The sequence below is a fragment of the Oncorhynchus kisutch genome, linkage group LG17 (genome assembly GCF_002021735.2).
Source record: "Oncorhynchus kisutch isolate 150728-3 linkage group LG17, Okis_V2, whole genome shotgun sequence".
Classification (NCBI taxonomy): Eukaryota; Metazoa; Chordata; class Actinopteri; order Salmoniformes; family Salmonidae; genus Oncorhynchus; species Oncorhynchus kisutch.
Genome location: NC_034190.2, coordinates 37,607,996 through 37,850,657, shown reverse-complemented (window position 1 = coordinate 37,850,657; position 242,662 = coordinate 37,607,996). Strand labels below are relative to the sequence as shown.

The following is a 242,662-nucleotide window of genomic DNA, read 5'->3' as shown; positions in this document are numbered from 1 at the left end:
GTTATTCTGGCAACACCCGGCCAGGTCTCTGACCTCCTCCCTATAGGCTGTCTCGTCGTTGTCGGTGATCAGGCCTACCACTGTTGTGTCGTCAGCAAACTTAATGATGGTGTTGGAGTCGTGCCTGGCCATGCAGTCGTGGGTGAACAGGGAGTACAAGAGGGGACTGAGCACGCACCCCTGGGGAGCTCCAGTGTTGAGGATAAGCGTGGCAGATGTATTGTTTACCTACCCTCACCACCTGGGGGCGGCTTGTCAAAGTCCAGGATCCAGTTGCAGAGGGAGGTGTTTAGCCCCAGGATCCTTAGCTTAGGGATGAGCTTTGAGGCTACTATGGTGTTGAACGCTGAGCTGTAGTCAATGAACAGCATTCTCACATAGGTGTTCCTTTTGTCCAGGTGGGAAAGGGCAGTGTGGAGTGCAATAGAGATTGCATCATCTGTGGCTCATCTCTTATCTCTCTTTTCTTTATTGCTATGTTATAACCAGCAGCACACAGCAATGCTGACCATATTTTGCTTTTATGAGAGATGGGCATTCAGAAATGCAAGCTGCCTCACTTTCGAGGGGCTGATGCGGTTTCTTCTCTCGGTAATTATTTGTCACGTTTTCGAGAAGACCCTCTCAGAGGGAACGGATGTGGCCACTGCAGGGTCTCCCTGTCATTACTTTAGTAAGCCGTAGGTTGACAGAGGCCTTGTTCTTCCACCAGCTCAGAGGAGGAGGGGCTCCTCCAAATAAGATACTACTATTCTTATCTACTGCTCATATACAGTTGAAGTCAGAAGTTTACATACACTTAGGTTGGAGTCATTAAAACTCGTTTTTCAACCACTTCACAAATTTCCTGTTAACAAACTATAGTTTTGGCAAGTCGGTTAGGACATCTACTTTGTGCATGACACAAGTAACTTTTCCAACAATTGCTTACAGACAGATTATTTCACTTATAATGCACTGTATCACAATTCCAGTGGGTCAGAAGTTTACTAAATTGACTGTGCCTTTAAACAGCTTGGAGAATTCCAGAAAATGATGTCATGGCTTTAGAAGCTTCTGATAGGCTAATTGACATAATTTGAGTCAATTGGAGGTGTACATGTGGATGTATTTCAAGGCCTATCTTCAAACTCAGTGCCTCTTTGCTTGCTTGACATCATGGGAAAATCAAAATAAATCAGCCAAGACCTCAGAAAAACAATTGTAGACCTTCACAAATCTGGTTCATCCTTGGGAGCAATTTCCAAGCGCCTGAAGGTACCACATTCATCTGTACAAACAATAGTACGCAAGTATAAACACCATGGGACCACGCAGCCGTTAGGAAGGAGACGCGCTCAGGAAGGAGACGTGTTTTGTTTCCTAGAGGTGAACGTATTTTGGTGAGAAAAGTGCAAGTCAATCCCAGAACAACAAAGGACCTTGTGAAGATGCTGGAGGAAACAGGTACAAAAGTATCTATATCCACAGTAAAACGAGTCCTATGTCGACATAACCTGAAAGGCCGCTCAGCAAGGAAGAAGCCACTGCTCCAAAACCGCCATAAAAAAGCCAGACTACGGTTTGGCCATAATGACCATCGTTATGTTTGGAGGAAAAAGGGGGAGGCTTGCAAGCCGAAGAACACCATCCCAACCGTGAAGCACGGGGCTGGCGGCATCATGCTGTGGGGGTGCTTTGCTGCAAGAGGGACTGGTGCACTTCACAAAATAGATGGCATCATGAGGAAGGGAAATTATGTGGATATATTAAAGCAACATCAAGACATCAGTTAGGAAGTTAAAGCTTGGTCGCAAATGGGTCTTCCAAATGGACAATGACCCTAAGCATACTTCCAAAGTTGTGGCAAAATGGCTTAAGGACAACAAAGTCAAGGTATTGGAGTGGCCATTGCAAAGCCCTGACCTCAACCCTCTAGCAAATTTGTGGGCAGATCTGAAAAAGTGTGTGCGAGCAAGGAGGCCTACAAACTTGACTCCGTTACACTAGGTCTGTCAGGAGGAATGGGCCAAAATTCACCCAACTTATTGTGGAAGGCTACCCAAAACGTTTGACGCAAGTTAAACAATTTAAAGGCAATGCTACCAAATACTAATTGAGTGAATGTAATCTTCTGACCAACTGGGAATGTGATAAAAGAAAAGCTGAAATAATCTCTTTACTATTATTCTGACATTTCACATTCTTAAAATAAAATGGTGATCCTAACTGACCTAAGACAGGACATTTTTACTGGTATTAAATGTCAGGAATTGTGAAACTGAGTTTAAATGTATTTGGCTAAGGTGTATGTAAACTTCCGACTTCAACTGTACATATATAATACTGGATTAAATAATGATGTAGTAATAACTGCTTACTGTTCCCCTCTACACTGATCTCCACAGTGACCTGCTCAAAGGGTTCCAGGACTCTGCACAACTCCTCCACCACCACCTCCCATTCCTCTTGGGTCAGAGCATCAACAGGTGCATTGACAATGGCCAGGGTAGAGATGATGGCATCCTTTGACTCAAGAAACCGCTTCAACATGTAAAATGTTGAATTCAACCTTGTAGTGCAGTCTTGTTAGGCCTCAGCTCAGGCATCCCCATCTGGCGTTGTGTAGACTTTAGTTTTTCAGCACCTACTGTGCTCCTGTGGAAGTATTCCACAGCTGCTTTCACTTTGTCCACAGTGGGCTAAATCACCTTCAGAGCATCTCTTATAATCAGGTTGATTGTGTGGGCAAGACATGGATGATGGGTCCATTTAAAAATGTTCATGGCTTTGGTTATGTTAGCTGTTTTGTCGCTAATACAACAGACCAATTTTCCATGTACTTGCCACTCTCAACAGTTCCTCTGCCAATTTCAGAGGTGTGTCTGTTGCTGAACTCAAAGCAGTCCAGAAGACAGCTAGACTTCGAAAAATCTTCAATGAAGTGACCAATGAACCAAAGATGCGTGGGGGAGGGCCGAGCCAACTCACTCGGTCACACACTTAGCAGCTGAAGAGAGAGAGGAAGGACAGCTGTGAAAACAACAGAATAGGGTTTTCCTGCTTGGAATTGTGTACATTGGATTTAGACTATAATTTCTAAAACCTCGAAAACCAATCCACGATTGAAAATGGATGGAAATCAGTGGCAATCATTTTAGCCAATGCAATATCAATTTGGCCTTTTTTTGCTTCAGACATAGACTTGGGCATAAACTGGTCCATAGAAGACTGCGTTGCTGTGGGTCGCAGAGTAGGCCTACTTGACTGAGTGGATACATCACCACGTGAGGAGGTGCTGACTCCACCACTATCACTAGCTTAGTTTCTGAAGCTCAGCTACAGCTAGCTTTACAGTTGGGTGCACAGTTCGCCTATGCCGGTGTAGGTTGTGCGTAGAACCGGCTTTATATGGAATTTTGTTTTGGCAAATTATACATTATTAAAATGCATCCAAATGCTACTGTGCTTCTGACTGTTTTCACAGCTGTCCTTCCTCTCTCCTCGGCTGCTAAGTGTGTGACTGTGAGTTGGCTCAGCCCTCCCCACACATCTTTGGTTTATTGGTTGACACTGCGTGTCTGATTGACAGGAACAACAGGTGAGGCTGTTCGTCTGAGCAGACAGTCAGAGAGAATGTGTGTGCGCTTGAGCATTTAGGCCTATATTTAGTTTATTTCTCAGTTCTTTGAATGAGTTAATTCTATTAATTGAGATCTCTTGATTATTCATATCTTAAAATACAAATTCTACATAGATTCTGATTTTCTGATATATAAGCCGGGCTCCCAACGTTCACCTACAAGAGCCATCTCTTAGAGCCGACTCGTTTGCGAACGACCCATCACTAATGACAACACAATGTACCTAACTAACCGGTCAAGTTTTTATTAAAGGGGAAGACACAAAAAGCAATGTCTGGAAACTTAAGTCATTAAATCATGTTTTGGAGTAAGCAACCTAAAGTATCGTTATCCTCAACATACAGTGAGTTAGAGATGGTTGTCAAACTTTTTTTTGTTGCTTTGGGGAGGGTTGTAGTTTTTTATTGGGTACAGGGGAGGGTAGTGCATTTTCCCCTGATTTACATTTGCCATTTTGCAGGACTTACTATATAATGTCTTTCATATAGCCACATTTTCCTCATCTGCTTGTATCGCCTCCCATATCAAGGTGTTTTGGTGCTTCCCTTATGCACTACGCTTTTCCGCATGCTTACTATACCATGCTTACTATGCCTAATAGTCTACCAGTGAACTGACTATCCTGCCCTCTATCCATAGCAATAATAATGGTAGGTGGATCGTTTGTCCAGATTTGTAGTAGGCTAAGTAGCAATCATAACACACATAAAATCATTAAAATCTACCCCATTTTCTATATTAGGCCAGGTGCACATGAAAGAACAGCGAAGACAAGTAGCTGAATAAGATCCTCTATTGATTTTGTTTTGGGACAATACAATGATTCTACATAGACTAGCCTACAGCACCACGCAGTTCTGGGTCTAGTCTCGGAAGATTATAGAAAGGCACAGTAGCAGGCCAGTCTGGCTGTATTTTTACTTCTGATTACCTACCGATGCGCTGTCTGTTGCCCATCATAATTCTTCCAAATCGTACTCTGATCATGTAGGCCTATGCTTCCAGCAGGCCCAGTTATTCAGGAAAGCTTAACACGTTCGACCTCTTTTTCCGATCTGAGCAGCTATTCATGAACCTAGAACATGATGCTTCAATACAGCCTAAATATCTGTCATTTAACTTTAAAAATGTATTACCTATTATGTGTGGCATAAATCCCAATGATTTACTCTGATCAGGCTACTTCAAAAGTCTCCTGTAGGCTACCTGCACATGTTCATCCCCTTCACTAATATAATTCCGGGATCCAAACTGCACAACAGCAATTCGATTCATGGAAAGAGACATTGTTACAAAACACCAAAAAGTTTGATATTCGGAGATTGTCAAACGAAGTATATCTGTTTGTCGAGATTTTCAACACCACAATCAAGGTAGAGTATGTCAATGCAAACCTTGATGATAATCCCCCCCAAAATGGGTAATCCTATGCAGTTATGTGTTGCTTAATTGGTTTTGTGGTGCATTGGCACAAAAACCTGTTGGTGGAAAATTAGTTGCATGTACAGTACCAGTCAAACATTTGGACACACTTACTCATTCAAGGATTTGTCTTTATTTTCTACATTGTAGAATAATAGTGAAGAGATCAAAACTATGAAATAACACATATGGAATCATCTTGTAACTAAAAAAGTGCTAAACAAATCAAAATATGTTATATTTGAGAATCTTCAAATAGCCACCCTTTGCCTTGGTGAGTTTTGCACCCACTTGGCAGTCTCTCAACCAGCTTCATGAGGTGGTCACCTGGAATGCATTTCAATTAACAGGTGTGCCTTGTTAACTTAATTTGTGGAATTTATTTCCTTCTTAATGCGTTTGAGCAAATCAGTTGTGTTGTGACAAGGTCGGGGTGATATAGAGAAGATAGCCCTATTTGGTTATTTTTCTTATTTAACCTTTATTTAATTTGGCAAGTCAGTTAAGAACAAATTCTTATTTACAATGACAGCCTACACAGGCCAAACCTGGATGACACTGGGCCAATTGTGCGCTGGCCTATGGGACACCCAATCATAGCCGGGTGTGATTGTTAAGGGATTTTTTTAATCAATAATGACTAATTATGTATACATTTCAATCAGGACTGACTAATCAGAATACATTCCATCCCTGCAATACAGTTGATAACCATAGCTATAAATGCAAAAAATCTAATTTTACTGAAGCATATATAACTTGTTGGCCTATCACTGTAATGTGTGGGGGAAATTCTACCTTTAACTAAGAATGAGGAGGCAAAGTCAATAATCAATCAAGGTATTACTTTTATTAAAAACATTATAATAAGGAGGCTGGTCGCACCATCCACACAGGTGAAATGGAGTGAGAGCCTGCTGTACAAAGAGTACAGGAGCATTTATATAGTCAAGCTACCCCATGCAAGAATCTGTAAAACACGTGACCCTATGCATGTGTACGTGAGGGAGACAGACACCTGGGTGAAAAGGTTGCCTCAATCTGTCGCAAATGAGTGAGGACAATAGGGGCCAGAATGACAGGAAGTCAATCCAAACATACTTCCTCTAACAGTAGCTCAACAGTTCCCCCAAGTTGGACAAGCAAGCGCCTTTGACTGTCAGCCCAGATGATGTATGGTCGTACTGGTCACACACACAAACACACAAAACATGAATATTTCGCCCAGAAATGGGCTCCAAACAGAGCAATAGTTCTATCACTGGTGTGCAGAATATAACACTTTGCCCTGTCTCCAGTTATGCTACGAGGAACCAGTTAGTTTCTGTCAGCTCTTGGCTAAGTGGCCAAACATCACGGGGTCATGCTACACACACAGAACAGTTAGAACAGGCCTCTTATTAATGCACACAGACTTTTCTATTTTATATGAGTTAGTATCTTTATCAATCTCAATCCCAATGCCTAGGCTTAAAGAATTATATTTTAGTACACAAGCATTAGTAAGGTTTAACAGAAAATGCCCTCACAACTGGTACAGATCTACTACTCACACCACTTCTCTCAGGGTCCCTCCCCATTGACCCATCTTCCTCTACTTTCATCACTGCCTCAGCATACAACTTCTGCACTACTATGAGGAAACAACCTGCCTCTCTCACACCTGACATTTCTGATCTCCAGCCACATGGACACCCCTACAATGAACACATACCACCACTACTTTCCCCAATGCTACACATTCCTTTGTCTCATGCCCTTTTGCACACTTCTCACACGTAGGAACCTCCCTCCTACACACTGATGTCACATGCCCATAAGCTTGACACCTGTATCAATGGAATGTATTCAGCACAAAAGCTTGTACGGGATAACGTATATCCTACAATCACTTTGTTGGGAAAAGACTCAACATCAAACTCAAAATAACAGACAACGACTCTTCTGTTTTTACCACTCACGCCAAACGGCGAGCATCACAAACACTTGGAATCTTCCCCTTAATTTGGTCAACTTTGACATTTACCGCTACCCCAGAAATCACTCCTTTTAATGGCGCCCTTTTCCTGAAAGCAAAACAATTCACATATTGTAAGAATGGCCCATGTTCTGAATTCTGTCGCTGTACATTTCAAAAGTGCTAGTTATGTTGACTGTCCTTAATGTCTTAATCGAAATTACGGATAGCCTCTTATCAAGGAAAAAGAATGGCCCCACCAACTGACCCTACACCAATATACCACAGTTTCATTTTTAAAAAAAACACACTTTCCTCTACTTTGACCCTAACTGATCCTACACCAGCCTGACGGCATGGGAGGACGGGACTATTTCGTTCAACAAACACACCTTGTAACTCTTCTGCAATAAAACCTCATACAACCAAGTTCTTCTTTGCAGGTGCCACCACAAAATCTGTTTTCTGTGATTTACGATCCTTTTCTGAAGTACAGTTGATGACCTTGACATTGAACGCTAAGAAGCCAACTCAAATCTCTGTATTGGCCTACGGCTCCTACTCTCCCTTGAACCAAGCCCAATATTGGACCAAAGGTGCCTAACGTTACTCCTTATTCCAAGGACCTTACATGTTCTGTTTACAGAGCGAATTTGCGCTGGAAGCCAAAACAGCCAACTGCAATGTAGTTTTGCTTCCATCCTTCTCCTCGCCCCTACCTGGACTCGAACCAGGGACATTCTGCACACATCGACAACAGCCACCCTCGAAGCATTGTTACCCATCGCTCCACAAAAGCTGCAGCCCTTGCAGAGCAAGGGGAACAACTACTTCAAGGCCTCAGAGTGAGTGAAGTCACCAATTGAAACGGTATTAGCGCGCACCCCTCTAACTAGCTAGCCATTTCACATTGGTTACATATACATGCTACAAAATCCACCTTTTTCACAATAAGTGTATCCAAGTCACTTGATTGACATATAACATTTGCAACTGGTTGTGGTGCATCCACCCCCATATCTTCTTCAGAATTGTGGCCTCTTGCCCCTTCAACGCTCTTCACCGCCTCCACATACAGTAGGAGATTTGCTGTACAGCCCTGATCCTTGACTCCTCAACCTCTTTCATCAAACTTTTTTCACTTCTTGCATTGCATCAGGTTTTGCACAAACGCTCTTCCAGCGTATCTTATATATCCCAACTTTCCATAGGGTGGTAACTACTCGTCAAACATCCATAATACAGATACACTATGCTCCTTTTCCCATTCTCCATACGGGTCAAGTGACGTGCATGAACTACTCCTGGAATTTTTAGCCTAAGATATTGACTATCAATGTCCAGCGAGACGCCAGAGATAACACGTTTTACCAGTGCCCTGCTCCAAAAATCAAAGCTATTCACTTCATCGAAAGAAAACCCATATGTAAATTATTAGGATCGTATGCAATGCAATTGTGTGTTATTTAATGGTAATATAATTTCCTTATTCGTTTTTATAGCCGCGTGGGCTATTGTGGTGATCACACATTTTCCAGTATTTGGGAGCATGGACTGTAAATTAGGCATTTTGACTAGTGAATTCCACTCTGTATGTAGGCTTGTTATAGCCATTTGCGTTGCACAACGTTATCACGCAGAGGCTATATCCATTTCAATAAATGAGACAAAAAATATATTGATTAAGCCTTGGCTATAACCTGTCCTGAGCGAAATAGCCAAGGAGTCCCACATGGTCTAGACTATCTATAGCCTATTCTTATTGCCAGATCTGTTTTCCCTATCAGCCATTGCACATGCTTCTTCAACTATTTTGTTGAACACTTATTTTGAGGCTATATTTAGAGGCTTGTGAGATAGAGTCTCTGTTTAAGGGGAGCCCTATAATATAAACAGTTATAAAACACAAATATAATTCTAAAATGATTCTGCAAGACACCAGTACAATACCTACTATCACACCCTGACCTTAGTTATCTTTGTTTTCTTTATTATTTTGGTTAGGTCAGGGTGTGACAAGGGTGGTATTTGTATTTATATGTAGGTCTATGGTGGCCTGAATTGGTTCCCAATCAGAGAAAGCTGTTTATCGTTGTCTCTGATTGGGGATCCTATTTAGGTTGCCATTTTCCATTTTGGTTTTGTGGGTTATTGCCTATGTGTAGTTGCATGTCAGCACTAGTTGGTTATAGCGTCACGGTTGTTTTTGTTAGTTTGTTTAAGTGTTCTGCATTTTAATAAAAGAAGACTGTATTACAATCATGCTGCGCCTTGGTCTCCTCGTTCCGACGGACGTGACACCTACAAGTTGAAGGCCTATTTTTTTTGGGGGGGGGGGGGGGGGGGGTAGGCCTACATTAAAACATTGAATTATTAAAGTGATAAGCTCATGAACTTTGGGGAATTTAGATAATTTTGAATACACATGAATTTCTATAAACAAATAGATAAGACCGTTCTATTCTCATTGATTTAGTTCCTATTACAACTAACTGAACTGAATGAAGGATGAATTAAATGTTCTATTATGTTGGTATGACGAGTTGCACGCATCATGCATGCTCTGCACTTTATTTGGCTAGTAGGCAAATAGGCCTACATGAGGGTATAATGACTCTATGACTGCATGCCTCCAGAAGGGGTGCTTTATATTAACACCTCCTACAGAATATGATTTGGCAAGAGTGATGAAAGAAATATCAACATATTTTGAGTGGCTAACACAATTCATAGATTCACCAAACATATATTATTCTATGTTTCATTATTCCTGGTATATAATACTGGTTATGATTGCAGACAGAGCCCAGAGAATGGGATGGTGCAAATTGAATTAGTCGTGCATGCATGGGGATATCCACGTCACCCAGTGATATGTTCATGCTGTAGAGATACAACTAGCGAACTGAAATTTCACTGTTGTAGGCATAATACATCTAGTGCTATCTTTAAAAATATATATATATATATATTTCACCTTTATTTAACCAGGTAGGCTAGTTGAGAACAAGTTCTCATTTGCAACTGCGACCTGGCCAAGATAAAACATAGCAGTGTGAACAGACAACACAGAGTTACACATGGGGTAAACAATTAACAAGTCAATAACACAGTAGAAAAAAAAGGGGAGTCTATATACATTGTGTGCAAAAGGCATGAGGAGGTAGGCGAATAATTACAATTTTGCAGATTAACACTGGAGTGATAAATGATCAGATGGTCATGTACAGGTAGAGATATTGGTGTGCAAAAGAGCAGAAAAGTAAATAAATAAAAACAGTATGGGGATGAGGTAGGTAAAAATGGGTGGGCTATTTACCGATGGACTATGTACAGCTGCAGCGATCGGTTAGCTGCTCAGATAGCAGATGTTTGAAGTTGGTGAGGGAGATAAAAGTCTCCAACTTCAGCGATTTTTGAAATTCTTTCCAGTCACAGGCAGCAGAGAACTGGAACGAAAGGCGGCCAAATGAGGTGTTGGCTTTAGGGATGATCAGTGTGATACACCTGCTGGAGCGAGTGCTACGGATGGGTGTTGCCATCGTGACCAGTGAACTGAGATAAGGCGGAGCTTTACCTAGCATGGACTTGTAGATGACCTGGAGCCAGTGGGTCTGGTGACGAATATGTAGCGAGGGCCAGCCGACTAGAGCATACAAGTTGCAGTGGTGGGTGGTATAAGGTGCTTTAGTGACAAAACGGATGGCACTGTGATAAACTGCATCCAGTTTGCTGAGTAGAGTGTTGGAAGCAATTTTGTAGATGACATCGCCGAAGTCGAGGATCGGTAGGATAGTCAGTTTTACTAGGGTAAGTTTGGCGGCGTGAGTGAAGGAGGCTTTGTTGCGGAATAGAAAGCCGACTCTTGATTTGATTTTCGAATGGAGATGTTTGATATGAGTCTGGAAGGAGAGTTTACAGTCTAGCCAGACACCTATGTACTTATAGATGTCCACATATTCAAGGTCGGAACCATCCAGGGTGGTGATGCGGGTGCAGGCAGCGAACGGTTGAAAAGCATGCATTTGGTTTTACTAGCGTTTAAGAGCAGTTGGAGGCCACGGAAGGAGTGTTGTATGGCATTGAAGCTCGTTTGGAGGTTAGATAGCACAGTGTCCAAGGACGGGCCGGAAGTATATAGAATGGTGTCGTCTGCGTAGAGGTGGATCAGGGAATCGCCCGCAGCAAGAGCAACATCATTGATATATACAGAGAAAAGAGTCGGCCCAAGGATTGAACCCTGTGGCACCCCATAGAGACTGCCAGAGGACCAGACAGCATGCCCTCCAATTTGACACACTGAACTCTGTCTGCAAAGTAATTGGTGAACCAGGCAAGGCAGTCATCCGAAAAACCGAGGCTACTGCGTCTGCCGATAAGAATATGGTGATTGACAGAGTCGAAAGCCTTGGCAAGGTCGATGAAGACGGCTGCACAGTACTGTCTTTTATCGATGGCGGTTATGATATCGTTTAGTACCTTGAGCGTGGCTGAGGTGCACCCGTGACCGGCTCGGAAACCAGATTGCACAGCGGAGAAGGTACGGTGGGATTCGAGATGGTCAGTGACCTGTTTGTTGACTTGGCTTTCGAAGACCTTAGATAGGCAGGGCAGGATGGATATAGGTCTGTAACAGTTTGGGTCCAGGGTGTCTCCCCCTTTGAAGAGGGGGATGACTGCGGCAGCTTTCCAATCCTTGGGGATCTCAGACGATATGAAAGAGAGGTTGAACAGGCTGGTAATAGGGGTTGCAACAATGGCGGCGGATAGTTTCAGAAATAGAGGGTCCAGATTGTCAAGCCCAACTGAGACTTGCGCTGGCAAACAAATCCATTATATTAGCTACCGAACCGTTTGGTGTATGTTTTTTTGTTTGTTGGTGAGATGAAACTGCCAAAACTCTGAAAGGTATTATTGTACATCAAAATTGCAACACAAGATTTGCTCAAGTCTAAAATGTTGTCTGTAATCGTAACATGGTGTTTGTATGTTCACAGATGAAATTGAACGTTTACTTTCATGTTTCACGAATGGCTTTTCTTACAATCCTAACAATTTAGGTATGGCTTTTCTTACGATCCGCACGTTCAACCTTTTGGCAGGAATCTGGCTCCATACTTTTCCAGTAAGCATCCCTTTTACGAGTTTGGCAAACTGACTTGGAACTTGTTCATTCAGCTCCGCCAATCAGTGAACCAAGGGGCGGAGAAAGGACGTTTACGCACACCACGTAAAATACGTCAAATTTTATTGGAAACATGTCGGCATCTGAGAAAACGTCCAAGGTAAAGAAATATTAGCTTTATTTAGCTAACTAGCTAGTTTACAATGGCTATGGACTTTGCATATTTGCCAGTTATTCAATACCTTGAAGATGCATACCTGAAATGCGATCTTTACAAGCAATTTGTTTGTTGTTTTGCTAGCAAAGTCTTGTTCCTTGCATTCTGCTAGCATAAAGGCAGCCCTCCTTGAACAATTAGCTAGCTAGCCACATAGCTAGAAAAGGGCTCTGAAAGATTAGGTAAAGGGTCACAATTAAATATTAATCGCAAATATTACTACATTTTGCAATGCGTTTTGTGGAGATTGAGTGTCCAACATTTGGTCCTAAAATGTTTCACATTCAACTTCAGTAGCCAGCTATTAGGCTCGTGCATACAATAGGAATATATTAATTTCTACGCGTGCGTGCATTTTCCAGTGTCACTCACTACAATGTCAACACAACCTCTGGAGGATATAGACAACACTTCTAACTGTTGTGGATATTAAAATCTGTCTCGTTACGGTTGCATTAATTCATTCATTCAGTATATGATTTGGAATGTGATCTGCAACTTTTGCACATCAAATAAATTCAAAATTCTTCTTCATCTGCATGATATATGTGGCTCTGCTCTGGTATTTGGTTTTCTAAATGTTAGGAGTTGTCTGAAAGTGATGCATTGGAAACTGATCCTGAAGTGAGACTCTCAAGCCAGTCGGATGAAGGTATGGATGTACATTGAGAATGTATAGATTTAGACATATCTGACTATAATCATACATACAGACATATACACAACTTTTATAGAAACCCTGTTTATGCTGTGCATATTGATGCAGAGGCTTTGAATGTTTCCTAGGTGATGCAAGTACTGACACAGCAGTGGTTACCAAGGAGACCGAGCCCATGGGTGGGAGGCTGTCACAGGCGCTATTTCAGGAGATTCAGGGAGATGGTTCGAAAAACGGGGAGGAGAGCGAACGACTATCAACAACATCCTCTTCTGTGTCAGTCAGAACCCTTGCAGGTAAAGATTGATCTCTTTGTCAGTTCTTTCTCTTCCTTCGTTTTCATAATTTGGTTTAATCTATTCCTTCATTTATCCCCCCACAGGACATGCAGCGAAGAGCCTTCCATCCACATCTTCCTCTTCAATCTCCTCCTCCACTTCCTCTCCTTCTGGCAAAGCAAAGATGAGTGTTTTTGGTCCTGGAAGTAAAGCTCTCCTGCCACCTCCCTCATCCTCCTCTCCGCCTCCTGTCCCTGTCCAGACAGTAAAGATACACCGTGCTCGCAAGACTATGAACAGACCTCCACCAACACAGGTGAGTCTTCTAAGACGATTGCTGGTAGTAGTGCTATATTTTTTAGGATAGCCACTTATACAGTGATGTCAATCAAAAAAGGCATATCTTATGTTTGAGTTAGTATGTTGAAAATCAGAGTATTTTACCATTCGGAAGTAATTTTATTCCTGTCACATTATCCCCTTCATGACCATCTGATCCATTGAGTTGTTGCCTTTCAGATGAGGTGCATCGAGTCACCAATCGTGCCAGTCAACCCCACAGACCCCACGACCAGCTTCGCGACAGACAGTGATACTGGTCAATGTTGAAATATTGTATACATTTAGATTGACTTGAATGAAAGATTTACCCATTTTGAATGTTATATCGTATTTGAGCGATGTTCTATTGATTCCCAGGGTCATTTCATGTGTATCTGAGCTATTCACTGTTTAAGCAGGCAGAAATATAGCCGGTACGATGTGTTTTTCCCCGAGAATCAGAGATGCACGAATGTAATAGAACATTTTCAAATGGGTGAATCTTTTTTTTAATGTTTGTATGTAAGATTACTTACTGTTGAGTTTGAATCCTGGCACGTTATTTTTGTCTCTTACTCGGCAGCAGCAAAAAGGAGAAGGTTGGTCCAGGCAGAAATCGCTATAGGCACAGAGCAGAAGGTAAAGACTGGACAGGGGTGTGTCAGTGCTTTATTAGAGAATGAAGATAATGGTTGCTTATAATGGGTCTCATGCTGAGATATTAAGTAGTGGCCCTGACCTAACGTTTTGTTTTTGTTACTTGAATTTCAGGGAGATCATGTACTCCGAGAGGCGGCGAGACGGCGTGACAGTTGGCTGGAGGATGCAGATGAGAACGAGTTTCTTCTCTATAACCCCTATGCAAGAGATGACACGGACCCAGCCTTCTCCGACTGCAAGGTCCGAGGCTAATTAACCCTTTAACAGGCAGCTCAACCAGGCGAGGTCCTTTTGACAACCAATTTTAAACTAAGTGTAACATATTTATTTTGTTAGGCATGTTTTATCATCTCAACCAATGCCATTTAGTAAAATCGTGTGGTTTTCATTATCGGACTGCCATGTTTTTTGAAACACTCGTTCAAAGATGGTTGAAAACCAGGATGTGAACGTGAGCTAAACTGAACCTCATTTACCATAATTGTTGGTACTAATTGTGTAGAAAATGGGAAATTACATTATTTACCTCTAAAACATAAGTTAAGAATGATTAAATTACTATGTTTTTTAAAATTGATTTTTTTTACAATTTTAGGAACTCTTGAAAAATATGCTCTATTAAGCAGTTGAGTTGCCCATTTTAAAGGAATGATATTAAGTCAAAGCTTGTGACAATGGAAAGTGGAGAAATATTGTTATGGGATTTTTAGGCTGTTCAAATACAAAAACCTTTTCAAATCCATATCAGTATTCACTGTCTGCCTGTTATCTTCAATATGTTTCATTGTAATTGTTCTGGTACTCTAAGCATATAAACTATAAATGCATACATGCATTCTAATATTCATATTTTGACACACAAATGTATTTTAATATTTGATATCAAGTCCTCATTTAACTAGGCCAATCTTCCACTTATAAGTAAATGAAGCAGACATAATGTATCATTTTTGAGATTATTTAAAATTCTCTGCAAATTCTAATACAAAATTAGTATTGGGCAACCGGCTGGTTGGGATGTTTGTGATGCATTAATTATCGAAGTTTAAGTCGTCCAAACACATTTTTCATATATGGTCTATACTGAGGCTAAATATAGATAATGTTTTTCTGATATTTTTCTCTTGGTGTACCAGTTAAAGGGTTATTGCTGAATAGCCACAGTTTTTAGTAGATACAAGGAAACTGTATGTTGCTCTTTTTCCATATCTGTACCTTCCATTTTTCCTATTACAGTCTGAAGATGGTGGACTAGAGGAAAGGCTACATGAAAGAGATGCAGATGCATCTGGTAACATGTCAGATCATGTGAGTAGTTTTACTGGTCCTATGTCAGAGTTGGAAGCTACAATCATTTACCAGGCAGTTTTAGGCAACATGTGTTTCATAAGATTCACTTGCTGGAACATAATTTTTATTTGGTCAAAGCATTGTTCCTCTGCCGGTCAACCAAACCCTCTTTGTCCTCAAGAGCTCAGAGTCGGACCCACAGAGGCAGGGCCAGAGGAATGAAGGGAGCAGTGATTCGCCATGGACTCGCCCAGGGCGAGGCAAAGGGAGAGAGAGAGCCGAAGGAGCAGAGGCAGGAAGAGGTGAGTGACAGGGAGATCTATTCATTTGTATAAATAGTCGTATCATCGCCACTATCATTATCATCACAGTGGCTATTTGATTGTAAATTATTAATGTCTGTTGTAACTTCCAGCAGTGTCGGCAGCAGCTACTTTTGGTGGCTCCTGCGAGTACACAGAGGTTGCCTTGGGCTCCCTGGACATCGTGGCAACAGACAACCTAACACTCTCACCTCACCACGGTGGGTAGACTGTATTCGCACACAATACACAATCTGCAAGTCTTTATCAGTGGTCTCTCAGGGTCAAATCCTAGCTTGACGTATGCGTCCTGTAACTTTGACACAAATCTCCTATTAAGGTCTTGTGAACACATGATTTGCGTACATAACTAATGCCACAATTTGGTTCTCAGTGAATAGCACTGATTATCTGCTACAGTGAGTAGTACCATATGACACCGATGAGGGAATGTCATATCTGAATGTCTGTGTAGAAGGCAGTGACGCTGGGGAGACGGAGCGTCTGGAGGAGCTGCCTCTGTGTAGCTGCAGGATGGAGGCACCACGCGTAGACAGCGCCAGCAGACAGCCCAACAGACTCTGCATGGCCACAGAAAGCGTGAACGGAGAGGTTTGTGTGTGGCTATGCACATGTAGACTCTGTGAAGCTGTGTTTTCCCTAGGATTTTTATCAGCTGTGGTGGCCAAGTCGGTGTGGAGGGGGGGCTCCGACTGCACATAAATCAAATCAAATGTATTTCTATAGCCCTTCTGACATCAGCTGATATCTCAAAGTGCTGTACAGAAACCCAGCCTAAAACCCCAAACAGCAAGCAATGCAGGTGTAGAAGCACAGTGGCAAGGAAAAACTCCCCAGAAAGGCCAAAACCTAGGAAGAAACCTAGAGAGGAACCAGGCTATGAGGGGTGGCCAGTCCTCTTCTGGCTGTGCCGGGTGGAGATTATAACAGAACATGGCCATCTTCAAATGTTCATAAATGACCAGCATGGTCAAATAATAATCACAGTAGTTGTCGAGGGTGCAGCAAGTCAGCACCTCCGGATTAAATGTCAGTTGGCTTTTCATAGCCGATCATTAGGAGTATCTCTACCTCTCCTGCTGTCTCTAGAGAGTTGAAAACAGCAGGTCTGGGACAGGTAGCACGTCCGGTGAACAGGTCAGGGTTCCATAGCCACAGGCAGAACAGTTGAAACTGGAGCAGCAGCACGGCCAGGTGGACTGGGGACAGCAAAGAGTCATCATGCCAAGTAGTCCTGAGGCATTGTCCTGGGGCTCATGTCCTCTGAGAGAGAGAAAGAAAGAGAGAATTAGAGAGAGCATACTTGAATTCACACAGGACACCGGATAAGACCGGAGAAGTACTCCAGATATAACAAACTGACCCTAGCCCCCCCGACACACAAACTACTGCAGCATAAATACTGGAGGCTGAGACAGGAGGGGTCAGGAGACACTGTGGCCCCATCCGATGATACCCCCGGACAGGGCCAAACAGGCAGGATATAACCCCACCCACTTTGCCAAAGCACAGCCCCCACCCCACTAGAGGGATACCTTCAACTACCAACTTACCATCCTGAGACAAGGCCTAGTATAGCCCACAAAGATCTCCGCTACGGCACAACCCAAGGGGGGGGGGCGCCAACCCAGACAGGAAGATCACGTCAGTGACTCAACCCACTCAAGTGACGCACCCCTCCTAGGGACGGCATGAAAGAGCACCAGTAAGCCAGTGACTCAGCCCCTGTAATAGGGTTAGAGGCAGAGAATCCCAGTGGAGAGGGGGGAACCGGCCAGGCAGAGACAACAAGGGTGGTTCGTTGCTCCAGAGCCTTTCCGTTCACCTTCACACTCCTGGGCCAGACTACACTCAATTGTACGACCCACTGAAGAGATGAGTCTTCAGTAAAGACTTAAAGGTTGAGACCGAGTTTGCGTCTCTCACATAGGTAGTCAGACCATTCCATAAAAATGGAGCTCTATAGGAGAAAGCCCTGCCTCCAGCTGTTTGCTTCGAAATTCTAGGGACAATTGGGCGGCCTGCGTCTTGTGACCGTAGCGTACGTGTAGGTACAGTATGTATGGCAGGACAAATTCGAAAGATGGGTAGGAGCAAGCCCATGTAATGCTTTGTAGGTTAGCAGTAAAACCTTGAAATCAGCCCTTGCCTGAACAGGAAGCCAGTGTAGGGAGACTAGCACTGGAGTAATATGATCCATTTTTTTTGGTTCTAGTCAGGATTCTAGCAGCCGTATTTAGCACTAACTGAAGTTTATTTAGTGCTTTATCCGGGTAGCCGGAAAGTAGAGCATTGCAGTAGTGTAACTTAGGAGTAACACAAGCATGGATTCATTTTTCTGCATCATTTTTGGACAGAAAGTTTCTGATTTTTGCAATGTTACGTAGATGGAAAAAAGCTGTCCTTGAAGTGGTCTTGATATGTTCGTCAAAAGAGAGATCAGGGTCCAGTTAACGCCGAGGTCCTTCAGTTTTATTTGAGACGACTGTAGAACCATCAAGATTAATTGTCAGATTCAACAGAAGATCTCTTTGTTTCTTGGGACCTAGAACAAGCATCTCTGTTTTGTAGAAAGTTTGCAGCCATCCACTTCCTTATGTCTGAAACACAGTCTTCTAGCGAGGGAAATTTTGGGCTTCACCATGTTTCATTGAAATGTACAGCTGTGTGTCATCCGCATAGCAGTGAAAGTTAACATTATGTTTTCGAATGACATCCCCAAGAGGTAAAATATATAGTGAAAACAATAGTGGTCCTAAAACGGAACCTTGAGGAACACCTACATTTACAGTTGATTTGTCAAATAGATACAAAATGTTGCTGTTTTAAAGTAAATTTCCTACAATTCTGAACATTTTATTATGGCTTATGCCGTGTTCTTATGCTATCTAAGTGACTCAAATGTTATAACAAAATCAATGTCATGACATTTTTTTGAAATTTAGATTCTCCCTGACTGTCTAGTTTTTATTCTGGTGAATGTTAGTTCTCAAAGATTATATTATTAAAACATATATAGCTCCATTTATCTATTGTATCATATCTTTGGGTGTGGCGGCCATTTTTTGAGAGTCGCTGCTAAATGAATATAGGGGCAACACGGTAAGCTTTTCCATCTCATTTGGAATTAACATATGACTCACTATTTACTTACCCCATTAAATGTTTCACTTTCCTCTCCCTCTTGTCTTTCGCAGCTGGTGGGCTGTACCAATATCATTCAGAAGGGGGAGACCATGCGGCCGTCCAGTCGGGTTTCCCTCATTGTGCTGTGCGAAAACCATCGGTCACATATGGTCAAACATCACTGCTGCCCTGGATGTGGATACTTCTGTATCGCAGTAAGGTTTTGTGCCGCCACCCACAATCAAACATACTATCTGATGTCAAAGAACTGGATGTGAAAAGAAATTCCAAGTAGACATAGGGCTGTGGCAGTCACAATTTCGTCAGCTGGTGATTGTCAAGCAAATAACTGTCGGTCTCACGGTAATTGACTGTTAATTAACATAAACACATTTAGCATCTCCTGGTTTCCATACACCGCCTACAAGCAATTTAAAAAAGTATAATAAATCCAAGTAATATAGCCTGCACCTTCACAATGAATCCATTATTTATTTTAGACAGGTTTAAAGAAGCATGATATGGAGAAAATGTCTATTTCAGAAGAACAGAATAGCATACTCTGAGTTGTCCTGATGTGGCTATGCCATATGGCTGTGGGCTACACAAATTCATTTAGCAGGCAAGATTAGTTTATAATTCCCTGGAATTATATTATTTTATAGTATGAAGAATACAATTGAACAAAGCTGAAAAGGGAGTGCGCACATGCGGCTATTCTGTGTTGAGTGGTTAACAAAGAAATTGCTATTCCTATATTCTTAATTTAGTTTTTAATGTAACTTTAGTTGTTCTACAAACGTTGGGCTACATGTTTTGATTTTTTTATACATTGTAAGGCTACATGATGAGACGCTAATGATGATTTGAAAAAAGTTGCTTGAAAGGCATGAGCTCTGCTTAGTTTTTTTTGCGCAGGCTGTAAACACCCACTAGTCTCTCATTCACAATTTGACTGTTCTTGATTCACAATTTGATAATTCCTCGAATTTCACGGTGGCATCCCCTTTGGGGCCTTAATGCACCCTAAAAGAAATCGTGCCCTTCTCCCTGAGTGTGCTGTGCAATCCGAAGCGCCTCTCACTCACATGGCTCTGTCACTGATCGGGTCTTTCTCACAGGCTACAAGTAAAGACTGACACATCGGGGACGCAACAGCGTGCGTCCTTATCCAATTCCAAAGTGCAAATTGAAGATATTTACTTTGTCAGCCAACAAGATGAGTAGGCCTAACGAACAGCAAAAGCACTAGCCTATGTCAATCTACTATCCCCCATAGTACAGAAGTTGACCTATTCTGTGCGAGAAGTAAATATTCCAAACATAGTCTGGGACAGTTGTGGGATGCGATAGATCCCAAATGAATACAACCACTAGCATCAAAAAAACTTTATGCAATGTGGCTTATGCAAAAGATCAGAATGTTTAGCTTAAATTGTTGATAAACTATTAGGCTATTTCTTCACATTATAAGCGCAGCAATGTTCACATTGCTATAAGCGAGAATGTTCCATTAGCGGAAATGGCATAATTAAAAGTGACTGCAAATGCAATTATACATGTAATGCTTTTATTATAAGGGTGCTTTTTATCGTGAAAATTATCTTCCCCAAACTTGAAACTCACGCACTGCTTATGTATGCCAGTTATGCTCAACACCCCTTGAAAAGCAGATTAATGTGCTTAATTTTCTGAAGTTATTTGGTCACTTTAGTTGTGATACAAATCTTATTAAAACATATAGCCTTATGGGCTAGGCTAAATGATGTGTGTGACAATGATTTGAAAAAGTTGCAAAAAATGCATTGTTTCTTATACTGGGCATCATTCACAAGTGTTAATATATAATTCACAAGTGATGGGCTAATATTGTCACCCATCAGACTGTTCTTGATTTAATCTTGGCTTTACATATACTAAATAATATATGTGACATTTTTTATTTTATTTAGAATGGACCATTCTCATGCACCTGTATCGAAACCGGGGCAGCGGGAAAACATACATGTCATCTATGCACTTAAATAGCCAATGGAGGATGCTTTTCCTTGTTTTTTTTTTTTTGTGCCAGCCAGGTAGACTACACTTGTGCTTAATATGAGGAAATTTGAGAAATAAACATAGTAGACCTAGCCTTGAGAAAACTGGTGGGAACCTCCTCTTTTTAATAGAGACCATCACTCTGTTTTCTCCTACAATTGCATAGCCTATAGAAATGCTGCGCAACATGAGCTCATGATTAGATTTTCGATTAGATTTGCATCGATGTCAGAGTGATTAGAGGGACGATAGAGTGCGGAGTACCAGGCAGTAGGCAAGTTTGGTAGGCTACTAATGAACAGCAGCAGCATTAGAGTTTGGAGAAGCCTAATTACCGTGACTAAGCGGTCATGTGGAATTTGACTGCCTTCATGACTCGTGACTGACATTGTGGCAGTAATACAGTCACCGCAACAGCCCTAAGTAGAAAACCTCCATATTGTATTCACCTTAGACCTAGCTTGTGTTTTCAAATCTGTAAAGATGGAGAGGAGACGGAGAGACCACTGCAGATACATGAGATGCATTATAAGTCTGTGCGTGTACGGTATATGTTTGACGTGGCCTTACACCCCTCCCCCTCTGATTTTCCCAGGGCACCTTCCTAGAGTGCTGTCCGGACCAGCGCATCGCCCACCGCTTTCACCGGGGCTGTGTGACAGTGCTGGGGGCTGGAAGGGGCAGGGGCATGGGCACAGGCATGCTCTTCTGCCCCCACTGTGGCGAGGATGCCTCGGAGGCCCAAGAGGTCACCATCCCACCCCCAGCATCCGTGGCCACTGTGGTCACCACTTCCGCCTCGTCCACCACCACACTGTCCCTCCCAGCCCCCATCCCCTCTGACCTCTCTCTGGTGGCCTCCACATGGCCGCTGAAGAACGGGAAGAGGCCGGTGGGTCCTATCAGGTGAGGAGAAAGGGGGAGATAAAGATATGTGAAATTACTAAGTGTTGGCTGGAGTGCAATAATTGGGTGGTTTTGCTCTGCTTGTTGTGTATTTGTGGATAATTGATTGATTTGAGCTTGTGCCTGTGAGTCTATTGTTTGATAACTCGTATGGAAATAATTGTTATTCACACCACCCTAATCATTGCAGCCTTTTTTTACTCCCTCTCTCTTTGTCTTCTTGATCTGTCAGTGCGAGGATGCGTGGGGTGGTAAAGAGAGACCAGGATCAGCGCCCCCCCCAAACCGCTCTGGCAGCAGGGACTGTCAACGCAGCCCCCCCAGGCGAGGGGGGAGTGGACAGTGTGGGACCCTCCCTCTGTCTGCCCAATGGGAAGCCAGTCTGTCCCAGTGCACTTCCCCCTGGGCCCAGTAGGGCGGCGCTGCAGAAAGCCATTCTCACCCAGGACACTGAGAAGTGAGACAAAATAATAAAATAGATTAATAATAGTCTAAGTCTTCTAGAATAGAATTATCTGTTGCAAATCAATGATTGATGGGAATTGTTTACGGCTAGACTTGGGTCTTGTTTGAATGCTTTGAAAATACATCAATTTTTCCTCCTTTTGTTGAAATTCAAAATTTGCTGAACTGACTGAATTGTGGAAAGCTATGTAGGGGAAATGTATTTGTGTTGGATCCAGTGATTATTCCAAGGAATAGGAATGAGGGAGAGATGCATTTTACACAGAGTTCTGATAGGAGCTGTTCTCACGTGGTGATTCTTGTTTGTGATTGGTCAGGAGGAAGAAGCTGAGGTTCCACCCCCGCCAGCTCTATCCAGCTGCCAAGCAGGGTGAGGTGCAGAGGGTTCTGCTCATGCTCAGTAAGTGTCATAAGGAGTCCTTTGTTCGTATTTTACTGTTCGATTAAATAGACATTCCTGATCTGATTGCATATTTTGTCTAAAGTGGCTTGCTCTCATCGCTCCTTCATCTGCTCTGGAAACTCTTGTTGTCCACTGTTCTTTCACATAAATGAAGGAATGAGACGATTTTGACCCCTACTGCTGCTAATAACCCCTGAACTCCACTTACTCTCTCTGTTTGGTTCAGTGGAGGGCATAGACCCAGCCTACCAGGCTGACTCCCAGAACAGACGCTGTGCTCTCCACGTTGCCGCCCAGAGAGGCTTGCTGGAGGTCTGCTACATGCTGGTGCAGGTGAACAACTTTTGCACTTCAATCAATACAACTGGGTAATATTCATTAGGCTCCAAACTGAAGAAAACCGACTGAATCGGGGAGGGACTACCTGAACTTGTCCAATAAGAAATGCTTGCTTACATTTTCTGTTGCGAATGTTTTGCTACGGTGTGCCCAAATAACTACAACCCTGCTCTTTATTTTTATGTTCAATGATAGAAGTGACTCCTTTTACTCTTATTCCCCCCAAAATGGATCAGTGTGTCACTCATACAGTTATTATTCACCAGAGTGCTCAAATAATTTTCTTGTCTATTTACAGGCAGGTGCTAAACTGGACATCCAAGACAAATCCATGAGGACCCCTCTCCTGGAGGCCATCGTCAACAACCATGTGGAGGTGACCAGGTACCTGGTCCAGAGTGGAGCCTGCGTCTATCACATTGTGAGTGCCTGGTAAACAGCCCCTACACCAAAGCTGGTCAGCTAACACTAGTAGCGGCTCTAGTAACATGAGCCGTAAAGGATTTAAACCTGAAAGAATTTGATCATCACCTTGAGTCACCTCAGAAGTCAACAGTAGGATCTATTATAGAGTAACTGGAGCTAGGACCTGTAGGTTTCATGTTAATACAATCTTGATTGCAATCAAATTCTCACCTTCTGACAATATTAAAATGTGAAGATTATCTTTTTTTTTAAATTCACCTCTCCTATTGGCTTTTCCTCTCTTTGCCCCCCCCCCCCTCTCCCCAACTATTCTGTTTTTTCCATTTTCTTTCTCCCTTACTTCACTCTCTTTTCCTCTTCCCTCTCCCCTCTCTTCTCCCCCTTCTCTGCTCTCCAGGAAGAAGATGGCTACACTGGTCTCCACCACGCTGCCAAACTGGGCAGTCTGGACATTGTCACCCTTTTGTTGGAGACGGGACAGGTGGACATCAATGCACAGGTGGGAAAGAGCGAGAGAGGAACACTCTTGGGCTCTAAGACAGGGTGGCAACAACCAACAAGTCAGTGTGTGTTTTATCAGTCTGACACTCTTTGTCGACTGCATACTTCTCACTGCATCATGTCCAATGACCACATAGTCTGTTTTCTGAGAAGTGCTTTAACATTTTTTTGCTGCTAATTAAACATCTTTATTTTGATTGAATATGCATGTGCAGATGAAGACAATTATATTATCTTTATTTGATATTAAGTTGTAACCTTCTGTTCTTTTTGTGTTTTTTTTTACAAATCTATCCCTGTGTATATTATGTGGGTCTCTGCAGTGTAGTACCCGTTCACTCTGCGTCGCACTAACACCCTCCTTTGTAGGTATAGCAATCATTCAATGTACTCAATAACAGATACTGTATCATGTGTCACTTGGCAATGCTAGTTACCTGTAGTTCTTAATTAGTCAATAGACAGAGTTAACTATTACCACCAGAATAAACATGTATGTTTAATCTATCTTCCAGTCCCATGTATCATTTCTCGTTGTATTGAACCATAGCACTTGTGTTAGGCATTTGGCTTGAGTACCACTGTATAGTCCAGTCCCCTAACCCTCTGAGTCAATGTGTTGAATTCCCCTCTCAGGATAGTGGAGGCTGGACTCCTATCATCTGGGCTGCAGAGCACAAGCACATCAAGGTCATCAGAGCACTGCTTAACAGGGGGGCTGACGTCACCCTCAAAGACAAGGTTAGGCTTTCTTCCCTGGTTATAACAACGTATGGGCATGCAATGGCCAATCTGATTTTGAAGGAGGATGTGGAGGATTTGTAGGCACGGCAAGTCACAAATCCTTGAAACGACAGCATTTGCTTCTTCATACTTGATTTATTGAAGGTAGAGGTCAATTTGGTTGTAAGTACTCCAATCCATACCTTTTTCTTTCTATCCATTAATTTATTGTGATGCAAGTCCCTCTGGGATGATAAAAATAATCTTCTCGCTCTCTCTATTAGGAGATGAACGCGTGTCTCCACTGGGCGTCCTTCGCAGGCTGTGTGACGATAGCAGAGATGGTGCTGAACGCCGGCTGCCCACTGTCTTCTGTCAACATGCACGGGGACACTCCCCTACACATCGCTTCCAGGGAGGGCTTCCTCGATTGTGTAACGTGAGTAGACCAATACCCTGTCAATCGCATCCATCGGTCACTCCTATGGCTGTTACGGTGACTGTATTACCGCCACGCTGGCGGTCACGAGTCATGATGCCAGTCAAATTCCATGTGACCGTTTAGTCACGGTAATTAAGCCTCTCCAAGCTCTGATGCTGCTGATGGTCATTAGTAGCCTACCAAACTTGCTAACGCCTGGTACTCACCACTCTATTGTCCCTCTAATCACTCTGACATCAATGCAAATCACACATCACACGATCACTTGTGAATGATGACCAGCTTAAGGCAAACAGCTGATGCTTTTTTGTTAACTTTTTCAAATCATAGTTGCATACCTCTTGTAGCCTAGCCCATAGCCTATATTTTTTGGTAAAGTTTATCACAACTAAAGTGGCCAATTAACTTCTTAAAATTAAGCACATTAGGCTCTACACCCACTGTAAAGCGGATTATCTGGCAAATATAAGCAGTGCGTGAGTTTCAAGTTTGGGGAAGATTCTTTTCCCCATAAAAATGCGACTTTTTATTATAAAAGCATTATATGCTTAATTGCCTTTGCAATCACTTTTGATAATGGTGGTTTCCTGCTAATGGAACATTTGCGCTTATAATGTGATAGCCTAATAGTTTATCAATTTATTATTTTTATTTTTCACCCTTTTTTTTTCTCCCCAATTTCGTGGTATCCAATTGGTAGTAGTTAGTCTTGTCTCATTGCTGCAACTCCCGTACGGACTCGGGAGAGGCGACAGTCGAGAGCCATGCGTCCTCCAAAACACAACCCAACCAAGCTGCACTGCTTCTTGACACAATGCCCATTCAACCCAGAAGCACCTGGTGACTGTGTCAGCGTGCACTGCGCCCGGCCCGCCACAGGAGTCGCTAGTGTGTGATGAGACAAGGATATCCCTGCCGGCCAAACCCTCTCTAACCTGGACGATGCTGGGCCAATTGTGCACCGCCCCATGGGCCTCCCGGTCATTGCCGGCTGCGACAGAGCCTGGACTCGAACACAGAATCGTTAGTGGCACAGATAGCACTGCTGTGCCTTAGACCACTGCGTCACCAGGGAGGCTGCAATCAACATTTTAAGATCAACGTTCTCACCTGTTGGGTCAGGCTCAATGCTTAAAACTGTTTTTTTTTATGCTAGTGATTGTATTCATTTGGGATCTATCGCATCCCACAACTGACCCCGGACTATGTTTAAAATATTAATTGCACTGAGTAGAATAGGTCAACTTTTGTACTATGGGTAATAGTAGGTTGACATAGGCTAGTGCTTTTGCTGTTTGTTAGGCCTGCTCATGTTGACTGACAAAAAGTAAATGTGGACAGTTGTTCCGATATCTTCAATATGCTCCTCGGGAATTGGATAAGGACTTGCGCAGTTAAGTCCAATGTGTCTGTCTTCATTTGTAGCCTGTGAGAACGACCTGATCATGTGACTAATAACCATGTGAGTGAGAGACGCTTCGGCATGCTGCGGGGAGAAGGGAATTATAATTATGGCCACAAAAGGCATGGATTTCTTTTTAGGGGGATTATAGCCATACAGCCGGGAAATTTGAGGCATTATCAAGTGCTTGTCAAATTGTGAGTGATAGACTGATGAAGTGTGTACAGCCTGCGCAAAAAAACAAGGCAGAGCTCATGCCTTTCATGCAACTTTTTTCAAATCATAATTTGTTACATCATGTAGCCTTGGAATGTATTAAACATCAAAACATATAGGCCAACATTTGTATAACAACTAAAGTTACATATTTAACTCTAAATTAAGCATAGCCAGATCAGGGCCTAAGCAAGAATAACACAGTGTATGCTATTCTGTTCTTTGGAAAAAACTACATTTTCTTTAGACCTGTCTAAAATAAATAATCTACTTTTTTTATTTTACCTTTAGGCAAGTCTGTTAAGAACAAATTCTTATTTACAATGACTGCCTAGGAACAGTGGGTTAACTGCCTTGTTCAGGGGCAGAATGACAGATTTTTACCTTGTCTGCTCGGGAATTCGAACTAGAAACTTTTCGGTTACTGGCCCAACGCTCTAACCACTAGGCTACCTGCCGATTTTAATTGTGATGGTGTAGGCTATATTACATGGATTTATTAGACTTTTTAATATATAGATGTTCAGAAGTTCTGCATCAGCTTGTAGGCTGTGTGTGGAAGCCAGGAGATGCTAAATGTGTTTTTGTTAATTAATGGTCAATTACTGTGAGACCAGCAGTTATTTGCTTGACAATCACTGGCTGACTGCTACAGCCCGAGTCACTCCTATAGTCTGGTAATTTCAAATAGAAGGAATTTGTCCATAGGTATTGATCTAAAGTCATTTGAGCATTTTGCGCCCATGATGGTTGTAAGGATATGGGAAGGGTAATCTGTGCCTAACGGCAACTTTAACACCTTTGTTTGCTTATTCCCTCTCTACAGGCTCTTCCTCTCTAGGGGGGCAGACATCGACATCATGAACAGGGAAGGGGACACCCCTCTTTCTCTGGCGCGTTCCGATTCGCCCGTTTGGGTGTCACTCCAGATAAACAGGAAGCTGCGGAGGGGGATAGCCAATCGTATGCTTCGTACAGAGAAGATCATCAGCAGTGACGTAGCCCAGGGGTATGAGAACGTGCCTATCCCCTGTGTGAACGCAGTGGATGATGAGGGATGTCCCTCAGACTACAAGTATGTTTCAGAGAACTGTGAGACTTCAGCCATGAACATCGACCGCAACATCACACACTTACAGGTACATTAACAGTAGGTACAGTAACACCACACACCTTTTAGATGATACACATGATAATTATCATTGATCATACATGCATCTTGCCTTTCTATAAATCTGTGTCTGTCCCTCAGCACTGCAGCTGCACAGAGGACTGCTCCTCCAGCAACTGTCTGTGTGGACAGCTCAGTATCCGCTGCTGGTACGACAAGGTTAGTGACAAATTATTTATTTTATATCCCACTTTATTTGGATATAAAAGTATTCAGCCATTCTAGCTGTGAACTTTGGTGTTAAAGTTTTATATTTGATTAAGAAAACTGATAAGAACTAGAACCTTGTTAATATCCTGGGTTTTCAGAGAGAGTTTGCTCTCATTTTTCAAATTTCAGATATTTTTGAACTGTGGATCTGTCTCCGTCTGTACTCTCGTACATTAGTCACACGCGATATCTCAGACAGCACTGGTCTGACTTTGACGAAACTTTGAATGATGCGTCTTGCCACAGAGATCTGGAATATACAAAATTAGACTGATTGGCCAGATGGTGGGGCTATAACAAGAGATTGAAAATGCTAACTTTTAAAGGTTACGCCCCATATTCTGTTTGAAATAAAGTCATGAAATTCAGTACATAGGTCCCTCTCCTCACAAGGAGCACATTTGCCTCAGGGACCCATATGGTCCGCCATGATAGATCTTCCCCCATTTTGAATTTTGTGAAAATTCTTAAACGCTACTCTTCTGGCACTGAATGACCGATCTGCACGAAACTTGATACACTACACGACCAAAAGTATGTGGACACATGCTCGTCAAATCTCATTCCAAAATCATGGGCGTTCATATAGAGTTGGTCCCCCTTTTCTGCTGTAACAGCCTCCCCTCTTCTGGGAAGGCTTTCCACTAGATGTTGGAACATTGCTGTGGGGAATTACTTCCATTCATCCACGGGCATTAGTGAGGTCAGGCACTGATGTTGGGCGATTAGGCTTGGCTTTGCAGTCGGCGTTCCAATTCATCCTAAAAGTGTTCGATGGGGTTGAGGTCAGGGCTCTGTGCAGGCCAGTCAAGTTCTTCCATATCGATCGCGACAAACCATTTCTGTATGGACCTCGCTTCGTGTACTGGGGCATTGTCATGCTGAAACAGGAAAGGGCCTTCCCCAAACTTTTACCACAAAGTTGCAAGCACAGATTAATCTGAAATGTCATTGTATGCTGTAGCGTTAAGATTTCCCTTCACTGGAACTAAGGGACCTCGCCCGAACTATGAAAAATAGCCTTGACCATTATTCCTCCTCCACCAAACTTTACAGTTGGCACTATGTATTGGAGCAGGTAGCATTCTCCTGGCATCTGCCAAATCCAGATGCGTCCATCAGACTTCCAAATGGTGAAACGTGATCCATCACTCCAGAGATCACGTTTCCACTGCTTCAGAGTCCAATGGTGGCGAGCTTTACACCACTCCAGCCGACAATTGGCATTGTGCATGATCTTAGGCTTGTGTGTGGCTGCTCAGCTATGGAAACCCATTTCATGAAGCTGACGACGAATAGTTATTGTGCAGACGTTGCTTCCAGAGGCAGCTTGGAACTTGCTAGTGAGTGTAGTAACCAAGGACAGATGACTTTTACATCCTACGCACTTCAGCACTCAGCGGTCCCGTTCTGGCCTGTGTGGCCTAGCACTTTGCGGCTTAGCCATTGTTGGTCCTAGACGCTTCCACTTCACAAAAACAGCACTTACAGTTGACCGGGACAGCTCTAGCAGGGCAGAAATTTGACAAACTCACTTGTTGGAAAGGTGGCAGTGCCATGTTGAAAGTCACTGAACTCTTAAGTATGGCTGTTCTACTGCCAATGTTTGTCTATGGAGATTGCATGGCGGTGTGCTCGATTTTATACAGCTGTCAGCAACAGGGCTGGCTGAGATAGCTGAATCCACTAATTGGAAGGGGTGTCCACATACTTTTATATATATAGTGTATGTGGCCTCCATTGACAAAGGTCTCACAATGCAATTTTCTTTAGAGTACCTAAAACAACATGGCTGCTATGGACCAATAAACATTCACATGAGCGTGGCCTGGCACACAAATGCATATAAATCACTCATAGGATATTCGTATTGTAACACAATTTAGTATAAGTTGCGAACACTGTCAACATGTGCACGAGCATTCATATAGACCACATGGTGGCTCTTTAACGGACACATGTTTCTCTTGATCTGTTTGACTCAGTGCTGAAATTTGTGTCACATGCTCAGGGTTATGAGTCTAGCTAACCCACGTGATGTTTCAGACACCACTTTATTTAACAGAACTTGGGTGAATGATGTGTCTTGCCATAGACATCTGGCATTTACAAAACTACAAGGGGGGCACTGCATTATTTGTGGGGGACTACATGCTTACTGTTTACTGTTGCCTTTTTTGATCATGGTTAGTGATACACCCAGCAGTCATACGAGACAGAATTTACTTTCCAAGTGGTCACCAAGCCATCTCTCTCAAAAGACTGGCGAGGTAATTTGGGGGGCTCTGTCCTTTTTGTCTTTAGTTTATTTCTAATTTCACGGTGGAAGGCTAAAACATCATTTTTGTCCCCTACAATAATCGTTGGGGGGACTATGGATCTGTCTCCATACATACGGTAGTCACACACCAATATCTGACACCACTGGCCTGATTTTGACAAACATGGGTGAATGATGTCTTGCCATAGAGATCTGGCATTTATAAAATTGCACTGAGATGCCCAAGTGGGGCGCGAGAGTGAGCTTAATTTGTTTTCACTAATTGTCCCGAGGGGGGACACTACCATTTGTGGAGGACATGTTTATAGTTGTTTTTAAGTATCGAGTTCGTCAGGTGAAAGACAAACATAAGATACTATGTGTTTTCTGTGTTTACCAGGACCACCGGTTGCTCCAGGAGTTCAATAAGATCGAACCGCCTCTCATATTTGAATGTAACCTGGCTTGCTCCTGCTACCGCACCTGCAAGAACAGAGTGGTGCAGGCGGGCATCAAGTAAGAGCTGTTACTACACCACTGTACACTTTGAAATCAAATTAGAACTATTTTAGATACAGTGCCTTCAGAAATTATTCATACCTCGTGACTTATTCCACATTTTGTTGTTACAGCCGGGATTCAAAATTGATTAAATACCATTTTTTTTCTTCTCACCAATGTACACACACTACCCCATCATTGAAAATGAAATACGGTTATCTAATTTACATAAGTATTCACACCCCTGAGTTTGGCAGCGATTACAGCTGTGAGTCTTTCTTGGTAAGTAGGAGCTTTCCACACCTGGATTGTACATTTGCCCATTTATTCTTTTCAAAGTTCTTCAAGCTCTGGTGATTACAACTTTTAATCGTCTTGGGTATGTCTGTATCAGCTTGGCACATCTGGATTTGTAGATTTTCTCCCATTCTTCCTTGCAGAATTTCTCAAGCTCTGTTAAATTAGATGGGGAGTGGCGCAGCGTTCTAAGGCACTGGCATTGCAGTGCCAGAGGCGTTACTACAGAACTGGTTTCATTACCGGGCTGTGCCACAACTGGTCGTGGCCGGGAGTACCATAGGATGGCGCACAATTGGCCCAACGTCATCCGGATTAGGGGAGGGTTTAGTCGGTGGGGCTTTACTTGGCTCATCACGCTCTATCGACTGCTTGTGGCGGGCCGGGTGCCTGTGGGCTGACCCCGGTCCCCAGTTGAATGGTGTTTCCGCCGACACATTGGTGCGGCTGGCTTCCGGGTTAAGCTGGCAGGTGTTAAGGAGCGCGGTGAGGCGGGTCATATTTCGGAGAACGCATGACTCCACCTTCACCTCTGCCAAGCCTGTTGGGGAGTTGCAGCGGTCAGACGAAATATAATAAATAAAATTAAAAACATTTGACGGGGAGTGGCGGTGAACAGCAATCTTCAAGTCTTTCCACAGATTTTCAATGGGATTCAAGTCTGGGCTTTGGCAGGGCAACTCAAGGACTTTCTTGTTCAGATGCAATTGCAGTGTTTCTTTGGCTTTATGGTTGGGGTTCCTGTTGGAACGTAGATCTTTGCTCAAGTCTAATGCCATTTGCACTCTAAAGCAGGTTCTCATCAAGGATTTGGCTCCATTCATTGTTCCCTCTCTCCTTACCAGTCTCCCAGTCCCTTCTGCTGAAAAGCATCCCCATAGCATGATGCCACCACCATGCTTCACAGTAGGGATGGTGTTAGACGGGTGATGAGCTGTGCCTGGTTTTCTACAGACATAGCGCTTTGTGACAAAAGTTAGATTTGTCTCATCAGATCACAGAATCTTTTGCCTTATGATCTGAGTCGTTCACGTGCCTTTTTGCAAACTCCAGGTGTGCTGTCGTGTGCCTTTTCTCAGGAGTGGCTTCCGTTTGGTCACTCTCCCATAAAGCCAAGATTGGGGAAGTGCTGTAGAGAACTCTGTAGTTCTGTCAGTGGTCATTGGGTTCTTGGTCACCTCTCTGACCAAGGTCCTTCTTGCCCGGTTGCTCAGTTTGATCGGACGGCCAGCTCTAGGCAGAGCCTGGGTAGTTCCATATTTTTTTCTATTTCCCAATGATGGAGACCTCTGTGCTCTTGGAAACGTTAAACTCTCTTTAAAGAATTGTGATGAGACATATAACCCTATCTTGGAGATCTACGGCCAGTTCCTTGGACTTCATGGTATAGTTTTTTGTATAGATGGGTAATGTTTCTAAATCGGGTCCAAAAAAATCAATTGGCCACAGGTGTAGTGACATCTCAATGATGATCTAAGGAAATTGGATGCACCTGAGCTCAGTTTTGAGTGTCATGGCAAAGGGGTGTGTGAATACTTTTGTAAATTAGATATTTCTATAATTTAATACATTTTCAAAATATCTCTGAACCTGTTTTCACTTTGTCATTAAAGGGTATTGTGTGACAATGGGTGAGGGGGAATAAAACATTTTTTTAATCCATTTTGAATTCAGGATGTAACAACGTGGAATAAGTCAAGGGGTCTGAATACTTTCGGAAGGCACTATGACTACCCTCATCTCTTACTCAAACACTTTTTTTTTTTGTTTATCTCTGCAGACCTTATGAAAGGGTTTCACAAACGCTGCCCTGGTGACCCCAAGGGTGGCAAGTTTCGTTTTTTGCCCTAGCACTATACAGCTGTTTTTTAAATAACCAACTAATCATCAAGCTTTGATTTATTTGAATCAGCGGTGTAACGCTAGGGCAAAAAACTAAACGTGCACCCCTTCGGGTCCCCTGCACTGAGTTTAGGTAATGCTGCTTCATGACATTGTCTGCTGTTGTGGTCGACATTTACATTGTCCCGTGTAGCTCAGTTTGTACGGCATGACGCATTCAATGCCTGTGTTGTGAGTTCGATTCCCACAGGGGTCCAGTGTGAAAATGTATGCGCACTCTGGTATGAAAAATGTAAGCACTTTCTACTGTAAGTCACTCTGGATAAGAGTGTCTGCTAAATGACTCAAATGTTAATCTTACTGTCTGGGTCCTGGTACAATCTCACTTGTATACTTTCTCGGTCTTAGGGTGCGTCTCCAGTTGTACCGAACAGAGAAGATGGGATGGGGAGTTCGGGCTCTACAGGACATTCCCCAAGGCAGCTTCATCTGCGAGTAAGTGTGTGTATGGTTATTTAAAGGAAATTAGTATGATTAGCCAATCTAATGTGTCTTGCCAGTTCTATCAATTAGTTAATTGTCTTGTTGGAAGTAACATTTCTCTCCGCACAGATATGTAGGAGAACTGATCTCTGATGCAGAGGCAGATGTAAGGGAAGATGACTCCTACCTCTTTGACCTGGACAACAAGGTACCTCATCTGTTTTTTCTCCCATAGGGGATTACACATGAAAAAAAACAAAACATGAAATTGTATTTATCACATGTACTGAATACAACAGGTTTTGATTTGTCATTTAGACACAGAAGTTTAAACAGACCACTGATTTACCAATGCAACTAAGTACATCACCATCCCTCTCTCCTTCCCTCTAAAGGACGGGGAGGTGTACTGCATCGATGCCCGTTACTACGGTAACATCAGCCGCTTCATCAACCACCTGTGCGACCCCAACATCATCCCAGTGCGGGTGTTCATGCTGCACCAGGACCTGCGCTTCCCCCGCATCGCCTTCTTCAGCTCCCGAGACATACTGACAGGACAGGAGCTTGGGTGAGAGGATTCACCCCCACACACTTTGGATCTGAGCCACAGACACAAAATGGACGCCCAGTGGAGTGGTGTTGATGCTGCCTTAGGAAAGCAGAGTGGAACATGATTTGGCACTACTTTTTCAGTAACCGTAGCATCTATTCCATGTATCACTTCTCTTGCACCAGAAATAAAATTGCCTGAGTATATTGTTTATTCCACTGATTTATGATATTGACGTACATTGATTAAATTCTCAGCCTAGAATTACAATGTTCTGTTTGCACAGGTTTGATTATGGAGACCGCTTCTGGGACATCAAGAGTAAATACTTCACCTGCCAGTGTGGATCAGAGAAATGCAAACACTCAGCGGAGGCCATCGCCTTGGAGCAGAGCAGGCTCGCTCGACTGGAGACCTGCCCAGAATTGGATACTGACCCTGGGCTTGCCATGCTAGGAAACTTCTAGGCTTCCCCTGCGGCTTGGTGCATGTATTTCTCCATTTCTACACTCTTACATTTCGTATGAATTTGTGCAGTTATTGTTTGTGTGGTAATCGAGCCTTAACTTTGTCCACGTATCTGATATAAATGACTGAAAAAGGTGTCTTCTGTGTAAGACCCATACGTACAGTATTTTTTTAAACTATAATATTGCTATGCCTCTTTGCCATGAGACATAAGTGGCACTACAGCATGCTATGAAATGCCAGTTACGCTCACCACATGCTGTGCCAAATACATACTGAACAATTCATTTCACAGTACTCTACCATGATACTGTCAACTTGTTAAGTAATTGAAAAAGTTACCGACAGCTGACTTCCGAGTAGTATTGAAGTCTGCTTTTATACAAAATGTACGTTGTTTTGTCATTTAATACAATTTATTAAAATTTTACAAATGGATCCACTGTCATTTGTTTCAGCAGTGTTGCTTTTCCTACAACTCAATGAATATCAAGCAGCCCAGACACACCAGAGAATGTGGTTCCAATTTTGGCATAGATTGCTAAAAAGTTTTGGTGATTTAATGTAACATTCCATTTATGTCTTTGAGTTTGAACCTTAATCTGGTTTTTGACAGAGTTCTTGGGATTTGTTGAATAGTTAATTATTCAACCATGCTTTCCTTCCCCAGGCCCAATTCATGGTTATTGCTATCTTCTACAACTCATGATGGGAAAGGGAGCATGAGCTCTGCTTTTATAACATATTCAGTAATACTGACAGAAAAAGAAGGCTGTCAAATTGACTTATGTTAATCACTATCTGGTTGGGTTGTGCCAGGTTTCATGTTGTGAACTGAAGAACATGGGTGAGACATTAAACATTTCCAAAGCAATAAGGAAGGGCTCTTTGTGTGATGATAGGAAAAGTCACTCCCTCAAATCTAAATAAAATGTTTTTGTACAGTGGCAAGAAATGTAAACCCTTTGGAATTACTTGGACTTCCTCATTGTCTGTTGTGACTTACAATTTGATCTGATCTTAATCTATGACCATTCAGTCTGCTTAAACTAATAACACACCTTGAGAACATTCAGTGTAGGGTGGGAAAAGCATGTGAACCCTTGGTTTTAATAACTGGTTGACCCTACTTGGGCAGCAATAACCTCAACCAAATGTTTTCTGTAGTTGTGGATCAGACCTGCACAACGGTCAGGAGGAATTTTTGACCATTCCTCTCTGCAAAACTTCAAGTTCAACAATATTCTTGATTTCTGGTGTGAATGGCTCTCGAGGTCATGCCACAGCATCTCAATCGGGTTGAGGTCAGGACTCTGACTGGGCCACTCCAGAAGAACATATTTTCCTTTCTGTTGATTTACTTCTGTGTTGTGAGGAGTTGTCCTGTTGAGCTTCAATTGGTGGACGGAGCCTTACATTCTCCTGCAAAATGTCTTGATAAACTTGGGAATTCATTTTTCAGTCAGAGCAAGCGGTCCAGTTCCTGAGGCAGCAAAGAAGCTCCAAACCATGATGTTCCCTTCACCATACTTTACAGTTGGGATGAGGTTGATGTTGGTGTGCTGTGCCTTTTTATTCTCCACACATGGTGTTTTGTGTTCCTTCCAAACAACTCAACTTAGTTTAATCTTTCCACAGAATATTTTGCCAGTAGCGTTGTGGAACATCCAGATGCTCTTTTGCGAACTTCAGATGTGCAGCAATGTTTTTTCCATGGTGTCCTCCCATGAACACCATTCTTGTTAAGTGTTTTACATATCGCAGACTCAGAGATGTTGGCATGTCTTTAGCTGACACTCCAAGATTCTTCTTAAACTCATTGAGCATTCTGCGCTGTGCTCTTGCAGTCACCTTTGCAGGATGGCCACTCCTACAGAGAGTAGCAACAGTATTGAACTTTCTCCATTTAGAGACAATTTGTCTTACCGTGGACTGATGAACTTCAAGGCTTTTAGAGATACCATTGTAACCCTTTCCAGCTTTATGCATGTCAACAATTCTTAATCTTGGGTCTTCTGAGACCCAGGCAATGCTTCTTGTGAATAGCAAACTTAAACTTTGTGTGAGCTTTTTATAGGGCAGGGCAGGGCAGCTCTAACCAACATCTCTTATCTTGTCTCATTGATTGTTAGCTGACTCCTGACTCCAATTAGCTTTTAGAGAAGTTATTAGCCTAGGGGTTCACATACTTTTCCCAACCTACACTGTGAATGTTTAAATGATGTATTCAATATAGACAAGAACATTACCATTTGTGTGTTATTAGTTTAAGCAGACTGTGTTTGTTGTTGTGACTTCGATGAAGATCAAATCTAATTTTACTGCCAATTTATACAGAAATCTAATTAATTCCAAAGGGCTCACATACTTTTTCTTGCCACTGTATGTCTCAAACATTATCATACACAATTTGATCATTTTGAACTGAAATGTTATCAGATGTGTTTGTTCAGGTATTTTAAATATAAATATATTATATAGGCATACAGCCAAATAATCAGGAAAAAAAGCAATTTAATTTACTACATGCAGGCCCATCAAACAGCCTGGGGGCATTTAGTAAAAGGAGGTCAAGGGGCGGGAATGATACACCGCGCGTGCAGGCAGGTGCGCGTCACACAACAGGTGCGTTCGTGATGTCACAACCCTAGTTACTGGAGCTCGAGGGAGAAAGATTTATTCAACGCAAGTTTGCTTTTTCTGTGCATTAAGTGTAGGTAACACCTCTTTAAAACGTTATATACTTTTTTTAATTATTAAACTTCGACTTGATATACCTGGCAATTTAGACGTTTTACACGATTATAAACTAGTAGAGGTGGAGGGAAGGATTGAAAATGGGTAAAAACGTAAAGGAAGAGAACTCGGAGTCGTCGGAATATGGTGAGTTCATTTCACATCGCCCGTTACATTACCTGGATTAGTATTTGTCTAACCTCACTCATATTTTTGTTAAATGAAAAATGTTTATTTGTCACTAGCCTAGCCTATTTGCGTTTTTCCAGTTCCTTATGAGTGGTGACCCCTATTAGGCCTACCTCTCCATTTAGAATTTTACATTTCAATCTGTGATTTAAAATCAATTTTCAGTAAGCATTACAGGCTACATCACATCAACTTTCTAACTCAGCTAAATACAACGGAAGGGCACTGATTCTATGGCATGCCATTGCTTTCATGTAGGTTTTTGCATTAAATAGGAAAATTTAGAGGAGGGATTTTGAATATTCATTGTATGAAAAATCTGTTTTGTTGTGAGGCATTCATTCTCTGTCAGTCTTCTGTGAGTTGTGGTGTTCCTACGGAACAACGTTTTGCATATGTCCGTCTCTGGGAGTGCCTGTGTATAAAGGCTCCCTGCCTTAGTGTGTCTTATTACCTGTCCACCTTACTCAAGGGATGTATCCCAAATTGCACCCTTTATGGTGTACTGCTTTTGACCAGGACCCATAGGACCGTTTGGGACATACTCCAGTTTTTTGCACGAGATGAATGGAGTCTATTGACAGTCTGGGAGTTTTGAAACAGTACCGGGATGCTTGTGTAAACAAATTAAGTTTGCGTAGAGAGCAATAGGAGACAGGAGAGTAAACGTCATGGGTAAATGAGCAGCAGGTTAACCAAAGTAATGGCCAGGGCCCATATCCACAAAATGTCTCAGAGGCTCAACCTATCCTAGACCCTGGTATTCAAAAAGCCACTCCATGTAAATCCAGCTGCCTCTTGGATAAGTAAAGGTCCCAGTGTCCACTCTGTCCATCCTGTTTGTTATGTTTGACACCTCTGCTCTAGACTGTGTGGTTAATACTGAAAAGCCTACAATAATGGCCTGCTAATCATTGACCAGTCATTAGTGTGAGGTGAGCCAGGCCTAAGCGCAAAGAACATTGGAGAACCAAGTTTGAAAGGCAATGATTCAACTACACAAAGACTACACTAGTTTGAACACTTCTGCTGCTTTTAGGAATATAGTTACAAAGGTGCTGGACCTAGTCTGGTTTTTGTTCATGTGAGATACTGTTGGAACAACAACATGTCTCTGAGGTCACCTGTGTCATCTATTTTTTTTAGAGGCGCTATCAGGTTATAATTATTTATTAGTAATATTTAGCTACATCTCCACAAAATAGTGAACTGAGAGAAGGAATGGGTGATGGAAGATGAGGCTAGCTACTGTATATCCTTGTAGTGGGATACATATTTGATATGTATGCATATTATATAGACCTCATATGTGATCTAAGCAATTAGCCCATTAAATGAATTATCTGACTCCAAAAGATAATACAGCAATATGTCAGATTTATGGTTCATCAAATATTATGCGTTTAGCTGATCAGGGTCATGAGATTTTTACATATCAAAGGCAGATATTTCATTGTAAAATGAATTAATTCACATAAGGCATAAAGCTTAATTTACAAGGCAATACTGACATTAAAAAAGCATTATCCTACCATATACAGTATGTCAAAAGTTTGGACACCTACTAATTCCTGGGTTTTTTATATTTACTATGTTATGTTTACTATATTTCTTTATATTTACTATTTTCTACATTGTAGTATAATTGTGAGACATCAAAACTAAACTAAAAATAAACGTCCTCGCACTGTCAACTTGGTTTATTTTCAGCAAACTTAACATGTGTAAATATTTGTATGAACATAACAAGATTCAACAACTAAGACATAAACTGAACAAGTTCCACAGACATGTGACTAACAGAAATGGAATAATGTGTCCCTGAACAAAGGGGGGGTCAAAAGTAACAGTCAGCATCTGGTGTGGCCACCAACTGCATTAAGTACTGCAGTGCATCTCCTCCTCATGGACTGCACCAGATTTGCCAGTTCTTGCTGTGAGATGCTACCCCGCTCTTCCACCAAGGCACCTGCAATTTTACGGACATTTCTGGGGGGGAATCAAATCAAATCAAATTTATTTATATAGCCCTTCGTACATCAGCTGGTATCTCAAAGTGCTGTACAGAAACCCAGCCTAAAACCCCAAACAGCAAGCAATGCAGGTGTAGAAGCACGGGAATGGCCCTAGCTCTCACCCTCCGATCCAACAGGTCCCAGATGTGCTCAATGGGATTGAGATCCGGGCTCTTCGCTGGCCATGGCAGAACACTGACATTCCTGTCTTGCAGGAAATCACTCACAGAACGAGCAGTATGGCTGGTGGCATTGTCATGCTGGAGGGTCATGTCAGGATGAGCCTGCAGGAATGGTACCACATGAGGGAGAAGGATGTCTTCCCTGTAACGCCCAGCGTTGAGATTGCCCGCAATGACAACAAGCTCAGTCCGATGATGCTGTGACACACTGCCCCAGACCATGACGGACACTCCACCTCTAAATCGATCCCGCTCCAGAGTACAGGCCTCACTGTAATGCTTATTCCTTCGACGATAAACGCGAATCCGACCATCACCCCATGTAAGACAAAACCGCGGCTCGTCAGTGAAGAGCACTTTTTGCCAATCCTGTCTGGTCCTGCGTCGACGGTGTTTTGTGCTCATAGGCGACGTTGTTGCTGGTGATGTCTGGTGAGGACCTGCCTTACAACAGGCCTACAAGCCCTCAGTCCAGCCTCTCTCAGCCTATTGCGGACAGTCTGAGCACTGATGGAGGGATTGTGCGTTCCTGGTGTAACTCTGGCAGTTGTTGTTGCCATCCTGTACCTGTCCTGCAGGTGTGATGTTCGGATGTACCGATCCTGTGCAGGATCCTTGTTACACGTGGTCTGCCACTGCGAAGACGATCAGCTGTCCGTCCTGTCTCCCTGTAGCGCTGTCTTAGGCGTCTCACAGTACGGACATTGCAATTTATTGCCCTGGCCACATCTGCAGTCCTCATACCTCCTTGCAGCATGCCTAAGGCACGTTCACGCAAATGAGCAGGGACCCTGAGCATCTTTCTTTTGTTGTTTTTCAGAGTCCGTAGAAAGGCCTCTAGTGTCCTAAGTTTTCATTACTGTGACCTTAATTTCTTACCGTCTGTAAGCTGTTAGTGTCTTAACGATCATTCCACAGGTGCATGTTCATTTGAACAAGCATGGGAAACGGTGTTTAAACCCTTTACAATGAAAATCTGTGAAGTTATTAGGATTTTTACGACTTAACTTTGAAAGACAGGGTCCTGAAAAGGGATGTTTCTTTTTTTGCTGAGTTCATATTAGGGCTGTACCCGACCCCCAAAAATCTTGGTCCATAAAGAGTCCTCAGTTCTTTTGACCAATTCTGCCTATAGGACGGGAGGAGCAAATGGGAGTCGTGGTCAGATTTGCCGAAGGGAAGGCGGTGGAAGGCCTTGTATGCATTGTGGAAGTTAGAGTAGCAGTGATCCAGTGTATTGCCCGCACGAGTGCCACAATCAATATGCTGATATAATTTAGGTAGCCTTGTTCTCAAATTTGCTTTGTTAAAATCAGTAGCTACAATAAATGCTGCCTCAGGATATATGGTTTCCAGTTTACATCGAGTTCCGTGAGAGCCGTCATGGTATCGGCTTGAGGGGGGATATACATGCCTGTGACAATAACTGACGAGAATTATTTTGGGAAATAATATGGTCTACATTTGATTGTGAGGAAGATCAGGTGAACAAAAGTACTTGAGTTCCTGTATGTTGTTATGATCACACCAAATTATCATGAAGCATACACCCCCGCCCTTCTTCCCAGAGTAATGTTTATTTCTGTAGGCACGACGCAAAGAATCCAGGTGGCTGTACCGACTCCGACAACATATCCAGAGAGAGCCATGTTTCCGTGAAACAGAGTATGTTGCAATCCTTTTCCTAGTTTCGTCTACCTTGTTTTCTAGAGACTGGACATTGACGAGTAATGTACTTGGAAGCGGTGGGTAGTGTGCACGCCTCAAGTTTGACCAGGAGGCCGCTCCGTCTACTTCTTCTGCGGCGACGTTGTTTTGGGTCAGCCTCTAGGATCAGATCAAATGCTCTGGGTGGTGGTGTGAACAAAGGATCTGCTTCAGGAAAGTCATATTCCTGGTCATAAGTTGACGTCACTCTGATATCCAATAGTTCTTCCCGGCTGTATGTAATAACACTTAAGATTTTCTGGGCTAACAAATGTAAGAAATAATACAAACTAAATACTGCATAGTTCCCTAAGGACTAGAAGCGAGGCGACCCTCTCTGTTGGTGCCATCTTACCGAACGGTAGGCTTATGTGGTAAGCCTACTGTTTGTAAAACACCCAAAAATTACATCCGAACAGAACCAAAAGAAGACGTTCAAAAGAAGTCTGCTCGTACTTACTAGGGTGTAGCCTACCATGTTGGCCCGCAATGGAATTTTATGAATGCCTTTCCATGTGGTAGGCCCACCATTTGTAAAACAGGCTATTGCATTGGCTTTATTAGTCCTGATTCCTATGACTAATCAATTTGGCTATTTTAAGTCTTGAATATCAGCTATCCAACTTTATCAGGAGTTATCGCGAGCCTATTTGAAATGTGTTTAAACAGCAGGAAATGCTGAAATATTTTATTTTTCACTATGATTAGCTTGTCAAAAATGTACAGCTACAAATGTGAAACCACTGATCATGATAGTGGGGTGAAACTCCTGGACAGCAGTTGTGATTGTCCATTTCATAATGTCCATTTTACTTTGACATGTCCTGTTTTTAGGATATGTTGCTTTGCTTACATTTTTATTTAATTGAGTGCCATTTTGATCGGAGAAACCTGCATGTAAAAATTTGTCATACATTTTAGCTCAATCTGGTAGGTTTCAGAAAAGGCTACATACTCTACCATATCCTATATCTGCTACATGATTTATGTTCATTTTTTGACTGAATGTTGATGGAGTGCTGCAGAGATGCGTCTCTCCAACAGCAGACTGGAGAGGGGAATGGACAAGCAAAATATTTTGAGGCCTGCCTTTGACAAAGTGGGAAATGCCAGCATCAGCACCTATATGCCACTGATTTAAATAAATTGTAATTGTTTTTGAGCAGAATTATGTGAGGTTTTATGTGTTGTTTTTGGAGGTGCGTCTTGGTCAATTTAGCTCAGAAAATGCTGCCCTGGTCAATCTGCCGCTATAGGCGGCCGTCTAATCCTGCCTAATGAGCGAGCAGGCTGTGCCTATAGCATATCATAATCGCATCAATAAATTGGTTATAACAAACGCGACGCATATGCAAGCAGTGCAGGTGCAATGAATGAATAACATGCATGTGTACATTTATTTTGCAATGCTCACGCACGCAACTTGTCCGGTTTGGGCATGGTGTTAGGCATACAGCTCGATGGTGGTTATGCAAGGCTGATATACTAAGCCTACTAATGATAATGGCATTATTATTATTATAATTATTAACAATAAGGAGATCAAGAAAAAGGAGTGTTAATTGTAAATATAATTTCAGACAATTTTGAACAGTGTAAACACTAAATAAATAATAATAAATCTGGTTGTTATAATGAAAAAAGTGTAAAGCCTTTTATTACTGCAAAGCAAAGATTAAATTCAGCCGTATTTGTTGAAATTGTTTACTTGACATGTGAGGCTTGGTGCTCACAGAATCAGTTGGCTATTAAACAAACCCTCAAACAGGCAACAGAAGCAGGACCTGTCTTATTTCTGTAGCTGTATTGATGATTTATAAAGCCAGGCACATTTTAAGTTAGGCTATTGATTATAGACCTAATTAAGTTTGGGTTTCCTCTCTCCTCTCTCCTGTTTTCTCATCTACTCATTCTGCTGCTGCCTCCACGCATTGTTCTCAACACTAATATGCTAGTTAACTTTGCTATTATGCACATAGCAACATGGTCTAGGAAAAGGCGCCAATTCAACAGCACACTGATTTGTTTCAGAACCATGGACAGCGACCACTATCAAACGCGGGAGAACGCATTTGTTATAAAATAATATTTTTCTTATTTGCACCATTGTTTATGTAATCTAACAATTTCAGTAGCACATGTCTTAAACTAATGGACTGTGCCATCCCCACGGTCTCCACAATGGATCAGTCCACTCAGCACAAATCAGACAGGTGTCTTGTACACCATGAGATATGTATTTTTGCAACTGCTCGACTAAATAAATCTCGGTTGACCAACAGCCTATTGTCCCAGTCAATTAAATGGGGTTAGCCCTAATATGTATGCATATTTTATATGCATGTGATAATTCATTCGATGGCTAATTGCTTAATCTTATCTGATTCCATAAAATAATACAGCAATATGCCAGAGACTACGGTTAAACCCTGTGCAATCAAGTATTATGCGTTTAGCTGACAGATCAAGGAATGGTCATATTAAAGGCAGATATTTAATTATATTGTAAAAATTAATGAACCCAGAGGTGTGACAATGGGGGTTGGTGAGATCAACACAGAGAATTTTGAATTCCTAAGACAACACAGAGGAATCGTTGCAAACAGTTCATAAGAGTCACTTCGGGGGTTGGGCCGCCCTACATCCTTTCCTCAAGCCTCCATTTCTGCATTAGAAGAGGGTGGTGGTGTGTAGGCTTACCTTAAGTCTCACAGTAAAAGTTCATCACTTAATTGGTGGACTTATGCTGGCCTTGACAGCCCAATGCACTCTTTCCTCATAGGCACTGGTATGCACACGCGTGCACACGCACGCACATACATGCACATAACTAACTAACTATGCAGTCTAATATACCCTCTCAAAAAGTAATCACAACGCTACATCATAACCCATACATCAGTATCTCTAATTGGAGTCTGACCAATATGTTTTTTGGGGGTCCGACACTGTCCCTGTTTTTTGGGGGGACAACTTATTTTTGGTCATATAGTGTTTATCGATATGTGGACACCTGGCAGAATCATGGGCATTAATATGGAGTTGGTCCTCCCTTTGCTGCTATAATAGCCTTCACTCTTCTGGGAAGGCTTTTCACTAGATGTTGGAACATTGCTGCAGGGACTTGCTTCCATTCAGCCACGAACATTAGTTAGGTCGAGCACTGATGTTGGGCGATTAGGCCTGGCTCGCAGTCGGCATTCCAATTCATCCCAAAGGTGTTCGATTGGGGTTGAGATCAGGGCTCTGTGTAATCCAGTCAAGTACTTCCACACCGATCTCGACAAACCATTTCTGGATGGACCTCGCTTTGTGCGCAGGGGCATTGTCATGCTGAAACAGGAAAATTTTGGAAGTTTGAAGCACAGAATCGTCTAGAATGTCATTGTATGCTGTAGTGTTAAGATTTCCCGTCACTCGAACGAAGGGGCCTATCCCGAACCCTATCCCGACAGTAGCGGTTTCCTGGCCTCCAGGCAAACCCAGATTCGTCCGTCAGACTTACAAATGGTGAAGCGTGATTCATCACTCCAGAGAACACGTTTCCACTGCTTCAGAGTCCGATGGTGGCGAGCTTTACACCACGCCAGCCGACGATTGGCATTGTGCATGATCTTAGGCTTGTGTGCGGCTGCTCGGCCATGGAAACTCATTTCATGAAGCTCCTGACGAACAATTCTTGTGCTGACTTTGCTTCCAGAGGTCGTTTGGAACTCAGTAGTGAGTGTTGCAACCGAGGACAGACGATTTTGCGCTATGCGCTTCAGTACTAGGCAGTCCCGTTCTGAGAGCTTGTGTGGACTACCACTTAGCGGCTGAGCCATTGTTGCTCCTAGACGTTTCCACTTCGCATAACAGCACTTACATTTGACCAGGGCAGCTCTAGCAGAGCAGACATTCTACTTGTTGGAAAGATGGCGTCCTATTACGCTGCCACGTTGAAAGTCACTGAGCTCTTCAGAAAGGCTATTAAAACTGCCAATGTTTGTCTATGGAGATTGCATGGCTGTGTGCTCAATTTTATACACCTGTCAGCAACAGGTGTGGCTTAAATAGCTGAATCCACTAATGTGAAGGAGTGTCCACATACACTATATATACAAAAGTATCTGCCGATATACTGTTTTACAAAGGGGAAATTAAAGTGTAATTTTTCCACAAAGAGTTCTCATAGTCATCCGAAAGAGCAACTGTCCAAGAAATATGCTTCAATGTTGATTTCTTACATTGACAATAATGGCATCACGAAAATGCCCGCAAATGTTCAAATAAGCATGAGATTCCCTATTTATTGAATATCAGGTTATCTGCAGGTACCGATTTTTATAATGGTGAAAGGCTAATATTTGACGATAATATCGGTGAACCAATATACCTGTCAGGCTCTAAATTGGACCAAAAAATGTGGTGATTCTTTTATCACCACTCTTTCCAAAGTCAAGCCAAATGAATTGAAATCACCTACAGACATACACATTGTTTGGGCCTTTAGTATTAGTAAAAATGCCCTTACGACTGAGGTTCAAGTTTTGTAGGGTCCAAACATTTCTATTCTTTATGGGATCAGACGGTGGTAAAAAAGCAGGGAGTATAAACACGACATCAGGAAAGGGTCACTGCCAGTCAGTTTCCAGGTTGTGATTTGCCCTAAACAGACAGCCTTGTATTCTACTGTAATCTGATATTCATTTACAGCCGGCAATGAGGCATTGGAACAGGTTTCTTTGTTTGGCGGCAAGCAAATCGAGTCTCTCTGACTCCATGTACAAGGCTTAGCTGAAAATGCAGTGGATGCTATATTGAATATTCTATTGGATGTTAATGGTTATGTGTATTCTGTCAGTTGGAAGCCAACTGCATGCCTCAGTCTAAATCTTTCATACAGTAGGCCTTGTACTTAGTAGCCGCAAAACAAACAGTATGATTGTCAATATCCTATACCTTTTATTGTGTACTCACTACAAAGCTTCAGTTTTCACTCATCTCCATGAAGTTGTTACTAAAACATTGAGCTTCCATAAATCAGGATTAGTAGGTATATAGGATGTAAAGGTTATGTCCGATAATAGTTAATAGGAAATATATTAAGTCAATTAAGCATGATTCATTTATTTGATATTTTAGTGCTTTTTAGATTATACCTAATGGACCTAATGAACAGGCCTACATTGTAATGTAATTTCACTAACTCTAAGCCATAGATGCTGACTTCTTTGTAGACATGCTTCCAATCAGTGAATGGTGTAATGTCCAACTAGACTTGGGCTGATACTTTATCCTATAGTAGCCTAATTGAAATCAAAAAAATAAACAGCACGCTCAACTGCATATTCCTTGGACAGAAGTGCAAGGTTCAACAGGTGCTGTATCTTTAATTAGTCATTTTATGAAGGTATTTTATTCTGGGATTTCGATTGGTTTATTGTGAGGAGTCCATGATACCAAGAACAACATCTCTTAGAAATGTTTGGCTTGCTAAGTAGAAAATAAACCAAGCAAAGGTAATTGCTTACTGTGATAAGGGGAATGTTGTCCATTTTGAGTAGGGCTTTGACGATATCAGTATCGTAATAATTTTTCCGTTGCAAAAATGAAAACACGAAGCAGATCCAACTCTTGTGGTCCTTTTTTAAAATACCTGCTGTATGTAAATATTGTGTTCTATAGCTTGGAAAAGAAAGACATTAAAATAAAACATTTAACTAGGCAAGTCGGTTAAGAACAAATTCTTATTTACAATGACGGCCTACCCCACCCAAACCCTAACGACGCTGGGCCAATTGTGCACCGCCCTATGGGACTCCCAATCGTGGCCGGTTGTGGTACTGAGATCCAGTGTTTAGACCGCTGCGCCACTCGGAGCCCTATAAATAAATGTGACTCTGGATGACAAAATAATGATCTTTGTTTCCAACATTAGGGCTGTTTTGGTTCCTTGCCACGATACTAACGTGCAAAGCGATACTGGTTTTGTCCCGGCCCTAGTTGTGAGTGACCATGACACACAGGGTTTCAGTGGAAAATGTCTGATGGAATATTTTTGGGAGATCCCTTTCAAAAGTCACTGCTCTGCTTTGAGCTTAGTCCCTCCATCTTTGAATTCAAATTCAATTCAAATCTCCCTTATCACATACTGCCCATTCTTTTTAGTTTAAGGCTACCTTACTTTTAAGGGTGCGTAAACCGTCAAAGTTGCAATAAAAACATTGACTTATGCAATGTAGAGATTAAAAGAGAAGATTGATGAAAGCTGTATATCTTAATAATTCTATTTCACCATATCTTGCTCTATTTGTCATTGGCCAACTCTTAAGAGTTGCCCAGGTGTTCCAGAAAGTGACTATAAGCAATGTAATTCCCGTAACCCAATCATCATCACCCCCAAAACTCTCCAGATTGTTCGACCTATAAAGATGTGTCAAGGTCTTATTGTTTTTGCTACATTTCCTCCTCCTCAAGCGGAAGACTGTCGCTCTTCAACTCGATGAGTTGCATACTAACAAAGGCCACTGTCGCTGCATAGCAACACCCCCCCTCAACGAACCCTCAAACTCACAGACACACATTTTTCTCCATAGACTCTCATGCACAGTGGAGCTCTTTTGAATATCAATGCAAATTGCCATCACCGAGAGATGTTTTCCCTATGTATTCGATCTGATCTGTGTAATGTGTAAACAAGGAACTAACACCATTACACACTGATATCAGGTGTTTGTGTTAAGTCATTGTAAATACCTTCAGAAAATATATTTCAATTCTGTTATTGATCCATTATCTCACTGCCTTTTCTTTTCAGGGGAACCTGCTCAGTATGACCCCACCTTCAATGGACCTGTTCGGAAAAGGTAGCCTTTTCCACTAATTCTCTTTTCAATTCAATTTCAATTTAAGGGGCTTTATTGGCATGGGAAACATGTTTTCATTGCCAAAGCAAGTGAAATAAATCACATTTATTAGTCACAAATGCTTACTTATGAGCCCCTAACCAACAATGCAGTTATAAAAAAATATGGATAAGAATAAGAAATAAAAGTAACAAGTAATTAAAGAGTAGCAGAAAAATAACAATAGCGAGACTATATACGGGGGGGGGTACCGGTACAGAGTCAATGTGCGGGTGCACCGGTTAGTTGAGGTAATATGTACAGAGTTTTATTAAAAGGAGATGATAACAACAGAGAGTAGTAGTGGTGTAAAGGGGGGGGGGGGTCAATGCAAATAATCTGGGTAGCCATTTGATTAGGTGTTCAGGAGTCTTATGGCTTGGGGGTAGAAGCTATTTAGATGTCTCTTGGACCTAGACTTGGTGCTCTGGTACCGCTTGCTGTACGGTAGCAGAGAGAACTGTCTATGACTTGGGTGGCTGGAGTCTTTGACAATTTGTAGGTCCTTCCTCTCACACCGCCTGGTATAGCGGTCCTGGATGGCAGGAAGCTTGGCCCCAATGATGTACTGGGCTGTTCACACTACCCTCTGTAGTGCCTTGCGGTCGGAGGCCGAGCAGTTGCCATACCAGGCAATGATGCAACCAGTCAGGATGATCTCAATGGTGCAGCTGTAGAACCTTTTGAGGATCTGAGGATCCATGCCAAATCTTTTCAGTCTCTTGAGGGGGAATAGGTTTTGTCGTGCCCTCTTCACAACTGTCTTGGTGTGCTTGGACCATGTTAGTTTGTTGGTGATGTGGAGAGGTTTTTGTCCTGGCACCACATGGCCAGGTCTCTGCCCTGTCTCATCCTTGTCAGTGATCAGGCCTACCATTGTTGTGTCATCGGAAAACTTAATGATGGTGTTGGAGCTGTGCCTGGCCGTGCAGTCATGAGTGAACAGGGAGTACAGAAGGGAACTGAGCACGCACCCCTGAGGGGCCCCTGTGTTGAGGATCAGCGTGGTCGATGTGTTGTTATCTACCCTTACCACCTGGGGGTGGCCTGTCAGGAAGTCCAGGATCCAGTTGCAGAGGGAGGTGTTTAATCTCAGGGTCCTTAGCTTGTTTATGAGCTTTGAGGGCACTATGGTGTTGAAGGCTAAGCTGTAGTCAATTAATAGCATTCTCACATAGGTGTTCCTTTTGTCCAGTTGGGAAAGGGTGCAATAGTGCAATAGAGATTGCATAATCTGCGGATCTGTTAGGGCGGTATGCAAATTGAAGTGGGTCTAGGGTTTCTGGGATAATGGCATTGATATGAGCCATGACCTGCCTTTTCAAAGCACTTCATGGCTACAGATGTGAGTGCTATGTGTCGGTAGTCATTTTGGCAGGTTACCTTCGAGCACAGGCACTATGGTGGTCTACTTAAAACATGTTGGTATTATAGACTCGAACAGGGAGAGGTTGAAAATGTCAGTGAAGACACTTGCCAGTTGGTCAGCGCGTGCTCGCAGTACACGTCCTGGTAATCCATCTGGCCCTGCGGCCTTGTGAATGTTGACCTTTTTATAGGTCTTAATCACATCGGCTACGGAGAGCGAGATCACACAGTCGTCCGGAACAGCTGATGCTCTCATGCATGTTTCAGTGTTATTTGCCTCGAGCTAAAATAGACGAGCTAAAATATAAGTATTTAAAAAATAATAATAATAATAATATTTGAGCTCATCTGGTAGGCTTGTGTCACTGGGCAGCTCTCGGCTGTGCTTCTCTTTGTAGTTTGTAATGGTTTGCCTGCCCTGCCACATCCGATGAGCGTCAGAGCCTGTGTAGTACAATTCGATCTTGGTCCTGTATTGACACTTTGCCTGTTTGATGGTTCGTCGGAGGGCATAGCAGGATTTCTTATAAGCTGGGTTAGAGTCTGGGTTAGAGTCCCACTTCTTGAAAGTGGCAGCTCTTGCCTTTAGCTAAGTGTAGATGTTGCCTGTAATCCATGGCTTCTGGTTGGGGTTTGTACTTACGGTCACTGTGGGGACAACGTCATTGATGCACTTATTGATGAAGCCAATGACTGATGTGGTGTACTCTTCAATGCCATTGGAGGAATCCCGGAACATATTCCAGTCTGTGCTAGCAAAAGTCCTGTAGCTTAGCAGCTGCTTCATCTGACCACTTTTTTTATTGATATCGTCACTGGTTCTTTCTTCTTTAATTTTGCTTGAGCTTTGTATGCATCTCTGTGTGTGGAGTATAGGTGGTCCAGAGTTGTTTTTCCCCTCTGGTTGCACATTTAACATGCTGGTAGAAATTTGGTAAAACGGATTTAAGTTTCCCTGCTACTAGGTCTCCGGCTACTAGGAGCGCGGCCTCTGGGTGAGTGCTTTCTAGTTTGCCTATGGCGGAATACAGCTCATTCAATGCTGTCTTAGTGCCAGCCTCTGAATGTGGTGGTATGTGAAGAGCTAAAATAGGTAGGTAGATATTGTGGTCTACAGTTTATCATGAGAACTCTACAGCAGACGAGCAATAGCTCGAGACTTTCTTAGATATCGTGTACCGGCTGTTATTTACAAAAATACATAGTCCGCCGCCCTTTGTCTTACCAGAGGCTGCTGTGCTATCCTGCCGGTACAGCTTATAACCAGCCAGCTGTATGTTCATAATGCCGTCATTCAGCCACAGCTCCTTGAAGCATAGGATATTAGTTTTGAATGTCCCGTTGGTAGTTTAATCTTCTGCGTAGGTCATCGATTTATTCTTCAAAGATTGCACGTTTGCTAGCAGAATGGAAGGAAGTGGGAGTTTATTAGATCGCCTACGAATTCTCAGAAAGGAGTCCACCGTCTGGCCCCTTTTTTTCTGCCTTCTCTTCACGCAAATCACTGGGATCTGGGCCTGTTCCCGAGAAAGTAGTATATCGTTCGCGTTGGGCTGGTCATACTCGTTAAAGGAAAAAAAGGATTCTGCCAGTCGGTGGTGAGTAATCGCAGTCCTGATGTCCAGACGTTATTTTCGGTCATAAGAGACAGTAGCAGCAGCATTATGTACAAAATAATAAAAAATAAGTTACAAACAAAAAACAGTTGTTTGGGGACACTTATAACGTCTGTCTTCTTCTCCGGCACCATTTTATTATTTATAAACAAAAGTGAAATAAACAATAAAAATAACATTAAACATTACACTCACAAAAGTTCCAAAAGAATAAAAACATTTCAAATGTCATTATGTGCAAATAGTGAAAGTACAAAAGGGAAAATAAATAAACATAAATCTAGGTTGTATTTACAATGGTGTTTGTTCTTCGTTAGTTGCCCTTTTCTTGTGGCAACAAGTCACACATCTTGTTGCTGTGATTGCACACTGGTATTTCACCCAATAGAGATGAGTTTATCAAAATTGAATTTGTTTTCAAATTCTTTGCGGGTCTGTGTAATCTGAGGGAAATATGTGACTATGGTCATACATTTGGCAGGAGGTCAGGAAGTGCAACTCAGTTTCCACCTAATTTTGTGGGCAGTGTGCACATAGCCTGTCTTCACTTGAGAGCCAGGTCTGCCTTCGGCTGCCATTCTCAATAGCAAGGCTATGCTCACTGAGTCTATACATAGTCAAAGATTAACTTAATTTTGGGTCAGTCACAGTGGTCAGGTATTCTGCCACTGTGTACTCTCTGTTCAGGGCCAAATAGTCTTCTAGTTTGCTCCTTTTATTTTTGCCAAATCTTTCCAATGTGTCAAGTAATTCTCTCTTTGTTTTCTCATGATTTGGTTGGGTCTAATTGTGTTGCTGTCCTGGGGCTCTGTGGGGTCTTTTTGTGTTTGTGAACAAAGCCCCAGGACCAGCTTGCTCAGGGGTTCTTCACCAGGTTAATTTCTCTGTAGGTGAGGGCTTTGTTATGGAATGTTTGGAAATCGCTTCCTTTTAGGTGAGTATAGAATTTAACGGCGCTTTTCTGGATTTGGATCATTAGTGGGTGATCGGCCTAATTCTTCTCTGAATGCATTATTTGGTGTTTTATGTTGTACACAGAGGATATTTTTGCAGAATTCTGCATGCAGTATCAATTTGGTGTTTGTTCCATTTTGTGAATTCTTGGTTGGTGATCGGATCCCAGACCTCACAACTATAATGGGCAATGGGTTCTATAACTGAACTTATTGCCTTGTCTCTCAGATTGTTCACAGCTTTGTGGACGTTCCCTGTGGCGCTGATGTTTAGGCCGAGCTATGTATCGTTTTCTGTGTGCTCTAGGGAAACGGTGTCTATATGGAATTTGTATTAATGGTCCTGGCAACTGGACCTTTTTTGGAACACCATTATTTTTTATCTTACTGAGATTTACTGTCAGGGCCCAGGTCTGACAAGATCTAGGTGCTGCTGTAGGCCCTCCTTGGTTGGGGACAGAAGCATTAGATCATCAGCAAACAGTAGACATCAGATTTTATATAGTAACATAAGGCCGTGTGCTGCACTGTTCTAGTGCCCTCACCAATTCGTTAATGTATATGCTGAAGAGGGTGGGGCTTAAGCTGCATCCCTGTCTCACCCCCGGCAATGTGGAAAGAAATGTGTGTTTTTGCCAATTTTAACCTCACACTTGTTGTTTGTGTATATTACTTTTATAATGTATGTTTTTCACCCAACACCACTTTCCATTCATTTGTATAGCAGACCCTCATGCCAAATTGAAATCAACAAAGCATGAGACTGCCTTTTGTTTTGGTTTGTTTGTTTGTCAATTAGGGTGTGCAAGGTGAATACGTGGTCTGTCGAATGGTAATTTGGTAAAAAGCCAATTTGACATTTGCTCAGTACATTGTTTTCGCTGAGGAACTGTCTGCTGTTAATGCAGAGGATTTTCCCAGGGTTTCTGTTGACGCATATCCCACGGTAGTTATTGGGGTCAAATTTGTCTCCACTTTTGTGGATTGGGATGACCAGTCCTTGGTTCCAAATGTTGGGGGATATGCCAAAGCTGAGGATGATGTTAAAGAGTTTAAGTATAGCCAATTGGAATTTGTAGTCTCTATAATTTCATTTAGGATGCCATAAACCCTACAGGCCTTTTTGGATTGGAGGGTTTATATTTTGCTCTATATTTTGTTTTGTTCATTCAATGTCATTGGAGAATCCAGTGGGTTCTGGTAGTCTTTAATCTCTCTAGGCTTGATGGGACGCTACCGTCCCATCTGACCAACATTCAGTGAAAGCGCAGGGCGCCAAATTCAAACTACAGAATTATAAATATTTAACATTCTTGAAAATACACATGCAATATGTTAAAATAAAGCTTAACTTCTTCTTAATCCAGCCATGGTGTCAGGTTTTCAATAAGGCTTTAAGGTGAAAGCAAACCATGCGATTTATCTTAGGACAGCACCCCATCAAACAAACACCAACAATCATATTTCATCCCGCCAGGCGCGACACAAAACTCAGAAATAACTATATAATTCATGCCTTTGAAGAGCTTCTTCTGTTGGCACTCCAATATGTCCCATAAACATCACAAATGGTCCTTTTGTTCGATTAATTCTGTCGTTATATCTCCAAAATGTCAATTTATTTGGCGCGTTTGATCCAGAAAAACACTGGTTCCAACTCGCGCAACATGACTACAAAATATCTAATAAGTTACCTGTAATCTTTGTCCAAACATTTAAAACAACTTTCCTAATACAACTTTAGGTATTTTTTTTTTACGTAAATAATCGCTAAAATTTAAGACGGGATAAACTGCGTTCATTAGCGGATAAAAACGAAGTGGAGCGAGCTTTCAGGTCGTGCGCCCCAACCACAACAGCACTCTAGACTCGACCCTCGTTCTGAACAGCCCTACTTCTTCATTTCTCAAAGGAAAAACATCAACAAGTTTCTAAAGACTTACATCCAGTGGAAGCGATAGGAACTGCAAGCAAGTGTCCTAGAAATCTACATCCACATAGAAAACCCATTGAAAACACTGTCACCTCAACAAAACAAAAAGTTTTGAGTTTTCCAATTCTATGGATTCTTCAATTACATTGAGCAATTACATTTTTTAGATTTGATAGAGAAGCTGAGAGGTCAAAACCTGTTTAGGTTTTCTACCTCCAAATGTATACCTTCACTATTACAGTGAAACATTTTGTCTAGGAAATTGTCTAGAAGGGATTGAATTTGTTGTTGCCTAATAGTTTTTTGGTAGATTTTCACACTACTTTCCTTCCATCTATAGCATTTCTTAATATTATTAATTTCCATTTGCTTTGATGCATCATGATTCAGCATGGCTTTGTTCAAGGACTGTGATTTTTCTGTGATCTGAGACTCTGGGTTGAGGTCTGATAAAATAGTCTACGATACTACTGCGAAGAGACGAGCTATAGGTGTACCTACCATAGAAGTCCTCTCGAAGCCTACCATTGACTATGGAGATACCCAGCGTCCGACAGAGCTACAGGAGTTGTGACCCGTTTTTGCTGGTTATATTGTCGTAGTTGTCTAGGGAGGTACAGTGGGGCAAAAAAGTATTTAGTCAGCCACCAATTGTGCAAGTTCTCCCACTTTAAAAAGATGAGAGAGGCCTGTAATTTTCATCATAGGTACACTTCAACTATGACAGACAAAATGAGAAAATCCAGAAAATCACATTGTAGGATTTTTAATGAATTTATTTGCAAGTTATGGTGGAAAACTTTTGTTATTGACCAAATACTTATTTATCTCAATACTTTGTTATATACCCTTTGTTGGCAATGACAGAGGTCAAACGTTTTCTGTAAGTCTTCAAAGTTTTCACACACTGTTGCTGGTATTTTGTCCCATTCCTCCTTGCAGATCTCCTCTAGAGCAGTGACGTTTTGGGGCTGTTGCTGGGCAACACGGACTTTCAACTCCCTCCAAAGATTTTCTATGGGGTTGAGATCTGGAGACTGGCTAGGCCACTCCAGGACCTTGAAATGCTTCTTACGATGCCACTCCTTCATTGCCCGGGCGGTGTGTTTGGGATCATTGTCATGCTGAAAGACCCAGCCACGTTTCATCTTCAATGCCCTTGCTGATGGAAGGAGGTTTTCACTCAAAATCTCACGATACATGGCCCCATTCATTCTTTCCTTTACACGGATCAGTCGTCCTGGTCCCTTTGCAGAAAAACAGCCCCAAAGCATGATGTTTGCTTCACAGTAGGTATGGTGTTCTTTGGATACAACTCAGCGTTCTTTGTCCTCCAAACACGACGAGTTGAGTTTTTACCAAAAAGTTATATTTTGGTTTCATCTGACCATATGACATTCTCCCAATCTTCTGGATCATCCAAATGCTCTCTAGCAAACTTCAGACGGGCCTGGACATGTACTGGCTTAAGGAGGGGGACACGTCTGGAACTGCAGGATTTGAGTCCCTGGCGGCGTAGTGTGTTACTGATGGTGGTCTTTGTTACTTTGGTCCCAGCTCTCTGCAGGTCATTCACTAGGTCCCCCCCGTGTGGTTCTGGGATTTTTGCTCACCGTTCTTGTGATCCTTTTGACCCCACGGGATGAGATCTTGCGTGGTGCCCCAGATCGAGGGAGATTATCAGTTGTCTTGTATGTCTTCCATTTCCTTATTATTGCTCCCACAGTTGATTTCTTCAAACCAAGCTGCTTACTATTGCAGATTCAGTCTTCCCAGCCTGGTGCAGGTCTACAATTTGTTTCTGGTGTCCTTTGACCGCTCTTTGGTCTTGGCCATAGTGGAGTTTGGCGTGTGACTGAAATCTTGCTTGTTTGTAGGTGACAAAATACTTATTTTCCACCATTATTTGCAAATAAATTCATAAAAAATCCTACAATGTGATTTTCTGGATGTTTTCCCCTCATTTTGTTGAAGTGTACCTATGATGAAAATTACAGGCCTCATCTTTTTAAGTGGGAGAACTTGCACAATTGGTGGCTGACTAAATACTTTTTTGCCCCACTGTATATGGGGGAGGGAATGCTGTCACCTCCAGGTAGGTGTTTGTCCCCCTGTGTGCTAAGGGTGTCATGTTTTTGTCCATTTCTGGCATTTAGGTCGCCACAGACTAGTACATGTCCCTGGGCCTGGAAATTGTTGATCTCCCCCTCTAGGATAGAGAAGCTGTCATTGTTAAAGTATGGGGATTCTATTAGGGGGATATCTATTTCTAGCCTGATGTAAAATGTTCCTGTTTTGACTTTTAATTTGAGTGGGTTAGGTCTGCTCTATACCAAATGACCATACCCCATGAGTCTCTTCCCTGTTTCACACCTGGTAGTTTGGTGGATGGGATGCTGTGGTCTGGGTTTAGGTCCTCTTGGTGTCGGTTCTCTCGGTGCAGGTCCTTCAGGAGGGAGTCTTGCCGGTCTGGGAGGGTGTCTCGCTGGTCTGGACAGGGTGTCCGTTGCTCATGTGTGTGATGCTGGGGCTATGGTTCGAGGGTGACATCCTTCAGGGTCCTGGCAAAAGTTGAGATTGCTGCCTTGTAGAGGTGGACCTGGTTGTAAAGGCTAGGGTGGAGTGGTGGGCCAGGTAGACATTAGCTTTTGAGGCACAGTCTCGCAAAATGCTTGCATTCACTCGCTGTATGGTGGCAGGGTGAACGTTTTTTCAAGGTAGCAGGGAGGAGATCACCACTTGTGTGTTGGGGAAAGTGGAAGTGGAATCTGTTCTCTGACAGCTCCAGGTCATGCCTAGTGTTCGTGCACCAGAGTTTAGCCACTTTGTGTTTGGGGAAAAGTTTGTCCTCTTGAATGTATTTGCCATTTTGAGTCAATGAGGAGCACAATCTCTAGCTTTGTGTTCTTAATGGATGTGTGGGGGTTTGTCAAGAGGGCTATCAGGGGAGCTGACAGGGGGGCTGATAGGAGGGGGTGGGTTGTCTGTTGGGTTGGTGGGTCCTGTGTTGTCTGTCCCGTTATGGTCCGTGTCTGAGGTGGGCTGTTCTGCTGGCTTCTCTGGGGGAGTGTCCTGGGCTGTGAAACTCCTGCCATTGTTGGGCTCAAGAGTTTTCACACATCTGACTTCACACTTCAGTGCTAATTGAAGATGCAGCCTGGTCTATTCTGTCCTAGCAGCTTGGTAGCTTAGTATACTTATTTACTTAGTTTAATATAACAAAATTACCTATAGATTATTGTCATTTACTTTTTGGCTTCAAAGTAGCTTCAGACTGAATATTACTCGCTCTGTTTTGTGTTGGATGGTATTTCCAGGTTCCGCTGTGTTTCTTCTGTAGGTTTTGGTTTGTTAGAAGTTTTTTTTCTTGATCGTCCTTGGTGGTATTTTTGTCCAAAATCAAGGTTTTTATGTATGGAATTTGGATTGACGGTTTTGATGTTGAGGTTAGTCCTTGTGGAGAAAAAAAATGCAAGTTTATCTAAATTTAATTTGATCTTTTTGCAGAAGAACTCAGGAGCCCCTGCGCTCACTATCTCTCTCTCTCTCTCTCTCTCGCTTGCTCTCTCTTGCTCTCTCTTGCTCTCTCTTGCTCTCTCTTGCTCTCTCTTGCTCTCTCTTGCTCTCTACAAGGCCTACAGAGCCTACCAAGCTACAAAGCCCCAACTACCACTATCTTTGTGTGCAAATTATCCACTGTATGTTTCAAGTGCCTTTCGTGGGCACACTTTCTGTCACACATTTTTCAGCCTGGGGGCATCTATGCCACATCAATGCTCAAAATCACTGTGTGTCATTGTATTTCCATTCTCCCTCAGAGGCTGCACTGACATCATCTGCTGTGTTCTCTTCATTGTCGTTATCCTTGGCTACATGGCGGTGGGGATTTTGGGTAAGATGGGCCTTCTACGCACCTCCCACCTCTCACATTTTCTCTCACACACACATACTCATTCTGTATGTGTTGCTGTATTTTCTCTCTCTCTCGCTCAGCCTCTTTCGCTCTTTCTCTCGCTCAGCCTCTTTCACTCTTTCTCTCTTTTTCTCTCACTATTAGATGATGTCTGATTCCTGGCATTATCTCTCTCTGGCTGTCAATCTCTCTTTATGACTCTTACATCCCTTTTGAAACTCAGGTGTCCTCGCCATAATGCCTTATGTAAATGTAGTATTTGCAAGCAGAACGCACGCTGGCTAAACAAAACAACAGTGACATAATCATCCCTTCCTGAATTCCAACAGCTCGTCAAATCGCCATTCACAAGTGAGAACAGCACTTCCATTATCGAGAGTGCCCTGGTAACACAAGCTTGTCATTGGTTCTATGATTTTCTGACTTTTCCCCTCTTCAAAGTCTATACCCTCACCTTTCTCTATAATTATAAGGTATCTCTATGGCCTTGCTATTCTACTCCTTTTTGTCTTTCGGTCGAAAGGCCTCCCTCTCCTCTGACTCCCACCCAGAGTGGTTCCAAAGAGAAATTCCAAAGCAGAAGCTCACCCTCAACATCCATGACCTGTCATCAAACACATTCCAGCAGGCACTCACTCTACTTTTTCTTGAGTCAATAGAGCTGCCTGATAAGGAATATATTGCCAATGTCAATAGCTTAGTATCTGATTTAATGGGGAAGGATTTTGTGCATTGATCGGATATACAGTAGGCCTTTTATTGAAAGGAGGGGAGTAGTGGTTTAGTATATAAAACCAAATGAAGTAGTTGATGTCAATGAGCTTTGTACTCTACCTTTCTAAAGTTTGGGGTCACTTATAAATGTCCTTGTTTTCCATGAAAATATACATGAAATGAGTTGCAAAATGGATAGGGAATATATGTTGACAAGGTTATAAATAGTTTTTTAAAATTTAAATAATAGTGTCCTTCAAACTTTGCTTTCGTCAAAGAATCTTAAATTTTCAGCAATTACAGCCCTGCAGACCTTTGGCATTCTAGTTGTCAATTTGTTGAGATAATCTGAAGAGATTTCACCCAGTGTTTCCTGAAGCATCTCCCACAGGTTGGATTGGCTTGATGGGCACTTCCTTGCGTACCATACAGTCAAGCTGCTTCCACAACAGCTCAAAGGGGTTGAGATCCGGTGACTGTGCTGGCCACTCCATTATAGACAAAATACCAGCTGACTGCTTCTTCCCTAAATAGTTATTGCATAGTTTGGAGCTGTGCTTTGGGTCATTGTTCTGTTGTAGGAAGAAATTGGCTCCAATTAAGCGCCGTCCACAGGGTATGGCATGGCGTTGCAAAATGAACTGATAGCCTTCCTCCTTCAAGATCCCTTTTACCCTTTACAAATCTCCCACTTTACCACCATCAAAGCATGCCCAGACCATCACATTGCCTCTACCATGCTTGACAGATGGCGTCAAGCACTCCTCCAGCATCTTTTCATTTTTTCTGCATCTCACGAATGTTCTTCTTTGTGATCCGAACACTTGAAACTTAGATTTGTCTGTCCATAACACTTTTTTTCAATCTTTCTCTGTCCAGTGTCTGTGTTCTTTTGCCCATCTTTTTTATTGGCCAGTCTGAGATATGGCTTTTTCTTTGCAACTCAGCCTAGAAGACCAGCATCCCGGAGTCGCCTCTTCACTATTGATGTTTTGGTGTTTTTCGGGTACTATTTAATGAAGCTGCCAGTTGAGGACTTGTGAGGCGTATGTTTCTCAAACTAGACGCTAATGTACTTGTCCTCTTGCTCAGTTGTGCACTGGGGCCTCCATCTTTCTATTCTAGTTAGAGCCAGTTTGCGCTGTTCTGTGAAGGGAGTAGTACACAGCGTTGTATGAGATCTTCAGTTTCTTGGCCATTTCTCGCATGGAATTGCCTTCATTTCTCAGCACAAGAATAGACTGATGATTTTCAGAAGATAGGTCTTTGTTTCTGGCTATTTTGAGCCTGTAATTGAACCCACAAATGCTGATGCTCCAGATACTCAACTAGTTCAAAGAAGGCCAGTTTTGAATGTCAGTTTTCAGCTGCACTAAAATAATTGCAAAAGGGTTTTCTAATTATCAATTAGTTTAATGGACAAAAAAAAGCTTTTCTTTCAAAAACAAGGACATTTCTAAGTGATCCCAAACTTTTGAACGGTAGTGTATGTTAATTTGGTTGTCTTTGACAAATGTATGGGTCATTTGCCCTTGTATTCTTTGACTGTGGTAAATGTATTGGGGTCCCCACCACTCTGCTTAGATATTGATGTTTTGTTTTTATATTTCCACCAGCCTGGCTTTATGGTGATCCCCGACATGTCCTCTACCCACGGAACTCTACTGGAATGTTCTGTGGCATCGGGCCCAATAAGTAAGGACCTCTCTGGGGTCCGTGATGTGTTTGAACTTGAAATCCTTTATGAACCAAGTATAATTTTATTCAGAAGTTTAGAAGAATTGAGGCTATGTAATGTGAATTTACTAATCATGCATTTTTGCCATAAATGCAATGGATAAAAGTGGAAAATCTGGCCAATCCAGTCAGACATGTCATCTGGGTTAATAATTCAGTCTTGGCATGCCTCACTATACAGTATATTGAACTGTCATATTATATATTTCATTCACAATGCATAGTTAGGATTCTGTGAGTACAATACAAACTGTTACATTGTCCTTTCCCAGAGCTCAACCCAGTGTGTTCTACTTTGACATACTGAAATGTGTCACATCAATCAACATCATGGCCACCACCCTTAATGGGTTACAGTGCCCCACCACACAGGTACATTAACATCACACCATAATGTTCTAGTTTCTAAGGCTAATAGTAATAAGGAACTCTGTGCACATCTGCAATGTCCCATTGTGTGTGTTCCTGGGTCAAATTGTATTTATATGTAATGTCTTCACCAACCCGTTCATACAATTTTTTATTTGTATGAGGCCTTTTTCTTATGGTCTCTACATCCCAAAATGTCATGTATATCTGGGACAGGCATCAGGTTTCAGTCCCTTTGTGAATACCTCTTCATTCCTCACCCTGCAGGTGTGTGTGGAAAAGTGCCCAGATGTGTTCTGGGCTCTCAATCCTATTGCCTACTTACCGAATGCCAAGCCACAAGACTACTTCAACCAATCACTCTGCGTGCCATCCTTTGATCTAGCAAGAACTACACTGGTAAGTCCCATCCATTTGCTTGGAGCTAACGCTGCTAATTACACTGCTGGGTGATTATAAAAAGTCAGTCAATTGATTAATAATACTCTTAGCAAAAAAATAACTATTTACATATGTGGAATCTATGAGAATAGAAAGATTCAGAACTTTTGTGAAACATTTGTTTTATTTAATTTTTGATTTAACTATGCAAGTCAGTTAAGAACCAATTCTTATTTTCAATGACGGTCTAGGAACAGTGGGTTAACTGCCTGTTCAGGGGCAGAATGACAGATTTGTACCTTGTCAGCTCGGGTATTTGAACTTGCAACCTTCCGGATAATAGTCCAACGATCTAACCACTAGGCTACCCTGCCGCCCCAAAACATCATAGCACAGTTGAAAAATATTTCAAATATAAATCAGGGTTAGGGTCACCTGGAATGCATTTCAATTAACAGGTGTGCCTTGTTAATTTGTGGAATTGTTTTCCTTCTTAATGCGTTTGAGCCAATCAGTTGTGTTGTGACAAGGTAGGGGTGGTATACAGAAGATAGCCCTATTTGGTAGAAGACCAAGTCCATATTATGGTAAAGAACAGCTCAAATGAGCGAAGAGAAACAACAGTCCATCATTACTTTAAGACATGAATGTCAGTCAATCTGTACATTTTCAAGAACTTTGAATGTTTCTTCAAGTGCAGTCACAAAAACCATCAAGCAATATGATGAAACTGGCTCTCATGAGCACCGCCACTGGAAAGGAAGACCCAGAGTTACTTCTGCTGCAGAGGATAAGTGCATTAGAGTTACCAGCCTCAGAAATTGCAGCCCAAATAAAAGAGTTCAAGTAACAGACACATCTTAACATCAACTGTTCAGAGGAGACTGTGTGAGGCATTCATGGTTGAATTGCTGCAAAGAAACCACTACTAAATAACACCAATAAGAGGAAGAGACTTGCTTGGACATGAAACATGAGCAATGGACATTAGACTGGTGGAGATCCGTCCTTTGATCTGATGAGTCCAAATTTGAGAATTTTGGTTACAACCACTGTCTTTGTGAGACGCAGAGTAGGTGACCGGATGATCTCCGCATGTGTGGTTCCCACCGTCAAGCATGGAGGAGTGTGATGGTGTGGGGGTGCTTTGCTGGTGACAGTCAGTGATTTATTTAGAATTCGAGGCGCACTAAACCAGCATGGCCTACCACAGCATTTTGCAGTAATATGCCATCCCATCTGGTTTGCGCATAGTCCCACCATCATTTTGTTTTTCAACAGGACAATGACCCAAAACACACCTCAAGACTGGGTAAGGGCTATTTGACCAAGAAGGAGAGTGATGGTGCTGCATCAGATGGCCTGGCCTTCACAATCACCCGACCTCAACCCAATTGATTTGGTTTGGGATGAGTTGGATCGCAGAGTGAAGGAAAAGCAGCCAACAAGTGCTCAGCATATGTCGGAACTCCTTCAAGACTGTTGGAAAAGCATTCCTCATGAAGCTGGTTGAGTGAATGCAGTGCTGAGAATGCAATGCTGAGAGTGTGCAATGCTGTCATCAAGGCAAAGGGTGGCTACTTTGAAGAATATAAATTATAAAATATATTTCAATTGTTTAAAACTTTTTTGGTTACTATATGATTCCATATGTGTTTTCATTGTTTTGATGTCTATACTATTATTCTACAATGTCAAAAATAGTAACAAATAAAAACCTTGAATGAGTAGGTGTCGACTTTTGACTGGTACTGTGTGTGTGGTATGTATGTGTATGTATACATACATACATACACACGCGTGTATATATCGGAGATTGGAAATTATGCGGACAATTACATTGTTTCCATCAATCTATCTGCAATATTAAAGCTGATCTGCCTCATTAATTTGTTTTTAATAAATACATTTTAAAAAGTTCTGTCCTATAACTATAACCTGTAACTACAGAGGTTTGTAAATTCAAATAGACTTTCATTGATCATGGTTTTCAGTGACTCCTCAAAGCCTTTGGACTGTCTTTTGGAAATCGATTTAACTGGAGGGTTTTCTTAGTTGTTTTTTTACTCTGAATAGCCAAAATTAGTAGTTTAACCTTCTTTTCTTTACCACAGAAAGTTAAGGAAATTGTGGATCAAGAGCTGTGTCCGTTCTTTTACACTCCTACTATCTCTGGTGAGTGACCCTTGCTTTTTTCATATTCACTTTCATAATTACATACAGTGCATTCGGAAAGTTTTCAGTCCCATTGACTTTTTCCACATTTTGTTATGTTACAGCCTTTATTCTAAAATGGATTAAATTAAATAAACATCCTCATCAATCTACACACAATAACCCATGGTGACAAAGCAAAAACAGGTTTTTAGAAATGTTTGCAAATGTATTAAAAATATAAAACAGATACCTTATTGACGTAAGTATTCAGACCCTTTGCTATGACACTCGAAATTGAGCTCAGGTGCATCCTGTTCCCAATGATCATCCTTGATGTTTCTACAACTTGATTAGAGTACACCTGTGGTAAATTCAATTGATAGGACATGATTTGGAAAGGCACACACCTGTCTATATAAGGTCCCACAGTTGACTGTGCATGTCAGAGCATATATCAAGCCATAAGGTCAAAGGAATTGTCCGTAGAACTCCGAGACAGGATTGTGTCAAGGCAAAGATCTGGGGAAGGGTACCAAAACATTTCTGCAGCATTGTAGGTCCCCAAGGACACAGTGGCCTCCATCATTCTTAAATGGAAGAAGTTTGAAACCAGCAAGACTCTTCCTAGAGCTTGCTGCCCAGCCAAACTGAGCAGTTGGGGGAGGAGGGCCTTGGTAGTGTTGGGGAATAATCAGAATTGGTTGGTAACATAGGTAAGATGTTTTATATTCATCAGATGTTTGTAAGTTACTTCTCATCAGAATGTTATTTTTGTATAATACTGTGGCGGGGTTGCAGTATCTGTTCTATGTCAAGACTAAGTTGCTTGGGCCGGAGAGAGGTCAAGCGTGTATCTCTTGGCTCCACAATGTCTGTGTGCCAGTCAGTGTGTCTCTGTGATCTTGTCAAGATAGGATGGATTTGATATATGGCTATTGATATGGAGGATTTGTTATGGTTCTGAGTTTGAGAAAATAACATGGTTTAGGAGACAAAGCTGAACGATAAATTATGCCTATGCTGTCTGAATATGTGTGTCTCTGCTATGAAAGGATCTCAGTTGCATTGTGTAAGGGACTCTCAGAGAATTCATTGATAGACACTGAATTGATCTGAGAGTCACTGGGTTGTGATAGAGCTCATATAATTAAATATGGACTTTGTGATAACTAACTCTGACTTGTGTGTGGTTTGCTCTCATGATTTGGTAAATATAGGAAATTTCCACGACAGTAGTCACTCAGAAAGAGCTCCAGAGTTCCTCTGTGGAGATGGAAGAACCTTCCAGAAGGACAACTATCTCTGCAGCCCTCCACCAATAAGGCCTTTTTGGTAGAGTGGCCAGATGGAATCCACTAGTCAGCAAAAGGCACATGACACCCCGCTTGGAATTTGACAAAGCCACCTAAAGGAAACAAGATTCTCTGGTCTGACGAAACCAAGATTGAACTCTTTGGCCTGAATGCCAAGCATCACATGTGGAGGAAACCTGGAACCATCCCTATGGTGAAGCATGGTGGGGGCAGCATCATGCTGTGGGGATGGTTTTCAGCATCAGGGACTGGGAGACTAGTCAGGATCGAGGGAAAGATGAACGGAGCAAAGTACAGAGAGATCCTTGATGAAAACCTGATCCAGAGTACTCAGGCCTAAGCCTGTGGCGAAGGTTCACCTTCTAACAGGACAACAACCCTAAGCACACACCCAAGACCACGCAGGAGTGGCATCGGGACAAGTTTCTGAATGTCCTTGAGTGGCCCGGACTTAAATCCTGATCACATCTCTGGAGTAGAGGTTGACCGATTAATCGGAATGGCCGATTTAATTAGGGTCGATTTCAACACTCGGAAATAGGTATTTTTGGGTGCCGATTTGCATAATAATAATTATTATTATTATTATTATTATTTTATTTTTTATATATTTTTTAAATATATATTTTACACCTTTTTTATTTAATCTTTATTTAACTAGGCAAGTCAGTTAAGAACACATTCTTATTTTCAACGACGGCCTAGGAACGGTGGGTTAACTGCCTCGTTCAGGGGCAGAAAGACAGATTTTTCATCTTGTCAGCTCGGGGGATGCAAACTTGCAACCTTACAGTTAACTAGTCCAACGCAATAACGACCTGCCTCTCTCTCGTTGCACTCCACAAGGAGACTGCCTGTTACGCAAATGCAGCAAGCCAAGGTAAGTTGCTAGCTAGCATTAAACTTATCTTTATGAAAAACAATTAATCAAAATCACTAGTTAACTACACATGGTTGATGATATTACTAGATATTATCTAGCGTGTCCTGTGTTGCATATAATCTGACTGAGCATACAAGTATCTTGACTGAGCGGTGGTAGGCAGAAGCAGGCGCGTAAACATGAATTCAAACACCACTTTCGTGCGTTTTGCAAGCAGCTCTTCGTTGTGCGTCAAGCAGCTGTATATGACTTCAAGCCTATCAATTCCCGAGATGAGGCTGGTGTGACCGAAGTGAAATGGCTGGCTAGTTAGCGCGCACTAATAGCTTTTCAAACGTCACTCGCTCTGAGCCTTGGGGTGGTTGTTTCCCTTGCTCTGCATGGGTAACGCTGCTTCGATGTGGTGGCTGTTGTTGTTGTGTTGCTGGTTCGAGCCCAGGGAGGAGCGAGGAGAGGGACGGAAGCTATACTGTTACACTGGCAATACTAAAGAGCCTATAAGAACATCCAATAGTCAAAGGTTAATGAAATACAAATGGTATAGAGGGAAATGGTCCTATAATAACTACAACCTAAAACGTCTTACCTGGGAATATTGAAGACTCATGTTAAAAGGAACCACCAGCTTTCATATGTTCTGAGCAAGGAACTGAAACGTTAGCTTTCTTACATAGCACATATTGCACTTTTACGTTCTTCGCTAACACTTTGTTTTTGAATTATTTAAACCAAATTGAACATGTTTCATTATCTACTTGAGGCTAAATTGATTTTATTTATGTATTATATTAAGTTAAAATAAGTGTTCATTCAGTATTGTTGTAATTGTCATTATTACAAATACATATCTTTTTTTTTTATCGGCCTATTTAATCGATATCGTCTTTTTAATAATCTGTATCGGCATTGAAAAGTCATAATCGGTCGACCTCTACTCTGGAGAGACGTGAAAATAGCTGTGCACCGACGCTCCTCATTCGACCAGACAGAGCTTGAGAGGATCTGCAGAGAAGAATGGGATAAACTCCCCAAATTCAGGTGTGCCAAGCGTGTAGCATCACACCCAAGAAGACTCGAGGCTGTAATCGCTGCCAAAGGCACTTTAACAAAGTACTGAGTAAAGCATTTGAGTACTTATGTAAATGTGATATTTCAGTTTTAGATTATTTTATGAATTTGCTAACATTTCTAAAAACATGTTTTTTATTTTTTATTATGGGGTATTGTGTGTAGATTGAAGGGGGGGGGGACTATTTAATCCATTTTAGAATAAGGCTGTAACAGAATGTGGAAAAAGTCAACGTGTCTGAATATTTTCCGAATGCACTGTATCGTCGTTAAAGTCGTTAAATATAAACATTTCAAATTAATTATGTTTTCTTTTTATGTTTTCCTTTAGTGCTGGGAAGATGCCTACCTGATGTTACCGCTCTGAAAAATATTCCTAATGACTTTGCCAATACGTGGGGCTTGCCATCAAGCATCAATGATACAGTCAATGGCATCAGGAACGCAAAAGGGTAGGGGGTGTTTCTGTGTGTGTGTCAAAAGTTTAGATACACCTACTCCATTCAAGATTGTTTTTTTTATTTTTAAACATCACAGCACAGTCAAAATATATGGCAAATATAAATCCGGGTTTGGGGAAAATATTAAAGGGCAATATATTTTATTTATATTTACAGTACCAGTCAAGTTTGGACAAAGCTACTATCAATGGTTTTATTTTTATTATTTTTATATTGTAGAATAGTAGTAAAGACCTCAAAACTATGAACTAACACATATAGAATCATGTAGTAACCAAAAAGGTGTTAAACAAATCAAATATATTTAACATTTGAGATTCTTCAAAGTAGCCACCCTTTGCCTTGATGACAGCATTGCACACTCTTGGCATTATCTCAACCAGCTTCATGAGGAATGCTTTTCCAACAGTCTTGAAAGAGATCCCACCTATGCTGAGAACTTGTTGGCTGCTTTCCCTTCACTTTACGGTCCAACTCATCCCAAATCATCTGTTGGGTTGAGGTCGGGTGATTGTGAAGGCCAGGTCATCTGATGCAGCACTCCATCACTTTCCTTGGTCAAATAGTCTTTACACAGCTTGGTGGTGTGTTGGGTTATTGTCTTGTTGAAAAACAAATGCTAGTCCCACGAAGTGCAAACCAGATGGGATGGTGTATCGCTGCAGAATGCTGTGGTAGCCATGCTGGTTAAGTGTGCCTTAAATTCTAAGTGAATCAGACAGTTTCACCAGCAAAGCACCATCACCTCCATGCTTCACGGTGGGAACCACACATGCGGCGATCATCTGGTCACCTACTCTGTGTCTCACAAAGATACGGCAGTTGGAACCAAACATCTCCAATTTGGACTCCAGACTAAGGACAGATTTCCACCAGTCTAGTGTCCATTGCTCGTGTTTCTTGTCCCAAGCAAGTCTCTTCTTCTTATTGGTGTCCTTTAGTAGTGGTTTCTTTGCAGCAATTCAACCATGAAGGCCTCACACAGTCTTTGAACAGTTGATGTTGAGATGTGTCTGTTACTTGAACTCTGAATAATTAATTTGGGCTGCAATCTGAGATGCAGTTTACTCAAATGCACTTATCCTCTGCAGCAGAGGTAACTCTGGGTCTTCCTTTCCAGTGGCGGACCTCATGAGAGCCAGTTTCATCATAGCGCTTGATGGTTTTTCAATCTTAAATCAAAGTTTATTTGTCACGTGCGCCGAATACAACCGGTGTAGACCTTACAGTGACATGCTTACTTACAGGCTCTAACCAATAGTGCGGGGGGGAAAAAGTGTGTGTGTGTGTGTGTGTGTGTGTGTGTGTGTGTGTGTGTAGGTAAGTAAAGAAATAAAACAACAGCAAAAAGACATTTTAAAAAAGAGTAGCAAGGCTATATACAGACACTGGTTAGTCAGGCTTATTGAGGTAGTATGTACATGTGGGTATGGTTAAAGTGACTATGCATATATGATGAACAGAGAGTAGCAGTAACGTAAAAAGAGGGGTTGGCGGGTGGTGGGACACAATGCCGATAGCCCGGTTAGCCAATGTGCGGGAGCATTACTGGTTGGTCGGGCCAATTGAGGTAGTATGTACATTAATGTATAGTTAAAGTGACTATGCATATACGATAAACAGAGTGGCAGCAGCGTAAGAGAGGGGTTGGGGGTGCACACAATGCAAATAGTCCGGGTAACCATTTGGTTACCTGTTCAGGAGTCTTATGGCTTGGGGGCAAAAACTGTTGAGAAGCCTTTTTGTCCTAGACTTGGCACTCCGGTACTGCTTGCCATGCGGTAGTAGATAGAACAGTCTATGGCTGGGGTCTATGACAATTTTCAGGGCCTTCCTCTGACACCGCCTGGTGTAGAGGTCCTGGATGGCAGGCAGCTTAGCCCCAGTGATGTACTGGGCCGTACGCACTGCCCTCTGAAGTGCCTTGCGGTCGGAGGCCGAGCAATTGCCGTACCAGGCATTGATGCCAAATCTTTTTAGTTTCCTGAGGGGGAATAGGCTTTGTCGTGCCCTCTTCACGTCTGTCTTGGTGTGTTTGGAGCATTCTAGTTTGTTGATGTGGAAGCCAAGTAATTTGAAGCTCTCAACCTGCTCCACTACAGCCCAGTCGATGAGAATGGGGACGTGCTCGGTGCTCCTTTTCCTGTAGTCCGCAATCATCTCCTTAGTCTTGGTTACATTGAGGGATAGGTTGTTATTCTGGCACCACCCGGCCAGGTCTCTGACCACCTCCCTATAGGCTGTCTTGTCGGTGATCAGGCTGTTGTCGTCGGCAAACTTAATGATGGTGTTGGAGTCATGCCTGAACATGCAGTCGTGGGTGAACAGGGAGTACAGGAGGGGACTGTGCACGCACCCCTGGGGAGCTCCAGTGTTGAGGATCAGCGTGGCAGATGTGTTGCTACCTACCCTCACCACCTGGGGGTGGCCCGTCAGTGGTCTGCTTGAAGCATGTTGGTATTACAGACTCAATCAGGGACATGTTGAACATGTCAGTGAAGACACCTGCCAGTTGGTCAGCACATGCCCGGAGCACACGTTCTGGTAATCCATCTGGCTCTGTAGCCTTGTGAATGTTGACCTGTCTTACTCACGTCGGCTATGGAGAGCGTGATCACACAGTCGTCCGGAACAGCTGATGGTCTCATGCATGCCTCAGTGTTGCTTGCCTCGAAGCGAGCATAGAAGTGATTTAGCTCGTCTGGTAGGCTCGTGTCACTGGGCAGCTCGCGGCTGTTCTTCCCTTTGTAGTCTGTAATAGTTTGCAAGCCCTGCCACATCCGACGAGCGTCGGAGCCGGTGTATTATGACTCAATCTTAGACCTGTATTGACGCTTTGCCTGTTTGATGGTTCATCGCAGGGCGTACCGGGATTTCTTGTAAGCTTCCGGGTTAGAGTCTCGCACCTTGAAAGCAGCAGCTCTACTCTTTAGCTCAGTGCGAATGTTGCCTGTAATCAATGGCTTCTGGTTGGGGTATGTACGTACAGTCACTGTGGGGACGACGTCCTCAATGCACTTATTGATAAAGCCAGTGACTGATGTGGTGTATTCCTCAATGTCATCGGAAGAATCACGGAACATGTTCCAGTCTGTGATAGCAAAACAATCCTGTAGTTTAGCATCTGCTTCATCTGACCTTTTTTTTTTATAGACCGAGTCACTGGTGCTTCCTGCTTTAATTTGGGCTTGTAAGCAGGAATCAGGAGGATAGAGTTGTGGTCGGATTTACCAAATGGAGGGCGACGGAGAGCTCTGTACGCATCTCTGTGTGTGGAGTACAGGTGATCTAGAATTTTTTTCCCTCTGGTTGCACATTTAACATGTTGATAGAGATTTGGTAGAACTGATTTAAGTTTCCCCGCATTAGTCTCTGGCCACTAGACCTTAAGGAGTGCCGCCTCTGGGTGGGTGGTTTCCTGTTTGCTTATTTCCATATCCATCTGGCTGAGTGTGGTCTTACTGCCGGCATCTGTCTGTGGTGGTAAATAAACAGCCACGAAAAGTATAGCTGAGAACTCTCTAGGCAAGTAGTGTGGCCTGCAATTTATCATAATATACTCTACTTCAGGTGAGCAAAATCTAGAGACTTAGATTTTGTGGACCAGCTGTTGTGACTGCACTTGAAGAAACGTTCAAAGTTCTTGAAATTTTCCAGATTGACTGACCTTCATGTCTTAAGGTGGCGGCAGGGTAGCCTAGTGATTAGAGCGTTGGACTAGTAACCGGAAGGTTGCAAGTTCAAACCCCTGAGCTGACAAGGTACAAATCTGTCGTTCTGCCCCTTAACAGGCAGTTAACCCACTGTTCCTAGGCCGTCATTGAAAATAAGAATTTGTTCTTAACTGATCTTGCCTAGTTAAATAAAGGTGTAAAAAAAAAAAAAAAAGGTAACGGTGGACCGTCATTTCTCTTTGCTTATTTGAGCTGTTCTTGCCATAAATTTGGACTTGGTCTTCTACCAAATAGGGCTATCTTCTGTATACCACCCCTACCTTGTCACAACACAACTGATTGGCTCAAATGCATTAAGAAGGAAAGAAATTCCACAAATTAACTTTTAACAAGGCACACCTGTTAATTTAAATGCATTCCAGGTGACTATCTCGTGAGGCTGGATGAGAGAATGCCAAGAGTGTGCAAAGCTGTCAAGGCAAAGGGTGGCTACTTTGAAGAATCTCAAATGTTAAATATATTTTGATTTGTTTAACGCTTTTTTTGGTTACTACTTGATACAATGTGTTATTTCATAGTTTTGATGTCTGTAGTATTATTCTACAGTCTAAATAAAGAAAAACCCTTGAGTAGGTGTCAAACTTTTGACTGGTACTGTATATACAGTGCCTTCAGAAAGTCTTCAGACCATTTTACTTTTTCCACATATTGTTATGTTACAGCCGTAATCGAAAATGGATTAAAAAACAACATTTTCAGCAACCTACACACACTACCCCATAATGGCAAAGCGAAAAGTTTGATCATGTTTTCCAAATGTATAAAAAAAATACAGAACAGATACCTTATTTACTGCACTTGAAGAAACTTAGCTCAGGTGCATCCTATTTCCATTGATCATGTTTCTATAACTTGATTGGAGTCCACCTGTGGTAAATTAAATGAATTGAACACGATTTGGAAAGGCACACAACTGTCAATATAAGTTTCCACAGTTGACTGTGCATGTCAGAGCAAAAACAAAGCCATGAGGTTGAAGGAATTTTCTGTAGAACTCCGAGACAGGATTGTGTCGAGGCAAAGATCTGGGGATGGGTACTAAAAAATGTCTGCAGCATTGAAGGTCCTCAATAACACAGTTGCCTCGATCATTCTTAAGTATGAGAAGTTAGGAACCACCAAGACTCTTCCTAAAGCTGGTCGCCCTGGCAAACTGAGCAATCGGGGGAGAAGGGCCTTGGTCAGGGAGGTGACCAAGAGCCCGATGGTCACTCTGAAAGAGCTCCAGAGTTCCTCTGTGGAGATGGTTGTAATTCTGGAAGGTTCTCCCATCTCTGCAGCACTCTACCAATCAGGCCTTTATGGTAGAGTGGCCAGACGGAATCCACTCCTCAGTAAAAGGCACATGACAGACCATTTGGAGTTTGCCAAAAGGCACCTAAAGGACTGAGACCATGAGAATCAAGCTTCTCTTGTCTGATGTAACCAAGATTGAACTTTTTAGCCTGAATGCCAAGCGTCACATCTAGAGGAAACCTGGCACCATCCCTACGGTGAAGCATGGTGGTGGCAACATCATGCTGTGGGGATGTTTTTCAGTGGCAGGGAGACTAGTCAGGATTGAGGTAAAGATGAAAGGAGCAAAGTACAGAGATATCCTTGATGAAAACCTGCTCCAGAGCGCTCACGACCTCAGACTGGGACGAAGGTTCAGCTTCCAACATAACAACAACCCAAAGCACACAGCCAAGACAATGCAGGAGTGGCTTCGGGACAAGTACTGAGTAAAGGGTCTGAATACTTATGTAAATGTGATATTTCAGTTTTTGTAGATATAAATGAGTAAAAAATTCTAAACCTGTTTGTGCTTTGTAATTACGGGTATGTCCAGACCTGAGTGGTCATTTTTTAAATGTAATAAACTAGGAATAAGACAACTAGATAACTAGGCTTAGACTTTTATGTTCATCCTTTGACACATAAACAGGTGTAATAGTTAGTATTTTATACACAAACAACCCAAGGAACTGTCAGTGGGCTGTTGTACAACCTCCCAAATTATCCCTCAATGTGCTGTAGTAATCAATACACTTACTGCTACTGAATACCAGCAGTCAAAGAAAGCTTCTAATGTTACCCTCTCTTTCTATTGAGCTCTGTAAATGCCACCAATTCAGGAATGTACTATTACAAAACAAACTTCACATTTCTTTCTTTGTTCCTTTTATCTCCTTCTCTATTTCTAAATCGTCTCTGCTTTTATCTTAATTTATCCTGTAGTACTCTTTGTGTTGTTTTGTTTCAAAGACATTGTCAGTAATTACTAGCATTAACATGTTTTTTCCCTGTGTGTCTTGTAGTGGCATAGTAAACAGCTTCAATGCCAAGGAGATTGGAGTGAGAATCTTTGAGGACTTTGCGTCGTCATGGCAGTGGATCATAGCGTGAGTTCATTTTCACCTCTCATCAGACCACCCCCTACTGCCAGTTACTTGTCAATGCACAATTTCCAGTGTGCTGTGGTATTAGATCAGGAGAAACCAGAGAAGTTTGCATGGTCGTGCTATCTTTCATGTTACACTTAATTTATTTAACTTATTAAATATGAGAGAGCTTCTTTCTGCAGCAAACATTGATAAGAAATTAAATGCTTATTAGGGCTGGGACGATACCAGTATTACTGCAAGGAAACAAAACACGAAGCGGATTTCACTTTAGGAAACTGCCCTAATGTTGGAAACGAACATCATGTTGTCATCTAGTCAGATTTTATATATTTTTCAAGCTACAGCAAACAATAGTTTACATACAGCCGGTTTTTAAAGGACCGACGAGCTTGGGCTGCTTCGTGTTTTCATTTTTGCCAAGAAAAAAACATTGCGATACTGGTATCGTCACAGCCCTAATGCTTAAGTGCTTATAAAAACTGGACAAACCTGTAGGTGTCAAAGTATGTGTTTCACCTGTATCAGACCCATATCTTTATATACATGGCTTTGACATGTATATCCGGTGGCTTGATACATATTTACAAATCATATTTACAAGTCAATTATGTAATAATCCTTAATCTGTGACACCAGCCTTATATTTTAATAATGACCAGAAATGTCTCTTCTTTCGAATTTTTGTTCTCCTCCACCTCCTTTTAACTTGATTCTCTCTCCTCTCTTCCAATCCACTCTCTTACCCTGCTGTGTTCCTCTCTTCTCTCCTCCGTCAGTGCACTGGTCATAGCCATGGTGGTCAGTTTTCTGTTCCTCCTTCTGTTGCGGTTTATTGCCCCTGTTATGGTCTGGGTCCTTATATTTGGAGTGTTGGCAGTAGGTGCCTATGGTAAGTCCATTGATAATAACAGGTGTGGTAATACTATGTCTACTAGCATGTATGTCGTGTACTCTCTAGTAGGTCTAAACACACATGACCAAAAGTATGTGGACACCTGATCTTTGAAAATCTCATTCCAAAATCATGGGAATTAATGTGGAGTTGGTCCCCCCCTTTGCTGCCAAAACCGCCTCCCCTCTTCTGGGAAGGCTTTCCACTAGAAGTTGGAACATTAATGCAGGGACTTACTTCCATTCAGCCACAACAGCATTAGTGAGGTCGGGCACTGATGTTGGGTAATTAGGCCTGGCTCGCAGTAGGCGTTCCGATTCATCCCAAAAGTGTTCGATAGGGTCGAGGTCATGGCTCTGTGAAGTTCTTCCACACCGATCTCGACAAACCATTTCTGTATGGACCTTGCGTTGTGCACGGGGGCATTGTCATGCTGAAATAGGAAAAGACGTCCCCCAAACTGTTGCCACAAAGTTGGAAGAACAGAATATCATTGAATGCTCTAGCGTTAAGATTTCCCTTCACTGGAACTAAGGGGCCTAGCCGGAACCATGAATAACAGACCCAGACTATTATTCCTTCTCCACTAAACTTTACAGTTGGCACTATGTATTGGGGCAGGTAGCGTTCTCTAGGCATCTGCCAAACCCAGATTCGTCCGTTGGGCTGCCAGATGGTATAGTGTGATCTATCACTCCAGAGTCCAATGGCGGCGAGCTTTACACCACTCCAGCCTACGCTTGGCATTGCACATGGTGATCTTAGGCTTGTGTGCGGCTGCTCGGCTGTGGAAACCCATTTCATAAATCTCTATGGAGACTGCATGGCTGTGTGCTCAATTTTATACACCTGTCAGCAATGAATGGGGCTGAAAAACTGAATCCACTAATATGAAGCTGTGTCATCATACTTTTGTATATATAGTGTATGTAGTTCACATTGGTTTAAGAACATAGACTTTTCAGGGTGGTTAAAGCATTTTTTTTTTTCTCGCACTCTGCCTGACTATCTGTAGGCATATATCACTGCTGGTGGGAGTACGACAACTACAGAAAGTCTGCTGTCTCCATCACTGACATAGGCTTCACCACCGACTTCAAGGTCTACCTTCAGGTCAAGGAGACCTGGCTGGCCTTCTGTGAGTCTGATATTACACATGCTCATTTTTTGTCTCTGTTTTCTTCTGTACACAGACTGACAGACATTCTTTTCTGATGACAACTTTGTACCATTGTTGACCTATCTACTTCCACCCTACATCTTTCTCTCTCTCTTTATCGCTCAGTGATAATCCTGTCTGTGGTAGAAGGCATTCTTCTCCTGACCTTGATCTTTCTGCGGACCAGAATCCTCATCGCCATCGCTCTCATCCAGGAGTCCAGCAAGTGAGTCATGTTAGATATATGAGCCAGGATTACACATACTGGCCCATACTTACACACACACACAACCATGTATTGTGACAAATATTCTACCAATATTGCGATACAACCTAACTTTTCAGCACACATCCTGTAACTATGTCGTTCTCTTTCACAGGGCTGTCAGTCACATGATGTCTACGCTGTTCTACCCTCTCATCACCTTTGTTCTCTTGGTGGTGTGTGTGGCCTATTGGGGCATCACTGCTCTGTATCCTCTCACAGTCATTTAAATATTTGTGGGTATTTACACTGCCTATTATAGTTTTATGACAAAAGGTCTGTTTTGTATCTGTTTTCCACATCTACAAACTCCACAGTATAGTTAACCACTTAACAGAGGTTGTTTAGGTATCTGGCCACTTCAGGTATTCCAGTGTACAAAGTGGTGGCTCTCAACTCTACTCAGGATAACTGTGGTCAAATCAGCGGCAATGAGACCTGTGACCCACAGGTAAGTGTCCCTGATTAACTTTGACCCCATAGAGATATATGCAGAAAGCCCAACTCAGAAATACACAGAAAATGTGTCTACTTAGTTCAACCGTCTACTTAAAAGGGAGAAGGGAAAAAAAAGTTTGACCCCTTTCCATCTCTCCATTCATATCTCATCCCTTCCTCTTTCATCTCTCCCCCTTATCTTTCCCTCAGACATTCTACAACTCTACAGACTACTCGTGGTGCCGATCGGCGCGCTGCATCTTCATCAAGTACAACAACGAGGGCCTGCTGCAGAGAAACCTGTTCAACCTGCAGATCTACAACGTGGTGGCCTTCCTGTGGTGCGTCAACTTTGTCATCGCCATGGGCCAGTGCAGCCTGGCCGGGGCCTTCGCCTCCTACTACTGGTCCTTAAACAAGCCCTCGGACATCCCCACCTTCCCGCTGTCCCAGGCCTTCATCCGCACAATACGGTAAGGGAGTAGACTAACGCTTCAACAGTAGGGGTGTGGTGGTGCCTTTCCTTGCCTGGCCACTAGAGGGTCCACAGACCATATACTGAGTGTACAAACATTAGAAACACATTCATAATATTGAGTTGCACCCCCTTTTGCCCTCAGAACAGCCTCACTTTGTCAGTGCATGGACTCTACAACCTGTCAGTGTTCCACAGGGATGCTGGACCATGTTAACTCCAATGCTCCAAGTTGGCTGGATGTCCTTTTGGGTGGTGGACCATTTTTGATACACACGGGAAAAAGTTGATCGTTGCAGTTCTTTTTATTTAACCTTTATTTAACTAGGCAAGTCAGTTAAGAACAAATTGTTATTTACAATGATGGCCTACTGGGGAACAATGGGTTAACTGCCTTGTTCAGGGGCAGAACGACAGATTTTTACCTTGTCAGCTCGGGGATTCGATCCAGCAACCTTTCGGTTACTGGCCCAACGCTCTAACCACTTTTTGACACACTCAAACCAGTGTGCCTGGCACCTACTACCATACTGCGTTCAAAGGCATTTAAATATTTTGTCTTCCACATTCACACTCTGAACGGCAGACGTACACAATCCATGTTTCAAGGCTTACAAATGCTTATTTAATCTGTCTCCTCCACTTCATCTACACTGATTGAAGTGGATTTAACAAGTGACATCAATAAGGGATCATAGCTTTTACCTGGATTCACCTGGTCAGTCTGTCATGGAAAGAACAGGTGTTCCTTATATTTTGTACACTCTGTAATCTGAGCCAGAATCAAATGTTGTATTTTGCTTTCCATTCAATTAACTCAATCTCTCCCCCTATGTGTTTCTTTCTTGTGTCTCTTAGATACCATGTTGGCTCCCTGGCATTTGGTGCTCTGATCCTCACCCTCATCCAGATAATCCGGATCATCCTGGAGTACCTGGACCACAAGACCAGAGGTAAGGCTGGAGGCCGCCTTGGACTTCCCTTAAACTGTTATTATTATCCGATTCAAACATGTAATCAATCTATTATGTATGTATGTGTCTCTTTCTCTCTAGCGGCTCAAAACCCCTGTTCTCGGTTCCTCATGTGCTGTCTGAAGTGTTGCTTCTGGTGTTTGGAGAAGTTCATAAAGTTCCTCAATAGAAACGCCTACATCATGGTCAGTCTCCACTATGTCACCATAACATCATCACTAATACCTGTTAACTCCAAGTCCCTGTCAGTCAATCTTGCTCCCTCAGTTCACCAGTGTAGAATATTTCTGGAAGGCTATGTGTCTAATACACACTCCTCTTTTTTTCCCACAGATTGCCGTATATGGAAAAAACTTCTGTCTCTCCGCTAAAAACGCATTCATGCTTCTAATGAGGAACATTGTCAGGTACAGTATGTGCTCTAGTAATGGTTGGTATGCCTGTGGGAAGGTGTAGACATGTTTTTTCCCTCTTACATAAGAACATTTTGCATGGATTTGATTGACTGCTGTGGAACCAAAGCTGAGTGGTGGGGACATGTTTTCCTGACTGTGCATCTCCACTCAGGGTGGTGGTGCTAGATAAAGTGACGGACCTGCTGCTGTTCTTTGGGAAGATGCTAGTGGTGGGAGGAGTAGGTAAGAGGACAACATAATTATTGTGTTATCATTGGTGGTAGTTCTGAATGAATGGGAGCTCCTTTGGTGCATTTTACAGTCCAGAAGTGTGATTGAATAACCGGTCTAAATTAATCTAATCTTTAACCAATCCTCCTCTACTCTTCTCTTCTCAGGTGTCCTGGCCTTCTTTTTCTTCTCTGGCAGAATAAGACTACCAGGCAGCAATTTCTGTACTGAAATGCTCAACTATTACTGGATGCCCATTATTGTAAGTGACATATATATACATACATACACAGGTAATTAAATGTGTGTTAGAGAAAGAAATTGACAGTGGTGTGTATGTCTTTGTGGTAACAGGTGGTTGTGGTGGGAGCATACCTCATTGCTCATGGATTCTTCAGTGTGTACAGCATGTGTGTGGACACACTTTTCCTCTGCTTCTGTGAGTAGAGCACCTCCAGCAACAAATATTACTGTATCAAATACTGAACACTCATGCATTACATTGTTACATATCTTGCTTCATTGCACAATTTTTTTTCCCCCAACATGCCTGTTGATTTTCTCTCCCTTTCTCACAGTGGAGGACTTGGAGCGACATGATGGAACGATGCAGAAGCCATATTACATGTCCAAGAACCTGATGAAAATCCTCAATAAAAAGAACAGGGGACCTAAAAATGGCAAAGGAAAGGATTGATGAAGTAGTGCCTTTAGACGAATTAGAACCACAGTTACTTTCAATATCCTAGAAACATCCTATAAATGACATGTTTTTCCTTTCAGATCTTTCAGCCTTCTCTCCTTCTGTTTCCCCCCTTCTGACATGTCAAAGTTGACCCATAATGGATCACTTTTTTTGTACTTTCAACTTGAGATAACATGTGTCCACGCTTATAAGTGATTAGATATTTTCTTAAATTCCATCTACTGCTAACAATTTTAATTTACCAAAACTAGAGCTTTTTATTACTCTAACCAAAACCAAATGTTTATTCTCTCCCAGTGCTTATTTGTTTTTAAAAAATATACCTTTTTCTCAAGTGAGCAAATTATTTATTAGATACAGAAATCGCTTCCATAACTGTTTTAAATACTTTTTTTTAATGATCCTCAGTATTCTGTATATTGTTTGTTTAAGGTCTCTATTTTTTTTTAAATGTTATGTAATATTGTAGATATTTTGTACATTTTTTTAATCTAACTTTATTTTAAAAAAAATCCCCCATGCTGACATCACTCCTGAATATTGCCTTGCTCTACAGGAATATACCTCTGGTTTATTTCACACATCAGCTTGAATCAGTGGTGCATGTGACCTTCTGAAATGTTCTGTAACTCTTGAGACACTTGCAGGCTGCAGCCCCTTGTACATGGGAGCTGAAGACACAGCTCTCTTTAGCAGAACTAATAGCAAGTCAGGTATGAGGTGTCTCAACGTGATCTGAGCATTTCCTATTATTCTGTACGTAAATCCGAGACACTCCATTTAGTGAATGGTATGTGTTTATTTGTGGCTCGCTTACATCCAATTAGTATATGTTGCAAAATGTACAATATGTTACGAATTCCAATTTGTTGGTGCTAATGTTTAGGTGGCTAATGCTAACGTCAGCTATCTCTAGTGGATAAGGAAGGTTAGGTTAAAGGGTTAGCTAACATGCTACTTATCCGTGATGAGATTCGAACACGCAACCTTTGGTTTGCTAGATGTTCACGGTTCACGTTATATGCCCACCCACCCTATTTTTGTTTTTGTCTTAAGTAACCTTCTGTCTTATATTACATTTGTTATGGTTACATATCATACTAATTTAAGTGTCCCGGATGTAAGTTTACTATATTACGTCTAGTCTGAGACCAGTCTGGTCCCCTATTTCTATTGTTATTAAGTATGGACCCTGGAACAAATCAAATTCAGTCTAGAGTGAGCACATCCATCCATTTGGCTGCATGCACTCAACACAAGTACTTTCAGTTGTCAAGTATCAATGTTCATTTACCTCACATACTGTACTACCCAATATGTCATAATCTCACTACATTCCTCAACCTCTTGTCTCCTGAGACCCAGAGAGGGAATGCATGTGGGAGTCAGCAATCATGTGATCTACTAATCACGTGATCATTCAACAGTCCAGTACAAGAGCAAGTGCCTCTACTGTTGAGCCAAATTCTAGTAGCATTACATTGCTGTAATGCTACTAGAACAGTTTGGGGGTAAACAACCTGTGCAACCATATGATCATCTCTACTGCAATCATATTACTAGATGGGCTACACCTGATCCAGCTAATTTAGGTTACAATGAAGCTGAGTAATTATTTTATTCTTGACATGGATCTAGTGTTCTTTGTGGTTGAATGAATCCCATCTCTGCCTCACCCATTGCCTTTAACAATTCAGCATATTTGGACATTTCATAAACAGACAACACCGGCCACATTAAATGTATTAAACAACTATTTATTCAGACAGAGCTTTGGAAATTGTTTTCCTGCTGTGACCATTTGGTTTTGCACAATGTCTCACTGTTGTCTTGCACAAGACTCAACACAAATGTAATTTCATTTTTTTTTGGGTCAAAAATAAACTCATAATACAAATGCTTAGCTTGATCAGACAGTGATATGCAAGAAATGACAACCTGTACCCCTTCCTTTCCTCAACCCCTTGTATGGCTGGTGTTGTTTAGTAAGGTGCTACAGAGTTCTTGGACACTTGATCTTGAGCCCATTTCATATACTTCACAGGAGTTTATCATAATTAAATGGGTAGGGTGAAATGGAAGTTAGTTTCCTTTTCATACACTGCTCACTCGCCTCTGGTTGGCTCATATGTGCATCATATGCAATAGATTGTACCATTCAGTGAGCGTTGTACAAAAGAGTAACTTGTCTTTCACTAGTGGAAGAGGGGGACTCCGCCACATGTCAGGTTGCCTGGTTAAACCAGAGGTCTCTCACATGTCTCAATCCCATGGCTGGTCGTTCAGAAAAAGGAAAAAACAGCATTTACAATATTCATATATACAAATGTATACACAGACCGATACAAACACAATCAAGAGAAACACTCATTGCAATAGAAATATGATAATAGTCCATGTCACGTTGGGAACAGTTCATGTTTCTCACCGCATGTTAGTTTCTTGGCTGCAGATAATGACAAATACTCATTCTGACTTGAGTCAAAAAGGCTCTGGCAAACACTGTATTGACTTCTGCACCTGGGCCGTGTTCAGTAGGCACAAAGCGGAAACAGTCTGAATTTGTCCAAAAAACACGTTGCAAAATGTTTTTTTAATGAACGTGACCCTGCTGTCATCTTTTCCTGTGCAGCACTGTGCCCAGCAACACAACCCCCAGGGCCAGTTTTTCAGAACATTTAATCCAGATTGAATGATCCTGTGTGTTCAGCTCATTTTGCTTTGTAGATATAAATGTTACAAACTATTTGCTCATATGTGGCCAATTCTCCACAAAGCACAACTGTACACAATACTGCCCACTCCAGCCTTCCCGTACACTATCCTCATGACTCTTTACAATAGTTTTAGTCTGTTAACCTATATGATAAAGAACTCTTAAATCGTATGATTATATCCACTATACAGTGCATTTGGAAAATATTCAGACCCCTTCCCATTTTCCACATTTTGTTACAGCCTTATTCTAAAATGGATAAAAATGACATTTTCCTCATCTACACACAATAACCCATGACAAAGCAAAAACAGGTTTAGAAATTTTGGCAACTATTCAATGAAACCAAAAAACGTATTCAAACCCTTTGCTATGAGACTCAAATCATTGATCATCCTTTGTTTCTACAACTTGATTAGAGTCCACCTGTGGTAAATTCAATTGATTGGACATGATTTGGAAAGGCACACATCTGTCTATATAAAAAGGTCCCACAGTTGACAGTACATGTCAGAGCAAAAACAAAGTCAGGAGGTTGAAGGAACTGTCCGTGGAGCGCCGAAACAGGATTGTGTCGAGGCACAGATCTGGTGAAGGGTACCAAAACATGTCTGCAGCATTGAAGGTCCTCAAGAACACAGTGGCCTTCATCATTCTTAAATGGAAGAAGTTTGGAACCACCAAGACTCTTCCTAGAGCTTGTCGCCCATCCAAACTAAGCAATCGGGCGAGAAGGGCCTTGGTCAGGGAGGAGACCAAGAACCCGATGGTCACCGACAGAGCTCCCGAGTTCCTCTGTGCAGATGGTTGTCCTTCTGGAAGGGTCTCCCATCCCTGCAGCACTCAACCAATCAGGCCTTTATGGTAGAGTGGCCAGACGGAAGCCACTCCTCAGAAAAAGGCACAGGACAGCCCGTTTGGAGTTTGCCAAAAAGGCACCTCAGACTGACCATGAGAAACAAGATTCTCTGGTCTGATGAAACCAAGATTGAACTCTTTGGCCTGAATGCCAAGCGACATGTCTGGAGGAAACCTTGCACCATCCCTACGGTGAAGCATGGTGGTGGCAGCAGCATCATGCTGTGGTAATATTTTTCAGCATCAGGGACTGAGATACTAGTCAGGATCGAGGGAAAGATGAACAGAGCAAATGACCTCAGAGTGGGGCAAAGGATCACCTTACAACAGGACAACAACCCTAAGCACAAAGCCAAGACAATGCAGGACTGGCTTTGGGACAAGTCTCTGAATGTCCTTGAGTGGCCCTGACTTGAGCCTGATTGAGCAATTCTGGAGACCAGAAAATAGCTGTGCAGCGATGCGCCCCATCCAACCTGGATCTTGAGAGGATCTGCAGAGAAGAATCCCCAAATACAGGTGTGCCAAGTTTGTAGCGTCATACCCAAGAACACTCAAAGTATCCCTTTAATATGATGGACAAAATACAAGAGGTGTCAAATATTCCATGGTGCTTCAACAAACTACTGAGTAAAGGGTCTGAATACTTAAATAATACTTTTTTTCTTTAATAAATTTGCAAACATTTCTAAAATGTTTTTGCTTTGTCATTATGGGGTAATGTGTGTACAGTCGTGGCCAAAACTTTTGAGAATTACATTAATTTTCACAGTCTGCATGATGGCAATTTGCATATCCTCCAGAATGTTATGAAGAGTGATCAGATGAATTGCAAAGTCCCTCTTTGCCATGCAAATGAACAGCATCCCCCAAACACTTTTCCACTGCATTTCAGCCCTGCCACAAAAGGACCAGCTGACATCATGTCAGTGATTCTCTCGTTAACACAGGTGTGAGTGTTGACGAGGACAAGGCTGGAGATCACTTTGTCATGCTGATTGAGTTTGAATAACAGACTGGAAGCTTCAAAAGGAAGGTGGTGCTTGGAATCATTGTTCTTCCTCTGTCAATCATAGTTACCTGCAAGGAAACACGTGCCGTCCTCATTGCTTTGCACAAAAAGTGCTTCACAGGCAAGGATATTGCTGCCAGTAAGATTGCACCTAAATCAACCATTTATCGGATCATGAAGAACTTCAAGGAGAGCGGTTCAATTGTTGTGAAGAAGGCTTCAGGGCGCCCAAGAAAGTCCAGCAAGCGCCAGGACCGTCTCCTAAAGTTGATTCAGCTGCGGGATCGGGGCACCACCAGTGCAGAGCTTGCTAAGGACTGGCAGCAGGCAGGTGTGAGTACATCTGCACGCACAGTGAGGCGAAGACTTTTGGAGGATGGCCTGGTGTCAAGAAGGGCAGTAAAGAAGCCACTTCTCTCCAGGGAAAACATCAGGGACAGACTGATATTCTGCAAAAGGTACAGGGATTGGACTGCTGAGGACTGGGGTAAAGTAATTTTCTCTGATGAATCCCCTTTCCGATTTTTTTTGGGGGGCATCCTGAAAAAAGCTTGTCCGGAGAAAACAAGGTGAGCGCTACCATCTGTCCTGTGTCATGCCAAAAGTAAAACATCCTGAGACCATCCATGTGTGGGGTTGCTTCTCAGCCAAGGGAGTGGGCTCACTCACAATTTTGCCTAAGAACACAGCCATGAATAAAGAATGGTACCATCCCATCCTCCGAGAGCAACTTCTCCCTACCATCCAGGAACAGTTTAGTGACAAACAATGCCTTTTCCAGCATGATGGAGCACCTTGTCATAATGCAAAAGTGATAACTAAGTGGCTTGGGTAACAAAACATGATATTTTGGGTCGATGGCCAGGAAACTCCCCAGACCTTAATCCCATTGAGAACTTGTGGTCAATCATCAAGAGGCGGGTGGACAAACAAAACCCCACAAATTCTGACAAATTCCATGCATTGATTATGCAAGAATGGGCTGCCATCAGTCAGGATGTGGCCCAGAAGTTAATTGACAGCATGCCAGGGCGGATTTCAGAGGTTTGGAAAAGAAGGGTCAACACTGCAAATATTGACTCTTTGCATCAACTTCATATAATTGTCAATAAAAGCCTTTGACACTTGTGAAATGCTTGTAATTATACTTCAGTATTCCATAGTAACATCTGACAAAAATATCTAAAGACACTGAAGCAGTAAACTTTGAAAATTAATAATTGTGTCATTCTCAAAACTTTTGGCCACGACTGTAGATTGAGAAAAATAATTGAATCTATTTTAGAACAAGGCTAACAAATTGTGGAAAAGGTGAAGGGGTCTGAATACACTGTAGCTCTAATCCACATTATTAGGTCTGTCTTCTCTATATGACTTCACAGTGCAATGGCAGTTTGTTAAGATTATATATAAAGTTGTTAGTGTATCCATCTGTACACTAGTCTAAAGAATATTCATAAATTTGGTTCGTAAATCTACGGACAAATTATTCAATCGGTTAAATTGTAAACAGGAATATCCAAATACATTTTCCCCAAATTGTACTTGACGGTGATACGTTACTCTTTGGCTTGGAAAAAAAGTGGCTATAGTGATTAAAGAAAAACATCGATGTTATCAGGTAAATCCCATTCTCACCCTCCCTTACAACTCAAACGAGCTTCATTTTACTCACCCTCACGCTTGGGTATCATCCACCACCAGAGTGGTGTCTGTGTACTCTCCCAAGTGAGTCTCGTAAATCATTTGGATACACAAATCTTTGACTGGTTTGTGTTTCCTGAACTAGATATATCTTGCTAAGAGAACTGCCAGTCATCCCACCACCCATCTATAGTCTAAAGCAGAGGTGTCAAATATTTCATGGAGGGCCTGGTGTCTTCGGGTTTTTGTTTTTTCCTTTAAATAAAGACCTAGACAGTAGGTGTGGGGAGTTATTTCCTAATTAGTGACCTTAATCCATCAATCAAGTACAAAGGAAGAGCATAAACCCACAGACACTATTGAGTAAGTGGGTCATTTCTGGTGTTTTGACATGTGTATGAGTGTGGGCACCTTTCCTTTCCCTCCCTCTCCCTTACACGCTCAGCAGCCAGAAGAAGAAGAATATGGCCACGAACAGGAAGAGAGAGTCCTGCCAGTTGTTGCCGTTGCCTTGGTGATCGGCTGCATATGCATCTGGGGGAACAGTGATAACATTGCAATGACTAGTCAACAGCTATCGCATCAAGGAATAAATGGATGGTTGTGTGTGTGTGTACCTGCTCTGTGGTAGGGGTCATTGGTGTTGAAGACTGTGGTGAAGAAGCCGAAGGGGAAAGCACCGATCCCAAAGGACATGTGGAAGCCATTGTCCCCGAACCCCTGGAAGGGCTGCAAGAAGAGGACAGAAAGGAATAGTGGTCTCTCATTACAAATAGAGTAAACACAGAAAATAACCATGTAATAAACATATTAAAAGGATACTTCGGGATTTTGGCAATGAGGCCCTGTATCTATTTCCCCAGAGTCCGATGAACTCGTGGATACCATTTTTATGTTTCTTTGTCCAGTATGAAGGACGTTAGAGGTAGTTTTGAAAGCCAATGCTATCTAGCATCAGCGCAATGACTGGAAGTCTCTGAGTATCTGCTAGAATGATAAAATACCGAAGTATCCCTTTAAATATCGATTAAAATCTAAGCGATGAAGAGGAGAGGAAGACTCACCCCTCTGCTCTCTGGCTCTGTTCTCTGTCCCGGAGGACGAGGCGGGGTTTTCAACCTGGAGGACGAAACACCAGTTAACCAATGCAGTTTCTCAGTGTCACACATTCACAAATAATGACACACAGACAAAAAAACACACGGTGTACCTGGGGTCCTCTTGGCTGGAGCTCCCTCTGCCGTAGAGGGGGATGACTTTCTCTCTGCTGATGCCTGCTTTACACACAGGACACTGCTGTTGGCTGGGTCGCGTCTCCAACCACTGACACAGACCGAGGAGGGAGAGAAAGAGATCATATGACAGGTGAGACAGAAGCCATACCGTACCGTCTGTTCAATTCCGTCAGTCTATTGGCTTGCACTGACTTACTGCAACGTGCCACACACGTGGCACGTTGCACGTTGCTGTTCTGTGTTATGTAGCATGATTTGTTTAAAAAAAATTAAAAAATGGGGGGAGAAAACCCCCACATTATACCATGCACTTTCTGTGTCGGTAATATAAGAGAGTTGTGCAATATAGCACGAAACAGTGTCAAATACAAACAGCTGGGAACACAAGGCACTGAAGTAGTGTTGACACTAATTCTATCAGTTAGCGCAGTAACTAATGAACGAAAAACATTGATTCTCAAAGGAGAAGGATATGCAATACTATGCATGGTGAAATGTACGTTACAGCTAGTGCTATAATCTAAAGCACCGCAAAGACAAAAAGGGGGTTCACATAAAACACTGGTGTAATGAATGGGAGCTTGAGAACATTATCAACTTTAAGCTGCACTGAGTCAACTGACTGACCAAGGTGGTCTCAGGTCATGTCATCGGACTGGGAGCTGGTTTCAACCAGTAGAAAAAGTGTAGCCTAATATTTACCACCACTGTGAAACTAAAGACAACACCTTTAAAATGGCATACTTACTTGATGAAGGCAGGGCCAGCTGTGAAAGAGAGGAGGAGAAAGATTAGTGTGGGTATTATGAATGGCGTCACCTAGAAACATGGTGACATTTGGAGCAACCTCCTAGCGGCCTACTTCATCGAGTCTGAATTGATACACAGAGATTCTCAATTGCATACTCCTCGCATCCTCGCCTCCTTCTCAAAACCCATTGGATGAGAAAGCTGAGGTCCCGCCCCTCTGACCTTCTCCAATGAGTTTTGAGAAGGTGGTGTGGAGAGAAGACACAAGGAGTATGCAATTGAAACTCTCCCATAGGGCTAGTTAGTGTGCTAGATTTTGGAATCCATATTCACCTTATTTTCCAGTAGGCCCCCCCACCTACAGGATGCATCTGGTTACCCTGTTCTGACCTTAACGGTGTGAGTGATTAAAATCATCCGGGCTCCCCATCGCTAATGTTAATTAGCTCCATTGGTCATCGCTCGTTAGCACAGTCTCACCTCGCTGCTGGCCAGATTAATGCATTGTGGAAGAGAAGGATGGTACATGTACAGTAACACGGCACAGGTGTGGCATATCAAGAAGCTGATTTTAAAAAGCATGATCATTACACATGTGCACCTTGTGCTGGGGGAAATAAAAGGCCACTCTAAAATGTGCAGTTATGTCACACAACACCACAGATGTCTCAAGTTGAGGGAGCGTGCAATTGGCATGTAAGACTGTCCACCAGAGTTGTTGTCAGAGAATCAAATGTTCATTTCTCTACCATAAATTGCCTCCAACATTATTTTAAAGAATTTGGAAGTACGTCCAACCGGTCTCACAACCGCAGACCACGTGTAACCACGCCAGCCCAGGACCTCGACTTCCGGCTTCTTCACCTGCAGGATCGTCTGAGACTAGTCAACCCGACAGCTGATGAAACCGAGAAGTATTTCTGGCTGGAATAAAACCCTTTTGTGGGGAAAAACTCATTCTGATTGGCTAGGCTAGGCTCCCCAGTTGGTGGGCCTATGTCCTCCCAGAAACACCCACGGCTGCACCCCTGCCCAGTCATTTCAAATCCATAGATTAGAGCATAATGAATTTATTTAAATCGACTGATTTCCTTACATGAACTAACTCAGTAAAATCATTGAAATTGTTGCATTTATATTTTGTTCAGTATACATAAAATATCTAGTTATATTTTTTAGTTCAGTAATATGTGTTCCATCAAGTCTCATTGATCATCTGAACTGGAGAGTTTTTTCTGTCGAGGACAGTCTATTCTTACTCCTCTATAGTGACAGTGCCTCTGACACCAATCCCACTCTTAACCCTGGAGATGTAACTGAACTCCACACGAATGAGTCAATGCATGCATGTTTACATGACAAACAATGCAACTGTAGCCAACAACTTTGCAGAAACTTGAAGGTCAACGCCTGCCGTTTGTAATACATGATTCAGGTGGCAATATTGGGAAAATCTAAACCAGTGATGTGTCATCACTGGTTTAGATTTTCCCAATATTGCCACCTGAATCAATGATTGTTTAGTGGGAGTCACCAAAGTTATCCATTGCGCAGTGTCTAATCGCTATTAATACACCCAACGCAGAAACTCAAACACTGACTTGAGTTCCATGCAGCAACCAGGTGTGTACCAGAGGCATTCACTGTTACATTGCAAACGTCAGATTGATACAATGTTGGTGTAGCACAGGTGAAGCTGGAATGGGACATGAATCAAATTTCATAAGAATGATTTTGGCAAGATGCTGATGGCTAAGCAACTTCCAATAATGGACTAAAGAAGCCTAACTACTCCTTATAGACCAATGACGTTACATATTCTGTTTAGCGGCGAATTGGTAGCCTGGGTACTAGTCTCTTTAGCTAATCCACTCCGTGTACTCCATGTCATGTGCCCATGGCAAGGAGTGGAACGTAAGATAAAAGAGACTGGCCCTCAGAAAAGCGAATAAGTTCTGGAAGCCAAAACAGCTAAATACTCCCATCTAAAAGTGAATCGATTCTCAATTGCGGTAATGTTCTAGAAACATAAACCACTCTACTTACATATCACACAAAAAAAACATCAAATGTAACAAACTGTACATTGAATTAATATTAATAAAATGTGCGAACATTTTTGTAAAGGCATGAGCATACACCATTGTCAAATCCACTTTATTTCGATGGGTTGGCTAATGTATGAAGCTCAGCCAACCAACAACACTCATTCATGATTAACGTTCGCTATTAACTAGACCTCCAAGTTAGCCATCTTGATTTCTAGTTAGCTAACATTTAACTATATAAAAAAATAAGCCTTGTGTATGCATTTGTCATCGAAGTATGGGTGTGAACCAACAAACCACCAGCTTGTTATCTTAGAGAAACTGGCTAGCTGGAATTTGTTAGAAAAGATAAACAAGGCAATGCCAGATGACTAGGTATGTAAGCAAGCTGCTAGCAGCATACAACATTCCCTACTCGACGATTGATCAAAAGGATCCCCGCCTCGTACCAGAACAAGTGCCCGCACAAACTGATGACAGCGTCCCTTGCTGTGTCCAAACAAATGTTGCATTCGAATGTGGCCCGATCTGGCTTGCGTTCTGTCTCTCCGCCGCTTCCTCCCGGGCCATCGCGCTCGTTGCTGTTCTCACCATCCGGGAACCCTCCTCTGCTTGCAGGCCCGCCGTCACTCGAGGACCAGGGATCCGCGGCCGCCATAATTGTTTACTGAAAAAGTAATAACTCCGCCAGACGAGAGCTAGCTTCGAGATTTCACCGTACCTGTGCACCACCCCGCCCGTTTCCGTAAAAAAAAAGAAACAACTGGGAGGAGTTTAAAGGTCCTGATCAGTCATTCGGATTCCCATGTAAAATAGACGTTTGTGACTGAAATATCACCTATAATATTGTGGGGGGATAGAAATCCCAAAAATATAAGAAAACGTGCTTTTTCTCCCGTGGCTAACTACCAGAAAGTTTTAAAAACAGGCTGAGTGGGTGAGTGGGCTTATATTGATGACTGGCAACCCTATGAAACGCCTATGTGAATGATGCAGTGAGCAGTGTTGCATTAATACACAAAGCAACTCACACAACATTGAAATTGCAAATCTCCCATTTGGCATGTCTCTTGTGAGGCGATTCACAGAAGTGCTGACTGATGTGTTGACATACCAACTGCATTATTGTTATAAACGACCCCTTTTCCCGTTTGGTCCTTGCTGGTTGAAGACCTAGCTAGCCAGACACATTTTTATTTTATTTAACTAGGCAAGTCAGTTAAGAACAAATTCTTATTTACAATGACGGTCTACACAGGCCAAACTCGGACGACGCTGGGCCAATTGTGCCGCCCTGTGGGACTCCCATTCACGGCCGGATGTGATGCAGCCTGGATTCGAACAAGGTACTGCAGTGACGCCTCTTGGGAGCCCCTAGAAAGGAGAAATATATCAGTATCTTTGCCATAGATGAATAGTGTAAACGTTTTATTATATTTGCCGACACCCTACATCCATTTTTTTTGCAAACACACCTTCTCCGATGTTTCAAGTCAGTACTTATTAAAATTAGGTAAGAGAATATCATCATGTTACCATTGGTGTATTAAAATGAGAGTTAGGGTGATGTCACCCTTTACTCTTAAAAATTTATCCAAATGTTTAACATGGAGAGGACCAGTAACTTTATGATCAAACTTTAAAAATGTAGAAGCAACAGTATTTTTCATACTTTGATCATCATACTTTAATCTGGTTTCGTCCAAATATCATCCAATTTCATGAAATACTTGATTTTCACTGTTCATGACCTTTAAAGTTTGTGACTATATGGAATAGCCTACAGCTACAGACGAGATCTACAGTTTAACTACCACTAAAGTTGTACTTAATGTTTTGAAGCCAGAGGACGAGTCTGAGTCTTGTGCATCTTTCTCGAGCTTTGACTTTTCGGCCTGAAAATCACTGACGTCATGATTTGACCTTGGTTTTTTTCGAGATCTCAGTTGTCTTGAAAGCACCAACAAGCCCAGGTACTTCCCACACAATTGCGGGACCTCAGTACTTGAGAAGCGGGAGAAAGACACTGGCGCGTTTGAGTGGTAAGGAGAAAGCCGACTGTAGACGAAAGTCGGGGGAAGTAGCCTACAATTTACAATCTGTAAAAAGAATGAGAATAGAAAGGTTCAGAACTTTTGTGAAACATCACAGCACAGTTGAAAAATATATGGCAAATAGAAATCCAATATGGATGGTGTTAACAGGTGAAGGTTGGGACTAATAACGACTAATAACAACAAGATAACTCATATAAAACATGCTGTGCCCGTAATACGTATATAGGTTAAGAACTTTTTTGAAAGAGCGTTGTTTGAAAGATATAGCAAATAGAAATCAAACCGGAGGGACATCATACATGTATGGGAGAGGTTGAGGGTGGAGGAAGGACAAGACTTAAAAACAAACAAAATAAAACTATTGTAAAATAGACTGTGTCCATAAAATGTATATAGCATGTATAAGCTGGAAATACAGGCCTAAGCGTTGTTGTTCACTAGTTTGCTCCAATTGGGGGTAGTTGCGGTGGTAGGGTAATAAAGGAAATATATATATATTTTTAAAGATATGTATGTATGTATATATATATTTATATTTGCAAAAAAATATATGGGGGATTGGAAGTGATGCAGACAATCTATCTGCAATATTAAAGCTATGGGTGTTTTCTGTTAAGAGAATGTGTTTCTTGTTAAAAGACTAAATAGCACTAAAGGGAGTAAGCAAAGGCACTATGTGTAATCCTGGGATTAAGTGTATTTATTTGTATAATTCTATAATGGCCTATAGTTATCTGTACTTAATCCTAGAATGGCCCGTAGTAATATTATAGTCCGATAATGGCATGTAGCAATCTTATAATTGCCTATAGTAATCTGTACTTATTATTTTCTGGAAATAATGTATAGGTGCGCCATCAATATAATTGATCCAAGGAACTAGGAAGGTGAAACCCCACCTAGAGGAAAGAACTTAGATTTGGAGACAATGGTGGAGTAAAGCCGAGGAGATATGGTTATTAGCATAAAGTGGAGGGACTATGAAACTTGTATAAGCATGAAACTCTATAAAAAGAGTGGACTGAGACTGAGTCCGGCAGATGGTCCATGGGCCAGCTCGGCTTGTTACTTTATATAAAGTACATTTGAATTCACAAGTTCCGGTATCTGAGAAATGTGATTGAGTGAACATTTCCACAACAATGCTGGTCTACCTCCTAAATTTAACAAAGAAAAAAGAAATAAAGAATATAATATAAAAAGTCAGACAACTTCTGCTGTTTCTATGAAATGCGACAATGGCAGACATGGCATTCGCCTTAGTTATTGCCAACGAAGTGGATGCTATCTCAATTCCACTTCTCCGACACCAGTGGTTCCCAAACTTTTTATAGTCCCGTAACCCTTCAAACATTCAACCTCCAGCTGCAAACCCCCTCTAGCACCAGGGTCAGCGTACTCTCAAATTTTGCTTTTTACCATCATTGTAAGCACACACACTATACGATACATTTATTCAACATAAGAATGAGTGAGTTTTTGTCACAACCCGGCTCGTGGGAAGTGACAAAGAGCTTTTATAGGTCCAGGGCACAAGTAATAATATATTAATAATCAATAGTTTTGCTCTTTATTTCACCATCTTACATATAAAACCTTACTCGTTCATCGAAAATTGTGAATAACTCACCACAGGTTAATGAGAAGGGTGTGCTTGAAAAGATGCACATAACTCTGCAATGTTGGGTGAGAGAGTCTCAGTCTTAAATCATGTGCCTGTATTTAGTTTTCATGCTAATGAGGGCCGAGAATCCACTCTCACATAGGAATGTGATTTGAAAAGGCATCAGCTCGATTTGCCAAGGCAGGATACTTTGAGCGCAGCCCAATCCAGAAATCTGGCAGTGGCTCGGGAAAATACCTACGTAGTTAGTTGCGCACCCAACTCACTCAGGTGCTTCGCTGTATCACATTTGACCATGTCCATAAACTTCAGTTCATTTGCACACAACAAAAATCATGCAATGATGGAAAGACTTGTGAGTTGTCCTTGTTAATGCAGACAGAGAAGAGCTCCAACTTCTTAATCATAGTCTCAATTTTGTCCCACACATTGAATATAGTTGCGGAGAGTCCCTGTAATCCTAGATTCAGATCATTCAGGTGAGAAAAAACATCACCCAGAAAGGCCAGTCGTGTGAGAAACTCGTCATCATGCAAGCGGTCAGACAAGTGAAAATGATGGTCAGTAAAGAAAACTTTAAACTCATTTCTCAATTTAAAAAAAATGTGTCAACATTTTGCCCCTTGATAAGCAGCACACTTCTTTCTGTATGTGGTAAAAGTGTTACATGGTCACTGCCCATATCATTGCATAGTGAAGGAAATACACGAGAGTTCAGGGGCCTTGCTTTAACAAAGATAACCATTTTCACTGTAGTTTCCAAAACGCCTTTCAAGCTGTCAGGCATTCCCTTGGCAGCAAGAGCCTCTTGGTGGATGCTACAGTATACCCAAGTGGTTGGATGCTGCAGTATACCCAAGTGGCGTCGGGAGCAACTGCTTGCACGCGTGTACCCACTCCACTGTCTCCCTGTCATGGCTTTTGCGCCATCAGTACAGATACCAACATGAGCAGAAGCTACGTTTGGCTACATACGGACCTTTAGTGGAATTCCCATGAGAGCGTAACAGTTAATGTGATTGGATGTTAATTATTTGACTAGGCAACCTGTATTTGACATTGTGTTGTTATTTCGCTGAACACTAGATGGTTACATTTTATATTTTCTAATGGGGCTATACATTTGAGTGAGGTTTTTTTCTCACCTGAGAATCCTGTTGATTCTCAGGTGAGAAAAAAACCTCACTCAAATGTATAGCCCCATTAGAAAATATAAATGAACCGTTTGAAAATGTGAAGGAAAAAAATGTTTAAAAAAAATGTGAGTAATTTTTATTTGGCGTACCCCGATGGCATTGCACCCCATTTTGGGAATACCTTCCCTAAACAGTGCTTAAAACAACTATTTACAGTTAGCAATCCAGTACTATTACATCATTAAGCCAACTACTGACTGAGACAGGCAATGCTACTGACATGGATCCTTGTGAAAATAAAGGGTGGTACAGGACTGGTCTGTTTCAAAGGGATGGATGTACAGAGCCATATCCAGCTCTGACAAAGTCACTGATAGCCCACATGGCTGCCAGGCTGCCATCTGCCTTTGCACATAATAATTTGCCGACACAATGGTTTGAATGGTTAGACATGATTACAAAGGGCAGAAGTATTTTCATACAGTATTTATTTATTTATGTTATTTACAAAGTTGGATGAAGGGTCTTTTCACACCCATGTAGCTCAGTGAGGTAATACTGTATTAATTGTGTAAAATATGTTATTCTCCACAAGATTCGATTTGAAAAAGTTACGTTTCACAAAATAATGTTTTTACTTCATATAGGCATATTTAATCATCAGTACTAGATGCCGCGTTCTTCTACGAGTCGAAACTCGGAAATGTCAAACTTACTAACTGGTTGAACGCGGCACGTGTATAACTACACCATTTAGCAAATCAGAAATGTCAGTTTCCTAGTTCTGACTAGTTTGTGAACGCGGTATCACAGCACATAACGGAACTGGCTTGATTGAGACAGCAACGAAAGTCTTGCTTCTGACGTTCTGTTTCCAGACGGACATATTTAGCTGTTACTCAACCGAGCAAACGTGTGTTTATATTTTCTATGCTGCTTGATTTGTTATGAATAGTGTACTAGTAAACCGCTACTGACGAACCTTTACAGAATATAGATAATGCTCCCCGATATGCAATTGCGTTAATTTGAGTGGGATTTTTCAGCAAGTAACGTTAATCCTGTCAGACAAGCTCGCTAGCTAACGTTAGCTCACTATTGGGCTAGCAAGCTACGTTAGTTACAATGAAGATCAAACGACAAAAGCAAGCCAAAAAAAAAACATTAATTTCTACAAACACAACTTCAGTTTTAGAGAGCCCTTTCAAATTCTGATCGACGGGACGTTTTGCCAGGCGGCACTGAAGAATAAGATCCAGATCAAAGAACAGATGCCGAAATACCTAATGGGAGAGGTGCAACTTTGTACTACAAAGTGAGTGGGGGTTCCTGTTGTGTTAGTCAATATCACACTTTCATGAGTTTTACCCAATGACTGTTTTTTTTACTATTCAGTTTAAATATGTGTTTTTATGTCATACAGTTGTGCTCTGAAGGAACTTGAATCAACGAAGGACCTCTATGGTGCCAAACTCATCCTGCAGCGGTATCAGGTTAGGAACTGCAAGCATTTCAAGAACCCCGTCTCTGTGTCTGTTGTCACTGCTGGAAGGGACTAATCCTCACCACTACTTTGTTGTCACACAGGTATGTGTTATATCGTATCTTTATGTACCTGGGTCAATCAATGATCGAGTTTCCCTGCTTAGATGTTGCATGCATCAACTAATGGTTATGTGCTACCTCAATTGACTGTAGTTGGGCACCAGATTGCTATAACACAGGCTTGTGTTCCTCTGCTCAGATGTTGCTGACACATGCCAGATCTTCCAACCTTGGATAGGTATCAGCTAACCACATATGTTATAGCAATCTGGTGCCCAATGGCACAATTGATGACGTGGCAAGCAACCATTGGTTGATGCATGCAACATCTGAGCAGGGGAACGCAACCATGTGGTTAGCTGCTACGTGAAATACCTATCCAGGCGTTGTGAGACCTGGTATGCGTCAGCAACGCTTGAGCAGAGGAACACGGCCAATGTCCTAGACCAGGGTTCCCCAACTTGCGGGCTGAATTTGTTCCCCGGGGGGTTTTATTTGGCCCCCCAGATTTTGAACAAGTCGTTTAGATTTTTCATTGTTGGACATGACTAAACACCAAGTCATTTTAATTTTGAAAATCTGTTCCAATGTATAAGAGAGACTCATGTAAGCAAGGATTAAAGTTTTGTTTTAGTCAAATATTCTATGTTTGGGCTTTTTGTGGTCAATTTGCAGTCTATAAATTATTTGTAATTATGTTCCATCCCCCGACCAACCGCTCAAGAAAAAATCGTCCTGCCGCTGAATCTAGTTGATTATCCTTGTGTAGACACTTGTCTCGTCAGCATCAACAACCAATAGTGCCCTTTATCTAGCTGCATACATCCAGTTTATACCAGATGCATTGAGTCACCTCTTCCTAATGTTTAAATTTCAGGACCAAGAGGTGACATCAGGCCTGAAGAAGATACCAGGTGTGCTACTTCTGTATATCATCCTCAACACCATAGTGTTGGACAAGCCCAGCCTATGCTCTGTGAACCATGTGCAGGCTGTGGCTCTGAGAGAGATGGTCACCCCAGCCCAGCAGCAGAGCATCAACAACCTGAAGGAGGTGCAGGGGATTGGGCAGGATGGAGAGCGCCAGGGCAAGAAGCGTAAGAGGAAAATCTCCAACCCCAACCCGCTCAGCTGCCTGAAGAAGAAAAAACAGACACAGCTGCTTAAGACTGAGGACAAAAAGAAGATTCGGCAAAGGTCCATCCCTAAAACCAACCCCAAACCCCTAGTGGTAGGAAGAGATGTATGTTTTGAGGGCAGGATATAACCAATGTTTTCCCTCCCCAAAAGTTGAACTGAATATAAGAAATACATCTTGATTTTTTTTTATTTTATACATAATCTCTAAAATACATAGATAATCTCTAAACCAATTTTCTCTATTTGCCAGTTTAAAGGTATCCCAATTCAATGTCTGGAGAACATATTTTGAAGAAGCACACAGCCATGATGTCAGCATGCTTCTAAAAATGTATCTTTAAACAGTTCAATCTTGTTTGTTGAACATCAGAAGGTATTGATCTAAGTCATTATAGTAAGTCCATAGCAATTACACCCAATTCACTGGCTCAATGAACCAGCTATGAAAAGGATTCATTGACATGAACTGTTGAAACAGTATTCATTTTATTAGAAAAGTAACAAGTTGCTGGGCCTCAGGACTACAGGCATGGTGTCATAATACACTTCAGCAACAGTATCTACAAGAGGTGTCATTTTGGGTTTTATACAAAAAGGAGAATGCAAGTTTACCGACGCAGAGTTAAAGGGATGAGCTGAAACATTACATGATATACAATTTCAGAAGTTTGTGGGTATCAAAACAATGCATTTGTAGCTATGAACCATAAGATGAGCAATATCGTATTCAAGCTATCGAAGAATGACTGTCACAACACCTAAGCAAATTAAGACTTCCCAGTAGTTATCATTTCATCAAAACTATCTTTTAGATTATTAATACCAAATAAAAGTTTCTCTTTGCCAGAGATTACTTGACATTGAGCTGCATCAAAGAGTTGATGAATGAAATGTCATTTCTGGACACCCACAATTTAGATTTGGTTAAATAGCTTAAAATATGATGCGAAAAAGTCTTCTTCTGGCCAAACCATTAACAAGTATTTTCATTGACACAGTATGTGACTTAAAAGGGAATTATTCAAGTAATACCATAAAATGCAATTCAGGAGGAATTACTTGGAATAAAAAATATTTGAAACTGGAGCAGGCAATGAGGGTAGAGAGTTTCTATTTAAATAAATCTACATGATTTAAACCTGTAATTAGGCAAGTTAACAAAATCTTCTTTACAATGACGGCCGACCCTGGACGATGCTGGGCCAATTGTGCGCCGCCCTATGAGACTCTCAATCGCAGCCGGATATGATACAGCTTGGATTTGAGCCAGGGACTGTAATGACGCCTCTTGCACTGAGATGCAGTGCCTTGCACCACTCTGGAGCCCATTCTCAAATCCCACAACAATGGAGACCTAAATGTCTGCCGATATAAAAACAAATTACAGTCAAGAACTGTAAAAGCAGAATTAAGAACAAACCCATTGGAATGCTTGAAGCTACTAAAATACTATTGGTCTACAAAATAAGATTGCTGGTAGATGCAATTCAGTTGAGTGTTTCAGAAACTTGCTCAATACTACATGCTCCTTTTGGCTTAAGGGTATAAAACAACTATTTTTTAATGGGAGAGAAATAGAAACCTTGGAAAGCAACATGATTGGATTAACACTCACATTCTAGCAAAACACAAGTGCTTTCATTGGATAACAAAAGCCCAAAATACACAGAATTACAATCCCACCATTCATGATTCAGAGACCACATCCCCACACTTGACCTTTAAAAAACATTATCTCAAGAAAGACAAAAACACATGGGTAAGAAGATTTTTTTTACAGTTTCAGAGTAAAAGCAGCCAGTGTTGAGTCTCTAGATTAGGTGGAAGCGGGCTCCAGGGGTGGCAATGATGTCGCTGTATGGCTCGGTCTGGTTGAGCTCCACCGCCTGCTGCTTTTTCAGAACCAGGAAACTGTAGAACTTGGCGGCAGCCTGCTTCTTGTTGTTGTTCCTGCACAAATCCAGCAGGCTAATTTGCTGGGCTCCTGTCTTGGCCATCACCCTCTGAAGGGAGGGAGAGAACTGTTAGGTCACAGCTAACATGCCACACCGGTCTTGTGCGTTGCAAAAATAAATTGACACATACATGTTTTTCAATCATTGCACCCGCACTGCTCGCGAGCATCTGCGTTGCCAGTCGCTAAAATGGAAGTTGATTGAATTTGTGACACAGAAAGCGCTGTAAATCCTGCCTCTCCCCATTGGTTTTTAGAAGCAATTACCCACGTGGGTGATTGAAAGATGAACTGAGGTCGGCTGTAGTAATGCACCTTATGAAAGTTAGCTGCCAATCGCCATATAATGTCCAAAGAAGAAAAAGAAGCCTGGAAGGAGGAGAGATGACTAGAAACGATTAATTTGACCGTTTTGTGTGGATTAATTGTCGGAGTAGAGGATCTTGTGCATTTCAGGTAAAATCCCAGGACAAATTAGCTAGCAACAGCAAGCTAGCTAAATAGGACAAATTAGCTAGCAACTGCAAGCTAGCTAGCTAAATTGTCATAAATGTGTAAAGCTTTTTGACCTGTTCCCAAATTAATATAATTGGTTCAGAGTTTGTTTTGATATTTCAACATGCGTGTTGTTATCGCGTTTGGTGTGGGGGGACTAAATCAATTTGCGCACGATGGCGTCCGGTTTGGGCATGGCGTAAGACCCGGTTCTGGTTAGTAATGTAGGGGTTGTTCACTTGGTGTGTCATAACATTTAGTCAAGTTCTCTCGTAAAAGCTCTCCTATGACATACCTGCAGGCCGTGGAGCATCTGCTGGGTTCTCTTGTTCCACCTCCTCTCCTCTCGGTCCTGGTCACCGGCCTGACCCTCCTCATCCTGTCATTGAACACACATAACATTAACTCTACATACACATTAGCATACACATTAGCCAATGTACAAGCAACACAAGACCGGAAGTAGGCCTACATATTTTGCTTCCAAAGGAACATAAGACAGAATAGATCAGTGATCACCAGCCATGGTCCCAAGAAAGCCAGTTTCCAGGCTATTCCTCCAGCCCTATACTAACGCACGCAATCCCATCAGATGTTTAGTGCTTGGAACACGAGCTTGCACACCCTGTAGCTCTCCAGGACCAGGGTTGGCGGTGACCTCTGGAAAATCTTTGTGTCTATCTCACCTCGTCTGAGCCGTCCTCTCCGTCCTTCTTGTCCTTCTTCTCCTCTATCAGGTCGAGCTCGGGGAACAGGCTGAGGTTGGTGCTGTCCTCGGGGGGCAGCGACACTGTCATGTCCAACTCCTGGGACACACCTGAATGGTTGGTGGCCTGTTCCAGAGTACCCATCTGGATTGAGAGAGGAAGCATGTTTAAGTGAGTGATTGAGTAGGGGGTTGAGTATGGGCAAAAAGGTAAAAGCAGGTCAAACTTCTATCAAAAAACACTAATGAGATCTCTCAGTACATACAATATCAAATCCCAAAAGCCTTGTATGCTTGACAAACTGTCTTTAAAGTTTCCCTAGCCATGGTTAAACAGGGCCTGAGCGAAGAGAGGAGCAACGAGGCATTTACGGGCAAGCCTGGCTCTGTGTCCTGTGCCGTGCGTTTCTGGCCGTGCGTGGAGGAGGGTGGGGGCATGACTGACTCGTCCAGGGTGGTCCTGCTGCCCTCCATGGCTGATGCCTGCAGCACACTGGGCTCCTCCAGGATGGTCTGGTCTGGAGCACATACAATTACACACAGAAAGAACATTAAAAACTATACCAAACAAGGGCAATTGAGTACAAGTACATGACTGTTATGGATGAGGTGCTTGTGTCAGATTGGGCATAGGTCTCTACCCAAGTGTACAACTTTGAATGTGTCTACTACTTTGAATTTATCCATGTGTCTACTTTGAATAGTAACCTATATCTTGATATTATATCCATGATGAGAGTTGGCCCTCTAGCCTATAATGGCATCCAATGTAGAGGATTGAACTGTTGCCATTCAGTAGTTCTTTAACTGAATGGAGTATCTCACCGATGATGTCCCTCTGCATAGCCTCCTCTCTGGGCACCTCAGGATTCTCCAAGTCCTTTAGGAACTCATCCAGGCTGTCTGCCTCACCTCCCTTCCTCCTCTTCCTCATTTCGTCTGGCACCAGGGGGGTCAGGGTGCGGGTGAACATCTACAGAAAGAAAGGGACAGAGAGTGAGAGGGGGAGAAAGAGGGAGAGAGGATAGAGTCAGTGCTGAAAAAATGAAGAGGCGAGGTAGCAACAACATGCACAAGCCCCTAAAAGTAGTGGCTACATTGACCTCAAACTAATTGTTGAGAATAGAAACATATCTAGAAAAGCTCTAATGAAAGAGGTTCAGGAACTAACATGCACACATCTGGGGGGAAACCAGAAAGCCATTTCCAGGTGCTGGATTGAGAACAATAACACAGTAAACAGCCCTTGTTTGTCTAACTACCAGACCAGTTGCTGGGTTACCTTGAGAACCCTGCTGTTCCAGAGGGGCTGTGCTGGCAGGGAGAAGAGCTTCTCCACGCCTCCAGTCTCTTTCCACATCATCAGCTTCTTGGTGGGCGGCGCAAGGTCCAGCGTGGTGACGATGTCAGAGTAGTCGCTGAGCTGGGCACGGATGGTCTTGCTGTCCAGCTCCTTCAGGTTGTCCACAATTAGCTTCCTCTTCCTCTTGGCTTTGGTTTCCTTCACTGTGAGTTGTAAAGAGAAAGATAACTTAAGTGAATAGTGACATTTGTGGCAGAAGTAGGATCCAGAGTGAAAGGGATGCCTTGAAAGACAAGCAGACCTCAAAGTGTTGAAAATGTCTTGAAAATGTCTTGAGTGCTGCTAAACTCAAAGAAGAGCAGTGGTGCTACTAATTGAGTACGTTATGGCACAGGCCTATCTGATGTAGTGACAGACATAACAGTACGGGTTTGTTATAATATAACATGAATATCAATATTTATTGAGGTTGTGCGCAGACCTGTGATGTCGATGGGCTCCAGGGCGAAGGCCTCCTCCTCGTTGTGTACCAGCGTGGTCTGCTCTGTCTGGTCCTGCATGGCGGGCAGGAGCTCCGCTGGGCCTGAGTCTGGGCTGTCTGGACCTCCTGCTGCGCACACACACACACACACACACACACACACAGTGTACAAAACATAAGAAACGTAGATGAGGGGGAGGAGACTGTTTTTATGAGTAAGTTCATGTTTAAGTTTTACTCAGCACTGTCAACACTTTCTAGTCAAAACTTACAAGCCATAAAAAAAAGCCACATTCTACCTACAACCAGCACTGCAGCGGTAATGAATGCGTAGGAAAGTGTATTGATAGGCTTGTGTTATTATTAGCGGAGTGGGTCTTTTTTATATGTACACTACCGTTCAAAAGTTTGGGGTCACTCAGAAATGTCCTTGTTTTTGAAAGAAAAACACTTTTTCCCTCCATTAAAATAACATCAAATTGATCAGAAATATAGTGTAGACATCGTTAATGTTGCAAATGACTATTGTAGCTGGAAACGGCAGATTTATAAAAGCAACCATCACTCCTGTGTTCCAATGGCACATTGTGTTAGCTTATCATTTTAAAAGGCTAATCGATCATTAGAAAACCCTTTTGCAATTATGTTAGCACAGCTGAAAACTGTTGTCCTGATTAAAGAAGCAATAAAACTGGCCTTCATTGGACTAGTTGAGTATCTGGAGCATCAGCATTTGTGGGTTTCTTCTGAAACTCGTCAGTCTATTCTTGTTCTGAGAAATTAAGGCTATAGAAGGCCAGTTTTATTGCTTCTTACACCCATGTAGATATTCCATTTAAAAATCAGCCGTTTCCAGCTAATGAAGTCATTTAGAACATTAACAATATCTACACTGCATTTCTGATCAATTTGAAGTTATTTTAAAATGGACAAAAAAATTGCTTTTCTTTCAAAAACAAACCATTTCTAAGTGACCCCAAACTACATTTCACTTTCTCTGGTCATAGGAGTAACATCATCAATTTGTGCATGAGGCAGAAATAATGCGGTGCAACTCGAGTTTCGCCATCAGCTGGAAGACGGTGTCCCTTTTCGGTCAGGGACGATGAGAGGCGGACCCTGTCTGCTCCCTTTGCCGAGACAGACCATCTGATGCAGGCTTCATCAGCCCAGTAAAATAAATAAGCTAATTATAAAAATGTATGCACACTCAGCTGTGCATCACAAGTAATACAACAACTGATCATATAGCCTACCTCAAAAATTATTCTGAGAAGAACAATGCATTGGCAAGACAAGCAAAGACCATATGCAATGATGTTTTGGGCCTATAGCCTACTGCACAAACCTCATTAATACAGTACTGTTTTTAATAGGTTAATGTTGCATAGGCTCACATTTTTTAAGTCATTTAAAAAAAAATCTGAACAGTAGATCTCAGCTTGCAGTTTGACACAAAGTTATCTTGACTCAAAAAAGGTTGGTGACCTTTTTGTATCATCTAAATATCGGTGTGAAATATATTTTCCATAACCACAAAGTGTTTTTAGCTGTTTGAAGCTGGTGTACAAAATTTAAGTACAGAAAGCATAGAAATAGCGCACATAGAATATATCCACCACTTCTTAGACTTGCTTTCAATGAGAACGACAGCTGTAACACACATTTCTATGTCCATTTGAAAACGTTACATATTGCAGCTTGAAAAGTCCCTTTTGGGAACAGAAAATGGTAAGTGTTGCAACTCACGTGAGAGGGCATCAAAGTCATCTTCGTCATCGTGGTCCTGCAGTCTCAGCACGCTCTCGGTGATGACGGGAGGGTCGTCGAAAATGCCATCCCCATCCTCGTTACTGAGGAGCTTGTCAACTAGAGACAGACAGGAGTGGCAATGCTCAGCAGGAGTTAAAACCTTAGCAAACAGGGTTTTTACACCAGTAACAATTAATTGGCCACATTAGTCCCAATTACATCTCCTTCCTCCCACACCTGGGCACACTTCAGGAGGAAGGATATATTATTGGGACACACACAAGAGACAAGGAAAGAAAAGCTTGTGACACATCACAACCCAGGATATCCTTCCTTCTTACCCAGCATGCCTCCCTCGCTCTCAGCCATGGGGTCCTCTCCGAAGTCATCTTTGTACTGGTCGTCGTATTCCAGGTGGTTGGAGTTGTCTGGGATCTGGGCAACCGAGGTCTCTGGGTCTAGGAGCAGGTTAGAGGCTGACGCCCCGTGGATGATGTCCACCTCGAAGGTATTCTCCTCACGCATCATCTCCCGGTCGTCCATTCCAAAGTCAGCTGAAGGGGGAGAACATCGAGTATGTTTAGAATGCATTTTTGCAAGTGTACATACAGCGGTAATGAGTGGCAGTGTTTGTCGCACTAGGAAGGGAGGAGATAGGCTGGAGTATGGGTGCATTTCAAGCATCTGCCTGGATATGAAACCACGGTAAAAACATGGTAGACCACTACCAAGCATTTGCTATCACCTATCCAGATCAGTGCGGATGAGGTGAAGGAGTTGAAGAAAGGAATCCACTACAGACGATTGAGATGCAGCCAAGGTTTAGTTTGAGGAGTGAGGTGGTGAAAGGATTGGCCTAGGAGGCCTGCTATGTACCGAAGTCATTCTCCTGCAGCAGGCTCAGGTTGCCCACCTCCTCCCTCATGGTGATCTCTTCCACTCGACTCTGGTTCAATGTGAATTGCTTGGTGACATCGATATCGCTGCAAAGACAACATAAATCACTAACACCGAATGAAGGAACATCTAATGCACTTGATACAAGCAAATCAATACTCATAAGAGCATACAGAACATATACATCAATGGAGACAGAGAACTCGTCGATGCTACATTAAAAATCTCAAAAAACACATTTCCTCTGATGACATGCAGGACTCACTCTAGGTCTGGTAGTGGCTGGTCGAAGTCGTGGAACTCTTCTGGCATGGTGATGGCATTGTAGGCAGCTTCTCTGTTCTCCTCTGGCAGATCCACCACACCTGAGAGGGCAGGGAAGGAGGCAGGGGTCAGGCTAGCACAGACCCACATAATACACAGCCATAACATCTTCCTACAATGTCAGTACAGTCTAGCAGCCCAGTGTGCCTCTTACAAGTTTCATATTGGGACTCTTTCAGGAGCCCCCAATTTCAGTTCATTCAACAGTGTATGAAAATGCCAAATATAAACAGCAAAATTAAGATTTAAATGAGATGGAGGTTGAGACAAACTGTAACTCGGAGTCTTGAATGTAAAAAAAACTAAGAATATGTTGGACCAGTCAAGCCCCCTAGACAATACATTACCTGGTCTGAAGGCCATCTTGATCTTGATGAATGCCTCATTACAGTCAGCCAACAAGTACTTGGCTTTCCTGTTGTAGATCCTCACCACCCCCAGGAGCAGATGACCTGATGTACGCAGGGCCATTTTCACCTGGACAATTAAAGAATAAGAAAGAACACTGTGTCCAGAAATACACCCCCCCCCCATGGCGAGATAATTCAATTCACTTCAAATCAGCATCTACAACTCTGGTATGCTCATCCGCCATGTCTTGACTAGAGGTCGACCGATTATGATTTTTCAACACAGATACCGATTATTGGAGGACCAAAAAAAAGACGATGCCGGTTAATCGGACGATATCTAACAATCACAACAATACTGAACGAACACTTATTTTTACTTAATATAATACATCAATAAAAATCCATTTAGTCTCAAATAAATAATGAAACATGTTCAATTTGGTTTAAATAATGCAAAAACAAAGTGTTGGAGAAGAAAGTAGAAAAGCTAACGTTTAAGTTCCTTGCTCAGAACATATGAAACCTTTTAACATGAACATCAATATTCCCAGTTAAGAAGTTTTAGGTTGTAGTTATAGGACTACTTCTCTCTATACCATTTGTATTTCATATACCTTTGACTATTGGATGTTTTAATAGGTACTTTAGTATTGCCAGCCTAATATAGGGAGTTGATAGGCTTGAAGTCATAAACATAAACTTGAAGCATTGCGAGGAGCTGCTGGCAAACACAGCAAAGTGCTGTTTAAATGAATGCTTACGAGCCTGCTGCTGCCTACCACCGCACAGTCAGACTGCTCTATCAAATCATAGACTTAATTATAATATAATAACACACAGAAATACGAGCCTTAGGTCATTAATATGGTCAAATCTGGAAACTGTCATTTCGAAAACAAAACGTTTATTCTTTCAGTGAAATACGGAACCGTTCCGTATTTTATCTAACGGGTGGCATCCATAAGTCTAAATATTGCTGTTACATTGCACAACCTTCAATGTTATGTCATAATTATGTACAATTCTGGCAAATTAGTTCGCAACTAGCCAGGCGGCCCAAACTGTTGCATATACCCTGACTCTGCGTGCAATGAACGCAAGAGAAGTGACAATTTCCCTAGTTTAATATTGCCTGCTAACATGAATTTATTTTAACTAAATATGCAGGTTTAAAAATATATACTTCTGTGTATTGATTTTAAGAAAGGCGTTTATGGTTAGGTACATTCCTGCAACGATTGTGCTTTCTTCGCAAATTTGCTTTTGTTAAATCATCCCCCGTTTGACAAAGTTGGCTGTCTTTGTTAAGAAGAAATGGTCTTCACACAGTTCGCAACGAGCCAGGCGGCCCAAACTGCTGTATATACCCTGACTCTGTTGCACAGAACGCAAGAGAAGTGACACAATTTTCCTAGTTAAAAGAAAATCATGTTAGCAGGCAATATTAGCTGAATATGCAGGTTTAAAAATATATACTTGTGTATTGGTTTTAAGAAAGGCATTGGTGTTTATGGTTAGGTATACATTGGTGCAACTACAGTGCTTTTTACACGAATGCGATTGTTAAATCACCCGTTTGGCGAAGTAGGCTGTGATTCAATGATAAATTAACAGGCACCGCATTGATTATATGCAATGCAGGACAAGCTAGATAAACTAGTAATATAATCAACCATGTGTAGGTAACTAGTGATTATGTTAAGATTGATTGTTTTTATAAGATACGTTAAATGCTAGCTAGCACCTTACCTTGGATCCTTGCTGCACTCTCATAACAGGTAGTCAGCCTGCCACGCAGTCTCCTCGTGGAGTGCAATGTAATCGGCCATGATTGGTGTCCAAAAATGCAGATTACCGATAGTTATGAAAACTTGAAATCGGCCCTAATTAATCGACCATTACAATTAATCGGTCGACCTCTGGTCTTGACCCACAGCCAGCGAGTTGAAAATTGACCCTCTTCTACTGGTTTACACAACACTACCCTTACGGCAGCATTACTTTAATAGAGACTAGACACATGATTGAAACACATAATAGAAGCCCTGTATCAATGATCACTTGTTTACCTTGGGGCAGATGATGCTCTCCACACTGCTCTCCAGGTTGCATTCAAACACATGAGCCTTGGTGAGCTTCTTATCCCAGTGGGCCGCTAGCCAGATCTTGGCCAGCGGCCCACGTTTGCTGAGGACAAAGTGAGCATAAAACATTGTCCCAGCACCTTCTCACCTAAGGGTGAGGGGGGGACACCAACCTGCAGGGACAAAGGTTAGAAAAAAACATCCAATCACAAGAAGTGATACACTTTGATGGTCATATTGAATAAGGAAAGATTGAACTTTGAGAAATCCATTTGATTTATTTACACTTTGCATTAGTCAATTTGACTGTGTTATCAGTCCTCTCTGCCGGCCGACCCAAAAAAAACACTACATTGCATGAGGAAAGTGCGTTGTGGATAAATGCTAATAAAATGAACAAATAACAATGATTGAATACTAAGAAATTAAATTAAGTAATTAAACCAATAACAATTGGGTAATTTTGTGATTTCTTTACTCAAGCTAACTAGTTAACGTAAACTCACCCCATTCCATACAAATGTGCGCAACCGCAACATTCAAACGAGGCTACAAAGAAAACTAATGGCACTGTAGCGACTGTGTTGATGTCAAAATCAGGGGGTGTGAACTAGGTTTCTATTCAAGCGTTGATCGACATGATATTGGCTCTATAGTATTGGAGAAAAGTTGATAAAACTGACCCTCCGTTACATCTTGACGTGTCATGTCGTAACGTACAGCATGCATAAAGCAACTATTTATGTCTTACAATCTCTCTCCACCAGGTGTAGCACTTTATCATCCTTTAAAAACAAGAAATGGAAAGGAGGGGGGAATACCTAGTCATTATTGCATGCGATTATCATTCTCAAAGCTGCTGTTTTACTTCTAAGATCACTTTAGCACCGCCCTAAAAACCCGATTCAAATTCGACACAAACCTTCAAATGGGTATGTAATGATACATTATATAAACTCTTTATAGTGTTTTATTTACATTTTAGACTCGATAAGGTGATAAATTGGGCAGATCGAGTGAAAAAAAGCAATTTTCCCACACAACATCTCTCCTTCTCACTACCACGCATTAGTTTCGCTTCCCCACCCGCCATTTTTTTTAAAGATCCGACGGGGCTCATTGCCTGCTTGAATTATGCAGAAACGGGCAGCGTTTAGGTCATGTAATTTATTCCGTTGGAAAGGGGAGAAATTGTGCTTTACAATGGTATTGACATTACAGTTGATCTGGAAGTATTACGTTTTTGGAGGGCTAAAATAAGGGCAATTGTACGGACCAAGGCGATGTACGAGTTTACGTTAGCGACTGAGGCCCAATATGAGCGCTGTCCTGATCTTGACTCGGTAGGGTTTGTTTTAATCAGACATTCATGATGCACCTGTTTATATAGCCTAAATAGGTGCCCCACTGACGCCATCGCTGGGTTGGCATTATGCCTATTATCTTAACATCTTCACTTCATACCATTTTAATTCCACAGTGAACATAATTGTCCATCTCTTAGCGGGGGACATAGTCCCCATACCGCAGGGGCGATCTTATGTTAGCCCTTGTCCTAGTGTCGAACTGGTAGCATATTGTTCTTATGTGCATAACTCACGTCGGAGAGTTTGGTAAAGTAAAGTAAAGTTTGGTAAAGTATAATCCTTTACTCTGGAATAAAGTTTGGTAAAGTATAATCCTTTACTCTGGAATAACATGTTACAGGGCACAACATCCTAATCAGACACTCATAATGCACCTGTTTATATATCCTAAATAGGTGCCCCCCTAACGCCATCTCTGGGTTGGCATTATGCCCATTATCTTAACACCGTCCATGTGGAGGGGGGCGTAGGTTGGCACAGAGCTGGTTTTCGTAAATTGAACCACATACTGTATTTAAACACATCGGAACATTTATTAACAATGGACAACTAGCTCAGTTGTCAAAAATGATAATAAAAAACTCGAGTACCTACTTAAATTAGTTAGGAAGCCAATCGTTTGAATTGTAAAGAAAAATAAAAGATCCGGGACCTCGGCGCGAACCCAACTAGCTAACGGTAACCAGCAATCTTTTGAGGTTTTGCAGGAGACGCGCAAGCCACAGTGATCCGAATTAATTTCGATATATATTGGTACAGTATAGCGTTCCAGTTTAATAAACCAATGTGAATGTACTGTAGCTAAATACCCACAGTATAACAGGTAGGTAGTTAGCATAATATGCTAACTAATGTTACCGACCAGTGACACTTGTGCAACGTACAGTAATCAACAACCTCCTGTCATTTCCAAAACAGAGCGCGTATTGTGATATGATTTTGTTGGTTCGTGTCTACAAAATCGGAATCTAACATGCAAAAAATGTTGCTTCATTCCAGTACATGAAAATATATTTAAAATGTAAACAACTCACCAATTACGCTCCAATTGTAGTTATTTTTTTTGGGCGGCCGTAGTTTACTTTTTTTCCACTCCTCCTCCCACTAAAAACAAACATAATGGCGCTGACTTTTTAGTTTCTTCCGCCCGCCCAAAGATTATTTTCAAATCCACAGGATGTTTACAAGACCGTCAGCGGTTTCTACTAGTTACCGCCACGAAGTCAAAATTGTATATTTGGTAAAAATGTATGAAAACAAAAATGAGCTTTTAGGTTTTACTATGTGGTTAGGTTTTAAATCACATTTTAATCAGATATATTTATGAAATAGGCGGGGTTTATGACTTTGTGGCTGTGGTTACTAGTGACGACTCAAGTAAGCGGGTGGGGTCAGGCAACAGCGATTTAAAAAAAATATCTTAACCAAGATCAAACAAACCCTGTAGTTTCCAACCGGAACAAATGAGTCATGGTAGGCAGAGCCAAAACACGAGCTAACGAGATCACATTTGCCTGTTCTAAGCAGACATCTGCATATTTCCATTAGGGAACGCCTACTCTGTGAAATGTTCTAAACAACGCGACATTTTAAAACTTTGGCAAAGAATTAAGTCTACAAAACTTAGTCCACTCTGTTCAAAACATATTCTAGTTGTGGGAACAGAAAACCGTATTGAGATAAAATGTTTAATCAGATGAGAATATTTGCAGAATGTCACCCAAAGTCCATCTCCTGGCCACTGGACTTCCTCTCCCTACCATATTTGATAGGTAGTGGAAACTCCATGCAGTTGCTTCACATGTCTACATCCGGTGAAATATCTGTATCATTGGTCTATCTGTGGCCATTGCCGATTTTAGCATGTAAATCTTGGTGGGGAAAACTCTTTTTTATTTTTTTATTTTTTTAGATGCATGCCAGCAAAGCCACTGAACAATATATTAATTGCACTACAACAGTGACTAACTGTTTGGCCCTACATAAAGCTGTTCTAACAGCAGAGCTTTCTTTTCAGCACCATGGAGTGAATCCTTACCACTACACCTGGCTAATAGCAGAGCCTTATCTGGCAGCGAAACAGTTAATTAAGCCTAATTTACCTTTAAAATGTACCTTCCTTAAAAAAAAACATAGCTGATATGGCTGACTTGCTTAAACAAATATGGTTTCTACTGACAATTGAGATGTACAAACTATGTCATAAGGGGACGATGAGCGGGTAAGTGGCAATCCGCAATTTCGATTAAGACAGCAAGCTAGGACGGATGTAGTCAATATAACTATTTGTTCAGCACTTTTGAAATGTACAGCGACACAATTCAGAACATGGGCCTTTCTTACAGTATTCTCCCTGTACACCAAGTCAGAAGCGTAGGATAAATAAAGGGGGCATATTTTTGTTTAACCTTTATTGAACTAGGCAATTCCGTTATGAACAAATTTTATTTAAAATGATGGCCTACTACATCCAAACCCTAACGACACTGGGCCAATTGTGCACCGCCCTATGGGACTCCCTACAGCCTGGAATTGAACCATGGTCTGGAATGACACCTCTAGCACTGAGATGCAGTGTCTTAGACCGCTGCGCCAATCGGGAACCCAAATATATAAGCAGACAATGAAAGCTCGAGCCTGTGTAGTAGGGATGTGATTTGAATGTGACTGGAGGAGTGGGATGGTTGATTGATTTAATTTTCTATTATCTCGGATCGACCCACCTTCCTGCAATGGAATATATTATTTTTGTTTTGTTTCAACACCCCGTACAGTAGGTGGTGGCAATACACCAATAGGTGTAGTCTGCCTTAAAACTTTAAAGAAGAAGAAGAAGAAAGAGCGAGCACAAGACAGTGCACATACTCAAATCAAATTGGCCACATACACATGGTTAGCAGATGTCATTGCGAGTGTAGGGAAATGCTTGTGCTTCTAGTTCCGACAGTGCAGCAATATCTAACAAGTAATCTAACAATTCCAAAACAACTAACACACACAAATCTAAGTAAAGGAATGGAATAGGAATACATAAACATATGGATGAGCAATGACCGAGCGGCATAGGCAAGATGCAATAGATTGTATAAAATACAGTATATACATATTAGATGAGTAATGCAAAATGTGTAAACATTATTAAAGTGGCATTATTAAAGTGGCCAATGATTTCAAGTCTGTATATAGGCAGTCTGATATATTAACAGTCTGATGGCCTTGAGATAGAAGCTATTTTTCAGTCTCTGCTTTGATGCACTTGTACTGACCTCGCCTTTTGGATGGTAGTGGGGTGAACAGGCAGTGTGGGTGGCAGTGGGTGGTTGTTGTCCTTGATGATCTTTTTGGCCTTCCTGTGACATCGGGTGCTGTAGGTGTCCTGGAGGGCAGGTAGTTTGCCCCCGGTGATGCGTTGTGCAGAACGCACCACCCTCTAGAGAGCCCTGCAGTTATGGACGATGTAGTTGCCGTACCAGGCGGTGATGTAGCCCAACAGGATGCTCTCAATTGTGCATCTGTAAAGGTTTGTGAGGGTTTTTAGATGGCTACTTATATATTTTGATTTGATTAAAACTCTTTTGGTTCCTACATTATTCCATATGTGTTATTTCATAGTTTTGATGTCTTCTCTATTATTCTACAATGTAGAAAATAGCTATAAAAAAAATATTTGAAAAACTTCAATGTGTAGGTGTGTCCAAACTTTTGACTGGAACTGTATATACATTTTTAAGAGAAATATGTCATCCCTGAAGAGGTGGAAGTCTGCCTCTTCTTCGGTGGAGCTTAACCCTATCTGTTCCAGGCCTCCCGGCTGCTGTACTGCAGCGCCAGCTGTGCCATCAGAGACTCTGGGTTCGCGCCCAGGCTCTGTCGTAACCGGCCGCGACCGGGAGGTCCATGGGGCGACGCACAATTGGCCTAGCGTCGTCCGGGTTAGGGAGGGCTTGGTCGGTAGGGATGTCTTTGTCTCATCGCGCACCAGCGACTCCAGTGGCGGGCCGGGCGCAGTGCGCGCTAACCAAGGTTGCCAGGTGCACAGTGTTTCCTCCGACACATTGGTGCGGCTGGCTTCCGGGTTGGATGTGCGCTGTGTTAAGAAGCAGTGCGGCTAGGTTGGGTTGTGTATTGGAGGACGCATGACTTTCAACCTTCGTCTCTCCCGAGCCCGTATGGGAGTTCTAGCGATGAGACAAGATAGTAGCTACTACAACAATTGGACACCACGAAATTGGGGAGAAAAAGGGGGAAAAAATATATATTTAAAAAACGCTATCTGTTCCTACAGGCGAACAGTCTGATAGGACTGGACATTACCACTCAACACACGCTGTAATTCTTCTGAAGTCAAATCTCATACCCCCAAGTACTTCTCTGCAGCTGCCACCACAAAATCAATTTTCTGTGACTGATGTTCCATCTCTGTGGTACAGTTGACAACCATTGCTATGAATGCTAAGAAGCCAAGCTTACGGAATCATATATTACTCATTGGCCTATCCCTCTGCTCTGGCACAGATCTACTACTCACAGGGATCCTCTCAGAATCCCTCAACTTTGATCCACCCTACTCTACATAAATCAATTTTCTCTGACTGATGTTCCATCTCTGTGGTACAGTTGACAACCATTGCTATGAATGCTAAGAAGCCAAGCTTATGACACCTTCGACACTACTCTGACCTGGCCACCTCAACCTGCCTCACGCACCGGACACCTCCAATCCCCAGCAACATGAGCACCCCTACAGTTGACACACACAACTTTTCTCACCAAAACTAGGAGGTGGAAGTAGTGCAGCGGCAGCATCAGCACTACAATGTACACGAGACTAATCTGAAATCCTTCTCGGAATATATCCTGCTGTGCGGAAGAATGCCATGTTAGAGTGATCCAAAATAGTGCTACATAATGGTAGCACATTTTGGACACAGTCTCAGTGGTCCTCCACCCTTGAAGACTCTGATAATACTTTTTTGACCAAAATTTTAAGGAGATTCTCTGTACTTTGTTATACTTTTTAGAAAGTATCACTCACAAGCCAAAAGTGCCTGCCTGAAAATTAGATACTATATCACATAGCCGCAGATACATCTTTGCACGCTCTTGGTATTCTCTCAACCAGCTTCACCTGGAATACTTTTCCAACAGTCTTGAAGGAGTTCCCACATATGCTGAACACTTCTTGGCTGCTTTTCCTTCACTCTGTGGTCCAACTATTCTCAAACCATCTCAATTGGGTGGATGGCAGGTGATTGTGGAGGACAGGTCATCTGATGCAGCATTCCATTTAATTTTTAAATTTTACCAATATTTAATTAGGCAAGTCAGTTAAGAACAAATTCTTATTTTCAATGATGGCCTAGGAACAATGGGTTAACTGCCTTGTTTAGGGGCAGAACGACAGATTTTTACCTTGTCAGCTCAGTGATTCCCTCTTGCAACCTTTCGGTTACTAGTCCAATGCTCTAACCACTAGGCTACCTGCCCACCCCATCACTCTCCTTGGTCAAATAGTCCCAACACAGCCTGTAGGTGTGTTGGGTCATTGTCCTGTTGAAAAACAAATGATAGTACCACGAAGCGCAAACCAGATAGGATGGCGTATCGCTGCAGAATAGCTGGAGGTGTGTTGGGTCATTGGCGTATCGCCAACCATGCTGGTTAAGTGTGCCTTGAATTCTAAATAAATCACTGACAATGTCACCAGCAAAGCACCCCCACACCATCACACCTCCATGCTTCACGGTGGGAACCACACATGCAGAGATAATCTGTTCAACTACTCTGCGTCTCAAAAAGACACGACGGTTGGAACCGATAATATCATCATACCAAAGGACAGATTTCCACCTGTCTAATGTCCATTGGTCGTGTTTCTTGGCCCAAACAAGTCTCTTCTTCTTATTGGTGTCCTTTAGTAGTGGTTTCTTTGCAGCAATTCGACCACAAAGGCCTAATTTATGTAGTCTCCTCTGAACAGTTGATGTTAAGATGTGTCTGTTACTTGAACTCTGAAGCATTTATTTGGGCTGCAATTTCTGAGGCTGGTAACTCCAATGCACTTATCCTCTGCAGCAGAGGTAACTCTGGGTATTCCTTTCCTGTGGTGATCCTCATGAGAGCCAGTTTCATCATAGCTCTTGATGGTTTTTGCGACTGCACTTGAAGAAACTTTCAAAGTTCTTGAAATGTTCCGTATTGACTGACCTTCATGTCTTAAAGTAATGATGGACTGTTGTTTCTCTTTGCTTATTTGAGTTGTTCTTGCCATAATATGGACTCTTTTACCAAATATTTCTGTATACCACCCCTACCTTGTCACAACACAACTGATTGGCTCAAACGCATCAAGAGGGAAAGAAATTCCACAAATTAATTTAACAAGGTTCAGCTGTTACTTGAAATGCATTCCAGGTGACTACCTCATGAAGCTGGTTGGGAGAATGCCAAGAGTGTGAAAAACTGTAATCAAGGCAAAGGGTGGCTTACTTTGAAGAATCTCAAATATCAAATCTATTTTGAGATGTTTAACAATTTTTTGGTTACTACATGGTTCCATATGTGTTATTTCATAGCTTGATGTCTTCAATATTATTAAATAATGTAAAAAATAGTCAAAATAAAGTAAAAACCCTGAGTAAGTATGTCCGAACTTTTGACTGGTACTGTATATCAGTGGCGGTCAGTGCTGTTTAAGATGAGGGAGGACAAAAAAACATTTCATGAGCATGGCCTTATTTCTATTACAGCATGTAGGATGACTGTCATTCATATTCCATTCACCCAGTTCCTTGTAACATCGATAGGTTTAGGCTACTATATGATACTCAAATTTGCCCTATACCCATCATGAGGTTGGTCCCTTGATTGGGTGGACAACATGTCAGTTCATGCTACAAGATAGGTTGGAGGACTTCCTCCGGATGTTGTCATAATTTCTGTGTAAGTCTATGGAAGGGGGTGAGAACCATGAGCCTCCTAGGTTTTGTATTGAAGGCAATGTACCAAGAGGAGGATGGAAGCTACCCTACAGAGTGCTGTTGCTATAGACTACTGTAGACCTTTGCAAAATAATGTTTTGTCATGACTGTCACCCACAGAGTGGGGAGGAGGGAACTGCTGGGGGTTAACACCTCACACCCTTTTGCAAATCAAGGAGAGAACACTCAGAAATCCCTCTACAAATTCACCCATGTGTTTTGTTTTAAGAATACTTCTCGCTGAAACTCTAACACGTTTAAATATGACTACCGGAACAATATTTATTGGGGAATGGTCAGAGACGACCTAAAAGAACACTAATGTCGTTTTTGGTGTCATTTTACGAGGTCATTAAAAATGCTATTAAGGAAATACTGTAACTTAAAGTATACACACTACATGTACAAAGTTTCCATTCTCTGGTATGTGCATGCTATATGGAAAAATGATAAAAGTATTTTTTTGAGAGAGGGATGTTATTTTAGAAACTATAAGAGGAAATTGTTTATATAACTTTGCACAGTAAGTAATCATCACCCCCTTGTGCAACGATGTGCGCTGAGAGTCGGGAAGCAAGTTCAGGGAATAAGATGTTTTAGTAAAATAAACTGAACATAATACAAAACAAGAAACACTAACAGCACACAGACATGAACCTGAAACAGAAACAATACGCCTGGGGAAGGAACCAAAGGGAGTGACAATAGGGAAGGTAATCAGGGAAGTGATGGAGTGCAGATGAGTCTGATGACACGCAGGTGTGCGTAATGATGGTGACAGGTGTGCCATAACGAGCAGCCTGGTGACCTAGAGGCTGGAGAGGGAGCATACGTGACAGTACCTCTTCCCCGATGCACGGCTCCAGCCGCAGGACGCCGATGAAAATGACAATCCCGGGGATCAGGAGCGGACCGGTCACCTCTGCTGAGGCGTGAGAAAATCTGTCAGTCCGGGTGAGACATGGGAGCATGGCGACCTAGAGCGCCGGAGAGAGTGCATACGTGACGGTACCCTATCCCCAGCGCGTTCGTCTCAAGCCACAGGACACCAGCCAAAGGGACGATCCTGGGGTTCAGGAGCGGACCAGTCACCCCTGCTGATACTCAGGAACCTGTCGCCGGCTGGAGTGCGGGAACCTGACAGACCGGCTGAGGCAGGGGAACCTGGCGATCCGGCTGAGGCATGAGAGCCTGACGAGCCGGCGGAGGCAGGGGAGCCTGGCGATCTGTCTGACACATGAGAGCCTGTAGCGGCTCCCAGACCCAACGTCGTTCCCACCAACAACAAAAAAAACACTCCCTGATGCTTCCCTTAGGTTAGGTGTCATTCTGTAACGATGTGCGCTGAGAGTCGGGAAGCAAGTTCAGGGAGTGAGTGTTTTAGTAAAATAAACTGAACATAATACAAAACAAGAAACACTAACAGCACACAGACATGAACCTGAAACAGAAACAATAACGCCTGGGGAATGAACCAAAGGGAGTGACATATAGGGAAGGTAATCAGGGAAGTGACGGAGTCCAGATGAGTCTGATGACACGCAGGTGCGCATAACGATGGTGACAGGTTTGCATCATAATGAGCAGCCTGGTGACCTAGAGGCCGGAGAGGGAGCACACGTGACACTTTCAGTGAGGTCAGAGAGCGTGTCAGCCTGATGGAACCACCCCTTTTGAACAAACTGTATAAAATGATAGGTTAAGAATTAACATATTAGACCAGAGGGATGTAGAGTTGCAGCTCACGTTTAAAGTAGTTTGAACTCTGAATCTCAACACAAGGTAGAGACGATAAAGTCACCTCCTGGACAATCACTGGTACGGCTGATTAGCTGTCCTAAGTAAAGTATCTAAGAAAGTGAATTTAAGTGGAACCATTCTATTTCTGTTTTCAAACCATCATATTACGCTACTCTGCTGGCTAGCCTATCGTCAAAGAAGCAATTACATTAATTGCTATTAATTTCATGGAAGTAGAATAAACTCTGTAGTTCTGTTCAGGACTACACAACAAAACCACGGATACTGGACGACTGCAGAGGAGAACAACAGAGGAACCCCTTTTGGACATTCAGAGCCTATGTGTAGTACTGAATCACAAGTAAGGCTCAGGTTTTTGCAGATGCAAGGAGGTTACGTGTCACGTTCGTTGAATGGAGGAGACCAAGCCACAGCGTGATGTGAATACATTCTTCTATTTATTAACGAAGAAACACTAAACAAACTATACAAATAAACAACAAAACGAAAGTGACACTATATATAAACAAGTACAGGCAACTAACCATAGACAATAACCCACGAAATACCCAAGGAATATGGCTGCCTAAATATGGTTCCCAATCAGAGACAACGACAAACAGCTGCCTCTAATTGAGAACCAATCTAGGCAACCATAGACATACATAACACCTAGACTAGTGAACACCCATAGACATACAAAGCCCCTAGACAGGGCCAAAAACACATACATCACCCATGTCACACCCTGACCTCAGCAAAATATAAAGAAAATAAAGAATACTAAGGTCAGGGTATGACATTACGACTGTTCAGAATGATGATATGATACAAGGTTATGATTAATACATTGACTGTTTATGGATGTGATAGGTAAAGACCTTTAGAGTTTAATTCAGGAGATGGTAACTCTTTAAAGAACCTCTCTCATGGTGCCCCAGATCCCAATTAGTTAATTGTTACATGATTAATTTAATTCGGAAACAATTAAACATATTTCGATTGAATATATAAATAACAGTCTTCAAATTAATGTTAGAAGTCAAGTCACAAAGAGTTTTAATCAATTATTTGGTGACTTGATTATATTTAGTGTAGTGTTAGCTAAAAAGCATACATTTTTAAATGTTTACCAATTTTACTTTTATGGAATTCACTGAGGAGGATATCCTCTCCTTCCTCCTCTGAGGAGCCTCCACTGATATACAGTGCCTTGCGAAAGTATTCGGCCCCCTTGAACTTTGTGACCTTTTGCCACATTTCAGGCTTCAAACATAAAGATATAAAACTGTATTTTTTTGTGAAGAATCAACAACAAGTGGGACACAATCATGAAGTGGAACGACATTTATTGGATATTTCAAACTTTTTTAACAAATCCAAAACTGAAAAATTGGGCGTGCAAAATTATTCAGCCCCTTTACTTTCAGTGCAGCAAACTCTCTCCAGAAGTTCAGTGAGGATCTCTGAATGATCCAATGTTGACCTAAATGACTAATGATGATAAATACAATCCCACCTGTGTGTAATCAAGTCTCCGTATAAATGCACCTGCACTGTGATAGTCTCAGAGGTCCGTTAAAAGTGCAGAGAGCATCATGAAGAACAAGGAACACACCAGGCAGGTCCGAGATACTGTTGTGAAGAAGTTTAAAGCCGGATTTGGATACAAAAAGATTTCCCAAGCTTTAAACATCCCAAGGAGCACTGTGCAAGCGATAATATTGAAATGGAAGGAGTATCAGACCACTGCAAATCTACCAAGACCTGGCCGTCCCTCTAAACTTTCAGCTCATACAAGGAGAAGACTGATCAGAGATGCAGCCAAGAGGCCCATGATCACTCTGGATGAACTGCAGAGATCTACAGCTGAGGTGGGAGACTCTGTCCATAGGACAACAATCAGTCGTATATTGCACAAATCTGGCCTTTATGGAAGAGTGGCAAGAAGAAAGCCATTTCTTAAAGATATCCATAAAAAGTGTTGTTTAAAGTTTGCCACAAGCCACCTGGGAGACACACCAAACGTGGAAGAAGGTGTTCTGGTCAGATGAAACCAAAATTGAACTTTTTGGCAACAATGCAAAACGTTATGTTTGGCGTAAAAGCAACACAGCTCATCACTCTGAACACACCATCCCCACTGTCAAACATGGTGGTGGCAGCATCATGGTTTGGGCCTGCTTTTCTTCAGCAGGGACAGGGAAGATGGTTAAAATTGATGGGAAGATGGATGGAGCCAAATACAGGACCATTCTGGAAGAAAACCTGATGGAGTCTGCAAAAGACCTGAGACTGGGACGGAGATTTGTCTTCCAACAAGACAATGATCCAAAACATAAAGCAAAATCTACAATGGAATGGTTCAAAAATAAACATATCCAGGTGTTAGAATGGCCAAGTCAAAGTCCAGACCTGAATCCAATCGAGAATCTGTGGAAAGAACTGAAAACTGCTGTTCACAAATGCTCTCCATCCAACCTCACTGAGCTCGAGCTGTTTTGCAAGGAGGAATGGGAAAAATGTCAGTCTTTCGATGTGCAAAACTGATAGAGACATACCCCAAGCGACTTACAGCTGTAATCGCAGCAAAAGGTGGCGCTACAAAGTATTAACTTAAGGGGGCTGAATAATTTTGCACGCCCAATTTTTCCAGTTTTGATTTGTTAAAAAAGTTTGAAATATCCAATAAATGTCATTCCACTTCATGATTGTGTCCCACTTGTTGTTGATTCTTCACAAAAAAATACAGTTTTATATCTTTATGTTTGAAGCCTGAAATGTGGCAAAAGGTCGCAAAGTTCAAGGGGGCCGAATACTTTCGCAAGGCACTGTATTAACTGTAACCTGCTGCTTCTGACTATCAGTATTCCTTCTTAATTCGCTTGATAATGTTATGGAAAAAGAGTTTCATGGATAAATGTGGCAACTCTTCTCTTGCTGCAAACATTTTTTGGGTGCTAGTTTTCAGGCCTTCAGAGGTCATTGGGCTAGAAAATTTAAGCACAGAAGTATACCCGCACCTATTCAATATCCTCGAGGAGCTAGCTAGATAGCCTCTCCATCTGGGTGCTCTGCTGTCTCCCCACTCGGTTTGGCTTGTGCCATCTCATTTGGGTTTTGTCCTTGTTTTTATTTGTGACAGTGTACTTATCTGGGCGATACTCAGTTTGGTCGAAGGTTTGTATTTGTTTTGTGTGACTTGTCTGTCTACCGGATTCTTCCCTGTTTTAGCCTTCGGGTTCAGGAACTGCGCCTACACTGCAAGATCAGGAGACTGTGTATGTTTCACTCCTGCAGACTTGCAGTTCTCCCCTGAGTTGAGAGTGAGCTAGGTGTCACGAGGCGCACCACATTTTAAATACAAATAGTCTGGATAGTCATTTGATTAGATGTTCAGGAGTCTTATAACTTGAGGGTTGAAGCTGTTTAGAAGCCTCTAGGACCTAGAATTTTTCAATCCGTTTCCGCTTGCAGTAGCAAAGAGAACAGTCTATGACCATTTTTTAGGGCCTTCCTCTGACACCGCCTGGTATAGAGGTCCTGGATGGCAGGAAGCTTGGCCCCAGTGATGTACTGGGACGTACGCACCACCCTCTGTAGTGCCTTGTGGTCAGAGGCCGAGCAGTTGCCATACCAGGTAATGATGCAACCCGTCAGGATGCTCTCGATGGTGCAGCTGTAAAATCTTTTGAGGGTCTGAGGAGCTGTGCCAAATATTTTCAGTCTCCTGAGGGGGAATAGGTTTTGCCCTCTTTACGACTGTCTTGGTGTGCTTGGACCATGTCAGTTTGTTGGTGATGTGGACGCCAAGGAACTTGAAGCTCTCATCCTGCTCCATTACAGCCCCGTCGATGAGAATGGGGGCGTGCTCGGTCCTCCTCCCTATAGGCTGTCTCATCGTTGTCGTGATCAGGCCTGCCACTGTTGGTCATCTGCAAACTTAATGATGGTGTTGGAGTCATGCCTGAACATGCAGTCATGAGTGAACAGGGAGTACATGAGGGGACTGAGCACGCACCCCTGAGGGGCCTCCTGTTGAGGATCAGCGTGGCAGATGTGTTGTTGCCTACCCTTACCACCTGGGAGCAGGAAGTCCAGGATCCAGTTGCAGAGGGAGGTGTTTAGTCCCAGGGTCCTTAGCTTAGTGATGAGCTTTGAGGGCACTATGGTGTTGAACGCTGAGCTGTAGTCAATGAATAGCATTCTTACATAGGTGTTCCTTTTGTCCAGGTGGGAAAGGGCAGTGTGGAGTGCAATAGAGATTGCATCATCTGCAGATCTGTTGGGGCGGTATGCAAATTGGAGTGGGTCTAGGGTTTCTGGGAAAATGGTGTTGATTTGAGCATTTCATGGCTGGAGACGTTAGGCAGGTTACCTTAGTGTGCTTGGGCACAGGGACTATGGTGGTCTGCTTGAAACATGTTGGTATTACAGACAGAGGTTGAAAATGTCAGTGAAGACACTTGCCAGTTGGTCAGTGCATGCTCATAGTACACGTCCTGGTAATCCATCTGGCTTTGTGAATGTTGACCTGTTTAAAGGTCTTACTCACATTGGCTGCGGAGAGCGTGATCACACAGTTGTCCAGAACAGCAGATGCTCTCATGCATGTTTCAGAGTTACTTGCCTCGAAGCAAGCATATAAGTTATTTAGCTCACCTGGTAAGCTTCCGAGTTAGTGTCCCTCTCTTTGAAAGCGGCAGCTTTACCCTTTAGCTCAGTGCGAATGTTGCCTGTATTCCATGGCATCTGGTTGGGGTATGTACGTACAGTCACTGTGGGGACGACGTCATCGATGCACTTATTGATGAAGCCAGTGTACTCCTCAATGCCATCAGAAGAATCCCGGAACATATTCCAGTCTGTGCTAGCAAAACAGTCCTGTAGTTTAGCATCTGCTTCATCTGATAACTTTTTTATAGACCGAGTCACTGGTGCTTCCTGCTTTAATTTTAGCATGTAAGCAATAATCAGGAGGATAGAATTATGGTCAGATTTGCCAAATGGAGAGTGAGGGAGAGCTTTGTACGCGTCTCTGTGTGTGGAGTAAAGGTGGTCTAGAGTTTTTTCCCCCTCTGGTTGCACATTTAACATGCTGATAGAAATTAGGTAAAACTGATTTAAGTTTCCCTGTATTAAAGTCCCCGGCCACTAGGAGCGCCGCCTCCGGATGAGTGTTTTCCTGTTTGCTAATGGCGGTATGCAGCTGATTGAGTGCGGTCTGTGGTGGTATGTAGACAGCTACGGAAAATACAGATGAAAACTCTCTAGGTAGATAGTGTGGTCTACAGCTTATCATGAGATACTCTACCTCAGGTGAGCAAAACCTTGAAACTTCCTTAGATATCGTGCACCAGCTGTTGTTTACATAGGCCGTTGCCCCGTGTTTTACCAGATGCTGCTGTTCTACCCTGCCGATAGAGTGTATAACCCGCCAGCTATATGTTATTAATGTCGTTGTTCAGCCACGACTTGGTGAAACAGAAGATATTACAGTTTTTAATGTCCCGTTGGTAGGATATACGTGCTTTCAGTTCATCCCATTTATTTTCCAGCGATTGAACGTTGGCTAACAATACGGATGGCCAAGACAGATTAGCCACTCATTGCCAGATCCTCACAAGGCACCCCAATCTCTTTCTGCAAAATCTCAGTTTCTTTCTCCTGCAAATTACGGGGATGAGGGCCTGTTCAGGTGTTTGGAGTATATCCTTCCCGTCTGACTCATTAAAGAAAAATTATTCGTCCAATTTGAGGTGAGTAATTGCTGTTATGATGTCTAGAAGCTCTTTTTGGTCATAAGAGACAGTAGCAGCAACATTATGTAGAAAATTAGTTACAAACAATGCGAAAAAACAAACAGCCATCCTTTCCGGCACCATTCTTTACGAATGGCGCTTCACATAGTATATGAGGCTGATACTGTAGGTCCGTATTGATCTATATTATTATACAGTATTGCACAGTGTTTACTATAGACCTGTAGTAGTGTGTTGGTAAAATCACTGGGGGAGCCAGGTCACGTTCTGACCTTTATTTCCTTTGTTTTGTCATTATTTAGTATGGTGTTTTGTCATTATTTAGTATGGTCAGGGCGTGAGTTGGGGTGGGCAGTCTATGTTGGTTTTTCTATGATTTGGGTATTTCTATGTTTCGGCCTAGTATGGTTCTCAATCAGAGGCAGGTGTCATTAGTTGTCTCTGATTGAGAATCATACTTAGGTAGCCTGGGTTTCACTGTGTGTTTGTGGGTGATTGTTCCTGTCTCTGTGTTTGCACCAGATAGGGCTGTTTTGGGTTTTCACGTTTCTTGTTTTTGTTCTTGTAGTTTGTTCATGTGAAGTGCTTTTATTAAACATGAATCAAAATAACCACGCTGTGCTTTGGTCCGCCTCTCCTTCACCTCAAGAAAACCGTTACAATTACAACCTATGTATTGTGATAATTGCGTTGTTTGCTCTATAACCTGTTAGTTCCTTGCGACCATGATATACAGTATAGGCCTAAAGGTCAAGACGATAAGAAGACATAGTGGCAGAATAATTTCAACCACACTTTTGTTTCATCACAAAACCATAGAGCAACCTCTGTCAGTCCATAAAGCAGTCCACAAAGCATATATTGAATGTAACAAACAAGTTACATAACCTACAGCATGGTCAAGCAAGTTTCCGACATTTTCGAACCACTAAATATATTGATTTAGAACCACAGAGAGTTAATGCAAGTCGCAAATAAAACAGGAGCTGCCTTCACTATTCCAGCACCATTTCATCTTCAACATTTCAACATCCTCAAATAACCTATGCTTGTGACAACTAAAACATACAAAGAAAACGATTTTGTCCAATTAACATTGACTATGTGGTCAGTCCATAAGATAATACTTTTTGTAGTTTTATTAAGGCACAGAGCTTCTTCTGCTGAAAGTCATTTTTGGTAGAGATGGTGTCATTCTAGTGGACAGGCAGGATATGGAAAAACCCACTTCCCCTGAGCTGGAGTAAACACTACTACCACTGCCCCCTGCCTCGCTCTCAAAGTCCTAGCTCCTATCTTCCTCTGTCTCCTCATCCTCCTTTTCCTTTTCTTCCTACTCCTCCTTCTCCTCCTCTTCTTCCTGGCGGTCCATCAGCTGTTGTATCAAGGCCTGGTCCTGAGATTGCATCTCCATCTGCATCTCCATCTGTCTATAAGAATAGACATAAAAGAGAACGCCAGACACAGACGTAACATACACTGAAACAGACACAAGCAAATGTAAAATACTGTTAGTTGGCTGTGACATATAGTATTCACAGGCAAATACTAACTATTACAGAGAAAGAAATAGATAGCAGAAACAATTGTCAAGTAGTATAGAAAAATTGTTCAAAAGACAGAACCAAATGTCACGTAACAAAAATAACCAGTGCAGGACACATCTGTAAGCTACTGATTTACAGGCCTAAATTTCTCTTTTCGAACAGCGCTGCGGCTTCCTCTAGTCTCTTTTAGCTAATGAAGTTCATGTCCTTTCCCTGACATGAGGCCTGGTTAAACCTTTCAGATGCAAATGCTTCTCTCCTTCTCTTCTTTCGTATTGCGTCAGACAACAACATTGACGAATACGCTGATTCGGTGAGCGAGTTCATTAGAAGTGCATTGAAGATGTCGTTCCCATAGCAACGATTAAAACATTCCCAAACCAGAAACCGTGGGTTGATGGCAGCATTCGAGTGAAACTGAAAGCCCGAACCACTGCTTTTAATCAGGGCAAGGTGACCGGAAACATGACCGAATACAAACAGTGTAACTATTCCCTCCGCAAGGCAATCAAACAAGCTAAGCGTCAGTATAGAGACAAAGTAGAATCTCAATTCAACGGCTCAGACACAAGAGGTATGTGGCAGGGTCTACAGTCAATCACGGATTACAAAAAGAAAACCAGCCCAGTCACGGACCAGGATGTCTTGCTCCCAGGCACACTAAATAACTTTTTTGCCCGCTTTGAGGACAGTACAGTGCCACTGACACGGCCCGCAACTAAAACATGTGGACTCTCCTTCACTGCAGCAAAAACATTTAAACGTGTCAACCCTCGCAAGGCTGCAGGCCCAGACGGCATCCCCAGCCGCTCCCTCAGAGCATGTGCAGACCAGCTGGCTGGTGTGTTTACGGACATATTCAATCAATCCCTATCCCAGTCTGTTGTTCCCACATGCTTCAAGAGGGCCACCATTGTTCCTGTTCCCAAGAAAGCTAAGGTAACTGAGCTAAACGACTTCCGTCATCATGAAGTGCTTTGAGAGACTAGTCAAGGACCATATCACCTCCACCCTACCTGACACCCTAGACCCACTCCAATTTGCTTACCACCCAAATAGGTCCACAGACGATGCAATCTCAACCACACTGCACACTGCCCTAACCCATCTGGACAAGAGGAATACCTACAGTGCCTTGCGAAAGTATTCGGCCCCCTTGAACTTTGCGACCTTTTGCCACATTTCAGGCTTCAAACATAAAGATATAAAACTGTATTTCTTTGTGAAGAATCAACAACAAGTGGGACACAATCCTGAAGTGGAACGACATTTATTGGATATTTCAAACTTTTTTAACAAATCAAAAACTGAAAAATTGGGCGTGCAAAATGGAGTGGAGAGGGTAGTAAGTTTTAAGTTCCTCGGCGTACACATCACAGACAAACTGAATTGGTCCACCCATACAGACAGCATCGTGAAGAAGGCGCAGCCACGCCTCTTCAACCTCAGGAAGCTGAAGAAATTCGGCTTGTCACCAAAAGCACTCACAAACTTCTATAGATGCACAATCGAGAGCATCCTGTCGGGCTGTATCACCGCCTGGTACGGCAACTGCTCCGCCCACAACCGTAAGGCTCTCCAGAGGGTAGTGAGGTCTGCACAACGCATCACCGGGGGCAAACTACCTGCCCTCCAGGACACCTACACCACCCGATGTCACAGGAAGGCCATAAAGTTCATCAAGGACAACAACCACCCGAGCCACTGCCTGTTCACCCCGCTATCATCCAGAAGGCGAGGTCAGTACAGGTGCATCAAAGCTGGGACCGAGAGACTGAAAAACAGCTTCTATCTCAAGGCCATCAGACTGTTAAATAGCCACCACTAACATTGAGTGGCTGCTGCCAACACACTGACTCAATGGCCCTCGCCAATGTAGGGGCAGCTGCCCTCTTCTCCGGGAATGCAGCCCTCCATCTGGAGGTCTTCCTCCAGGCAGGGGTCTCTGGTGGTCCGTGGGTCGTCCCTGGACACAACAGGCCCGACTGACTTACAGGCATCAAAGGTGGCGTCCTTAGAGGAGAAATCTCTCAGTCTAGTCAGGACCACTTCCATCATGATAGGCTTCAAGTTCTACAATCTGAGCTAAAAAACAATCAGTGTCCCTATAGAATCTATGTTTGGTCTAAGCATCTCTCGGCTGTAGCAAGACACAGCGTTTTCTGGAGAATTCTTCTCTTTCTGCTTCACTGCTCTCACTTCCTTGTGTCCTCTCTCATATCAGTGGTAGTTCTGTACTGAACTGGAAACTTAAGAGGTTCTCCTCTGTTTTCCTCTCCCTCCTCTTTGGGACAGTGGAGTGCCGTCAGTCATGTGTTAGTATGATGCAGCAGGAGTGATGTCAGCTCTTCGACCAGAGCTTGTTAATCATTTGAGGGTCTCTTTTTAACACACACACTCCACCTATGGAGGAGGAAGAAGGAGGAGGAGGAGAAAAAGGAGGCACGCACACACACACACACACACACACACACACACACACACACACACACACACACACACACACACACACACACACACACACACACACACACACACACACACACACACACACACACACACACACAGACGTAGCTAGCAACCCTTACAAACAAAGCTGCAAATCCAGACAAATTGACAAAATAGTTTTGACATGTCTGCACCTATACTTAGAATTGCATTCACTACACGTGTAGACCATCAAACAACATAGGCATCTCCAGACTAAAAAAAGTTTCTTGTGAGCAACATGAGGCAGATGTACCGTTGTTCAAATCAAATCAAATCAAATCAAATTTATTTATATAGCCCTTCGTACATCAGCTGATATCTCAAAGTGCTGTACAGAAACCCAGCCTAAAACCCCAAACAGCAAGCAATGCAGGTGTAGAAGCACGGTGGCTAGGAAAAACTCCCTAGAAAGGCCAATACCTAGGAAGAAACCTAGAGAGGAACCAGGCTATGTGGGGTGGCCAGTCCTCTTCTGGCTGTGCCGGGTAGAGATTATAACAGAACATGGCCAAGATGTTCAAATGTTCATAAATGACCAGCATGGTCGAATAATAATAAGGCAGAACAGTTGAAACTGGAGCAGCAGCACAGTCAGGTGGAAGTTGAAACTGGAGCAGCAGCATGGCCAGGTGGACTGGGGACAGCAAGGAGTCATCATGTCAGGTAGTCCTGGGGCATGGTCCTAGGGCTCAGGTCAGTTGAAACTGGAACAGCAGCATGGCCAGGTGGACTGGGGACAGCAAGGAGTCATCATGTCAGGTAGTCCTGGGGCATGGTCCTAGGGCTCAGGTCCTCCGAGAGAGAGAAAGAAAGAGAGAAGGAGAGAATTAGAGAACGCACACTTAGATTCACACAGGACACCGAATAGGACAGGAGAAGTACTCCAGATATAACAAACTGACCCCAGCCCCCCGACACATAAACTACTGCAGCATAAATACTGGAGGCTGAGACAGCCCCAGATATGAGATGATAGACCATCCCACTCCTGACTGACTGTCAGTCCAACACCTTTTACCCATTACACCAAGAGGCTCCAACCTCTTGATAAGGTTGGTAGGTGTTGTACTAATGTCACTACAATGTGAATGTGAGATCACCAGGGACATATTGTGTAATATGAAGAACTAAGCTATTGCAAGTCACTGAACCATATTGAAACCCACCCCCATGCCCTCAAATGTGTTGCTTAACTCTGTTCTGGACTCTTACAGAACAAATACAGGATATAACAAGTTAGCCTACAGTTTTACAGGATACAAGGGATTCTGTTTGATTAAACTAAAGCTGTGGTCCTGCACTGGTGAACAGGATCTATTGAAATGTTAAGACCCTGGTTCTCCCATCTAATCTGACAGAATTTACTAGGATCTTGAGGAGTAGTAGAGTCTAGCTGCAGACAGCAGAACGCTTGCTTGGTGAGAGTACTGAAGAGTTTTATCGCCACCTTTTGGTCATTTCTTGCTTTACACACAGGAAAATATAAATTCTGGTTCCATTTCATTCAACGAACTACAATTTATAAAGGCTGTATATACACTGTATGCCCAAAAGTCTGTGGACACCCCTTCAAAATAGTGGATTCAGCTATATAAAATCGAGCACACAGCCATGGAATCTCCATAGACAAACATTGGCAGTAGTACTGAAGAGCTCAGTGACTTTCAACGTGGCACAGTCATAGGATGCCACCATTCCAACAAGTCAGTTCATCAAATTTCTGCCCTGTTAGAGCTGCCCTGGTCAACTGTAAGTGCTGTTTTTGTGAAGTGGAAACGTTTAGGACCAACAACAGCTCAGCAACAAAGTGGTAGGCCACACAAACTCACAGAACGGGACCACCGAGTGCTGTAGCTCGTAAAAATCGTCTGGCCTCAGTTGCAACACTCACTACAGAGTTCCAAACTGCCCCTGGAAGCAACGTCATCACAGAAACTGTTAGTTGGGAGCAAAATGAAATGGGTTTCCATGGCCGAGCAGCCGCACACAAGCCTAAGATCACCATGCGCAATGCCAAGTGTCGGTTGAAGTGGTGTAAAGCTTGCCGCCATTGGCCTCTGCAGCAGAGGAAACACGTTCTCTGGAGTGACGCTTCACCATCTGGCAGTCAGATGGACAAATCTGGGTTTGCCGGATGCCAGGAGAACTTTACCTGCCCAAGTGCATAGTGCCAACTGTAAAATTTGGTGGAGGAGGAATAATGGTCTGGGGCTGTTTTTCATGGTTCGGGCTAGGAATCTGAAACACAACCAAAACGAACTGCAAATGCATCCAAGTGTATAGCTTCACAAGCTTGATGTAGTTAATGCGTGCTAGGAATATGGGATCAAATACAAAACCTTTTGACTACTTTATTTCTAACAATCTTTAGGGGTGTCAATAATTTTGAGCCTTACCTTTTTTGAGAAAAATATTTAGTAATTGTTAAACAAAAACTCTTTCTCTGGGTTGGTGTTAGTGAATCCAGTTCAGTGACGCCTAGAAGGCCGGTGGCGTAGACCTCCGGAGCTGGTGAATGAATTGAGCAGCAGTACCGGGGGAACGTCCACCAAGAGGTGAGACCAGGGTTATTGTGTAACCGGCAAGGGAAGGAGCTTTCGATAAGGGAGGTGTCTGGGTGTCTTAAACTGGGCACGCATGGAGCAGAAAGAGACATAAACCTGGCCGTCCCTAGCCAAGATGGGCCAGTACTTCTCAGTCAGGCAGGCGATGGTACGGCTTATCCAAGGATGAATCGACACAGGCGCCGTGTACGCCCATGTAAGGAGGCGGTCCCGCACAGCTGTAGGCACATAGACGCGGTTATCCGAGCACTGTGCAGGTGCGGGTTCCGTGCGCAGGGCCTGTATGTCGGCGTCCACGTCCCACACCACTGGCGTGATGGTATGGGACGGAGGGACGATGGGGGTCTCCTCTCCCTCCCTCTCCTCTGCGTCATAGAGGCGAGACAGGGCGTCCGCCTTCACGTTCTTTGAGACTGGTCTATAAGAATCCGTGAATTGGAACCTGGCGGAGAATAGAGGCCACCTGGCCTGCCTCTTTGCTGCCCTGATGTACTCCAGGTTGCAGTGGTCCATCCACACCAGGAAAGGGTGTTTGGACACCTCCAGCCAGTGCCTCCACGCCTTCAGAGCCTTCTTGACCGCCAAGAGTTCCCGGTCCCCTACGTAGTAGTTCCTCTGGAAGGGGCTCAGCTGCTTGGAGTAGAAGGCGCAGGGCCGCAGCTTTGGAGTGGTTCCGGTGCACTGGTACAGTACTGCCCCGACTCCTACTTCGGAGGCATCCACCTCAATGATGAAGTGAAGGGGTCGGAATGTGCCAGTACAGGAGCAGTGGTGAAGCAGGCCTTCAGTGTCTCAAACGTCCTCTCCGCCTCCACCGTCCAACGAAGCCGCTGGGGACCTGCTCTCAGCAGGGAGGTAAGAGGCACGACCACCATTACTGAAGCCCCGGATGAACCTCCGGAAATAGTTGGCCTACTGGACTACTTTCACAGAGTTGGGGGTGGGCCATGACCTGACTGTGCTGACACGCTGCTCCTCCACCTCCACTGCCTCTGTGGATATGATGTAGCCCAGAAAGGACACGGACCACTGGAAAAACAAACACTTCTCTTGTTTAACATATAGATCATGCTCCAACAGTCTTCCTGCACAGACCTGCCTAACAAGACATGCTGGGCGCATTCAGCAGAATAGACCAAAATGTTGTTTATATAAACCATTACGCCCCTTCCCAGCGTGTCCCGAAACACTTTGTTATTAAAGGCCTGGAAGAATGAAGGAGCATTAGGCAGGCCAAAAGGCATTACGAGATACTCGTAATGGCCCGTGGTCATGTGTAACCGATGTGAAATGGCTAGCTAGTTAGCGGTTGTGCGCTCTAATAGCGTTTCAGTCGGTGACGTCACTCTGAGACCTGAAGTAGTTCCCCTTGCTCTGCAAGACCCGTGGCTTTTGTGGCGCGGTGGGTAAATATGCTTTGTGGGAGGCAGTTGTTGATGTGTGCAGAAGGTCCCTGGTTCGAGCGAGGGGACAGATGAAAGTTATACTGTTACACATGGAAAAGGCTCTTTTCTATTCGTCGCCTGCACAAATGCGCACCAGACTGTAGGCGCTCCTCAAGTCCAGTTTCATGAAGTACTGCGCACCGTGCTTTTGTTCAATGATAGTTGGGATTATTCAGAGTTCCATAATCAATGCAAGGGCACAGACCCCCATCTTTCTTTAAAAAAATTTTAAAATATATTTTATTTTTTCATTTTCCAATTAAGAACATTCAAAACAAAAGTAAAAAGATATTAGACAACAATATGACAAAGTGACAGTAACAGACTAGCATACATAAAAAAAAAATATATATATATAATTATATGTACAAACATACAATAAATAAGTCATAATAAAGAGTAAAATAAATAATAATAATAATGAGACATTGGATTAAATGGTCACCTGCCATAAGCTACATATTATACATTACATACGTGTGACACGTTATATAAGGATTATGTAGCGATTCAATATTTTCCATATAGTCAATAAAAGGTTGCCAAATTCTGTAAAATGTCTCGAACTTATTCCTCAAGCAGTAAGTGATTTTCTCCAATGGGATACAACTACTAACTTCCGATAGCCACATTGCAACTGGCAGGGGGAATCTGATTTCCATTTCAAGGCAGTACATTTCTTGGCAATCGCTGGCAATATTTCTGTTAGCTTTATAGTATGGCTTTGCCTAAGATTGGCGTTAGTACCCATCTTTCTTTTTAACAAAAAGAAGCTTGAGGAGGATGGTGACGTAGAGGGGCGGATAAAACCCTGCTTGGAGGCTCTCCTGTACGTAGGTCTCCATGGCCTTGGTCTCCGCATAGGAGGGGATAGACGTGTCTTCTGGGGAGGGCAGCGTCAGACAGCAGGTCAATGGCACAGTCCCAGGGGCGATGAGGAGGCAGGCGTGTAGCCTGGGCCTTAGAGAAAACCTGGTGCAGATCTTGGTATTCCTCTGGTAACTCCACTTGAGGTGTGTGGTCCGGCCTTTCCACCGTAGTTGTGTTGACAGACACTGCGAGACACCACCGCTGACACTCCTGCGACCAACCCAGCAGTCTCCTCTCAGACCAGGAAATGACGGGGTTATGCCAACTCAACCAGGGGAGACCTAAAACAATGGGGTGCGTGGGGGTGTCTATAATCAAAAAGGTGATCTGTTATAAATGAGTGTCATGGGTCAGCAGAGAAACGGGAATAGTGATGTGATGTTCGAGCCCTGTCCCTATTGGACCGGAATGGGTGAATGTAGGGGAACGAAAGGAATTGCGTAATGTAGGGGCCAGTGTGCTATCTAAGAGATTCCCGGCAGCTCTGGAATAAATCAGAGCTAACGGAAGTGAGGGGCTAGGGTATTCTGGGAATTTTATGGGAAAACACACTGGTTGAGTTGACAGAAAAGGAAGGGAAATCTTACATCCTAACTTGGCTGGAGCAGGAGAATTCCCTGGCGAGGAGGTGACCTCCTCGTCTATTAGTAGATAGAGGGCAGGTCAGGGAGAAATGACCCCTTTCTCCACAATAGGAGCAGAGGCCCAGATTTCTCCTTCTCCTATGCTCTGCCTCTGGCAAACATGCAGAGCCCACCTCCATCGGCTCTGGCCACGGAGCAGGTGTAGCCATGGGCTCCGGATTCCTCGCAGGTCTTCATCGGGACAGCAGGAGGTTGTCCAAACGAATCGCCATGCTGATGAGCTGATCGAGTGACAGGTTGTCATCATGACAGGTTAACTCCATCTGTGCCTCTTCCCGCAGTCCACTGCGGAACACGGTGACCAGAGCTGACTCATTTCATCCGGGGGGAGGCCGCAATGGTCTGGAACTCCAGGGCGAACTCCAAGGCAGTCCTTGATCTCTGGCGTAGTCATAGTAGGTGCTCACCCCCCTCTCGGCCCTCCACAGGATGTTCAAACGCAGAGCGGAAAAGGAGAGGGAAGCACTCGTAGGACTCTACCTCGGGTCTGCCCGTTTCCCAGACCACGGCACCCCAGTCCAGGGCCCGTCCAGTCAGTGCCGAGATGACGGTGGCAACCCTGTCTCTCCCTGTCTCTCCGAGGCTGTTGTCGTAGCAAGTGAGGTACAGGTCACATTGCAGAAGGGATCCCTTGCATCTCGCTGGCGCTCAGTCAAAGCGCTCCAGGAGGGCCAGGGGTATTCCGCGGACCGTCTCAGATGGGATGGAGGCAGGTAGTGGTGTGGGGGCTGGTGCCGGAACCGGTGCTGGAGACTGGAGGGACTGCACATTCCCCTCCAAACGCAGGATGGTTGCCAACACGCTGTCCATGGCGCTGCCGAGTCTGGAGAGACAGTCCAATTGATGCTGGACTGTCTCTACGATGGTCAACAGCTCGGTCTTTCCTGCTGTCTCCATTTACCATTTAGTGGGTTGGTTATTCTGTCACGTTGTATAATGATTGGAGACAGGCGCAGGAATATGATATCGTTTTTTTTATTTTCTCCACCCAAATAAAAAAGAGAGGTGTAAAACCTACATACACTGGACGAGACCTGGAAATCAAGTGCACAATAACACGTAGTGGAAGCCGATACAACAGCACAGGTACTCACTAGAACAACGGTCATGGTAACAATAACCGACAAGGACAATGGGGAACAGAGGGCATATATAAAACAGACGGGATTGGTGGTAATGAATCCAGTTCAGTGATGGCTAGAAGGCCGGTGACGTAGACCTCCGGAGCTGGTGAACGGAATGAGCAGCAGTACCAGGGGATCCGTGACACTAACCCTAACACTATCCCAACCTTACCTTCATGCCCACATCCCGGTTCAACTCTCACTCAAACTTTAACACTATCTCTAACCATACTGTAGGTTCATGTCCACATCCTTGTGCAACCATAACCCAAGCATTAACCACAACCCAAACCCTAGCTTCATGTCCATATCAAAGTTCAACCCTCACCATGGGGAAATTCTCAATTGGGCAAAAGTCCGTCCTCTCCTCTCTTCAGTGACCTTGAATCTGATAAGTGGTTGCCATATGTAGGAGAGCGTCAATTTGTTAATATGCATACGGAGCCATACCATGTCATGCATTGGATTTGTGCCATAAATGCATTTGGAAACAAAACAAAACCCATGTGTTACAGGTCCCAGGTGGTGGGGACTAATGTATAAATCATTTTGTGTTTTCTGTTTAACACAAGAAATAAAAGGGAGACAGGAGGAAATGGTTAAAATTGTCACAGACGTCTTTCTCTAGTGTTTCTAATTTTTTCATTTGATAAAGCACTCAATCATATTTTCTTTACAAAACAATCACGTGTACAAATTACTATTCCAATATTCTAATACAAATTCACATATACTGTATGAAAAACCACAATGAAATACATTCAACTTGTCTGTTTTCCCTTTAGAAACTCATGAGACGTTCGTCAATGTAAAAACTAGAAAGTACCGTAAGTGCAGAAATATAATACATTCTCCATATTTAAAATAGGCCTACTAAAACAGGGACTTGTGTTAGAAAAAAATAAAACATGCACTAAGTTTAAATAAAAATTCATCTAAAAATAAGCAAGTCTGTTTTTAACCTTTAAATAGCTAGCCTTTAGAAAGTATTCATACGCCTCAACTTACTCCACATTTTGTTGTGTTACAGCCTGAATTCAAAATGGATTCAATATTTGTTTCTTCTCACCCATCTACACACAATACAACCACAATGAGAAAGTGAAAACATGTTTCTAGAATTTTTTTCAAATATTTTGAAAACGAAATACAGAAATATAAATTGACATAAGTATTCACACCCCTGAGTCAATACATGTTAGAATCACCTTTGGCAGTGATTACGACCCCATTTTGATATCTGAAAATTCTGATGACCCCAAACATGTAAAAAATGATTATGTAATTAACAGCCAATGTTACCTTTTGTAATTGTCAGTACATTTCAAAACATTATAACAGTATTTCTGAACTCACAATCAAATACTTTTAAATGTGGGGCTATGACACTCAATTGAAAAATGAGTCTGATATAATTTCTCTTATCTCACCACCACTGAGTGGCTGTTACCTGGCAGTCAAGAGTCATTAATGCAGTCAAATTCCACGTGACTAAGGTAATTAGGCTTCTCCAAGCTCTGATGCTGCTGATGGTCATTAGTAGCCTACCAAACGTGCCAACTGCCTGGTACTCAGCACTCTATTGTCCTTCTAATCACTCTGATAGCAATGCAAATGTATTCGTCAAATCTAATCAAACACTTAATGAGAGTCCATGAGCTCATGCCCAACATTTTTATAGTCTATGCAATTGCGTGAGAAAACTGAATGATTGCTTCTATTAAAAAGAGGAGGATCCCATCAGCTTTCTATAGGTTAGGCCTACTATATTTATTTATCAACCTTCCTAATATTAAGCACATTGTTTGTCTTTACAACAGGAGTACAGCCTACCCGGCTGTCATAAAAATAAACCGCGGGAAAAGCATCCTCCATTTGCTATTTAAGCGCATATTTATTTTACCTTTATTTAACTAGGCAAATCAGTTAAGAACAAATTCTTATTTTCAATGACGGCCTAGGAACAGTGGGTTAACTGCCTGTTCAGGGGCAGAATGACAGATTTGTACCTTGTCAGCTCGGGGGTTTAAACTTGCAACCTTCCGGTTACTAGTCCAATGCTCTAACTAGAGTACCCTGCCGCCCCATATACAGTGGGGCAAAAAAGTATTTAGTCAGCCACCAATTGTGCAAGTTCTCCCACTTAAAAACATAAGAGAGGCCTGTAATTTTCATCATAGGTACACTTCAACTATGACAGACAAAATGAGAAAAAAATTCCAGAAAATCACATTGTACGAATTTTTATGAATTTATTTGCAAATGATGGTGGAAAATAAGTATTTGGTCACCTACAAACAAGCAAGATTTCTGGCTCTCACAGACCTGTAACTTCTTCTTTAAGAGGCTCGTCTGTCCTCCACTTGTTACCTATATTAATGGCATCTGTTTGAACTTGTTATCAGTATAAAAGACACCTGTCCACAACCTCAAACAGTCACACTCCAAACTCCACTATGGCCAAGACCAAAGAGCTGTCAAAGGACACCAGAAACAAAATTGTAGACCTGCACCAGGCTGGGAAGACTGAATCTGCAATAGTAAGCAGCTTGGTTTGAAGAAATCGACTGTGGGAGCAATTATTAGGAAATGGAAGACATACAAGACTACTGATAATCTCCCTCGATCTGGGGCTCCACGCAAGATCTCACCCCGTGCGGTCAAAATGATCACAAGAACGGTGAGTAAAAATCCCAGAACCACACGGGGGGACCTAGTGAATGACCTGCAGAGAACTGGGACCAAAGTAATAAAGCCTACCATCAGTAACACACTACGCCGCCAGGGACTCAAATCCTGCAGTGCCAGACGTGTCCCCCTGCTTAAGCCAGTACATGTCCAGGCCCGTCTGAAGTTTGCTAGAGAGCATTTGGATGATCCAGAAGAAGATTGGGAGAATGTCATATGGTCAGATGAAACCAAAATATAGGTTTTTGGTAAAAACTCAACTCGTCGTGTTTGGAGGACAAAGAATGCTGAGTTGCATCCAAAGAACACCATACCTACTGTGAAGCATGGGGGTGGAAACATCATGCTTTGGGGCTGTTTTTCTGCAAAGGGACCAGGACGACTGATCCGTGTAAAGGAAAGAATGAATGGGGCCATGTATCGTGAGATTTTGAGTGAAAACCTCCTTCCATCAGCAAGGGCATTGAAGATGAAACGTGGCTGGGTCTTTCAGCATGACAATGATCCCAAACACACCGCCCTGGCAACGAAGGAGTGGCTTCATAAGAAGCATTTCAAGGTCCTGGAGTGGCCTAGCCATTCTCCAGATCTCAACCCCATAGAAAATCTTTGGAGGGAGTTGAAAGTCCGTGTTGCCAAGCAACAGCCCCAAAACATCACTGCTCTAGAGGAGATCTGCATGGAGGAATGGGCCAAAATACCAGCAACAGCGTGTGAAAACCTTGTGAATGACCTCTGTCATTGCCAACAAAGGGTATATAACAAAGTATTGAGATAAACTTTTGTTATTGACCAAATACTTATTTTCCACCATAATTTGCAAATAAATGTATAAAAAATCCTACAATGTGATTTTCTGGATTTTTTTCTCCTTTTGTCTGTCATAGTTGAAGTGTACCTATGATGAAAATTACAGGCCTCTCTCATCTTTTTAAGTGGGAGAACTTGCACAATTGGTGGCTGACTAAATACTTTTTTGCCCCACTGTATATGACATGTATTTTTTCCCCCTGCCCCTGTTTCGAGACAGGTGCATGATAATGGTCCATTCTAAATCAAAACAAATAAAGAATGATGGAGGCCACTGTGTTCTTGGGGACCTTCAGTGCTACAGAAATTTTTTGGCATCTTTCCCCAGGTCTGTGCCTGGACACAATCCTGTCTCAGAGCTCTACGGACAATCCCTTCGACCTCATGGCTTGGCTTTTGCACTGACATGCAATGTCAGCTGTGGGACCTTATATACACTACATGTCAAAAGTTTTTGAACACCCACTCATTCAAGGGTTTTTCGTAATTGTTGCTATTTTCTCATTGTAGAATAATAGTGAAGACATCAAAACTATGAAATAACACATGGAATCATGTAGTAACGAAAAAGTGTTAAACAAATCTAAATATATGTTATATTTGAGATTCTTCAAATAGCCACCCTTTACCTTGTTGATGACAGTGTTGCACACTCTTGGCATTCTCTCAACCATCTTTTCCTGGTATTGTAGTGGAAATTTCCTGTATTACCAAATCATGAGAGCAAACCACACACAAGTCAGAGTTATCATAAAGTCCAACTTTAATTATATGAGCTCCATCACAACCCTGTGACTCTCAGATGAATTCAGTGTCTATAAATGAATTCTCTGAGAGTGCTTACACATTGCAACTGAGATCCTTTATAGCAAAGACACACATAGCCAGACAGCATTGGCTATACATTTTCGTTCAGCTTTGTCTCCTAAACTATGTTCTTATCTCGCTCTTGGTACCACTCAGGACCAGAAACAAAACCTCATCCACTCGCATATATCAAATACACCCCTCCTGGACAAGATCACAGAGATACAGTAACTGGCACACAGACATTGTGGAGCCAAGAGATAATTGGTTCCCCCCAATCACCCCTTCACATGGTTTAAAAGATATGTTTACATATGAAGACAAGCTTGACATCTCCCCTCTCTGCGGCCCAAGTAACTGAACCCAGGACAGAGAAAGGATAACTGCAAATGGCCACCACTATAGTACAACAAGATACATTCTAAATGAGAAGTAACTAGTAATTTTACTAGGCAAGTCAGTTAAGAACAAATGCTTATTTTCAATGACGGCCTAGGAACAGTGCCTGTTCAGGGGCAGAACGACAGATTGTGTACCTTGTCAGCTCAGGGATTTGAATTTACAACCTTTCGGTTACTAGTCCAATGCTCTAACCACTAGGCTACCCTGCTGCCCCAATATAATGAAAATAAAACATCTTATCTATGTTACCTAACTATTCTGATTCATCCCCAACAGAATGCTTTTCCAACAGCCTTAAAGGAGTTCCCACATATGCTGAGCACCTGTTGGCTGCTTTTCCTTCACTCTGTGGTCCGACTCATCCCAAAATATCCCAAATTCCTAATGAGTTAATTGTTATATGATTAATTTAATCGGGTAACTATTAAACATAGTTAGTTGATTCGATAAATAACAGTCATCAGATTAATGAAAGTAAACTCATGACAGATGATCAATGGAAACAGGATGCACCTGAGCTCAAATAGTTAACCAATATGTACCCAGACAAACTATTTAGCAGTCATATGGCTTGGGGGTAGAAGCCGGTCAGGGTTCTGTTGGTTCCAGACTTGGTGCATCGGTACCGCTTGCCATGTGGTAGCAGAGAACAGTCTATGACTCGGGTGGCTCGAGTAGGGCCTTCCTCTAACACTGCCTGGTAATAGAGGTCCTGGATGGCAGGGAACTTGGTCCCAGTGATATACTGGGACGTACGCTCTACCCTATGTAGTGCTTTGCGGGCGGATTCCAAGCAGTTTCCATCAATAGTGCAGCTGATTAAGTTTTTGAGGATCTGAGGGCCCATGCCAAATCTTTTCAACCTCCTTAGGGGGAATAGGTGTTGTGCTGCCTTCTTCATGACTCTGTTGGTGTGTGTGGACCAAGATAATGCCTTAGTGATGTGGACATGATTGTGGGGACGCCTACCACCTGGTGCGGATACAAGAGGGGGACGAGTGGAAGATCACCTTCAACATGGCCAGCGTCCACCACGAGTATCTGATCATGCATTTTGGCCTCACCAACGCCCCTGCTGTGTTCCAGGCTCTGGTAAATTATGTTCTCCACGACACGTTGAACTGGTCCATCTTTGTCTACATTGATGACATCCTCCCCCCAAGAAGACGTGCTCCACGTCCTGGCAGGTTCTTCAACGCCTTCTGGAGAATCAGCTGTTTGTGAAGGCAGAGAAGTATGAGTTCCATCGCTCCACCATCCCCTTTCTGGGTTACATAATCTCTGCTGGGAGTGTCCAGATGGATCCCGTGAAGGTGAGAGCGGTGGTGGATTGGCCTCAGCCTATGTCCAGGGTGCAGCTGCAATGTTTCCTGGGGTTCACCAACTTTTATCGCAGCTTTATCCAGGGTTACAACACCCTGGCTTCCCCCATGTCTACACTCACCTCGACCAAGGTTCCGTTCATGTGGTCCTCTGCCGCTGACCAGGCGTTCCAGGACCTCAAACACCGCTTCACCACTTCTACTTTCTTGGTTCATCCTGACCCTTCCTGTCAGTTTGTGACTGATGCTTCTGATTTTGGAGTGGTGGCTGCCCTGGGATGCAGCTTAAGTTCCAGGGTAGAACGTTCTACCCTGGACCTTAAGCTGCATCCCTGCGCCTTCTTCTCCCACCGCCTCAATGCCATGGTGAAGATAGCATTGGAGGAATGGAGGCACTGGCTGGAAGGGGCGGAACATCTGTTCATTGTGTGGACCGACCACAAAAACCTGGAGCATCTTCGCACTGCCATGCGCCTCAACTCCAGGCAAGCGAGGTGGGCTCTGCTGTTTACCGGGTTCAACTTTTCCCTCTCTTACCGGCCGGGGTCCAAGAATGTCAACCTGCATGCCCTGTCTTGCCAATATAGCCCCACGGTTACCACCCCAGAGTCCGAGACAGTCCTTCCCACCTCGTGCCTGGTGACGGCACTCAGCTGGGGTATAGGGAACCAGGTCCGTGGGGTGCAGTGGTCCCAGCCGAACCCTGGGTGGGGGGCCCAGGTAACCGTATGTTTGTGTCTAACGCTGTCCTCTCCGCGGTCCTGGAGTGGGCCCATTCCTCCAGGCTTGCCGTGCACCCGGGATCCCGTTGGACCCTGGCCTTCGTGCGACAACGCTTTTGGAGACCTACTATGGTTTCAGATGTCACCGTGTTTGTCACCACCTGCACGGTATGTGCTCAGAACACGACTCCTTGGCAAGTTCTGGCTGGTCTTCTGCAACCACTGCCTGTCCCTCATCGTCCCTGGACCCACATATCCCTGGATTTCATCACGGGTCTCCCCCCGTCTGAGGCCAACTCTGCCCTCCTGACTGTGGTCGACCGGTTTTCCAAAGCCACCCACTTCATTCCTCTCCCCAAACTACCCTCGGCCAAGGAGACGGCACAGCTCATGGTGCAGCACATCTTCTGAATCCATGGACTATGCGTGGACATGGTCTCCGACAGGGGCCCTCAGTTCTCGTCCCGGTTGTGGAAGGCTTTCTGCACCCTCATTGGGTCGTCAGCCAGCCTGTCCTCTGGATTCCACCCCTGGTTCGATGGCCAGTCGGAGCGAGCCAACCAGGACCTTGAGACTACTCTGCCCTGCCTGGTCTCTGCCAACCCCACCATCTGGAGCCAGCAGCTTGTGTGGGTGGAATACGCCCGCAACACCCTTCCCTGCTCTGCCATGGGCCTATTGCCATTTGAGTGTTCCCTGGGGTTTCAGGCCCCGCTCTTCCCCGAGCAGGAAGAAGAGGTTGGCATACCTTCTGCCCAGATGTTTGACCGCCGCTGTACCTGGAGGAGAGTCCGGTTGGCCCTCCTCAAGACGACCTCCAGGTATCGACAACAAGCTATCAAATCAAATCAAATCTAATATATTTATATATCCCTTCGTACATCAGCTGATATCTCAAAGTGCTATACAGAAACCCAGCCTAAAACCCCAACAGCAAGCAATGCAGGTGTTGAAGCACGTTGGCTAGGAAAAACTCCCTAGAAAGGCCAAAACCTAGGATGAAACCTAGAGAGGAACCAGGCTATGTGGGGTGGCCAGTCCTCTTCTGGCTGTGCAGGGTGGAGATTATAACAGAACATGGCCAAGATGTTCAAATGTTCATAAATGACTAGCATGGTCAAATAATAGGTCTGGGACAGGTATCATGTCTGGTGAACAGGTCAGGAACAGTTGAAACTGGAGCAGCAGTTGGTGGACAGGGGACAGCAAGGAGTCATCATGCCAGGTAGTCCTGAGGTATGGTCCTAGGTCTCAGGTCCTCCGAGAAAGAGAGAGAGAAAGAGAGAATTAGAGAGAGCATACTTGAATTCACACAGGACACCGGATAAGACAGGAGAAGTACTCCAGATATAACAAACTGACCCTAGCCCCCGACACATAAACTACTGCAGCATAAATACTGGAGGCTGAGACAGGAGGGCCAGGAGACACTGTGGCCCCATCCAATGATACCCCCGGACAGGGCCAAACAGGAAGGATATAACCCCACCCTCTTTGCCAAAGCACAGCCCCCACACCACTAGAGGGATATCTTCAACCACCAACTTACCATCCTGAGACAAGGCCGAGTATAGCCCACAAAGATCTCCGCCACGGCACAACCCAAGGGGGGCGCCAACCCAGACAGGAAGATCACATCAGTGACTCAACCCACTCAAGTGACGCACCCCTCCTAGGGACGGCATGAAAGAGCACCAGTAAAACCAGTGACTCAGCCCCTGTAATAGGGTTAGAGGCAGAGAATCCCAGTGGAAAGAGGGGAACCAGCCAGGCAGAGACAGCAAGGGCTGTTCGTTGCTCCAGAGCATTTCCGTTCACCTTCACACTCCTGGGCCAGACTACACTCAATCATATGACCCACTGAAGAGATGAGTCTTCAGTAAAGACTTAAAGGTTGAGGCCGAGTTTGCGTCTCTCACATGGGTAGGCAGACGATTACATAAAAATGGAGCTCTATAGGAGAAAGCCCTGCCTCCAGCTGTTTGCTTAGAAATTCTAGGGACAAAGCATGGATACAGTTTTCTGCATCATTTTTGGACAGAAAGTTTCAGATTTTTGCAATGTTACGTAGATGGAAAAAGCTGTCCTTGAAACAGTTTTGATATGTTCGTCAAAAGAGAGATCAGGGTCCAGAGTAACGCCAAGGTCCTTCACAGTTTTATTTGAGACGACTGTACAACCATTAAGATTAATTGTCAGATTCAACAGAAGATCTCTTTGTTTATTGGGACCTAGAACAAGCATCTCTGTTTTGTCCGAGTGTAAAAGTATAACGTTTGCAGCCATCCACTTCCTTATGTCTGAAACACAGGCTTCTAGCGAACCCTGGCTCCCCGGTATTGTCTCAGGCAGAAGGTATGGCTATCCACCATCTGTCCCTCCGGGTGGAATCCTGCAAATTCTCCCCCCAGTTTATCGGCCCGTTTCCCCTTTCTAAAATAATTAGCCCCTCTGCTGTTTGTCTTCTGTTGCCCCGTACACTTTATATACACTCCACCTTTCATGTGTCCAGAGTTAAAACTTCTTCAGCATTGGTGTGTCCCCTGCGGGATGGTTGAGCTAACGTAGGCTAATGCGATTAGCATGAGGTTGTACTGACAATTCTACCGATCCTTGAATTCGGCGATGTCATTTACAAAATAGTCTCCAACACTCTACTCAGCAAATTAGATGTAGTCTATCACAGTGCCATCCGTTTTGTCACCAAATCCCCATATACCACCCACCACTGCAACCTGTATGCACTCGTTGGCTGGCCCTCGCTTCATATTCGTCGCCAAACCCACTGGCTCCAGGTCATCTGTAATTCTTTGCTAGGTAAAGCCCTGCCTCATCTCAGCTCACTGGTCACCATAGCAACACCCACTTGTAGCATGCACTCCAGCAGGTATATTTCACTGGTCATCCCTAAAGCCAACTCCTCCTTTGGCTGCCTTTCCTTCCAGTTCTCTGCTGCCAATGACTGTAACGAATTGCAAAAATCACGGAAGCTGGAGACTTACAGTATATCTCCCTCACTAAATTTAAGCATCAGCTGTCAGAACAGCTTACCGATCACTGCACTTATACATAGCCCATCTGTAAATAGCCCACCCAACTACCTCATCCCCATATTGTTGTTTATTTTTTGCTCTTTTGCACCCCAGTATCTCTACTTGCACATCATCATCTGCACATCTATCACTCCAGTGTTAATGCTAAATTGTAATTATTTCGCCACTATGGTCTATTTATTGCCTTACCTCCCTAATCTTACTACATTTGCACACACTGTATATCAGAAACTTTCTGTCCAAAAATGATGCAGAAAAATTTATCCATGCTTTTGTCACTTCTAGGTTAGACTACTGCAATGCTCTATTTTCCGGCTACCCGGATAAAGCACTAAATAAACTTCAGTTAGTGCTAAATACGGCTGCTAGAATCCTGACTAGAACCAAAAAATTTGATCATATTACTCCAGTGCTAGCCTCTCTACACTGGCTTCCTGTCAAAGCAAGGGCTGATTTCAAGGTTTTACTGCTAACCTACAAAGCATTACATGGGCTTGCTCCTACCTATCTCTCTGATTTGGTCCTGCCGTACATACCTACACATACGCTACGGTCACAAGACGCAGGCCTCCTAATTGTCCCTAGAATTTCTAAGCAAACAGCTGGAGGCAGGGCTTTCTCCTATAGAGCTCCATTTTTATGGAACGGTCTGCCTACCCATGTCAGAGACGCAAACTCGGTCTCAACCTTTAAGTCTTTACTGAAGACTCATCTCTTCAGTGGGTCATATGATTGAGTGTAGTCTGGCCCAGGAGTGGGAAGGTAAACGGAAAGGCTCTGGAGCAACGAACCGCACTTGCTGTCTCTGCCTGGCCGGTTCCCCTCTTTCCACTGGGATTCTCTGCCTCTAACCCTATTACAGGGGCTGAGTTACTGGCTTGCTGGGGCTCTCTCATGCCGTCCCTGGAGGGGGTGCGTCACCTGAGTGGGTTGATTCACTGTTGTGGTCATCCTGTCTGGGTTGGCGCCCCCCCCCTTGGGTTGTGCCGTGGCGGAGATCTTTGTGGGCTATACTCAGCCTTGTCTCAGGATGGTAAGTTGGTGGTTGAAGATATCCCTCTAGTGGTGTGGGGGCTGTGCTTTGGCAAAGTGGGTGGGGTTATATCCTTCCTGTTTGGCCCTGTCCGGGGGTGTCCTCGGATGGGGCCACAGTGTCTCCTGACCCCTCCTGTCTCAGCCTCCAGTATTTATGCTGCAGTAGTTTATGTGTCGGGGGGCTGGGGTCAGTTTGTTATATCTGGAGTACTTCTCCTGTCCTATTCGGTGTCCTGTGTGAATCTAAGTGTGCATTCTCTAATTCTCTCCTTCTCTCTTTCTTTCTCTCTCTCGGAGGACCTGAGCCCTAGGACCATGCCCCAGGACTACCTGACATGATGACTCCTTGCTGTCCCCAGTCCACCTGGCCATGCTGCTGTCCCAGTTTCAACTGACCTGAGCCCTAGGACCATGCCCCAGGACTACCTGACATGATGACTCCTTGCTGTCCCCAGTCCACCTGGCCATGCTGCTGCTCCAGTTTCAACTTCCACCTGACTGTGCTGCTGCTCCAGTTTCAACTGTTCTGCCTTATTATTATTCGACCATGCTGGTCATTTATGAACATTTGAACATCTTGGCCATGTTCTGTTATAATCTCCACCCGGCACAGCCAGAAGAGGACTGGCCACCCCACATAGCCTGGTTCCTCTCTAGGTTTCTTCCTAGGTATTGGCCTTTCTAGGGAGTTTTTCCTAGCCACCGTGCTTCTACACCTGCATTGCTTTCTGTTTGGGGTTTTAGGCTGGGTTTCTGTACAGCACTTTGAGATATCAGCTGATGTACGAAGGGCTATATAAATAAATTTGATTTGATTTGATTTATATAGATTGTTCTATTGTGTTATTGACTGTACGTTTGTTTATCCCATGTGTGTTGTTGTTTTTGTCGCACTGCTTGGCTTTATCTTGGCCAGGTTGCAGTTGTAAATGAGAACTTGTTCTCAACTGGCCTACCTGGTTAACTAAAGGTTAAATAAAATAAAAATAAATTAAAAAAACCTTATATGTATATCCTTGCTTCAGGGCCTGAGCTACAGGCAGTTAGATTTGGGTATGTAATTTTAGGCAAACATTTTAGAAAAGGGGCCTGAACCTTAAGAGGTTTTAATTAAACCCATGTTACAGCCCTTTGTCTCCTGTCTTTGTGATTTTCTCCACCCCCCTCCAGGTGTCGCCCATCTTCCCCATTATGCCCTGTGTATTTATACCTGTGTTCTCTGTTTGTCTGTTGCCAGTTCGTTTTGTTTCGTCAAGCTGACCAGCGTTTTTCCCTCTGTTCCTGTCTCGCAATTGTTCCTTTTCTAGTTTTCCCGGTTTTGACCTTTTCTGCCTCCCCTGACCCTGAGCCTGCCTGCTGTCCTGTACCTTTGCCCCACCTATCTGGATTACTGACCTCTGCCTACCCTGAGCCTGCCTGCCGTCCTGTACCTTTGCCCCACCTATCTGGATTACTGACCCCTGCCTGCCCTTGACCTGTCATTTTGCCTGCCCCTGTCAGATTAATAAACAGTTGTTAATTCGACTCTGTCTGTATCTGGGTCTTACCTTGAAACATGATAGTCATTTTCAATTAAGGTATCTTAACTTTTACTCAAGTATGACAATTGAGTATTTTTTCCACCACTGCCTATTTTACTGAATCTTACCTTTTCGAAACAGAATATATCTTATTCAAATTCCTACCCTCTCTCCGAATGAGAAACTTTTGCCTAAAGGTGTTGCTGCAAGAGGCTACATTTGCACACGGTGCTTGGTCACAAGGCTTCAAATACTAACACTGCTTGCATTGTCACTCAAACAATATTTGAAGATGCATGGAACTTGTCCTCTTTTATGAGAGGAGATCTAGATGATGATAACACTAGAAATGTGCCTATTTATTTTACATTAGTCAATTTAAAAAAAGAAAATTGCATTTTTATTTTGTCTGTTTTTATTTCTCTGTCTAAATATATTGGCTGGGTGTTAATAGTTTAACAAGTTTTATATTGTTTACTGTAACCAGTTTTATATTGTTTATTGTCGTCCCTGAAGCACTCAATCATGTTCAGAAAGGATCCAGAGAAAACTAAACTGGTCACCGAGAAAGGCACCATGTATAGCATCACCATGGAAAGGTAAAGTAGCCCGTTTATTTATTGTCTGAAAGTGTCAGTCTGTTGTTTTCAATTATGTAATTAACATTTATCATATCTGAAAACAAAATTACATCGAAATATGACTGGATAAGGGCGTCTGGTAAATAACCAAAATGGAAATTTAAACTTTAGCCTAAATATAATTTGATAAGTAGGGGTTATTTATTTGAATTTGTTCCTCCATTTCCACAGCAACAATTTGTTTATATTTTTATTCACTTGAAGCATATGCACATGATTAGGACGATATGATTATTGAATTATGCTAATAAGTGATTGGGCCTAGTTCTCACATTTCATACGCTGCAGTCACATTTATTTCACATTTATTATATTCTGTTTAATGTGACAGTTTGTTTTATAATGTTTTCTATACAGCAGACAGCCTTGAGATCACCTTATTAGGCGTTATCTGTCCTCAAGCTCAGCCTCGCCTCCTGCAAGGCTGGGTGGGTTATAGCCTACAATATTGTACACGCGGGTCTGGTTCTGGCTGGCTGTAGTGTTGCGCAAACTTGGAGGTTCGAGACCGCTTGTGATGTTGTAAAATACACGTTGGAAGATGTAATTGGTGTACGAGGAGGGTGTTGAGCACCCATGGTGAGTTATTTGAATTGGTATTTTCATGGATAGAATTTAAAACACTTTTTTGAGAATCTTAGACAGCCTAATACTCCAGTCATGCGAGAGAAAAAAGATTTGCGCACGGGTTCTAATTCTGGGTTTCTCACCCCACCAGTGCTCTGCTATCGTGGTAATAACGTACTGTCAGTTCACCGTCCTTCTGCCTCCGATGTTAAACGTAGCTTAGACCCAATTGTCATGCTAAAGAGCGCGGTGTCTTTCCTTATTTCATAGCATTCTCACCAAATGTGGTATTAACGCTCTCCCACAGTGTTGGGAAAGCTACTCTGAAAATATAGTTGACCAATTACTTAACACTGGCAGAAGTTAAGCTACACCAAAGCTACGCTTAAGAAAATATAGTTTACTTAAAGGGGCAATCGGCAGTTGTTACATCCATTTTTGGACTTATAAATGAATGATATATTGATTCTTGAAGAATATAACTTATAAATACCTAATGAGCTCAGTTTAACTGTCATACCCCATCAGAACCCCAAATATAAGCTTGTTTTACTCCAATTTTAGTAAACAAAGTAAATATAAACAAACACTATATATCCCCAAAACATGGTTATAACTATAATTTTGATATCATTGATGGTCATTCCCTGCATCCATAGCTCAGCTTTTTACTGAAACAGTATGCTTTGTTATTGTTTCTACTGCTGATTGCCACTTTAACTAACATTACTTTGAAAAGCGAGTTCACTACATCCAAACTACTTTACGATAAATTATCATATCTAAATATAAAATGTCCTAGTGTAACAGTATAACTTTAGACCGTCCCTCGCCCAAACCCGGGCGCGAACCAGGGACCCTCTGCACACATCAACAACAGTCACCCACGAAGCATCGTTACCCATCGCTCCACAAAAGCCGCGGCCCTTGCAGAGCAAGGGGAACTACTACTTCAAGGTCTTAGAGCAAGTTACGTCACCGATTGAAACGCTATTTAGCGCGCACGGCTAACTAAGCTAGCCTTTACACTAGACTACAAATTTTGCAAGAACAGATTTCTCTGGAGTCAGATGTTAATAGAATGTGTAAATTGTCCTATTGAACACACAAACTATGTTTCAAGTGAGAATTAGGAAAGAAAGGAAATGTCCTACTTCAACCATATTTTAGTGTGTAGTTCCAGTAGTTAGCTACACCACTACATGGCAAAAAAAGTCATTAACTACCACCAAGCTACAAAATGTATTTAATTACAAATTAAACTACTCACTACTCCCCAACACTGCTCTCTCATCACATCCATTATCTGGTCCCTAGTTGGGGATTTAAAGGAAGGATAGCTCTGGAGCTACAAGGTTGAACAAACAGAGACACATCAGTTAGTCAGTTAGCCTAACAGATTAAACTGGTTCAGTGTTCAAGGCATGACCCCAGTGTACCAATGTATGACTCTCATAAGGCCCCTAGCTATGGATATAACCAAAATAATGTAAATTATCAACATTGGAGCTAATAAGGCCCCCTACTAACCTGGTTTTCCTGATAGGTTTCCTTTCATGTACCAAACAGGCTCTGAAATGGAGGTGCCCTGTATATGCTGGATGACTGTATATGGTACAGCAGTATTCTCCCTGGGGTGTTGGAAAGAACACACTGTTGACAAGACACAGTAAAAACACTTGAGACACTGGGCATACTACAACTTGTAGCCACAACATACAACATTGTTACAGTTTTAATGACTCTCACTCACTTAAATGTGACAGACACTGGGCATACTACAACTTGTAGCCACAACATACAACATTGTTACAGTTTTAATGACTCTCACTTAAATGCGACAGACACTGGACATACTACAACTTGTAGCCACAACATACAACATTGTTACAGTTTTAATGACTCTCACTCACTTAAATGCGACAGACACTGGGCATACTACAACTTGTAGCCACAACATACAACATTGTTACAGTTTTAATGACCCTCACTCACTTAAACGCGACAGAGAAATATAAACATATTACTAAAAAAGATGTATGTCATGTTTAATACATACAATGTAATTAACATCACAGACAATGTAATTAACATCACAGATGTAGAATTCACATTTTGAGAAAAAAACACCCGCACTGACATTTTTCTTCTCTCTGCCTCATGGCAACGTGTAGAATTGCAGGAAATTAGCTTTAAAACAGCAACATTTTATCTTAGCCACATGTACACCTGTGCACAATCGAGAGGACCATCCTTTCTTACAAACTCTGCTCAGCCTGTCTTTCTCTCTTCTTTCCATTCCCCCTCCTCCCCCTCCTCCTAATTCTTGGATGATTTTCATGACATCCATCTCGCTTGTCTGGTCTTTCTGGGTACAACTTGAGAGGGACAGCCATTCTTACAGGCTCTGCCTCAGTCTTTTCTCTGCCTACTGTCCCCCCTCCTCCTCCTTCTTGGACAAAGTTCATGATGTCCATCTATCTTGTCTTCCCTTTCAGTCTCCTTTTCACCCCCCTCTTCTCCTCCTTTTGGGATAATCCATATGTCTGTTGTCTTCCCTTCCTGCCCCCGCCCCCCCCCCCGCCTACAGTGTGTCCACAGATGAGATAATGCAGATGGAAAAGGACAGAAACATCAATCATTGCCATGACAACAGCCAGGCTACGGAGGACAGGGAGCGGGAGAAGCAGTTGGCCAGGAAGAGGCTCTATGTGGTCTCGGCTGTTTGCTTGGTCTTCATGATCGGAGAGATCCTGGGTGAGGGGTAAAATGACACATGACTATTGGTTAGCCTGTCGATTAGTTAGTCAGGGACTCTATGTGTCTGTCAGTCAGCAGTCAGTTAGTTAGTTGTTAGTCAGTCAGTCAGTCAGTCAGTCACTCAGTCACTCAGTCACTCACTCACTCACTCACTCACTCACTCACTCACTCACTCACTCACTCACTCACTCACTCACTCACTCACTCACTTCTCTCTCTCTCTCTCTCACACACTCCTCTATCTGTCTGTAGGTGGTTACTTTGCGGGGAGTCTGGCGGTGATGACAGACGCCGCCCACCTGCTGGTAGACTTCGCCAGTTTCATCATCAGCCTGGTGTCTCTGTGGCTCTCGTCCAGACCCGCCACACGCACACTCAGCTACGGCTGGCATCGTGCAGGTGAGACCATCATCCCCATCATCATTGTTGTCATCATTGTCATCATTTGTCTTTATCGTCATTATCATCATCATTGTCAATATTATTCATCAACATCATCACCTTCATCTTCGTCATGATCATCATTATCATCATAATATGCTCATCCTCATCATCACTACCATCTTCATCAATAATCAATACTTGATGTATCGCAATATCACGAGCCAGCGAATGTTGAAAGCTACTATAAGCCGTCGATAGTATACTCAATGCGTGTGCTTTATACTCTCACATGCTTTCTGGAACAAATAAGTTGAAGTGGAGGGATTTAGTATGTCTATAGAAGAGCATACCTAATGGTTGTTTTAGCGTTGTGATTGTGTATCTTGGTCTTTACAATAGGAACCTGACAAATCATACTTAAAAAAAATCACATGCATCAATTCCCTTTCAGGTGAATAGTACCATGGTTCACTTTTCAACGGGAGTTTTGTAAAACTTGGCTACCCGTGTCTCTTATTGGAGACCGTTCCTCTTGGCTCTCACTATGTGGTACGTTTTGTGCCGGGGACTGCTGGCAAGATCAAATGGGTTTTCCTGCATCTCTTTACTGTCATATATCTGTCCATGACATTTCTATCATTTCTATCTCTGCCTTTCCCTTGATTTAAACATGATGTGTTCTCTTTTTCTCCTCTCCTGTGTGTGTGTGTCCTCTCCCTCTATCCTCTAGAGATCCTGGGCGCTCTCCTCTCGGTGGTGACCATCTGGCTTGTGACAGGTGTGTTGGTCTACCTGGCCGTGCAGCGGCTCATCAGAGATAATTACGAGATCGAGGGGACCATCATGCTCATTACCTCAGGCTGCGCTGTGCTTGCAAACATCATGTGAGTCCACCGACCCGAAACGCTGCCCATTTTTTCACCATTCATGAACTGAAATGTTCGTAGAGACATTCAATTCCATACATGAATTGACTTCTAATTCATCTTCTGGAATTGACGTGGTCTGCTGTTACCATGACTAATATAGTGTTTACAATTGACGACTACTGATGACAGACAAGCTAAGAAACTGACGTGGATTGCCGTGGGTTTTATTCCCTGTAAATAGTATTTTCGGGTTGTTAACGGTTCCCGCTTAGGACTAGATATTAGTGACTCACAAGTGAAAATCAAACCACAATATGTCACACTTTATTCGGATAGTCTGTATTTTCATACTATCAACAAACTATCTGTTAATAAGCAACTGCTTGCTAAGGTTACTATTGGGGTTAGGGTTAGGTTTATAATAATGGTTAGGGTAAGGGTTAAGGTTTGGGAAAGGGTTAGGATAAGTGTTAAGGTTAGTGTTAAGGTTAGTGTTAAGGTTAGGGTTAGAACTACGTTTAGGGTTAGCAGTAATTAGTTGAAATATTACTGATAGTCTAGATAGTCCATCTATAGATGCTCTACAGACTATCCAAATAAAGTGTTTACCCAACAGTAGCAAGTAGATGTGACAGTAGCAAGGATATACAAGTATTGTCATGTAAACAGCCTACAGATATCTTCCACAAACTATCGGCCTATATCGAATCTTCCATTCCTCTCAAAAATTTTAGAGAAGGCTGTTGCGCAGCAACTCACTGCCTTCCTGAAGACAAACAATGTATACGAAATGCTTCAGTCTGGTTTTAGACCCCATCATAGCACTGAGACGGCACTTGTGAAGGTGGTAAATGACATTTTAATGGCATCGGACCGAGGCTCTGCATCTGTCCTCGTGCTCCTAGACCTTAGTGCTGCTTTTGATACCATCGATCACCACATTCTTTTGGAGAGATTGGAAACCCAAATTGGTCTACACGGACATGTTCTGGCCTGGTTTAGATCTTATCTGTCGGAAAGATATCAGTTTGTCTCTGTGAATGGTTTGTCCTCTGACAAATCAACTGTAAATTTCGGTGTTCCTCAAGGTTCCGTTTTAGGACCACTATTGTTTTCACTATATATTTTACCTCTTGGGGATGTTATTCGAAAACATAATGTAAACTTTCACTGCTATGCGGATGACACACAGCTGTACATTTCAATGAAACATGGTGAAGCCCCAAAATTGCCCTCGCTAGAAGCATGTGTTTCAGACATAAGGAAGTGGATGGCTGCAAACTTTCTACTATTAAACTCGGACAAAACAGAGATGCTTGTTCTAGGTCCCAAGAAACAAAGAGATCTTCTGTTGAATCTGACAATTAATCTTAATGGTTGTACAGTCGTCTCAAATAAAACTGTGAAGGACCTCGGCGTTACTCTGGACCCTGATCTCTCTTTTGAAGAACATATCAAGACCATTTCGAGGACAGCTTTTTTCCATCTACGTAACATTGCAAAAATCAGAAACTTTCTGTCCAAAAATGATGCAGAAAAATTAATCCATGCTTTTGTCACTTCTAGGTTAGACTACTGCAATGCTCTATTTTCCGGCTACCCGGATAAAGCACTAAATAAACTTCAGTTAGTGCTAAATACGGCTGCTAGAATCCTGACTAGAACCAAAAAATTTGATCATATTACTCCAGTGCTAGCCTCTCTACACTGGCTTCCTGTCAAAGCAAGGGCTGATTTCAAGGTTTTACTGCTAACCTACAAAGCATTACATGGGCATGCTCCTACCTATCTCTCTGATTTGGTCCTGCCGTACATACCTATACGTACGCTACGGTCACAAGACGCAGGCCTCCTAATTGTCCCTAGAATTTCTAAGCAAACAGCTGGAGGCAGGGCTTTCTCCTATAGAGCTCCATTTTTATGGAACGGTCTGCCTACCCATGTCAGAGACGCAAACTCGGTCTCAACCTTTAAGTCTTTACTGAAGACTCATCTCTTCAGTGGGTCATATGATTGAGTGTAGTCTGGCCCAGGAGTGGGAAGGTGAACGGAAAGGCTCTGGAGCAACGAACCGCCCTTGCTGTCTCTGCCTGGCCGGTTCCCCTCTTTCCACTGGGATTCTCTGCCTCTAACCCTATTACAGGGGCTGAGTCACTGGCTTGCTGGGGCTCTCTCATGCTGTCCCTGGAGGGGGTGCGTCACCTGAGTGGGTTGATTCACTGTTGTGGTCATCCTGTCTGGGTTGGCGCCCCCCCCCCCTTGGGTTGTGCCGTGGCGGAGATCTTTGTGGGCTATACTCAGCCTTGTCTCAGGATGGTAAGTTGGTGGTTGAAGATATCCCTCTAGTGGTGTGGGGGCTGTGCTTTGGCAAAGTGGGTGGGGTTATATCCTTCCTGTTTGGCCCTGTCCGGGGGTGTCCTCGGATGGGGCCACAGTGTCTCCTGACCCCTCCTGTCTCAGCCTCCAGTATTTATGCTGCAGTAGTTTATGTGTCGGGGGGCTGGGGTCAGTTTGTTATATCTGGAGTACTTCTCCTGTCCTATTCGGTGTCCTGTGTGAATCTAAGTGTGCGTTCTCTAATTCTCTCCTTCTCTCTTTCTTTCTCTCTCTCGGAGGACCTGAGCCCTAGGACCATGCCCCAGGACTACCTGACATGATGACTCCTTGCTGTCCCCAGTCCACCTGGCCATGCTGCTGTTCCAGTTTCAACTGACCTGAGCCCTAGGACCATGCCCCAGGACTACCTGACATGATGACTCCTTGCTGTCCCCAGTCTACCTGGCCATGCTGCTGCTCCAGTTTCAACTTCCACCTGACTGTGCTGCTGCTCTAGTTTCAACTGTTCTGCCTTATTATTATTCGACCATGCTGGTCATTTATGAACATTGAACATCTTGACCATGTTCTGTTATAATCTCCACCCGGCACAGCCAGAAGAGGACTGGCCACCCCACATAGCCTGGTTCCTCTCTAGGTTTCTTCCTAGGTATTGGCCTTTCTAGGGAGTTTTTCCTAGCCACTGTGCTTCTCCACCTGCATTGCTTGCTGTTTGGGGTTTTAGGCTGGGTTTCTGTACAGCACTTTGAGATATCAGCTGATGTACGAAGGGCTATATAAATAAATTTGATTTGATTTGATTTGAGTTTGAAGATTCAATGTTGCAGTAATGCATCCAGGTATAATGCTTTATAACTTGTTGTAAGCCTATATGAACATTTATAATGCCTAATAACAAGGCTTTTAATATGTTATGTCTTTCTGAACGTCCTGTGGGCAGTATGGCTTTCACCTTGCACCAGTCCGGGCATGGGCACAGCCACGGGGGCCTCAGTAGCGGGCACAGCCACAGCCACAGCCACGGCAACAACGACAAGGGCAACCACGGTCACAGCCACGCGGTGAGTGATAGGCACGGGCACAGCAGCAAAAGTAACCACTCACACGGTAACGGTAACCAGGAAAACCATTCCCATGGAAACGGCGATTTGGAGCAGCATGGTGGGGTGGACGTTCAGCAGTATGAGTTGTCGGAGTCACGACCTCAGGCCAATGCCAGCGTGCGTGCTGCCTTCGTGCACGTGGTGGGAGACCTGCTCCAGAGCATCAGCGTGTTGGTCAGCGCCATCATCATCTTCTTCAAGGTCAGTGGTGAGAGAACAACTGGGGTGATATGGGAGGTAGTGGTCAACTGGGGTGATGGTGGAGATAGTGGTCAACTGGGGTGATGTGGGAGATAGTGATCAACTGGGGTGATGTGAGGGGTAGTGGTCAACTGGGGTGATGTGGGAGATAGTGGTCAACTGGGGGGATGGGAGGGGTAGTGGTCAACTGGGGTGATGGGAGGGGTAGTGTTCAGCTGGGGTGATGGGGAGATAGGGGTCAACATTGGTGATGGGAGGGGTAGTGATCAAATGGGGTGATGTGGGAGGTAGTGGTCAACAGGGGTGATGGGGGAGATAGTGGTCAACTGGGGTGATGGTGGGGTAGTGGTTAATTGGTTTCATGTGGGAGGTAGTGGTCAACTGGGGTGATGGGAGAAAGTGGTTAACTGGGGTCATGTGTTAGGCAGTGGTCAACCGGGGTGATGGTGGAAATAGTGGTCAACTGGGGTGATATGGGAGGTAGTGGTCAACTGGGGTGATGGTGGAGATAGTGGTCAACTGGGGTGATGTGGGAGATAGTGGTCAACTGGGGTGATGTGGGAGATAGTGATCAACTGGGGTGATGTGAGGGGTAGTAGTCAACTGGGGTGATGTGGGAGATAGTGGTCAACAGGGGTGATGGGGGAGATAGTGGTCAACTGGGGTGATGGTGGGGTAGTGGTTAATTGGTTTCATGTGGGAGGTAGTGGTCAACTGGGGTGATGGGGAGAAAGTGGTTAACTGGGGTCATGTGTTAGGCAGTGGTCAACCGGGGTGATGGTGGAGATAGTGGTCAACTGGGGTTATGTGGGAGGTAGTGGTCAACTGGGGTCATGTGAGAGGTAGTGGTCAACTGGGTGATGGGGAGAAAGTGGTTAACTGGGGTCATTTGGGAGCAGGGGCGTTCGGTGACATTTAAAATGGTTTAGGCTACTACACGATACTCAAATTTTCCCTATACCTATCATAAGGTTGCTACAACCTAGCTTATGAATAAACATTTACAACTTAGGTTCACAGGTCAAGAGACAAATTTGTGTAATCAAGGTGACATACAGTGACACATTCATTACCGTCTTGCACACTCTTGCCTGCATCTAGCTGATCTAGCGTGTTATCATTAGTCCAACAGTTGCAAACGAGAGTTTCTATTGGACAAATTCAGATATGTTTTGTTCCGTTTGCTTCCATTTAAGACACATTTTTCAACAGAATCAGAAGAATGAATATACCACTGATCACACGCAAACACAGTTCACTTTCAAAGCAGCCACATGCAAACAGCATGATCATGATCATATTGCTCGTTGTATAATTCCTTCTCGCATCTACGCACTCTCCTCCTTTCTCCATTCTTGGCTTGTGGACAGCACAACAGCTGTCTGTGACCAGGCGAAAAAACCTTTCCAAGCCAAACCTTCATATCATAACCATTAACCGCTACCCACAGCTTACATCATTGTCACCATATTAGCTAACGTCATAGTCAACATAGCTACTAGAACTAACGCGTTAGTAAACCTGCTCCAATCATGCTAGCTAGTACAGTCAGCAAGCAATTTAGCAGTTACACCGGTGGCCACTGTGGCAATAAATTAATAAAAGCAACAAAAAAATAACACAAAATCTCTCTCTCTCTCTTACAAATAAATACATTTGTATTTATACGGAAACTAGCTGTCCTCCGGCTACAACATGGTGCTACCCTACAGAGTGCTGTTGAGGCTACCATAGTCGTTCATTGCAAAGCAGTGTGTTTTAATCAATTATTTGGTAACGTGTTTAAAAATAAAATAAAATATTCACTGAGGAGAATGGTCCTACCCTTCTTCCTCTGAGGAGCCTTCACTTTGTGGGAGGTAGTGGTCAACTGAGGTGGAGAGGGCGATGGGGTGAGGAGATTAGGGCCGAGGGAAAATGGGCAGGCTAGATAAGGATGTTAGTGTTGACTCACTCTCCCTGGCTTTCGTAAGATGTAATTTTGATCTGATCATTTAGATAGCTGAATACTCTGCATTAGAATGAAACACAGTAGTGTCCCAAATAGTGCCATGACAATATTAGGTATTTAGTCTAATTTCATAGTTTCAGTTAAAAGTCCTTTTGAATTTGCATAAATGTAGCATAAATACTATTGAAAACTCTCATCAAAACACAATGAATCAAGCAGTAATTGATGGAAGATCCATATACTGTAACTACTATTTCTAGTTAGCTACGTTTTATTATAAATTGTTGACTATCCACTTCGCGATTTATTAGCTTGCGCAAACAAATGAAGTATCTCTGCAGTACATAATGTACCACTCGGTCACAGAAGTTTACAGGTTCATTTCACAGTAAACCCAGAGTGACTTTTAGACTCTTCCCCCTCTTCCTTCCTGTGTGTGATAATCTCTCACTATCTTCATGTGCTGAGCATGCACCCCCGTAGGCATTAAAATCTATCGCGTCATGTTCCCAAATTGAACTTTTGAGCATGGTGTATTTTTTTGACTGACATCGTGGCAATTTTCAATATAATTATCCCTTTTATGATGCTGTACGAGCACAAACTTTACGTGTTTCAATGTGCGATTGGGACGTCATAGATTTCCTCAAGTATGTCTTGACTAAAGTAAAATATATTGGGGGGAAAAGATGTAAAGATAATGTAAGATAATGCTCCCAAGTGGCACAGCGGTCTAAGGCACTGCATCTCAGTGCTAGAGGTATCACTACAGACACCCTGATTCAAATCCAGGCTGTATCACAAACGGCTGTGATTGGGAGTCCCATAGGGCGGCGTAAATTGGCCCAGCGTCGTCCGGGTTTGACCCTTGTAGGACGTCATTGTAAATAAGAATTTATTCTAAACTGACTTGCCTAGTTAAATAAAGGCAAAAAAATATATAATATTAAACTATGTAATGATTATGGTCCTTAATCACTCTTTCTCTGATTCCCACAGCCCGAGTATAAGATAGCTGACCCTATCTGTACGTTCCTGTTTTCCATATTTGTCCTGGGAACCACCATCACCATTCTGAGAGACATCCTGATGGTCCTCATGGAAGGTAAAACATGGAATTCCCTCTAACATCCCTGTTTCGGTATTATGTCAAAGTGGCCGTCTTACTATAGACTAGGAATGACTTATATTGACGACAGCCACGAGGATATGTTTTTGCGCAAGAGTTGATTATTGTAACATGTCTAAAAGGGACCTAATTTGCCAAACTTTTGTGCCTAGTCCCTCCTCTGTGCGTGTGTGCGTGTAATGAAATCCATATCTTTCCCTCCCTCTCGATCTCTTCCCAGGCACCCCAGCTGGAGTGAAGCACGGTGAGGTGAGGGATCGGCTGCTGGCAGTGAAGGGGGTGAAGTCTATCCATAGCCTCCATATCTGGGCCCTGACTATGAACCAGACGGTGCTGTCAGCACACGTGGCTATAGGTGAGTGTAGCTGGACCAGGCTGTCAGTAATCTACTGTTATGTTACATCTCTCATATATAATGATGATGATGATGGCTTTATTGTATTCATTACTATTTATATTTGTTTGCCATATATCAGAGTATTACACTTTCTCTGGAAATACCACTGCCGTTTTCACTATCTATGACTTGACTTGATCAGACCATAGTGACTTGCAGAATTGTGATTCGGTCAGTGTCATCATACTTGCATTTCCCTTTCCCTCCACAGATGACTTAGTGGATGCCCAGCCAGTTCTAAGGGAGATTACCCAAACTTGCTTCTCCAACTACAACTTCCATTCAGTCACCATACAGCTGGAACAACAGGCCGACCAGAAGCCTGGGTGTAGCCTGTGTGACGACCCCAAAATATAGACGTCTGTTTGAGCCCATGGGAGAGGCCAGGAGCCCAGAGGAATAAGCTACCAAACCCGGATTTAGTTGTAACCTGGACAGGCTTTTGGCCAGTGCTTGACTTGGCCAGGAACATGCTGGGACTGAGTTATAGCACCTCACATATTCTACTGCTCGAGTTTCTGCACCTCTTAGAGAATATTGGCTTAAAATATTCAGTGAAAATATTTTTTAAGTAATACTTAAGTTGTTTTTTGGGGTTATCTGTACTTTACTTTACTATTTATATTTTTGACAACTTTAAGTTTTACTGCACTGCATTCCTAAAGAAAATAATGTACTTCTTACGCCTTACATTTTCCCTGACACCCAAAAGTTCTTGTTACATTTTGAATGCTTAGCAGGAAAGAACAATTGTCTAATTCATGCACTTATTGAGAGAACATCCCTGGTCATCTCTACAGCCTCTGATCTGGCAGAATCACTAAACACAAATGCTTCATTTGTAACTTATTTCTAAGTGTTGAACTGTGACCCTGGCCATCTGTAAATTAAAAAAACAAGAACATCGTATTGTCTGGTTTGCTTAAAATTAGACATTTTAAATTATTTATGCTTTTACTTTTGATACATAAGTATATTTAAAACCAAATACTTTTAGACTTTTACTCAAGTAGTATTTTACTGGGTGACTTTTACTTTTACTTGAGTCATTTTCTTTGATGGTATCTTTACTTTTACTCAAGTATGAAAATTGGGTACTTTTTCCACCACGGAAAATATTGTGGAGTTCCTGCACCTTAATATAAACAGCACCCAAAATAGGATACAACTTTATTGTCCATGTGTTACAGCAGTGCAGCCCCCCTGGATGTGTACCGGCACCTATTTCAGCCCACATCAAGCACTGCTTTTGGCTGATCTATCATGGATATTGGACCAGAGGGGTATACTACAAAGCAGGATCAATGAGTTAGCCAGCTATTTAAAAACTTTTTTAAATGTTGTTATATTTGTTTAATTTCACCTTTATTTAACCAGGTAGGCCAGTTGAGAACAAGTTCTCATTCACAACTGCGACCCGGCCAAGATAAAGCAAAGCAGTGCGACAAAAAACAACAACAAAGAGTTACACGTGGGATAAACAAAAGTACAGTCAATAACACAATAGAAAAATGTTTTTACAGTGTGTGCAAATGGAGTAAGGAGATAAGGCAATAAATAGCCCATAGTAGAGAAGTATTGCTTAAATAGTAGCTAACTTGCCTAAATATTCTGAAATAACTTTGAGTTTTTAACAAATTCCATGCAATTCTTCTACTCACTTTGTCATGGGTCGGGGATATTTTTATGCCGTTTTACAGCTCGAATTTCCTGCAATTCTACACATAGGGTGGAGAGAAATGTTTGCAGCTTTGAATATGATATCTGATTGAGAGTGATTACGACAAGTTTAGATAACTGGCTAGACTAATTTACCAATCCAAAAAATGTTTGCTGAAATTTGCCGAACCAAATTTCTAAATTGCACCTTGTGTATTATACTATTCTAACTTTCACACAGTAAGTTGAGACACCGACTGAGTTCCCCTCCATCCCTGGTCTAATTGACTCAACAAAAACACATATCTATGTTTCTTAATGAACCAGAAAATCAATAGTTATTTGGGATAGCTGGCTAACTCATTGATCCTGCATTGTAGTTTTACCCATCTGTTGTGTGATTAGTTTGTTTATCTCTGAAATCAGAGGTTGTCATTCTACACTCACAAGAAAGTGCCTCTGTGCCAACATTCTCAAAGACGTAAAGATTGAAGAGATCGAGGATGGAGTGCCTTACCCAATTACAGGCTCGAAAAATGTTGCACACACCATATATTATATTTATATACACCACCTGTCAAAAGTTTTAGAACACCCACTCATTCAAGGGTTTTTCTTTATTTTTTACTATTTTCTACATTGTAGAATAATAGTGAAGACATCAAAACTATGATATAACACATATGGAATCATGTAGTAACCAAAAAAGTGTTAAACAATTCAAAATATATGTTATTTTTGAGATTTTTCAAATAGCCACCCTTTGCATTGATGACAGCTTTGCACAGTCATGGTATTCTCTCAACCAGCTTCATGAGGTAGTCACCTAGAATGGATTTCAATTAACAGGTGTGCCTTGTTAAAAGTTAATTTGTGGAAGTTCTTTCCTTCTTAATGCATTTGAGCCAGTCAGTTGTGTTGTGACAAGGTAGAGGTGGTATACAGAAGATAGCCCTATTTGGCAAAAGACCAAGTCCATATTATGGCAAGAACAGCTCAAATAAGCAAAGAGAAACAACAGTCCATCATTACTTTAAGACATGAAGATCAGTCAATATGGAAAAGTTCAAGAACTTTTAAAGTTTCTTCAAGTGCAGTCGCAAAAACCATCTAACGCTATGATGAAACTGGCTCTCATGAGGACCGCCACAGGAAAGGAAGACCCAGAGTTACCGCTGCTGCATAGGATAAGTTCATTAGAGTTACCAGCCTCAGAAATTGAAGCCCAAATAAATGCTTCACAGATTTCAAGTACCAGGGCTCCCGAGTGATGCAGTGGTCTAAGGCACTGCATCTCAGTGCTAGAGGTGTCACTACAGAAACCCTGGTTTGAATCCAGGCTGTGTTACAACTGGCTGTGATTGGGAGTCCCATAGAGCAGCGCACAATTGGCCCAGCATCGTCCGGGTTTGGCCGGTGTAGGCCGTCATTGTAAATAAGAATTTGTTCTTAACTGACATGCCTAGTTAAATAAAGGAAAAAATAAAACATCTCAACATCAACTGTTCAGAGGAGACTGTGTGAATCAGGCCTTCATGGTCAAATTGTTGCAAAGAAACCACTACTAAAGGACACCAAGAAGAAGAGACTTGCTTGGGCCAAGAAAGAAACACGAGCAATAAGACTGGTGGACATTTGTCCTTTCGTCTGGAGTCCAAATTGGAGAATTTTGGTTCCAACCTCAGTGTCATTGTGAGACGCGGTGTTGGTGAACGGACGATCTCTGCATGTGTATTTCCCACCGTGAAGCATGGAGGAGGAGGTTGTTATGGTGTGGTGGTGCTTTGCTGGTGACACCGTCTGTGATTTATTTAGAATTCAAGGCACACTTAACTTAACCAGCATGGCTACCACAGCATTCTGCAGCAATATGCCATCCCTTCTGGTTTGTATCTTTTGTTATCTTTTGTTTTTCGACAGGACAATGACCCCAAATACACCTCCAGGCTGTGTAAGGGCTATTTTATCAAGAAGGAGAGTGATGTAGTGCTGCATCAGATGACCTGGCCTCCACAATCAAATTGAGATGGTTTGGGATGAGTTGGGCGGCAGAGTGAAGGAAAAGCAGCCAACAAGTGCTCAGCATATGTGGGAACTCCTTCAAAACTGTTGGAAAAGCATTCCAGGTGAAGCTGGTTGAGCGAATGCCAAGAGTGTGCAAAGGTGTCATCGAGGCAAAGGGTTGCTATTTGAAGAATCTCAAATATAAAATATATTTTGATTTGTTCAAAAACTTTTGACCGGTAGTGTATATATTTTTCTCTTATTACAAGTATACGTTTTAAAATGTAATTTGACTCTTTAATGGTTTAGGTTTCTATATTGTTGTATTTTAAAATACTGATGTGAATAAAATCACTTGTCAACAGTCATGTTTTCCTTTTTCTTTTTGCCATAGCTCCTCACAACGATAAGGGTTGCTCGGCAACAGGCGCACAATGGATCCATTGTCTCTTTGCACACACTGATCCCTTTTAATAACAGTTTCCCTGTCCCCTCACTGACCTTCAGCCAATCTGGTGCAGCTGTGGGCCGTCAATGCAATATATCTGCCATCTTGGGTGTCAAGGGTCCCTTAGTGTTACTGACCCAGTAGCATTTACACCTCTCTGGTTTGGCCTCATCCTTCCTTAAAGGACACTTCAATCAGACAACCTTGTGCCCCCATGGTCATGGACTGTCGAAAATCGGACCCAGATGTTAATTTGTCAAATGTAGCCAGAGGGCAGTTTCAGTGTCAGTGTACTGACAGTTATAAGGGGGTATTTGAAACTTGTAAAGAAGTAAATGAAAGAAGGGAAAGTAACGAAGTGTCCATTTTGTTTTGCAGTTCTTTGTTGTTGTTTTTAAGGTTATTAGTTGTTTTGTGAAATTATGATTTCACAGCTAACTTGTAGCATACCATTTCAGCTTGGCTATTACAAGCTCTCTAGAACGTGTGTGGATAAACATTTAACCTATGGCTTTGCACTCTGTGGGATGTGTGAGCATGACTCTGCAGATTAGTGCAGTGTGTGTGTGTGTTGTGTGTGTTTAACATCTGATTGATGGATTGTGTTTCCCTGAATCCAGCTTATCTCAGGCAGCATCCCAGCTCCTGTGCACCCTGTCCTATTTGCACCCTGCTTTAGTCTGCTCTACATTACTCTCATAAACACACACACACACACACATTCATACACACACACACACTTTGCACCCCACTCTACTCAGCTCTCTCTCTCGCTCTCTCACACACACACACACACACACACACACACACACACACACACACACACACACACACACACACACACACACACACACACACACACACACACACACACACATACACACACACACACACACACACACACACACACACACTTTGCACCCCACTCTACTCAGCTCACACACACAAACACAAACACACACGCACGCATGCACACACACACACACACACACACACACACACACACACAAACAAATACACACAGAGAAAGCTAAGCCCTTTATCCCACGGCTGCTGCTCTGGCAGTCACTGTATGGCTGTAATTTGCACAGGAATGCACACGAGGCAGAGGGGCACAGAACCATGCAGTTAGACGTCCTCCTGTATTAAAAAGACACACTCCGTCCGTATCTCTCTCTCTGTCTATACCTTGGTCCATTCTCTCCTTTAATCCTCTTCAACGTGAGACACTGTCCTGATTGAAGTGGGAGCTGTGAGATGAGGAATGGACTTTGTATGGTACTCGCAGAGCTGGCTCCTGAACCCAACCCTGGAGGAACAAGATCAGTGTTTTTAATTAAAACACGAAAGGGCTGATTACTGTCGATAATCCAACCTAGAGCGATATCCCTCAGCAGTCATTATACGGTTTACGTTTCCTCTCCCCTCACTGGGAATTTTCCCTTCCTACACTCTGGGGCCTTCAATCAGTCCATTGTGGATACTGCCCAATACTGTACTGTACACCCTGGCATCACACCAAGGTCATCAATGTCAGCCATCTTAAATTTAAGAAGCTTCTAAGTGGTTAGAATATATATTTCATAGAGCAAGTCTCTCATCTTAAATACAGTAGCCTATTTATTCAATGCTTGTATAATTAATGGTAATTAAGACTGTATTAGAGAAGACATCTTTCAACTATGTTCTTGAGCTCTATCTGTGCTTGAGGGTGTTAAGGTACGGTCATTGGACACATATCAATAATCTGATACGGTATCCTTACTTAATGAGTACTATAATTTGTCTTAATCTTTATGGATTTTGTGTAAGGAACGACACTGGTAGAGGAGAAGCAAGTACAGGGAGTGAACATTTAATTAGCAAAGGACATGGAAGAGGACAGGACAGTGGACATGAACAAATAACAACATTAATGCTGACACATGGAACAAACGGGGGAGCAGACAGAAATAGGGAAGGCAAGGCGTCCAGGTGAGTCCAGTGAGCGCTAATGCGCGTCATGATGGTGACAGGTGTGCGTAATGAAGGGCAGCCTGGCGCACTTGAGCTCCAGAGAGGGAGAGCAGGAGCAGGCTTGACATTTTTGGATATTCGTAATTTTGATATAGGAGCCATAAACACTACTGACACAACAGAACCAGAATGATGTCTACATACCATGTGCAAATGCTTCAAATTAGAGCAGGCCTCAGTTATTCGGTATTCATATGTGGGAAACATATCCTGGGTCATAATTTAACAAGCTGAGATGAGCCTGATGATCATGGAAACCCTCATTTCCAAATTGGAATGCCTCAATTGGTCTTGCATATGCATACTGGAAGAGCAGCATATGAACTCATTCATCGCGGTGAACTAAACAGCACTCTTTTTTTACAATTAAGAAGTTGTGGGCAGCCAAGTGAACTGACATGGCGTTTCTGTGTCAGAAGCTTACACAGAGGGCTTTGGAGAGATGAAAAAAAATACCTGTCACAAGGTTTACTATTACCCAACTCAGCCTCCCAGACTAGATACATTGAAATTTAAATCCGTCCTGTAGCCGTATAACCCCAAATTTGAATGAATAATAGAAATAAAGTAATAGGCATTCTATTCTAGCTTCAGCTTCACTCAAGCCTGAAGGCAGAAGAAGCCTTTCATTTTTTCAATAAAACCATCTCTTATTCCCCTTGTCACTCAGAACAGCAATTTAGCACGGCAGGGCGCACAGGATGAGTAAGTATCTATTTCAGGCGCCTCTTGTATTTGATACTTTAATTTAAATTAAGATAGCTCACAAAAGCAGTATTATGTGCCGAGTAATGAATGTTAAAAGGATAGGAAACCTATCAAAAGGTGGTCCTCTCTTTGCAGAGCATTATAGTTTTTGTCCAGTCTATCATTAATGTAGCCTTAGGGGCTCACACAAGTTTGAATGTTGTTGTTTTTTATCCAAAGAGGGAGATTATGATGACACATGACACATTAGGGATGATCCAGCAAACGTTTATACAAATACAGTAAGCCACTGTACCAAAAAGTATTTTAAAAACCAGAGGGTCCAAAGGGATAAATATTTCTTGGTACTTTTGATCGCAGAATGTCCACCAGGTGTCGCTTTCACACAGGTGAACTTGCAGTGGAGCTCGGCTCTACCGTAACATCATATTCATACTCGTCGTATTCAGACGAGTAACACCTATATTTGATGTACATATCTGCTGCTATAAGATAATGAGATAATGAGAAAGTATTTTTTGTCTTAGATTTGGTGTTGTATTCATAGTCATGAATCTATTTCAGTACAACCAATGGTAGCAACAATAATCCACATTTTTAAAGTTGGAATCCTTAATTGAAACGATAACAAAGAGATGTGCCTGGTTAAATGGAACCACTCTCAAATTTAAAGCAAAAGCTATATACGCAAGGACTGACCATCCATGATCTCAACATTTTAGTTTATGTCATGTTTTCACGATATACAGTGTTAGTTACATTTACTTTGGTTACAAACATTGGAGTAAAACAAGCTTATATTTTGGGTTCTGATGGGGTACGACAGTTAAACTAAGCCCATGAGGCATTTTTCGAAGTGATATTCTTCAAGAATCAATATTTAAGTCATGTAGGTAGCTAGCAACTAAGGAGTATAGCTTTAATGAAACGCTCATACTTCATGCTTTACGGTTGAGATAATAATCGGTGTATGGTCTCGCGATGTTTTACGGTTAAGCGCTCCTGCAGAAAAAGGACTTGACACACATGTCAACAAATAAGATAAATTAATACTAGCTAGCAACACAGGTAAGTTTAGGTCTTGCGTGTTTAGTCATTGGGACAATATGAATAGCGCCAAGGTTAACTTTTTGGTTTGTATTTCAAGAGGACAAATGCATACTAAAACAGTTTGAAAGAAAACTATCGTCTCGTTTGCTAACACAGCTAGCTAGCTAATTTAGTATTTTTTGTATTTTTATTTCGCCTTTGTTTAACCAGGTTGGCCAGTTGAGAACCATTTCTTATTTACGTCTGCGACCTGGCCAAGATAAAGGAAAGCAGTGCGACAAAAAAATCAAACAACAACAGAGTTACACATAAACACACGTACAGTCAATAACACAATAGAAAAACATCTATGTACAGTGTGTGCAAATGTAGAAGAGTAGGGAGGTAGGCAATACATAGGCATAGAGGCGAAATAATTACAATTTAGCATGAACAATGTTAGCTAGCTAACTTACTGTAGTAGCACGCAACGTTAGGTAGCCATCTAGCCACCCGTTATTACGTTAAATTTGGCATAATCAGTTGGGGTGCAACGTTGCAGATATAATGCATAAAGCTCACATGTGGCTATTACTGTACTGGCAGGTTAAACTGATGTAAGTGTTCGTGCCTTCCAGTACTGTACAGTTCGTGTTATGAAGGTTTGCTACCCATGCATTATTGCGTAATTAAATTTGGCCTATGCCATTTTGGTACTCAAGCATTGCATCATAATTCATTTTGGTTTATTATGAAACAAAATATGACGTCACGCTATTGACAGGGTATAAATGTGACCTTTTATTGTATTTTCTTTACAATCAATTCTCTCTTTTTGATGTAAATGGCATGTTATAGATGGGTCCAGATACCTTTTCTTGTGATTTCAGTTGTTTTCACAAACCTTAACCCCAAACAGCAAATCACTTCCTCATCTTCCTTGTGTGTTTTTAATTTTTTTTTTATTTTACCTTTATTTAACCAGGTAGGCAAGTTGAGAACAAGTTCTCATTTACAATTGCGACCTGGCCAAGATAAAGCAAAGCAGTTCGACAGATAAAACGACACAGAGTTACACATGGAGTAAAAACAAACATACAGTCAATAATGCAGTATAAACAAGTCTATATACAATGTGAGCAAATGAGGTGAGATAAGGGAGGTAAAGGCAAAAAAGGCCATGATGGCAAAGTAAATACAATATAGCAAGTAAAATACTGGAATGGTAGTTTTGCAATGGAAGAATGTGCAAAGTAGAAATAAAAAAATAATGGGGTGCAAAGGAGCAAAATAAATAAATAAATTAAAATTAAATACAGTTGGGAAAGAGGTAGTTGTTTGGGCTAAATTATAGGTGGGCTATGTACAGGTGCAGTAATCTGTGAGCTGCTCTGACAGTTGGTGCTTAAAGCTAGTGAGGGAGATAAGTGTTTCCAGTTTCAGAGATTTTTGTAGTTCGTTCCAGTCATTGGCAGCAGAGAACTGGAAGGAGAGGCGGCCAAAGAAAGAATTGGTTTTGGGGGTGACTAGAGAGATATACCTGCTGGAGCGTGTGCTACAGTTGGGAGATGCTATGGTGACCAGCGAGCTGAGATAAGGGGGGACTTTACCTAGCAGGGTCTTGTAGATGACATGGAGCCAGTGGGTTTGGCGACGAGTATGAAGCGAGGGCCAGCCAACGAGAGCGTACAGGTCGCAATGGTGGGTAGTATATGGGGCTTTGGTGATAAAACGGATTGCACTGTGATAGACTGCATCCAATTTGTTGAGTAGGGTATTGGAGGCTATTTTGTAAATGACATCGCCAAAGTCGAGGATTGGTAGGATGGTCAGTTTTACAAGGGTATGTTTGGCAGCATGAGTGAAGGATGCTTTGTTGCGAAATAGGAAGCCAATTCTAGATTTAACTTTGGATTGGAGATGTTTGATATGGGTCTGGAAGGAGAGTTTACAGTCTAACCAGACACCTAAGTATTTGTAGTTGTCCACGTATTCTAAGTCAGAGCCGTCCAGAGTAGTGATGTTGGACAGGCGGGTAGGTGCAGGTAGCGATCGGTTGAAGAGCATGCATTTAGTTTTACTTGTATTTAAGAGAAATTGGAGGCCACGGAAGGAGAGTTGTATGGCATTGAAGCTTGCCTGGAGGGTTGTTAACACAGTGTCCAAAGAAGGGCCGGAAGTATACAGAATGGTGTCGTCTGCGTAGAGGTGGATCAGGGACTCACCAGCAGCAAGAGCGACCTCATTGATGTATACAGAGAAGAGAGTCGGTCCAAGAATTGAACCCTGTGGCACCCCCATAGAGACTGCCAGAGGTCCGGACAGCAGACCTTCCGATTTGACACACTGAACTCTATCAGAGAAGTAGTTGGTGAACCAGGCGAGGCAATCATTTGAGAAACCAAGGCTGTCGAGTCTGCCGATGAGGATATGGTGATTGACAGAGTCGAAAGCCTTGGCCAGATCAATGAATACGGCTGCACAGTAATGTTTCTTATCGATGGCGGTTAAGATATCGTTTAGGACCTTGAGCGTGGCTGAGGTGCACCCATGACCAGCTCTGAAACCGGATTGCATAGCAGAGAAGGTATGGTGAGATTCGAAATGGTCGGTAATCTGTTTGTTGACTTGGCTTTCGAAGACCTTAGAAAGGCACGGTAGGATAGATATAGGTCTGTAGCAGTTTGTGTCAAGAGTGTCCCCCCCTTTGAAGAGGGGGATGACCGCAGCTGCTTTCCAATCTTTGGGAATCTCAGACGACACGAAAGAGAGGTTGAACAGGCTAGTAATAGGGGTGGCAACAATTTCGGCAGATAATTTTAGAAAGAAAGGGTCCAGATTGTCTAGCCCGGCTGATTTGTAGGGGTCCAGATTTTGCAGCTCTTTCAGAACATCAGCTGAATGGATTTGGGAGAAGGAGAAATGGGGAAGGCTTGGGCGAGTTGCTGTTGGGGGTGCAGTGCTGTTGTCCGGGGTAGGAGTAGCCAGGTGGAAAGCATGGCCAGCCGTAGAAAAATGCTTATTGAAATTCTCAATTATGGTGGATTTATCAGTGGTGACAGTGTTTCCTATCTTCAGTGCAGTGGGCAGCTGGGAGGAGGTGTTCTTATTCTCCATGGACTTTACAGTGTCCCAGAACTTTTTTGAGTTAGTGTTGCAGGAAGCAAATTTCTGCTTGAAAAAGCTAGCCTTGGCTTTTCTAACTGCCTGTGTATAATGATTTCTAGCTTCCCTGAACAGCTGCATATCACGGGGGCTGTTCGATGCTAATGCAGAACGCCATAGGATGTTTTTGTGTTGGTTAAGGGCAGTCAGGTCTGGGGAGAACCAAGGGCTATATCTGTTCCTGGTTCTAAATTTCTTAAATGGGGCATGTTTATTTAAGATGGTTAGGAAGGCATTTAAAAAAAATATCCAGGCATCCTCTACTGACGGGATGAGATCAATATCCTTCCAGGATACCCCGGCCAGGTCGATTAGAAAGGCCTGCTCGCAGAAGTGTTTCAGGGAGCGTTTTACAGTGATGAGTGGAGGTCGTTTGACCGCTGACCCATTACGGATGCAGGCAATGAGGCAGTGATCGCTGAGATCTTGGTTGAAGACAGCAGAGGTGTATTTAGAGGGGAAGTTGGTTAGGATGATATCTATGAGGGTGCCCGTGTTTAAGGTTTTGGGGAGGTACCTGGTAGGTTCATTGATTATTTGTGTGAGATTGAGGGCATCAAGTTTAGATTGTAGGATGGCTGGGGTGTTAAGCATGTTCCAGTTTAGGTCGCCTAGCAGCACGAACTCTGAAGATAGATGGGGGGCAATCAGTTCACATATGGTGTCCAGAGCACAGCTGGGGGCAGAGGGTGGTCTATAGCAGGCGGCAACGGTGAGAGACTTGTTTTTAGAGAGGTGGATTTTTAAAAGTAGAAGTTCAAATTGTTTGGGTACAGACCTGGATAGTAGGACAGAACTCTGCAGGCTATCTTTGCAGTAGATTGCAACACCGCCCCCTTTGGCAGTTCTATCTTGTCTGAAAATGTTGTAGTTTGGAATTAAAATGTCTGAGTTTTTGGTGGTCTTCCTAAGCCAGGATTCAGACACAGCTAGAACATCCGGGTTGGCAGAGTGTGCTAAAGCAGTGAATAGAACAAACTTAGGGAGGAGGCTTCTAATGTTAACATGCATGAAACCAAGGCTATTACGGTTACAGAAGTCGTCAAAAGAGAGCGCCTGGGGAATAGGAGTGGAGCTAGGCACTGCAGGGCCTGGATTCACCTCTACATCGCCAGAGGAACATAGGAGGAGTAGAATAAGGGTACGGCTAAAAGCTATGAGAATTGGTCGTCTAGAACGTCTGGAACATAGAGTAAAAGGAGGTTTCTGGGGGCGATAAAATAGCATCAAGGTATAATGTACAGACAAATGTATGGTAGGATGTGAATACAGTGGAGGTAAACCTAGGTATTGAGTGATGAAGAGAGAGATATTGTCTCTAGAAACATCGTTGAAACCAGGAGATGTCATTGCATGTGTGGGTGGTGGAACTAATAGGTTGGATAAGGTATAGTGAGCAGGACTAGAGGCTCTACAGTGAAATAAGCCAATAAACACTAACCAGAACAGAAATGGACAAGACATATTGACATTAAGGAGAGGCATGCTTAGTCGAGTGATCAAAAGGGTCCGGTGAGTGGAGAGGTTGGTTGGTGATTTAGACAGCTAGCCAGGGCATCGGTAGCAAGCTAGCATAGGATGGAGGTCTGTTGTTAGCCACCTCCTGCGCTCCGTCAGTAGATTAGTGGGGTTCCGTGTGGTAGAGGGGATCAATCCAAATCACACAACAACAACAAAAATAAAAACAATAGATATAGTTATAGAGGCCCAAGAAGAAAACATAATAATAATAATAAAAATAATAAAAAAATTGTCCGATTGTCTATTCAGATAGCAGCCGGTAAGACAGCTAACGGTTAGCAGGCCGCAGATGGGCGTTCAGGTAACGTCGCGACGGAGGAGCCAGCCGAATAACTCCTTCGGGTAGATAACGTCGGCAGTCCAGTTGTGAAGGCCCGGTGGGGCTCCGCGAAGGCAGCAAAACGGGTCCGGATAGGCGACTGCAGCCCAGGTGCGATTGATGGAACTCAGGAGTGATTGACGGAGCTTGCTAGCTCCGGAACAATTGATGTTTGCTCCGGAATCGACGAAGGCCGATAGTCACACGGATAGCAGCTAGCTAGCTGTGAGATCCGGGCATGAATGTCCAGAGAGCAGTCGAAATCAGTGTAGTAGTAGTATGCCCCCCACAAAAAAATAAGTCCTTTTAGAAACGGCAAAGCTGTCAGTATAGTGATAGGGGAAACATCTTGAGTCGCACAAAGGGAATATAACGTTGGGGATAAAGTTTGGAATGAAAACATTGCATGTGTACAACATCTAAAGACCTGCATCACTATACTGAGAGCCATGCCTTTTTGGAGTCGCTGTTCATTTTTTTCAGGGCCCCCATACTACACAATGAGGATGAGGAAGTGATTTACTGTTTGGGATAAGTTTCTCAAAAGCAAGTGAAATCACTAAAACGTTGTCGGGAACCTTCTATGACATGCCATTTACATCAAAAACAGAGATTTAAGTTCATTCAACTTCAGTTGCACCTTGATAGTTATTATTATCTAATACTCATGATTTACAGTTCACTAGAGCCTTAGCTTGTAGACGATTAGGCCATGGACTTATGGTCACTAGTAATAAATTAGGAATGTGATGGGCCTCTTCCACCCCTAGCCAAGTCTGCATGGGGTAAGGACGAGGTAAAAGAGGCTGATCCCTACTCTAGTAGTGGAAACTACTGGCCCTTTGCTATTTTCCCCATGTGCGAAATGGTGGTCGCCCTGCATGGAGTAGTTCCTGTATTGCAGACTACCTCCAGCACCATGGGGAGTAACAAAGACAAGGAGCAGACAGCAACTGTGGCCTCCCCCAGAGCGATAACCTTGTTAGCGTTGAAGAGACTGCCTCAAAGCCTGAAGGCTGCGAGGCTTTCGCTGACACAAAGCCAAAGCTCTCAGCCTGGAAGAGGTTTCGCTGCTATCTGAGAAAGAAGATGAGATCCTCCTCAGAGCCCATATTGTGTGTGTGTATGCACACACAGGCTCCCGAGTGGCGCAGTGGTCTAAGGCACTGCATCTCAGTGCTAGAGGCATCACTACAGACCCTGGTTAGATTCTGGGCTGTATCACAACCAGCTGTGATCGGGAGTCCCATAGGGCGGAACACAATTGGCCCAGCGTCGTCCAGGTTAGGGTTGGTCGTCATTGGAAAATTAGAATTTGTTCTTAACTGACTTGCCTAGTTAAATAAAAATAAATATATATAGCCACTTTAATTTTGTAAAAATAAATTCATGTTTCATGAGGAAATTTGTCTGGCAACAATTTATTTAACCCTTATTTTACCAGGTAAGTTGACTAAGAACGCATTCTCATTTACAGCAATGACCTGGGGAATAGTTACAGGGGGAGGAGGGGGAATGAATGAGCCAATTGGAAGCCAGGGATGATTAGGTGGCCATGATAGCATGAGGACCAGATTGGGAATTTAGCCAGGACACCGGGCTTAACATCCCTACTCTTACGATAATTGCCATGGACACTTTATTGACCACAGAGAGTCATGACATCTGTTTAACTTTCCATTCGAAAGACAACAGCACCCTACACAGGGCAATGTCCCCAATCACTGCCTTGGGGCATTGGCATATTTTTTTTAGACCAGAGGAAAGAGTGCCTCCTACTGATTTTCCAACACCACTTCCAGCAGCGCCTGGTCTCCCATCCAGGACCAAACCTACTTAGCCTCAGAGGAAAGCCAGCAGAGGGATGCAGGGTGGCATGCTGCTGGCCAATACAGGCATTCACATTTCCCTATGGGAAAATAAAGTATTAAACCATCAACACATATTATTGTGAATGTAACATCAAGAAATTAACCAGTCTGTTTCTCTTTCCCTGTCTCCCCTGCTTTCTCTCCCTTTCTCTTCCTCCATCTTCCTCTATCCCCAACCCTTCCCTTTTCCATCCTTCCAATATCATACAACCAGGCATGCCAAGGTGTGCCAGTGAAGAATAGGCTGACCCCTCGCTGCACCTATATGTCCACTGCTGTCTCCATGACCACCCCTCCCATAGTGGCGTTTGCCGGGCAGCAGGCTCAGGCTGCCCGTGATGTCAACACAGCGTCGCTCTGTCGCATCGGCCAGGAGACGGTGCAGGATATCGTCTTACGCACCATGGAGATCTTCCAGCTGTTGAGGAACATGCAGGTAAGTGTTTCTTGTGACTTTTTTTGTGTTGGGACGGGTATGAAGGCTGAACAAAGTTCAAAGTCTTGCCTTTTATTATGGATGGTGCTCGTCTGTCAACCACCTTTAATACACGCAAAGCATTGTTTGCATGTGCTCCTCTTCCCTTTTGCACACGCACACACGATTCAGCCTTATTTGACCCCAGACCGACAGCATTACATAAACTGACAGCACAACATTGATTCATTGTCATCCATTTCCTCACAGTTGTATCTAATAACAGTAACACAATATGACATGCATTGTCCCTCTGGTGTGAATGGATGGATATGGGCCTAAGAGCAGAAATCTGGGCAAACTAAGACTGCTTTTATTCTTGCCCAAGGAAGGCATGTCCCATGGTGCAATCCTGTCTCACGCTTGTTTTTAAACATGGAGGATGATATAATTGGTTGTGAAAAGGCCTTTACTTGATCATTAGATAGTCACCATCTGTTTATACCTCTTCTAGACCTTCTGTTGACACGTTGGAAAGATCAGACTGTGCCCTTAAGATGGGTTCAGGAGAAGTTGTGTGTGTGTCCCAAATGGCACCCTATTCCCTATGTAGTTCACTACTTTTGACCAGGACTCATAATAGGACTCTTAAAAGTAGTGCACTATATAGGGAATAGGGTGCCATTTGGGACACCACAAGATGTTGTCTTTCTCAGTCTGTCTGTGTCTCAGAGAAGATCCTTCTGCAGCTCATTAAAACAACAACAGCGTAAGACAAAAGAAGAAGACCGCAAAGCAAGCCGTGCTGCCTCGCTGCAGAATGTACAAACAGCACTGTTGTGACTTGTTTCACAGATCACAGACTCTGTGTGGGGAAAGAAAGATCACTCTGTTTACAGAGTGGTAGGCATGTATACAGGTATATGTATACACCCTACCTACCCTCATACAGGGAATAGTTTCAGGCTGTACAGGATGTTTACTATCAGTTAAAAATGCCTAAAGCTAGTTAGCGTAAAGCTCAGGTGAAACAGTCCGGAGCTTTTCTAATGCCATGTAACCACACATTTAAATAAATACATGTAAAACCGTTTTTTTTTGTTGTCTACATTGCCATAATTCAGTCGTTATTTTACAAACCATCTACACTTCAGTTACCACCGTAAACATTTGAGAAATTAGAAGCTGGCTATTAGTAGTCAAGGAGTAACTGGTCAAGGAGGTACTAGTCGAGTAAACAGGAGGCCCTGAAATGACCCATAGCTATTAGTACAATGTTATTACATTACTAGGAAAGAAGTGTGTTACATACTCTTCTATGTCATCTCCCCCAGCTGCCAAATGGAGTGACGTACCACCCCAGCACCCACCAGGACAGGCTGGGCAAACTGCAGGAGCACCTGCGTATGCTCTCTGTACTCTTCCGCAAGCTGCGCCTCGTCTACGACAAATGTAACGAAAACTGCACCGGTCTGGACCCCGTACCCCCAGAGGTGAGTTGCCACTGTGCCAGGACCACTCTGTGTATCACAATCAATATATAACCAGTTTGAGCCGGACATAGTGTACTTTACCACAGTTGACGCCATTTTGGCTCGGTGTACAAACCCTACACAAACCACTAATGCAGATTTATGGACATTTCGGTTCTTGCCAGAGAGATTGGATTACAGTTTCCTCATACAAAATGTCTGAATGTACAGTGCCTTGCGAAAGTATTCGGCCCCCTTGAACTTTACGACCTTTTGCCACATTTCAGGCTTCAAACATAAAGATATAAAACTGAATAATTTTGCACGCCCAATTTTTCAGTTTTTGATTTGTTAAAAAAGTTTGAAATATCCAATAAATGTCGTTCCACTTCATGATTGTGTCCCACTTGTTGTTGATTCTTCACAAAAAAATACAGTTTTATATCTTTATGTTTGAAGCCTGAAATGTGGCAAAAGGTTGCAATGTTCAAGGGGGCCGAATACTTTCGCAAGGCACTGTAGTGAGGGGATCCACCGTGGCTGTGAAGAAACTTCAGAGGAACCCCTGGTGCCTGCGGGATTCTTATCTCTCCCACTCTTATCAGGTCTACCTCGGGACAGACACCCTATTTCCTATATAGTGCACTACTTTTGCGCAGGCCAGTAGTGCACTCTACAGGGAATATGTTTCCATTTGAGACGCGACACTCGGCTCAGCTCCACATTCAATTCAATGGCCGCTTTGTGTTTGTCCTGAGGGCCTCCTTAGTGTCTGTTATGGACACCCACCTCTAAATACCCACCACTTTATTTTACTGAGCTACTCGGTTGGCTACTGTTTTAGACCTCATGCTGGGCGATTCCACTTTTTTATTGGTGGTTTCATTGTTGCAGTCTTTTCTCCTATTGATTTGGAGACAATTGTGTTTTAGAACATGCAATGTGTTTTAGAACTGACATTGCATGCACACGTTTAATTAGGCTTTCAAACATACAGTACCAGTCGAAAGTTTGGACACACCTACTCGAGGGTTTTTCTTTATATTGTATTATTTTCTACATTGTAGAATAATAGTGAAGACATCAAAACTGTGAAATAACACATGGAATCGTGTAGTAACCAAAAAAGTCTTAAACAAGTCTAAATATATTTTAGATTTAGATTCTTCAATGTAGCCACCCTTTGGCATTCTCTCAATCAGCTTCATAAGGAATGCTTTTCCAACAGTCTTGAAGGAGTTCCCACATATGCTGAGCACTTGTTGGCTGCTTTTCATTCACTCTGCGGTCCAACTCATCCCGAACCATCTCAATTGGGTTGAGGCCAGGTCATCTGATGCAGCACTCCATCATTCTCCTTCTTGCTCAAATAGCCCTTACATAGCCTGCAGGTGTGTTGGGTCATTGTGTTGTTGAAAAACAAATGATAGTCCCACTAAGCGCAAACCAGATGGGATGGTGTATCGCTGCAGAATGCTGTGGTAGCCATGCTGGTTAAGTGTGCCTTGAATTCTAAATAAATCACTGACAGTGTAACCAGCAAAGCACCCCCACACCATCCCATCTCCTCTTCCATGCTTCACGGTGGGAACTAGACATGCTGAACAGTGACAATTATGAGACAGCCTATAGGGAGGAGGTCAGAGACCTGGCCGTGTGGTGCCAGGATAATAACCTCTCCCTAAACGTGATCAAGACAAAGGAGATGATTGTGGACTACAGGAAAAGGAGGACCGAGCACGCCCCCATTCTCATCGACGGGGCTGTAGTGGAGCAGGTTGTGAGCTTAAAGTTCCATCACCAACAAACTATCATGGTCCAAACACACCAAGATAGTCGTGAAGAGGGGACGACACAGCCTAATCCCTCTCAGGAGACTGAAAATATTTGGTATGGGTCCTCAGATCCTCAAAAGGTTCCACAGCTGCACCGTCGAGAGCATGGTTGAATCACTGACTGGTATGGCAACTGCTCGGCCTCTGACCGCAAGGCACTACAGAGTGTGTACGGCCCAGTACATCACTGGGGCCAAGCTTCCTGCCATCCAGGACCTCTATACCAGGTGGTGTCAGAGGAAGGCCCAAAAATGGTCAAAGACTCCAGCCACCCTAGTCATAGACTGTTCTCTGCTACAGCACGGTACCGGAGTGCCAAGTCTAGGTCCAAAAGGCTTCTTAACAACTTCTACCTCCAAGCCATAAGACTCCTGAACAGCTAATCAAATGGCTAGCCAGACTATTTGAATTGTCCCCCCAACCTCTTTTACACGGCTGCTACTCTGTTTATTATCTATGCAATGTCACTTTACCCCTACCTAACCTGTGCCCCCGCTGTCACGTTCTGACCTTAGTTCCTTTGTTTTTGTCTTTGTTTTAGTATGGTCAGGGCGTGAGTTGGGGTGGGCAGTCTATGTTTGTTTTTCTATGTTGGTTTTTGAGTTCGGCCTAGTATGGTTCTCAATCAGAGGCAGCTGTCAGCTGTCAATCATACTTAGGTAGCCTTTTTTCCACCTGGGTTTTGTGGGTGTTTATTTTCTGTCTAGTGTGTGTTGTCACCTTACAGAACTGTTTCGGTTTCGTTGATTCACATTTATTATTTTGTTCCAGTGTTCAGTTGTGTTTTTTGAATAAATCAATATGGACAATTACCACGCTGTGTTTTGGTCCGATCCTTACTCCTCCTCAGACGAAGAGGAGGAAATCCGTTACACCCGCACATTTACTCTGTACCGGTACACCCTGTATTTAGCCTCGCTAGTGTTATTTTTCTGCTGCTCTCTAATTATTTGTTATTTAAAAAATAAAATAAATGAACACTTATTTTTTCAAGTAAGCATTCACTGTAATATCTAGACCTGTTGTATTCGGCGCATGTGACAAATCCAATTTCATTGGATTTGAAAAGGAAAGCAATTCCACAAACTTTTAACAAGGCACCCTGTTAATTGAAATGCATTCCAGGTGACTACCTCATCAAGCTGGTTGAGAGAATGCCAAGAGTGTGCAAAGCTGTCATCAAGGCAAAGGGTGGCTACTTTGAAGAATCTCAAATATAAAATATATTTTGATTTAACACTTTATTGGTTACTACATGATTCCATATGTGTTATTTCATAGTTTTGATGTCTTCACTATTATTCTACAATGTAGAAAAAAGTAAAAATAAAGAAAAACCCTTGAATGAGTAGGTGGACAAACGTTTGACTGGTATTGTATACAGTACATTTGTTTTATGTATGGGCCATGGTGACGGAATTATGCTGAGACTCAGATTGTTCACTAAAATATATACCAAACAAAAACCATAGATTTCAAAGTTTAACAAACCGTGCAACTCTATGCACAATGACTATTTTTAACAATTCCTACTGAACATTTTACAAACACGCATTTACAGGAAGAACTGTGCAGATACAAAGTTTGTGAACAGAATGAAACGGAACATTTTCACAGTTTTTTGCAGTAAATGTAAATTTTTGATAATGTACAGTGTATTCATTGTGCATAGAGAGCTATAGTTTGTTCAATTTTGAAATGAATGGTTTTTGTTTGCCATACGTTTTGAAAGTCTCAGTATAATTCAGTTACTGTAGAATTGCCCTTATGGCATACTGGCTTGCTGTATTTCTCTCTCAGGGGGGAAAAGTTACACTTTTATTTGTCATTCTGGTCATATGTAAACCTCACTGTCCATTACACTCCACAGTTGTACCACTTCATTTAAAATGTTTACCTATCCCCCCAGAGGCTGTGCAAACTACTTACTGTGCTGATCAACCAATACTTCACTGCAACATGTTGTCTGGAGGGAGTTGATTTTGGCCCGCCGAACGCTGCCATTTATCATCCCCTGAAACTCAAGTGGCTGACAAGCCTGCCGGCCGCAGTCCTGACAATCATGCTATTGGCTGGCCGCTGACCGGGCTTTCCCCAAACAGGAAGTGGAATCAATGACTAAGCCAGCGTGACCTCATCGCGTTCCTATTTAGCAGCAGGCCTGGTAATGAACAACTGGGGAAGGCTTCCCACATAAGCGGTTTTCTGTTTTTTCCCAGAGACTGGGGTTATGACTCACACCCACAGTCACGGAGACAAACACACACTCTTTCTCTCTCGCCCTCTCTTTCTACCCCGCACATTTTCCCCCTTCCGGACTGCCAATAACAGCTCTTACCTTTAAATTCAATATGTGTTTGGCTCATAGCTGGAATTATAGAAGTAGAAAAAGTTTTTCCGCCCCTAACAATCACAGTTGGCCTAATATAATATCCAGCACGTCTTCTGTCTTCTCTCCAACACAAGTCAGACAGCTTAGGGTTTGGCATCGGTCTCTCTGACTGACTAGAGAAAACTGCCAGAGCTGTCTCTTGTTTTTCTCATGTGATTCTCTCTCTGTCTGTCTTCTGGCCTGGCCCTATCCAGCCCTGCAGTAATGCTTTGGTCACAGCCTGCTTTAATCATTGTCTACACTGGCCTCTGCCAGTTGCTAAACCTCAGGTCATTGACTGCAATGAAATGTGATCAACTACTAGGTTATTTAGAATGTTGAATAGCACTCAGCCTCAGATTTGTGTTGGACTTCACTGTGTTTTCACGCCTGCTAAGGCTTTTGGTTGGCTCTTGTACCTAATCTTTATGTATTTATTTATTTAGTTATTTATGAGTTATGAGAAGGATGCTGTAGCCGTTAATGTTGTTTCTTTTCTCAAATCATTACCTCGTTCCTACATAACCGTTTAAGCAATCTCACCTTACACAGCCATGTATGATAATAGGAACCCAGTAGACGACAAGTGTTAACGCTAGTATAATGGTACCATTTAAGATAAGCCCGTTGATCTTGATGCAGTGCAATAGAGAACAATGTGTTCCATACAGCACTGCTTATTATCCTGCAGACCAGCAGATGTCAGTGTGATTTAAAGCAGAGTAGTCGGTGTAGTGTCAGCCAGACAACGTCAAGCACAGAGAGCGCTTAAAAAGGAAATAAGCACTTGGGTATGGACTGTGGAGAAGTCCTGATTCTGAATTGGTGGTGGTGGTATGGAACTGTTTGTAGATTAGATTATATTTAAAGTGTTTTTGTGATCTATACAAAATCCCTATTTTCTGCTCATGAAGGCAGTTCTAATTCAGTATAACGGGAGGGAATGACATAGAAATCTCTTTTATACAAGCTTAGTAGGGAGAGTTTGTGCTCACGCAAGCAGTATAGATAGACCTATTGTAATGGACTTGGTGGACTATATATTCTTAGGTTTTAATATTGCCTAATGCAGGGTTTCCCAAACTCTGTCCTCTAGACCATCAGGGGTGCACTTTTAGTTTTTTTGCCCAAGCAGGACACAGCTGATTCAAATAATCAACGAATCATCAAGCTTTGATCATTTGAATCAGCTGTGTGGTGTTAGGAAAAAAACAAAAACGTGCACCCCTTGGAGTCCCAAGGACCGAGTTTGGGAAACGCTGGCGTAAGGTGTTTGCTTCCAAGTGTTGAGCTACAGCTCTGTTACTATGTATCGGTATGATAACGACTGTTTCTTTACAGCATTTCATGCACCTATACATAGAGTATGGAGACTTTAGAGAAGGGAGTGAGTCTATATTTGTCACGTTTGTATTTCTTTGTTTGATGAGATACAGAAGCCAATTAATGTTTTTTTTCCCTCCTTTTTTAAATGGATCTTTATTTAACCAGGCGACTCCCATTGAAATGGTCATCTCTTTTACAAGGGAGTCATATGTATTTTCCTATTGCAAACCAAAGCACCAAACTACTTATCAATTTACCATCCCCTCATTGAACGCCTGTGGTCATTGTATTTGTTTATATCCACCACCTCTCCCCCACACAGCAACTCATCCCCTACGTGGAGGACGACAGCTCCAAACACGATGAACGCTTGGCCAGCCAGGCCCGCCCGGCAACAGAGGAGAGGAGAGAAATCCTGGAGGTTAACAAGGTGAGCTGCCCACTGGGGATTTATAGATATAAATGTACAGTACGCTGGGCTTTAGAGAGCACAGCCCTTTATATAAAAAGTAACCCAAATAGGGATTCTAGGAGGAGAGAGGCCAAAAGAGAGAGAGAACAGATGCTACAAAGAGAAAAAAAGATCTATGACAAAATATATTGTGAAGACATAAGCTACATATTGTACACAATACTCCCAGTACTCTTGTGTACCTTATCTTACTTAAAGTATTAATAGCCTGTCTATGACTGTTGAAAAAACGTTTTTTGGTAAAAACACATCATGCATTATTTGGTAGCGTTGCATCTTTTATTAGCCCCTGGTCATTGTGTGTGTATGTGTGTGTGTGTTCCTCTGTGCATGCTTGCCTGTCTGAGTGTGCTGAATCATAATGGAGTTCACAGAAGTCACAGATGAGTATTGGTTATTTTTAAGAGCTCTATCTCCCTCACTGCTCTTAAAGGTAACCACTGCAGTAAAACATGGGCTGAACACTGAGCGTAACTAAACTTAGGTGCATGCCAAACAAATGGTGTATCCGGTGCATGCACACAAACCATAAGCATCAATATCAGCATTCTAGCTGACCCGTGTTGCTATGAAACATACCACATACCAAAGGAGAGTAGCCACGCACATCCAAACATAACAGGCCCAAGACACATTGAACGCAGAGTAACTACGAACGTCCAAACGTAGCCTAGGAGCTGGACAAAAATATAGCAATGAAAACAATGAAAATACTCATTTTAAATGTGGGAGCACTGAGCAAACGGTGAAGTGGACAATTGAACATTCACCATCTTAGCTGCTCATACCACAACGTTACTACCCGAAACAACAGGGCACATAGGAGACAAGAAGAACGAGAAGTTAGGCTTCAATTGCATGTCTGCAGCAGCCATCCCCTCCGCTTCACGCTGCTCCAGTTGGAGCCCAAATTCCCAGCTGCATATTAAAGCTACGATGAGGAGAACATATTTTGGGGAGTTAAAGGGGTCACCTCATCAGGAGGGGAGTGATGTGGCAGAATGCGGAAAGCAGATGTTTAGGAGGCCCGGCTGCATCTGCTGCAGCGAACCGAGCCAGATAGATAGAGCCAGGTTAACATGTAATAAATGGGAAGATTTTAGTGTGAAGACATGCCACATATTGAACCAAATACCAGATTCCACAGGACGAGAGAGAAAAGAGGGAGAAGAGAAGCTCCAGAGAAAGAGGAAAAAATGGATGGATTACTGGACCGGATGGATAAAGGAAATTTTAGTGTGAAGACATATTGAGACATAGGATTCCAGCCATTCCAGAGGAGGAGAGATGGAGGGAAAAGAGGGAACACTGAGAGGGAGAAAAAAAGAGTGACAAGACAGATGACCGGATGAACCGATATGTAGACAAAGGGAAGATGTCCGAGGAAAGTTCTGCATATCGAGCCAGAGAAGATTCTCCAGTAGAAGAGAGAGAGAGAAAAAGAAGAGACACTTGAAGGAAAGAGAGAAGACCGATAGATGGAAGTCTACAACAGACAGACAGATAGATATGTAGACAGTTGGAACGATACTGGCTTCTAAAAGAGAGCAAAGACTGATGGAATTCCTCTAGAAGACAAATACAATTACATATACTGCACTGTAAATCAATGACAAACACAATATAAGATTGAGAAATAAGATTATAAAAAGAAAATAGACTGATGTCGAACTGAATTGATAGCTTTATGTCCCCAGAAGGGAAAGTAAAACAAAAGGGTAATTGACACCTGTATACAGTAATATCCCCATAGTACAAACCGATGTGAAGGCAAACAACTATAGCCTGGTCCCAGATCTGTTTATGCTGCCTTGACAACTCATATGGCCAAACAGATGTAGGACCAGGCTAGCCCTGTCTTTTGTCTTTTGCTCCAACCCAGCAGGAAAGGTATGTAAAGAGTAGAGTATGCTAGGTTAAAGGAGGTTCACTGGAGGTGCTCCAAGATAAATGACTCCTCCATGGTAATGTCTTGCTGCTTTATGGGCCGCCCTGTGTGTGAGTGATAGCCTGTTCTCGTTATCTGTCGATTTGGGTAATTGCTGTTTGTCGGAGGCGCGTTGACTGATGGTGATGCAATCTGTCGAGGGAGGGAGAGAAGAAGGGAGAGAGAGATGGTGTGCATGCAGCCGATAGTGTGTGCTTTGGTGTAAGTATGAGTGAAATATGTGTGTGTGAGTTCATTTGAGCATGTAACCTCTGTATGAGCAAGTATGGTGTTTGCATAAATGTTTAAGATGCATCAGCTATAATTTATTGCCACCTAATGGTCTGAGATTGCTCTGAGCTGCAGACCGATTGTGCATATCAATTTCCTTTTCCTCACTTTCTCCTCTGCTCTAACGAGAAAAACACAAACTCTGAAGCGCCCAAATGACCCCAAATTAGAGCCTTAATGAATGCCTCGCATTAGTGGTCACACACCAATTAATGGGAGGAAACAATGAATATGACAAACCGACAACCTGATTCCCTTTTATCGAATTGAAATTCCGAAGATGTTTTGCTGATAAGCATTTACGTCCCATCTGTGTCGCCTTTTACGTCCAAGAAGGACCCCTGACTGACTGTGTTTTCTGCAGAATGCATGATGATGATGATTCACTGGGCTCTCAAGAGTATTTGATAATCATTCCATCTGGGATATGAAGCTTCTGCATTGTCATCTCCCCATCACTCTTTCTCTTCCCTACTTCACCCTCCTTCCTTTCCTCCATCCTTCCTTCTCTTCTTACCCTCTTGGGTCCTAACTGATGACCAGCTCCTTCGGGAGTGTCACAGGCAGTACCTTCCCCGTGATACGGGAGGGGACCTGGGACCATCCCGAGTGCTTCTCCGTTGCAGCCCTGCCATCAACACTCGGCCAGCGTTTGATTTAATACCAGCCTAAGTGAGAATAAATTCCTGTCATAGCCCATTAAGGAGGCCTTGGAGAGATCTGGCCTGTTATTAATTCTCCACAGCTCCTCTCTTTCTCTCTCCGTCTCTCCTCTCTCTCCTCCCCCTCCCCTCATTCCCTCCCTCGCACACACTCCCTTGCTTTTTTAATATCCTGTTAATTACCGCGTCTGTCCTCTTTATTCAAATGAAAAAGTGAGAAATTAAAAGCAAAGGCAGTTTGTAATTTCAAATCGGGGAAGTGTGGGGGGGTGCCTCTCCAATGGCGGTGCAGTCGTGGATAATGAATTGCAGTGACATTGGCCGGTTAGCAGTGTTCTCTGAAGAGCCGGCCGGGGTCTGTGGAGGCCTAATGATAAACAAACAGAGACCCAGATGATAATGAGACTCACTCGGAGAGAGGGATACGGATGGCTTTATGTAGCGCTCGTTCTCTCTTCCTCCCTCAACTACTCCCTCTTTCTCCCCCTCTGCCTTTTTCTCTCAACTCCTCTCCTCTCTCTCCCCCTCCCTCTCCCCCCCCCCCCCTTCTCTCTCCCCCTCCCTCTCTCTCTCCCCCTCTCTCTCTCTCTCTCTCTCTCTCTCTCTCTCTCTCTCTCTCCCCCTCTCTCTCTCTCTCTCTCTCTCCCCCTCTCTCTCTCTCTCTCTCTCTCCCCCTCCCTCTCTCTCTCTCCCTACACACTCCAGCATTAGCAGGCTGTTCACAGGAGGCGCACAAACCTCCATGTTATTATCAGGCTCATATGTAGCCCATTAGACCAGTGTGTTGGCCAGGAGCTTTTTAATTGGTGAGCAGGAGGTCAGAGGGGAAATGCAGCACAACTCATGTTGTTGGAAGATCAGGGGGCTGTTTTTGGAATGAGAACGTATTTCGAGTGAATTCTCTGATATATTTTCTAATTTGTTAAACCGTTTAAGGAATATGTAACCATTTAGACTAGAGTTTTTTATTTATTTTCAAAATGTTTTTTTTAATTCTCAAAATGGATTCGTTAACTACATCAAGGCAGGCTGAAAGTCTTACTGGCTTGAAAGAGGAAGGATTAGGTGCACAGCAGTATGTCTATTGTGACCATGGTGACGCCACCAGGTTGATGGGTTCGCTGTGAATCCCACCTGTTTAGAAATGGATCCCAGGAACTTGAGATATGTTGGTGTGTAGGGCTGTTACGGTGACTGTAATACCCCCACACCGGTGGTCACAAGTCATGACCGCAGTCAAATTCCACGTGACCGTTTAGTCAAGTTATCTAGTCTTTTCCAAGCTTTTTTTTTTGGTAACCTTTTATTTAACTAGGCAAGTCAGTTAATAACACATTTTTATTTACCATGACGGCCTACTCCGGCCAAACCCTAACCCGGACGACCCTAACCAATTTTGCACCACCCTACGGGACTCTCACGGCTGGTTGTGATACAGCCCAGGGTCGAACCAGGGTCTGTAGGGATGCCTCTAGCACTGAGATGCAGTGCCTTGCGCCACTCGGGAGCCCCCAAACACACCAATTAAACACTTAATTAGAGCCCATGAGTTCATGTTGCGCAACATTTCTATAGGCTATGCAATTGCGTGAGAAAACAGAGTTTTGATGGTCTCAATTAAAAAGTTGATTCCATCAGCTTTCTATAGGCTAGACCTACTATATTTATTTATCAACCTTCCTAACACTAAGCACATTGCTTGTCTTTACAACAGGAGTATAGCCTACCGGGCTGGCATGAAAATGACTTGAGGCTGTAATTGCTGCCAAAGGTGCTTCAACAAAGTACTGAGTAAACCTGTTTTTTGTCATTATGGGGTATAGTGATGATTGTTGAGGGAAAAAATGGTTTTAATCCATTTTAGAATAAGGCTGTAACGTAACAACAACGTAACAAAGTCAAGGGGTCTGAGTACTTTCCGAATGCACTGTATATTATTTAGAATATTTAAAGGCAAGATTTAAATAAGAATAGTCTGATGGGTGACAATATTAGCCTATCACTTGTGAATTATATATCATCACTTGTGAATTGTATATCATCGCTTGTGAATACAGTAAGGCATGAAAGAGAGCATGCCTTTTGTTGTTGACTTTTTAAAAAATCATAGTTGCACACCCATGTAGCCCATAGGCCAACATGTTTTGATAAGGTTTGTATCACTACTAAAGTGGCCAAATAACTTCTTAAAATTAAGCACATTAATCCGCTTTACAAGGGGTGTAGAGCCTAACTGGCATACATAAGCAACGCGTGAGCTTCAAGTTTGGGGAAGATAATTTTCACCATAAAAATGCACCAATTGCATTTGCAGTCACTTTTGATAATGGTGTTTTCCCACTAATTGCATTTTGGAACATTCGCGCTTATAGCCTACTGCCGTGAGCACATTGCTACACTTATAATATGAAGAAATAGCCTAATAGTTGATCAACATTCTGATCTGTTAAATTCAGCCTCATTGCTTTTAAAAGGTTTTTTGATGCTAGTGGTTGTATTAATTTGGAATATATTGCATCCCACAATTGTCCCAGACTATGTTTGGAATATTTATTTCTCACACAGAAGGACAAGTTGACCAGTAGAATAAGTCGACATAAACTAGTGCTTTTGCTGTTTGTTAGGCCTACTCATCTTGTTGGCTGATGAAAAGTACATTTGGACAGTTCTTCCAATATGTGCCTCTGAATTCAATAAGGATGCGCGCAGTTGTGTCCCCGATGTGTCTCTTTATTTGTAGCCTGTGAGGACCTGAGATGCTGTGAGAAGGACCCGATCACGGGATCATGACGGGCATTGGCTAATAAGAATGACGTTTTTATGAGAGTGGGGAATTATAATTATTATATTCAGCCCAAGAGCACAACGGCCACTGACCAGGGGGCATTACGGCCACACAAATGCCGCTGGGAAATTCGAGTCATTATCAGGTGCTTGTCAAATTGTGAGAGACTGATGAAGTGTGTGCAGACTGTGCAAATTAACAATGCAGAGCTTATACCTTTAAAATAAAATGAGAATTTCTCAGCAAATCTTTTCTGCTAAATAAATTAACTAGTGTAGTCCACAGCCATATGTCATAGCCAGATCAGGAGTATGATCAGGGCTAACATAAAGATAACTCATGCTATTCTCATGCTATTCATAAAGATAAGTATGCTATTCTGTTCTTCTAAAATAGACCACATTTTCTTCATATCATGTTTCTTTAGACCTGTCCTAAAATAAATATTGGATTTATTGTGATGGTGTAGGCTATATTAAATGGATTTATTAGACTATTTAAAATGTAGATGTTCCAAAGGTTTGCATCAGTGGCTTGTAGGCTATGCGTGGAAGCCAGGAGATGCTAAATGTGTTTATTTCAATTAACGGTCAATTACCGTGAGACTAGCAGTTATTTGCTTGACAATCACCGGCTGACAAAATTTCATGACCGCTTACAGCCCTATTGGTGTGAAGAGTAAATCAGGCCGACGACTGGAATCTGCTGCACCAACAAAACAAGTGACACTTAGCCTCTCTCCCCAAACACCAAACCTTGTTCTTGCTCCCCTCGTGTAAAAAGAGCTAAAATAACATCTCAAATCGGTGGAGACTTTAGTGGAATTACACCGCCTTTCATCTTCCCAGATATCTGCCTGCCTCATTTTCTCTCCACGGTTGCATATGAGATCTGGGCTGGACCCATATGCTCTAATCCCCTGACAGCTGAGGCAGAGATGAAAGAGCCCGGCTCGTTGGCCCTGAGATAGAGAGGGAGGCATCACCGAGCAAATGCAGTCTAAAGCCCCCTATACCTCACACTACACCCGAGTTCTCCAAGCTAACCTTCTCTACTGCACCCTTTCTCTCTAAACTACCCCTCCACCATTACACCCTATACACTCTCTCTCCAAGTTAACCATCCTCACACCCTCACTCTCCAAGCTGCCCCTCCACTACACCCAACACCCTCTCTCTCCAAGTTCCCCCTCCAAAACACCTTTACACTTTCTCTTTACAAGCTACCCCACCACCTCCCACCCTCTCACTCACTCTCTCCAAGTTAACCCTCCACTACCTGCTCACCCTTCAAGATACCCTTCCAGGATGGACATCATCTCACTTCTTGCAATCCAAACCAATTGTCCGACACACTGTCCTATTCATTCACACTCTTTGACTGTATGGCACCAGGCTCAGACAAATATTGATGGTCCGTAACGTTAGCACAAAGAAAACTGTACAGATATATCTTCTTTTGCTACTCCGACTGCCGTAAGAGAGTTACTCCAGATGGGCAAATGTATCTCCTTTAAGCATATTGTGTCCCCAACTGAGTTCTGAAAACTATGAACTCTCTCTGCTCTTCTCCCAATATCATCTGAAGAGATTATAGGGAAAACTATTCAGTTATTGGGTTTATCAAACTTCCATGAGATTGCATGATAATCCTGATGATTTGAAGGCATCATTACAAGTCTTCCCTTCTCTCACCTCGTCTGCTTCCTCATGTCTCCATTGTCCTTTTTATCTATACTGAACAAAAATATAAAAGCAACATGTAAAGTGTTGGTCCCATGTTTCATGAGCTGAAATAAAAGATCCCAGAAATGTTCCATATGTACAAAAAGCTTATTTCTCTCAAATGTGCACAAATTTGTTTACATCCGTGTTAGTGAGAAATTCTCCTTTGCCAAGATAATTCATCCACCGGGTGTGTCATATCAAGAAGTTGATTAAACAGCATGATCATTACACAGGTACACCTTGTACTGGGGGACAATAAAAGGCCACTCTAAAATGTGCAGTTTTGTCACACAACACAATGTCATAGATGTCTCAAGTTTTGAGGGAGCGTGCAATTGGCATGCTGACAGCCGGAATGTCCACCAGAGCTGTTGGCAAAGAATTTGTTAATTTCTCTACCATAAGCCGCCTCAAAACTTAATTTTAGAGAATTTGGCAGTACGCCCAACTGGCCTCACAATCACAGACCATGTGTAACCACGCTAGCCCAGGTCCTCCACATCTGGCTTCTTCAGCTGTGGGATCATCTGAGACTAGCTACCTGGACAGCTGATGAAACTGAGTCTTTCTGTCTGTAATAAAGCCCCTTTGTGGGGAAAACAAATGCTGATTGGCTGAGCCTGGCTCTCCAGTGGTTCCCACTGTCGTGACTTGACTTAAACATTAATCTGAAGACTGTTATTTATCTAATTACCTAACTATGTTTAATTATTACCCAATTCAATGAATCATGTAACAATTAACTCATTAGGATCTGGTGCACCATGAGAGAGTTTCTTTAAAGAGTTACCATCTCCCGAATTAAATTAAAGGTCTTTACCTATCACATCCATAAACAGTCAATTTATTAATCAGAACCTCATATCATATCCTCATTCTGAACTGTCATAACCTCCTTGCATCTGAAAAAAAACAGCCTTACTTATGATTCAGTACTACACATTGTTTTACTTATTTATTTACTAGCTAATTAAATTGGAACACAGGATAAACATACACACTTGCATTTGTTATTGACTGGGGACTTAATATGCTGAAAACAGGTCCCTAGAGAAATGACGACAACATGGCTGCTTATTAAATAAGAGACAGAGAGGGAGCGAGAGGGACAGAGACACTTAATATTGGTACATTCAGATTTTTTTTTGCTGCACGCTTGTAAGGCTCTGATTATCTGAAATGGTTCCGACAAGTCTTCTACGGTTGTCCTTCTCTGTAGTTGTCCGGTATCTGGTGACTTGTCGTGTAGTCCTGAACAGAACTACACAGGTGACTTTCCTTCCATTCACTCTTGAAGATGCTTCTTTGAAGATAGGCTAGCCAGCCGTTTTGATGGTTTGAGTAGAGTAACAGGATGGTCCTACTTAAATTAGCTTTCGAAGATACTTTACTTAGGACAGTTAATCAGCCATACCAGTGATTGTCCGGGATTGTCCTCGTGTTTAGATTCAAAGCTCAAACCACTTTAAACGTGCAGCTGCAGCTTCACTTCTTTCTAGTCTGATAAGTTAATTTCTTAACCCATCATTTATTCAGTTTGTTCGAAAGGGGCGGTTCCGTCAGGCTGACACGCTCTCTGACCTCACTTCGGGGCGGTGACTACTCATGGTGCAAAGTTATGTAAAACAATGATCTTTTATAGCTCCTCAAATTACATCCCTCACTTATCAAAAACACTCATCATTTTTCAAATTGCATTCACAACACATAGTATGGACACTTCATACATGTAGTGGGTATACTTTCCAAGTTACAGTGTTTCCTTTATAACGTTTTTATTGACATTATAAAATCAGAAACAAAATGATATTAGTGTTTTATAGATCGCCTCTGGTCATTCCCCATGGTCAATATTAGAAATATTGTTCCAGTATTTGCTTTTGAACGTGTTAAGAGTTTCGGCGGGAAAAGTCTATTTGCAACAAAGAACATTCCTTTTGGGGAATCTGGGGGAGGGAGACCTGAATCTTTTCCCCTTGATTTATAACAGGATGTGAGTTATTAATCCTCACAAGTTCTTTCCTCCCCCCTCTGCGGGTGAGAGGGGGTCTGATTGAAGTTATTCATTGCAAACCTGATCTATTTGATCCTCGTGGACAGTCATGTGAAATCCATAGATTAGTGTCTAATGAGTTTATTTCAATTGACTGATTTCCTTACATGAACTGTCATTTAATAAAATTGTTGAATGTTGTGTTTATTTTTGTTCAGTATACTTTCTAAACTGCCTGGTCACTGTGCAGAAGCTTTTATTTCAGGGAACTTGTTGTGAACCCACAACTTTGGGGATACACATAGTTTCCTAGCACAATTCTCCAACCAATTGCGCCCTCTGAACCCTACATACAAGCTAATCCTCTCAAAGACCCCAATTGCAACAGGACAGGTTTCTTTTTGTGCTTCTAATTGAATTCTTGCTTATCAATTCCCATGTCACCACGCCCCCATGCCAAAGCCAACACTACCCTCATCAGCATACTCTAGCTTTAAATCCTAAACGGCGCTTTCAAGATGGGATGAACTTTTCAACTCTGGGATTACACATTTACTGTACTGAAAACTTGTGCCTCCTTGACTGTAAAGCAACTTACATGCGAGAGTGGATCTCCTGGTGTTAAAGCTAATGTTTAGTGTTTGCCAAAGGACGCATTCATCGTCCAAGTGCTTAGGTCAGACGAAATAGGCCTACTCACCTCTGTTATGTGGTGCACATGTTATCCAGCACAAAACGGTTCTACAATGAATATTGAATACATTGAACACCTTCCTAAATATTGAGTTGCACCCCCCCCCTTTTCCCTTAGAACAACCTACATTTTTCGGGGGATAGACACAAGGTGTCTAAAGCGATCATGTTGACTCCAATGCTTCCCACAGTTGTGTCAAGTTCACTGGATGTCCTTTGGGTGGTGGACCATTTTTGATACACGCAGGAAACATTTGAGCGTGAAAAACTCAGCAGTTCTGCAGTTCTTGACACAAACCGGTGTGCCTGTCACCTCGTTCAAAGGCACTTAAATATTTTGTATTGCCCATTCACGCTCTGAATGGCACACATACACAATCCATGTCTCAATTGCCTCAAGGCTTAAAAATCCTTATTTAACCTGTCTCCTCACCTTCATCTACACTTATTGAAGTGGATTTAGCAAGTGACATCAAAAAACGGATCATAGCTTTCACCTGGATTCACCTGATCAGTCTATGTCATGGAAGTTCTTAATGTTTTGTATACTCATTGTTTGGCCCAACCATTGGTTTTAAAGAGAGGGTGTGAAATGGCAGTTTAGCCTCTGTGCCCCTTTATATATAATCACTGTGAACAAAATCCCAAAGCAGAGCCCAATCAACTCCGTTACCTGGCAGCAAGTCAAGCGCTGAAGAGGGCTGGGCAGGGAGAAGATGGAAAAAAAGCACCAGCAGCACTGCTACTTGTAAAGCAGCAGAATCAATGGGAACTGTTCTGCAACAGTTGGCTGCACTGCAAGCTTTCCAGCTCAGTGCTGAGGAGATATTGAAAGGCGGGGTGTATGCAGAGGATGACAACATGTCTATTGTATTTCTGCCAGTGAGCGGTGGAAGGCTTTATCTCCCTCACCAAACTTTGGGCCTTTGTTCTCCTGGGAGGCCCATGTCAACTAGTTGGGCAGTTAAATTCTCCCTTTAAAAAAGCCATAAAGTTTATAAAGTCAATTAAGGCTATTAAAGCAATGTCAGACAAATTAAGGTTGCTTCGCCGAGCTCCCCAAAGGCCGCTGTCAACTGCAAAGCCCACTTAGCATCAGAAGGCTCCTCAAGCAGGTCGCAGTGCTGGCTTATCACCTCAGTTCAGTTTGCACTGTGCTTACTGAGGAGGGAACTTGCCCGGTACCCAACCAGAACAATAGACTTCTACAAAAAAATCCACCAGCCACTATGGTGGCCTAGATAGTCTGCACTTGTCATATAACATAGTATACAGATATGCTACATGATGCATGCCATTGAGAGAGTGCCTTTTCTTGACCAACCCCTCTCTTGACGATGGCATGCCCACAATAACAGAACACCAAATACAGTGCATTCGGGAAGTATTCAGACCCCTTCCCATTTTCCACATTTTGTTACATTGCAATCTTATTCTAAAATGGATTAAATACAAAATGTTCCTCATCAATCTACACAAAATACCCCACAATGACAAAGCAAAAACATTTTTTTATGTACATAAGTATTCAGACCCTTTGCTATGAGACTTGAAATTGAGCTCAGGTGCATCCTGTTTCCGTTGATCATCCTTGAGATATTTCTACAACTTGATTGGAGTCCACCTGTGGTAAATTCAATTGATTGAACATGATTTGGAAAGGCACACACCTGTCCAACAGTTGACAGTGCATGCCAGAGTAAAAACCAAGCCATGAAGTCGAAGGAATTGTCTGTAGAGCTCCGAAACAGGATTGTGTCGAGGCACAGATCTGGGGAAAGGTACCAAAAAATATCTGCAGCATTGAAGGTCCCCAAGAACACAGTGGCCTCCATCATTCTTAAATGGAAGAAGTTTGGAATCACCAAGAATCTTTCTTGAGCTGGCCGACCGGCCATACTGAGTAATCGGGGAACAAGGGCCTAGGTGACCAAGAACCCGGTGGTCACTCTGACAGAGCTCCAGAGTTCCTCTGTGGAGATGGGAGAACCTTCCAGAAGGACAACCATCTCTGCAGCTCTCCACCGATCAGGCCTTTATGGTAGAGTGGCCATACGGAGGCCACTCTTCAGTAAAATGCACATGACAGCCCACTTTGGAGTTTGCCAAAAGGCACCTAAAGAAACAAGATTCTCTGGTCTGATGAAACCAAGATTGAACTCTTTTAGCCTGAATGCCAAGAGTCACGTCTGGAGGAAACCTGGTACCATCCCTATGGTGAATCATGGTGGTGACAGCATCATGCTCTGGGGATGTTTTTCAGCGGCAGGGACTGGATGACTAGTCGGGATCGAGGGAAAGATGAATGGAGCAAAGTACAGAGAGATCCTTGCTCCAGAGCAGGACCTCAGACTGGGGCGAAGGTTCACCTTCCAACAGGACAATGACCCTAAGCACACAGCCAAGACAACGCAGGAGTGGCTTCAGAACAAGTCTCTGAATGTCCTTGAGGGGCCCAGCCAGAGCCCAGACTTGAACCTGATCGAATATCTCTGGAGAGACCTGAATATAGCTGTGCAGCAACGCTCGCCATTCAACCTGACTGAGCTTGAGAGGATCTGCAGAGAAGAATGGGTGAAACTCCCCAAATACAGGTGTGCCAAGCTTGTAATGTCTTTCCCAAGAATACTCAAGGCTGTAATTGCTGTCAAAGGTGCTTCAAGAAAGTACTGAGTAAAGGGTCTGAATACTTTTGTAAATGTGATTATTATTATTTTTAATTAAATTTGAGAAAAAAAGTCTAATCTTGTTTTTGCTTTGTCATTATATGTTATTGTGTGTAGATCCATGAGGGGGAAAAAACATTTTATTACATTTTAGAATAAGGCTGTAATGTAACAAAATGTGTAAAAAGTCAACGGGTCTGAATATTTTCCAAATGCACTCAAGATTGTGAGTTTGGGGAAGTGAGAGCATTTGAATGTCTTTTGGACAATGGACAAGGCCCACTCAGTCATGACACTCCAAATCTTTATCTTCATGATGGACAGACCATTCTCTTCTCACGAAGACAAGTTTCAGAACCGACGACTCCTCGGCTGCCAATGACAGCGAGGTGGCACCGATAGATTATGGAGAAGAGTGCTATCGCAGCAATACGAGTTCTTTCTCTTCTCCTTTTCTCTCCTCTCAATCTGCCTAATCCCCTCGCCTCACTCACTTACACTTGTAATTCCCAGCCAGATCCACCGGAGTGAAAGCAGCGACAGGGCGGATAAGCCGAACGGAATCCTGAGTGAAGGCACATTTTTTTGCACGACTTGCTATTTTCGACTTTGGCTGGCAACTTTAAATCACGGTGAAGCCATTCGCCAGTTATCGTCAAAATCCGCTCAATGAAAAAGCAACCGTGCTCCGGAAACGATTGTTGATGGAATGTCAAAAAGGATGAAAATGAGTAATCTCTCGTCTATTTATATCATATCAAGATTAGTTTTGTTTGGTATAATTAATCAAAATCCTGAATGTTTCTAATGGGGCAAAATAATAAATTAACACAAATGTCAATTGTGTAAGATAATAGACTGTCTGCTGTTTGTACTTTTGGGACTATACCAGACTGTTTGAAAATAATAGAAATTACAGTGTGAGGGTGGCTGAGATGTTCCCTCCAAATGTGATAGGGTTTGCTCTTAGCACGTCGTCACTCAGCCAAGAGAGAAATATTTGAATGAAACTGAATTTTAATAATAAGAGGTTTTGATCTAAAATTCTGTCTCTCGCCCCATTATTGAGGACGGCTCCTTTTTATCTCACTTTGAGATGAGGGTTGAAGAGAATCAGATGAAGGGAGTGGAGAGAGCGAGAGAAGAAAAAGTGTGAGAGAGAGAAAGAGCCCAGCCCCAACGCTTCTGGCTCAACGTTCACTCAGTTCACACCCAGGTGTTCTGTATGATAAACCATCACCACTCAGATATCAAAGTTCTCTCACTTCCAATTGTTCTCCTTTAAAGACGCGACTAATGACAAAGTTATTCTGTTCAAAGTCTCCTCCTGTAAATCTAACCGCCCTTCAGATATGCATAACCACTTTGTCTAATCTTTGCTATTTTAACACACTGATTTGACTTGAGAGGAACCCTTTAAAGTCAGACTAAGAAAGACGAAGATGACTGAAGCTGTCAAGATAAAACTTCTGGGGTATTAATGAGTCATTGGTATCATATTGAATTGCTCGTCTTCTATCACTAAGTGGCCCGAAACTATAGTGCTGTCTTTTAGATGATTTGAAAGGACAAAGAGAACGTACATAGGAAAGGAGATATGCTGACATGAGTATTGCCGATGCCCTGGAGCACTCCAACATCTGCCTGGGCAAAACTGCCTCTGTCCTGCCCAGGTGTGCCATGAAAGCACCTGAGAGAGAAAGGCAGGATCTCCTCAGCGGTTGGCTGGCCATATCAAATGAAGCTTTATTTGTACAGTACATTTCAGACATGGAATGCAAGTCAATGTGCTTAAAAAAAAACAATGAAAATAAAAGCTGAAATATTTACTACACAACAAACACAAGATAAAAAACTAAAGAATGACAAAAACTGAATGACTAAAAAGCAACCTGAGGAAAAGCTAAGCTAAAAAGTTGTTTTAAGATCTCTTTTAAATATGTCCACAGTTTTGACACCCCTCAGGTTCTCTGGCAGGCTGGGAGCATAATAACTAAAGGTTGCTTCTCCATGTCTCTTGGTCCTAGGCTTAGGGATAGTTACAAGGCCAGTGCCAGGGAACCTGAGGGACCTACTGGGTACATCACTTAAAAGCATGTCCGACATGTATTGGGGTGCACAATCGTAAATTGATTTAAAAACCAATAGAATAATCTTCAAATGAATTTTAAAACTCACAGGGAGCCATTGCAGAGACCTTAAATCCGGTGTAATGCGTGCTCTCCGTCTGGTCTTGGTCAGTACCCGTGCTGCAGCATTCTGTATGTTTTGCTGTTGACCAATGGCTTTCGTGGGTAAACCAGACTGAAGACCATTACAGTAGTCAAGGCTGCTTGTAATAAAAGCATGGATGAGTCTCTATCAGCCTGAGAGAGAAACGGCCGCAACGTGGCAATGTTCCTCAGGTGGTAAAAAGCTATTTTGGTCACATTCCTAATGTGTGATTTGAAATTTAGTTCCGAATCTAAAACAAAACCTAGGTTTTTTACCTGGTATTTTATCTTTATTGTCTGTGAATTCAAATGTGCGGCCATATTCTCTCTCTGTGCTTTGGCTCCAACAATAAGTACCTCGGTCTTGTCTTGATTTAGCTGGAGGAAGTTGTGAGCCATCCAAGTATATAAATCACTATTACAGTTTAATAATTTATCAGTGGAGCTAAAATACTCTGGTACCTTGTTCACGTTCACCTCACACCCTGAAAATGCTTTCATCTCCCAACTGAAACCTGCATGCACGTACACTCGGATGCACACACACACACACACCTCTGTCAGTCCACTGTAGTGTACTGTATTAAGCTGTGTCTATGCTCAGGTAGCCATTTTTTCCCCCACAAACCTGCTTATTGTCTGCGGGAGGCCTCTACAGACGGCAGCTCAAACCCCAATTCTTTGTTTACTTTCATGATTTGTTGAACAGCCTACCTGCTATGCCCTACACAATGTCAGACCGTGTCAAAAGGAACAAACGTGGACGAAAACGGTCTTGAGTGGCAGGCGAGGAAATGAGAGAGTGCATCCCCATGATCCCTGAAGAGAAAGAGTGAGTGAGTGAGGGAGGGAGTCGGACCCTTCAGCGGCATGCAGGCTAAGCTTGTCAGAGGTGCGGAAGGCGAAGCAGTTCTCTCAGGTTTGGCCGACCAGTCAGAACTGTCAGAGCCATCACTTTCCATCAGCAGTGGGATCGTTCATAGACCTGCAGCTCTGAAATACGAGTGTTAAAAACACATTCCACTGTCTTCTCTTCTGTTTCTCTCCCAACGGTATTGAAATGTTACGCCACAAGCATTTCGCTACACCCGCAATAACATCTGCTAAATATGTGTGTGTGACCAATACGATTGGATTTGAAGGTTGGAGTAGCAGTTAATTCATTCATCTGAGTTTTTTTTTTAAAGAAGGATTTCAGATTTGTTTGTTGGTATTTGTTATCTCAGAAAAAAATCCATATATGTAGAGTATATAGAGGGATCACTGCACGTTTGTGACATTTCATTGTGTGCAACAGTACTTATGTATGACTCAACAGTATATCAGAGGCTGAACTGAAATTCCAAAGATTGGCTGATAGATCTCTCAACTCATGAATACAAAGATAAAGGACGTCTTTATTTAAAGAGTCGCTGGTGGGGTTCATGAGGTGCATCCTGTATAGTACAGTACACGCTCCTCCCTTCCGGTGACACAAAATGAAACCCTGGTGGCAAAAGAGAGAGAAGAACCCCCCTAGACACACAATGGAACTGTTCCAAATGTTCCAATCCGGAATATCTTCAAGGACAATCAGCTAAATAGTTTACATTAAGAGGGGCTGTGTGAAATCGATTGCTGAAGGTGTTATCTGCGCTCGCAAAAATGGCTGGTAATTAGTCACGGCTAAAGGAGCATTAGTGAGAGAGCAAGATGGATTTAATCTTTAATACATTTTCTCTGCACTGCAGATACAGTAGCCACATGAGTGTCTGTCTCTCCCTCTACATGCTATATTCAGCTAGCTAGTCAGACCACTATCTTAAGGCATACCTAGCTAGACTTCTCCAACACTGGTGCTAGGCCTGGGCCTGACTGAAGTCCTATAAGGACACTGTTAGCAGGTGTGCTTTTGGAGCAGCTTAGGCTCTGCCATTATTTGTTTGTGCATAAACCTCAGCAATAAGGCACTTGAGTAAACTGCAGCTGTTGACTTTGAGTTTGGACTTATGTGTTCAAAGGTAATCTGCGGGCAAACTGGCTGTGAGTGGCCGATTCTGTCCAGATGTGTGTGTGTTTAGAGATTAAACTACTGCAGGGATTGCTAATGTCAGCCAATCAGCTCTGCTTGTTCAAAAACAAAAGGAAAATCCTCACATGGAACAACTACTGTGTTCTTTCAGTTGAGGCTCTTGAACCTAATGCCCCTTTCAAAGCATTTCAAAGGCATCTTATCAACCAACCACCACTGTTTAAATACTTGTATGTCTATGGCTTGTTTGATGGGCTCTGACAATGTGATTTCATGTGCTTTATTACAGAAGCTCAAACAGAAGAACCAACAGCTGAAGCAGATAATGGACCAGCTCAGAAACCTCATCTGGGAGATAAACTCCATGCTGGCTGTTAGGAGTTGAACGGCAAACACGGCGACACAGAGAGAGAGACACACAGGCGCAGGCGCGCATACAACACACACACACACACACACACACACACACACACACACACACACACACACACACACACACACACACACACACACACACACACACACACACACACACACACACACACACACACACACACACACACACACACACACACACACACACACACACACACACACACACACACACACACACACACACACACACACACACACACACACACAGAGGAAGACATGGTTGTTAACTGGATATCTGACAGGGTCCCTCTGAGGCTGATGCTGACGCTGCACTTTAGAAATGCAGGCTTTTGCAATATACAACCGTCAGTCCCAGAAAAAGAGGGTGAAGAAAGCAAAGAACGAAGAGAAGTTGTGCGATGGAGAAATGCTGATATACACTCACCGTACAGTTTATTAGGTACACCCAGTTAGTAACAGGTCGGACCCTCCTTTGCCTCCAGAACAACCTGAATTCTTTGGCGTATTCTACAAGTTGTCTGGAAACGTTCCACAGGGATGTTGGTACATGCTGACGCGATGGCATCATGCAGTTGCTGCTGATTAAATGGCGGTACATTCATTGTACATAATAAACTGTCCGATGAGTGTAGTTGTCGCTTACAAAATGGTTATTAAGAGGACTTTCAGAGTTATAGTTTATTTAATATCCTAAGATATTTGACAAATACTAAGATATTTTTGACATTTACCCATTTAGAGTAGTTTTGAAGTTCGATTTCCTTCAAGATGTGTTTATACATTCCTAAACCATTTTAACTCAAATGATATACATGATGACATGTTTGTGGTGAAGAAGAGCACAGATCTGTGCAAAAATACCATAAAACAAATCATAGGGCACATTGCTGAAAATAAGTTTTAAATGAAATCACTGCTAGCTAGATTGAGGTCTCCAGTTTCCCCCCCCCACATAGATCTGTTCTCTTTTGCAACATGAACATGGTACAGTGTAGTGAAACAAAAGAGTTTTGTGCTTCTGCTTTTCATGTGTGGTTGGCTGCTTGATGTTGACGTGTCAATGCAGTATCTTCTGGACTTTATCATTATCACAATGTCTGGTTAACTTTAGGAATTCTATGGCACTATAAATCCTGCTGTGATTTAGACCAACCCTGTTTCTTTCTGTTCTATTTTCATATCTGTGGGGCTCACTGCTCACGAGAACAGTCAGATCAAGTAGGGACGTCCGTGGTCTTTGTGGTCTTTTTGGATTGTCCCCAGGCTTGAAACACTTGTTTTTATTACAGGCAGAAACAGTGACAGCCCAGCCAATAAGAGACATAAGCAGCTGATTAGGGCCCCGCGGTTGCTAGGGGCCCCCGACCCTTGGATTGAATGCCAGTGTTATGATACTGATGATTTGACGGGACAGATGGTTTGTTTACAAAGCTGATGGTTTCGACGGTTGTGGCTAGATGGAATAGGTGAAGCTCCGCCTCAAGGGCAGAACTAACTTGACTCAGGGGTAGGTGAAGCTCAGGGGGTGGAGTTTTCAGGGGGAAACTTTTCAAATACCGATTGCGACTTTTGTTTTCCAACCTTACCTAAAGTTCTTAACTAATGATATTTCTAATCTATTGACTTAAAGCGGTTCAGTCAGACACTTAAATACGTGAAAATACCAGAGCAGTGGATTGGGCAATGGGGTAGGGACCAGAAGGTCATAGGTTTGAATCTTTCCAATCAATGGCCTTTTCTCAAAGATTTATTGTTGCCTTTCCCTAGTAGGGAATTCTCACCCTCAACACCCAAACCATGTTTCAACTGGTTGGAGAATATTCTTTAATGTTTTCGATTGGGATTTCAATTTGATGGGTGAATCTCATTTGTTGCTCTCCGATTCCTATCTCCTTGCCTCCTCAAAATGCACTAGAGGAGAATATACAAGGGCAGGAACTGCAGATATTCAAGGAAATACAATGAGATTCACGCCGACCCGTTCCCAAAATATTGTTGTTCAAGTTAATATCGCAAATATACCAAATCAAAAATATAAAACGTATAATCAAGGAGATTTGATGAGCCAAAGAAATGAATAACCCAGTGTGCTAGTGCATGGTGCCTGCTACATCAGGGATGTGGCTTTGATTCCTATAAGAGACGCATAAATGCAAGGGCATAGCCAAAGGTTGACCACACAAATGAACCATGAATAGGCAAGGAGATCACAATTCAAAGGTTCAGGAGGCAAGTTTCAGGCAAAATAAAGGCTTTTAATTATTAATAGTAATGACAAACTCCGTGTCAGAGAGCTCTCAGTGCAGGCCAGGTGCTGCCTATTTAAAACATAATTAGGACAGGTACCTTGAAGGGCAGGGGGTTCTGGGCCTTGTAGTCTTTACCACGATGGCCATCTTAAGGCAGACGCCCTGTGGATCCCGGATAGCACGGACCATCGGTGGAAGGGCTTGTCACATCACGCAAGTGTGGTAGTGCAACAATATGAGACGGGCTATAAGCCCATAAGGCTAGGGACGGCCCTGGGCGGAAAGGAGGAGACTGGAGCCGACAACAGAGAAAGGGCATGCCGCGGGCTATCAGGTCTCGGACATTTATATTAATATCAGCTTCAGATACGATTCCGATAAATCATTTAGAAGCTGGTTTGGGTCCTATCCAAGTTGTGTTACGAGGTTATTGTCCACAGGGAGATGGTAGAGGACATAGGATGCATCCCAAATGGCACTCTGTTCCCGATATAGTGCACTACTTTTGACCAGAGCCTATGGGTCTCCGGTCAAAAACAGTGCATTATGTAGGGAATATGGTGCCATTTGGGATGTGCACATAGCAAGAAAAGCAAAGATGCTCTTCCACAAAGTAAAAATCAATCGCTGGATAGTGGATCATAATTTCTCTTCAATGGTATAATTCCAACCTGGTTATGGTTGAGGACAATGGTGAAGGACTATCATTGTATGGTACACAAGGAATACATTCTCATTCGATTGAAAGTACAGTATATTGATTTGTCTGTTTATTGTAATAATGGGCCTCCTTGTTTCTGCACCATTCAAAACAAATTATTTGCCGACATTACTATGCTTATGTTAAACAGCAGGATACACCTCGCATCAAAGCAAATGAAGACACACTGACGCATCTATGATCAAATGTATTTTTTTATATATAAATCATTCTTACAAAATCTTCATTTTTCTATTTCATTTATTACCCCTATAAAATTAATTTGTTAATTACAAGGTAGGAGGGAGGAAGGCATCAGGACAGTTGGAAATTAAGTCATTCAAAATAGCTTGTCTGTTTGTGATACAGTTAAGTACTGATAAATAATTCCATAGAAAAAGTGGTCATGCAGGCGCGTTGTTGGTCGTCAACACAGTTTGGTATCCAACAGAGAACAGAGGTGTCGTGGACGAAACAAAGTGGTGATGAAACTCCAGTGTATGTCGAGATTAACGAGACCCTTATATGGTGCTCCTCTTCTGACTAATGGTCAAAATGGCAGTGTGTGTGTTATCATGAGCTCACAAACCAACATTTTTTTTTTTTAAAGGCACAATCAAGGACAGTAACCATCCTGCACATCCAACCAACCACACTGAGAGGCCATGCATTGCTAAACCATTAGAATGTCTGGTATCTTATGGTATTATGGAAGGATATGTTTAACTGAGACAATCTACTGTTGTATTACAAGGTCATATGTCTATTTCATTCAACATGACCATTTTGAGTAGACTATATTTGTACCAGATATGGTCAGAGAGTTGCCAGTTTCCCCAGAAGCATCAATGAGTATGCAGACGTGGACAGTGACAAACATTACAGTGAATCTGAGAAGACACATATTACAGCAACAAAATAAAATCCGTGATCGGTTACATGAGACCCAGCTGCATATTGCAATACAGTTCACAGAATCTAAATGCTCACAGCAACTCTAATTCTAGATGATTGGTATCATCTCATCTCCTTGGTGATTCTGAATTAAATTACATGGAAACTTTATTTCTATAATGGTTGCAATTGCTCTACATAGGGATGTTTTTATTCAGTGGAAATTAAAAAATATATATTGACAACAATGTGGAAAAAAAAGAAATGTACAACTTACAAAATCAGAATCTTTTTGCTCATCGATGGTTCCCTCAGCCAAGAAATCCTGTTATTTCCCCCTGTCTATTTCATACTATACACTGTCTGGTTTTGTTCACATATGAAAATAAATATATATGTTTATGTACAGAAATGAGTTAAGATCTTCTGAAATGTCTCTGGTTTCACCTATGAAGTCAATGTGCAAGGCTGGGGACTTTCTCTTTTGAGATGATAACAAGTTCAGACAATCCTAAGAAGGTTTGACATGAATTCAAACAAAGATGGTTTACTGAACTTCAAACGGGGACCAACGCTTTTCATAATCATTGAGATGCATGTCTAGTGCCAAGAGATCCAAGTCAGCATCAAATACAATGTAAATCTCTCTTGGCCAATATCAAATCATACAAGTTCATTCCAAACTCCTTCTCCCAGAGTACATTTCCTGAAAGGAAATACAAACATATGCAAAAATGTAGTGAAAAAACTATATGCTGACAATATACCAGCTACTAAATCTAATCTGTACTGTAGTATTACATGTTGATGATGATAATATCATATATGACATTTTGAGAACGGCAAGAGTAGATAGCCCAGGCCCACCGATGACAATATCAACTCATTGGCCATGTATAAACCTAGTGGGTTCAACCTTCATTGATTGTATCCCGATATGAAAACCTAATCAAATGTGTAGGAGTCTATAACGACCTCAATAAGAAATGACAGAGATACAACGAAAGGGGGGGGGGGGGTTGAAGAAAATGGATAGTTGAGCTTTGGCTCACAGCTGACACACTTTTGTCCGGTTTCCCTGAGCCAGATCCAGCATAGTCCTGAACTAACATGGAACATCATTGAGAATATGTTATTTTTTTGTGCCCAGGACTAGGTTTAATCTGTGTCTGGGAAACTGGCCCTTTAAATTCAGTCACCTTCACAATAAAAAGGTCACTAAAGCACACTACGCTACTTCAAGTCTTCAGACATTCAAGTACCTGTTCAAGTGGACTGGCAGGGCTCTGGCGTGGTACAAAGGCAAAAGCCTCTTCATAATAGGGTATCACTCTACAGCCATGAACTTCCACATTTCTTGAAGCAATTTCCTTGAAATTGCTCAATAAAATATACAGTTTTTTTCCCCCCTATTCGACCACAATACACCTGTTACCAATGACTGGCAAAAAAAATTGTCAGGACAAAATGTAGTTGAGCTGGGAGGAGTTAGTATTGTGAGTACAACAGCATCACAGGAAGACTTGGCGCAACAGAAATTATGAACAAACGGTGGTGAACGGTGGTGGTGAAAAACATTACAACGACAAGGCTAGGTGAGGGGGAGCTGGTTGTCTTTTCTCTGTAAACCTGGAGCCAAAGGGTCAGGGTTGTGGGTCACTGCATCCAGAGCAGAGTCAGACATGATTGGAAATATAGAGACAGAAGGTTTCATCAAGGGCTGCTCCCCAGGGAAACCCAACACTTCAAATGAAATGGCTTTCTCTAATTGAACACAAAACATATGTCCCCTGACGAATGGTGTAGGAGATGGCTATGTCTATCGAATGGCTTTGGGGCTTATATTTCACCAGCATCATTATGATGTGGTGAATCTAGGAAGAATAACAAATATTACAGAGGGCATTTCAACTATATAGTATCTTCTACTGCTTTTGATATCGATTTATGGGAAATATGTGCAATAAGCAGTTTAAAAAGGCAGCACTAAATGTGAATTTCGGGGACATGGCACAACAGACACGTTTCACACTCACATCTCCAGAATCTCTTAACATTACTGTGGAAATGACGCAGGCAACTAAAGAACTGGTTAGGTTCTAAATTTAGCATACACTCCTTCTGCCACGGTAGTGCTCGTAAGCAATAAAGGGGAAATAAATGGGTGAAAAGGGTTTGGTTTAGAAGGCAGTGTTCTGCTCCATTTCATCGAGAAATGTTCATTTTGCTCATTCCGACGGATGGAAAGTACTCTGTTTGGGCTTATGGTTGGATGAGCTTACTTTTAGCCTCTGTACACACACTGGAGCTGAACTTTTGAGGAGAAAATAAACACACGAGAAGAAAAGTAACACTGCTTTTGAGAGTTTTGAAGGAAAAAAAGGCTTATCATTGCGATAAATCTGACAGAAATAGAAATCAAGCTATCAGAAATTCAAGGAATGAGCATAGAGTTCATGTTTCTGTGGGTTTTGTGACTGCCGCATGGCAATACAAGTGGCACCATTTCAAAATGGCCGCTTTTAATCTGTCCTTCCGGTAAAAGGATAACAAAACTCTACTTTCTTGACCTTGACCGCCAAATGCTGAATTTGATTAAATCACGGAACAGTTCTTAGGATGATAAGACGCCCCCAACGCTTCAAACCCCAGCGTACACATGGGAGGGAAGTAAGGATCGAAAAATAAGGAAAGAAATAGTTATAGGGTTTTCCCAGGGTCCAGAGAAGGGGCTGGTGGTGAATGCGTCAGGGGTTCTGATGCAGACATAGGGAGGTCATGAAGGGGTCAAGGTGAGGTTAGGAAGGGTTGCATTGAGTCTAGGTTACCAGTCCGTGGCGGATATGATCTGTGGTTGGGTTGTCATGTTGGACACCTCCCTTCCTCTACCATCCTGCACATGAGTCACAGGAAAGTCTGTCATCATTCGCTCCTTTGTGGCATTCATACAAAAAAAATATTATTTCTAAGAGTCTCATTGTCAGTAGTTTGTGTGTTTATGTGAACATACTATAGATCTGTATATCCTTTGTGTGTGTGTATGCTTGTAGTTCTCCAGAGACCGCAATTTCCCTTGTCAAGTCCTGTGGTCATTGGCAATGTGCTGAGTGGGAGACAGAGCTGTAGCGCCCCCTAGGATCAGGCTCCAGGTTGGCTGACTGTCCTACTGCCACTGTCGTGGTCCTCCTACGGCTGCTCTCCAGCGAGTCTGTCTGTTACTACCGCTAACGCCTCCCCCGGCCTCTCCAGCAGGGGGCGCACGTCCTGTCAGAGCCTCTCGATGTCCCTGTATTTTTTGCGCAGGATGGAGACCTGGTCCTTGAACAGCACCGGGTCCAGCCTCATTTGGGAGTGGACCAGGGGCATGCCGCCAAACCAGCTGGCGAACTTGTTCATGCACGTCTGCCGCTGGGCGAAGTGGTCCGGGTCAGCCCAGCGTGACGCCCGCGACGACTGCATGGTCGGGAGGAGGGAGAAAGACAAAGGAAAAGATAAGTTATTGTTTGATCATAGCAGCACGTCATGACACTAAATCATATCAGGGTGTCTCAAAATGCTGGGTGGGGTCTAGTGCTGGGCGATGTGACCAAAAATCCATAGTGATAAACTGACCCATTTTTTGGTTTTAACGATAAATCAGCGATAAATGCATCTTTGGGATGGTGCGAGAGCCTGGCGATATGGACAAAAGGTAATATTGGCCATGAATGTAACTATTTCTATATCCTTTTTTCATTACATTAGCGGCAGGGCTCTAGACAATTATTTTTCTGTGCCAAGTATGACAACTGAGATTGTAGCCTATGACTAAAAATGTAAACTATTTTATCCAACATATCCAGGAAATCCATGATTGATATGCAACCTGCCAAAATAGGATCCAGAATTATTAGATTTATTTTTTGGGCTGTTCAGAGAATTTTGCTGACATCTTATTGGCCTTTTGGCTATATTATTCACCACATGAGGAGAGTGGATACTCAAAACACTTAGCTAGATTACTAACTGTAAATATGATGGCTGCTAGTGCGCTAATTGATAATATATTAGTAACATTTAGGCTAATGTCCTACAAAAACTGTCACAACCATACTAACTACAGCCTACTCTGGTTTTAAAGTGATTTTCAAAACCGGAAATTACTTTCTAGCCCAAGGCAGGGGGCATTTTCTTGGACCCCAAGGCACCGCAAATCTAGGTGTTTATAATGTTTCAACTTTTGAAGATGTCATAGTTTTCACTTGATATATTTTTTCTACAAAACGTATATGCGGACACTGGTATTGTGCTGGAGATGATGAAAAGTGGGTGGAGTTGAACCCTTGAACTTTTCCTAACCAAACCATCAGAATTCAACAACGCCGATAAAGTTTCCAATTCGATCTTTGCTTTCAAAAGCAGCTCAAACATGTAAAGAATGAGCTTCATAGCCATCTAATTATTCTGCGAATCAGGGGCACAACTTTCACTGGGGAAGGGTGGAACCCACATACTGAAATGGCATTTTTGTTCCTCCCAGTTTTATTATTGGAATGTGACACAAAACGAGGCACCAGTGTGCTTTAGGACCACGCAGACGCCTCCCGAGCATTAGGCTAGGCTGTTTGGCGTATTTAGACGGACTGGATTTAGGACCCCCACCGACACCACAGAGCGGGCTGACAAGGCTGTGTGAAGGCAAAGCCTCTGGAAGGCTGGTTGGACCTGCACGGGAGAGTTGATTAGAGTTCAGCAGTTACCTTACCAGCTACACCACCGAGTTCTAACAGGAATAGAAACTGGCTACTCTTTAGTTGCGTGATGTAGCTGGCAAGGTAGCTGCTGTTTAACATTTAAAAAAAGCTAGTATTGTAACTGACATGTAACATTAGCTAATGTTTCATCCCCTCAAGTGAGGTGAATGAATAAGCTACGCTAGTGAGTAATGTTAGCTACCACAGCCAGGACAGCTCTGAGCCCCTAGTTATCTGTCAGATAGCGATATGAGGTGGCTATTATTACTATCTAACAGCAGTTGTTTGTATGGACATGTTTTGCAGCCTTTGTTGTGTCACGTTTCAGAAGTAAATTAAATTGGCAAGTTTTTGCCAGTTGATGTACCGCAAAAGTCCCTACTTTTCACACGGACACAGTCATAAACAACTTTAACGTTACAGGTTTCACTGTCATGGTGCACAGTGGAGGTCTGTGCGGCTTTCTGTCTGACTCCCACCCGCTAACTTACCGCAAGAACTGGTCCCAAACCCAACCACGATGTTATTTTAGGCGTATGTGACGCAGCTCATTTGCCGGCCATGGTCCCAGCAATTTGCCACCCCATAGGCAATATAAAAATGAACAAAAATAATTTAAGAAATAGGTTAAATTACCAGAGATTCTCACATGGCCCTTCTATTGTATTACTGGGCTATATCAGCCAATATGCTCGATGTAGTTTGAAGAGAGCATTTGTTGGAGAGACTTTTGCACTTTCTCTTGAGCTATTTGTATAGCCTACCTTTAAGGAGTGGGAAGACAGAGAAATATGGGTGATCAATATTTATCCATATTTCTACGCAATGTAGTAAAGTATAGCCTAATCATAGGTCTATTTAGGAAGCCCATTTCCATGGAAAGATAACTGTCCCGTGTTTCTCCGACCATGTATACATAGACGGCTCTATTTAATCGAGACCACAGGCGCACCTGACCTCGCAGGTATGGCTACTGAACTGGAGGCAGCAAGAATGATGACTGACACTTGCTACATTTTTAGGAGGCTGATTTGCAGGCAGAAACAAATAAATGATAACTTGTTGATTTTTAAAATATTTTTTTTAAAGGCAACGCTGGCACATAGGTTAGACTATGTGCGTGCTGTTCTTTTCCCCTTTTCAAATTATGATGACCATTTCTTTTTATTACACTTCGACTCACGTTGGTTGAGCGCCCTCCACTTCTTTTCATTATCAATATTTATTTACAGACACTACACTACAGTCTCATCAGATTGAAGTTAATGTCATATTCAAGTTAACCGCCATGTGATTCTCTGCCCATGTGGGCAGCCCTACTCTATTCCAATGAGACCACACATACTGTACTAGGCACACTAGAACTCTCACGCTCAACTAGGAGAGGTAGGCTACTGAAGTCAGCGAATGTGAATAATGCAACCCAAAAAAAAGTGCTTCTAATACAATAGGTAGGCTAACGCGTACAAAGCAGAAAGAGGGCTGTTTCCAAATAATCTGTGGGACAACAAAAATATTTTCATCCCAAAGTCATTTGTCTGACTGCCAGCAGCATGAAAAATGCCAACCGCATCACAATGATCTCTGTTGGGACCCGCAGGTCCCGCAGGCATCCCGTGGGAATGCTGCTCTCAAGTGCTTATTAGCTGGATCAGATGGTGACAGGGGTCCCAGCAGGGTCAGACAGCCACGGAGGACCAGTCTACGGAGCCCAGGGGAATTTTGCAGTATATTTAGTGGATGATACAAAGTTCTATCTTGAATTGACCTACAGTAGCTACAGGGCAACAGTTTTAAGTTTAAAGCTACAGTCTGGGATCTGGGAATCGTGGTTATTTCAATTATTGAACCGTTGATTCTATTCTTGGACAATATAATGTATACATGTACATGGAGGTAATTCTTTGCCGTGTCTCATTTTAGGAGGATCAGATGGTGACAGGGGTCTCAGCAGAATCAGGCAGCCAGGGAAGACTAGTCTGTGACAGAGGCGAGGTGAATTTTTGAAGACACAACACTTTATTATCTCTGTCCAGCAAACAATGGATGCTATTTTAAGGCAGTCTGACAAACCTCAAAAGTTGATTTCCAAACTGTATCAAAGGGCTTTTCCCGATGACACAAAACATAAATGTGAGGAAGACCTGGGAGACGATGATGATGAATGATATGTTAGAATGCCCAGTCATGTTCATATAATCTCAGACCATCCGTAGAAAATGGAATATCATGCACAGGTGTTTATTCTTTTTTTTAAATATTTTTTATTTGACCTTTATTTAACTAGGCAAGTCGGTTTAAGAACAAATTCTTATTTTCAATTACGGCCTAGGAACAGTGGGTTAAATGCCTTGTTCAGGGGCAGAACAGGTTTGTCAGGCTACGGGGATTCGAACTTGCAACCTTTCAGTTACTAGTCCAACGCTCTAACCACTAGGCTACGCTGCCGCCCCTATTTGCATATGTTGGGGTCTTGTGAAGGCTGTCTGAATTCTAGCAAAGAGTATGTTCTTTTATCTAAGCATGTCTTCAGATTCTCCTTCTCCCTGTTTTTGTTTGCTAGGAAATGTTGATACTGGAGACTTATCAGAAGAAACTTGTGTAACCAAGCCAATTCATTGCCATTATTTGGACGGTTGGTTATCCTCCCACAATGTATGGAAGAAATGAAAAGTTATGCACAGTATCACTAGATGTGTTTTAAGATTAAGGGTATACTGTGCAACTTTCATAAGGTCTTGATGCCTTATATGGAATATTTCACGACAAAAGGGAGTCTGTACTGAAAACATGCCTACTTCGGGGGAGATTTAGGCAATCCCTAGCTACTGGGCTGCACAGCCCTGAACCTGGGGATCTGTTGTACTGTTGTCGCCTTGGCCTAATGAATGAATGTTTCACTAAGATCCTAAAGCTGAGTGGGGTGTGTTGAGTTGGAGCGCTACAGGGCCGTGGACCCCTAGGGACAGAACGGGGTGACCCAGCTATATTGTGTGCAAGTAAAGAGCTCAACAGTACTATTAGGCCTATGATGTGAATTATATGGAGGGTGTACTGTTTCTATGTGTTAATGTGTAGGTGTGTTTTCAAATAGCACTGCTGGGTGATTTAAAAAGTCATAGTCATTCGATCAATAGTATAACACTCTTTGCAAAAAAACTTAAAAAAAAAATGTAATTTACAATATGTAGAATCTGTGAGAATAGAAAGGTTCAGAACTTTTGTGAAACATCACAGCACAGTTGAAAAATATATGGCAAATAGAAATCCAATATGGATGGTGTTAAGAGGTAGATGGGAGGGGTTGACTGAAGCTGAAGGATGGGACTAAAAACAAAAGATAACTATTGCAAACTATACTGTGTCTGTAAAATGTATATAGTATGTATAAGCTAGAAGTAGTAGCCTAAGTGTTGTTGTCCATTAGTTTACTCCAATTAGGGTTAGGGGAAAATATATATATACACACTACCGCTTAAAAGTTTGTGGTCAACTAGATATTTCCTTGTTTTTGAAAGAAAAGCAAAAAAGAATGTCCATTAAAATAACATCAAATTGATCAGAAATACAGTGTAGACATTGTTAATGTTTTAAATGACTATTGTAGCTGGAAATGGCTGATTTTTAAAATTGAGGCGTACAGAGATCTCCATTTAGCAACCATCACTCCTGTGTTCCAATGGCACGTTGTGTTAGCTAATCCAAGTTTCTCATTTTAAAAGGCTAATTGATCATTAGAAAACCCATTTGCAATTATGTTAGCACAGCTGAAAACTGTTGTTCTGATTAAAGAAGCAATAAAACTGGCCTTCTTTAGACTAGTTGAGTATCTGGAGCATCAGCATTTGTGGGTTCGATGACAGGCTCAAAATGGCCAGAAACAAAGACCTTTCTTCTGAAACTCATCAGTCTATTCTTGTTCTGAGGATATTCAACGTGAGAAATTGCCAACAAACTGAAGATCTCGTACAACGCTGTGTACTACTCCCTTCACAGAACAGCGCAAACTGGTTCTAACCAGAAAAGAAAGAGGGAGGCCCCAGTGCACAACTGAGCAAGAGGACAAGTACATTAGTGTCTAGTTTGAGAAACAGATGCCTCAAGTCCATAATTCATAGTACCCGCAAAACACCAGTCTCAACGTCAACAGTGAAGAGGCGACTCCGGGATGCTGGCCTTCTAGGCAGAGTTCCTCTGTCCAGTGCCTGTTCTTTTGCCCATCCTAATCTTTTCTTTGTATTGGCCAGTCTGAGATATGGCTTTTTCTTAGCAACTCTTTGCCTAGAAAGCCAGCATCACTGTTCTCTTCACGTTGAGACTGGCGTTTTGCGGGTACTATTTAATGAAGCTGCCAGTTCAGGGCTTGAGGCGTATGTTTCTCAAACTAGACACTCTAATGTACTTGTCCTCTTGCTTGGTTGTGCACCAGGGCCTCCCGCTCCTCTTTCCATTCTGATTAGAGCCAGTTTGCACTGTTCTGTTACCACCTGTTAAATCTATGACGTTAAAATGCCTATTTACTCTGTTCCATCTGACTGTTCCATCACCGCAGCCAGGCAATTTCTAAACTTGATCTCCACTAGACATTATCTTACATTTCTTTTCGACAAACATTTAGTTTTCAATAGCGGAGATTTGTATAAAGCTTGTCTCTGACATTTTCAACATTGCTTCAATATTCAAATTCGATCTCCAAGCGGTCCCATAGTAATGAATGTGTCGGGAGTCGGGACGAGACAGACAGGCAGAAATTCTCAGCCATTCAAAATCATGAATCAGCTGGCATCATTTTTATGGCTATATACAAATAAATTATTGGGTCTCTGGCAAACGAACCGATAGAACGAACGACCAGCCGGCTTGGGAAGCAACTCTAGATTTGTGTCGGGACTATATCTTGTGGAAGGATGAAATAAACTCAGCAAAAAAAGAAACGTCCCTTTTTTAGTATCCTGTCTTTAAAAGATAATTCGTAAAAAATCAAAATAACTTCACAGATCTTCATTTTAAAAGCTCTAAACACTGTTTCCCATGCTTGTTCAATGAACCATAAACAATTAATGAACATGCACCTGTGGAACGGTCGTTAAGACACTAACAGCATACAGACGGTAGGCAATTAAGGTCACAGTTATAAAAACTTAGGACACTAAAAAGGCCTTTCTACTGACTGAAAAACACCAAAAGAAAGATGGCTGCTCATCTGTGTGATCGTGCCCTAGGCATGCTGGAAGGAGGCATGAGGACTGCAGATGTGGCCAGGGCAATAAATTGCAATGTCCGTACTGTGAGACGCCTAAGACAGAGCTACAGGGAGACAGGACAGATAGCTGATCGTCCTTGCAGTGGCAGACCACGTGTAACAACACCTGCACAGGATCGGTACATCCGAACATCACACCTGCGGGACAGGTACAGGATGGCAACAACTGCCTGAGTTACACCAGGAACGCACAATCACTCCATCAGTGCTCAGGCTGTCCGCAAAAGGCTGAAAGAGGCTGGACTGATGGCTTGCAGACCTGTTGTAAGGCAGGTCCTCACCAGACATCACCGACAACAACGTCACCTATGGGCACAAACCCACCGTCGCTGGCAAAATCTGGTGCAGTCCATGAGGAGATGCACTGTAGTACTTAATGCAGCTGGTGGCCACACCAGATACTAACTGTTACTTTTGACCCCCCCTTTGTTCAGGGACACATTATTCCATTTCTGTTAGTCACATGTCTGTGGAACTTGTTCAGTTTATGTCTCAGTTGTTGAATCTTATGTTCATACAAATATTTACACGTTAAGTTTTCTGAAAATAAACGCAATTGATAGTGAGAGGACGTTTTTTTTGTTGATGCCGAGTTTAGTATGAATAAATTCATCAAAGTAAAAAATTTTATGAAAATATGTCAATCATTATTTGAATATGTTGGTAACCTGTTGTATAAAAGTGACATGTGCCAATATATCCTTCAAACACCGGCTCGAGGGCATTATCACTTAAATCATGCACGCTCTAGACTACCTTTGAAGCCAATCAGAAATTAGTATTCAACAATGCCATGCTATAACTGAGCAATAAGGCCCGAGGGATAAATGTGCTAAATGGCCAGTATACCACACAGTGGAGTGTCTGGATACAGCCCTTAGCTGTGGTATATTGGTCATATACAACAAACCCCTGAGGTGCCTTATTGCTATTATAAACTGGTTACCAATGTAATTAGAGCAGTAAAAATAAAATGTCTCATACTCGTGGTATATGGTCTGACATACCATTCTGGGCTCGAACCATCCATTTTATAATTAAGCAAGATTGAGGGGGTGTGGTATATGGCCAATATACCACTGCTAAGGGCTGTTTTTAGGCACGATGCAAGCAAGTTTTCTGAGCCATGAATGTTGAAAGCCGTGGTATATTAGACCATATGACAAAAACATTTAATTACATCTAATTTGGTTGGTAACCAGTTTATAATAGCAATAACACACAAGGGGTGTGGTATATGCCCAATATACCACGGCTAAGGGCTGTATCCAAGCACTGTGTGTTGCGTCGTGCCTAAGAACAGTCCTTAGCCATGTATATTGGGCCTTATTGCTTAAATACACCACGGCTGAGGGCTGTTCTTACTCACAACGAGAAGCGGAGTGCCCGGATGCAGCCCTTACCCATGGTATATTGGCCATTTACCACAAACCCTTGAGATGTCGTATTGCTATTATAAACTGGTCACAAACATACATAAAACAGCAAACTAGTATTTTTGCGTCATAGTCGTGGTATATTGTCAGATATACACAGCTGAAATGCTGTTTCAGCAATTAGCATCCAGTACCCAAACTACCCAGTATGTAATGTCTTATAATTACATACCTGTCCCATCATGGTCTCTTTGTATTGCTTCTTCTGGGTGACCTTGATGGGCGGCAGCTTGGTGACAGCTGACACCAGGAAGTTCATGAGGATGTCCTCACAGTTAGCCAGCTGGTCCACCATGCCCTTCAGGCTGGCTGGCAGGAAATTGGTGTACAGGAAGTGGTAATATCTGAGGAGGAAGAATAAGTTAGTGAACAGGAAGTGGTAATATTTGGAGAGGGAGAAGAAGAGTTGAGAGGGAGATTTTGGAGGTATTTGGAAAGACCTGGGACTCATTCAAGATTAGAGTTTGGATCGATTAATTGATTTGATTGAGTTAAAAGCTAATCAAAGCAGTTCAATGTAAGTTTGATAACAGTGCTGAAATGAGTCTTTGTTGAACTGAATGAAAAAGAATGTAAAGAGGGTTGGGACAGGATCCACGATGCACCACTCAACATGACTGATGTACAGTATGTGGCCTCAAGTCTACTTCCTACAGTAGTGTTCAGTGGAGGTTTATGTCACTTTCAATTGTGTTTGCTACCTTGTCCATTACAGCCATTACAATAAGCCCGTCATCCGATTTCTTAATCCACCAGCCTCCACTGGTAGTCAATGCTTGTCTTGGGCACGAGCTCACCAGAAAAGAGTACGGGCACCTCAAATGCTCTACTGCTTGAGTTCCTGCACCTGTTATAGAATATTAGCTCAGAAAGTATTATGGAGCTCCTGTACCTAAATATAAACAGTACCAGCCCCCAAAATAAGTCCCGGCAACTATTTCAGCCCAAGTCAAGCACTGCTGGTAGTGTAATACTGTTGAACAGGGTGAAGTTGCACCTATACACTGATCTTGGGTCAGTTTTACATTCTGGGGTAGTGGGGAAGCTAATCCTAGATCTGTACCTAGGGGAAACTTCACCCTGGAGCTTGTACTGTAGCCTACTGTACCTGTGGTAAATGGCAGCTCCGGTCAGCACCATGGAGTAGTCGTTGGTCCACTTGGAAGTGTAGCCCCAGCGCTCTTTGTTGCTGTCCCAGAAGTGGCTCCGGGCCGGGTAGCCCACCAACCTCTCTGGGAAGCTCTGCCACACCGTGAAGGCAAAGTCCACCTGAGGAGGAAGACAAACACTGCTAGCAGACACGCATGGATTCCAGTCATTGCACTAGTGCTAGTTAGCAACTTCCTTCAAACTGCACGCAGACAGAAAAATGGTATCCAAGAGTTCATCTGACTCTGGGGCCTCATTGTCAAAATCCCAAAGTATCCATTTAATACACATTTTTACACTCAATGAATGCACACTGTCCATGTATTTCTATTTAACTTGGCAAGTCAGTTAAAGAACAAATTATTATTTACAATGCCGGCCTACCCCGGCCAAACCCTCCCCTAACCCGAACGATGCTGGGACAGATACGCACCCTCTCTCGAATGCCGCATCACACAAACTTATTACACAAACGTGTTTTCAAAAGCTCTCTGCAGTTGGCTGACCTCTCGCTGGTTGATCAAAGCATTTAAATAAATAATTAGAGAAAACAGACAGGGTCAGCCTGGTTCCGGCAGCAGCCAGACAGAGCCTGCGTTCCAAATAACACCTTCCTCCCAATAGAGCACACTGCTTTTGACCAGGCCCCATAGGGGAAAAGCAGTCAAAAGTGGTGCACTATGTAGAGAATAGGGTGCCATTTGGGACACAGGCAGCGCCTCCACCAGAAACAGAATTAAGAGTGTGTAATAACAGCCACAGGGTCATCACAAAAACAGCCTTTATGGGCTCCCACTCAAAACCTCGTCTCGGCGACATCTGTGTTCTCACGGTGTTATGCCAAACTGTGTGCCTGGCTCAGCTCGAGGAATGAAGAGAAAAGCCACCCCAGGAAGCAGAAATTAAACCCATATTAAAACAGTCACAATGGTGGTTTCCTCAATATGCAGGGGATTCGCGACGTGATAAAAGATGCCACTTAAACAGAGAGATGGGGAGAGTAAGAAATGGAGAAAAAGAGTGAACATGAGAAAGGTGTAAGGAGTGAGAGGGATAGAGAAAGAGTATGAGAAATTGCTAGAGATAAAGAGGGCAAAATAAAAGAGAAAGATGGATCCCTAAGTACTATATAAGAGAGGGGGAGAAGAGAAAGTTGCATGTGGGACAACAGGGAGGCAGTGGAAGTGGTAGGTTTGGAGCTCACTATACTTTCACTCTCTTTCTCCCCATTTCTGTACTGTAGAGGCTTGGTCTCTGTCAGGCGTGTAGTGCTGCCTGGAGCGTGGAGAAGTGGAGCTCCCTCGCTTTTTTCAATTTGAGAATACACAAAGCTGGTGAAACTATTTCTGGAATATGTTATAAATTACACTGAACAAAAATATAAAATGCAACATGCAACGCTAGTCCCATGCTTCATGAGCTGAAATAAATGATCCCAGACATTTTCCATAGGCACAAAACATTTATTACTCTCACATTTTGTGCACAAATATGTTTACATCCCTGTTTGTGAGCAGTTCTCCTTTGCCAAGATAATCCATCCACCTGACAGGTGTGGCATATAAAGAAGCTGTTTAAACACAGGTGCACCTTGTGCCGTGGACAATAAAAGGCCACTAAAATGTGCAGTTTTGTCACACAACACAAGGCCACAGATGTCTCAAGCTGAGGGAGCGTGCAATTATACTGACAGGAATGTCCACCAGAGCTGTTGACAGAAAATGTAATGTTCATTTCTCTACCATAAGCCACCTCAAACATTGTTTTAAAGAATTTGGCAGTACATCCAACTAGCGTCTCAAATGCAGACCACATCTATGCGTTGTGTGGGCGAGCGGTTTGCTGATGTCAACGTTCTGAACAGAGTGCCTCATGGTGGCGGTGGGGTTATGTTATGGGCAGGCATAAGCTACGGACAACTAACGCAATTGCATTTTATCGATGGCAATTTGAATGCACAGAAATACCGCGATGAGATCCTGAGGCCCATTGTGAGGCTCATTTTTTAAGGTATCTGTGACGAACAGATATATATCTGTATTCCCAGTCATGTGTAGGCTGTCATTGTAAATAAGAATTTGTTCTTAACTGACCTACCTAGATAAAACATTTATGTGAAATCCATAGATTAGGGCCTAATGAATTTCTTTCAATTGACTTTATTTCCTTATATGAACTGTAACTCAGTAAAATATTTGAAATTGTAGCATGTTGCATTTCTATATTTTTCACAAGTTTTATTTAAATTAGCACAATATAATGACAAACCAAATTAAAATGTATAGCAGTCGAGAGGTATATAAATTGTGGTTTCTTCCCTGTCTTTCTCTCTGGCGGTGGCGAGAATGATGAAGAACTATACTGCGTAGTGCGTACTGCGGAGGCCAGTCAGAGGCTTGACCACTTTGGCCAATCAGAACGTTGGATATAAAAAAATGTAATCACTGTGTCTGCCTTGACATTCATAAAACTCCACAGACGCCCTCGCCCAGTGGAACCCTGAACGATATATGACCACGTGGTTCCGGCTAATGTCTACAAATAGCTATACCAAGCAGTCGTAGGCCTTTTAGGCAATAGGCCAAATTAAAATGGTTGTTTTTTTTGTTCCTGAACTGGCCAAATGGCAGAGGTATCCTTCAGCACCACAAGTTAAAGGTTAAAAAGTTGGTTCAACTTCAACATCACAGTGCAATCCTGGCGCTGTCCTTTCAGCACCACGAAGGACGCTCAAATCGCTTAAAATGACACATCGTCCAGATCTGTTGCCTACGCCTAATAGTCCTACGCATCACTTATTATAATAATAATAATAAGAAGAAGAAGTGATGCACCGATATGACATTTTTGGCCGATACCGATATCCGATATTTTCCTTGCCAAAAAACGATACAGATAACCAATATAAAAAAATGTTGCGGCCTTTTAAGCATTCTAGTACATAGTTAAACACACACACATGGATGCAGCGGTGTAAGGACTGTATCTCAGTGCAAGAGGCGTCACTAGAGCCCCTGGTTCGAATCCAGGTGTATCACATCCGGCCGTGATTGGGAGTCCCATAGGGCGGTGCACAAATGGCCCAGCGTCGTCCGGGGTAGGCCGTCATTGTAAATAAGAATTTGTTCTTAACTGACAATCAAAACCTATTTATTTCACTCACTTGCTGTGCTGTTTCGTTGGTCATTTGTTCAATTGTTTCATTCTCAACCAGGATTTCTATGGAACACCGTTTGGGTCTTTATGTGTCCAAAAAATATACTATTTAACACTATTTGACATGTCAATTAAGCTTGTTGACCAATCAGGACCTGATTATGACTGCAGGTCACATAATAATTGAATGCGTTCATACATTTTTACGTAGTTATTATACATTGATTACACTATCACTTGTATTTCATATGTCACATGTGTATGCTACGATACTGGTAAAGTTGTCTTGTGCACCTACGGTGCTGGTCATAACAAAAAGCTAGCTAGCTCATGGATGCAAACAATGTTCTTCCACAAAAACATAGCAAAACGACAATCTGTTCCAGTAGCTATAATTAGCTAGCTAACTATATAGCTGGGTGTCATCATCTAATATAACCCTAATTTATAAGACTGTTCTTATTTGATTAATGGTGGTCGGACCCATCTATGTGAAGCTAGCCACAATAAGGATTAACCACAACAGTGTACTTTACGGCTAGCCTTCAAAATAAAAGTATGGCATAATTCTACTTTCTGTATTCATTTGCATCACTGTCAATGACATACTTTTATTTTGAAGGCAAACCTCAAATTCCACTATTGTGTCTAATTCTTATGGTTGCTAGCTTCACAACACAACCTGGTCGAGCCTTACTAGCCAGATGAAGCTAGCTGTCTGCTTATAACGTTAGCTTTGGGCAACAGGGTTAAGTCGCTGGCTAGCAATTTATTTTCATGAACTAAAGTTCAATTTCAATAGGCAAACAACAAGTGACAACCTAGCTAATACTTACTCACAAGGATTCCTAAATCATTGCTAAGAATAATGAAAATGACTGCAGTTTCTACTGCTCATTCTACAGCTCAGGCTGGTTGTATTGGTGTTAGCTAGGTACCAAGCTAAAGCTAGCTACCCCAGAAGTTGCGGTCGAACAAATGATGCTTTATTACCAACGCGGTATTGAAAACACATTGTTCGTGGCCGGTGTTTGCAGACTTTTCTGTACAGTTTTGACAGTGCTACTGTATCTTTTTTGACACGCAAAGACCCAAAATGGCTTTCCATAGTATGTATGTCGTGAAGCTAATAGCAGTGACTCTATTACTGTGTAACTCCAGTGGGGCAACATCTGTCTTGGCCATTGTGGTCTTGGTCATTGTGGAGAGGTTGGAGTCTGTTTGATTGAGTGTGTGGACAGGTATCTTTTATACAGGTGACGAGTTCAAACAGGTGCAGTTAATACAGGTAATGAGTGGAGAACAGGAGGGCTTCTTAAAGAAAAACTAACAGGTCTGTGAGAGACGGAATTCTTACTGGTTGGTAGGTGATCAAATACTTATGTCATGCAATAAAATGTGATTTTCTGGATTTTGGTTTTAGATTCCGTCTCTCACAGTTGAAGTGTACCTATGATAAAAATTACAGACCTCTACATGCTTTGTAAGTAGGAAAACCTGCAAAATCGGCAGTGTATCAAATACTTGTTCTCCCCACTATAGGTATGCACGTCAGTTTTGACATTGGTTTTGCACATCGGCGTTAAACCAGACATTGGCCGCGATTTCACCAATGGTAATTTTAAACCAGTTACAGAGTTAAATGTCTGTGATGGAAAACTGAGGATGGATCGAAATTGTAGTTACTCCACAACACTAACCTAAATGACAGTGTGAAGAGAAGGAAGCCTATACAGAATAAAAACATTCCAAAACGTGCAGCCTGTTTGCAATAACATGCTGACCAAACCGCAAGTCCGCGTGTGCCATCCCGCACAAGTTGATTTTGTTCATCCACACCAGAAGCAATCAGGACACGCAGGTTGAAATATCAAAACAAACTCTGAACCAATTATATTAATTTGGGGACAGGTCAAAAAGCATTAAACATTTATGGCAATTTAGCTAGCTAGCTTGCTGTTGCTAGATCATTTGTCCTGGTATATAAACATTGGGTTGTTATTTTACCTGAAATGCACAAGGTCCTCTACTCTGACAATTAATCCACAGATAAAACGGTAAACCGAATTATTTCCTCATCATCTCTCACCCTTCCTTCAAGCTTCTTTTTCTTCTTTGGACTTTATATGGGTGTTGGCAACCAACTATACAGCATTACTACAACCTACCAGGGTGTGGACCGAAGTTAATCTTTCCATCCCCCACATGGGTATATGCTCCTAAAAACCAATGAGGAGATGGGAGAGGCCAGACTTGGAGCACGTTGAGCGTCACAAATAGAAACAATGTCCATTGTAGCGCCTGGCACGCGAGCAGTGTGGATGCAATGATTGAACAACATAACGTGTACATTTATTTTGCCGCGCCCGCGACACGAGCGGTGTGGATAGCATGTAAAGGCACAAAAGTCATTGTAAAAGTACAATGTGGCAAAGAAATAAACGTTTTGTCCCGACTACAAAGCATTATGTTTGGGGCAAAACAACTAGAGGCGAAAGGGACGCACACCTATTTAGACGAGGTGCTGGCTAGCAGAGTAGAACACTTAAAAAAATAAATAAAGGAGAGCCGCACACTAGGAGCTCAGATGCAAAAATATTTTATGTCCATCGTTTCGACAGACAAGCCGTCTTTATCACCCGTTTATATAATGTCAAAAGACAGACACGGGTGTCTGTAATCATGGCCGGGTGTGGCCTGATATCATTGTTTAATTCTCATTGATTAAAATACCATACAAGAAACATAAATGGATAGCGTACGATCATCGATACAATTTGTCTACATAAGCCTACAAACATTTACAATAGCAAAATCACAATGATCACAAGAATGGCTTCATATCAAAGTCTACGTTGAGACCGAAGGGAGCACGGGTCTTTAAATTAAAGATCCAGGCAGCCTCTCGTTTTAACAATAAATTGTCGAGGTCACCCCCTCTCCTAGGGAGGGTGACATGTTCGATGCCAATATGACGTAGAGACGAATTTGTGTGGTTTGCTTCCAAAAAGTGGGCCGCAACTGGGTAAGTCGAGTTTTTGCACCTAATGGTGCTACGATGCTCCGAGATTCGAAATTTTTAATACGCTCTTTGTTTTACCCACATCATTATTACCACAAGGACAAGTTATAAGATAAATAACTGCCTTAGTGGAGCACGTGAAGACACCTTTGATTGGGATCTGTTTCCCTGTTTGGGGGTGTTTGAAGGATCTACATTAATAAGTGCCATTACATTGAGCACAGCCATTACACTTGTAGTTTTCATCCAGTAGGGGTGCAAATACACGTTGTGCAGGGATATATTGGGGTGGTAAATCAGAGTTTACCAATTGATCTCTAAGATTTCTGCCCCGCGAGAATACGACCAAGGGAAGCTCCATAAACACATTACCGATATGATCATTGGATCTTAGAATGTGCCAATGTTTGTGAATAATTCCCTTCATTTGTTCAGAGCACTTTGAATAGCGGGTAGTTAGAACGCAAGAATGCTTCTTTTTGCGAGACTGACCTTGAAAAAGGTCATGTCTCATTTCGAATTTTCTCAATGGCAGTTGACATTTTTTGTACCACCACTGAGAACTACTCTTCATATTTTCAAGCATGGTGTGGTTGCATCATGTTATGGTTATGTTTGTCATCGGCAAGGACTAGGCAGTTTTTTAGGATAAAAAGAAACAGAATAGAGCTAAGCAGTCTGCTTTCCAACAGACACTGGGAGACAAATTCACCTTTCAGCAGGACACTAACCTAAAACACATGGCCAAATATACACTGGAGTCAGTTACCAAGATAACATTGAATGTTCTTGTGTGGCTTAGTTACAGTTTTGACGTAAATTGGCTTGAAAATGTATGGCAAGACTTGAAAATGGCTGTCTAGCAACGATCAACAACCAATGAAAGAGCTTGAAGAATTTTTTAAAGAATGAGCAAATATTCTACAATATATTTGCAATAATCTTAGACTTTACCCAGCAAGACTCACAACGGTAATCGCTGCCAAAAGGTGATTCTAACATGTATTGACTCAAGGGATCGAATACTTATCTAAATATATGTTGTTGTTTTTTGAAGTTAGAATTTTTCTTCCACTGAGTATTTTGTGTAGATCGTTAAAAAAATGAAGACAATTTAATCCATTTCAATCTTACTTTTGTAAATACAAACTGTGGAAAAAGTCCAGGGGTGTGAAGAATTTCTTAAAAAGACACTGTATCCTACAAGGCAGGCTAACAGTTTGTTAACGCCATCTGCTCTGATTCGCTCACGAAACTGCCATTCAAGAAGATTCTGAATCCATATTCCAATGAAACTGATTGAGATCAATCAAATGACAGTTTGGACGTTTCACCGGTAAAACGTGAAGAATTATCATTCACGACAAACAGTAATGGCCTATTTTGAAAAGATGTAGCCTACACCTAAACTTGGACTTTGAGGCTATTAAAACATAGAACGTGTTCTTTAGACAATATGTGTGGCAGACGTTGCAATTGGAGGATGCATTTTATGCATATCCTATAATGATAAGCTATTTCATTGGCTTCTTCTGTCGGTATAAACTTTGAGGAAATGATGTCGTCATAAAAATAAAAAATAAATTTAAAAAAGCGCTCCCTCACTAAAATAGCACTACACCACTGGTCCCTGTGCTGACACAGCGCCACACAAAGCACCGAGGGCCCTGGAGTAATGCCAACACTGACATCATCATTATCCCTCCCATCAGCAGAACAGAGCAGAGCAGAGGCCACAGCAGCCTGGTGTGCCACTATACTGACAGGGTGGGAGGGAGGGAGGGAAGGAAAAGAGGGGAAGGGAGGGAGGGTAGCGAGAGAGAGAGAGACAGAGCGTTGAGAGATGATCATAGAGATAGGGGGAAAGATACAGAGAAGGCGAGAGAATGGGGGGGAAGGGGGAAAGCTACATGGGGAGAGAGTGGCCATTAAAATAAACAGCATGAGGTGGAGTGTGGTGAGGTTAGAAAAGCAAGGAGTTAAAGGGTAGAGGAAAAGCAGGGGAGCGCACCAGAGCTCGGGAGAGAAAGTAGTCCCCCATTCCAACACAGTAGTAGGCAGTATCCTTAGTGATGTGTGGAGGAACACTAACCTCTGTGGTTGAGAGTACAGTGTCCTCATCCAGGCTGAGCACGGCGTCGGTGACAATGGTCTCGTAGGGCAGGAAGCGACTGCTCATCACCTGCATGGGGAGACAGAGTACACAGGGTCAGTACACTGTCCTCTGTAGCTCAGTTGGTAGATGATGGCGGTTGCACCATCCAAGATAGTGGGCTTGATTCCCGGGACCACCCGTACGTAAAATGTATGCAAGCATGACTAAGTTACTTTGAATAAAAGCTTCTGCTAAATGGCGTATATTATTATATACTGAACAAAGATCTAAACGATTTCAACGAATTTACTGAGTTACACTTCATATAAAGAAATCAGTCAATTGAAATAATTCCTTAGGCACTAATCTATGGATTTCACATGACTGAGCACAGGTGCAGCCATTGGTGGGCCTGGTAGGGCATTAGTCCACCCACTGGGGAGCCAGGCCTAGCCAATCAGAATGAGTTTTTCGCCACAAAAGGGCTTTATTACAGAGAGAAATACTCCACAGTTTCATCAGCTATCCGGGTGGCTAGTCTCAGATGATCCCGCAGGTGAAGAAGCCGGATGTGGAGGTCCTGGGCTGGCGTGATTACACGTGGTCTGAGGTTGAGGCCGATTGGACGTACTGCCAAATTCGCTAAAACAAGGTTGGAGGTGGCTTATGGTAGAGAAAGGAACATTAAATTCTCTGGAAACAGTTCTGGTGGACAATTCCTACAGTCAGCATGCCAATTGCACACTCCCTCAAATCTTGAGACATCTGTGGCATTGTGTTGTGACAAAACTGCACATTTTAGAGTGAACTTTTATTGTCCCCAGCACACGGTCCACCTGTGTAATGATCACGCTGTTTAATCAGCTTCTTGATATGCCACACCTGTCAGGTGGATGGATTATCTTGGCAAACGAGACATGTTCACTAACAGTGTCACGTTGGCATAAATGATTCTGGAGACAGGCGCAGGAATGCCTAATAGGGTTTTTTAGTAAGCCCAAATTACGGCGCGCCGTGTAAAGGCACGGTGACGAAGACCGAACAAACACGTAACAAAACACAGGGTAGAAACCCAAAACAAAAGAGCGAGGAGTACCTCGAATAAATAACACATGCAGAATGATTATCACACGGGGCGAGACCCGTAATCATCTGCGCAATCCACAATGGCACGAAAGCCCAAAACACACAGCACAGGTACTCACACGCACCAACGGACATTATAACAATAATGGACCGCCCAATGGAAACCAAAGGGCACAAGTACTAATCAGTGGGAATAGGGGACAGGTGTGCGTAATGAAAGTTCCGGAGTGATCCGTGACACACAGTGATGTAAACAAATTTGTGCACAAAATTGGAGAGAACTAAGCTTTTTGTGCGTATGGAAAAATGCTGGGATCTTTTATTTCAGCTCATAAAACATGGGACCAACACTTCATGTTGAGTTTATATTTTTGTTCAGTATATTTTCCAACGGCACAGCACAAGGGTGGGATGCCGATACATCAAGCACTGGAAAAGACATGTCCCAATAGACATGAATGGGTTTCTTTAGTCTTCTACTCTCCTTTCGTGACCAGTTAGGAATATGGTAACAATATGGCGGAAACCTTACTATAGATTGGATTGAGATTATCTGCTTGAATGTTGTGAAACCCTACAAAACACACACTAGCTGAAGTAGCCCTCGTCTTACACATGACACAATTTCCCCTTTCCTGATTGTGACAAGCCCGTATTTTCAATTTCTACCATACCATACCATCCATCCAATCCATCCATCCAATCCATCCATCCAATCCATCCATACCATCCATCCATACCATCCATCCAATCCATCCATCCCATACCATCCATCCAATCCATCCATACCATACCATCCATCCAATCCATCCATCCCATCCATCCCATACCATCCATCCAATCCATCCCATACCATCCCATCCATCCATACATCCATCCATACATTTACTGACTGAGCTGAAAGCCAAGGGTGGAGAAACACACACTCAAGTCTGTGTATCATGTATATTCACTAGAAATCAAACACACCCCACAAGTACACACAGCCTCACGCACTCATTCAGCCACGGAACCACACACATGCATGGAACACAGACACCTCACGCACCCCCTCCTTTCAAACACTCCGTATAACAGCCACACACTTCCTTGTAACCTTTTCTCTGGAGACAACACTCAGCTCTGAAGGTCGGGTCATTCCAGGAATCCCTGTTCTTTCGAAAAGCTACTGCTTACATTAAAGACTGTGTGTGTGTGTGTGTGTGTGTATGTATACTGCATAAAGCATTTGGTAGAGAGACTAGAGAACAGAGGCTGATTAGTCAAAACAACACTTCGTACCCACCGACCTCTGCCACAAAGTGCCCTAAACGGAACACATCTTGAATGACTCAGATTGCCGAGAAGTGCGACAAAAACAACTAACAAATAACACAAATGACTCCAAATGTCTACAATTCCCAGCCACGTTTTAGTCGCTCAGAGAGAGAGATTTGCACATCACAACAACACTATACATAATGATATTTGCAATGCCTATTATTTTGGAACTTCTGTGAGTGTAATGTTTACTGTTAATTTGTATTGTTCATTTCACTTTTGTTTATTACCTACTTCACTTGCATTGGCAATGTTAACATGTTTCCCATGCCAATAAAGCCCTTGAATTGAGAGAGAGGGGGGGGATAAGATGAGGGGGGGATAAGAGGAGGGGGGGATAAGAGGAGGGGGGGATAAGAGGAGGATGCGATTTCATTCCCCATCACAGATGGTTTTAATGTTAGAAGTGTGACATGTTTACCTGGGGGGAGGGGCTTATACGCACTAGGAATGTGAGCTCTTAGAGAAGGAATCAGCCTCCCACATTCCTCAGAGAGGGAGGAAGATAGAAACAGGAAAAAGAGAGAGAAGGAGAGAAACAGTGAAGTATAGCGAGAGAGGGTAAAGAAAGACTGTGCGAGAGAAAGAGACACACAGAGACAGAGAGCGAGAGCCAACAAAATGTGTGGTGCAGACCACAATAACACTGTTGGGTGACCCAGCGGGAGAACCTGGGTCTCGAGCCCCCCCCCCCCCCTCTCAAAGTAATGAGCAGTCATTCTGAGTGCAACATTCTAACAGTGTAATTAATACATTTCATAATCATTTGGTTGTTTAGGAAGGCCTTGGATAGCATAATACGATTGTTTTATTTCTTTCAAATTACACAACAGCACTTTAAATAGTTTGTTACTGTAGGCTATGTAAAAACTAACCCCCCCACAACAACAAAAAATGAAATGTTGAATAAACCAGTTTTGTGGAATGCCTTTGTTACAACTATGAAGCAAAAGTGTTGGAACACGGTAACAGCTTCTTTTTAGAACGATAACGAGAAGACAAAATATACACCAACCACCAAGACCAGAGGTCAAATGATGAAAACAGTAGCCTAAACATCATTATAAGCGCCAAGTGGCCTTAGTCACGATCAGCACAAAAAAAGGAATGATAGTGTATACAAGTGTTGATATGACTGCAGTAAAACAGATATATTGTCAGCTCGTGCTTATGTTGTGTGCGTCTTCACGCAACGGCATCGGTTGGATTTCTGTTTAGCTGTTACCCCTTGTCCCAACAGTTAACACAAATCTTCATAACACTCACTTGCTTGACACACAAACATACTTTTGTCTGGTTGTAAGTGCGTAGTAGTCGCCCGTTTTCTCTTGGTTGTGTTCCCGTGTTCTTGTCATTCTTCAGCCCATGTTGTGGAGTACAACAGCTGTGCAGGTGCCTTATTTTGTGCAGAGGGAGGGAGCTCCCGTCTCACTTTGTTCATGGTGCCGGCCAGACTTGTTTTTTTTGCAAGCAACTTGTTCGCCAATGACAGTGAAGAAATTAGTCCACGGTGACACTGCTCCCTTGACCAACGTAAGGATCCACAAGCCTCAATACCACATCTTCTGACACTCGCTCGCTTGTGGATATTTTCCCAGATATTGAAAGACGTTCAGCGTATACAATAAGGCACGCTCTCACTGTGCAGCCTACTCCAAAGTAGGTCAGAGTAGACTGATATGATACGCTTGGATTCAGTGGATTGATATGGGGTAGATACCATTTAAAGATTAGAATTAGAATGGATCAATACAACAGAATGGCCCGCCCCTGTTCTTCATTCACTATTGGCGATGACATAATTATGCATGACATGACCTCCTAAAACTGGTTGTAAACTCCAGTTCTGTTTGTGATATTAAGATTCTAACGACGATACGGTGTTATATAGACTTATTTAGGAAAGGTCAAGGACGGGGGAGCAAGACTTTAAAAAAAATGGCAGAGTAATAAAAACAATTAAACTCATGCAGTCAAAATGACTGATTCAGCAGTTCTAGTGTTAAGCTGAAGAGTCGTAAAGCAGTGCCCACATGGCCACCATGCCAGCCCAGAGGCGCCAGAAATAGCTCTCCTCTCCTTCTGTGCCCCCACTACCAACCGCCAGGCTGGTGGCTCAGAGAGGCTCGCCATGTTTGGCTGGGTCCGCCACAGTAAACAACAAGCCAGCCGCAAGCACAACAAACCACAGACCCGGCTGTACTCAACTCTGGCTGTTGTCGCCGACCCATAGCCCAAAAACCACGCTCCCCCTGTGATTGACAGCGTAAGAAAACCACTCAGGGATGTGGAGAAAAACCAAAACCCCGCCCACTCTGTTGTGACTGACGAGTGAGAGAAACCACTTGGGTTGATTGACAGCTCAGCAAACGTTTTTGTGGCGTTAGAGTGAAGCAATGCTACAGGCTCTCAAACTACTGCCTCAGATCACGCTCCCTGTGTCAACTTTGACCTCTCACGATGTGAGACACTTTAGTCGAACACCCTACGGAATACTGACTGACTACAAAGCGTTGCAAAGATGAGGTTATTTCCTTGACAACTTACTTTACCTAAACAGTGGTCTGTGGCATGGAATTGCAAAGTAAGCTGTCAGCTTATGACATCTGCTATGTCATGCAGCTCCAAAGTCAGAAGGTGAAGTTAAAGAAAGTACAGTATGTCGATGCCTAGAAACTGCTTCTCCAATAGAAATCCCTGATCACACTTGAAGGCGATGTCATGGCGACGTTAGCCAGCTAAGCTCATGCCTAGGAACACGCATTGGGTCGAAGGGTGTGTAGAGAAACCAAAATGGCAGCCCAGCTCTTGAAAGGACATGCGTGCGAGGCAGGCTCACCTTGTTTTCTCCCTCGATGACAATGACGGGCACGGAGGTTGCAGGCCAGCGGTGCTTAGCAGGGAGAGGCTTGTCACAGTTCCACAGCACAATGATCTGAGACAGAGAGAGTTGGGGAGAAAGGAAGAGACATGGAGACAGAAACAGCAATTGAGATTATTGAAGGGGTGGGGGAGTTAAAAGGTGTGAGAGAGCAGGAGAAAGAGATCTCATGAGAGAATCACAGATATGACATTCTAAAATGACACTTCATTTTAATTTACTAAACCACATAACACCACATTCCCCCATCGTACATCTTCAACATTTCATTATCCAATTCAAAACATCTGACATTTAAATCCATCCAACCACCCCACAATTGAGAGCTTAAATAGGATTCCTATTATTAGCAGTTGGTAGCATTGCCTTTACATTGTTTAATTTGGGTCAAATGTTTCGGGTAGCCTTCCACTAGCTTCCTACAATAAGTTGGGTGAATTTTGGGCCATTCCTCCTGACAGAGCTGGTGTAATTGAGTCAGGTTGTAGGCCTCCTTGCTCGCACACGGTTTCTCAGTTCTGCCTACAATCTATAGGATTGAGGTCAGGGCTTTGTGATGGCCACTCCAATACCATGGCTTTGTTGTCCTTAAGCCATTTTGCCACAACTTTGGAAGTATGCTTGGGGTCATTGTCCATTTGGAAGACCCATTTGCGACCAAGCTTCAACTTCATGACTGATGTCTTGAGATGTTGCTTCAATATATCCACATAATTTTCCTACCTCATGACGCCATCTATTTTGTGAAGTGCACCTGTCCCTCCTGCAGCAAAGCACCCCCACAACATGATGTTGCCACCACCGTGCTTCACCTTGCAAGACTCCCCATTTTTCCTCCAAACATAACGATGGTCATTATGGCAAAACAGTTCTATTTTTGTTTCAACAGACCAGAGGACATTTCCCCAAAAAGGCCACTCTTTGTTCCCATGTGCAGTTGCAAACCGTAGTCGGGCTTTTTTAAGGCGGTTTTGGAGCAGTGGCTTCTTCCATGCTGAGCGACCTTCCAGCTTATGTCGATATAGGACTTGTTTTACTGCGAAAATAGATACTTTTGTACCAGTTTCCTCCAGCATCTTCACAAGGTCCTTTGCTGTTGTTCTGGGATTGATTTGCACTTTTCACACCAAAGTAAGCTCATCTCTAAGAGACAGAAAGCGTCTCCTTCCTCAGCGGTATGATGGCTGCATGGTCCCATGGTGTACATACTTGCGTACTATTGTATGCACAGATGAGCGTGGTACCTTCAGGCGTTTTGAAATTGCTCCCAAGGATGAACCAGACTTGTGGAGGTCCACCATTTTTTTTCTGTGGTCTTGGCTAATTTCTTTAGATTTTCCCATGATGTCAAGCAAAGAGGCACTGAGTTTCAAGGTAGGCCTTGAAATACATCCACAGGTACAGAAGCTTCTAAAGCCATAACATAATTTTCTGGAATTTTCCAAGCTGTTTAAAGGCACAGTCAACTAAGTGTATGTAAATGTCTGACCCACTGCAATTGTGATCCAGTGAATTATAAGTGAAATAATTTGTCTGTAAACAATTGTTGGAAAAATTACTTGTGTCACGCTCAAAGTAGATGTCCTAACCGACTTGCCAAAACTATAGTTTGTTCACAAAAAATTTGTAGAGTGGTTGAAAAACGAGTTTTAAAGGCTCCAACCTAAGTGCATGTAAACTTCCGACTTCAACTGTACATGCATAATGATCTGCATGTCATTGTGGCAGAAAACACTGCATGAAACCCTATACACTTCAGTTAACACAGATACACACTCCCTCACACACTTTCTCTCCCTCTCTCACACAAAACACACACTCCTCTCTCCCAAATGTACACCCTGCTCCCGACTTTAAAGTTAGGCACCAAACAGAATGTAAGGGGCACCAGAAAGAGACCAATTTTTTTTATATATAGTTAGGTCTCCTTTGACGCGTCTCATGAGTAGCAGACCTTATTCCTTTCTTCCAGTGCCAATCAAATGTGCATAAACCTACTGTCACGTTACCAGGGCGATAACAAGCTAGGTAAAACGACTAAACAACGCTGTTTGTTATCAAACCAATCATTTGTGGGCCGGGATTAGGTTAAAACGCCCCGCTCACATGGTTTGCGAAGTGATATAAAATGTGTGCGAAAAAAAAAAAAACACATCTAGACACCAGCCGTTTTCTGTGCTCTAAAGTTGCAAGCATGCCTGTTGCAAAGCTGTTTTTAAACCCTCTGGCACTGCTGCGTGACAGCGAACTTGCAAAGCCTGTACTCAGCTGGCCTGTGCTCTTGGTTATATCAAGGATGAAATGATATACAATGTATTAATGTAGCTCACTCTGCACACTGCTACAATGTATCAAATGTACCAGAAGACTGATCAAGGCTCCATCCCCGCTCGCCACCAAGGCTAAATTCTATTTTAATAGATGTGCAGGAAGAGCGGATGGAGAGAAGCAGGTGAATGAGGGCTGGTGGGGGATAGTGCCGTGGCAGTCATTCAATTTTGTCAAACCATTGATTGTCAAGCAAATACCTGCCGGCCTCACGGTAATTGACCGTTAATTGACATAAACACATTTAGCATCTCCTGTAGTCCATTTCAGAAGAACAGAATAGCATACTCTGATTTGTCCTTATGTTAGGCCCTGATATGGCTATGCCATATGGACGTGGGCTACACTAGTTCATTTAGCAGAATTTTGTGTAATTATTTAATATTATTTTATCGTATGAAGAATCAAATTGAACATAGCTGAAGAGAAAGGATATTGTCTTCAAACAATTTGAGGAAGTGCGCACATGTGTTTTTTTCCTGTGTTGAGCGGTTAGAGAAACAGGTCCTTCATTTAGAGTTATTTATGCAACTTTAGTTGTGATACAAACGTTGGGCTATATATGTTTTAATACATTCTATGGCTCCAATGATGATTTGAAAAAAGTCGCATGAAAGGCATGAGCTCTGTTTTTTGTGTGCAGGCTACACACACTTCATCAGTCTCTCATTCACAATTTGACAAGCACTTGAAAATGACTCAAATTTCCCAGCGGCATCCCCTCCGCGGCCGTAAAGCTCCTAAAATAAATCCATGCCTTTTGTGGCCAGTGGCCGTTGTGCTCTTGGGCTGAATATAATAATTACAATTCCCTTCTCCTGTCAGGGTGCTCCGAAGCACCTCTCACTCACATGGCTCTCTCAAATATCTAAATTCTTATTAGCCAAAGCCCGTCACGTAATTGGGTCCTTCTCACAAGCTACAAGTGAAGACAGACACATTTGGGACGCAACTGCGCGTATTCTTATTCGAATTCCGAGGTGCATAAATGAAGACGTTGGAAGAACTGTCCACATTTACTTTGGTCAGCCAACAAGATGAGTAGGCCTAACGGACAACAAAAGCACTAGCCTATGTCAATCTACGATCCCCAATAGTACAAAAGTTGACTATACTATTCTGTGCGAGAAATAAATATTCCAAACATAGTTTGGGACAGTTGTGGAATGCAATAGATCCCAAATGAATACAAGAATCAAAACACCTTTTGAAAGCGAATGAGGCTGATGTAACAGATCAGAGCATTTAGCTTAAAATGTTGATAAACTATTAAGGCTATTTCTTCACATTAAAACCGTGGCAATGCTAAATGCAATCAATTAGCGGGAATACACCATTCTCAAAAGTGACCGCAAATGCGATTATGCGTGTACTTATAAAGGTGCATTGTTATGGTGAAAATGATCTTCCCGAAACTCGAAACTCACGAGCTGCGTACAGTGCCTTCGGAAAGTATTCAGACCCCTAGACTTTTTCCACATTGTTATGTTACATCCTTATTCTAAAATTGATGAAATGTTTTTTTCCTTATCAATCTACACACAATACCCCATAATGACAAACCAAAAACAGGGTTTTATAAAAAAATAAAAATAAATGAAATGTCACATTTACATAAGTACTCAGACCCTTTAGTCAGTACTTTGTTGAAGCACCTTTGTCAGCGATTACAGCTTTGGGTATGAGTTTCTTTCATTATTCTCTGCAGATCCTCTCAAGCTCTGTCAGGTTGGATGGGGAGCGTTGCTGCACAGCTATTTTCAGTTCTCTCCAGAGATGTTTGATCGGGTTCAAGTCCGGGCTCTGGATGGGCCACTCAAGGACATTCAGAGACTTGTACTGAAGCCACTCCTGCGTTGTCTTAGCTGTGTGCTTAGGGTCGTTGTCCTGTTAGAAGGTGAACCTTTTCCCCAGTCTGAGGTCCTGAGCGCTCTGGAGCAGGATTTCATCAAGGATCTCACTGTACCTTGCTTAGTTCGTTTTTGCCTCGATCCTGACTAGTTTCCCAGTCCCTACCACTGAAAAACATCCCCACAGCATGATGCTGCCACCACCATGCTTCCCTGTAGGGATGGTGCCAGGTTTCCTCCAGACGTGTTGCTTGGCATTCAGGCCAAAGAGTTCAATCTTGGTTTCATCAGACCAGAGAATCTTGTTCCTCATGGTCTGAGTCTGTAGGAGCCTTTTGGTAAACTCCAAGCGGGCTGTCATGTGCCTTTTACTGAGATGTGGCTTCCGTCTGGCCACTCTACCATAAAGGCCTGATTGGTGGAGCGCTGCAGAGATGGTTGTCTTTCTGGAAGGTTCACCCATCTCCACAGAGGAACTCCAGAGCTCTGTGAGAGTGACCATCAGGTTCTCGGTCACCACCCTGACCAAGGCTCTTCTCCCTCGATTTCGCAGTTTGGCCAGGCAGCCAGCTCTACGAAGACGCTTGGTGGTTCCAAACTTCTTCCATTTAAGAATGATGGACGCCACTGTGTTCTTGGGGAACTTCAATGCTGCAGAAATCTTTTGGTACCCTTCCTCAGATCTATGCCTTGACACAAACCTGTCAGAGCTCTACGGAGGATTCCTTCGACCTCATGCACTGTCAATTGTGGGACCTTACATAGACAGGTGTGTGCCTGTCCAAATCATGTCCAATCAATTGAATTTACCACAGGTGGACTCGAATCAAGATGTAGAAACATCTCAAGGATGATCAATGGAAACAGGGTGCACCTGATCAACATATTTCAAGTCTCAGAGCAAAGGGTCTGAATACTTTTTATTTGTCATAAATGTGCAAAATGTCTAAAAACCTGTTTTTGCTTTGTCATTATGGGGTATTGTGTGTTTTTTTCTTTTTATTTAATCCATTTTAGAATAAGGCTGTAACATAACAAAATGTGGAAAAAGTCAAGGGGTCTGAATACTTTCCGAAGGCACTGCCAGTTAGGCTCTAACCCGTTGCAAAGCGGATTAATGTGCTTAATTTTAAGAAGTCCAATTCATCCCAAAGGTGTTCGATAGGGTTAAGGTCAGGGCTCTTTGCAGGCCAGTCAAGTTCTTCCACACCGCCGGTGTGGTGGTAATACGGTCACCTTAACAGTACGGAATGCAGCTGATATGCACATGAAAGCGAAGTGGACATTATTGGATCGGTGAATATAAGAGACTAGTAGTTGCTGTTGCTTAAAACATTTACTGAATTTATAAACACTGACTTAATAACCATTTTTTAAACAGGCGCCAGCGGGTTATTTAGCTCGGTAGAGGCGAAAATGTTGGTAGTATAAAATCATATTTTATTTGTCACATACACAAGCAGATGTTAATACGAGTGTAGCGAAATGCTTGTGCTTCTAGATCCGAGACATGAAATAAAAAAATTCTAACATGTTGGTATTATAAGTTCAGTGTATCGTGTATGTGTGTTTCAGTATGAGTGTGTGTATATGTGTGCCAGTGATGTGAGCGACAGACATAGTTCCTCTGTAAAACTGTGGAACACGCGCACTCACAGCAGGAAGTCCACAATCTCTGCATGCATGTCTCTGCCAGCGCCGTCTCAAAAGCTTTTTTGCTCCCAATTCTCTCCCCACCCTCTCTCTCTCTCTCTCTCTCTCTCCCTTTTCTCTCTTTCATTCTCTCCCTCCCTCCCATTCATTTATTTATATCCCTCTTCTCTACTTCCCGTCCCCCTCAACATGGAAGTCTTTGTGGGCTGAGAGTGAGATGATGTAAATGTTGATACTTTTCTTATGTACCTGGCTCTCCGCTTTGCATAGGGAGCCTGCAATCTAGAATACAAAGCATTTCTATATAGAAGGGAGAGTTGCACACCTCCCTACACAATTAAGATGCATTAGGGAGTGTGTAACACGCTATAGTAAACACAGCTATCGGACTTTGGTTTAATTCCCCCAGCCCTGGTTAAAACCAATATCCAGTATCCTCTTGTATCCAGCTGGCCCACGGCGCTTTCAGACACGCACACAGACAGAGAGAGAGAGATGACCAATCGGTACAGATTGTAATTCAATCCACGTGAGTTAACTCTGAGGTGGTAGAGAGAGAGGTTGGTTATCCACTGGTGCTTGAGAAGATGTCCTTTTGTCTGGGCAATGATGCTACGGAGTAATATTGGGTTTCGGGAGAGTTCTGACAATTGGAGGACATGAGCAGGAATGTGCACACACACAAACACGTTTGTGGCTTCTTACCTGTGCACAATACGGTGATTTGGCAACAGCGACCAGGAGCTTGAGGATGGGCTGGGATTGGGAGACCAGGGGGGTGACTGCATGGATGACAGCAGTGAACTTGGGGTACGGTTTTATACCTGGAACATAAAACAGGTCAAAACGTACAGTATTACTGGTAAGGTTTGATACCTACAATACAGACAAACATGATATTTGTTAAAGTTGGATGGCTGGAACACAGACAACACAAACATAAAGTAGGATATTGACATCACTCGGTCTATAGCTGAACAAAGGGACAAAACTATTGGTGAATCTCAGAAGTTTCGCCTCTAGGTACATTTCTTTTGGCCAAATCATCAGTTTGTTCAAAGTCATTATCCCCAATTACAGCAGGCATAAAATAAAATACACATTTCTATGAGAAATCATTCGAAACTAGACCTAAAAATGGTTCATTCTCTGTATGTTTTCACATTGTAGTTATTGGTGACGAGGCTTTAGTATTTACTTGTAGGCCATTGCTTACACAAACAGCTGATTTATGACGTTATTATTTACGAGATGAAAGGGGACTCCTTATTAAATGATTGATCTCACTAGGTGTCCAATTCATATCCAGAACACCAAATCATTTTTAAGGGGTAGAGGCATTGGCTCCTCATAATAACAGATTGGATTCGGAGTGTCATTACGAGATCGATTCTCCTGTTTTATCGGTCTCATTTAGTCCTCCAACACTCCACCTTGTCTCTTTAAAACCCCCACATGCTTAATTGGTTGACTCCGTGAAAATCAAATAAAACTCACCGCAGGGTAATCAATGCTCGTCACCCCGCGATAATTGTAATATTTGCGCCTCGCACCGAGGTGCTCGATCAAAAGGGTTGTGTATTGAGGGAGCTGACTACCTGACTTCAACGACGAGATGACAATAGAGTTACAGAGGAGAAGAATCCCAAATAGCACCCTATCCCATTTATAGTGCACTAGTTTTGAGCTGGGCCTATAGGGCTCTGGGTCAGAAGTAGTGCACTACATAGGGAATAGGCAGCCATTTGGGACGCACAAAAAAAGGCCTTTGAGGTCACAGATTGTTACAGAGGCGCAGTTTGTGTTGGTGAACCGGCACAGCGGTATATGCCGTGCTCACTGAGTGAAACGAACGACTGACTGACCATTAGGCGTGTCAGCGGGCCTAATGCGAGCATCAATCAAGGGTCAATCGAGTAACACGTTGTTATAGCCAAAGTAACAAGTCAATTGATCTAGTGGGACAGCGTCTCGGGCTACGTAGTCATTTAAGACTCTGTCACAGCTGGAATCCAAGGTTCTAGAAACAGACGCTTCTCATTTAAAAAACAACAACATTTGGACGGGGGTTAGCAGTATAAGGAAAATGTTTAAGAAGACACAAGGACTCTACCCATAACATAGATAGCATGTACCTACTACTTGACCAAACACACAACAAAATGAGATGAGATATTCTGGTGTGGCAAGGTGACTTCCCTTGTGTAGCCCTAGTATATCTATAGCTCAAGACAATCGGTAAAGGACTGCTGTTACACAGATACGGAACGACTGGTGCTACCATGCAATAAATGCGACGGGGGTGGAGTTTTTCGCCGAGCCAAATGTGTTCCCGCTTGGGCTTGCTCTATGGGATCTAGAACGGGTAACTGTAAAACGCACTTTGTGACAACAGCTGGTGTGAAAAGGCCATACAAATACATTTGATTGAGTGGTCGATTGAGGGGGGGGGGGGGGGGGGGGGGCCTCACCTAGGGTGGCGTAGTAGAAGGGGAAGTCTCCCAAGTGGGCAGAGTACTGTGGCAGGGCGAAGAGCCCCCCGGGGTGGCTGTTCCACATCAAGGTGCTCCTGGACTCCTGCTGCAGCACCCGGTCCTGGATGATCTGGAGGGCAAGAGGAGATGGGCAGAGGTTAAACCAGTCCCTCCAACAGAACATTCATAGACCCTAAAACACCAGTCACTCAAAAACAGATACACTGAGGTTCTGTTATTCACTCATATACCACTATATTATTAGCATTAGGTGTGTGTCCAGTAGAGAGAAACATTCTGAACGTCGCAGACAGCTGTATAATGCAATAAACCAGAGCTCCCCAGCCCTATTCCCGGAAAACTCACCGTCCTGTAGGTGTTCGCGCCGACGCTAATCTAGCGCACCTCATTCTAATAATTGGCTGGTTGAGAAGCTGAATCAGGTTCGTTTACAACTGGGGTTGGAGTGAAAACCTACAGGAGGGCAGCTCTCCAGGAACAGGGATGGAGAACCCTATAGTAGACTGACCCTGTTTAGTACTCTTTACATCAGGGTTTCCCTAATATTTCTTGACATTATTTCTTGCCTTCATTTATATCCGCAATGCTCAAATGTTTCAGCCACCCGACGAAGCTCCACCAATACAGCGAGACCTCTAACAGGAGCCGCTTACATACGAGACATCCAGATAAACCTGTAACTCAGGACCAGTACGGGCTGCAGTCAGTCATACAAATAGAAGCTGTGCCCAAAACATACTTCACGCACGAAAGAACAAACCAGTTCAGTGGTACATACAGTCAAACACCAGCCACTCCAATGAGGAGTCCACTCATTCATTCCCCTTACAAATAGACCCCAAATAGTCCCTCACACATCCAAACGCCAACACCAGACGGTCCATTTTCCCCTGTTGCTTTCTGAGGTGGGGGATGCAATTTTGCTGCTGCTGTGGTATCGAGGCACGACAGAAAGCGATATTACCGCTGTGCCCTTGAGCAAGGGCTAAATTGCATCCGTAAAACATGCGCAGGTTTGCAGTCGTGTTTTTAGGCTCTCTATTGAATCCTGCGGTGGCAGAATAGGTGGCGGCGGGGGGGGGGGGGGGGGGGGTGACTTGGCCTTTGGCTTGGTAACAACGCGAAACATCTCGGGTGGTTGTGGATGGAAAGCGACGGTGGGCGGCTGGAGAAGGGAGCGAATAACACCGCTGGAGGGGGTTGGCTTTGTTTGTTTAGCTCCCCGTTGGCTTTCGCAGAAGCAACTCGTCCCTGGGGGGGGTCCACAAAAAACCTACACATGACAAGTAACAAAACAATTACCCACCGACAGACGAGGACAGTCACAAATTTGAAATAAAAGTACATGCAAACAATACAAAAAAATTATGATAAACAATAAAACAAAAAGGTGTGTTAAGAGTGTGTGTGTGTGTGTCCCCTCACAGTCCCCACTGTTCCACGAGATGTTGCTTAATCTGTTTTTCAAAGGTATTTCGCTGTTCGCTTGAGTAATAGGAGACGGAAGGGAGTTCCATGTGATCATGGCGTTGTAGAATACTTTAATAATATTGACAAAGCAATATAAAAATTAATCTGCAGAGGTGGGGATAAGAAACGAGAGGCAGTTTTCCACTGCTACGGCCCCTCAGGCCAGTCAATAACCATTTGCCTCAGCCCAACAGATTAACTTGGAATCCTTTAGCCTCTCAATAAAAAAAAAAGCACTCACCACCTTCAAAACGAGGGTCTTAAGACCGTATGAAGGGCTATTTCTCTTGCATGGCTGAACTCCTTCCCCTTGAGCGTCCTAGCTGAGCATGATGGACGACTCAATCTAGCCTCCCAACAGCTAAAATCAGCCAATTAGGAGAATAATAGATAAATCCGCTCTGTTTTGGAAACACACTGTAATTCCGTTTAATAGGTGTGCCGGGAATCGACAGGAACAGAGAAGGCTCTGTTGGCTTTGTGATTGGTCAAAACTTCTCAACCCTCGTGACAGGAAACGCAACGTGATTGGTTGGCTTGTTCTCTTGCTTGTTTACTCGCTCCGCCAACTCAGCCGCAACGGCATTAACATACACTACACGAAGAAAAGTATGTGGACACCTGCTCATCGAATATCTCATTCCAAAATCATGGGCAATAATATGGAGTTGGTCTCCCCTTTGCTGCTATAACAGCCTCCACTTTTCTAGGAAGGCTTTCTACTGGATGTTGGAACATTGCTGCGGGGACTTGCTTCCATTCAGCCACAAGAGCATTAGTGAGGTCAGGCACTGATGTTGGGCAATTAGGCCTGGCTCGCAGTCTGTGTTCCAATTCATCCCAAAGGTGTTCGATGGGGTTGAGGTCAGGGCTCTGTGCTGGAGCATTAAGATTTCCCTTTACTGGAACTAAGGGGCCTAGCCCGAACTATGAAAAAAACAGTTCCAGACCATTTTCCCTCCTCCACCAAACCTTATAGTTGGCACTATGCATTAGGGCAGGTAGTGTTCTCTTGGCATCCGACCAAACCCAGACTCGTCCATGGTGAAGTGTGATTCATCACTCCAGAGAACTATTCCAGTGCTCCGGTCCAATGGTGGCGAGCTTTACACCACTCCGGCCGACGCTTGGCATTGCGCATGGTGATCTTGGGCTTTGGTGCGCGTGCTCGGCCATGGAAACCCATTTTATGAAGATCCTGATGAACAGTTCTTGTGCTGACATTGCTTCCAGAGGCAGTTTGGAACTCGGTAGTGAGTTGCAACCGAGGACAGACGATTCTTATGCGCTATGCGCTTCAACACTCGGCGGTGCCGTTCTGTGAGTTTGTGCGGCCTACCACTTCGTGGCTGAACCGTTGTTGCTCCTAGATGTTTCCACTTCACAATAACAGCACTAACAGTTGACCATGGCAGCTCTAGCAGGGCAGAAATTTGACAAACTGACTTGTTGGAAAGGTGGCATCCTATGACGGTGCCACGCTGAAAGTCACTGAGCTCTTCAGTAAGGCCATTCTAATGTCAATGTTTGTCTATGGAGATTGCATGGCGGTGTGCTCGATTTTATACACCTCTCGGCAACAGGTGTGGCTGAAATAGCCGAAGCGACTAATTTGAAGGTGTGTTCACATACTTTGATATATATAGTGTGTGTGTGTCCCCCGTCTCTCCCACATTCGGCACATAAACAACAAAACGGTAAGTCACCCGGGCTGTGCCGTGTTACAATGTCCTCCGCCCTCCTCCCCACCTTAGCACAGAGTGACAGCACGTCAGTGGGGTTAAGCCTGGGTGCCACCGCCGAGCTGGTGCCCAAACACTGAGACGGATGGAGACCTGTGTGTGAGATGGCAGCAATCCCAGGTTGAGGCTAGTAGAGATAAAGGTGATTGGCACGACAGACTAAAGATGTCCATCAGGTTGGTGCGGCTAGCATAAATACTCAGATTGACGATATGGATGAGATTGTGGGGCATGAGGCTAGTTTTGCTCCAAGGCTGTGTAGAAAATAGAGATACATTTGAGATTGGTGCCAAGCTATGTCGTAGACCAGGGGGTAGGCAATTAGATTCAGCTGCGGGCTGTATTTGCCCGAGCGGCTTGTCGGGGGGGGGAACGGAGCATAATTATAATCATTTGTACACTGCAAATTGACACCAACTAACCCCAAAAAGAGACTGTAATAACTACCATTTCATACCTTGAGACCTTGAGACACAATCACACTTTTTTAAATTCATGGGAATACTTTCATTTTTTTAGCTGAATTCCTGGTGATTCTAGTCTTTTTTTTACCCCCTAAAAAAAATCACTTGCCGGATGGTTTTGGCATGCTGGCCGCCTGTTGCCGACCCCTGGTGTAGGCTGTGCCCTATGAGCGCAAGATGTTGAAAAGACGTTGTAGACGTAAATTAGGTTGAAAATACATTAATTTTTGTATATATTTTTTCAAGTATTTTCAACGTCTTGTGCTCATAGGATGATGCATTTGCAATCGTAGTGTGAGGTGTGTGGATGGCTGGTGGTGTGAGGATGGCTGGTAGTGTGTGGATGGCTGGTGGTGTAAGGTCAGTCTAGCATGAAATAGACACTTGGGAATAAACAGAGAGATTGCGGTGAGGCTAGCGTGACATTGGAACTCTGGAAGACAGAGGGAGATTGATAGCCGAGGAGACGGAGAGGGAAAATGAGAAAGAAAGTGTGTGTGTGTGTTGTGTGAGTGTGAGTTCTGTGTATCTGTGTGTGCATGTGTCTATGTGTGTGTGTGTGTGTGTGTGTGTGTGTGTGTGTGTGTGTGTGTGTGTGTGCGCGCGTGTGTCTGTGTGTGCGCGCGTGTGTCTGTGTGTGTCTGTGTGTGTCTGTGTCTCACCTCCAGAGTAGTCAGCACAATCTTCTCCATGGAGGAGAAGTAGGCCTCCCACAGGAACTGGGTCTGCTGCCTCAGAGCTAGGATCTTATCCTGATGGATGGAGCGCACCGTGGACGGGATCTGGAGGAGGACAGGAGGGGGACATTGTTAGATAGAGGGGCTGGAGAGAGGAGTGGGGGGGGGGACAACGCACCATGGTTGGGTCAGAGAGAGGGGGATGGAGGAGGACAGCAGGTTCAGTCAGAGAGAGGGGGGGATAGAGGGAGGGAGGAGGACAGCAGGTTCAGTCAGAGAGAGGGGAGGGATATAGGGAGGGAGGAGGACAGCAGGGTCAGTCAGAGAGAGGGGAGGGATAGAGGGAGGGAGGAGGACAGCAGGTTCAGTCAGAGAGAGGGGAGGGATATAAGGAGGGAGGAGGACAGCAGGGTCAGTCAGAGAGAGGGGGGGTAGAGGGAGGGAGGAGGACAGCAGGTTCAGTCAGAGAGAGGGGAGGGATAGAGGGAGGGAGGGAGGAGGACAGCAGGTTCAGTCAGAGAGAGGGTAGGAATATAGGGAGGGAGGAGGACAGCAGGTTCAGTCAGAGAGAGGGGAGGAATAGAGGGAGGGAGGAGGACAGCAGGTTCAGTCAGAGAGAGGGGAGGGATATAGGGAGGGAGGAGGACAGCAGGGTCAGTCAGAGAGAGGGGAGGGATAGAGGGAGGGAGGAGGACAGCAGGTTCAGTCAGAGAGAGGGGAGGGATAGAGGAGGGAAACGGAGCGAGAAACGACCGTTTGAATTTTCTGTTCCAAAATGTTTTGTTAAGGTGTGTCTAGCCTCTAATGAAAACGATCCCGGCCTGAGAGACACAGTCAGTGAGTGGACTCTCCGATTCATTGCGTTAGCGCTAGTTATCATTGGCTTGCGAAACTAACTCCAAACTTCCTTCAAACTGCACGCAGAGACATATAAATGCTATCCACGAGTTCATCTGACTCTTGGTAAGTCAAATCTTTCAGTGTCCCTTTCAGGGACGGATAAGGGACGGAGGTGGTGGTTGCGAGGATAGTGAGGGGTGCGCGTCGTACCTGCAGCAGGAGCCTCTCGTCCCCGATGACGGCCGCCGTGTTCCAGTTGATGATCTCAGAGAAGGGCAGCTCCCAACCGTTACTCAGCATCACAGGCACACAGGCTGCCTAAAGACAGAGATACACAACCCAGGGAGAGAGAGAAGAATAGATTAGGGACACAGAGAGAAGCATGGAACAGAGATATAATTTTTGTTTTAAACAGACTTGGAAATCGATACAATAAAACAGCACAGAGACAGAGAGAGAGACAGAGACAGAGAGAGAGAACGAGAGAGAACGAGAGAGAATGAGAGAGAACGAGAGAGAATGAGAGAGAATGAGAGAGAATGAGAGAGAATGAGAGAGAATGAGAGAGAGAGAGAACGAGAGAGATAGAGAACGAGAGAGACAGAACGAGAGAGATAGAGAATGAGAGAGACAGAGAATGAGAGAGACAGAACGAGAGAGACAGAACGAGACAGCAAAAAGCGGGAGAGAGAGAAAAAAAAAAGAGCAAGAGAGGGAGAGGTAACCAAGCGGAGGCTAGCCTTCGGCAGTGGCGAAGTAGAGGAGACTTAATGGCGAGGTAGAGGAATGGCGAGAAGAGGAGAACAGCTGGTGCAGTGTGATGAGAGGTTGACGTAATGACAGCCCTGTCAATCGGGGGTCATAAAGGTGTCAGCTAAAACAGCATTGGCCCTCGGGCCCTGCTTTCGCTCTCACACTCTCCTACAAACACAC

The 242,662-nt window shown here is 42.9% G+C and overlaps 7 protein-coding genes and 1 pseudogene across 19 annotated transcripts in view; 5 read left to right on the top strand and 3 right to left on the bottom strand.

The window, feature by feature from the left end:
• Positions 1-12,183: 12,183 nt before the first annotated feature.
• Positions 12,184-35,096, top strand: LOC109907615 (histone-lysine N-methyltransferase EHMT2). 5 transcript variants are annotated; one of them, XM_020505689.2, is made up of 27 exons: positions 12,184-12,287; positions 12,930-12,996; positions 13,131-13,298; positions 13,385-13,596; positions 13,800-13,878; positions 14,188-14,240; positions 14,373-14,501; positions 15,498-15,569; positions 15,733-15,853; positions 15,967-16,074; positions 16,329-16,465; positions 19,072-19,215; positions 21,636-21,946; positions 22,179-22,403; positions 22,729-22,811; positions 23,041-23,147; positions 23,452-23,574; positions 23,977-24,078; positions 24,717-24,821; positions 25,088-25,242; positions 27,690-28,002; positions 28,116-28,193; positions 30,905-31,020; positions 33,553-33,639; positions 33,757-33,835; positions 34,023-34,198; positions 34,467-35,096. In XM_020505689.2, the coding sequence occupies exons 1-27, from the start codon at positions 12,261-12,263 to the stop codon at positions 34,645-34,647; spliced, it is 3,558 nt and encodes a 1,185-aa protein (XP_020361278.1). In that variant the 5' UTR covers positions 12,184-12,260; the 3' UTR covers positions 34,648-35,096. The 5 variants fall into 5 exon arrangements, with proteins under 5 accessions (XP_020361278.1, XP_020361276.1, XP_020361279.1 ...); XM_020505687.2 differs by having other exon boundaries at positions 14,185-14,240; positions 15,970-16,074; XM_020505690.2 differs by having other exon boundaries at positions 14,185-14,240; positions 16,332-16,465.
• A 2,133-nt stretch (positions 35,097-37,229) lies between these two features.
• LOC109907613 (choline transporter-like protein 4) lies at positions 37,230-80,785 on the top strand. Of its 3 annotated transcripts, none has more exons than XM_020505683.2 (22): positions 37,230-37,531; positions 48,277-48,325; positions 58,053-58,126; positions 60,478-60,556; positions 60,871-60,970; positions 61,235-61,366; positions 63,463-63,523; positions 67,101-67,221; positions 73,265-73,348; positions 74,128-74,240; positions 75,259-75,381; positions 75,529-75,628; positions 75,783-75,875; positions 76,016-76,118; positions 76,316-76,578; positions 77,439-77,533; positions 77,636-77,739; positions 77,888-77,961; positions 78,122-78,192; positions 78,348-78,442; positions 78,535-78,619; positions 78,759-80,785. In XM_020505683.2, exons 1-22 carry the CDS (start codon positions 37,486-37,488, stop codon positions 78,875-78,877), a joined length of 2,184 nt encoding a protein of 727 aa, XP_020361272.1. In that variant the 5' UTR covers positions 37,230-37,485; the 3' UTR covers positions 78,878-80,785. The 3 variants fall into 3 exon arrangements, with proteins under 3 accessions (XP_020361272.1, XP_031649634.1, XP_020361273.1); XM_031793774.1 differs by having other exon boundaries at positions 60,478-60,573; XM_020505684.2 differs by lacking the exon at positions 58,053-58,126.
• On the bottom strand, positions 80,628-89,954 carry LOC109907612 (E3 ubiquitin-protein ligase RNF5-like). The gene is made up of 6 exons (XM_020505681.2): positions 89,599-89,954; positions 87,100-87,118; positions 86,327-86,439; positions 86,181-86,235; positions 85,734-85,845; positions 80,628-85,650 (listed from the first exon to the last, which is right to left on the bottom strand). The coding sequence occupies exons 1-6, from the start codon at positions 89,805-89,807 to the stop codon at positions 85,550-85,552; spliced, it is 609 nt and encodes a 202-aa protein (XP_020361270.1). The 5' UTR covers positions 89,808-89,954; the 3' UTR covers positions 80,628-85,549.
• Positions 89,955-94,515: 4,561 nt separating this feature from the next.
• LOC109907611 (rRNA-processing protein UTP23 homolog) lies at positions 94,516-97,531 on the top strand (annotated as a pseudogene). Its single transcript, XR_002257570.2, has 3 exons — positions 94,516-95,281; positions 95,390-95,553; positions 96,389-97,531. The product of XR_002257570.2 is annotated as an rRNA-processing protein UTP23 homolog (transcript).
• LOC109907610 (double-strand-break repair protein rad21 homolog A-like) lies at positions 97,116-116,811 on the bottom strand. Of its 5 annotated transcripts, XM_031793772.1 has the most exons (15): positions 116,190-116,811; positions 111,634-111,879; positions 106,986-107,173; positions 104,911-105,040; positions 104,505-104,604; positions 104,219-104,325; positions 103,684-103,896; positions 103,340-103,459; positions 101,591-101,719; positions 101,089-101,312; positions 100,632-100,779; positions 100,179-100,324; positions 99,787-99,951; positions 99,396-99,479; positions 97,116-98,654 (listed from the first exon to the last, which is right to left on the bottom strand). In XM_031793772.1, exons 3-15 carry the CDS (start codon positions 107,127-107,129, stop codon positions 98,463-98,465), a joined length of 1,902 nt encoding a protein of 633 aa, XP_031649632.1. In that variant the 5' UTR covers positions 107,130-107,173; positions 111,634-111,879; positions 116,190-116,811; the 3' UTR covers positions 97,116-98,462. The 5 variants fall into 5 exon arrangements, with proteins under 5 accessions (XP_031649632.1, XP_020361269.2, XP_020361268.2 ...); XM_020505680.2 differs by lacking the exons at positions 111,634-111,879; positions 116,190-116,811 and adding an exon at positions 109,402-109,680 and having other exon boundaries at positions 101,591-101,716; XM_020505679.2 differs by lacking the exons at positions 111,634-111,879; positions 116,190-116,811 and adding an exon at positions 109,402-109,675.
• Positions 116,812-146,338: 29,527 nt separating this feature from the next.
• Positions 146,339-159,138, top strand: LOC109908483 (zinc transporter 8-like). Of its 2 annotated transcripts, none has more exons than XM_031793769.1 (8): positions 146,339-146,491; positions 149,691-149,857; positions 150,113-150,259; positions 150,975-151,128; positions 154,391-154,754; positions 157,705-157,810; positions 158,055-158,189; positions 158,443-159,138. In XM_031793769.1, exons 1-8 carry the CDS (start codon positions 146,418-146,420, stop codon positions 158,586-158,588), a joined length of 1,293 nt encoding a protein of 430 aa, XP_031649629.1. In that variant the 5' UTR covers positions 146,339-146,417; the 3' UTR covers positions 158,589-159,138. The 2 variants fall into 2 exon arrangements, with proteins under 2 accessions (XP_031649629.1, XP_031649630.1); XM_031793770.1 differs by lacking the exon at positions 146,339-146,491 and adding an exon at positions 146,974-147,112.
• Positions 159,139-166,023: 6,885 nt separating this feature from the next.
• med30 (mediator complex subunit 30) lies at positions 166,024-199,378 on the top strand. The gene is made up of 5 exons (XM_020505677.2): positions 166,024-166,134; positions 173,186-173,407; positions 174,721-174,879; positions 180,713-180,820; positions 198,120-199,378. Exons 2-5 carry the CDS (start codon positions 173,237-173,239, stop codon positions 198,213-198,215), a joined length of 534 nt encoding a protein of 177 aa, XP_020361266.2. The 5' UTR covers positions 166,024-166,134; positions 173,186-173,236; the 3' UTR covers positions 198,216-199,378.
• Positions 199,379-201,418: 2,040 nt separating this feature from the next.
• The window catches only part of ext1b (exostosin glycosyltransferase 1b), a 110,274-nt gene continuing 69,030 nt past the window's right edge, over positions 201,419-242,662 (bottom strand). Inside the window, exons 3-11 of the mRNA XM_031793768.1 lie at positions 241,940-242,047; positions 240,875-240,994; positions 236,513-236,645; positions 234,747-234,865; positions 228,169-228,264; positions 222,921-223,010; positions 214,610-214,770; positions 213,674-213,845; positions 201,419-205,522 (exon numbers count right to left, since the gene is read on the bottom strand). Coding sequence (XP_031649628.1) covers positions 205,337-205,522; positions 213,674-213,845; positions 214,610-214,770; positions 222,921-223,010; positions 228,169-228,264; positions 234,747-234,865; positions 236,513-236,645; positions 240,875-240,994; positions 241,940-242,047 — 1,185 coding nt within the window. The 3' untranslated portion in view covers positions 201,419-205,336. The remainder of the gene's footprint in view (positions 205,523-213,673; positions 213,846-214,609; positions 214,771-222,920; positions 223,011-228,168; positions 228,265-234,746; positions 234,866-236,512; positions 236,646-240,874; positions 240,995-241,939; positions 242,048-242,662) is intronic.

Coding starts and splice junctions, on each gene's coding strand:
- med30 (XM_020505677.2), top strand. CDS start 173,237: ATGTCCACTGCTGTCTCCATGACCACCCCTCCCATAGTGGCGTTTGCC. Junction 173,408..174,720: donor AGCTGTTGAGGAACATGCAG/GTAAGTGTTTCT, acceptor CATCTCCCCCAG/CTGCCAAATGGAGTGACGTA. Junction 180,821..198,119: donor AAATCCTGGAGGTTAACAAG/GTGAGCTGCCCA, acceptor GCTTTATTACAG/AAGCTCAAACAGAAGAACCA.
- LOC109908483 (XM_031793769.1), top strand. CDS start 146,418: ATGTTCAGAAAGGATCCAGAGAAAACTAAACTGGTCACCGAGAAAGGC. Junction 151,129..154,390: donor GCTGTGCTTGCAAACATCAT/GTGAGTCCACCG, acceptor TCCTGTGGGCAG/TATGGCTTTCACCTTGCACC. Junction 157,811..158,054: donor CCTGATGGTCCTCATGGAAG/GTAAAACATGGA, acceptor ATCTCTTCCCAG/GCACCCCAGCTGGAGTGAAG.
- LOC109907610 (XM_031793772.1), bottom strand. CDS start 107,129: ATGTTTTATGCTCACTTTGTCCTCAGCAAACGTGGGCCGCTGGCCAAG. Junction 104,605..104,910: donor CAAGATGGCCTTCAGACCAG/GTAATGTATTGT, acceptor CTGCCCTCTCAG/GTGTGGTGGATCTGCCAGAG. Junction 100,780..101,088: donor GGAACAGCAGGGTTCTCAAG/GTAACCCAGCAA, acceptor TTCTTTCTGTAG/ATGTTCACCCGCACCCTGAC.
- LOC109907613 (XM_020505683.2), top strand. CDS start 37,486: ATGGGTAAAAACGTAAAGGAAGAGAACTCGGAGTCGTCGGAATATG. Junction 60,971..61,234: donor TACAGTGCCCCACCACACAG/GTACATTAACAT, acceptor CTCACCCTGCAG/GTGTGTGTGGAAAAGTGCCC. Junction 76,119..76,315: donor ATGAGACCTGTGACCCACAG/GTAAGTGTCCCT, acceptor TCTTTCCCTCAG/ACATTCTACAACTCTACAGA.
- LOC109907615 (XM_020505686.2), top strand. CDS start 12,261: ATGTCGGCATCTGAGAAAACGTCCAAG. Junction 12,288..12,929: donor CATCTGAGAAAACGTCCAAG/GTAAAGAAATAT, acceptor TCTAAATGTTAG/GAGTTGTCTGAAAGTGATGC. Junction 25,243..27,689: donor GGCTTCCTCGATTGTGTAAC/GTGAGTAGACCA, acceptor CCCTCTCTACAG/GCTCTTCCTCTCTAGGGGGG.
- LOC109907612 (XM_020505681.2), bottom strand. CDS start 89,807: ATGGCGGCCGCGGATCCCTGGTCCTCGAGTGACGGCGGGCCTGCAAGC. Junction 86,236..86,326: donor TCCAGCCAAGAGGACCCCAG/GTACACCGTGTG, acceptor TTCGTCCTCCAG/GTTGAAAACCCCGCCTCGTC. Junction 85,651..85,733: donor TGACCCCTACCACAGAGCAG/GTACACACACAC, acceptor CTGTTCCCCCAG/ATGCATATGCAGCCGATCAC.